The sequence below is a fragment of the Schistocerca nitens genome, chromosome 4, assembly GCF_023898315.1.
Source record: "Schistocerca nitens isolate TAMUIC-IGC-003100 chromosome 4, iqSchNite1.1, whole genome shotgun sequence".
Taxonomy (NCBI): domain Eukaryota; kingdom Metazoa; phylum Arthropoda; class Insecta; order Orthoptera; family Acrididae; genus Schistocerca; species Schistocerca nitens.
In genome coordinates, this window is record NC_064617.1 from 107,804,755 (window position 1) to 108,034,877 (window position 230,123).

The window sequence follows — 230,123 nt, forward strand, 5'->3', positions numbered from 1 at the left end:
TGTTCACACTGCCATTTACTTCAGGAGATGTCTCAGCCACTGATTCTTTCTTAAGAAGTCAATATAAAGGCATCTTAACTCATCAATGGTAACAATATTGCAAAGGACTGATTACTGAGCAAACTGATGACACTGAAGCAAAAATGTATTAATAGTCACCCCTCTGAGTCATGTTGCTTTGAATTAGAACATGCAGTACTCCTACACCCAAACTTTGCACCCAGCCTACTGAATGCAAGTGTTTCAATTCATCACTTAACACCAATTATTGAGAGTTCCTGAATGAGGAAAATCATTCATGTCAGTACAACTTCACTGAAACATGAAAATCCCTTTCTGATGTGATTTGTCTGACAGCACTCACCCCACACAGGATACAAATGTTTTGAGCTGCTTCCACTGCCTGGACCTCTTCATTAAATTCAAACCGAATAATATGTCGCAAGTGTTAGACCTTTTTCCACTTGCAGCTCTATTTCGTAAAATTAAACAACTTTCATAAGATTCAAGTATGCAAAATCCAATAATAGATCATAAAATAAGAAACTGACTACTGGCAAAGCTATGTGTGTTGTGTTACACATGGTCTTCACTTGTTTTTTTGAAGTTATATCATTTGTAAAATCAAACTAAAATAAGAAAGAATTTTATGCTTACCAATGTGAGAACAGAAATTTGCCCAAGATGCACTGTGCTGCATTTGCCTGTTTGGGCAGTGGCCAGTGGCAGTGGCTGGTGCCACTGTAGTACAAGGAAAACTTTTTGAGCATAAACCATTCTGATCTTGACGCAGCCACAAGCTGTTTCGTGAAATGTTTTACTGTTATTGGTGTGCTAGAAAGTGAAGCAAATTACCTTTAAGAATCCACCAGACTGATATCTTTAGGCGACAGCTGAAACATTGTTTCAAAAATAAAGGAAGGCATGGACATGAACTTGCAACTTTGTGACTACAGTGCGCAATGTCTACCACTAGACCATTAGCAGATTCATCACTCTAAAATCTCTATTAATACAACAATTCATCCAGACACTTCCGCATCTTACATTGTTGCCAGATCATGCAGATGGCCAGACTCAGAATTCTGAGGGGCGTCCTGTTTTATTGGTACTTTAAGTAGACAATTCACACTTTGTCTCTGAGGTAGCTGGCCAGCGGCCAAGTATTATGTCCGAGACTGTAACGCTGCACAGGAAAAATGTTTCTCATCAGTTTGCTATTCACTCAGATTCACTCTCAAATTGATATTTCTTTGGCTATTGCAACACAGGATACAACAGCTACTTCACTGAATGGTGAATGATGAATGTTATGATAATGATTGAAGCAGAAGAAATGAATTGAAATTTGTGCTGTGGTCAGGACTTGAAACCAGGTCTTCTTGCTTGCTAGGCACAAATGCTAACCATTATACCACCACAGCACTATGGTTAACATTGCTGCATCAACTAACCAAGCTGAGTGCCCTCCCCAACACAAACTTCAAATCATACCTTCTGCTTATTTTCCCTTACATTGTCACTATTGCCAGGGTTCTCCAGCATTGGAATAGCACCCCCGCACTGGACGTAATGGGAAAGTCCTATACCATAGGTGATCTCATAGATCTTATAATTACATTTTTCCCTGAGACATTCGGTCTCTTCTTTATATACAATAATGATTGAAGCAGAAGAAATGGTACAGGACTTTCCCATTACGTACAGTGCTGGGGTGTTATTCCAATGCCAGAGAACCCTGGCAAATAGTGACAATGTAAGGGAAAATAAGCAGAAGATATGATTTGAAGTTTGTGTTGGGGAGGGCACTCAGCTTGGGTAGTTCATGAAGCAATGTTAACCATAGTGCTGTGATGGTATAATGGTTAGCATTTCTGCCTAGCAGGCAAGAAGACCCAGGTTCGAGTCCTGGCTGCAGCACAAATCTAATTCATTTCTTCTGTTTCACTCATTATCGTAGATAAAGAAGAGACTTGAATATCTCAGGGAAAAATGTAATTGTAAGATCTATAAAATGACAAATGCATTTGAAGCCATATCACCACTGAATATTCAAAAAACTGAAGCTCAAACGTAATATTTCCAAAGGTTCTGAGATAGTGAAAGTGCTGCAAACTTGCAGACTGATTGTCTGGGATCAAAGCACCATGGCACATAGGATATCGCTTGAAGTGGTTGATAAGGCTCTTCAAGATTTACTTGCACACGAAAACCCATTTAGTGGAGCTCTCATTTTGTTAGTAGATGACTTATGACAGACTCTACCAGTCACATCAAAATCAACACCAGCTGATGAACTTAACACTTGCCTCAAAGCATCCTATCTTTGGAGACATGTGCAGAAACTCATATTAAAGACCAATATGTGCATATCTTTGCAGTACAACATGGACACCCATAATGGAAAAGTACCAGCTGATGCCGACAAAAAATATATTGCATCCCGAATTGAGCTTTTGTGGCATTGTTCTATCAATCAAACAATTAATTCAGAAAGTTTTCCTACAAACTGTCACAAATTACAAAAATCGCCAATGGCTTTGTGAAAGTGTTATTTTGGTAGCAAAGAACATCAACATTAATACTATCGGTTATGCAATATACGAACAAGTTTGTCAGCCACAAATTGATTGACAGCGTCATGAATTCAGATGAGATTTTAAATTATCCAAATGAGTCTTCAAATCTGTTCACTCTTTCTTGTGTGCCAATGCACAGATTGTCACTCAGTACTGGCACTGCAATAATTATTTTGTGCAACATTAATTCATCACGACCGTCCAATGGAATCAGACTCATTGTCAAAAGATTTATGCCAAGTATCACTGAAGTGACAATTCTGAATGGCATGTCAAAAGGAGATGATGTGCTGATTCCACCTATTCCCATTATTCCCTCTGATATGCCACCTGATTTGAAACTTATAATGATAGAGGAAAAAGTGAAATCAGCTTGTTTCATCAGAATATTATAGGGGTCAAAAATAAAATAAATGAGTTGTTTATTTGTTTGTAAGATCTTAGTAGCTGGAAAGAAATTGATAACATGTGTCTGTCTTAACACCATACAACCACAGCAGTAGAAAATCTTAATGTAAGTGTTTGTACTAAAAAATGTAGAAATAAGTAAATGCTGCATAGATTAGGATACAGAAGTGTGGCTGTAATCGACACAGTGAAGTGTAAACTCTGAAAAAATTATAGATGCACTTTTGAATAATCTGTCTTTTGTTTTTAGTTCGTGTTCCCTTTGCAATGAACATTAAAGAAAATATATGTGTCTGCTAGTAGTGTCCTTCGTGTGATGTTAAACAAATAATTATTTTTACTTGATTCCACAACCAGTGACCCCTACGTGATCTTTACCACACAGGAGTCACTCCAATCATTACTCCAATTTTACTGCGGCAATTTAAAAACATTTTTTCAGAACATCTTTACCAATGAATGACACTGGTATGGAAATATCGTGTGAGGCAGTGAGAGTAACACCTTTCTGGAAAAAAAAAAAAAGTAAATACACAGTTTCTGCAAGTGGAGCCCTAATTTATTACCATTACTACTAGCGATGAAGTGACAAAGTATCATTATGTATTGGGATTATTTGATAGTGAAGTTGCAGAGCTGATTTCAGATTTCCTGTCCAAACCTTTATCAGCTCCCTCATATACAGACTCAAGATCACACATTAGCACAGAATTTGAAGACTCAGAGTCATGCAAAGTTAAAAAATTACTAACTGATGTACAACTAGGAGGCAAAAAGCCAGCTACTCTGCTCTGAGAGTTGTGTGGCACTGCTGGAATGCAAGTGACCAATGACTTTTAGAAGTTATATTTCTTCAAGGACTATCCTCAAATGCACATTCTATACTAGCAGCTAATCAAATTGTAAGTCTTAAGTGCAATGGCTTCTGTGGCTGCAAAACAGTAGTAATTACGACACCCAGTCATTTCGTGTATAGTGCTGAAATTGCTTAGTTTCCATCTCACGATAATAGATTTAACCTACCTGGAAAGGCAGATTTCCGCTAACACTCACTACAAAAGTACTCATTTGGCATGGACAGAATGGAGGTGGCTGAATCTCTCACCACCCACTTGTTCATAACAGATTGCAACACACATCTTCAATTTTTGGTCAAATCCAGAGCAGATGTTTCTGTGAAATTTCAGAAACGGTAATTCTATGCTGCAAGTGTTTACACCATATATGCATATGGTGAACAACCACTGAACCTCAAAATAGGATTTGAAGATGATTTCCATGGCCTCTCTTCTGGTACATGTTTGTCAGCCAATTACTGTTGCCAGTTTCTTCAGCCATTGTGGCCTGCTGCTTGATGCTAAATAAAAAAGTAACTTGAAAGAGCACAGGCTCTTAGATTTATCTACTAATAGTTTAGGGTTTCTGACTGACCCAAAGTACAAATATCAAGACTTGCTAAAGAGACATCCTAAATGTACCAACAGAGAAACCTAATTAATGTGCAACACACAATCACAACAGACATCCACGGCATGCACGAGCCAGATGCTTGTCACCAGAAAAATCAGTGCAAGGACAACTTTAATTTCAGGAGATGATCAACCTTGACATCATTTGTGCTTCTAAATGCTACTGGTCTAGCCCTCTCCATTTGTTACAAAGAAAGATGGAAGTTGGCATCCATGATGAGATAACAGAGCTTTAAATGCTGCCAAAGTGCCAAACCGCTATCCAATACCTCATTTACAAGATTTCAACCACCAATTCTCCAGCAGGAAGATATTATCTAAGACTGATCTTATCTGAGGTTATCACCACATTCCTGTTGTGCCCGAAGATGTTCCTAAAAAAGCTGTTATCACACCATTTGGACTTTTTGCAGATGCAGTGCGAACATACCAGCAATTTATTTGTGGCATTTTGAATGATTTGCATTTTGTGTGTTCCTATTTAGATTATATTCTCATTGCTTCAGAATCATGTGAAGAACATATAATGTATCTGCAACAGCTCCTTGAACAGATGGATAAATATCACCTATCATTAATGTGGGAAAATGCATTTTTGGAGAAAAAGAAGTATCATTCTTGGGTTATCACGTGTCACATAAAGGGATTTCACCATTAAAAGAAAAACTGACAATAATTAAGGAGTTCCCTCATCCTGAAACAGCGACATAACTAAGTCGATTTTTAGGATTGGTGGATTTCTATTACACAATGCAGAAATCCAACAACCTTTATTTAATTTGAGCAAGAAAACAAAGATGAAGGATAATCACGCTGTTATATGGATTGATGAAACAGAAAAATCATATGATAAGTTAAAATAACTAGCTAATGCAACTCATCCCTCAACAGATCTTCCCTTAACTCTTTGAGGGGCAGGTAAACACCACTAAAATTTACGCTAGTGGGGCGAGAAAAATTATTTGCAAATTTCAAATTTCTTTTACTTGTAACACATTTGTTTTCATATTTTGACATGTTTTATTCATTGAGTTGTAAAAATTCACTTAAACAACAACAAAATATTAACATTAACTGTGGTCACTACAGGTAACCAACACCCCATTACAGTATACAAATTCGATATTTGGTGGTTGAACTCTGAAATAACTAGTTTTTAATTTTTGCGGTATCTCTTGAAACAGTTCTTGCCTGCTCCCAGACACAAAGGTACTTTGCACACTGAACACATCCACACTGTACGCACTGGATTTTTCTTTGAACTGCAAACTGCGCATCTTCTAGATGATGAGTGAATTGCTTTATGTTTACTGCTTTTGTGGCGAATACTTTGGTCTATGTATGGTTTGTGCTATTTGATCTGGGTTGCTATACTACTTTGGGATACAGAAGCAAAATTTGCTGCCACAAACTATTTTTGGAAACAACAAGTCTTTGTTCACCTCTCAACGGAAGTCTTTATTGGAGAACTGCTCCATTTCGATTTCTTTGTGCATAATGAACGCGTTTGTTACACTGCAGTCTAAAATGTGAAAAAAACAATCTCATCCACCATTTCTTGCATTTTCTGTCGATAGCATAGTCTGACTTTATTCGATCAAAATTATCCACATAGTTCATACTGGAATTGTAGTCTTTCAATACAATTGGACAAGTGATATTGGTTATTGTTCCATCTTTCATTTTTCGAGATACTGTGGACACATCTGATGGTGAATGACATGTTGAAATCAAGTTTACTGCCCTGTTCAAATGGTTCTGAGCACTATGGGACTTAACTGCTGTTGTCATCAGTCCCACAGAACTTAGAACTACTTAAACCTAACTAACCTAAGGACACCACACACATCCACGCCCGAGGCGGGATTCAAACCTGCGACCGTAGCGGTCGCGCGGTTCCAGACTGTAGCGCCTAGAACCGCTCGACCACTCCGGCCGGCCGACTGCCCTGTTATCTTTCCATCTATAGATTACAATGCCATCATTGCTTATTTTGTAATCGAATTCCCCTCTTTCCAGTTCCTTTTCCTCCTTGAGTTTTGGCATGTTTTTCCTTCTGGGATTTATTGTTCCACAAGCGTACACACCATTGGATTTTAGGACCTTGAACAGATCATATGATGTAAAATAATTGTCCATGAAAATAATATGATTGTTTCCATGAAGACCACTGGTTAAATTTAGAACCACTTTCGATCCTAGCCCCACTACTGGAAAATGTGAAGCTTTTCCTGTATAAACATCAAATTGAAGGTTGTATGACGACTGATCACGTAACATCCACACTTTGTACTCTCTTTTTATAAGTTTGTCCCTCATATATTGTTTGAGAGAGGATCTGCCTTTGAATTTAACCATTGTTTCATCAATAGCAAGATTCTGATGTGGTTTACAGCAATCCTGGAATTTCCTGTTCAAATTGTCTAGAAATGGACGTAGTTTGTACAGTTTACCATAATTCTGCTTCTGTCGGGAGTGACCGAATTATCATTGAGGTGCAAGTTACTCAGTAGCCAACTAAACCGTTTTACTGGCAACAGTTTTGATTTGTAACTTTCACCAAGATCTGGATCAGTGCTCCAGTAATCTCTGTAGCTAGGCTTTTTAGTGATACCCATATAAAGATTTATTCCATTAAAAGTCTTAATTTCAACTTCGCTGGTGGACACGAATGTTTCGCCTTTCTGTGTAGCATACAAATTAGTTTGGAACACTGTGTGTTTTATTAGTGTTTCATCGAAAAATTCACAAACAAGTCAATGGGCTTTAGGTTCACTTTGTTCTTTATTTCTGCGATCACACCATCTTCTCCAATAAATAATGGCACTTGGTCAACACTCGTTTCTTGGCTCCAGTTTACCGTGACTGTTGATGGAACAGTGGATGGGAAAATATTATTTTCACTGACGTCATCAATTTCACTGTCATCCCAAGAATCACTACTGCTCGACACACGACTGCATTCAAGACTAGAACTTGCACAGCTTGTCGTGAATGTGGGGTCATTTCCATCACTGTCATCACTGTCAACACTGCTGTCACTAGAAGGTATTTCTTCAAATAAAATTCGGTAACATTCGTCCTCAGTTATTCCTTTACGGCCAGGCATATTTGATGGAGACGAAGAAAATATACTGGGTGGAGCAGAGGGGCGGTGGATAGCAGCACTAACCACACATAAATTTGTCTATAAAATACGGAAAATTCTATTTCAATTTAAAGTTACATTACACATACACTTATATATGTTCAACACACAAATATAAGCAATTACTTACCAAAAATAGTTCAATCTGTATATTGAGCAAGCAATAAAGGAAACAAAAGAAAAGTTCGGAGTAGGTATTAAAATCCATGGAGAAGAAATAAAAACTTTGAGGTGCGCCGATGACATTGTAATTCTGTCAGAGATAGCAAAGGACTTGGAAGAGCAGCTGAACGGAATGGACAGTGTCTTGAAAGGAGGGTACAAGATGAACATCAACAAAAGCAAAACGAGGATCATGGAATGTAGTCGAATTAAGTCGGGTGATGCTGAGGGTATTAGATTAGGAAATGAGACACTTAAAGTAGTAAAGGAGTTTTGCTATTTGGGGAGCAAAATAACTGACGATGGTCGAAGTAGAGAGGATATAAAATGTAGACTGGAAATGGCAAGGAAAGCGTTTCTGAAGAAGAGAAATTTGTTAACATTGAGTATAGATTTAAATGTCAGGAAGTCGTTTCTGAAAGTATTTGTATGGCGTGTAGCCATGTATGGATGTGAAACATGGACAATAAATAGTTTAGACAAGAAGAGAATAGAAGCTTTCGAAATGTGGTGCTACAGAAGAATGCTGAAGATTAGATGGGTAGATCACATAACTAATGAGGAGGTTTTGAATAGAATTGGGGAGAAGAGGAGCTTGTGGCACAACTTGACTAGAAGAAGGGATCAGTTGGTAGGACATGTTCTGAGACATCGAGGGATCACCAATTTAGTATTGGAGGGCAGCGTAGAGGGTAAAAATCGTAGAGGGAGACCAAGAGATGAATACACTAAGCAGATTCAGAAGGATGTAGGCTGCAGTAGGTACTGGGAGATGAAGAAGCTTGCACAGGATAGAGTAGCATGGAGAGCTGCATCAAACCAGTCTCAGGACTGAAGACCACAACAACAACAGAGAATACTGCATGCCGCTTCCAAGAACAGTGCTAACAATGAAGAAGTATCTACTATTTTTCTGAATACGCGGCAAAAATTCACGCAGAAGACCTGCACTGCAGTCTAGCAGAATTTTAGGCAACAATTAGGTGGTTGGCAGAGAAACAACTGGCCCCTGAGCGGTAAAGGGAGAAAATATTATGTGGTTAGCCACAGTGACCACCGCCCATTGAAACCGTCTACGTATGTAGTTAGGTACAGTTTTGCCTGCCCTTCAAAGAGTTAACTTTCATGGTTGATGCTTCAGAGTGTGCTATAGGCACTTCTTTATGCGAACTGCAAAAAGGAACACCTGAGCCACTTGCGTTTTGCTTCAGGTCTCTCATCGATGCACAGTGTAACTATAGCACCTACAATCATGACTTGTTGACAGCATATTCTGCAGTCAAACACTTTCATTACCTTCTGGAAGGCAGAGGATTCACAGACCTCAAGCCATTAACATTTCCCTTTAAGCAGTGTCCAGGAAAAGTAACACCCAGGTAACTATGCCATCTGGAATTTCTGTCAGTCATCACAAATATTTGATATCTTCCTGGAGGAGAGAATGTTCCTGAGCTGCAGACATCAATTTGCTACTCAGCATTTCATATTAAGTTATTGTAAAGGCACAAGGCAGCGGCCCAGAACTGACCAAGAGAAGAATTCAGACTCCTGTCCCTTAGTGTTTGTAACAATATGTTACCTGACGGGCCACAACTACTTTGTGATAATTCTACAAGTAAACTTAGGCCATATGCTCTCCCATCCTACTGCCAACAACTCTTTCATGCACTACATGACTTGGCTCACCCTGGCATCAAAGGTACTGTAGACTTGATTGACAACAACTGGCCTTCATTTAAACAAGATGTAAACCTGTGGGCAAAAGCTTGTGTTTACTGTCAATGAGTAAAAATTTCGAAACATTCCACTGGTGCTTGTGGAGGTTTAGTGAAGTTGACAGCTGCTTCTTGTATGTACACGTTGATCTAGTGGGATCACTGAATGGCATCTACAAAGAAATGTTGTCAGCACTCTCTTATTATCATGGCTCGCATGTTTTGGAGTCACCACCAACAAAGGATGGCAGTCTGTCAGCTGTTACCTCACTTCACAAAGGCCCTATACACCACTTCAGAACCACTGATTATCATTCAGCACTGAATGGCAAAGATGAATGATGGCATTGCAACATCAAGACAGTATTAAGAGCCCAACTTACCAGCAATATCATTCTCTCTCCATGCTTATGTCATTCCAGAATAAAGCACCACCACAGCAGAATTGCCTTACGGCATGACAACTAGACTTCCAGTCAATTCCTTCAATCATACACCAGTGGAGTGTGACATTCCAACTTTCATTTTCAATTCAAAACAGGGCACAGCATTGTTAAAACGAATAAATGTTCGACATCATGCTACACTGTCTGTCTTCATCCATGTTCAACTCATGACCTCATCACATATATTCATAAGGTGATGCACAGAGGAAACCTCTACAACCTATCTATGGTGGACCATATCTGGTACATTTATGCTGTAAAAAAACACTTTGTTATTGTTACAGTAAACAGGTCTTCACTGGTTAATTGAGAAATTTTCAGGAGAGATGATTAATCTGTGGTGATTTTGATGTACGAGTGCTCTACATATCATATTCAAGCAAACGTTTATGAGATACATGTCTGTTTTTTGGTAAATGGATTGTCAGATCATGTTGCACAGTATATAAGTTAGCTCCATGTACAGTTTGGAAAACAGTGAGGTTGATTAATGCCAAAACTACAGAAGATTTTAAAGAAAGCTTAAAACATGTTGACAAGAGAGAAGTTTACAGTGAGTCTAATGCACTATAAATTCAACATATTTCTTAACGAAAGTAGTTTTCCTAAAAAGATAATTTAATCTAACAATGACAAGTCATTTAGAAATCCTGGATCACTAAAAGTATCAGTGTCTCTTCACAACAAAATAGCCACAAGTAATGATCCAGAAATACGTTCTTCTTGTAAATATTACCGTAGCATATTAATAGACATTGTAAAAAAAAATCCAGGAGTATTCACATCTTATCAAAATTGACAGATCAGATAATACAAGAAAATCATTGTGGAATATTGTCAAAAGAGAGGCAAGGACAAAAGCCATGGAAGATGATGACATTTCTGTTAATGAGAATGAGAGCATTGTAAAAGAAAGTTCACGTTTAGCAGATTTTTTAATAACTACTTTTAAAAAATAATTGAGAAAATTGATGCTAACAGTTCAGAAGAGAAAGTAAAATAAAGTTGTATGGCATGAAGGGCTAGAAGATCCCGAAGGGCAGGTGCAGCTACCAAACTGGAAAGACTTTCCCTATCCCCCATGCCAACAGGCATCTTTCCTTTGCAGAGTGTTGAGGGAGTGAGTGTATCTTGTTAAATTTAGACGACTGTGTGTGTGTGTGTGTGTGTGTGTGTGTGTGTGTGCGTGTGTGTGTGTGTGTGTGTGAGAGAGAGAGAGAGAGAGAGAGAGAGAGAGAGAGAGAGAGAGAGAGAGAGAGTGGGTGTGTTGTCTTTGTTGTGTTCATGTTGGAGATGATGAGAGAAGGGAGGAGGTGAACCTGGTGCCAACACATAGCCTACTCCTACTGAAAAGAACCAAGGGAGCTGTTGAATTTAACATTCCTATCTGACAGATAGATTACCATCAATACTGTTACATGCCCTCACTTCATGAGAAAAAGCAGAGGTGTTTGGAGTTGAAAACAGGACATTGGCACAAAGACTGGTGATCAGGGACTTTATACCACCACCCCTCCTCCTGTCCTCTTTGCCGTTACGGCGAAGGGGAAATTGTTAACAGCATGCAGCGTACCAAGATGGTTACCCATTCAAGCACTGGCCGTGCCTGACAGTGCTTATCTTCGCACAGTTTGGATTTCAGAAAGGCCATTCTACTGATTCAGCTATTCCTGCATTTACTGGGCACATAATAAAATCTTTGAATGATAAAACATCACCAATTTGGATCTTCTGTGACTTATGGAAGGCATTTGATTGTGTCCGTCATAATATTCTATTAGGGAAGTTAAGTTTTTATGGAATACGTAGTTCAAGAAATGCTTGGTTTAGTTCTTTTTTAAGCAATAGAATGTGGAAGTTACCTTCAGCTGTTTGATCTGCCATTTTATTTGTATCAAGAGGCAGAATTAGTCTTGTTTGCGGATGATACAAATATTGTTGCAAAGCTGAGCAAAGATGCATCAATAAAGAAAACAGTAAATGATTTTTTTTTTTAAAGTGACTTAATGGATTTGCATAAATGAGCTAGCTTTAGATTTTGAGAGAGAGAGAGAGAGAGAGAGAGAGAGAGAGAGAGAGAGAGAAATTTTTTTTTGTATGTCAAAAATATCCCACCTTCTATTAACTTAGTAGACCAACAAGAAATAATAAACAGCATAGAAAACAGTAAGTTGTTACGGGATGTACACTGATAAAAACTTAAAACTAGGAAAACCATACAGCAGAACTGCTAAAACGTTTAGGTGCAGCTGTTGCGGCCATAAGAATAATTGCCAACTTTGGGCACACAGAAGTCAGTAAGTTAATATATTTAGTATACTTTCACTCACTGATATCTTGTTGTTGTTGTTGTGGTTGTTGTGGTCTTCAGTCCTGAGACTGGTTTGATGCAGCTCTCCATGCTACTCTATACTGTGCAAGCTTCTTCATCTCCCAGTACCTACTGCAGCCTACATCCTTCTGAATCTGCTTAGTGTATTCATCTCTTGGTCTCCCTCTGATATCTTATGGGATCATAATCTGGGGCAACTCCTGCATTAGGCAACTATTAATTGCATGAAAGGAAATAACTAGAATTGTGTGTAGAGTTCATATGCATACCTGCAGGTATCACTTTAAGAATCTAGGAATATTAACTACAGCCTCACAGTACATTTATTAACTTATGAAATATATGTAATTTGTATCCAACAATCTAAGACTGAGAGTAACAGATATAGTCACAAGTGCAACGAGGAAAAATACATGTTTAAAGCGGGAGGTAGATATAAAACATCGCCTGAAATTGTAGTAAATGCATTCTCTGAAAACTATTTCCAGCAGTTAGTTTGTGAGCCCACGTGAATAGTAAATGGTTGTGAAAACACTCCAGACCTCTAAGCAACAAATAATCCTGAGCTAATAACGAGCATCAGAACGGATACAGGGATTAGTGAACACAGGGTTATCGTAGCGAGATTGAATACTGTAACCTCCAAATACAAAGCAAAAAATATACCTATTCAAAAAAAGCAGATAATAATTCACTTGACACCTAACTGGGAGACAATCTCCACTCATTCCAAATTAACAATGTAAGTACAGATCAGATGTGGCTTGAATTCAAAGAAATAGTATCAACAGCAATGGAGAGATTTATACCAAATAAATTAACAAATCATGGAACTGATCACCCTTGGTACAAAAACAGGTAAGAACACTGTTGCAGAAACAATGACAAAAGCGTGACAACTTCAAACAAACAAAATTTCCAAGATTGACGATCTTTAACATAAATTCAAAATTTAGCACAGACATCAATGTGAGATGCTTATAATAATTTCCACAATGAAATCTTGTCTCGAAACCTGTTGTCATATGTAAAGTATGCTAGCGGCAAGACACAGTCAATGCCTTCTCTGCGCATTATTGATGGAAATACTATCGATGATAGTGCTGCAAAAGCAGAGTTACTAAACACAGCCTTTCGAAATTCCTTCATTGAAGAAGATGAAGTAAATATTATAGAGCTTGAATGAAGAACAGCTGCCTACATGAGTAACTTAGAAGTAGATATCCTCGGTGTAGTGCAGTAACTTAAATCACTTACTAAAAGCAAGTCTTCTGGTCAGACTGTATACCAATCAGCTCTCTTTCAGAGTATGCAGATGCAGTAGCTCCATATTTAACAATCATATACAACCGCTCGTTTGATGAAAGATCCATATCCAAAGACTGGAAACTTGCACAAGTCACAAGAATATTTAAGAAAGGTAGCAGGAGTAATCCACTAAATTACAGGCCCACATCATTAATGTCAAAATGCAGCAGGATTTTCGAACATGTATTGTGTTCGAACATTATGAATTACCTTGAAGAGAATGGTCTAGTGATACACAGTGAACATGGGGTTAGAAAACATTGTTCTTGTGAAACACAACTAGCTCTTTATTCACACAAAGTGTTGAGTGCTACTGACAAGAGATTTCAAATTGATTCCATATTTCTAGATTTCCAAAAGGCCTTTTACATTATACCACACAAGCAGCTTGTAGTGAAATTATTTGCTTATGGAATATCATCTCAGTTAGGTGACTGGATTCATGATTTCCTGTCGGAGAGGTCACAGTTTGTAGTAATTGATGGAATGTCATTGAGTAAAACAGAAGTGATTTCAGGCATTCCCCAAGAAAGTGTTATAGGCCCTCTGCTGTTCCCTATCTACATAAACAATTTAGGAGACAATCTGAGCAGCTGTCTTAGGTTCTTTACAGATGCTGCTGTCATTTATCATCTAGTAAAGTCATCAGAAGATCAAAACAAATTGCAAAACAATTTAGAAAAGATATCTAAATGATGCGGAAATTGGCAGTTGACCCAAAAAATGAAAAATATATCATCCACATGAGTGCAAAAGGAATCTGTTAAATTTCGGTTAGACCATAAATCAGTCTAATATAAAGGCCGTAAATTCAACTAAATACCTAGGAATTACAATTATGAACAATTTCATTGGAAAGGACACATAGAAAATGCTATGGGGAAGGCCAACCAAAGACCACATTTTACTGGCAGAAAACTTAGAAAATGTAACAGATCTACTAAAGAGACTGCCTACACAACGTTTGCTGTGTGATCTGGGATCCCTACCAGATAGGAGTAATGGAGTACATCGAGAAAATTCAAAGAGGAGCAGCACATTTTGTACTATCGCGAAATAGGGGAGAGAGTGTCACAGGCATGATACATGATTTGGGATGGATACCACTAAAACAAAGGCATTTATCTCTGTGGCAGAATATTCTCACAAAATTTCAATTACCAACTTTCTCCTCCGAATTCTAAAAGATTTTATTGATGCCGACATACATAGGGAGAAACGATCATCATCATAAAATAAGAGAAATCAGAGTTCGTACAGAAAGGTACAGGCATTGGTTTTTTCCATGCGCTGTTCGAGAGTGGAATAATAGAGAATTATTGTAAAGGTGATTCGACGAACCTTCTGCCAGGCTCTTAAGTGCAATTTGCAGAGTATCCATGTAGATGTAGATGTAGATGTAAGCTGCATTACCCTTTAATAAATCTAACACTGGCACAGAAAGGGGTAAAATATGTAGCTATAAAACTTTTTGGCGATCTACCCATGGAAATAAAATGTCTGACATAGTAGAAATGATTTCAAATATAGATTAAAGAGCTTTCTCCTTAACAACTCATTCTATAACACAGAGGAATTCTTGAGTAAAGATAATTAGCAATTAAAAAAGCTGCAAATGGCCAGCATACAGTCATATGAATATTATATTTTAATTTTTTACTCAGATATACATGTTGTAAATTTGATCTATGTAACAAGTATCTAACTAACTAATTAAACAACTGCAGTTTCTCATTTGGCTTGCATTCTCAATGACCATCAATAAGGTGCAAAGTTAATTGCTTTAAGTGTGTGGGTTAAATCTGGAAAATCCAAGTTTTCATGTGTTCAATTATATGTTGCATGCACACAAGTGAGAGAAAGAGAAAAAAAAGTTTATTTTTGCAGCAGGCAGAAAGATCAAGAATATTGTAATACATCCCAAAGCATTCATAGAAACATTTTCAAATTTGACTTAATGCAGAAAACATCATTACTTTGTTCATGTAAATGTGTCTGCACTGTATATGTGTACCTGACTAGAAAGAAAAAAAGGCACTGCAGCAAGTTCAGGGCGCAGCTAGTTATTGATAAAAACTGAACAAAAGTTCAAAATTATGAAGGACATGTAGGTTTTGCTATGAAATGACAAGCTTTACTGAGAAATTTTCATTTCCACTATAAGAAAATGGCTTAAATAATACAAAGTTTCATATAAGTAAAATACATTGTATCTTTTTGGTAAACATAATATAAATCAGGTGGCTATCGCAATAAATTTATTTAATTAAAAAGTAACTTTGCATTTGCTGGCACTTTTTCGCTAAGCTGTTAAATAGAAGTTAAAATTCTCATGGTAAATGACACATCGTAAGTAGCAAAATTAAGTTACGATATAACGCGTTCTTTCTAGCATTTTAAGTACTACACAGATGCTACAAGCACCAAAAACATAACAGTCATTAATTTTTGACCAACTATGACTTTAATTTGAATGTTTCAAAGAAATAATGGAGTACAACATGGCATGACACAATAGCAATGTAAATTACTCAAAAAATAAAAATACATCTGCCATATACACCATATAACGTACAATCTGAAAAGAATTAACAGGATAATGTTAACTGATAATAAAAACCAGCTCTGTTGAACTTACAGAATATAACAGCACAATGCCAACTGGAATGAATATAACCAGATAAATGAAATTCAGATCTTTGTAGATTTTTCAGCATTTTGGACCCAATTGCACAAAATAAAGGCAGTATACTGTACTATTTTGTACGTCATATCACAATGAAATGAACCACAGGAAAATAAGGTCGCTGGATACAAAAACACAGAGTTTACAAGCTTGCATACAAATTTCTTAATGTTCTGTGCAGTTTCTCTTATGACATAGTGTACTCTGAGAGTAATGCATAATATCATTCATAAAATTCACAGTAAAATGTGTATTTAAAATTTCGTGCTAGGGGAAATTGAGGAGGAAAAAAAAAAAAAAAAAAAAAAAAAAAATTGAAATGCACTTGGAATGATTAGGATTTGTGTAGAGCTCAAAACAGTTATATATATATATTCACTATGTCACCAACAATTTTTTTTTATTCTTCATATTACAGTAATGTAGCGAATTTCTCTCTCCAATACCTGCACCCACGGTGAGATAAAAGTGAACACTCACTGTTTATTTATACAGGAAACATTTGTCTTGTACAGTAAATAATAATAATAATAATAATAATAATAATAATAATAATAACAGTTGTTTAATATGAGACTTTCTCACCACCATATGTATTTCACAGGTTTACACGAGAGGACGCATAACAATTTCAGAAATCAGCACCCTCAGTCATGAAATCTCAGTACACAATAATACAAACTATTCCCATATTTTTGTGTGTTCATTATGATCATGTTTTAAATAAACACTTTCAATTATGTGTTCATTTCTGTAGATATGATTTTGCAGCTTTGCATCAAGGAAATACATAAAAGTAATGATTTCACTGAGAACGAAGAAACTACATTAACTAAAACATTGCTTACTACAACAACAAATTTATATAAGAGGACCACTCATATTAACAATACTGCCAATGAAACTAGCTCTGTCCTGAGTGGCTAGCAAATAAATATATGCAACATGTAATGAAATAACTGTTTTATTAATAAAACACAGATGTTTCAAATATAGTTATCCTGTGTACTGCATTTCAATATTTTAAAGTTTAAGTGCAAACAATGTGACAAAAAAGTGGCAAGCTCCTGAACTAATACACTTTCCATGATTCCATACACAAAGTTTTCCACTTGGCCAAAATATATCCAGAACATCTGAATGTGCTATATTTCAGCAGTCAATTACCTTACAAGTTGATTCTGTTTATAGTTTACAAAACAACTGACAGAAATTGTGAAAGTAACTTTACTGCAGGCCGTGCTGATATTTCAGCCTTCCAACAGATTTTTATGCAAACTTATTAACAAATATTCTGTTGTTAAGATTCTACTTCTTCTCTCTCTACCATCTCAAAATCTTTACCTGTTTGAGATTTCTGGCTGCTTTCTGACTCACTTTCAGAATTTTCAGCTTCCTTTTCTGCATCATCTGATGCTGCATGCCTGTTAAAAATTCATATATTTATTAATGACTATTACTTAAATTATTTTCAGGTGTTAAAAGTTATATAATACTCCCGAAAAATTTAGTTGGGCAAATTGATGACAGTATTGACACAAAAACGTACAAAAATGGAAATGTCAAAGAATCCTAATAGTTTTATGCTTGGAATGCTACAGTAAAATCACCTCAATTTATCAGTCATGATTATTTTTCTTGACAATGAAATAGAATGATTTACAAGTGGCATGGGGAGAGGAAGTGCAGAATGACACCTCCCTGACCTAATCTTGTTTGTATTCGAATGCATCACACAGACTTTCCTGTGACACTGGGTTGAGTGGTTGTCAGCTATACTGTGGCATGTCAATGGCTAGTACGGACAACTTATAGATATACCAGGTAGTCAGAAACAGTCTAAAAAGCTTGTAAGGGTGTTGCAGGGGTGGTTGTGATGGGAAATAACTGCTACAAAAAAATTCAATACATTGTGCTATTTCCAAGTTATTTAGCACTGAAGTTAGCCAATGAGGTCACCGCACACAAAAATTCAAGCACTTGGATATGCTAAAATGCATTAATGCATAGACATTTGTGAGTTACCACTTTTAGAAATGCTCATTACTGTTTAAAACGTCCCTTTTTTGGTAGTGATAAATTTAAACTAGTGAGCAAAAGCTACATTCATTTGGTTTGAGGAAACTGAATGAAGAACATGTTTGGAGACACCACCTCTGCAGGCTGACTGAATTTGCATGCATGATGACCTGGTGCACTAACTTCAATGCTAAATAACTTGGAAACAGTGTAGCATACTGAACTTTTATTGTTAACAATTATTTCTCAGCACAGCCTACCCAGCAACACCCTTACAAACTTTTCAGACTGTTTCTGACCATCCTGTATAGGGCAGGTGTGAACAGGTCTTAGCCAGGTAACTGCAAGTGGATCAAATTAGACGATGTCGGAAATGCCCAATAGGACTACAGGCGGAAGAGGAACCACTATCTATGCTTTGACCACCAATGGTAGCAGACAGTCTACCTACAAAGCTGTAACTCAAGAACACTTTGGTCTATTGTGTTTTTGGAATGGACACTGTAATCTCTAGGCACTGAGGCCTGGACTCAGGCTTAGTCTGACACGTTAATGATATCCACAGTCTCTTTTTAAATGTGCCTGCCTGCCTCTCGAGGCCGCCTCTATGTGATAAGTAGTAATCTATCCTAATTTATATTGTAGGGAAAAATTTGATGTGTTTAAAGCTCAAAATGAAACTGTCATCACAGAACACAAAATATGTAGAATTAGAATGGAGCACACTTTGAAATATCATTGTCATATCAGCAGGAAACAGAAATGGCTATCAGCTTACAAGAAAGCAGTAACTCGAATGGCAGGTGCAACTAATTTGGGAAACACCATGGGATTTGTTGGTTAAATAGAGATATATTTATCCCTTGCTCAAGATCCATCCTGTGGAATGGATACAGCACAAATCAAAAGCTGAAGAGAGACAACCCAGAGAAACTAAAGGAGTTAGCCAATGCCAGAGGTATACAAAATTTTGAAGTGAATATAAAGGAAATTTGTTGACCTATGTCCTCCACAGCGAACCTATATGCTGCAGCCAATAACTCAGCAGCCTATGTGATGCTTTACTAGAGACTTCATTATTTCAGTTTGTGAAGAGAGCAGCTGCACTGCAATCAAATATATACAGTTTGGGCAAAGTTGTTGAGAACAACTAAATCTTTGTGAATTAACACACATCCAGAAACAGAAGCAAATCTCACCATTAGCTTAACAGTAACGGTCTGATTGTAAACCAACAGAATTCCAGATGCAACAGGGCCAGTCCCACAAGAGTGTAAACAATCCACAGGTTAATAAACTATGAACTGACTGTGGCCTGCTGCACTGTCTGCTTTACTGGCCACTAAAGGTTGGAGGCTCTGCCTGCTGAAGTCCTCTACAATAGTAGACTTGGCCAGCTCAAGACAAACAAGCCAAGTTCAGCGTGTTGGTAACACGGTGTCTAGCAACATCTGGCAGGAGCGTGAATCATTTCATTTCCCTATAGGTGCCCGAAAAGGATACAAAGTCTCTCCCTCATTTAATGCCCAAGTTGTGGCTTGAACTGGCAGCACAGAGGTGCTCAGGCATCACATGGAGCAATGTCACAGCAGTAACATCAGCCTCATTTAAATGCAACACAGGCAGCACACTTTTAGGATGATCCAGATGTGACTTAGGTTCACTGTTGGGATATTGGGAATGTGTAGTCAGTCTATAAAGACAACTTCTAACAAATTACATGTATGCCCAATCTTAGCATACTGCCTAAGTGTGAGAGACATATACAAAACAGGACCAGCAAGGGACAAAACATATACAAAGAGAAGCAGCACATGTATGTTTGACTCATGGAAGAGCATCACTGTTGTGATGTGAAATACTCTTGAAGATGCAAGTAAATTATCCTGCAGAAACTTTAACAAAATTTCAAGATGTAATATTAAGTGAAGAAATTTTAAGGTGCAATATTAAATGAAGAATCTAGAAAGAGTCTTCAGCTTCCACAGTATTACTCATGTAGGAACTGTGAAGACAGGATTAAACTGATTATAACACACAATGAGGTATTTAAGCAGTCATTCTTCCCATGTTCCATACATGATTGGAACTAAAAGATACACTAACATGTGGTATCATGCTTGGTACCTTCTGCCATGCTTTTCACAGTGGTTCCAAGTGTTTGTAAGTGGATGTACATCTAGATGTTGTCTGGGAATAATATGGGATTTGACCTCATTTGGTTCACTTCCTCTCAACCACATCTTGGGGAGGGGGAGAGGAGGCAGTGGCAGCAAAGACAGAGAAAGTAGTGGTGTGCAGGTGGAGGCCCAAGGTTGCTACCCCGGCTCGAGAGGGGCAAGCTGCTGAAGACCTATGCTGGGAAAAATAGAAAGAAGGGGGTCACAGACTGGTCCTGCTGTCACAACCACAACTAATTACAAAGATGGATTGGCCAGTTCCAGTTGGCTGCAAATTTCAACACCTGGTGCCACTGAAGGCTGATGAAAGCACCCCGTGTATGCTTGAAAGGTAAATGTGCAAACCTATATGATGATATGGGTGTGGGGACAGCCCCTAGGTTGGGAACATCAAATTGAGGAGAGTATGATGTCTGTGCCTGTATAGCAGCTCTGCACGACTGTGACCATTAATGGCAGTGGACCGACTGAGTGCCTGGAAGCTCTCTAGGGCTTTCTCAGCAGCCACTGATGGCCTTAATGAATATGTTCTGGGAAAACATCATAGGTTGCATATATAAAACTACATTATTTCAGTGGTGCACAATCAGTTTTGACTGAGGTAGTCATTATCAAGCTCACAGTACAGGAGAGTTGTATTACTAGGGGAGCTCCTCAGATGTGAGAGAGACTTTTTGAAACCCACTACATAGAGGTAGAGGCATCTTTAACTATTCACCTTGGCAGGTCATCATTTACACATAATTGACAAAAAAGAAATTCATAAGTTCTTGGGATCCATGCCTTGAAAACAGTACAAATTTCAAAACAGTTCCATAGCCTAGCAGTTAAGTTATTGGACTGGTATGCTGAATGTTGTGGGTTCTAACCCCACTGGACGATGCAATGTTTCTTCATATTTATTGAAATGATTGCAATCATTATTTTTATTCAGTTAATTGGACAAAGATTCCAAAGGAAAAAGAATAAAAGTGAAAATACTGCAGACATATCATAAAGACGTAAAAAAAAACTAGATCATACATGATAAGGGTGAGAACCCACAACTTTCAGCATACAAGCCAAATAACTTAATTACTAGCCTATGTTGCCATTTATGAAATCAGTACTATTTTCCTTAATGTTCTAATGTATCACAAAAAAATTCTGAAATTCTTGGAGTTTTATGTGTATAGCCTACGTCATGTTTTGAGAACGTCTTTCATGTAATTCATTAAGACTGTTAATGACTGCCATCATGAAACTTTTACTGGTGGCACTGTTATTTCAAATTGGTCTTTGAAAGCCTTGGCCAACTGCGCCACTACAGAATTAGACACGGGGTGCATGGAGCACTGGTGGTGGTTGCCGTTACTGTGGTTTTCAGTCCAAGGGCTAGTCTATCCTGTGCAAGCACTGTTCATTTCTACATAGCTACTCCAACCTATAACTATTTGAGACGAGACTTACTGTGCTAAGCCTCTGTCTCCCTCTGCAACTTTTACCCCTTCCCCCACTCCCAACCCTCCATAAACCAAACTGCCTATTTCTTGATGCCGCAGGATGTGTCCTACCAACTGACCACTTCTTTCTGTCAAGTTGTGCCAGAGCTTCTTTTCTCCCCATTTCAATAGAACACCTCTTCATTTGTTACCCGAACTACATATTTTAGGTTTGTACTGTTCTTGAGTCTCCAGCCGGGTGCAGTCATTTTCAAACTACGATATTTCAACAGCATTCCTTGCCGTCAGGTGGTACCTTGTAATGGTACTTGAATTACGTAACCATTATGGCACCTCACCTCAACCTCTCGATACCAGCAATATTCTACTGTGTTTCTGTAAAGTAGTTAACATATTTCTGAGATAACATTCAGATTTGATTTCATTAATGTAGAGGTACTTTGATACATCGATATGTTTATATTGCAATGATGTTATTCTTATGTGTATTCTTTCTTTTGTCACTATGATCTTTGATGTACTTGTAACTCTGATTTTTGGGTGTGTAAGCGGTTATTAGAGAGTCAAGTCTTGGTCGTCATGTTGAAAAGACGCAAATTGTAGTCAATTTATGAAGTGTGAACTTTAACAGTGAGGAAGATATTTTCAAGTATGTTTTATATTGTGAAGTGATACTGCTAGAAAAATAATAAAGAAGTGTAACTTAAATTCGGAGTGCTGATTACTTTTTTACATCACCATTGTGCTAACTTGCAAAAGTTTAATCTTCAAGAATGGTTTATGAAACACATCTATAAAACTTTTGAATATCACAGAATAACACCTAGGCGCCTCCTTGCATCCGAGTTTGGAATCACCACCACCCAGATTTTCGATGATTGAGCCATGATTCACAACGAGACCAGCGTGGGAAACACGAAAAAATGAGTGCCTAGTTTATCCATTATTTCATGAAATGACTTTATTAACTGTGCTCTAATGACACCTGCCACATAATATAACTTTGTTGTTGCCCGAAAATGCAATATTTAGCAGTGTGAGCAACACCACAATCATAATTAATTTTTGACCTTTGTTGTGGTAGGGTTGTTAGAGCCTGCAGACTGAGTGTCTCTGCTGAATCTCCTCCCCTTTATATTCTGATCGCTCCCCACCCCTTCCTCCGAGTCATGCCGCAAGAGGCGCTGCATGGAGTGGTTGTGGGGAGGGGCGGACTGCTGGCTGCGAACTGTGTACCATCAGATGTCCTGTGGCCTTCGTTGGGCGCAGAAGCCGCTTTGAGGCGGCCCCGTCGAAATATCGTGGTTTGAAAACGACTGCACCCGGCTGGAGACCCGAGAACAGTACAAACAGTTAATTCGCCGGGAAAGCCTAAGATCATACCTATTTTATCTTCAACTGTCTTCTGAAGTACCACATTTCAAGAGCTTCTATTCTATTCTTGTCTAGAGTTTCATATATCAGTATAATTCAGACAAATATCTTCAGCAAAGAATTATAAACATTTATTTTTATATTTCTCAGTCTATAGTCCATAGTCCATATGCACAGAGCTCCCAATGATGCTCGGGTATGGGCCTAGACCAGCTCCATGGAGGTCCAATCCTTAGTGTACACATTCTTTCAATCTTTTCAACAACACCTCACCAATAAACCTGAGGCCATGCAAAGTCTTTCATGTGTATGGTCCCCTAGTGTAACTGAGGCAGATGGAGTGAAATGCAGATTGCCTCACGCCTATCTTAGTTGCGGCTGGACTACATGCATGGCCAGGAAAGGGCATCAGCATGTGAATGTGTGAGCCTGTAATGGATGTCATATTAGTAGTTGTTTAGGTGTTAAGGCTGAACTTAGCAATTGTCATACTGTCTTTTCTGGGAGCTGAGACTGGAGGCCAAGGAAGAAAAAGAGCTATTTACAACAGGTCACTAGGAGAATTTTTTCCATAAGAAATGTAGTGACATGGTCTCCCAGTCTTATGTTTATCCTGTAGTACGGAGTCAGCTATTTTTCATTATTTGGCAAATTTACTTTATTTTAACTTTGTGGTCAAATGCTCTCCCTGTTGCTACTGTCCTAAGAGGGGGAGGGGGGGGGAGAGGGGGGGGGGGAGAGAGAGAGAGAGAGAGAGAGAGAGAGAGAGAGAGAGAGAGAGAGAGAGAGAGAGTTGTGAGTGCCATCTGCCTGTGACTCCTGTAATCTTTGTCTTGTGCATTATTAAATGGCTCAAATGGCTCTGAGCACTATGGGACTCAACTGCTGAGGTCATTAGTCCCCTAGAACTTAGAACTAGTTAAACCTAACTAACCTAAGGACATCACAAACATCCATGCCCGAGGCAGGATTCGAACCTGCGACCGTAGCGGTCTTGCGGTTCCAGACTGCAGCGCCTTTAACCGCACGGCCACTTCGGCCGGCTGTGCATTATTACATTTCAAGTGTTTGTGTATCATATTTTCTGAGGTGGAGATTGCAGATCAACTCAGCATTTGTCAAAAGAACCATGGAAAATCAGCTAGAAACCATACTCAGTCTGGCTGGTTTACCATAGCAATGGTTGTTAATCCACTGCATGGCATCCACCCAGGTCTGGCTCAACTCTCTGTCTCACAAGTCAGCGCTCAGGTCACATTTATGAGCACCACATATTATCACTAACACTTCCTTCTAAGTTTGAGAGCAATTAACCTGGTCCACTGAATATGTCTTCAAATACAAAAGTTATTGGCTGGTCTTTGCAGTCAGGATTATAGTACACCAAAAATACCACCTTACTCATTGAAGACAAGGAATCTTGAGACACTGGATACAACCCTTCAACTCACTAATGATGTTCCATTGTAGAAGACTTTCCATGACATGTACTGCAATATTCTTTATAACTGTTGATGACTGCCCCACATTCATACACAGATTTCAGTTCTAAGCAGTCAAACTGAGAATGACTCCTCTAGAATTTGTACGACATGAAGTATTGTCATTCAACACTAGAATGTTCTCACTGGTCCTTATGAGACAGGAGACTTAAACATCAGCTTCCTTTGATGACATAAGAATTGTCTTTGACCGGACTGGAGTTGGTGGCAGTGGTTGGATGTGTGGGACAGCACCTTAGTATTTTACTGAGATGTGAGACATGGGGCGAGGAGTTGGGGGCAGGGGTGGAACTGTGATGAAGAATGATATTGTGTAGGATGTTGGGTGCATACTGGAGGCCATGTCACTGGGATGTTGATGTAAAGGGACGTGTCCCATAGGTCATATCTCTGTAAAAGACCGATATGCGAGATCTGTCTCTTACATACACCCACTTGTCACCTCCTCAAGACTCAGCCTTTTCAAAGAAATTTCCTATTCCATCAAAGTAAGGGCCACCTGTGAAAGTAGCATGTAGTCTCCCAACTCGGCAAAAATCATTGCTCAGCACTCTATGTGGGTGTGACCACTAACAAGCAGTCTGTCCACTTGAATGGTCACTACCAAAGTATGGTTGAGTGAGAGCTGGACCATCCAATTGCTGAGCATGCCACACAACATCCTCATCCCTTCCCCCCACTCCCTACAAACCTTTGCCAATCTCTGTTCTCCACCCACTTCCCACTCCAGCTTCACATCCATCAAAACATGCAATCAATAAAAAATAAAATACAACTATTGGAATTTGAGCTCCAATCTTTGAACTGCTAAGCAGTTTGTGTTACTGAGCACTGGTGTAGACACACAGAAATTGAACATGTAGTATTACCACTGTATGAAAGGGCAAGCTCTCACTGCAGAACTACTTCAAGGGGTAAAGGATCATGTGTTTATATCAGAAAAGGAACACAGTTCAAATCAAGACACGACCTCAGTACAGCAAGTGAAGACAAACACTTTGAAATATCAGCTATTGAATTAACAGGGCTTGATATCACCAAAAAATTAATCATTTTGTGTGCGTATAAATCTCCCAGTGGAAGTGTGGACTCTTCTTTCAATAAATTAACATAAGTTCTTGATAAAGTCTCAAGTACAAAGTTCAACATAATTCTGTATGGGGATATTAACATTAACACTAATATCATAAATGAATCCAGCAGCACCCTCATGAATATCCTTCAAAGTTTCGGAATGCCCCAATTGGTCAATAGTGCAACTAGGGATACTATGAGGGTAATCCCAAAAGTAAGGTCTCCTATTTTTTTATAAGTACATAGACCTGTTTATTTCTACAATGGTTTACATCAGTTTACAGCTTGAACATTTAGCTATTTTTCGACATAATCACCATTTCTGTTGATGCATTTTTGTAGACACTGTGTTTTGTATGCCCATGTTATACCAGCTCGCCGCCATGCTGTTCAGAAAGTTATGAACCTCCTCTTTCACCTCGTCGTCGGAACTGAATCACTGGGACCACAATTAATGTTGACAGGTACTGTGAGACTATGAAAAATCTCAAACGGGCAATTTAGAACCGGAGAAGAGTAATGTTGAGCAAGGGCGTACACATTCTCCACGACAACGCTCGCCCACACATCGCTCAGCAAACCGCTGCTCTCCTGCAACATTGAACATGATCACCCACCCACCCTATAATCCTGACTTGGTGCCCAGTGACTATCACCAGTTTCCTAGGTTAAAAGAACATTTGGCCAGAAAGCGATTCAGCTCCGACGATGAAGTGAAAGAAGAGGTTCATAACTTTCTGAACAGCATGGCGGTGAGTTGGTATGACATGAGCATACAAAAACTGCCACAGTGTCTACAAAAATGCATCAACAGAAATGGTGATTATGTCGAAAATAGCCAAACGTTCAAGCTGTAAACTCATGTAAACCATTGTAGAAATAAACAGGTCTATGTCCTTATAAAAAAAATAGGAGACCTTACTTTTGGGATTACCCTCGTACAATGGCTGCAACAGTAATTGACTATGTGGCCACAAATATGGACAGGGAAAAATGTGATGCAGCTGTAAAAGATCTAGGGCTATCAGACCAGCTCTGTAAAATAATAATAGTAAAATCAGGCATTGAATCATTTCCTAAACTACAAGCGTACAAACGACATCTATCAGAAATCAAAATAAAAGATTTTTCAAAAGAACTAGCAAAACAAAACTGGGATGATGTGTATAAGGAAACCAATGAGAATATGAAATTCTCTAAATTCTCCACATTATTTAAACTGAACTTTGAAAAGGCATTTCCAAAAATATGCATGTCTGTATCAAAATCTCACAAAAACAGATGAATAACAGCAGGTATTAAGAAGTCTTCCCAAACACTTAAATACCTCAGTTCCATGGAAAAGAGTCACAGTGTTCCAGAATTCTTAAATTTATATCATAGATACAAAAAGATCTATAGGAAGGTGCTGATTGCTGCAAAAAAGTCATTTAATGACAAAATAATATATAATGCAGAGAATAAAAGCAAAGCAGTCTGGAATAAATGATGACTGACAACCTCAGCTGCCGACAGGTGTTGTTGTTATACCTCGATGTGCACAGCTGAAAATGTGTGCCCCGACCGGGACTCGAACCCGAGATCTCCTGCTTACATGGCAGACGCTCTATCCATCTGAGCCACCGAGGACACAGATGAATAGCGCGACTGCAGGGACTTATCCCTTGCACGCTTCCCGTGAGACTCACATTCTCAACTGTCCACAATTCTACATATTTATTGTACCTTATAGACATTTGCCCACCCACTCGTTACTCGCGCACGCTTTGGCGATTCCCGTAAGAGTTTGGGCAACCTGTACGCATTCACACAGATGATGGTCAATGGCTGGGTAGCCTTTAACTATATATACGAAGACAGTAACTAGTTCTCGAAAGAACAGTTACTGTTGATGACCGTGCAGCTTTTCCCTTGAATAAATGATGACTAACAACCACAGCTGCCGACAGGTGTTGTTGTTATACCTCGATGTGCACAGCTGAAAATGTGTGCCCCGACCAGGGAAAAGCTGCACGGTCATCAACAGTAACTGTTCTTTCGAGAACTAGTTACTGTCTTCGTATATATAGTTAAAGGCTACCCAGCCATTGACCTTCATCTGTGTGAATGCGCACAGGTTGCCCAAACTCTTAAGGGAATCGCCAAAGCGTGCGCGAGTAACGAGTGGGTGGGCAAATGTCTATAAGGTTCAATACATATGTAGAATTGTGGACAGTTGAGAATGTGAGTCTCATGGAAAGCGTGCAAGGGATAAGTCCCTGCAGTCGCGCTATTCATCTGTGTCCTCGGTGGCTCAGATGGATAGAGTGTCTGCCATGTAAGCAGGAGATCCCAGGTTCGAGTCCCGGTCGGGGCACACATTTTCAGCTGTGCACATCGAGGTATAACAACAACACCTGTCGGCAGCTGAGGTTGTCAGTCATCATTTATTTCAGGGAAAAGCTGCACGGTCATCAACAATAACTGTTCTTTTGAGAACTAGTTACTGTCTTCGTATATAAAGCAGTCTGGGATGTTATAAAAAAGGAAACGGGAGAGGCAAACAAACACAGAATAATATACTGCTAAGGGAGAGGAATAAAGTAATAAATGATACAAAAGACTTAGCAAACTATGTGAATGAGCACTTTTCAAGTATTGCAGAGAGGTTACAGCAAAAATTACCCAAAACAAATATAACACCTGTAAATAATGTTGCACTAAATACAATGATGTTACTTCCAACCACAGAGAATGAAGTCAATAAAACCGTTCAAAAACTAAAAAATAAAAAGCCAGTAGGCTTAGATGAAGTACCAATGTGTGTACTGAAACAATGCATGGAGATTATACAAGGCCCCTTAACAAATATAATAAATGAATCCTTCACATCAGGGACACTTCCAGAGCAGTTAAAACAGGCAAGAGTTGTACCTTTGCTTAAGAAAGGTAATGCAGAAGACATAGAAAATTACCGGCCCATTTCCCTGCTGTCACCATTCTCAAAAATAATAGAAGCAATAATGAAAGACAGAGTAACGAATTACCTGAATAAATACAATCTTTTAAGCGAATCACAGTTTGGTTTCCAAAGTAGTAAAAATACGGAGTCAGCCATAGTAGGATTTATTAAATTTGTACTTGATGCTCTTGCAGGGTGTATACGCCGACAAGGAAAACAAATTCATGGATTTCTCCTGGATTTACCAGTTAAAAATACTCTTTCTCCCGGGTGAAAACATACTTTTTCCCTGTTAACTGAAGTATATTTCTACCGGAACTGTTTAACTTATCCAGTATATTTTCTCTCGGAACTGTATAAGTCATTTGAATGATTATGGTTTTATACACGGGAGTATAATTTCCCGGCACTTTAGAAAACTAAACACGGGGAAAAAAATGCGTTTTGAAAAGATCTTTGATGTGCAGCAACATGTACGCTTCATATTTTCGTATTATGAATGTATAAATTCGAATTCCACCAAACACCGCATGTTACTTCCCGAAGCACTGAAATTGAGATTGCGATGCGCTTTTGTAAGCCAGTCATAGCTCATGTCACGTGATCTTGCCAGCCGATGACAGCAGGAATTCAGAGCTTAGGACACGTGATTTAGTCAGCCAATAGCAAACATCACTGTTGAGTAGGGCTAGCACGAACACACAAACAGAAAAAGTTAATGGTTTAAATTAATATACATAGTGTTGCTACATGAAACACAAAGCTTTCACATATAATATTGGTCTTAAAGATTAATAAGCTGCAAGAGAAGCTAAGCTTTTATACACAATGTTGGTCTTTTATGCGTGTATTGCAATTTAAGATACATCACAGGAATGTGCCAGTAAAATTTTTAATAACGACATAAATGTCTGATCTTCTGGGTTCAAAATTAATCTAAATCGCTCGTCATCAAAGATTTGATTTTTAAATGAGAGTCAAACACTCTTCGATTTAGGAAATTCATTGTACATTATCGCACAAAGGACCGTTGTAACTGCCAGAATGATACTTTGATGGTAACGCTTTTCAAATCTCCATTCGGAATTTTTCCCGTGACCTGTTAGAAATAGATTTGTTTCTGCAGTTGCTAGAGAGCGCCAGATGATAGGCGTCACAGCGCTTGCGCAGCTATGATGTCGTAGGGAGCCCGTATGTTCGTACGTGTAAAGCATTAATTTAAATCGTACATTATGTCATAAAAGAAACAAGACAACAGAGGACACTCCAAGAGCATCGGAATTTCGTGACCCATACTAAAATGTGCACATTTAAAGTGCACATTCGTATGTCCAGAATCCCAGTTAAGTAGGCCACGACCTGATATTAAGGTTTTCAATGTGGTTTTCGGGATGTAAATTTTCTTGGAGTACCGGTACTGTGTTATCTCATGTTTGGTTCTTTATTATGGCATAATGCCATATGTGCTAGAAGTTGAAAATGCGTACGTGAAATGCAGCGAACAGTGTATGGAATTAAACACTTCATTTCAAATATATTGTCTGCCTCAGCGGAAAAGATTAATAAAAGAAAATTTCTTTAGCAAACCTACAAAAGTAACTTCATTGTTCTGCAAGGCAATTAATGCTTGACTGTCAGAAAGGTGGAAATAAAATAAAATCTGCAACAAATAACACATTTTAGCCTTCCGTAATTATGTGAGTGTATTTTAAATCACTTGATAGCTCCCGGCCACAGAAATCTGTTTTGTTTTCATTTGACATGAGAGCAGTAAACGAAGAGGAAACAGCAAAACCACTAAATGCAAATATGGGTCACGTGGAGACTAGCCACTACCCCACTGTAACTCAGACTGCTCTGCGCCTCAGCCCCGGATCTACGATATTTCCGAAACAGGGCAATACCCCGCCACTCCCTTGAGTGTTTGAGATAGGATGTCAAAACTTTTTAAAAAACCGAATTTTCAAAAATATGTTCATTTTGTAGTGCACATCTTTCTGAAGGGTCTGATGCATAAAACATATGTCGTAAGTGTGCCAAAGGGCAGTGCCTCGCCTCCTCACACAGCATTCTTCTATCGCATGTCACTGTACTTCGCTCTGTGGAATTGAAACATGTATATTTTGTAATGGATGCCATCAAACCATATTCAGGACACTGGAAATTAAAATGTCCTGTCGTGCCTCTCCTGCTTGCAATCGGCCGTTTCGACATTCTGTCCCTCTTTTTTTTTAAAAAAAGAACTCTTCAGAAAATTTGCACTCTTTATTCCTTATCAGCTAAGAACTTGCTGCTTTGTGTGACATACTCCTATAATTATTTTTCTCTCTAATCTTGCAACAGCTTTACATGGCGTGCTTTCCTTCCTGCGAAAGAATCTATTACCTCATCAAAGATCGTCATATGTTTTGCTCCATGAAAAGTCAAAATGTCGTTGTCTAATACTGAAAAAGCTGTTAATGCAAATAGGACCCAAGACGGGTGTGGTTTCCAGATCTGATTATGTCCGTTTGTCACTAAACGAGACTGTTTTGGCACAAACGGTCTTTTTTGTAACGACAGAATATTATCCACAAAGTACCAATAGCAAATGCCTATTAGGCCTACTACAAGCAAAAACCTTTATGTTAGGAAATAGTTTCGCACTTCATTCATACGCTCCAGTTTCTCAAGTATTAGATCGGAAAGTAGTAGTACGAAATTTTTATACAAACTTGGAATCGTCATACTGTTCATAGTTTTTGTGATGTCCCCGTTTCTTATCCTTCCTCGTTCTAACAAATACTCTTGTTATCAATAATTCTGTAACTATTCCTGCCAATGTCACAGCTTATTCGCACGTTAACTCCACTAACTCTTCTAGAATCACCAGTTTAGTTACCCCACGATTATTCTCCGGTTAGGCATTGCTACATGCTCGTACAACGTGTTTTCTGCGCTTCTTTCAGAATAGAATTTAAAGCAGCTGCTAGCCGGCGACTGTACAACTAGCCCTTACTAGTATAGCGATCTGGCCAAAAATTTTCTGTCAAAATTTCATTTTCTTGGATACACTGAGAAGGTGTACGTAACCTTTCTTACCTGTTATTTGTTGATTCCCACTCCTGTAGTCTGAATTATGGATTTAGCTAGTAATTATAACAGTGCTCATCAATCGCAAACCCAATCAACCACACAATCAGACAGTGGTTGGCATTCATCTGTTCGGCCTTACTCCGCTCAGTTCGTATAGCCCCTTTTGTCTGTAGGAAAGTTTGTTTCTACACACGATGAGGATTCCCCCGACAGAGACATCATGTACACTATGCACGCATTCACAAATCAACTTACGATTCACTCATAAATCAACTTAGAATCTGTTCAAAAACCGACAGGGCTGTATTTCAAAGTCATATGAATAATCAGCGGTCTAAGTGCGCTGATTGCTAGTCGCTTTGTGAAACAAGGTTTTTTTTCCCCTCAAGAGTATGAATTTGCCCCCCACCCTCCTCCTAGATTTGGGCCTGCTGCGCATGGAAGAATCTGGCAGCTTGGGCACTCCAATAAAATTTTTCCCAGTGGCATCTAGCTGCTTGCTGCGACTGCTTACACAGCCAACAGCCACATTTATGTACCCAGAAGCGGGAGAAGGTACTACTCAATTGCTCATGCGCGTGATACCGCTCGTAACTGCGAAAATGAATCTAATGTAAACAGTTGTGACGTCACACTCATTGGAGGCAATTTGTTGTTATGGAACATTGCATAGTCTTCCTAAAACCTTTGACACATTCTGCTGTCGGCAGACGCTTGTATGAGCACTGTGTTTTGTTGCTGTATGTAATGCGTTTCCTTTGCAATTTAAGTTTTATTTTCGTTTTTTCTCTCGTTCATGTTTTATTGCTGCAGTATTATTCTGCAGTAGTGGGATACAGTAATATCCTTTGTTAGAGTATCGGTTCTTAACAGTCAAAATTACAAAAATTTAACTGAAAACAGAAACAATGTAAAATCCCTGGGTTTTTCCTGGTTTTCTCCCAGATGAAAATGTGTGAGTGTCAGTTCAAAAATATGTGAGTGTCAGTTCAGTAACTACTACATGCATGTAAACACTGAATGGTGTAATGATTGTTCTTCCAGTACAGTAGCGGTGAATCCAGCAACATACCCCTGACTACTCTACAGCACACACAAGAACAAACTGCAATAAGGAGATATTAGAGACTGCTCTGCCCTTTCTGGTTTTCTTTGTACTTACAGAATTTGGAGGTCAGTGCCTGGACATCAAATTTTTAAAATGATACAACATGATAGTCAAAAAAATTTGAAAAACCATCTTTGAAAATTAAAAGATCGTAGTTTATTAATGATTTCCTCAGTAATCTCTGATTGTAATTATAAAGCCACTGGTTCGAATCTCATTAGTAGCATACATTTACACTTTTTTTACCTATTTTACATTCCATATTTATTAACAAATGGAAATGTTAATTAGTAAATATAGAATAATATTTTTAATACAAATAATATATTTTTATTTTTAGTTGAAAATGTCATTATTCAGAATAAATTACAAGGTGGCACAAAAATGTGAAACTTAATAAACAAAGTCAAATACTTTGTTATGTTTAGAGGCAGAACAGTATTGATGTATACATTTTTTACATTTAACAAATACGCATGCATGTATCACTACCAGTAATTAAAAATAAAAAAATTGTTTTAAAAATTCTATTACACAATATCTCTTAATTACATTTCCATTTGTAAGTAAAAAGGGAATTAAAAAGACAGTATGCTACTAGCAAGATCGAACCAGTGAATGTAAAATCCAATTACCCTACGCACTCAGCTACCAACAACGTGACAAAGCTATTGTGGGCATCCACTGCTACAAAAATTTGAAGAACACAGCACATAGTTTTGTCACTAGAGCTCAATACTATTGAGGAGTGACGACATATTATGTCACTGAATATGTCTCATTTCCAAACTGACATCATGACATCAGACACTGCAGTGGATGAAATGTGGCTAGCTGCATTGGATTAAGACAACAACCAACATCTCTTTGTGACACTTTTCTAACGCATTACTCCAGCATAAAACGAGAAAAAAAGATCTGCACAGTATAAAGTATATGAGTTGTCATTCACCAATCACTTAGTTTAATTTTAGGGTGGAATGGAAAATACAGTGACACACAAACTTACCTGGTTACATTAACCTATAAAATGGCTGGTCAGAATAGAATATGTAAATGTTAAAGATCCAAATCTTGCCTACTACACAATACATCATAAGTAATGTGGAATGTTAAGTGGCGCAATAGAAATTTATCAGCAAATAAAACTGAAACTAAATATTATCACAACATTTTACTTATAAAATTTACATATGTTTTTGAAGAAAGACAACAGCAACGTTATAAAAATATGAGCAGCATGGAAGCAGTATTTCTGTTCACCTGCTTGAAATTTACCCATTTTCTGAGAGTGTAAGAGAGATGACAGAGGAAGAGAGGATCTATGGGTGAGGTACAGAGGAGAGTGGGTGGGGGATGATGATGATGATGATGATGATGATGATGATGTAGTTCCAGTTAAAACAGAGAGGAAAAGAGAAAAAAAAGAGGACGGGAGGAGACAGAGAGGGACAGCAGGAAGACTGAAGAGGGTAACTCACCTTCCCTCATTATCTGCTTTTGTAGATTCCTCTTTCGATTCAGGATCATCATCTTGCTTCTCATCTTCATTGTCAGAGTCCTTGTCCTTCTTCTTCTTTGATTTTTTCTTCCCCTTTGATTCTCCTCCCTTATATTCATACTGGAATGTCGATAATACAACATTTACATTGTGAAATTCATCCAAGAAAATTAAAAATTAAATCTCTCTCATCAATTTTCTTCAAATTTTAACATTACAACAAGTCAGATGTATGAATTGATAAGAACATTCCACAATGATGTTTTGGAAGTAAAGTGTGACAGCCACAACACTTAAAAGGCAAATCCATCTAAGTTAATGGCTACTTGTGAACTATTAGTTTCATAACCCTCCTCTTCTCTGTATTGATTACTAAGAAGCAAGGATATGCTGTATAATATATATGTAACGTTAACTTTTTGTCCACCATAGTGGTACTATTATCAGTGACGGTGCGGCGTCTTATCGAAACACCCACAATAACATGAACTCTTCTTCTCGTTCCTTAAAATGTTCTCATAATGACATCCATGAAGTGTGTGTGTGTGTGTAAAAACATTTTTACAGCTCCAAAGAGTTCACTGTTGTTCAGATGACTGTTACTACCCAAACACCTCAACTACACATTGTGCAGCTACTTCCCTTCCTTCCACTGTCAACAGGTTAGTTGCCTATTTGATCAATTTCCTATTTTACCATAAACCTCAAGAACTAAAAAATGTGATTGTTCTTTCTATAAAATGGCATGCAAAATTAAATTTTTAGATATTAGGTATTATAAATTATTAAAATTTAACGCGAAGTTCAGAAAAAGTACAGATAAACCCACCTGATACAAGGGCCAGAATGATGCCAGAAAACCAACATCTTCAGTTAGGTTTGGTAATAACCAAAGATGATGTTTGCCAAGAGTAAGTGCCCAGAGCAGACAAAAGACAATCAGTCTCAAAACTGCCAGTGCTATGATAAATACTAAAAATCCAGCTGCTGCAACACTAAGGTAGTAGACACCCTTCCTGCAAACATGATGTAAAAATGAAGTGAGGAGATGTGAATCCAAAGGTTTGTATGTTTAAATACAATTTCAGATGTTGTTACTGTTGGAAAAGTGCAATATTTCATGCCAGCTTTCAGTTGACAAATTCCCACCAAAGGCAATAACATAGTCCAAAAAACAACAACAAATTTTGAAAACAATCACTTACAAACAATTTGCAATATGAAACCACAATGTACCTTATAAACAAGTTAACTTGTAATGATTACTACATTTATGCTAACTTAAACATTATAGCTTTACAGCCAAGTAACTACAAATGCCAAACAATCAAATAAAAATTAGAAATCCTGTGCAAAAGTCAGTTATTTCCTAATGTGTTTGGGAACTGTTATTACAGACCAATGGCAAAGGTTCAGCAAACTGCATCTGCAGGGAGGGATGTGTAACAGCTAAAGAAAGCCTGTTTTTAACGTGATACATACACTCAATGTTTGCAGCACAAGATAATGAAATTCAAATGTGTTTCACCAACAAACAGTCATCAGGGTATGAAGAGACAGCTGCATGTGCTCAACCAAGTCTATGACTGAAGAAGTCAAAACGCACTACATTCCTACACTGCCATTAATATATAACTGTTATACCACATCTGATTTGGGCAGATCGGAGGCACAACACTAATGATATCACCCAAAGCTCTTAGTATCTACAAACAAATAATTACCAACTGGCTACAGTATCATAGTTTATTGAAAATGAATGCCAAAATATCTCACGGTGAGATTTGGGATCCGAGTGTTGAGTTTGCAACAACCGATGCAGTTTAAATAACAAGTTTATACTTTTTAAAATTTCCTTTAACCATAGAATGGCAGTAGATGAAACACGGTGCAAATGTAAATGACTGTTGAGCAAATAACACTACCCAGTGGGAATTTCCATATCGCAAACAAACTGGCCCTTTTCTCGCTATTGGATCCACACGGTACATTAATGTCACGAAAGGAGAATCTACTACTTATTCCCACTACGTTACATTCTTTGCAATGTTGTGCTGTGCTATCAGGAACATATGGCCTGACTCTTTGAGTGAAGAGGTAAATTTGTTGCACAAAAAAGTGTGATCATATGCAGCTGAAAGGACAACAGAAATTATTCACAACCTGAAAAGCATGGTTTCTCATCACACTCCATACCCCCAGGACTTACTGGATTGTAGGTACCTTGTTCTTGACTAATTGAGTCACAGGTTTCTGATGGACTGAGGTGTGACAGAGGCAGTGACGCAAGGATACATCTGGCACCCAAGAGATATTTAGGAATGGAGTATAAAATACACTGGCTGGAAAAAGAAATGAAGCACCCAGAAGGGAGGGAGGAACGGAAATGTAGCTTCATGGGTTGAGAGGATACGTAGTGTTACATCAGTGATCACATTATCTAGCCAAATTCACAAAGAACTTTGCAGCATGAGCCCACTTATCAGCATGACATTGCACCCTCTCTGGCCTAGAGGCGTACAATTATTTGGTTGCAAAGGGTGTCATAAAGCCATTGTATCCCCTTCTGAAGCAAGATGGCCCACAACGGTCGTAACTGATCCTTGGTAGCCTGGGTACTGACACTGAAACAGAGTTATCAAGCTCTCATTTGAGCTGATCCATGCATTTTCTATTGGAGGCATATACAGGGGTCCTGTTTGCCACAGGAGTACCTCAACATCACGCAGACAGTTCATAAGAGACACGTGCCAAGTCTCAACGAGCACTATCCTGTTGAAAAATGGTGTCACAATACTGAGGCATGGGGGGGGACTAACGTTTGAGGGTGCAGGATGTCTGTGAGGTACAGTTGTGCTGTCAGGAGTTAACTTAATCACTACCACTTGTAACTTTAAGTCATACCCAATGGCTCTCCACACTATTATGTCAAGAGTAACACTGCTGTGTCTCTCCAAACTATTTGAAGGACAAAAAGGACCTCTTCCCAGGTGACCACCATACTCACTGAGCCATGATTCACTGCTGAACGCAATGTGATGCCATTCATCAGCAGTTCATGTTTCTCGGTCATGGTACCACTCCAAATGCCACAATACAGTAATCCTCCGTTGTGGTGGTGATACGAGTTCAACAAGAAGCTTGATGATGAGTACACCTGTCCTCATGTCTCTGTCACATACGAATGCCCCAAAGTTCTACATATTACACAATTCGAGCAGCCAGCCCCTTTCAAACTGTTCCAAATGCAGATGGCACAGTCTTACACGAGTACGAGGCATCTCCGTGTCCTTCACAGCGATCACTTGACATCTGTCACCATCCCTGCCCATTATATACCCTAGTAGGCATGTTAACAACACTAAAAATGAACATCACTAATGCACTCTGGTGGCCATTTTACCTGTTGTAGATAATTGCAACTCTTAATAGTTTGCATTTCTTTTCTGTCTTCCTTAGACAAGCCTTTTGCAGATCTTAGAAATTTCATATCTGATGCTTCTGGTTGCTGAAATCTTTATGCCTCAGTGTCCAGTTTTCTGCTCCATATAACAAAGTGGGAATTGCCGTGACTTTATAAAATTTCAGTTATCGCTCATTCTTTGTTTTATCCTTAAGTGTTGTTCTTATAGTGACACATATATATTGTTAAGTATGTTTTTCTTCTGTGGATACATATCTTGATCATATGATATTTCACATCCTAAATACCTTGAATGGGCTACCTGTTCTATTAGTTTATTACTGAAGATGTTCATACCGAGTGGTTTTAGTTTTATTTACTGATGTAGTCAGATTGCACTTACCTCATTTAGTTTATGTACTCCCATTTATAATTTATCTTTGCAATCTTGTATGATAACTTGATCATACACGAATACCATTGTGTTAATATATTTATTCCTCCCAATATTATGGTAGAATTAGGAATCCAACCAATAACCTAAAAGGCAATACATTACAAAGAAAAATGGAGAGAACATGTACTTCACAGGTCACCACGAAGACTTCCTAAACTAGCAATGCATTATAAACCTTGGGGCAAAAGAAGTATGGGAAGACTGAGAATATGATATGAGGCCAGAATAGGTGCTAGGCCTAACCCTGGAATGGCAGAAGCAAAAGAAGAGGAAGAAGAAGAAGAAGAAGAAGAAGAAGAAGAAGAAGAACAACAACAACAACAACAATAGTTTACACCCCACCCCCAATGGTGTTTGTGTGTATGAAGTTACAGTTGGAACTGACCAAATCACACAAATACCTTGGTGTAACACTTTGTAGGGATATGAAATAGAATGACCACATAGGCTCAGCTGTGGGCAAAGTAGGTGGTACACTTCAGTTTATTGACAGAATCTGGGGGAAGTACAATCAATTTAAAAAGGAGATTGCTTACAAATCACTTGTGTGACCCATTCTGGAATATTGCTTAAGTGTGTGGGACCCATACCACATTGAATGTATACAGAGATGGGAAGTATGAATGCTCACAGGTTGGTTTGACCTGTGGGAGAGTGTTACCAAGATCCTGAAGAAACTGAACTGGCAGACTCTCGAAGATAGTTGTAAACTGACCCAAGAAAGTCTACTGACAAAGTTTCAAGAACTGGCTTAAATGACAACTCTAGGAATATACTACAAGCACTTACATATCGCTCACATAGGGATTGTGAGGGTGAGATTAGAATAATTACAGCACATACAGAGGCATTCAAACAATCATTCTTCCTGTGCTCCATACATGACTGGAACAGGGAGATGACCAAATAACTGTTATACTGGGATGTAGTCTCTCCCATGCACTTCACAGTGGTTTGCAGATTACAAATGTAGATGTAGCTGTAGATGTAAACACTGTCATCTGACGATCGCTTCTGGGTGCTTCACTTTTTTTTGTCAGACAGTGTATATTATACTGAGTGACTCATAAATGATGATGATTATTCTTGAAAAATAAAAAATGCAACTCAGAAAAATAATATTAATCTGCTTGTGTGTGTGTGTGGGCAGAGAGAGAGTGCCAAAACAGATTCACATATCAGCAATAAATATGTTTCACAACTAATGTTGGTGCAGTAACGCCAGATTATCTGTTCCATCATCAAATGGTAATATTAAAAATGGAGTAGGGGAAGCACACATTCAATGACAGAGATTTTTTTGCAAGAAAAATGGAAAAATGCAAACACAATGTTTTAAATGTTATATAGGTCTTATATGTTAAGAAACTTGGGTCAACACAATCTCTGCCAATTGCTTTAAATGGATTTCACTTATAACTATCTTTTTTATATATCCCATGGTGGTGTAATATGTGAATATTAGACACAAACAGACACGTTCATTGTACAGTGCCTGGCTGTTAATAAGTGTTTAATTTTATGAATATGAAAGTCATTATTTACATTGTTCTGCAAGTGGCTAGGAAAATCAGTTTGCAGCCTGGAGAAAAGTAAACACATACTGCCATGCCTTTTAAAACATTACAGTGTTGCTGCTGCTGTGGTCTTTAGTCTAGACACTGGTTTGATGCAGATCTCCATGCTACTCTATCCTGTGCAAGCTTCATCATCTCTGAGTAACTACTGCAACTTACATCCTTCTGAATCTAGTAAGTGTATTCATCTCTTGGTCTCCCTCTACAATTTTTACCCTCCATGCTCCCCTCCAATACTAAATTGGTGATCCCTTGATGCCTCAAAATGCACCCTACCAACTGATCCCATCTTCTAGTCAAGTTGTGTCATAATTTCCTCTTCTCCCCTATTCTATTCAGTATCTCCTCATTAGTTACGAGATCACCCCATCCAATCTTTAGCGTTATTCTGTAGCACCACATTTTGAAAGCTTCTATTCCCTTCTTGTCTAAACTGTTGTATTTATCGTCCATGTTTCACTTCTATAGATGGCTACACTTCAGACAAACACTTTCAGAAAAGACTTCCTGACACGTAAATCTATACCCGATGCTAACAAATTTCTCTTCTTCAGAAAAGCTTTCCTTGCCATAGCCAGTCTACATTTTATATCCTCTCTACTTCGACCATCATCAGTTATTTTGCTCCCCAAATAGCAAAACTCATTTACTACTTTAAGTGTTTCATTTCCTAATCTAATTCACTCAGCATCACTTGATTTAATTCGACTACATTCCATTACCCTCATTTTGCTTTTGTTGATATTCATCTTATATTCTCCTTCCAAGACACTGTCCATTCCGTTCAACTGCTCTTCGAGGTCCTTTACTGTCTCTGACAGAATTACAATGTCATTGGCAAATCTCAAAGTTTTTATTTCTTCTCCATGGATTTTAATTCCTACTCCAAAAGTTTCTTTTGTTTCCTTTACTGCTTGCTCAATATACAGATTGAATTACATCAGGGATAGGCTACAACCCTATCTCACTCCCTTCTCAACCACTGCTTCCCTTTTGTGCCACTCGACTTGTATAACTGCCATCTGGTTTCTGTACAAATTGAAAATAGCATTTTGCTCCCTGTGTCTTACCCCTGCCACCTTTAGAATTTGAAAGAAAGTATTCCAGTCAACACTGTCAAAAGATTTCTCAAAGTCTACAAATGCTAGAAATGTAGGTTTGCCTTTTCTTAATGTATCTTCTAAGATAAGTTATAGGGTTAGTATTGCCTCGCACGTTCCAACATTTCTATGGAATCCAAACTTATTTTCCCCGAAGTCGGCTTCTACCAGTTTTTCCATTCGTCTGCAAAGAATTCATGTTAGTATTTTGCAGCCGTGACTTATTAAGCTGATAGTTCGGTATTTTTCACGCTTGTCAACACCAGCTTTCTTTGGGATTGGAATTAATATATTCTTCTTGAAGTCTGAGGGTATTTCACCTGTCTCATACATCTTGCTCAACAGATGGTAGAGTTTTGTCAGGGCTGGCTCTCCCGAGGCTATCAGTAGCTCTAATGGAATGTTGTCTACTCCCGTGGCCTTGTTTCGACTTAGAGGTCTTTCAGTGCTCTGTCAAATTCTTCATGCAGTATCATATCTCCTATTTCATCTTCATCTACGTCCTCTTCGATTTCCATAATATCACCCTCCAGTACATCGCCCTTGTATAGACTCTCTGTATACCCTTTACACCTTTCTGCTTTCCCTTCTTTGCTTGGAACTGGTTTTCCATCTAACCTCTTGATATTTGTACCAATGGTTCTCTTTTCTCCAAACCTCTCTTTAATTTTCCTGTAGGCAGCAGCTATCTTACCCCTAGTGATATGTACCTCTACATCCTTACATTTGTCCTATAGCCATCCTTGCTTATTTTGCAATTCCTGCTGATCTCATTTTTGAGATGTTTGTATTCCTTTTTGCCTGCTTCATTTACTGCATTTTTATATTTTCTCCTTTCATCAATTAAATTCAATATCTCTTCTGTTCTCCAAGGACTTCTACTACCTCTCATCTTTTTACCTACTTGATCCTGTGCTGCCTTCACTATTTCATCTCTCAAAGTTAACCATCCTTCTTCTACTGTATTTCTTTTTTCCGTTCTTGTCAATCGTTCCCTAATGCTCTCTCTGAAACTCTCTGCAACCTCTGGTTCTTTCAGTTTATCCATGTTCCATCTCCTCATATTCCTACCTTTTCGCAGTTTCTTCAGTTTTAATCTACAGTTCATAACCAACAGATTGTGGTCCGAGTCCACATCTGCTCCTGGTAATATCTTACAATTTAAAACATGGTTCCTAAATCTCTTTCTTACCATTATATAATCTATCTGAAGTCTCCCAGTGTTTCCAGGCCTCTTCCATGTATACAACCTTCTTTCATGATTCTTAAACAAAGTGTTAGCTATGATCAAGTTATGCTCTGTGCAAAATTCTACCAGGCGGCTTCCTCTTTCATTCCTTACCCCCCGCCCCATTCCATATTCACCTACTACTTTTCCTTCTCTTCCTTTTCCAACTATCAAATTCCAGTCCCCCACGACTATTAAATTTTCGTCTTCCTTCACTATCTGAATAATTTCTTGTATTGCATCATATATTTCTTCAATCTCATCATCGTCTGTGGAGCTAGTTGGTATATGAACTTACACCACTGTGGTAGGCGTGAGCTTTAAGGGATCTGACATTCCATGCTCTATTTTTTTTTATCTGTAGAATGCCAGTTTTCTTCCTTCCGATAATTACGTTCTCCTGAGTAGTCCCTGCCCAGAGATCCGAATGGGGGACTATTTCACCTTCAGAATATTTTACCCAAGAGGACACCAAAAAAAATGGTTCAAATGGCTCTGAGCACTATGGGACTCAACTTCTGAGGTCATTAGTCCCCTAGAACTTAGAACTAGTTAAACCTAAGTAACCGAAGGAAATCACACACATCCATGCCCGAGGCAGGATTCGAACCTGTGACCATAGCGGTCTCGCGGTTCCACACTGCAGCGCCTAGAACCGCACGGCCACTTTGGCCAGGCTAAGAGGACACCATCATTATTTAACCATGCAGTAAAGTTCTATGCCCTCGCGAAAAATTATGGATGTAGTTTCCCCTTGCTTTCAGCCGTTTGCAGTACCAGCACTGCAAGGCCATTTTGGTTAATGTTACAAGGCCAGATCAGTCAATCATCCAGACTGTTGCTTCTGCAACTACTGAAAAGGCTGCTATCCCTCTTCAGGATCTACACATTTGTTTGGCATATCAACAGATACCCCTACATTGCGGTCGCACATACGGTACAGCTATCTCTATTGCTGGGGCACACAAGCGTCCCCATCAAGAGAAGGGTAAACTGGCAGGATTGTTAGCAAAATCCATAAGGGGGGACACTAGTACTCATGGATGTACCTCTTTTTTTAGACCAATATCAGTGTCCAATGAGAAGTTCAGGCAGGCAGGTGCTAAAGAGGTCAAAAACTAACAAGATTCTAAGAACAGTAAAGTAAATAATAATGTTACCATATTTAGCCAAAATATTGGTGGATTAAAGAAAAAAGTAGATTCTCACAAAAGTAAAGTGAAAAATAATGTTACCATTTTTCACCAAAATATTCCGGGATTGAAGAATAAAGTAGATGAGCTACTGGTTTGTTTAGATGACACTGAATCTGATAATGTAATAGATATACTATGCATGTCTGAGCATCGCAATGAGTCTGATATGGAAAAGGTAAATATCAGTGGTTATAAACTAGCTGCACATATGAGTAGAGAGAATAAGGTGAGAGGGGGAGTTGTCATATATGTCAAAAGTTATCACTGTGTAAAAAGCTTGGATACAAAAAAGTTTTGTCTAGAGCAACATAGAGAAGCGTGTGCCTGTCAACTTAAACTGAAGGAGGGCTCTTTCATAACTGTAACAGTCTATAGGCCCCGTTCAGGAAACTTTCATTTATTCCTGGAAAACTTGGATGCCTTGTTGTGCTATCTGTCAGATAGGGGAAAGCGAATTATTATTTGTGGGGACTTCAATGTTGATTCACTGAAAGATTGTAATAGGAAGAATGACCTGGAATTCTTGTTCAATTCTTTCAATCTGACATCTGTCATTGATTTTTCTACATTGATAGATAACACTTTTATACACCAAGATAAGTTTAAAAACATAAATTCTAGTCCTGTTGAGAATGGCTTTTCTGATAATGGTGCTCAGCTAGTTACAGTATATGACATAGCTCCATTCAGTAATTCAGAACTACCCTCCAAAGTTGTGCATTCAGTTAATGACTCAACAATTAGAAATTTCAGGGAAAATCTTCAGCAGTTAGACTAGGATGAGGTGTACAAGGAACCCGATGCTAATTTAAAATATAACTTATTTCATGATACACTTGTAAGAGAATCTGAAAACTGTTTCCCCAAGAAAGTAGTTAAATTTAATTATAAGAAACCATGCAAAAAACCTTGGCTTACTAAGGGAATAAAAATATCTTGTAATCACAAAAGGGAACTGTATCTAACAACAAGAAAGAGTAATGACCCAGAAACAGTCAAATATTATAAAAACTACCGTGCTACATTAAGAAAGGTTATTAAAAAGTCCAGAAGCACGTGCATCATGTCTGAGATTAATACCTCTGACAAAAAAAATCAAAACAATTTGGAATATTATTACAAGGGAGACTGGGCAACCAAGAGTACAGGATGACAGCATTACCATCAAAGCGAATGAAAAAGCATGAAGTCGAAAACATTTTGAATAATCAGTTTTTAAATGTTGTAGAGAAAATAGGATCTAAATGTTCATAAGAAGAAGCAAGGCTGTTAATGGAACAGGCCTTACCCACACTATTTGATTCAACTGAAATTCCACCCACCTCTCCTTCTGAAATTAGGAAGATAATGAACTCTCTCAAGAATAAAAGCTCACATGGAATTGATGGCATTTCCAGCAGGATAATAAAAGCTTGTTCCCAAGAGATAAGTGGGATTCTTAGCCAAATATGTAATAGCTCTCTGAAGCACGGTATTTCCCAGATAGACTGAAGTATGCCATTGTTAAACCACTGCATAAAAAAGAGGATATGTTTGATGTCAACAACTACCACCCAATCTCTCTTCTGACAGCCTTATCCAAAATTCTTGAAAAAGTAGTGTATTGTACAGTAGCATCACACCTTTGTAAAAATAATGTTTTAATAAAATGTCAGTTTGGTTTCCAGAAAGGTTTTTCAATGGAAAATGTTATATATACTTTCACTAATGAAATATTAAATGCTCTGAGTAACCAGAAGTCACCCGTTGAGATTTTTTGTGATCTCTCAAAGGCTTTTGACTGCAAAAATCATGGAATACTTCTAGATAAGCTCAAGTACTATGGTATGAATGGGACAGCACTCAAATGGTTCAAATCATACCTAATTGGAAGAGTGCAGAAAGTTGAAGTAAGCAGTTCACGTAATATGCAAAAAACTAGTGATTTCTCAAACTGGGGAACAATCAAGAATGGGGTTTGCAAGGTTTGGTCTTGGGTCCCCTGCTGTTCTTAATATATATTAATGACTTGCCATTCTATATTCACAAAGATACAAAGCTGCATCGCTTTGTTGGCCACACATTTTTTTGGTGGCAGGTATTGCCTCTAAATAATGAAAGCTCCATCTGTCCCCATTTTCTTCTGGGTGTCTGGCTGATTATAAAACAGGTGGGCATCGTGCAGATAAATTTCCTTTACATTCAGAGCAAGCATTTTTTTGCCATCTAATAGTTTTTCACAATGATGAATAATATGACAGCATTTGATCTACCTGATCAACATCTGACATGCCATTGTTGTACTCTCTGACTATGCTTGGTTTCAGGGCAACTTCGCAACTTTGATTGCGAACTTCCACCATTTTGCCATTGGTGCACATTAGAAATGGTCAGAAATTCTCTTTTGTACTCCCACTTGTAAACAACAAGATTGAACTTCCACCATTTTGCCATTGGTGCACATTAGAAATGGTCAGAAATTCTCTTTTGTACTCCCACTTGTAAACAACAAGATTGTCATTTCTTTTCCACACCATCTGACCTGTCTTCAGTTTCATAGTAACTAATGATTTTGGGCTTTCCCTTCTGTTGTTATGTAATGTTACACACACACACACACACACACACACACACACACACACACACACAGGTTTTGTAAGTCGACGACAGTTTTGTAAGTGACACAGAATTATAAAAATTGCACATATGAAGCACAAAGCTTTTGTCCAAGAAAGCTTCCATCAGGTGTAAAACGAATTCTGATGCATGACCTGTCTCAGCCTTCTCCTGTGACTTGCCACAGTAGATTTTTATTTTGAGATCCACATCGTCAAATTCACAGAGTTCAAGTTTTACACCATACTTGTGTTTCTTGTTCCTGATATACTACCTGAAAAACAGACAGTTGGCCACAAAACCACCAATTCATCAATGCAGAGATTCTTGTCTGGAACACAATTATTGCTCATGATGCTACTAATATGGTCCACAACTGGTCTAATTTTGTAGAGTCTGTCACTGGATGAGTTGTCTGAGTAGCGTAGATATCTCAATAACAGCTGAATCTGTTTCCACTCATAACAGATCTCCAGATTGTGACACTGTAAAAAGAATTTGTGCTCCAGTAAAGTTCTATCGATGGAAAATAACAAGCACCATGTACGGCAACAGCCAGAGAAATACTTTCATTCTGGCAACACCTGTATCCCTCCATCTTGAGAGCCTGGTTGTCCCACATTTTCCTGCTTCCTGGCTCACATATAAATTTATTTGTTCACATAATGACATTAGGATCTCTTCGGAAAGAAACAAATCAACAAGTGCATTGATGCCAACATTTTTAAGTCTATCTTCAATTGCCCATCCTCGCAGAACACAAATACTGGTGGATCTTGAGGAATGTCACTCCACTCATCACTGTTATTTGCAGTGTGTGCTATCGGACCAACCTGCTCGTTTTCTTCATTGCATTCATTGTTGTCTGCATCTGTATCATCACTTGAATGCTCATATGAAGGTTGTTTGTAGATACTTCCACCATCCGAGAATTCATCCATAAACTCGTCCCATTCCAATTCGTTCATACCAGCTAGCTGTTCAAGTTTTACATCATTCAGCATCCTCTTATTACTAATTGTTTCATGAGGATACTTGAACATAGATCACAATAAACATCAGTGAACAATCTACAATTAAGACTGAACAACTGCTGATGCAGGTACAACAAATACATGGATCATATTGTCGAACATGCTTCAAAATACACAAGCTGGTGAGTGATTGTTGACAACGTAGTTGCTGTCTGAGCTGAACTTTCTACTCCGCACACCAACTATGAGACAACATGCAAGTTCAGTTTTTCTACAAAGAAAAAAAAAAAATGTTTTACGTTTCGATAATACAGATGGACTACAAATGAGATGAAGAGTCAAATGGTACGAACTGCTTGACATGGCTTCTGGGAGCAGTTTGCTTGTTAAATTTGGGATTGCCCATATATTAGTCCTCAACAGACAAAGACCAGTTGTCCTCTGGGGGTGGGGGCGGGGTGGGGGGGGGGGGGGGAAACCAAAGATCTGGATAGGCTAAGAATGGGCAAAGGATTGAATTGTATCTTTTGAGGAACTAAAGCAGTACTTCACTTTACTGACAAGCACGATTGAACCACAAACAAAAATAAAACTTATCTATTATTTCACAAGAACAAATGACGACAGTTATAAGAAATTCTTTTTTAAGCATGTTTCTGATGATACATTAAAAAAATTCCATCATACATATCAGATCAGTGTCTCCCGGTTATTATGACATTACAGCTCAAATGATGAAAGTCATTCTTGACCAACTGTTACCGAGAATAAAATATACCTTCAATTACTACTTGATCAGAATCATTTTCCCCGCAAACTAGAAACTCGGCCTTATCAATCCACTGCCAAAGAAGAACACCGTCACAGCACACACTGACTAGCACCTCATTTGTATCCTTCTGGTGCTGCCGAAGGACTCTAGTATATAGTCCATGACCAGTTTAATGACTACTTATTTAAAAATAACCTTTTCAATGAACATCAATACATAGCTGGTGAAAAAGACTACTGCATGGTGGCCCTAATGTTAACCCAGTATGATGCTTTAAAAAAAAACTGACAATTCTTCCAGTAAATGAAATATAGTGTTGTGGGCTCATTATTTTCATGCACAATAGATAGACCGTACTCCGTGAACATTATGCTACTTTGATTCATTGCTTTGTCCTGTATCAGTGCAGTGAACCATGAAAATATGCTATTTCTACATCACGTCGTCAATGGTGATCATTCTTCATTTACCAACTGAGTATTGCAAAAGATCAAATTGTATGAAAGTTTTAAAGTTACTAGTAAATGTAATCAATAAAATGTTTAGGCAACATATTTTCAACATTTCATTGATTTTTATGACAGCTAAATTCAATCACCATAAGTAAAAAATGGCTATGTGCTACATAACTAAACATTCATAAAAGTAAGAAAATTTGTTAGCTGTGTCCCATTAGAAACTAAATAATTTTCTGCTTCTCAGCAAATTTCAAATTAAGTCTTTTAATGAAAAATTGTGTACCTTACAGATGGTGGCCACAAAGGAAATAAGCAGATAGCAATAGCACCAAGCACTAGCAATGTGCCAAAAAACCAGTAATACACTGGAATCGGGTCATAGATCCAAACATATGCATCCAATCCATCAACAAAGAGCTGGTCTAAGTGCATTTCAAGACGGATCTTTCTCTTCTTTTTTTCTTTGTCCTCCTAGAAGAGAGGTAATATCAATGAAGTAGCTTAATAATTCATAACAAATTTGCAATTTCCACCTAGAAATATGGTACAATCTTTAATTCTGAACAAATACATCCTGCAAAAATTATATCTGGTTGTAAATGTTCCACAAATGCAATACTAACCTCAAAAACTTCAGCAAAGTACAACAAAGGTCTGCAAATGAAACAATAATATAAAAAGTCTACCCCAATAGTGAATAAATATATTCTGTTTACTTGCTCACTCAGATCACAGATTTTTATGAGACCAACAGAAGCATTTCGAGAGAAGGAAAGTTGCTACTCACCATATATCGGAGATGCTGAGCCGCAATAGGCACAATAAAAAGATACACACAAACATAGCTTTCGGCCATTAAGGCCTTTGTCAGCAGTAGACACACATACACACACGCAAGCTCAACTAGCACACACATCTGCGAGCAGCAGCACCAGTGCATGATGGGAGTGGCGACTGGGTGGTGGTAAGGAAGAGGCTGGGGCGGGGAGGGGGAGGGATAGTATGGTGGGAGTGGAGGACAGTTAAGTGTTGCAGTTTAGACGGAGGGTAGGAGAGAAGGTGCGGAAGGGGGAGGGGGCAAGCAGCGGAAATAAGAGAAATAAAAATAAAAGAAATTAAAAGACTGGGTGTGGCAGTGAAATGACGGCTGTGTAGTGCTGGAATGGGAACAGGGAGGGGGCTGGATGAGTGAGGACAGTTTCTAACGAAGGTTGAGGCCAGGAGGGTTACTGGAGCGTAGGATGTATTGCAGGGAAAGTTCCCACCTGTGCAATTCAGAAAATCTGGTGTTGGTGAGAAGGATGGGAAGGATCCATATGGCATAGGCTGTGAAGCAGTCATTGAGATGAGGGGTATCATGTTTGGCAGCATGTTCAGCTACAGGGTGGTCCACTTGTTTTTTGGCCACAGTTTGTTGGTGGCCGTTCCTGTGGTCAGACAGCTTCGTTTGCCACGAAGACCTAGGCTGTAGGGAAGGGACCGTTTGATGTGGAATGGGTGGCAGCTGTCATAATGGAGGTCATAATTATGACAGCTGCCACCCATTCCACATCACATTCCAATCCCTACAGCCTAGGTCTTCGTGGCAAACGAATCCGCTCCAGTCTGGAATCCCTGAACCATTACACCAACAACCTGAAAACAGCTTTCGCATCCCGCAACTACCCTCCCGACCTGGTACAGAAGCAAATAACCAGAGCCACTTCCTCATCTCCTCAAACCCAGAACCTCCCACAGAAGAACCCCAAAAGTGCCCCACTCGTGACAGGATACTTTCCGGGACTGGATCAGACTCTGAATGTGGCTCTCCAGCAGGGATACGACTTCCTCAAATCCTGCCCTGAAATGAGATCCATCCTTCATTAAATCCTCCCCACTCCACCAAGAGTGTCTTTCCGCCGTCCACCTAACCTTCGTAACCTCTTAGTTCATCCCTATGAAATCCCCAAACCACCTTCACTACCCTCTGGCTCCTACCCTTGTAACCGCCCCCGGTGTAAAACCTGTCTCATGCACCCTCCCACCACCACCTACTCCAGTCCTGTAACCCGGAAGGTGTACACGATCAAAGGCAGAGCCACGTGTGAAAGCACCCACGTGATTTACCAACTGACCTGCCTACACTGTGAAGCTTTCTATGTGGGAATGACCAGCAACAAACTGTCCATTCACATGAATGGACACAGGCAGACAGTGTTTGTTGGTAATGAGGATCACCCTGTGGCTAAACATGCCTTGGTGCACGGCCAGCACATCTTGGCACAGTGTTACACCGTCCGGGTTATCTGGATACTTCCCACTAACACCAACCTGTCAGAACTTCGGAGATGGGAACTTGCCCTTCAGTATATCCTCTCTTCTCGTTATCCGCCAGGCCTCAATCTCCGCTAATCTCAATTTGCCGCCGCTCATACCTCACCTGTCCTTCAATAACATCTTTGCCTCTGTACTTCTGCCTCGACTGACATCCCTGCCCAAACTCTTTGCCTTTACAATTGCCTTTACAAATGTCTGCTTGTGTCTTGTGTATTTGCGGATGGATGTGTGTGTGTGTGTGTGTGTATACCTGTCCTTTTTTCCCCCTAAGGTAAGTCTTTCCGCTCCCAGGATTGGAATGACTCCTTACCCTCTCCCTTAAAACCCACATCCTTTCGTCTTTCCCTCTCCTTCCCTCTTTCCTGATGAGGCAACAGTTTGTTGCGAAAGCTTGAATTTCATGTGTATGTTTGTGTTTGTTTGTGTGTCTATCGACCTGCCAGCACTTTCGTTCGGTAAGTCATATCATCTGTGTTTTTAGATATATTTTTCCCATGTGGAATGTTTCCCTCTATTATATTCATAATAAATAGTCTTACAAAGAAGTTCTGAATATTTTTTCCAAAAACTGTTTTGAATAACTAGTGCAACAAACCACACATAACTGAAATATTTCAGCCCTCATAACTACAAAAATGGCTGACCTTACAAAACTGCTCAATTTTAGACTGCAGGTCACTTCTCTTTACATTCAAACAACTGATTTCAGGCCAGTTGCACATCTTTAGATCATTTGTTACAGTTGCGGAGTAATTTGTCAATATGGAACTCTCAAAAGTTACTCTGTGACGGTAACAAACAATATGAAGATGGGCAACTGGTCTGAAACCGTTTATTTGAAAATAAAGAGAAGTGATCTATAGACTGAAGTCAGGCAGTTTTGTATTTAAATAAGGATTGCGGACTCTCCCTGATGATGAAACTGTCTAGTTGCTAGGACAATTTTTAAGCTGCAAAGAGCAAATAAACAGTTGTTAGCATTCTATCTAGACAATGAATGGATGTCACTTAGTTCCAATATGATGGACATAGTAGAATTATGGTCAAAGTTAAAACTAATTCTAAATCACACATGCAGAGCAAGTGGAATATGGATGGAAAAGTCCTGCCATGGTTCAATAACAACATTTGGAAAATCCTTACAAAATAGATTGTTGCAGTTCCAGTTCATAAAAGAATGCAGAGATGTCAACATGTAAAAGTTAGTTGAAACTCATGCATGTATAAAAAGGACAATTTCATGAAGCATACAACAACTTCCATAGTGGCATCTTAGCGAATGATCTTGAGAACCCAAGAAAATTCTGGTCCTATGTAAAATCCCTTAATGGTTCGAAGGCTTCTATACAGTGAGTCACCGACCTGTCTGATGAGACAATGGAAGACAGCAACAAGAAAGCAAAAATTTTAATTTTTGCGTTTTAAAAATAATTAATGCAGAAAGACTGTAAAGATAAACCCACATTTGACCACCACACAAACTCTCTTACGGAGAACATAGCAAAAGGCATTCCTTCCAATGGAAAGCAGCTAAAAGAGTTGAAAACAGGAAAGCTGCCAAGTTCAGATGGACACAGAGAACTCTTCGGCACTGGGCCCATATTTAGATGGCATGTATTGTGACTCTCTCAACCAGCAGGAAGTCTCAAGAAACTGGAAAGTAGTACAGCAGACTTCCGAATATATGAAGTGTAAAATAATGGAACCACAAAGTAGGCTTCCAGAAAGCATTTGACACATTGTCACAGTGCAAACTATTAATCAAGGTCAAAGCACACAGAATTGGGTTTAGTAGAACACAGGACATGTCCTGGACAGCGAGTGTTCCAGAAGACAATGGTATCATCAGGCATGCCCCAGGGAAGTGGGATAGAAATACTCTTGTTCTCTACATACAGGGTGAAGTGAGATTCGCGCACTTGGGCTTTGCAGTGCAGCTCCTCACATGCCAGTGAAAAAAAAAAAAAAGTCTCACAAAATTTCATCCAACGAGTACATCCATCAGAAAAAGGACGTTAAAGAGTGGCAATCTGGCAACACTGTAATCATGTGTATGGTAACTACCTCTGTCAGCACATACACTCCTGGAAATTGAAATAAGAACACCGTGAATTCATTGTCCCAGGAAGGGGAAACTTTACTGACACATTCCTGGGGTCAGATACATCACATGATCACACTGACAGAACCACAGGCACATAGACACAGGCAACAGAGCATGCACAATGTCAGCACTAGTACAGTGTATATCCACCTTTCGCAGCAATGCAGGCTGCTATTCTCCCATGGAGATGATCGTAGAGATGCTGGATGTAGTCCTGTGGAACGGCTTGCCATGCCATTTCCACCTGGCGCCTCAGTTGGACCAGCGTTCGTGCTGGACGTGCAGACCGCGTGAGACGACGCTTCATCCAGTCCCAAACATGCTCAATGGGGGACAGATCCGGAGATCTTGCTGGCCAGGGTAGTTGACTTACACCTTCTAGAGCACGTTGGGTGGCACGGGATACATGCGGACGTGCATTGTCCTGTTGGAACAGCAAGTTCCCTTGCCGGTCTAGGAATGGTAGAACGATGGGTTCGATGACGGTTTGGATGTACCGTGCACTATTCAGTGTCCCCTCGACGATCACCAGTGGTGTACGGCCAGTGTAGGAGATCGCTCCCCACACCATGATGCCGGGTGTTGGCCCTGTGTGCCTCGGTCGTATGCAGTCCTGATTGTGGCGCTCACCTGCACGGCGCCAAACACGCATACGACCATCATTGGCACCAAGGCAGAAGCGACTCATCGCTGAAGACGACACGTCTCCATTCGTCCCTCCATTCACGCCTGTCGCGACACCACTGGAGGCGGGCTGCACGATGTTGGGGCGTGAGCGGAAGACGGCCTAACGGTGTGCGGGACCGTAGCCCAGCTTCACGGAGACGGTTGTGAATGGTCCTCGCCGATACCCCAGGAGCAACAGTGTCCCTAATTTGCTGGGAAGTGGCGGTGCGGTCCCCTACGGCACTGCGTAGGATCCTACGGTCTTGGCGTGCATCCGTGCGTCGCTGCGGTCCGGTCCCAGGTCGACGGGCACGTGCACCTTCCGCCGACCACTGGCGACAACATCGATGTACTGTGGAGACCTCACGCCCCACGTGTTGAGCAATTCGGCGGTACGTCCACCCGGCCTCCCGCGTGCCCACTATACGCCCTCGCTCCAAGTCCGTCAACTGCACATACGGTTCACGTCCACGCTGTCGCGGCATGCTACCAGTGTTAAAGACTGCGATGGAGCTCCGTATGCCACGGCAAACTGGCTGACACTGACGGCGGCGGTGCACAAATGCTGCGCAGCTAGCGCCATTCGACGGCCAACACCGCGGTTCCTGGTGTGTCCGCTGTGCCGTGCGTGTGATCATTGCTTGTACAGCCCTCTCGCAGTGTCCGGAGCAAGTATGGTGGGTCTGACACACCGGTGTCAATGTGTTCTTTTTTCCATTTCCAGGAGTGTATTAGTCATGCTGTACAGTTGGTGCAGTGGATAGAGTTTTGGGTTAGCATGCAGGAGGTCCTTGGTTGGGGTGCATTTTTTTTTTTTTTTAATTTGCTAATTTCATTCTGACAGTTCTTAAAACATTTCATTCTGACATTTCTTAGGTCACATGTATCTTAAATTTACAACATTTTGTAATGCTGAACATAACAAATATGTGGTCAGACACATAAGAAACAGACAGTTGAAACAAATGACATGTCATAGGACAGAATAACTTCAAAAACAGTATCAATTTCGAGATGCTAAAGATGATAGCACAGTTAAAATAACACATCTACTTGTCATTTATACTACAGTACATGTAATATGACCACTCAGATGTAGCACATTAGCAACCAGTAGCAATAATAATGTTCATATTAATGACCACATGACCATCACAACAGAATATGATGCCCTCAGAACAACAGATGCTAAAAGTGACTCCCTGCACGTCCAACCATTGCACAACCTGCCGGATCATACAGCTCTGGACCCTATGCAGCACAGCTGTGTCCACAGTAACAAGAGCAGCATGAATACGCGATACCAATTCTTCCACAATTGTTGGTGGAGTAGAGTAAACGTGTTCCTTCAGGTGTCCCCACAGGAAGAAATCAAGTGCATTTAGGTCCTGTGAACGAGATGGCCATACAACTGCACCTCCATGCCCGAGCCATTTCCCTGCAAATTTTCTGTCCTAATACTGTCGCACATTAATTCCAGAGTGTGGAGGTGCACCATCATGTTGGAACCATATCCTCTGCCGAACATGTAGTAGAACATCTTCCAGGGCATCAGGCAGATAGTTTGAGAGGGATGCATAATACCTTCGTGCAGTCAACCGGTAGGGCAACATGTAGGGGTCCAAACACCTGTCCCCCCTATATTCTAGCCCAGACATTTATACCAAAGTGAACTTGATATCCATGGTCATGGGTGACGTGAGGGTTAACCTCACACCAATGGTGCGAATTGAGCATATTGAAGACACTGTCATGAGTGAATGTTGCTTCATCCAACCATATTACAGTGTTCACGAAGTCATTGTTGGCTTCCTGTTGTTGATGGAACCATTGCATCTGCTAAATGGCAATCTGCAGGATGCAGATGTTGTGTGAAAGCATAATAATAGGGGTGCAGCCCATGCTTGTGCAGTACGTTAACGACCATGCATTGCGAGACATGCAGCTGCAATGTTACGCTACGTGTACTTTGCTGAGGTTCTTGGTGTATAGCCTCCAGAATAGCTTCCTCAGTAACTGGAGTACGGCGAGTCCATGGACGACCTCTGTCACGTGATGGTGGAAGGAGAGAACCTGACTCCCAAACGTGCAGCTCCAGACGACTAAACACATTTTTATCTGGATTGCTGGATGAGGATATCTAGCAGCATATTCACGAGCGGCAACACCAGCCCGGTTATCAGATGCACCAAGGGACCAGAACCATATCCACATATTCATCATTTGTGTATGCCATGAATCTGTCACTGGTTTAGCGGTTTGCAATGAAAAAATTTGATACGTGTATGCATGTACATTGGAGTCTGTCACGGGTGCGTTACTCCGCTCGCAACTAGTCCCTATCTGGTGGACAGCGCATACAAGTATAAACACGCCGTCAGTCCTGTGCGCTGTTCCACCTAACGCGCATTACCCCTCTGACAGATATTGTTCTGCACGATTCATCCTGACATTGCTCATTGTGAAATGTTCGGTTTCGAATTACACTGTTTCCCTAACAGCAACATACGTGATGTTTCCGAACTCATATTGAAAGAATAATAATAATAATAATAATAATAATAAACCCCGTGGCGGCCCGGGAAAAGAATACGCCTCCGGTATGTTCTGCCAGTCGTAAAAGGCGACGAAAAGAACAAACCACTAATAGGGCTAACCCCCTTTTAGTGTGTTTAGTGTGATTAGTTGATTCAGGACAGAACTAAAGAAGCCTCGGACAAGCGCCGTCATGGTCGGGGACGACGCTTGAATCCTATGACCGCCCACAATGGTAACAACACTTGCTAGCCAACTGGAAAATGATTTAAATCCAAATAGAGGTGTTTTGCAGGATATGCTTCCTGCAACCACCCTAGAAGGAAAACAAAGACAGAGGATGAGATGGTCAGATGAAGTTAATCGACACCTCATGTTTTGTTATTACCAAGAAACAAACCTACGAACCAACACAACTGGATACAGATCACAAGTATACACAACACTTATTACCAAATACCCAGAATTAAAATTTTTAACAGAACAACGACTAGCTGATCAGATCCGTGTAATAATAAAAAATAACAGGATACCCCAGTCACAATTAGAAAACATCAAACAACAAGTACAACAAATACTGGAACAAAATAATGTGCAATCAGAAGAAGAAGAAAATACAGTAATGGACTCAAACATCCCAGAGCAAACAAACAAAGAACAACACGCATCAATTAAACAATCAGAGGAAAACGAAATCTTTAGACAGCCACCAGAACAAGCACAAATAGAACACGAAGTGACACACATGTTAGATATAGAAGAAAAATTTCAGCTGACATATATAGAATACAAAGACACAAATACAGACATTAGACCATTCTTGCATAGACTGCCAAATAACCCACAAGTCGAAACAACAATAAAAACTATCAACACAATCATACACAACAAAATAAATGAAAACACAACTATGGAAGAGTTACAACTACTGGTTTATATAGGAGCACTCACTACACTAAATATACACACTAGGCAGGGATCAGAACCAACCAACACACAGAAAAACCCACAAAACCAGCATGGCAACACAGGCTACAGATCAGAATAGAAAAACTGAGAAAAGACATCGGACAGCTAACACAATTTATACGAAATGAAATGTCAGGGAAAAAAAAAAAAAAATAAATAAATAAATAAAAAAAAACGAAAAAGGTTAGGCAAAATCTCACAACAAGAAGCGATAGAGCAATTAGATGAAAAGAAGCAGAAATTACAAGCATTGGCCAAACGACTTAGAAGATACAAAAAAGTGAAAATAGAAGGAAACAAAACCAAACATTCAACACAAACCAAAAGAAATTTTACCAGACAATAGATAACACACACATTAAAATAGACAATCCACCAAACATAACAGACATGGAACACTTCTGGATCAACATATGGTCAAACCCGGTACAACATAACAAGCATGCACGGTGGATACAAGCAGAAACAGACACATACAAGATGATACCACAAATGCCTGTAGTGACAATTTTGCAACATGAAGTCACCCAAGCAATTAATTCTACTCACAATTGGAAAGCCCCTGGAAAAGATAAAATAGCAAATTTCTGGCTAAAGAAGTTCACCTCAACACATTCACATCTAACTAAATTATTTAACATATCTAAAAACAAAGATGATGAGACTTACCAAACAAAAGTGCTGGCAGGTCGATAGACACCCAAACAAACACAAACATACACACAAAATTCAAGCTTTCGCAACAAACGGTTGCTTCATCAGGAAAGAGGGAAGGAGAGGGAAAGACGAAAGGATGTGGGTTTTAAGGGAGAGGGTAAGGAGTCATTCCAATCCCGGGAGCGGAAAGACTTACATTAAAGGGGAAAAAAGGACAGGTATACACTCGCACACACACGCATATCCATCCCCACAGACACAGACACAAGCAGACATTTGTAAAGGCAAAGAGTTTGGGCAGAGATGTCAGTCGAGGCGGAAGTAAAGAGGCAAAGATGTTGTTGAAAGACAGGTGAGGTATGAGCGAAGGCAACTTGAAATTAGCGGAGGTTGAGGCCTGGCAGATAACGAGAAGAGAGGATATACTGAAGGGCAAGTTCCCATCTCCGGAGTTCTGACAGGTTGGTGTTAGTGGGAAGTATCCAGATAACCCGGACGGTGTAACACTGTGCCAAGATGTGCTGGCCGTGCACCAAGGCATGTTTAGCCACAGGGTGATCCTCATTACCAACAAACACAGTTTGTTGCTGGTCATTCCCACATAGAAAGCTTCACAGTGTAGGCAGGTCAGTTGGTAAATCACGTGGGTGCTTTCACACGTGGCTCTGCCTTTGATCGTGTACACCTTCCGGGTTACAGGACTGGAGTAGGTGGTGGTGGGAAGGTGCATGGGACAGGTTTTACACCGGGGGCGGTTACAAGGGTAGGAGCCAGAGGGTAGTGAAGGTGGTTTGGGGATTTCATAGGAATGAACTAAGAGGTTACGAAGGTTAGGTAGACGGCGGAAAGACACACTTGGTGGAGTGGGGAGGATTTAATGAAGGATGGATCTCATTTCAGGGCAGGATTTGAGGAAGTCGTATCCCTGCTGGAGAGCCATATTCAGAGTCTGATCCAGTCCCGGAAAGTATCCTGTCACAAGTGGGGCACTTTTGGGGTTCTTCTGTGGGAGGTTCTGGGTTTCAAGGGATGAGGAAGTGGCTCTGGTTATTTGCTTCTGTACCAGGTCGGGAGGGTAGTTGCGGGATGCGAAAGCTGTTTTCAGGTTGTTGGTGTAATGGTTCACGGATTCCGGACTGGAGCAGATTCGTTTTCCACGAAGACCTAGGCTGTAGGGAAGGGACCGTTTGATGTGGAATGGGTGGCAGCTGTCATAATGGAGGTACTGTTGCTTGTTGGTGGGTTTGATGTGGACGGACGTGTGAAGCTGGCCATTGGACAGATGGAGGTCAACGTCAAGGAAAGTGGCGTGGGATTTGGAGTAGGACCAGGTGAATCTGATGGAACCAAAGGAGTTGAGGTTGGAGAGGAAATAATGGAGTTCTTCTTCACTGTGAGTCCAGATCATGAAGATGTCATCAATAAATCTGTACCAAACTTTGGGTTTGCAGGCCTGGGTAACCAAGAATGCTTCCTCTAAGTGACCCATGAATAGGTTGGCGTACGAGGGGGCCATCCTGGTACCCATGGCTGTTCCCTTTAATTGTTGGTATGTCTGGCCTTCAAAAGTGAAGAAGTGGTGGGTCAGGATGAAGCTGGCTAAGGTAATGAGGAAAGAGGTTTTAGGTAGGGTGGCAGGTGATCGGCGTGAAAGGAAGTGCTCCATCGCAGCGAGGCCCTGGACGTGCGGAATATTTGTGTATAAGGAAGTGGCATCAATGGTTTCAAGGATGGTTTCCGGGGGTAACAGACTGGGTAAGGATTCCAGGTGTTCGAGAAAGTGGTTGTTGTCTTTGATGAAGGACGGGAGACTGCATGTAATGGATTGAAGGTTGATCTACGTAGGCAGAGATACGTTCTGTGGGGGCTTGGTAACCAGCTACAATGGGGCGGCCGGGATGATTGGGTTTGTGAATTTTAGGAAGAAGGTAGAAGGTAGGGGTGTGGGGTGTCGGTGGGGTCAGGAGGTTGATTGAGTCAGGTGAAAGGTTTTGTAGGGGGCCTAAGGTTCTGACGATTCCTTGAAGCTCCGCCTGGACATCAGGAATGGGATTACCTTGGCAAACTTTGTATGTGGTGTTGTCTGAAAGCTGACGCAGTCCCTCAGCCACATACTCCCGACGATCAAGTACCACTGTCGTGGAACCCTTGTCCGCCGGAAGAATGATGATGGAACGGTCAGCCTTCAGATCACGGATAGCTTGGGCTTCAGCAGTGGTGATGTTGGGAGTAGGATTAAGGTTTTTTAAGAAGGATTGAGAGGCAAGGCTGGAAGTCAGAAATTCCTGGAAGGTTTGGAGGGGGTGATTTTGAGGAAGAGGAGGTGGGTCCCGCTGTGACGGAGGATGGAACTGTTCCAGGCAGGGTTCAATTTGGATAGTGTCTTGGGGAGTTGGATCATTAGGAGTAGGATTAGGATCATTTTTCTTCGTGGCAAAGTGATATTTCCAGCAGAGAGTACGAGTGTAGGACAGTAAATCTTTGACGAGGGCTGTTTGGTTGAATCTGGGAGTGGGGCTGAAGGTGAGGCCTTTGGATAGGACAGAGGTTTTGGGATTGGGAGAGAGGTTTGGAGGAAAGGTTAACTACTGAATTAGGGTGTTGTGGTTCCAGACTGTATTGATTGGAATTTTGAGGTTTTGGAGGGAGTGGAGCTGGAAGTGGGAGATTGAGTAGATGGGAGAGACTGGGTTTGTGTGCAATGAGAGGAGGTTGAGGTTTGCTGGAAAGGTTGTGAAGGGTGAGTGAGTTGCCTTTCCAGAGTTGGGAAACCAGGAGATTGGATAGTTTTTTAAGGTGGAGGGTGGCATGCTGTTCTAATTTGCGGTTGGCCTGTAGGAGGATGCTCTGAACAGCCGGTGTGGATGTGGGAGAGGAAAGATTGAGGACTTTGATTAGGGATAGGAGTTGACAGGTGTGTTCATTGGATGAGTCGATGTGTAGGTGAAGGATTAGGCGGGTGAGGGCTATGGATTGTGCAGTTTGGAACTGGTATAGGGACTGATGGAAAGAAGGATTACAGTCAGAGATGGGATAGGATATCGTTATCCACTAGGCCTCAACCTCCGCTAATTTCAAGTTGCCGCCGCTCATACCTCACCTGTCTTTCAACAACATCTTTGCCTCTTTACTTCCGCCTCGACTGACATCTCTGCCCAAACTCTTTGCCTTTACAAATGTCTGCTTGTGTCTGTGTATGTGTGGATGGATATGCGTGTGTGTGTGAGTGTATACCTGTCCTTTTTCCCCCTAAGGTAAGTCTTTCCGCTCCCGGAATTGGAATGACTCCTTACCCTCTCCCTTAAAACCCACATCCTTTCGTCTTTCCCTCTCCTTCCCTCTTTCCTGATGAGGCAACCGTTTGTTGCGAAAGCTTGAATTTTGTGAGTATGTTTGTGTTTGTTTGGGTGTCTATCGACCTGCCAGCACTTTTGTTTGGTAAGTCTCATCATCTTTGTTTTTAGATATATTTTTTCCACGTGGAATGTTTCCCTCTATTATATTCATAAATTATTTAACAGTTACATTGCAGAACCATACACATTCCCTGATACACTTACACAAGGAATAACTTATCTGAAACCTAAAGATCAAGCAGACACAGCAAACCCAGCTAAATATCGCCCCATAACATGCCTACCAACAATATACAAAATATTAACTTCAGTCATTACACAGAAATTAATGACACATACAACACAGAACACAATTATAAATGAAGAACAAAAAGGCTGTTGCAAAGGAGCACGAGGATGTAATGAGCAACTGATAATAGATGCAGAGGTGACATATCAAGCTAAAACTAAACAAAGGTCGCTACATTACGCATACATTGATTACCAAAAAGCTTTTGATAGTGTACCACACTCATGGCTACTACAAATATTGGAAATACACAAAGTAGATCCTAAATTTATACAGTTCCTAAACATAGTAATGAAAAATTGGAAAACCACACTTAATATCCAAACAAATTCAAATAATATCACATCACAGCCAATACAGATTAAGCGTGGAATATACCAAGGAGACCCATTAAGTCCTTTCTGGTTCTGCCTTGCTCTGAACCCACTATCCAACATGCTAAATAATACAAATTATGGATACAATATTACTGGAACATACCCACACAAAATCACGCATTTGCTATACATGGATGATCTAAAACTACTGGCAGCAACAAATCAACAACTCAACCAATTACTAAAGATAACAGAAGTATTCAGCAATGATATAAATATGGCTTTTGGAACAGACAAATGTAAGAAAAATAGCATAGTCAAGGGAAAACACACTAAACAAGAAGATTACATATTGGATAACCACAGCGACTGCATAGAAGCGATGGAAAAAACAGATGCCTATAAATATCTAGGATACAGACATTTATCGACATAAAAAACCTACATTATGGACAGGTAGACAATTTAAGAAAACTCTTTATAGAACGAGCAGAAACTAGCAAAATACACAGAGCAATCACTCATATAAATACATCGACTACACCACTGCAATTTCATAACCACTTCTACAACCCTTTAGATCACATAACATTAACAGATACGAAGAAAGTAAATTGGAAAAAGAAAACACTACATGGCAAGCACTCTTATCATCTAACACAGCCACACATCGATCAAGACGCATCCAACACATGGCTAAGAAAAGGCAATATATACAGTGAGATGGAAGGATTCATGATTGCAATACAGGATCAAACAACAAACACCAGATATTACAGCAAGCATATTATTAAAGATCCCAATACCACAACATAAATGCAGACTTTGCAAACAACAAATAGAAACAGTAGATCACATCACAAGCAGATGTACAATACTAGCAAATACAGAATACCCCAGAAGACATGACAATGTAGCAAAAATAATACATCAACAGCTTGCCTTACAACATAAACTTATAAAACAACACGTTCCCACATACAAGTATGCATCACAAAATGTACTGGAGAATGATGAATACAAATTATACTGGAACAGAACCATTATAACAGATAAAACAACACCACATAACAAACCTGACATCATACTCACCAATAAAAAGAAGAAATTAACACAACTAATCGAAATATCCATACCCAATACAACAAATATACAGCAGAAAATAGGAGAAAAAATTGAAAAATACATCCAACTGGCTGAGGAAGTCTAGGACATGTGGTATCAGGATAAAGTTGACATTATACCAATTATACTATCAACTACAGGAGTCATACCACACAATATCCACCAGTACATCAATGCAATACAGCTACATCCAAACTTATATATACAACTACAGAAATCCGTAATTATTGATACATGTTCAATTACCCGAAAGTTCCTAAATGCAATATAACATATACTGTACAGTTAAAAGGAAGTCACGCTTGATCAAGGTCCGCGTCACTTTCCATTTTTGACCAGACATAACGTCTGAGAAAAGAAAGAAATAATAATAATAATGCATTGAGATACATATTAAACAGCATGTGGTTACCAGCCTCAATGTTGAAAGGCATAATTAGTGGAAGCATGGTGATAACACATACAAATCGTAACCGAGTTTGGACATTATTTACAAAGCACATTGCCAATCCTACTGGTAATGTAAGGTCTTAACGAAATGTAATGGTCCTGAACGAGTCAAGAATAATAGTTGGTACTACTCTATACGGGACCATTGGAGGAGGGTACAAAGAAAACAGGTTTCACAACTAGTAGATGAAGTGGTGCAAATAAATTCATGCCCACTATGTGGAAAGGGCTTCTTTCAAAGGTGACTAATCTTCCATTTCTACGATTGTAGTATGTAAGAGCAAATGTTTTCTAGAGGACACGCTGCAATCGCTGTTGACGATTAAGGTGCCAGACACCATACCTCCTGGACTACATTTACGAAGTAAAAAACATATGTCTCAACCCAGGATCGAACCATTGACCTCCTGCATGCTAACTCAAAACTCTATCCACTGCACCAACTGTACACCACGACTAATATGTGCTAACAGAGGTAGTCACCATACGTGTGGTTACGATGTTGCCAGACTGCCACTCTTTAACGTCCCTTTTCTACCGGATGTACTCACTGGACGAAATTTTGTGGGAGACATTTTTTTATAGCTGGCATATGAGGAGTTGCGCTGTGAAGCCCGAGTGCGCGAATTTCGCTTAACCCTGAATATTAATGATCTGATGGATAGTTTGAGCACAATCTGTTATCTGCTGATGGAGATGTACTGAATGGAATAGTATCGTCTTTAAGTGATTAAAAGAGGATAAAGCACGACTTGGACTGAATTTAGAAATGGTTTGAGGAATGGCAGCTTGCTCTAAATGTCAAAAAATTAAAATTAAAGGACATAGGTAAGAAGAAAAAATAAAAAACAATCCTTTAATGTTCAAAGAGGACAAGGAGGAGGATATTAGTGTTTAATGTTCTGTTGACATCAAAGTCATTAGAAGCAGAACACACGCTCAGATTAGGGAAGGATGGAGAAGGGAAGCAGCTGTCCCCCTTCGAAGGAACCATCCTGGCATTTGCCTTAAGTGGTTTAGGGAAATTGTGGAAAATCCAAATCAGGATGGCCAGATGCAGGTTTGAACCACTGTCCTCCTGAATGTAAGTTGTAATGTAATTAACTGTCAGAGATAAACTTTACCTCATGCGAAAAGTACGATGCCCACAGTAGAGAGTTAAGGTAACTTCATTATGTTGCCATACAATGTGTTTAATTTATTTATTTATGAATATTTTCTTTTATGATAAATAATGGATTTGTTTGAGATGATAAATGTTGTATATTTATATGTATTTATTTATATGTGTCTTTGGAGTGTATTAAGGTCAGAAGACCAAAGAATCTGGAATGCAGGAATGTCTGCAACTTCCGGGCACATGTTGGCTTGCCCGCCACTTCTTTGTCGATATTGGAGGGAGATGGACGTGTTTACGGGACCTGTACAGTATAATGCATTTTTAGGATATCAATGTTCAAAGTGAAAATATTGTAGTTACTATACAGAGAGTACGAATAAATATTATTTTTAGCCGAAAGTAATTCGAATCCGGTAGTGTTTATTTCAAACAAGAAGAAAACCCAGGCCATGCTTGTTAGAGTAATGTTTTGCAGACAAAACCCCTAGACAAACGAGATCTGCAGTGTGTAATCTTTCAGCAGCTACTAATAAATAAGCCTTGCTGAAATTGTGCTGGAACTACTCGCATTATTATCAATTACAAACACGTGGTGCGAATGTGGTCCTACCACAATATACCGCGTAAGATTCCACTTCATTCAGTTATCAAGAAACGAGATAGGTAACAACCAGTACAATATGGTGGCGTCGTCCGGGATTATTGAAAGTGTTACCGAAATAAACTACCACCGAGATTGCGAAGAAAACGACAGAATTCGTACATCCTGGATGAAAATGTTCAAGGAAATCGTATGCTGGTACCTTCAAGACATCGGAATGCAGTTACTGGAGCAAGAATAACGGCGCAATAAGTCAAGAAAGAAGAAAAAACTTTAAAGTGTTGTGCAACAAAAAAGCAATATTCATATAAGTGTAGTGTTTCAGTGTTGTGAATTCCATCACGCACCGATCAACAAAGAAGACGTTATAAGAAAATCAGTAAACTGTGAGTAAAATAGTTTAGTATCCTTTAGAAAAGATAAATTTGTTGTGTTTTGTTTATTCCTGTGTAAAAAGATGACTATTGTAAAAGAGGAAGGTATTGACGACGGTGTCGCCAACGCTAGTACAGATGTAAATTTATCATACGAAAGTGAATGCAATAGTAATAGTCCGAATCCTGTAGACAAAGTTGAAACTCATACGGAAAGACAGAATGAAGTTAAAGACATGCTATCAAAAATAATGAATTATATGGAGGGAAAATTTAAGGCAATTGATGACACTAATAGACAAAACGGACAGTGGTTAGGAAATATTAAAGACAGACTCGATGCTAATGAGATTCGTTTGGATCAAATGGAGCAAAACAACGCTGCTCAGTTAGACCAGACTCTTAAGCTCATGAGTGATAAATTTGAAAAACAGTTCAAAGAATATGAAAAGAAAAATGACGATCACTTTCAAAAAGTAGAAGCAAAAATTTCCAGTTTGAGTCGTAATATGGTTAAGATCACGGGTAAGGTCAATTATGTCGGGAGAAAAGTTAAAAATGTAGATGCAAAAGTAAAAAATCTGAAAACTGAAGTTAGTACAGGTAGAGAGAAAATCCATAATGCGTTTAAAGTTGTGCATTCAGATATCAAACATGTAGAAGAAACAGTATCTGATCGTATTTCTCTTGTAGACGATAAAATTGTTAAAGTAGAAAGCAAATTTGAACAAAAGATAGGAATTATTACTGAAAAAATAGATGTAAATAATCAGATAAACAAAAATGAAGTCAAGAGTTTAGAAAGTAGTATTAATGACATCACTAAGAAACTTGAAAGTGTTAGTAGCAATATGGTCACCAATAGTTTGCCGAACAATATTGGCACTTTGTGGTACAATATTCCAGTAAAAAACTTTTCAGATGAGAGCAGTATGCATCCGGTAGATTTCCTGCAGCATTGCAAAGATAACTTTTTTCCAAATATGAATGATAATTTGAAAATTAAATTTGTGAAAAGATTTCTAGAAGGTGAAGCATTGTCATGGACTAATCATTATTGTACAGAGGGAATATCTTTTGCAGAGTTCGAGGAGAGGTTCTTAAGTAAATTCTGGTCAGAGACAGAACAAGCAAGAATAAAAAGCGAATTCTTGAATGGACCTGTTTATAAACATGAATTTGGTAGCATGAAGCAATTTTGCAGAAATCAGTTAAGGAAACTCACTCACCTAAGCAAACCTTTTGATGAACTTACTCAAATTGATGCACTTAAAAGGAGGCTACCATGTGAACTACAGTGGGAGTTAGCTTATGGTCCAGATGACACAATAGATCAGTTTTTGAAATATGTTGACAAACTAGACAGAATTATTGAGAAAACGGGTAAACCACCACACCATAGTCAAAACCATTTTCAAAAGACAGGGCATACAGATTGGGGAAACACACAACATGATAAAAAGGAAACACACAATTTTGGAAGTAGTGATTCTCATCAGAGAAATCACCAGTACAACTTCAAGGGATCACAAGGACACAATTTCCATTACAGAGGTCAGTATGGAAATAATCATAATCAATTTGGTAACAGACACTTTGGAAATAAACCAAAGGAGTGGAATAGTCATAATGGTATGGGGAGAACTGAACAGGAGTCAAAAAACTGAATGAGGCTCCATTGGCGGTCCGCAAGGTAGGAGCTACTTATACGCAAATGGAAAGGGCCAACCCAAAATGTCTAACTAAACAGAAAGATACCTGTGACATAATGAGTAATTATTTTAAAGAGAAGTGTTATCCCATTAATGTAGTATCTGTTACAAATAATATATGTCATACAAATAAACCAGAAACAAAAGGTAAGTTATTTAAAGACACTGATTGCTTAGAAAACTGTGAAGAATTAAACTTAGATTCATTCTATGAGTGGGCTGAGAGGAGCACCTTGCTGGAAAATAGTTGTTCAAATGATCAAAGTGTATTAGGAATTAGAGAACTTATGGAAGAGTCTGGTGGGCTAGGAATGAAAAGAGCACCTAGTAAGGATGATTTAAATGAGTATCTGCATACTGAAGGTAAGAGTGCAGAGGATAAAGATGATAATTTTTGTGATGTTGATTGGGAAGAAAAGGAGATTGAGGATAGTAGTGAAGATAGATGTTTTATTGGTGTAAGTGAGGAGTTTGAAGCTTTAGGGATTACTAATATAAAAGAGGATAGTACTGAAATTAGCGAGGTACACATGAACACAGTTGACAATTTCAATGATAAGAATGCCAGAATTTCAGCCAATGAGTTATTTGATCTTAATACATGGAAGAAAAATGAGAAGGAATTGACAGCAGGTAATCTTAACAGCATTAGGGCAGTAGATGATGAAATGTCAGATAGTGAGCAATTTTTGTTTAACTTATGGATTAACAGTAGTGCCATTAAGGATGATGAAAATTTCAGAAAGGTAACACTTGATATATGTGAAACTTTGTATCCAGACTGGTGGCATAGAATTAAGTATCACATTGCACAAATGTTAAGAGAGAAATATAAAGGAGAGACACACAATAGCACAAATGAATGTAGTTGGATTAATGAAATATTCAGGAATAGTAATCAGGCCAAAGAAAATGCAATTAGGGTAATAACAGCATACAACTCTGGTAGTAATGATACAGGTAAGGATACTGGAAAGGGATATGGATTCAGTGAAATTGAAGATGACTTATTACATGAGAATATTAACAAAAAATTTGACTTTGATGTAAGCAGTCCGTTTATTGATGTGCAGATAGGATCATGGAAAGGAAAGTGTTTAGTGGACACAGGAAGTCAAGTATCTGGGATATCAGAATCATTAAGTAAAAAACTGAAAACTAATAAGGATTATGTCGAGTTACCTGTGGTAGGAATTAAAATAAGAGGTGCTACCGGGAAGCACAGTAAATCAATAAGGAGTCAGGCTTTTATTACTTTTGAAATTGAAGGAGTAACATGGTCACATGGGTGTCTTGTCATTCCTGACCTCACAGAGGATTTTATCCTAGGCATGTCTTGGATAACAAAAGTAAGTGCAGCATTTGATTGGGCAGGGCAGAAATTAATGATGACTCTACCAAGTGGTGAAGTCATCACTACGAAACTTCTTCAATCAAATGTGTTTTGTATGAATAAGACTGTGAACAGTATTGAAGTTACAAAAGAAGGTAAGTACATTGAAAGCCATGTCACAGATTTTGATACAGACGAGATAGAGTTTGAAAAGTTGGTAAATGAAAAAGTAGCCGAAGCTAGAGAACTAACTGAGAACCAAAAACAAGATTTGAAATTATTTTTGTGGGAATATAGTGATGTATTTAGCAATATACCAGGTAAAGTAGTTGGATACCAATGTACTTTACAGTTGAAGCCACATGAACCTTTCTTTACAAAACCATACAGTATTCCAATCTCGAAAAGGGTAGCAGTGGAGAAAGAATTGCAAAAGATGGAAGTGTGTGAAATCATTGAGAGGAGTATAAGCCCTTATAATAATCCCTTAGTCACTGTAAATAAACCTAATGGACAAGTCAGACTAGTACTAGATTCCAGACAGTTAAACAAATGTTTATACAGAGAAACTGACCACCCAGAGAACATTGATGAGTTGTTATATAAATTTAAAAATATCCAAATTATGTCAAGCCTTGACCTAACTTCAGGTTTTCATCAAGTACCTCTTGCAATTAGTTCTAGAAAGTACACTGCTTTCTTATACAATGGGAGATGTTACCAGTATTGTGTAGTGCCTTTCGGGTTAAACTCATCAGTCGCCGAATTTATAAGGGCACTAGACTATGTACTTGGCCAAGAAGTTGTGTCAGAATTAACAATCTATGTAGACGATATATTAGTTTCAAATCAAAGTTGGGAGGATCATTTGAAGTTATTGAAAAATGTGTGTGAGAAACTCAGAAGAGGTGGTATGACATTAAAACTGGAAAAATGTAAATTTGGTGTGTCAGAACTCAAATTTTTAGGTCATGTCATTACTAAGGAAGGGATAAGTGCAGATCCGGAGAAAATAAAATCTATCGTAAACTTTCCATCACCTAGAAACCGGAAACAATTAAAGTCTTTCTACGGACTCTGTGGATTCTATCGAAAATATGTAAATGGACAATGCCTTAATGTAACATGTTTAAGCAACTTACTTAGAAAAAATACTCCATGGAATTGGTCTGAAGAGTGCCAGAAAGCATTCGATAAAATTAAGAATGAACTTTGTAAGAACAGTCTTTTACACAGACCAGATTTTAGTTTGCCATTTTGTCTTCACACTGACAGTAGTGATTATGGACTAGGAGCAGAACTATTTCAGGAGAAAGTTGTGAATAAAAAAAATCTCCATTGTACCATTGCATTTGCCAGCAGAATGTTACTTAAACATGAGAGAACATACACTGTCACAGAAAAAGAATTACTCGCAGTACACTGGGCGTTTACAAAATTTAAAACATACCTGTTGGGACACAAGATAAAAGTCTATTCAGACCACAAAGCTTTAAGTTACTTGCAGGAGTGTAGACTATATCACAGTAGATTAACCAGGTGGGCAATGTTCATGCAACAGTTTGATTACGAAATTGTGTATATTAAGGGATCAGAAAATGTAGTAGCTGATGCTTTATCCAGGTTACCAGTAGGAGGAGATCAGGAAATGTTTGATCAAGAGGAAGAAAAGGAATTTAAAATGAGATACATGAAGGGAATCCAAGATGAAAAGCTCATAAAGACACTTTGCAATAACATCAGGAGGGGACAGAATAACGATCCTAATTGGAAATTGGTTAAGGACTGTTTAGGCAAAAGAGGGTATGATAAACTTGACAAGTACTATAAGGTCTTTAAGGTTCAAATGGCTCTGAGCACTATGGGACTCAACTGCTGAGGTCATTAGTCCCCTAGAACTTAGAACTAGTTAAACCTAACTAACCTAAGGACATCACAAACATCCATGCCCGAGGCAGGATTCGAACCTGCGACCGTAGCGGTCTCGCGGTTCCAGACTGCAGCGCCTTTAACCGCACGGCCACTTCGGCCGGCGGTCTTTAAGGGAACACTCTTTAGAAGAACAGATGTGGACTCTGACAATTGGAAGCTATGTTGGCCAGAGTGCGAGGCAGACAAATTAATAAAGTACACCCATGAGAGTTATGGTCACTGTGGAATACAGAAATGTGTAAAAAAGTTACAAGAAAATATCTACTTTTATAACATGGTAAAGAAGGTGAGGAACGAAATATCAACATGTGACAAATGTCAAAGAGTAAAAGTAAGCAACAGAACATGTCAGGGAGAAATGCAGAACATCATTCCAGATAAGCCATTAGATTTAGTAGCTGTAGACTTTTATGGACCTTTACCTAAAAGCAAAGGTGGCCATTGTTTTATATTCGTCATGGTTGATGTATTTTCCAAACTAATTAAACTTTATTCTGTGCGAAAAGCTACAAGTAAAGAGATCATTACAAAAATTGAGAGAGATTACTTCAAGAGTGTAGGGAAACCTAAAGCTATACTATCGGATAATGGTTCACAATTTGTTTCAAAAAACTGGAAAGCATTCATGGGAAAAACTAACACAAAACATATCTTGATATCCGTGTACAACCCATCTTCAAACCCAGCAGAAAGGTACATGAGAGAAATAGGGAGACTTTGTAGGACGTATTGTAGTCACAAACACCCTAGTTGGTCCGACCATGTAAACAACTTCGAGGATATCATGAACAGCTTGCAGCATAGCTCTACTGGGTTTTCACCATATGAAATTATGTTTCATCTCAGACCAGCAAATCTTATTTCTGAATTAATAGACTTTCCACAATGTAGCTTAATATCAATGAAAGAACGTGAAGAGATTGTAAAGAAAACCATGAAGAAACTAGGTGAAGCTAGGAAAAACAGACATAATAGGAAAATAAAGGCTACCACATTCAGAGTAGGTGACCATGTCTTAGTGAAGTCCCACGAACGATCAAAGTTACTAACAGCAGAACTCAAGAAGTTCTTTGACATTTACATTGGGCCATTTGAGATTATTGAGAACCCCCATCCAAATGCGTACCGATTAGTATATCCCAAGTCGAGAAAGCTGTTTGGTCTTAGGAATGTTGTTTCTTTGAAGCCGTATATTGAGAAAAGAGCAAACTGAGCCTAAAAACATGCCTTTATCTGGAAAGAATTTTACTGGAAGTAAAGAAAGAAAAAAAAAATGCAGTCACCATACTATGCCATGTAACACATCTCATGCAAAACGATGTTGTATCTAGACTGATTGTCACATAATTCTATTATAAGATTAGATTTCATGATTCCTATGTGTTTTTTTTAAGTAATTTTACAGTATTTAATGAATTGCAAAATATGTGAACTTGATAAATAAGGGATTTTATTTTACTGATGATGCTAGGAGACAAGACATGTCACCCACCCTCACAGTTTGAGAATAGCAAATCTCCTAAATTTTGAAATCTTGTTCATTCTCTTAAATAGACCATAATGCTTAAAAAAAAATTGTATAGTTAATAGAATATATTTTCTTGTATATGCAAGTGTGCTTTTGTTTTACATCATGCTCACCATAACTGTTTTTATTCAGCTCTGTTTATAACACAACACAGATAATTTGTTGGCTTATTTTGTCTCTTAATTTTGATATCACATAATTTACAAGGCTCATGAGAGAATAGTGTTGTTGAATTGAAATACTTTTGCAACCTCACTGATGATATAGGAGTTGGTCCTATGTTTGTTCTAATATGAGAAAATGTTTTAACTTTAGTATTATTTTATAGTAAATTTCTGGGCAACAAATTGACATATGTATGAATGTAATCTATGTTGTGAGACAAAGGAGGAAGTCAAGGGTTGATGAAAGAATAAACAGTTTACTACAGTTGTGATAAAAAGTTGTATACAAGACAATGATGCAATTTCTGTATCGGACTGACAAGTGGACCAAGGTACACTTGTAAGTCCTGGTGGGCTATTGTAATGTAATTAACTGTCAGAGATAAACTTTACCTCATGCGAAAAGTACGATGCCCACAGTAGAGAGTTAAGGTAACTTCATTATGTTGCCATACAATGTGTTTAATTTATTTATTTATGAATATTTTCTTTTATGATAAATAATGGATTTGTTTGAGATGATAAATGTTGTATATTTATATGTATTTATTTATATGTGTCTTTGGAGTGTATTAAGGTCAGAAGACCAAAGAATCTGGAATGCAGGAATGTCTGCAACTTCCGGGCACATGTTGGCTTGCCCGCCACTTCTTTGTCGATATTGGAGGGAGATGGACGTGTTTACGGGACCTGTACAGTATAATGCATTTTTAGGATATCAATGTTCGAAGTGAAAATATTGTAGTTACTATACAGAGAGTACGAATAAATATTATTTTTAGCCGAAAGTAATTCGAATCCGGTAGTGTTTATTTCAAACAAGAAGAAAACCCAGGCCATGCTTGTTAGAGTAATGTTTTGCAGACAAAACCCCTAGACAAACGAGATCTGCAGTGTGTAATCTTTCAGCAGCTACTAATAAATAAGCCTTGCTGAAATTGTGCTGGAACTACTCGCATTATTATCAATTACAAACACGTGGTGCGAATGTGGTCCTACCACAATATACCGCGTAAGATTCCACTTCATTCAGTTATCAAGAAACGAGATAGGTAACAACCAGTACAAAGTCCAGTATGCTAACCACTGCGCTACTCTGCTTGTTTATGATGTTCAAATATATTAGTGTCATGCTACTTGATACAGTCATATTGGTGCATCTAGGTGTAATTTTGTAAAACCACATGAAGTGAAGCAAGTACTTAAGGTCAGTTGTAGGGAAGACGAATGGTTGACTTCTGTTTATCTATAAAAGAGACCACATACAGAACACTTGTGTGAACACTGGTAGGTACCAACAACATGCGAGTCTTAAGAAAATGTCCTGTGAACACAAATCCTGGAAGTAAGAAGATATTCTTTTGGCTAAATTTTACTGAGAAAGTTTACAGAAGCGTCATTTGCAACCGACTACAGAACAATGCTATTGCCAGCAACATACATCTTGCCTAAGGACTGCAAAGATAAAGACTCGAGTGCAAGCATATAGATGGCGATTTTTTGTTGGTTCACTTATGAGTGGAACATTAAGTGGAATAACTAGCATTGGTATAAGGTACGTTCTGGCATAAACAGCATGGTGGCTTGCACAGTACATATGTAGATGTAAACGTGAAAAACATAACATAAAATGGTATTTGTTCACATTCATGTCTCCTTAATCCACAATTTTGGGGGCTACCTAAGTTTTTAGCTTTCAGATATGTCTAATAACAGTGTTTCCAAATACAAGACACTAAAGTGCCTTTTTTTAAGTAGTGTACAATCACTCACCATGAGAGGCTTTTCCTTACAGGTGAAACTGGTATGTTTTCACTGTATGAGTAATGTTGTTGTTACTAAATCATAAATTTTTGCTCATATCATTAGAATGTAAGATTTAAAATAACCAGAGATGTTACCTGAGAAGCAGACTTTTCATCCTTTTTTTCTCCTTCAGCATGACTACTTTCAGCATCCTCACATTTTTCATCATCCTTTTTACGCTTATCATCACCATCTTTTTTACGATCTTTGTCCTTTTTTTTCAATTTTGCTTTCAGTTCTTGTTCACTTACTGGGATCTTCTTGGCTCGGTGAAAGAACTTATGCCTCAACATTCTAAAATTTTGAAGTTTAAAAATTAATAACAACACAATATCCTAGGCGAAAGACAAACAATGTATGAGGAAAGCAACTCACTTACAGTACAAATGAGGCATAGAAGACAAGCAAATAAGAAGGAATACAGCAGCTTAGCTTGCATTTTTATTCCCCGAAATCATAGCACACATATATCATATAAGAACGGTTTATGATGTTATGGACCCGTTTATCTTCTCATAAATGTTTCAAAAACTAGATGAACACACCGGGAGACAAAAGATGAGGTGCCAAGTTTATCTTCTATGTTGCAATATTCTTAAGGTTTCATGCAATTGTGAGAAGGGTAGGAGACAGTAAACTCACTTTTCTGTATGATCTTGAGAGTACATTAAAGAAAAGCCAAGAGCAGCCGAGTTAGTCTTCAATTCATATATGATGGAATGTAGTTGGAGAGCTATTTAAAATATTATAATGATTCAAAAACGGAGAGGATTAGATTGGTCTTTAGTCTCAAAAGACTGTTATGTTCTCTGTAACTGATCAGTGTTTCAACTGTTGAACAGTCACATGCCAGATCCTACTTGCAGACCAACATTTGCCAATTCATAAACCGATAGGCTGCCTCTCTAACTGCCTAAAGGACTTTTCATCTCTAGCATCAGCAACATGGAGAACCACGTATTTAACATGACCTATTTCGACCTAAATGCCTCCTTGATGTCTGAATAATAATAAATGGTCCTGATGAGTATTCTTTTCAGTAATTTAATTTTTCTTTCTTTCGGGAGGGGGGGGGGGGGGAGGTTGAAATGAATATAATGATTTAACTTCTCACTGAACAAAATTTGCAAAGGCAGGGAAATTTATGAAGGTACTGTAATAAAATAAAAGAAATCAGAGTTCATATGGAAGGATTTAAGAGATCATTTTTCCCAAGTGCTGCTCAAGAGTGGAACAGCACCCAAACAGCATGACAGCGGTTTGATGAACCCTCTGCCAGGCACTCAAGCATCAATTGAAGAGTAGTCACATCGAGGTAGACAAGAAAGAACTATACTTTCTGAGACACCATGAAATTGTTAGAAAATCTGCATCAATTCCATAAATAAATTGGTGTATACCCATGCCACATTATGTGCTTCAATGTAATTGATAAAAAGAACATAGGGATATATGTCTGTGGTGAATGGGGAAGAATAACCACAGAAAACTAATTGTAGGAACAGCAGATGCCAGAAAACATCTACACAAAGAGTCATAAAATATATAATTTGTACATTAAGAAAGTACATTTTGTTCAATCGACTGTTGGTTATTGCCTGTCAGTCCAAGACCCTTGCCCAACAGGATTAAGGAGAAGATCCAAAGAAAAGGTCTGTTTCATACCAGGTCTGTCTGCTCAGAATGAGTGTTCCAGAGATTTTTGGCTAACTTTAGCAGCAGGTTATGAAAAAGGAGTTGTGGACCAGAGAGAAGTTACTATTAAAAGTCTGAAAAATTGCTATTAGAATTCTGAGAGTACATATCACAAAAAATGTCAAGCAATGTATTACTTTCCTGCACATATGAGTGCTGCCCAGAAAGTAATCTCCATTTGGCTACAAGGTAAAAATTGGATCCCACAAGGAAAACTTATGAGAAAAATCTTGAAACTACACTTTTGTATTACTTTTCTACACAATCACTGTTCATATTTAGGCCTTTATCATATATCTTGATTAGCTGACCAATTCCCTTTACATTAAATTCTGTACCCGAGATTGTAGCCATCCTGTGACAGCATCCTGAACTTCCTTATCAAAGTGCAAGCATTGCGAACCAATCCACTTTTCATGTGGATGAAGAGGTGGAACTCGTTTGGGGAGCCAATGCTCAGCAGTAGGACAGGTTTTCAAAAACTTCCCATTTGAAATGTTGAATAATGTTTGTGATTAGGGGCACAGTGTGGCCATGCATTGTCATGCAAGAACACAACACCAATGGTCAAGAGTCACTTGTTATAAATGCCTAATCTTATTTTTTTCAGTTTTCTTAATGTCTCACAGTAGGATTCAGAATTAGTCGTCCTCCAGTTCTGTAAAATCTATAAACAAAATTCCTTTGGTATCCCTAATGAAAATGGTCATACCCTTTCTAACTGACAGAGGGTGTTGATTTTTCAAGGTGGTTTCAACCCTCACCAATGACTGCTGTTTCATCTCTGTGTTAACACCAATAAAGATTCTGTTCAGCAGCCTTAACTGCATCATAACAAAAAGTAAGTCTGTAAAAGCTGTCATTATTTAATATTGAGTTGAGCTTTCGAATCTAATGAGCACCAAACTTGTTATATCCCAACTGTTTAATCATGGTCACTCCGAGACATCTGTGAGAAATTGTCTAGAAATTGGGATCTCACCAAATGCTACTTTTCATCAGTTTTCTGAAACAGTTCATTACAGAACTACATACGGACAGTCACTTCTGTCATCATAATGAACATTTGTCCTCCCACTTTTAAACAAACACCACCACTGATCACATTATACTCACTAATCACACGTGGTCTATATATAACACAAAACTCGTGAAGAATGCCAGTAACAATGAACTTTATTGCCACTAAATGTCATATTATATGGATTTCACATCTTGTAGGATTTTCAGTCGCAATACTTGCTTTATCAGCATCTGTAGGTAAATAAGGAGCGGAGTGGCTTTTTTGCTACCACAAGCACACTGATGAACTGCATGAGTCAGTGTAGCAACTGTTCACGTTCCCCATTATTTCCCATGCAACTTTAAAAAGGCATTTCTTAGTATCCCTAGTATTAAACAAAATGATCATGATGATAAAATCAGATAATTTGAATTTATACAAAGTTTATTTTTTCCCATGTAACATCTGATTTGCAAATGAAACAATAGGCATGGGGGCAGAGGGTTGTGGGAGTATATAACATTGATACCCTCTGTGTCCTGTGTGAGACACCATTGTAAGATGGCTTGCAAAGTATGAATATAGATAAAACTGTATGTGTAACAATTTGGAGGCTGTCATCTAGCTTTAGGGAGAGCTTTGGCATTGATACGTTCTTGTGGTTGGGGGTGATGTAACCAGAAATGGCACACACAGTGAGGCAGCAGATACCAGATTATATGCAGAAGGGAACAATTTAGAAGAGTTACATGAGTTTTTCCACAGACACCAACTCCAATTTAAGTTGTGTCCAAACAGTTTAATCCTAATGGTGGAGTAAGCACAGGTGTTTTAGAATGTTTACAATATGTTCCTTTTAAACAAATTTAAGGAGATTTTGACTGTATCGAAATTGTTTCACATAGGTCCTGTACACATTAATGCTTCAATCTGAAAGCTAGTTTAGTAGAGAGGCTTTTCTTTGATGGTCTTCTTTTCTATCCAAGTATTTATGACATATACGTGAAAGCACACACACTTATAGGTACATGTGACGCTGAGGGCTTTATATGATAGAATTAGAGTTGAAAAACCTCTCTATTGAACATTTGTTTGTCACATAAGAGCAAATGATAGTTTAAAAGTTAGTGATTTCTCAGCCTCACACACTTTTTTTGCTTCAGAGTATACCATCTGCCTCATAGCATATGTTGTGTAGCCCCCTCGCTTTCTAATTACTACACAGTTGTGTAGCCCCCTCGCTTTCTAATTACTACACAGTCTATTTCCAGACTTGATAACTAGCATAAAAGTTAACACAAACATATGCAAATATTATATTTCTATTTCATGTCCAACTTTGCCACATTGGCCTCTGACTGACTCTCCCTTATATGACATTGCAGTATGTTCACAGTTCTGATACTTGTGGTACCCATTAAGTTGGAGCTGTATGACTTCACCTTATGTGAAAATTTACATTAATACACTCTGGAAACAGTGGCAAAGTAAACATTAACATAAATTCAGCATTTTTCTGCAATTGGTCATTTGCAGTCTTTACCGTACCTTAACGTAACATAATGCTGTGCATCCAGAATTAGTGATAGGTGAGCCTGAGCAGCGGCAGACGTAGCTTACTAGCCCAGCAAAGTGACAGCAATGTTGCTGACCAAGGACACTGAGCATGTGGGCCAGCAGAGACAAAGCATGTCCTTGGCCAATGCATATGGTGGAATTGCTAGGAGTTTGCCATTCAAGACTGTTCCTGATAGCTGTTGCTTGGTGATGCCAGACAGCATTTCAATATCCTATCAATATAGAGCTGTTATACTTTCACCACTATAGATAGTATTTGATACTCGAAAACACTGCTCGACTCAGAAAGACATACAAATTGTCTAAAACAAAAGCACTTCTCACTCGATAAAAAAATGAGTCACAACACAATGCTGTGCAACCAGAATTAGTGATAGGTGGGCCTGACCAACGGCAGACGTGCTGTGTTTTAAAATTTACTTTGAATACTAATAACTTTCACAGAAAATAAAAATTGGCCAGGTGTGAGTAGGACTCGCCCACTCAGGATTCTGTACAAACTTAATTATATGTAAGGACAGTTCATCCATGATGGTACGAGAATTTTTTGCCTCTTGTCAACATTGACACTGGCAAAATATCAGCCCCAGGAATTCCAAAACTTTCAAGAATGTTTTAATTTTAATTTTGAACTCAGATAATAAACGACAAAAGAAACATTTTTTCATGTGATATAATTACAAATTATGAAAAGGAATGTTGCCACTCACCATGGCAGAGATGCTGAGTAGCAGATAGGCACAACAAAAAGACTGTCGCAAACAAAGCTTTCGGCCCATAAGGCCTTCGTCAAAAATAGACACACACACACACACACACACACACACACACACACACACACACACATACACGACTGCAGTCTTAGGCGACTGTAGCCACATCCATCCTGGATTTTCCATTGTTTGATAATTACAAATTAAAATTTTTCTCATTTTTTTCTTTACTTGTACTGCAATACTTTGCTTCTCACCAAACTGCACGACTCAAGGTCAATGAGAAGTACCCTATGGATTGTAACGAGTCAGTTTTCAAGTATCAAATTGTTTGATATAAATGGCTGTATCTTCTGATTACATTGACTTAGAAGCTACCGCCAAGGGGCCATAAACCTTCGTATGTGACATAAATTCTAACAGGGGTCTTAACAGACAGACGGCAGATGGATAGCTGGATAACAAATGACAATTTTTTTTTTTTTTTTCCCACAATTTTCCAATTTTCTTACGTACTTGTGCTGTGAATCCATGCTCCTTGCCAAATTTCAGTATTCTAGTCAAGTGTAAAGTACCGTAAAGGTTTTGATGAGTGAGTTTACATGTATGAAAATACCTGACGTAAGTGGTCATATCTTTTGACTGCAATGACTTAGAAGCTTAGATTTATTACACCACCAAAAGACCTCAGTGTGAGACATGAAGTGTCACCTTGATACATACTCCCATTCCCTAAACAAAGGTGTCTTAACTAATAGATGGGCGGAAAATACTGTCAATTAAAATGACAAATTTTTATTCCTGCGATATCATTACAAATTAACAATTTTAGGAGTTCTTCCTTTAGTCGTACCACAAAACCTCGCTTTTTGTCAAATTTCATGACTTTAGCCCAATGGGAAGTGCCCATGCATTTTGATGAGTGAGTTTGTGAGCATCAAAATATGTGACATAAATGGTCCTATCTTTTGATTGGGTTGACTTAGAGGCTTAAATTTTTTACACCACCAAGGGACTACAGATCTTAGTATGTGACACAAATTTCTACTTGATACATCAACTCGTTCCTGATATAAAAATAGGTTTTTAACAGACGACACAGTGATCCTATAAGGGTTCTGTTTTTATGAACTCAGCTACAAAACCCAAAAAATATCACAGCTGCAGTCAAGACGTAATCTGATGATGTAATCTGATGACACACTTCATGTGACAACAAATGACAAAATTCTAACATTTAGTGGATGTAATTGTAATTAGAGCTACATAACTGAATTTGGAGTAAACTAACTACAAATCACAACTGGAAATTACATAATGCCATAGACAATAGTAAAAGTCAATGTTGTTTATCTATGAAGAAACTGAGTGAAACCTATTTCCTAGGATTAATTAAATTTCAAGTCTTGGATACAACTAATGTGAACATTCAGTTTAAATTTGGTGTCAAATCGTCATCATCGTTGGCAAAAGCAGGAAAAATTCCTTTCGATATGAATGGGCTCATGCTTAGTTTTGATGATGTATTTTAATGTAATCAAATAATAGTAACTTATCATAAGAGAAATTTAATAAATGATTACTGAATCCAAGCAATAAATGTAAACATCACCATGTTCTGTATCAGCTGATGTGGCTTTGGAAGTGGCATTATGGTTTTAATGTAGGTTACAAGATGGAGTTTTTAACTTCATTTCCCTGTACTTAGTTAGTCAAAGAAAGGGATTTGGGGGCAGAGTGAGATAAGTCAGAATGAACACAGTGTGTGAACCATGGGTCACTCAAATGGAATTTGCATATTATTTGCATCAATAAAACATTCTCGGGTTTCAAGCTGTGTCAAGTGGTTTACTGTCCATGAACTTTCGGCAGAGATCTCCTCTGCCATTGTCAAGTGGATGGCTGTCGTGTGGTTGTCATTGTTGTGCTTATATAGCCGTGCCGTTGCTCATGATGTCACTGGTGCTCAGTCCCGCACCATGTATGGTAATGTTTTGACCGCACGACTACCAGACCTGCTTCAACTCCCTCAACACCGGATCCCACGCTGTACTCAGCTGCACTCCACCGTCTCTATTGATGGTGTTTTCAGAAATTCTAATCACTATGGACTCGTTTATCACGCTATCCCAGAAGACATTAGTCCGTTTAGTAATAGATGTCTCATCGAATGCAACTCAGTGTCCGTTTTCCAGAGTATGTTCTGCTACAGCTGACTTTTCGGGATAGCGCAGGAGGTAATGCCTTTCATGTTCTATGCGGCGCTGTTCAATAGTGCGAACAGTCTGGCCAACATAGAACTATCAACATCCACACAGTAAATCTCTATGGACTCGTTTAACACGCTAACCCCAAAGCCATTAGTCCGTTTAGTAATAGACGTCTCAGCGAATGCAATTCAGTGTCTGTTTTCCAGAGTACGTTCTGCTACAGCTGATTTTTCGGGATAGCGCAGGCGGTAATGCCTTTCATGTTCTGTGCGGCGCTGTTCAATAGTGCGAACAGTCTGGCCGACATAGAACTATCAACATCCACACGGTATCTTGTAAATACCTGGCGTTCTGAGGCCTACAATGCCTTTCACAGATTTCGTTAGTTGCCGAATCTTTGCTGGAGGCCTGAAGATTCTGTCTATTTTCTGCCTCTTCAGGAGCTGACTAATCTTCCCTGTTCTCGAACCGCAAAACGGTAACAGTGCAATCTGCTTGGTGGCTTCTTCAGAGGTCTTCTTCCTTTGAGGCTTGGATGACACTGCTTGTGAGATCAGTTTGTTGTTGCAACTGTTTTCCTTAAAAACTTTGTGTAAGTGGCTCAATTCTCTCGGCAAGTTACCAGCATCTGAGACGGTTTCAGCTTGATCTACTAAGGTCCTCAGAACTGAGTGTTTCTGTGCTGGGTGATGGAAGTTGGTGGCATGTATATATCGATCCGTGTGGATGGGCTTGTTCTAAACGCTTTGACCTAGAGACCCATTGGGTTTACGGCGGACAAGAACATCCAAGAACGGCAGGAAACCCTCCTTCTCTACTTCCATTGTGAAGTCAATGTGGTCGTGGATGCTGTTGAGGTGCTCCAGGAACTCTTCTAACTTTTCTTGTCCATGGGGCAAATGATGAAGGTATTGTCGACGTAGCGATAAAAACAGCTCGGCTTTACAGGAGCCGTGTCCAAGGCGATGTCTTTGAAATGCTCCATAAAGAGGTTGGCTACTACTGGAGCTAATGGACTTCCCATCGCCACTCCTTCAGTTTGGTTAAAATATTCTCCATCATGTATAAAATATGACAATGTCAGAGTGTGCTTAAAAAATCCATGATGGTGTCATCAAAGAGCTGGGACAGCGCATCAATGGAGTTTGTGATGGGGACACAAGTCAATAAAGAAACCATGCTCTGGAAAACGGACACTGAATTGCATTTGATGAGACATCTATTATTAAATGGACTAATGGCTTCTGGGATAGTGTGATAAACGAGTCCATAGAGATTAGAACTTCTGACAACACCTTCAATAGAGACGGTGGATTGCAGCTGAGTACAGTGTGGGATCCGGTGTTGAGGGAGTTGAAGCGCGCCCGCGGTCGCGCAGCCAAAACATTACCATCTATGGTGCGGGACCGAGCACCAGTGACGTCACAAGTGACGGCGCAGCTATGTAAGTACGGCAATGACAACCACACGCCAGTCATCCACTTGACAATGGCAGAGGAGATCTCTGCTGAAAGCTCGTCGGCAGTATACCACTTGACGCGGCTTGAAACCCGAGAATGTTTTATTAACGGATATCGCCGCGAAAGCATGCATTCGTAGATTATTTGCATTGGTAGGTACAGTAGAAGTTACTGAGAAACATACTGGGTGACTGGAATAGTGAAATGTTGAACTCGGTACAATTCTCTGTTGAAGTGCACGTTTCAGACTTAGCAGAATTCTTGTGCAGTGACACCAAACTTCAGTGATTTTTAGTGAATACATAGAATTCTGGAATTTCCTGGTTAGTTGGTGACAGAGTGCAGCATTGTGTGGCCACCCCCTTAGACAACAAGGAGCCAGACTTTTTAGTGGACACCCATTGTTCAGCTGCCTTGGTGCTGAAAGAAAATATTTATTTCCTGTTAGGCAACTGTGCAATACATCCTTGTTTCCATTCTTCCTTCAGTTCGAATTAATTTTCACAAAATCCCTGCATGAAAACTACTTTTGCTAAAATTAAGAACTCTGAAGCAATAAGATTAGCCAAGTGCAGTGTTTCTCAACTGTTTTATAAATATGGTGTTTCCTGTAATTAATTCCAAACCCTTTTCAGTGTAAACTGGTAATTTTTTTTCCAGACAATCCAATGGCTCTTTAGATTATCAAAAAGACATCATCAGAATTATTGAGCTCCTTGTAACTATATGTAATAAGTATTGAAGCTTCATCTGTTAGTGGGATGCCCATTCTGATTTGTAGTTCTGGGTGTTATTACTTACTGACAATACATCAATTTTGTTTGGTACATTTTTAGTTTGAAGATGTAAGAATTATTCTGTTCTCGACATCAACATCGAGAATAATGCCCACCACGACACGAAGCTCCTACTGATACATGTGGTGAGGCAGCCTGAGACAGGGCATCCAAAATGTATCTACAATGAGTAAAAATATCGAGGTGCAGTTTATGCCAAGATACAGTGGACAATGTGGCAATTTTTCTGAAGAATTCAAATATTTTTAATGTTTATAGTAGCCAAATTATGAAAATGACTTTTTTTAATGCAGTTACATCACGTTCAGAGAAGACTTGAATGATAGAATGTGTGTCAAAACATGGTCAAATCATAATAACATAAAAGTGCAGCTAATCACAATGCCAACACCAGGAGAAGCGGACCCACAAAGGTGTGATTTCCTGTACCATATATGAGTGAACACAAATCAGATACGTATTGTGTTTATTACTGTGAGTGTCATATTAAATAAAATGATGTATGGAACTATTGACTTTTGAGCATTGATATGCACTATAACACTATTCATGATTGACAATATTGCATGTTCATGGTGAATTTCGTCTGGATTTATTGCAGCACAGGACTGTGTTTTACACTACTTCATGTCTTCAGGAGTGTTCATGTTTCCTTGTGGCCCTAGACATTTGTCATGTTAGTACAAAATACAGTACGGTACCTTATGCACAGTGGGGTGTCTTCCAATAATGGTGGCAGCATAACTATAAGTACGTGAAGCTAATAGTGGTTATTTAGAGTGCCAGCAATAAAACAGAGACAAATAATGCAATTCTAGAAAATCACACACCACACATTGAAAAATCAAGATCACAGTTCATCCACTTCTCTCATCCAGAGTGGATTTTCAACTGACACTTAGTGTATATTGTGAAGACTGATTTGTCTATAAATTTTAAACAATACTTTGTCTGTTAACAAATCAGTGCAAAGAAATGCTACATCATTTTGCAGTTTTCATGTACACCATTCTGATAACTGTAATGGATTAAGAAAGTCATTGCCATGGAGCTTTTGATGGAGCAAAACATGAAATGTGTGGGAAAGTAGTGATAACAGAACATTCCTCTGGTTCATCCCATTTGCACCATCAATCTGCTTCATACTGAGGTGTGGACTAAATGTTACTACAGCAAAAATTTTAGTTGCATTTCTCTCATCAGTTACAATTCTCCACACTTCCAGTTTCTTGAAGATTTTGATAACATTTGCGCATACAAATTGTGAGGATTTTGCAAGATCAGGAAAATTCTTTACATTTTCTGCTAAGACTTTGCAAAAACTGAACCTCAATATATATTTTTACTCATTCTAGATATATTTGAGGTGTATTGTAGTAAGTGCCTGACCTTGTTTGTAATCTACATGCTGATCATGTCAATCAATTTAAAATCCCCATTTTCTGTCGCAAAACATTACACTGTATGGTGCATTGGTAGTTACTGAAGCAGGTGTCAAACACCAATCTTACACCAGTGACAGACAGGCTAGAGTGGCTAACATTGGTCTTTCCATCCTGAGAATGCTCTCACCACAAAGGGTGCATGTGTATCTCAAGAAATTTTACTGATGCAGTATTCACTGTCCATATTCTATTTCAATATGTCAACATCAAAGCTTCCAGTAGAGAAGACTGGACACACAAAATAGGCTACATTTGTAATGTATAAGCATAATATGGTGAAACCCCACTTTTACACTTTTCAAGTGACTTCAAAAAAGTTGTGTAAAATGTGGGAAAATGTAAAACGTGGGAAATAACTTTTTAAGCTGTACAAGTTACTTATAGGATATTTCCTTCCGTGTTCACACTTTATGTATGATATATCTACATTAATGAAAACCAATGATGCAATGGAACTGATAACTGTCTGGGAGTAGGAACATTTGAGTCAATTTCATACATCATAGCTGACATTTTTGGAAATTTATTTAAATAATAAAACACTGTGCCAGTTGTCTGTTTTTTTATGCTTAGCACGATGCATTTTGAGAATTTTTTCTTGTTGTCAAGTGTAAATATTTACATAAATATTTTGTGTGGTGTTTGCATAAGTGTTAGTCTGCGTCTCTTGCATGGTAGTTGTCTTTTTGTGGTTACCAGGTACTGTGCCTCCTAAGTTATGTGAAAAACACACACATAAAAATTATCACTGACATTGTTTGATTGTTTAACATCACAAAAAAATATATACATAAATACCGCACTTGACAATGAGAATAAATTCTCTAAACACAATTTGCTTAGCATGAAAAAATACATAATTGGCACTATGTTTAACTAAAAACATTTAAACAATGCAAAGTGTGTGAAGGTGTCAAACAAGTCTACAAGAGCCCAAACAACAAAACACGCTAAATAAGGTTCGACAAAGATGTCACAACAATCATGAAAACGCGCAGATGCAGTACAGACTGTTTGGAAATGGTTGTGATTGCTCATGATATCTTCATTCGAAAAAAAAAACCTAGTTACTTCCATCAGCCACTGAACTGTGTAGAGCTTGGCAGCGGCAGCACAAATTGTTCCCATTTTCACCTGTTTACTCATTCAACCTGCTGAGTAGGGCACCCTGGTGCCAAGAAACTTAACCACATAATGTTTGTACACTACTTGAGGGTCAGTGCCATACCAGCGTCATTTTACGCCTGTCTTTTTTTTCCTTAACCATTTTTTCATAAAGTGTAAACTGCAGGAAAGTTACACATGTTGATGCAAAACTGGGTGCAAATTAACATTGTGGACATAGAAAATTTGACAAGAGTGATAAAAAATGTTGTAAACTGTGGGGGAAACATTAATTCCAGGAACCTAATAGCAGGGTTCTACTGTAATACATCACTCACTAAAAGACAGTAAATGATCTTTTGTTTACTTCATCAACTAAAGGATGTTTATAAATTAAATTAAAAGTTTCTACATAACTATTTAATTTTATAAAATTAATATACGTAAATCAAAATTACTGCAACAGGTATTCAAAAGACTTAAAACGAAAACTGGTATTTTAAAGCAACTCAGGCAAATCTTTGAATTTCACTATCTTTGTATGCTAGTTATATCTTTGGATGCCATTATACTGTGTGAAAGAGTTTTTGGCAGGAAGTTTTTTCATGGCAAGTGTGGATGAGCAGGAGTCTGAATGCAAGCAGAAGCAGTGTCAGAAAAAATTGAAGTACAGTGTTTTTGTTTGATGTTTGCAGTGCAAAGCAACAAATCGTAAATAACTTAATACATCAATCAAAGATGGAAGTTAAAATTACTTCATAAAAATCACCAGATTCACATGTTGCATACAAAATCACAAATACCGGCATCTAATGGAATGACTACCATCAACAATCACTGAGAGGACTGACTTAAAAGACAAGTAAAATGATGTTGTGCTTCCTGTTCTTGAATATCTCACAAAACATCACAACAACTCATTATTTTTAGAGTAAATTGCAACTACAGTTGAAAAGCTGGTATATTTAATAGCCAAGAACAATCATGAGAGCAGGAGTGCTGTGTGTGCACAAGCTTAAAGTATGGTAAAACCTTTGTCAGATCTGATACAAAAAAAGTAAAGCTGTCATTAGCCCATAGGTTGGCTTGCACACCACAGTATCTTATTAGCCATGGTCCTATTGGAGGCAGTCCACAATTGCCTTTCTCTGACCTTTGAACTGACTCGTACAGTCAGTTACAGTAGGACCAGCAGTTTAAAGTGGACACAGTGCAATTCAGAATATACAAACATTGCCAGAAGTGCAAGAAGAGACAACTGACATAAAAATCCTAGTACTGTCCAAGGATCGAACTTCAGACATCTGTCACCATAGCCTGCAATTTAACCGACTCACTCATCTATGTATGACGACAAATTTTAAATAGTAGCATTTCTTGACAAAGGCTCACTATATGAAGTGATTTTTCAGTCTACACTCTCTCCTACAAGTGGTGCATGGTTGAGGTATATGTGTAAATCTCAGTCACAAACAACAGAAGAGGTAAACTTAAAATTCTCAATGAATTTAAATTTAATTTCTTAAATGCTATCTGATTTCATAATGTTCGTTTATCCCTCAACATTCAAATTAAATCCTGTAACTACTGATTTTGATACTACACATTTCTCTCCCATTAAAAACTGCACAAGGATCCTTATTATATTTTTTTACAATTCATTTCTTTATAGGGTTCACTTCTGAACCAATATCTGAATACTGCAGAACAGTTCTGATTCTTTAAAATTTAGGTTAGTTAAATCAGAGTACTAACACAGATAAAAGAATGATACCTGTACAGAGTCCACACTATTGTCTTGTGTCAGTAGAGTTATATTTATGGTACTGATAAATGTTATAATTATGCTAACTTTTCTGAGGTAAATTTACAGAAAAAATCTGAACTAACTACCTTAAGGAATTGGCCCTTGGCTGCATAACCAAAATAGAGAGGCAAATGTGCTTTCTGTGAAGAACACTGCATGAGATCCTGATACCATAAAAGGATGTGATACACGTATGGCCAAATGACCTAAGAAGTTACCATATACACAAAACATTAAGCAAGTTTGCAACAAAAAGTTATTAGAGGGGATATCTGATATCTCAAATTCCATATGGCTACCACAACACAAATGAGAATTACAATTACTGAACACAGCAGACCTGACTAAGCTCAAAGGATCCTTACCTGTCTAGAAACTCAACTATGTCAATCCTGGAAGAAAAGAATGCTTCCTCTCCTTCTTTGGCCTGTACCCAATGTGAAGCCATCACTGCGTCTACTGCTTTCACAGCTGCAAAAGTAATAAACTGAAACAGTGCTATAATGTTTTAATTATTCTGTTAATCACAGTAGGCTATTCCTTGCACAAAGGACATACCTGTAAAGTATTCTACATTGTGGTTTAAAAACTTTGTTTTCTTCGTAGGCACATTCTTGCGCAGCCATTTTGCTAATGCATATTCTTCCTTTGATGGTTTCTCTGGTTCATCTTCCGGCAGCTCCTGAAGAAAAGTAAGACATTTCATTACAAATAAACAGCTCCTCCAATTAACTGCCAAGCAGACAAAGTTATAATTTATTTTAAATTGTAAAGTTTCATTTAGCTCTATAAGGGTAAATCAAAATTAATTTAATTCAAAATAATTGCACAAGGGCTTCTTTCGCCATTTGTTGTACTGCATCAGAAAATTAACTTTCTTGTTCACAAATCAGCAAATTTCTTCAATACATCTTTTTCCTGGTTTAGTGTGCTTATTTATCTGCTCACTGATTGTTTTACAATGAAATAGGATTTGTCAGCTTAATACAAGGAAAAACATAATCCACATAATCCACACACACACACACACACACACACACACACACACACACACACATATATATATAAAGGTGAATACAAAGTGTCTGTATATGTGTGGATGGATATGTGTGTGTGCGAGTGTATACCTGTCCTTTTTTCCCCCTAAGGTAAGTCTTTCCGCTCCCGGGATTGGAATGACTCCTTACCCTCTCCCTTAAAACCCACATCCTTTCGTCTTTCCCTCTCCTTCCCCTCTTTCCTGATGAGGCAACAGTTTGTTGCGAAAGCTTGAATTTTGTGTGTATGTTTGTGTTCGTTTGTGTGTCTGTCGACCTGCCAGCACTTTCATTTGGTAAGTCACATCATCTTTGTTTTTAGATATATTTTTCCTACGTGGAATGTTTCCCTCTATGTTTAATGAGAACAGGTGGTTAGCAACGGTCTTGTTGAAGGAACTATTACAGAAATTTGTCTGATGTGATATAGGAGAGCCTAATTCAATGTAGCCAGACAAAGTGTGGACTCCCATCCTCACAAATACACTACCTTACATGGTTTGTATGCTGCCTACTCGCATTAATGTGGCCAACTGTCAAAAGCCTGAATAACCACCTTTTGCAGTGCAGACTACTGCAAGATGTGCAGGAAGAATGTCAATAAGGTTCTGGAAGTTACCAACGAGGATGGGGAACCATAACGACACCAGTGCATGGCCAGTTGTATTAAGCCTAGTTTACACGACGACATTGAGTTGCGCCACTCATTGCGTGGAATGAGTTGCATGCAAATGGTTTCATATTTGACTGTAGACACAGCAAAACCAGTATATACTTCAGTTTCGTCATTTTGTGGGATCCCAAGTCGTGCCTGAAATGAAAGTTTCGACAGTAGCACGACGGACGAGTTGTGATGGAGTTAAAGCTTGTTGCATGGAATTGCTGCATAAGAAAAAAATAAGAAACATGTTTTGATTCGTGATTGGATGAAGAAAAGACATCAGATCGATTGCTCAGCATCCTTGCTCAAATGATTTGTAATAGAAGACCCAAGAAGTTCTTTTAATTATCTTAGAACGTCACTAGAACTGTTTACATTTCTTCTAAATAGAATTAATTATGCGATAAGGAATAAAGATATTGTACTGCATAAAGCACTGTCACCAGAACTGAAATTACACATCACATTGCATGCATTACAATCGAGAACACTCGGCATGCTATAAGATGAGGTTTCAGTTGGTGATGACTTTTTCATTAACACCAATAATTATTAACATTACCAGTAACAGTTATTAACATTGACAGCAGTAATTATTAGAAGCAGGCCGGATTAGGAAGAGAATGGTTTGCAAACTTCTCTCTTGAAGATAGATCTGTACAGTGGCAGTATTTCAAAACTCAAACATATGTCAATGGGGAGCACTGCTGTGACGTTTTAAATACATGAATACTGAATAAACACTGTAGCTTCTTGATTTGCGTAGCCTTCCCTCCAGTCAACAATATTCCTTACAAAAAAAAAAAAAAAAAAAAAAAGGATGGGATTTTAGTCTTGTAGACAAAAGCATTTCTACAGCTAGAGTTACATTTGCTTGCATTTTTCTTAATTCAGTTGTATATGTGCTCTTAATTCAATAAATTTTGCCCTGCAGCTCAGATATTGTCAAACTATCTATGTTCTGATCGCACATGATGGTCTCAGGAGCAACAATGTGTTGCTTATTTTTGTAATCGGCATCACTGAAAATCCACAAACACCTATGCAAAGCACATCTATCAAAAAAGCAAACATTATTCTCCATTCCCCACTTCATGTTTCAGTTTGTCTACATTCTACAAAGACACACAACCTCAAAAACTCATGCAACTAGTGTCGCCAAAGTTGGAACACGCCGAAACTGTTTAGTTTCACAGACTAATTGCACAAACGTGCGGTGCACATGCACAGTGGCAGGTAGCGGAGCTGTCTGCAACCTAGTGTCGTTGTCTAAACTAGGCTTTAGGTTTCTCGGATGAAGATCCACAACACGAACAGCCCAATAAAACTGTTCCTACAGATTCTCGATTGGGTTTACCTCTAAGGAGTTTGGTAGTTAGGGCAATATGGTTAATTCATCCTGGAGATCTTTGAACCACGCATGTACACTGCGAGCTGTGTGACATGTTGCATTGTCCTGCTGGTAGATGCCATCATGCCGAGGAAAACCAAACTGCTTTTAGGGGTGGACGTAGACCCCAGGGGTAGGTGCATACTTGTGTTGATTCACTTTGCCTTCGAGAATGACATAGGAAATGCCACAAACACATTCCCCAGGCCATAACGCAGGCATGGTGTTTGCTGACACACACACACACACACACACACACACACACACACACACACACAGACAGACACGACACTTACTCACTCACTCTTGCAGATAAATTTAGAACCATGACCATGTTGTCATGTCCCTGTCACATCTTCATGTCTTCCCTCCTGTCTGTCTGAAAAACTAAGTGGCATCCATAATTATGAATAAAATATTGAGCTCAAGAAGTGAGAAGTTAGTATTGTCAATAACTGCTGGGTGTAGAGAGGATATTTTTGCTATTAGTCTAGCACCAGAGAATTACTCCACGCAGTCTAGCCAATAGCCCTATGTGGGAAAGATGGGTAATAATAACAGACAGCAAACTATCGCTGAAGTGCAGGGGAGTGGCCTCCTGCCGATCTACAAGTGAATAGCTGCTGGGAGAGACATACACTACAGCCCTTGGATGTATGATAGTCATATAAAAAGCATTAAACTCTAAAGATATGTTATAATGTGTCAGAACATTTCAAGAGATATGCTTTGATGGTCCCTTTAAATATATGTATTTTAATTATTTCTTTCAACTCCTTGATAAATATTATACAATTTTAGTCCCCAACAGAAAATGCAGTTTGAGATGTTTGTTTTCCCTCGGTAACTCCAAACTGGCTCTTGTTTGATGATCATGTCTACAACAATTTGTGACCTATTTACTAATGTTTTTCGTGATGTGCTTCACAAATTGGGCAGATAACCTCATTTGGTGCAGTTGTTGTAGTGGTCTTCAGTCCTGAGACTGGTTTGATGCAGCTCTCCATGCTACTCTATCCTGTGCAAGCTCCTTCATCTCCCAGTACCTACTGCAACCTACATCCTTCTGAATCTGCTTAGTGTATTCATCTCTTGGTCTCCCTCTATGATTTTTACCCTCCACGGTGCCCTCCAATGCTAAATTTGTGATCCCTTGATGCCTCAAAACATGTCCTACCAACCGATCCCTTCTTCTAGTCAAGTTGTGCCACAAACTTCTCTTTTCCCCAATTCTATTCAATACCTCCTCATTAGTTACGTGATCTACCCACCTTATCTTCAGCATTCTTCTGTAGCACTACATTTCGAAAGCTTCTATTCTCTTCTTGTCCAAACTAGTTATCGTCCATGTTTCACTTCCATACATGGCTACACTCCATACAAATACTTTCAGAAACGACTTCCTGACGCTTAAATCTATACTCAATGTTAACAAATTTCTCTTCTTCAGAAACGCTTTCCTTCCCATTGCCAGTCTACATTTTACATCCTCTCTACTTCGACCATCATCAGTTATTTTGCTCCCTAAATAGCAAAACTCCTTTACTACTTTGGTGCAGTATGGATACCAAACTTTTCACATATTTCCTAACAATTAGCCAGACTACTACTGTCAGTTACACCACCACCTTTAGTCTTCCCACACATGATGGACCTTGCGAAGTGGGATGCCTTGTGTGCCTCTACAATACAGATAGTCATACTGTAGGCACAATGAAATCAAGACATACCTGTGGAGAGGCTGGACTAATATATGGGTCTTGAAGGGGGGCAGCAGCCTTAATGATAGTTGCAGAAGCAACAGCCTGGGTGAGTGACTGATCTGGCTGGCCTTGTAAAAATGAAATGACTGTGTGGCATTGATGGCCAGGAAGCTCCATCCAGAGAATTTCGGCCACTGGGTTGCAAGTCTTTTTTTAGGTGACGCAACAGTGGGTGACTCGTATGTCGGTGATCGTGAGATAATGATCGGGACAACACGACACCCAGTCCACGACCGGAGAAACTCTCCAACCCAGCCAGGAACTGAACCCGGGCCCGCTGCATGGTGGGCAAACATGTTACCACAAAGCTAAGCCGGTGGACATCTGACCTTGTAAAATTAGACATTGTAAAAATGAAATGACTGTGTGGCATTGATGGCCAGGAGACTCCATCCAGAGAAGTTCGGCCACCAGGTTGCAAGTCTTATTTGAGGTGACGCCACATTGAGTGACTTGTGTGTCGGTGGTGATGAGATAATGATCAGGACAACACAACACCCAGTCCACGAGCGGAGAAAATCTCCAACCCAGCTAGGAACTGAACCCGGGCCCATTGCATGGTGGGCAAACATGTTACCACTCAGCTAAGTAGGCGGACACCTGGCCTTGTAACATAGACAATATGACCACGCTATGTTGATACTATGAACAGCTGAAAGCAGGGGCAAACTACAGTTGTTATTTCTTCCGAGAATGTGCGGCAATATTGTACAGCTTAATGATGATGGCATCCTCTAGGATAAAATATTCCAGAGGTAAAATAGTTCCCCATTTGGATCTCCAAGTGGGGGCCTCCTCAAGAGGATTTTTGTCATTAAGTGAAATAAATCTAGCGTTCTTGGGGTAAAAAAACATTTAAGTGCAACACCTCATACGCTAACGATTTTCACACACTCAAGACCTTTAAAAAGAAATTACTTCAGCAAGATATCATTGGCACAAAATCAGATACAGTAAACAGAATTGTATTTTTGAACACGAATGGTTATTTGTAAAAGTAAATTATTTCCTGAGTCCCACATGCTTCCAAGTCCTTCCTAAAGATTCTACTGAGTTATTCAAAGGTGATATTAAATTTGTAAGCAACTCATGCAAAATATATTTTCTGATTTTGAAGCAAAGCCAATAATTAACCAACATGAATCTAGTGCCTACCAGACTGTATGGACTTCCCAAACTACATACGCAAGGTGTACCCATCCGTCCAGTTATATCATCATTCACACTCCATCTTACTAACTGGCTAGTAAATTGAACAACTTGATTAAAAGCAGGACAAAATTCAAATCAAAGCATGGTATTTCATATTCAGGACCTTGAAAATAAGATTAAAGATCTATCTGCCTTGCACAGTGTCAAATTCGTATCCTTTGATGTCTGCAGTTTTTTTTCCAATATACCAATACGGGAATGTGTAGACATTCTGACAGAGTTAACATACATGTCTAACTTTAACCCTGTGGATTTGAAGGACTTGAGACTGGCCACACAGTTTGGCTGAAATATTCATTGGCCATTTTGACAACATTTTTTGTACAAAGAACCTTTGAGTGCAAATAATAAATACTGATTCAGAAATGTAGATGATGTGCTGTGAATGCAGACAGGCACTACAAGGCAGCTCAACACCTTTTTTCATAACTTAACATAACAATCAACATAAAGATATTCAGTTTACAATCGAGATTGGCAACATATCTTTAAGCTTCCTAGATCTGACCACTGACATCAATATACAAACACATTGATAGCTTTTTTACAAAATTTGTTTCAACCATCAGCCGTTTGTTGTTCCATTAGTCATCTGTTTGTTTTGGTTATTAACCATCATCCAGGATGTCTATAACATCAACATCAAAAAATAGCAAAACTCAACAAATACATGGGTGCAAAATCCCATTTGTGCAAAGTACACACATTCCATTTGTATACTTTGCACACATATATTTGTTGAGTTTTGCTATATTTGTATGCATTGTACTTTCATTAATTTTTGTGGGTGCAAGATTCCATTTGCACAAAGTATACAAATTCCATTTGTATACATTGCACCCATATATTTGTTGAGTTCTGCTATTTTTGTATGCATTGTACTTTCATAAATTTTTGTTGATGTTGATGGACATCCTGGATGAGTGTTAATAACCAAAACTGGTAGATGAGTAATGGGACAGATAAATAGCTGATGATTACAATGCATTTAATAAAATACTTTACAGCTGTTGAATCTCACCTTATGGAAAAATTACATATTAATAGCTTCTTGCTCACAACACCCTGTAACACATACACTTGAAGCTTTGCACTCAATGGTGCACTGTCCTACATCTGTTTCCCATGCCCCAAGAAAATTTCAGAGCAGGGTTAGATTTAATAATATTTCTTGTCTCAATCAATGGGTAAAATCCTTTTCTGATTAACCACATCTTGCAAAGGAAATAAAAACTGAAAATTACACCCCTCCTCGATGCTCCATGTGTTACTACTCCTTCCAGTGTCTGCAGGTAGATATGAACAAGTGTAGCAAAAACACTGAAATTCTGAAACTACAGGATTTCCTACAGTGTAAAGAACACCAATCCATAGTGTATTTTCAACAGCAAAGATAAGACCCAATTACTAGCCAACAAGGGGTATATAAAATTACTTGTCCTGATAGTAATAAGTTTTAAACTAGTCCATCAGACAAGAGATATAGCAACTAGGTTGGCTGATGATGAATGCAGCTGGAGGTTGCAGAATTCTGACTCCACATGCAGCTGGAGGTTGCAGAACTCTGCTCCACATTTGCTGAGCATGCACTTGGTGAGGGCCAAATATGTCAGCAACAGTTCCATGTTCTCCACTAGCAAACAAGTGCCACAATCTCAATCTATTGGAAGCCCTGGAAATCAGCTAATGTCTGGCCCACAATCCTAATTTAACATTAAATAACCAAACACAACTCAATATTGCCCCTTGTCTGAACTCCACTTAATCCTCTCTATTTTCCACTGCTCCCCCATTGTCTATTCCTTTCTATTATCTATTTTCCTTAGTCTGTTTGTTTTTGTTTTACTGTGATTGTCTATGTAATCCATATATCCTGTTGTTACAACTGTCAATTATATTTTTCACTCTGTAGCTGTACTGCTTTCCATATGGGATATGTCGCCAATCAATTCTTTAGTAGTCTTGTGAAGTACTAATCATATTTTATTAGTATTGTTAATTTAATTTAAATTGTTATACAGACAGTGTTTTTTGGATTTAGTGTTAATGTTTTTCTTGGCTTGCTTCCTTTACATTTATTTACTGCTCAATTTTTTACCCCTTTTTTGCATTAGCAATGCACTGTCAAAGATGACATTTACTTTGTGTTTGTGCCTCAGTCTAGATGAGTGTCATCTTTTCAAACATTGTTTACAAATATTGTAACTTCTTTGACAACAATAGTCAGTTTCAGTGTGGTGACTGCATTATAAGCCAAAAAGTGGTTTACTAAATGAATTAACCCCGTACAATTTACACAGTATATTGCTTTTCTTTATTATTATTATTATTATTTTGAAAGAACAGAAAAACTAGTACAGGTTGACATTAGTGAAAATCAGTTTGGGTCCCAGAGAAATGTAGGGGTGTGTGAGGTAATACTGACCCTATAGCAGTATAACTTATGTTAGAATATGGGTTAAAGGAGAGCGAAACCTGCATTGATAGCATTTTTGGATTAAGAGAAAGCTGTTTACAATGTTGGTTGGACTACATCCTTTGAAATACTGGAGGTAGCAGGGATAAAATATGGGGAGAGAAAGTTATTTGTACACTGTACAGAAAGCAGACTGCAGTTATAAGTCAAACGACATGAAAGGAAAGTAGTAGCGAGACAATGTTGTAGCCTGTCCTCGAGGTTATTCATCTGTACATCAAGAAAGCTGTGATGAAAACCAAGGACAAATATGAAAGGGAATTAAAGTTCATGAAGAAGAAACAGAGAGACTGAGATTTGGCAATGATACTGCATTTCTCTCAGAGACAGTTGAGAACTTGGGAATTTAGTCAGAAAAGACAATGTCTTGAAAAGAGGTTGTAATGTGAACATCAACAAAAGTAAATCAAGGGAATGGAAAATGTAGTTGAATTACAACAGGTGATGCTGAGGAAATCAGATTATGAAATTAAACACTAAAAGTTTGGGCAGGAAAGTAGCTGATGGTTGTGGAAAAGAGAGGATATAAACTGCAAGCAGGCAGTAGCAAGAAAAGTGTTTCAGAAAAAGATTAACTTGTGAACACTTAATAAAAATTTAAATGTTAGAAATATAGACGTTATACAGTTGAAACAAAAAGAGAATAGAAGTTTTTCAGATTTGGCACTACAGAAGAATGCTGAAGATTAGACATGTAGATTGAGTAACAGTCTTCAGACCAAAGATACAGCAGCAGCAGCAGCACCAGCAGCAAACACTATTATTAGTTATTAGTCTTATGGTCCTTTACTGTAGTTTGAAAATTTTGCCCACATTTTGTGGATTTGATCTTCAAAAAAGAATTGAGTGTACATAGGATTAACACACACCACAAGACACTGGCTGTTACACATTGATGATAGGATCCTAATGGCATAACATGCTGATGACAATCTCTTTAAACATTTTCAGTACATTGTGTCTTGCTGCTCTCAAGTATTGAAGAAAAGACATTCTCATAGTCAAAATCTTCGGGTGTTCATTCCATGTTCATCCCTAAAAACTGTATGTATACTTCTAGTTTGTTTAGTAGTATTTTATGGTCAACGGTGTCAAAAGCCTTGGACAGGTCTACAAATACACCTCTAAGACAGCCATTACTATCAATCGCTTCAAGTACAACTTTTGCAAACTCTGTAATGGCGAATACCGTACTTCTGCTAACTCTGAAACAAAACAAAGCTTTGTTAAGAAGATTTTATTAATAGAGATAACTCATTTGTGCATCTTTAATGACTCATTCAATTATTTTTGATTATGATGAGAGTAGGCATTCTGACCTATAAGTTTCAATATTCTCCATGTTATCTTCCTTCAGTAGTGGCAAAGCTCACTCATGCTTCAGATATTCTGGAACACTGTCCAAACAAAACTATTGAAGTTTTAACTAAATATAGAGGCAGAAGTGTTATACATTAAGAGTGGACTCAAAAAAGAAACTGTACAAGATGAAAATGTGCAGAGCCTCTTTAGAATTTCAAGTCATTACAAACTCATAAGATGCAGAGTAAAAAAAGGAAACGACGACACAAAGATACAGAAACATTAGGCAGGATGTTGAATATGTATATTATGACAATTTATGTAAGAATAGGAAGGTACCCAGATTAAATAAAGCAACAGGTTTATCATTTAAAGTAGGTTACAAGCTGTGATGTCAGAATCTTGTTGGTAACATTTATTTTTCCATAGCGGCCGATGCATAGGAGGGGGTTCACCATTTAATGTGTTGCAGAGAAATGAAACCATGCATATGTCATGTCATGACCAAGTACTGGGAATATGCATAATGCCTTAGCTGCACGAGCCACGTCGAACAACTGGCTACTTGCTGATCCTGCACTGACAGCTGTCACTCCAACGAGAAGCATTCATGTGTTGTCCTGGGACATTCCAAGAACTACCAAACTAAAAAGAGTGAAAATGTTCATGAATTTTTGCTGTTGGCACGAAGATAGTTGTTTTGTTTGATGTAATTGGGTTGAGACATGGAGCAACTATGTCAGATTAAATAAATCTAGGATCCAGGATGGAATGTAACAATATTATGAAAGGAATAATCATCTTGTGGTGTTGCAGTTCTTCTTGTTATGTCTGTACTTGCTACAAAATGGGAAGAGGAATTTCGCCTTGTGATACTAAAAAAAAAAAAGAGAAATCTCTCTCTTTCTCTCAGCCCTAGTCCCGAACACACACACACACACACACACACACACACACAGATGCCAAATACACTTCAAACTCACGCGCCTCACCCAGCGAAACACGCTACGAAACAAATGAATACTACACAGCCACAACACGTACTGGCACCGAAAACTCTGCCTATGTTTTGAAAAATGGAGAATGTGCAGTGTCAAGCAACCACAGGGCACAAAATCGGCATATTCACTTCAACAACATATGAGAAAGCACCACACGATCAGAAGTGTAAGTTACACATGAAAAACATGATATATACTCATTTCCGTTTGTAAATGCATAATAAACAGAAAAATAAAAATTATGTTTTGCTGTTTGCAGAGGAGAAGTTGTAGACTGTGTAGCAGATTAGCTACCAAAATAAATGTCCAATAGTATCATATAAGGTATGTAAACTAATGCACAAATCCACTCTTTTTGCCAATTAGCTATAAACAGAACTCTGACATAATGTTACAAACAACACATTGTTCATAAGGTCGCTAATAAATATCTCAACTGTGAACTATGAACAAATGATGTATAATTTTTACAACAATTATTTATTCACAATTGTAAATATTATGTACCAAAAGTTGCACTAAATGTAACAATAACTTTACAGTTAGAAAATAAAAAATAACCCACTGAAAATAGCACAAAATAGGCTGAAACATGTCTGGGTGAAACAAAACAGAAAAAAGGTGTCTTGCATAAGGCGGAATTCCTCTTCCCACTATGAAAGAAATAGTTGCTACTCACCATATAGTGGACATGCTGAGTCGCAGATTTGCACAACAGAAAGACTGTCACAAAGCAAGCTTTCTGCCAGCTCACACATATGTGACCACAGTCTCCTGTGGTCATGCAAGTGTGAGCTACGTTTGTGTGTGTGTCATCTATTTTTGACAAAGGCCTTGTTGGTGATAAGCTTATTTTGTGACAATCTTTTTTTGTGCCTTCGACTCAGCATGTCAGCTATATGGTGGGTAACAATTATCCTTTTCATAATGTTAAAGTCGAAAGAAAGTCACCAATTTCATTCTTTGCATAGTTAGACATTACACAGAAAATTCATGATGAGGAATTTATGTGTGTATAAATACAGACTGCAGCGATGAATGAAAATTTGTACCAAGGCTGTAATTTGAAGCCAGTTTCCTGCTCATTAGGTAGATGAGCTAACCACTATTCTATGCTGGCACAGTGGCTTTGCACACATGGACAACCCTAGCACACCTCCCTCCTCAATCCAAATTCCCATTCATGCCTCAGCCCACTTGATATCCCCCCTAAACTTGAACAGCATTGCAGAGGCTCTCCAACTGCAATGGAATAGCACCTACGCATGAAAAGAAATGGGGGATCCTGCATGAAACCCATCACAGATTCGTGAGACTTGGAAAGGTCTCTGGAACCATATAGGATTTATATATCTTTTTACCTGCTTCTGCACTGTAGAAGAGCCAGTGGGGGGAGTTTGGTGGGAGTTAAAGACATATTTTTCTTCTGTTGAAGAATAGGATCATAGTTTTATTGGAACAGTGGCTGACAATACTCCTGAGAATTTTTGTGGTAGTTGGTCCATGCTTACAGTTTGTGGCTATTAAAGGTAAAGTTTTACTGCTTCGATGGCAGCATTACAGTACAGGCTGACCATAGGGGTTACCCAGTTCAGCTCCTAAAAATCTTTTTCGCTCTTGTATGGCAAAACTTCAAATCGGCATTCTCCACTGACATCCAACTTCAAAAGGAAATTGAAAAGTATCATCATACCATTGCCAACTATGACGAAAGCAAAAGGGAAGAAATCCTCTACTGGAGCAAGGCAACTGTTAAAGAAAAGGCTAGAGTTTCAAGCAAACATTAACAGGAATATAAGAGAATATGGTGAATTAAACAAAAATGCCCAAAGAGTATATAAGAGGAGCCAATGAAAATTTGGTATGAGAAGCCGCAAGAATATTCGAAAAAATGTAACTTTTATTGGGTAGACTTCACATCTTATAAGTTAAAATGTCAGATGATATAGTAATTAATGAAACAGGTAAAAGCTGTAAGTCATTTCAGGACCTTTCTAATGTTTGTGTAATTCAAATGAAGAACCCTAAACATAGATATTTAATAATGAAAATAAGGCCAGCTGGGGAGTACAATGCAATTCATGGTTAAAAAAAAAGTAAGACTGCTGTAAATGACAGTATTTCAATAGAAATAGTTTAAGTTGAAAACCAAATAAAACACTAAGAGCTCATAAAATTTTTCACAGAAGTTCTGAGAGGTATACAATTTCCCAAAATTTGAACAATGCTGTCACAAGACAGAGAAAACACTACAGACCAGTCACCTTCCTCTTCTTAATGTGCAAGATTTTTTCTTTAACAGTATCAACTATCCCATTAGGGGAAGGGGCGAGGTGTGAGGGGCATTATATTATAACACCAAGGATACATGGCACCCTTAACCATTTCCAAGTTACGAATGGAATCATAAAATGAAACTATCAGTTTGAAACATTTTGGGACTCGATTTCAACACAATTTGTGCTATGAGCCCATGAGAAACAAGGGATGATTCTACTTTTTTAAATCACAGAATATACATCCCAATGCAACAACTTTCTTTATTCTTCATCAAGGTAATGAGCTATTCAGAACTGAAAAAGGAGTAAGAGAAGGAAATAACATAGAAATCACTAAACAATTCTCAACAGCCTTAGAGGAAGTCTTCAGAACACTTGACTGTGGGATAAAGAAGGAAAACCCCCCACCCTCTCCAGTCTCTCTCTCTCTCTCTCTCTCTCTCTCTCTCTCTCTCACACACACACACACACACAATCAAACTGAAAGGTGCAAACTGGTGGGGAGTTAGTGCAGCCAACCAATGTAGATACAGAATCTTGACTGTGCGGACATATTGACCTTTAGCATACTCTGATGTCTTATGTTAGGTTGAAAGCTGAATGGCAGCAGGTATGCAAAGAAGTATCAATTAGCCTGGAGTGGCTTTTGGTGAGCTACATAGAGTTTTCAAAACTATACTTCCAATTCGACTCAAATGGAAATTTTCAAGCTGTTTACACGGTCCATTCAAAATGCTCCGAGACCGATTTCATTCATAGCATATAAATGAGGTCAGCACAGCAACTAAGGTGACAGCTTGAACTAACAACGGAAAACAATTGCTGTTCATTTGACTAGTCAATTTGTACTGTGTGCATGTGTGTGGGGGCGCGCAAACATGCATGCATGCATGTGCCCAGTATTTCTTTCTTCCCAAGCCCCTGGATCAATTTCACCCAAATCTGACACAAAAACAGGAGGCCTCACACATATCGGCACTGTGGGATTTATAACCTCCTCACTCCAAGAGGAGGGGATACAGGCAAAAATGAGTTTTTTTTTGCACCCTGGTATATAGGCTGCCCAGTACAACAGGCATGTTTTGTGGGAACAATAGCAGCCTGTGAAGTCAACCTTTTTTACTGGACAGCCTACATGCCAGGGGCAACGGCTCCAACATGTAAGCTGCCCTGCATGACAGACATGTTCTGTTGGGTAGTATCGACCTGCTTGAATGGCGGCCTGTAGGTCAGGGGCAAAAGCATAATTTTAAAGCCCCTGATGTATAGCCTGCCATGTACGACAGATGTGTTCTGGCAGTAATATTGGCCAGCTTTACTGAACTGTAATATGGGGCTATACAAGCCAATGAGCATGGCTGGGGACAGGTTGAAATTAAGGAGGGGATGGACAAAGCGAGGGGGAGTAGGAAATGGACAGAGAGAAGGGAGGTGGAGGAAGTGCATGTGGCACGTGGAAGGTGTAGAGTGGTAGTGGGCAGCTAGAAAAGGAGAGGGACAAGAGGAGATGGAAAGAGAGAGGGGGAGAACGGTATGGTCAGAGGGAGGGGGAGGATATGATCAGATGGAGGGGCTGGAATATATGGTCAGAGAGAGGGTCGGAGGAAATGGACAATGAGAAGGGGAGGAGGAGATGAAGAGACAGAAAGAGTGGGGAGGAGGAAATATATAAACAGAGGTGGGGGAATAAGGTGGACAGAGAGGAGGAGGAAGAGTCGGACACAGAGGGGGGAGAGGAGGTGTGTTTAATATATGTGTTGAATGGATAAGGGACTAAGCTGCTGGAAAAGAGCTTGTGTGTGTGTGTGTGTGTGTGTGTGTGTGTGTGTGTAAAACTTGACTGTATGTGTTGTAGGAATTTCTCCCGAGCCCTTGACCGAACTGGGCCACACACAAAAACTGTGCCCTGAGAAGAACAATAGGGGGGAAAGGTGAGGGGAGAGGGTTATAATGGTCTAGCTCTAATATTTACAGAGATACAGACACACACAATTTTTAAGCCGCTGCCATGTAGGCTGCCTGCATGGTAGTCATATAGGTATAGCATCAACCTATGTTATCAACTTGATTTGCAGGGCAGCCTACAGATCAGGGCCAGAAAAAGTTTTCAAGCCCCCAATTTGTAGGATGCCTAGCACAACAGTTGTGTTGTGTTGGCATAGCATTGCCCTGCTTTGCATGGCAGCCACAGGAACAAAAGGGTTTCCAAACCCTTGTCATATAATCTGTTCTGCATGAGAGGTGTGTTGTTGGAGTAGTTCCAGCCTGCTTTATCAATCTCCTTTGCAGGGGCTACATTTGCAGATGGGCACACGTAGGGGAAGCTTGAGGAGGAGGAGGAGGAGGAGGAGGAGGGTGAGGGAGAGCTGGAGGGTAAGGGGGAGGGGTGTGGGAGGGGGTAGGGAGAGAGGGAGAGGCAGAGGCAGAGGCAGAGGCAGAGGGAGTGGGAGTGGGGGTTCGGAAGTGGGAAGATAGGGAGAGGAGGGGACAGGAAGGGAGAGAGGTGGGTCTGCTTTATCAGCTCGCACTGATAGCAGCCTAAACATCAAGGGAAAAAAAGGGGGTTTCCAAGCCCTTACATATAGGCTGTCCTGCATGAGAGCTATGTTGTGGGCCCTTTTTGCAGGGGGTACACATGTGGATGGGCACACCAGGGGGGAGTTTGAAGTGGATAGACGAGGCGATGGATAGGAATAGAGGGAGGTGGGAGCGTATGAATAAAGAGAGATGGGGCAGGAGGAGATGGGTAGGGGGAAGAGAGGACAGCAGGGGATGGGTAGGGGGAGAGGGTGCAGCAGGTGATGGGTAGGCAGAGAGGGGGCAGCAGGGGATCCAAAGACAGCATGGGAAAGAGGTGGAGGAGGTGGACAGGGAGAGAAGGGGTGAAGGAGATGATTAGAAAAGGGAGGATGTGACTGTGAGTGAAGAGGGGAAGATGAATGGAAAGAGGGGAGGGAAGAGGGGCTTACAGATGGTAGGAGGAGATAGACAGACAGGGAGACAGAGGTGACGGAGCAGAGAAGATGGGGAAGTGGAGATGGACCAAGAGATGCGCACATTACGCTGAGGTAACAAAAGTAATGTGATACCGATAAGCACATGGCAGTCGTATTGCAATATAAAAGGGCACAATGCATTGGTGGCGCTGTCATTCGTACTCTTGTGAAAAAGTTTATGGCCGCTCGACGGGACTCAACAGACTGAACATGCAACAGTAGGTGGAACTAGACGCATGGCATATTCCATTTCAGAAATTGTTGGGCAATTCAATATTCCAAGATCCACAGTGTCAAAAGAGTGTGCCAAGAATACCACATTTTAGGCATTATCTATCATGGCCAACAGCCCTCACTTAACGACCGAGAGCAGCAGTGTTTGTGTAGAGTTGGCAGTGCAAGCAGACAAACAACATTGCTGCAGAAATCAATGTGGGATGTGCGATACATATATCTGTTAGGACAGTGCACTGAAATTTGATGTTAATGTGCTATGGCAGCAGACGACTGATATGAGTGCCTTCGCTAATAGCACATCGCTTGCAGCGCCTCTCCTGGACTCGTGACCGTATCAGTTAGACCTTAGATGACTGGAAAACTGTGACCTGGTCGGAGAGTCCTGATTTCAGTTGGTAAGAGCTGATGGTACGGTTCCAAGGTGGCACACACACCACGTAGCCATGGACCCAAGTTGTCAACAAGGCACTGTGCAAGCTGCTGATGTGTTCATAATGGTGTGGGTTGCTTTTACGTGGAATGGGCTGCATCCTCTGTCCAACTGAGCCTCTTGGAGATCATTTGCAGCCATTCATGAACTTTATGTTCCCAAGCAAAGGTGGAATTTTTATGGATGACAGTGTGCCACATCATCAGGCCACAGTTCTTCGTGACTGGTTTGATGAACATTCTGGACAATCCAAGCAAAAGATTTGGTCACCCTGATTTACTGACACGAATCCCATCGAACACTTATGTGAGATATCAAGAGGTCAGTTCGTGCACAAAATCCTGCACCGGCAACACATTTGCAATTAAGGATGGCTATAGAGGCAGTATGGCTCAATATTTTTGCAGAGGGCGTTCAACAACTTGTTGAGTCCACGCCACATTGAGACGCTGCACTATGCTGGGCAAAAGGTGGTCTGACACAATGTTGGGTGGTATCCTATGACTTTTGTCACCTTAATGTATACGCAATATACACTTACAAAGGCGAAACAATGGGGAAAAGGCTAGCATATGTATATATAAAGCAGACTATAAGTATGTATGTTTAGAAACTCCTTCGAAACATCTGGTTCAACTTCAACCAAATCTGGCAAACAAACAGCAAAATTCGCAATTTATAACCAACTTGCTCCAATAGAAGTGGAGGTACAAGAATGTTTTTTCCGTCCCTACCTTAGGGGACTGATCTGCATGGCTGGTGTGTTGTGTGAGAATAGCATCATCCTGCATTATATACCTGCTTTGCAGTGCAGCCTACATGTCAGGGGCAAGAGACGGTTTTCCAGCCTGACACGTATGCAGGCCTGCATGACAAGCCTTACCGATCCACTTTCAGGGCAGCCTACATGTCAGGGGCAAGAGAGTTTTTTGGGCCCCTCAAGTGTAGGTAGGCTCCCCTGCATGACACGCTTGATGGGGCAGTAGTATTGGCCTGCTTTATCAACTTGATTTGCAGATGGTATTTGTACAGTTGTGCATGCTTGAGAAATTATGAGGTGGATAGAGTGGATGGGCAGAGAGGGGGGACAGAAGAGGATGGATAGGGAGAGCAGGAGAGGGGGAGGGGGCAGGATGGGATGTTCAGAGCGAGAGGGCTGGAGTGGATGGTCAGAGAGCTGTTGCTGGGTATCACAGCAAGTATTGCATTACATGTTACTTATCAACATGCACTCTGAGGGATTGTATGTCCTGTATATGTGTCGTCGGCTACTGCGAGGCTGTCTGCTGTTGTTGTAGTAGTGGTGTTTGTGGGGGCAATGCATGCTGCATTGTCACTGATGGTGTAAACATGGGCCACTGGAGGTCGCAGTTGTTGTACATAGTGGCCGAGGGTCAAACGCTGGCACTGGCAGTGAAGGAAATATTGTCAAGTCTTATATGTTGATTGGCTACAGAGCCATCATGTTTGCATATTGCCTATTTTTGTATGATACACGAGGTTCTTCATAATGATTGATTTAGCCGGCCAGAGTGGCCGAGTGGTTCTAGGCGCTACAGTCTGGAACCGCGCGACTGCTACGGTCGCAGGTTCAAATCCTGCCCCGGGCATGGATGTGTGTGATGTCCTTAGGTTAGTTAGGTTTAAGTAATTCTAAGTTCTAGGGGACTGATGACCTCAGCAGTTATGTCCCATAGTGCTCAGAGCCATTTTTGAATGATTGATTTATGTTATTGTAAGCCATTCTATACTTAATTTCTTTTTGTTTTAAGTATTCAGGACTTGTTTTATCCAAAACGTTGTGAGCTCCGTGACTGTGGGCACATACAGAAAGTCCTCCTTTTGGACATACATTAATATTATGTGCACAAGCACAGTGACTGCATCTAGTTTGGCTATTGTACTGCTTGCTACCGTATCCATAATGCGAACAGCTGTAGCACTGGGTAAATATGAGGCTGTACTAGATGCTGCATACCATGCATTTTGACATCACATTGCCCCTACTGTGATTTGAATGTGACTGTTTGCATCTTCTTGCCTAGTTTTGTTACATCATCTCCTTACTAACAGTACTAGCATGTCATACTCAGTTACTCGTAGTATCTCCTCCTGTGGCAGAGAAGTGTCGATGTCGACATTGCAAATTATTCCTCAAGTTGTTGTTTTTAAGGACTTGGATTAGTAAGCCGGTAAGTTGTTTAAAAGAGATTACTTTGCTGATAATCAAGGTGCTCGCTGTTGCATCACTTACAGCCTCAATTTGAAGTCTATTCCTCCCAGATGATGAACTGTTTAAGATATGATTTTATACGTTACTGCCAGGCTATCCAAGTTTTTTGCTGTGTGCCATTGGATGTAGTCTATGAAAATGTTCTCCACAACACTACCAGTCATGTAACTTGTATAGATTTACTGGGTGCATATTTATAGGTGTTGCCATTAACATTGTCTATCGCTGCACACTGATTGCCATCTATGGTGAAACTGCCTTTGCATAACTGTTGTAGGATGACTGAGTGTTGCATGTGGAAGGTGGAAGTTTATTGGCTTTGTTGAACATGGTCCTCCCCACTTTGCCATTTCATACTGGCCACCATCCATCCCTCTCCCACGGCAAGTTAACAGACCATTTTAGGACAGAGACACACAAAAAAATGGCTAATACACTTTAAAAGCTATCAGCAGTAAACTGAAGTACTATCTCAAAAATAAGTTAAATCCTGAAGAACAAATTTTCCAACTTCTGTGGAGCAGTCATTACTAGGCAACTAATGACATACAATGTATAAGTATGTTTTATGAGGATAAGACGTGTTTAGCTGTCACCATGTCATAGTAGTCGTCCCAGTATTTGCCTGAAATGATTTAGGAAAACCTAAATCAGGATGACCGGTTACAGCAAACTTCATCCTCCCAAATACAGCGTATGTGTCCTAACAGCTGCACTGCTTCATTGTTCATTCATTCAGTTAGTCCCTAATGCACAATGTTCATTTGATTATACACAGTTACACTTAACATACAATATAGTTTTGCATTGCATCACTGCACACAATATAGGCCCCCACTGGTGACACCAGGATCACAGACATGCTCCTACGACCTTAGCAATCCCTTTAGTCTGCTTGTAAAACAACTAATTCCACACCTGTAAACATACTACTATGCCCATGCATATCTATAGTGAGTCTGTCTGGAAAACTGAGTCACCTCCCCCCCCACCCCTCCTCCCCCACCAATGATGAGTGAGATGTCGAGCAGGAGAATGACAAGACATTACTATCATGCACTACTGATGTTAGCACATGATTTTCTTTAAAAAAATAAATTAATTAAAAAAATTGCAATCACACATAAGAATTTGACAGGAAGTTGTGGTTGTCCCCTTCCATTATTAACCCACACTGAGTTCTTTAAGTAACCTTTAATTGCCAAGCATGAATTGCAGATGAAATATGCTGTAGCTGCTTTTTCAAATACATCTCCATGGAAATTTATTATTTAGTTTTATTTCCTGAAAGAAAATGCTAGTTAGATTTTTTGTTTGTTTTTTCTTGGTAAAAGTAACTTCAAACTGGCTCTTGTTCTGTGATTATGGATAAAACTATCAGTAAAATATTTGCTAATATGTTCCAGGATAGAATAACAACAACAACATTACGAACAGAATAGATTCCTAATCACCTCACAAAGGAGGTGTTGATTTGCAGACAGGCGCGATCAAAAGACTGCTAAGCATTTAAGCTTACAACCAAAAAGCCTACTCCAGAAATAGAAAGCACATACAGCCACAAAAGCACAACTGACTGCAATGCAATGCCTCCTCTTTATGGTAAGTAGCAATCTACCGTTTTCATAATATTGTTGTTAATGCTTCCTCTTACTAACATGCACAACGGATTGATATATGTACTTACTAGATGCCCCAGTTTTTTAAAATAGTTCTGTACAATGAGTCCATTTACTGTGCCTCAGATTCCCAGCAGAGAAACCATAACTAATAACTGAGTGTACATAGGACTAGCATGTCACCACAGGATATTGTCTGTCACAAACCAGTAACAGAAACCCAAGAACATAACATGCTGGTGACATTCTTTTTGCCACTATTTTATTTTCTGGCTTTTCCCCTTTGGCTCCACCCCATTCCTATTAGACACATATATTGTACACATCTCTTACTCCACCCTCTCTTCATTAATCTCCTTCCCCATTGCCCAACTCCTCTTCCCCTTGTTCTGACCACCATTCCTCCCCCCATCTCTCTGTCCATACCCTTCTCTCCCATCTATCCATCTCCTCCTTGCTCCCCTCTCTGCCCATCTCCTCCTCATCAATCTTCCTGCCCATCTCCTCCTTGCCCCCACTCTTCCCATTCCTCCTCCCCCCTCTATCTAGCCACTTCTTCTTCCCCACCTTTCTATCCCTCTCTTCCTCCCCCTCTGCTCATCTCCTCCTCTGAATTCTCTGCAAATTGCCCTCTGCCCCATCTCTGTCCATCCCTCTCTGTCTGTATTTCATCATCCCCCTCTCCTTGTCCATTTCCTTCTCCCACTATCTTTGACCAGTTTCTCCTCTCCCTTTCCATCTCCTCCTGCCCCAATCTCTCTGTGCATCCCCTCCTGCCCACCTCTCTCTCTCTCTCTCTCTCTCTCTCCCCCCCTCATGCCCCCCCCCCCGGTCATCCTATCCATTCCATTCTGTCCCCTCTCTCTGTTCATTCCTTCCTGCCCCTCTCACTGTAAACGTTCCATTCTACTCCCCTTTCTCTGTTTATTCCCTCTTCTATCCATCTTGACCTTTCCCCAGCTGTGCAAATAAGCATGTGTAGTTGCCACATAAGTGCTCGATGAGGCAGGCTGACAACACTCCAGTATAACACCTGTTGTCCAGAGCAACATTCACCTCAAGGGCTTAAAGATCATTTTTTTGTCCCAGATGTGTATGCTGTTCCACAGAGCAGCTCAATAAGGCAAGCTGATACTATTTCCATGCACACAGACCTGTTTTGGCAGGACAGCCTATATGGCAGCAGATGACGAAAGATGTGTTTGCCCATATATCCATTACTATGGGAGTGCTGATACACGTGAAGTTTGCTGCTTGCGCGTCAGATCTTGTTGAAATCAATCCAGGAGTTTGCGAGTAGATCCTGGACACAAATATTTGCAGTCTGCTTTTTTATTTACTGAGGTTTTCCTCATGGCTTGGCACACATATGTATATGACACTTGCACTGCACGCGTATCATCTTCCCACACTATTGGTCCATGTTCTCCACCCCCTCTCTCAAACCATTTTCGCCCTGCCGCACCTCTCTGTCAATACACTTCCCCCCCCCCCCCCCCCTCTACCCCTTCCCTGTGCATTTCATGGCTCAAGTCTAAGGAGGACTTCCACTTCCCTGGATACGACTTCATTTGAAAAGTTTGAAAAGACGGATATGAAGAGGCAGCTCTACTTGTGAAAGAAAATATTCCTTATGATATTCTTGAACTTCACTGTAAAAACCCATGACGTACAAGCCACAGCAACATCTACATGAACCTCAGAATCTGACCTGAATGTAGTACCTAGAGGCCACTGAACCTGCTCCCATCAGGTGCTGATATTACTTCTCTGTTACAAGGACTCAGCTGTCCACTGCTTGTAATTTGGCTGTCCACTGCTTGCAGTGGGAAGACTTCAATGCCCATCACACATCATGGGGTTGTGAATACGACAATCGCAATAGTGGTCTATCAACGGCAATCCTACAAGACAAAACTGGTGCTGCTGAATGTCAGATTCCCGACAAGAATACCTCCATTATTACAGACAAGATCAGCAACAGACCTCAGCTTTGCATCACCTCATATGGCACTACGGACCAACTGAGAAGAAAAAGTAGATCCTTTGGGAGCTGATCACCTGCCAATTATAATGACTTTACCTGGCACTGGGGAAGAACCATGCATGACCTACCGTGCACAGCGATGGAAAATTGGGAACACTGACTTGAATAAATATGTTGAGAGGTGGGCCTCCCACAATTAGACACATAAAAAGATCTCGTTTCCCACTATTTCAAAGTAATACAGAGCATTGCTGAGGCCGCCATTAGAGGGGACACCAAAAGTCAAGAGAGCCATCAACAAATGTAAGGAAACACAGTAGTTGTTGTTGTTGTTGTTGTTGTTGTTGTTGTGGTGGTGGTCTTCAGTCCAGAGACTGGTTTGATACAGCTCTCCATGCTACTCTATCCTGTGCAAGCTTCTTCATCTCCCAGTACCTACTGCAACCTACATCCTTCTGAATCTGCTTAGTGTATTCATCTCTTGGTCTCCCTCTACGATTTTTACCCTCCACGCTGCCCTCCAATACTAAACTGGTGATCCCTTGATGCCTCAGAACATATCCTACCAACTGATCCCTTCTTCTAGTCAAGTTGTGCCACAAACTTCTCTTCTCCCCAATCCTACTCAATACTTCCTCATTAGTTATGTGATCTACCCATCTAATCTTCAGCATTCTTCTGTAGCACCACATTTCGAAAGCTTAAGGAAACACAGTACCCAACAAAAAAACTACATCAGCCTGTAAAAAATATAAGTGAAAAACCAAGAATTTTTTGAAAAATAAGAAAAGGACAAATAGAAAAAACCTCTGCAACTCTATAATCAAGAACACTTCTATGTTAGGTGAGTAGAAGAAGGTGAAAAGCTTCAAGAAACCTTCAATATCTCGCCATTACAATTCACTACCTTTGAGGTGTGTTATGGAAAACTGATTACAAAAGAAAACACCTTCCTCTGTTAAATACCTGGCTAGTACAGAGCACCCAAATTCCAAAGACAGTCACCCTCTTCTACAGCCATTCTTAATGCTCATGCTGTAGAGAGCATCCACCTCTGGTACAAATACTTCCCCAGCCGCAGATAATTTCCACTACAAAATGCTGTAATTTCTCCCATATATATTTACAATAAAATATGTGCTGAACAATACAATATTGCATCTCTAAAAATAGGCAGAAATGTACAGTACTTGTGCTGAAACCAGGGAAAAACCCAGATTCAGTGGCATTGTAGCAACCAGTAACATTCTTACAATGTCCCTACAAAGTGTTGAAAAGTGCTGTATCTGCCTGGTAATTGATTCCCCCGTACAACCGGCAAGCCGTGTGGCATCTGCGCTGCCAGGAGGACATGTGTAAACAGCTCTCATTAACGACAAAATATTTTTCTTGTATGGCCTCCACTGTTTACTACAGAATTAGACGTCACCTCCACAGTTCCTGAGGCTACAAACCTCGTCGACAGGCAGTGTGCCTGTTGCAGCAGACAGCGTTGTTGGTTGGGCACTATTTTGCTATGTCAGGTCACGTGCCAGATGGATATCCATCCACACTCAACCATTTAGACCACTGCATGAGTGCTAAGTCACTTATGCCCTTTCAAGTCGGCAGTACTAGCAGTTCCATCCAGCCACATCAGCAGTTGAAGTCCTTGCACTACAAGTTGGCAGTACCAGCAATTTCATCCCAGCATTCCATGCCACCCCACACAGCCAAGTTCGTCCTGGTCTTCACTTGCAGTACGTCAGCCATCTTACTCTAGCAGCACTGGCCCAGTAATGTCCCAGGTCTTCAAGCTATGTCTAACATGACTCTGGGGTTCATTGAGTAGGCACTTCACAAACAATGTCACGGGAGACACATTCTGTTGTACATAGTTGTGTGGATACTCATGCAAGAAAATTATAACAGAGATTTATTCTGTAAATAAACAATTATTCTTTCAACATGTCTTCGATCACTCCTCAGTACAACGATATCAAAGGCAATGAGGTTATTTCTCAGGTACGTAATCAGTGCATTTTGACACCGTCTTTTCTTTTCTCGTCTGCCATACTTCAATGGCAATGAGGCTGTTCTTTACATGTATTAAAGTATGCTGTAACTGATTTCTCTCTCGTCACCTGCTGTATAGTAAAGATGCAGCATGGATAAAGGTTCTCGTGTTCCAGCTGTCAGTGTGGTTTTTTGTTACCTTCTCTTGTCCGCCATAGAGGACACTGGCGACAGGACTGTTTGTGGTTCTTGCTACGAGTGAGTTTGTTAGCTGGAGTAGCCTTCTGTTTTTCTCGCTGGTTGAGAGGTTTCCCGCAAATAGGTTTCCCCTTTGTGTGTGTGTGTGTGTGTTTTTTGATGGGACAGTGTATTCCTGTTTTTAATGTTGTCACAATCTGTATTCAGTGATGTTAGTTGCTCTCTGTGAATCTTCCAACAATATTTTTTGGTCATATTGGTTCTTCTGTTTATGTGTTGTTGCAAATGGAATTATCTTCCTTGATATTGTTGGTCTGAATTAATTTCATTGGTTATTTAGTGCCTTTTCATATTTCTGTGAAAATTCAAGTCCCAAGACTATGGTTTGAGTGTGCTTTTCCATCATCATGTCTGTCCCTCGGCAGGGCTGTCTTCGTTTCACGTTGTTCATTTACAGGATCAGAAAACTCGGAAGCTACTGCAGGATGTAATTCAGCTCACTAAGATTTTGGCTACTAGATCCATATCTCACATACTGCTCCTGCACCTGCACTGACTTTTTGTGTGTTTGACGGTCAGAGGGAAGACTGGGATCTATACCGTCAACAGTAGAAGTTGCACTTACTAACACACAGCACACGAGGTAAGTAACAAAGTGCTAATTTTCCTGCCAGTGAGGGTGCAGAAATGTTTACTGGGATTGCTAGTTTTTTCCAGGCTCTCATGTCGATGACATAGTCTATGAATTATTAGTGGAACGGTTAATTGTGCATTTTTGTAGTGTCAGTCACCTCCAGCTGAGCAATGCACGTGCCATGTCCTCAGTTGGTGTTGGACTGTCTTTTTCACAGTATTTGAGTGAGGTTGTTCATGCACAGTGTCCAAACAGGGCTTCTAAGTGTTCTGTGTGGCAAGCTGGGCACAATCCAGTCAGGTTGGTTACAATGATGTTGTGCCATGTAGGTCAGCATGTCTTATTCTCAGAGTTTTACAGGAGTAGTACCACCACTCTTGGATCAGCCGTTGCCTGTAACGCCACTGGACACCGAGTCTTACCATCAGTGTCAGTCCTATTAGCACCGACCCAGTTACAGCCTGCCCTCCTCTTGGTGTCACTCCTGAAGCTGCCTTCTGTTGCTGGCAAACCCATCAGTGGTGGCATCTGCCCTGTCATCCAACCGCATATCACTGACCCTCAAGCTGCCACCACCTTTGTCAATGCCCACCCTGTCCTGGTCGATGCCAGTCTTTACGCTGCCATCCTTGTTCTGCATGACCTCCTCAAGTCCTGACCAAGTCTGTCTGCGATGATGTCGATCCAGTAGTTCATCTGTCCAATATTGGCCCTGTTCTGGCTGACCTCCCCCTTCATCGAAACATATGTCTATGATGACATCAATTCCGTCATCAATCCATCTGTCACCAGCCACGTACAGGCCGGTTCTCCACATGTTGCCACCTCTGTTGATGCTGAAACAGGCTGTCTTGTCCGTGTGCTCAATGTCAGCCCTGTTTTGGGCAGTTCTCTCGGTGCCATCGCCGACAATGCGGCCGGTCCAGTCATTCCTGCTGGCATCGCCACAGCGTCCACCACAGCTGCTCGAGTTGTTGTTGCTGGTCCCGTCATCGCATTGGCTGGTGCCACTGATGCTGTCTTGCGTTCTTCTGGTGCCCTGGGCTGTGCATTCTTGGAAGTTTCACTTCAAGCCCCTCTCACACTGGCCCTTCCCTATCACTGCCTACGCCAGTCGCTGTTCCCCTATGCGGACGTGGAGTGTGTTTTATGTGGGGATCAATTTCTAGTGTTGTTTAGTATTTTCAACTGACTTCACAGTATCACTTTGGTATCCATCCATGCCCGGCTATTTAGGCCAATGTGGGACCATGCTAAGTCAGTTATGCCCTACACCTCAAGTCAGCAGTAGCATCAGTTCTGTCTGGCCGCATCAGCAGTTCAGACTCAGCACTTCAAGTTAGCAGTACCAGCAATTTCGTCTCTGCCCTCTGTGCCAGCAGAAAAGGCCAAGTTCATCATTGTCTTCACCAGCAGTACATTAGTCATACACCAGCAGCACCGGCCCAGTACAATGCCAGGTCTTTCTGCTGCTGCCTACCATGACTCTGAGGTTCATCACACAGGGATATCACACAGGGATATCAGGAAAGACATTTTCTTGTAAGTAGTTGTGTGGATATTCATCCACATTTGTTAATAAACAGTCACACTTTCAAATTGTTTTCGATCATTCAACACAAGAATAAAGAATGGACAAATTCCGTTTACAGTGGTGGGTTGGGCAACATTCCCTTCAGTGCAGCTGCACACCAGGCTCGAACTCTTAAGGAAATCGGTGAAATGCTGTGAGTAATGAGGATAATGGGCAAGGGGCACTGCATTTGTAGTGTGTGGTTAAGCTGAGAGTTTGTGTCTGACAGCAGGTGTGCTAGGGTACTCTGTGCAGTTGCAATGACCACAGCTTGGTGATCAGAGCATCTGCCTAGTAAGTGGGAGACCTCGGATCAAATCCCAGTCCTGCACAAATTTTCAACTTTCCCCATTGATTTAAATCGATACTCCATCATAGTCAATGTCTGTAATTCCTTTGCTTCTCATCTGGCAAGTGTTACACAGGTATTTCAGCCAAAATGTATATCTACGAGCTTTGTTTCTAGACCTAAGAATTGCTTACAAAAACAGAGTGCTACCAGTGCTAGCCACAAAACTAAAGGGACAACACATGCTCCATACACCTACAGCACACCTGATATCATTTATCGTTTCTCTCTGATCAGCTGCTACTAATCGTACATGGAGGACGTATCATAGGAGCATGTATTATGAGTATAGGAACGCCAAAAGGATCTATTTTGACGTCTCTTCTGTTTAATATCTATACCGTTTACCTGCAGTATCCACAGAGAAGATAAAAGTTTTGCAATACACAGACAATATATGTAATGCCATGGAAAGTATATATCTAGAAAACTGCAAGTCAGAATTGACAACTGCAATGTTTGCGCTCCAACAGTGGCTAACAGGAAACGGACTGGATTTGTCCACAGCCAAATCAAATGCAGTATTCCAGACTGAATTTTTTACTCTGCAGTGGAGTGTGTGCTGATATGAAGCTTCCTGGCAGATTAGAACCTTATGCTGGATAGGGATTCAGACCTAGGACCCTGCCTTCCATGGGCAAGTGCTCTACCAGGTGAGCTACCAGAACATGACTCACAATCCATCCTCACAGCTTTACTTCTGCCAGACCCTCATTTCCTACCTTCCAAACTTTACAGAAATTATCTTGTGAAGCTTGTGGGACTAGCACTCATGTAATAGAGATAGCTTAGTTACAGCCTAGGGGATTGTTTCCATAATGATTCTTTCGATTTGTAGTGGAGTGTGCACTGATCTTAAATTTGCTTGTAGATTAAAACTGTGTGCCAGAACAGGACTCAAACATGAGACCTCTGCCTTTCACGGATATTAGCTCTGCCAGTTGAGCTATCAGAGCACAACTCCTGACCTGTCCACAGAGCTTTACTTCCTACCTTCCAAGAAACAACATATACCCCATACATTTGCAGAACACATGATATCGTTTCTCTCTTATAAATTGCAACAAGTCGTAGATGAAGGGTGTATAATATGACCGTGAATTATGAGTATGGGGTTCTCCTTGTAGGAGATGAGGTACTGGCAGAAGTAAAGCTCTGAGGATGGATCATCAGTCACACTCAGGGAGCCCTGTTGGTAGAGCATCTAGCCCGTGAAAGGCAAAAGTCCTATGTACACATCGCGGTCCAGCACAAAGTTTCATTGTGCCATGATGGTTTAAATGCAGTATTGTTTCTGAGGCACAGATTGAATCTACCAATGGTAATAGCACAAGGTCCCTACCACTTTTCTTCAAACATAGTAGAGTGCGATTCCATCTCAAATCAAACGGGTAATGATTGAATGTGTCACATCACTATTTCAAAGTTTGCTGAAAAAATATATACGTTGAAGCTCCATATGACACTTCTCCAAAACAACAATATTTAGATTTTCTGAGGATTTGTTAAAATGCTACAGACCTCTTTAAATGGCAATATTTGTGAAAATGTCATGACAAAAGGGAAAATTAAAAAAAATATATTATAAACTATGAAAATTTGTAACTTTTTGCTAATTTTAAAATCAAGTTTTGAAAATATGAACAGTGACAGGATGTTAACTGTCTTAAGAAATGATAAAGTTGAAAGACTGCTAACTGTCAGCTATTACATTAATGCACAAGATTGTTTAACTGTCAAAATATTTGTACATAAAGGTGAAAGAATCTGAAATTTTTTGGTTATCTGGAAATTATTTTCTCCACAACCCCTATTCTAAATGTTCTACAAATTTCGTGGTACATTATTGGTCATTGTACTTAAGGAATGTACAGAGTGGGCAATACTCATCTGTACAAAATGTGAGAAATGTTTAATGTACACCTAGCTCTACTCTCAAGGTCAACAAATCATGGACACTTAAATATTTAAACTGATCACTGATTTGTTAAGTCCCATAGTGCTCAGAGCCATTTGATCACTGATTTTTAAGTAAATGTCATGCAAAACTGGTATTCCTGAATCAAAATAGTTACTTTACAACATAAGTGAGTGGGAAAACAATACATAATTTCGTTCGAAAGCATTTTAAAACAAAAATGAGGTATAGAATATTTATACCCATTTTTCTTTCCATTATATTATTCACAAATTAATATTGTCTTCTGTCACAATTTTACTTCTTCACGACTTTCCATGAATTAAAATTGCCTACAATCTAACAATCAACACTGCACTGTTGAAAAAGAGTTCATTTTTTTTTATATAATTTATTTATTTTTTCTTCTCCTTCTTTCTTGGACTTAGCTGAATTTGCACACAGACAAGGAGGATCCAACAAGAGCAGTCCTTGGGAAATGGGAACTGAACACTAATCTTTTGATGATGGCCATTTGAAAGCATTAGCAGGACCATGAGGTGTCATAAAGGAGATGGTTATATCTTGCAGCTCATGAGAGACACTTATTATCTGAGCCATCCACCAACGATTCTCATACACACAAGAAATGAAGTGGCTCTCTACAAAGTCTTCTAATGTATATGGTAGTCTCTGCATTTCACACACAGTAACAAACAGGCTGCATTTCATGGAGAACCATTCTTGCAATGTATGTACCACTCTGGGATGCAATCCAGTAGTGACTTGATTGAACTGCTATTGCAGGCTTCATAATAGATGACTCTTCTCTCTTTTTTAAATGGAATTCCCTTAATGTACTTTCATTTAGAATTAAGAGTTTCATGTTTGTTACTAATGTTGATATGGTGCGTACAAATCCAGTAGCATCTCTTACATCATCAACAGCTTCATGCTGGAGATTAAATCTTGTTGCAAGATGTTTACACACACCTCATACCACATCGCATGCACTTTTTTCATAACTTGGTGTTGAAAATATGCATTTTTTGTCTTAATTCCTGTGCTTAAGTGTTGACCAAGCTCATAATGCTGAAAGTAGTTTTTAAAATGAGATGCTGCACCATCAGTCACATACACAATTTTAGGAGATGCATGGCCTCTAGATGCTATGTCTAGAATTATCATGCTGACAGCGTAGCATGCATGAGCCTGTCATGAATGAGATCATCACTGACAATATCAAAACAATGTGATGTTCCAAGGAAGTTAGCAACATGGGTGAATATTGATACCTATGATGTGTGCCAGCAGTAACTTTGAATTTTGTTCTGCAAAGCAACAGACCAGTTCTCAGCAAAGTCGAAATGAAGAACTAATGTGTAAGTATTCTGGGATGTGTCTGTTTTTACTTCTGCTATGGCCTGTCTCTGATTCCTCTGGATATGAAGGTGAGTTATTCCTTTCATGACCCAATGCCTAACCTCTGTAACAAACTTCTCTGGCTCTACTGTCTTCTTCACCAACTCTCCCCCTCCCCATAGGCTATATCATTGTCAGTATCCTGAAGGTGTAATGCTTCAACAGTCATCACTTCATCACCAGGACACATTGCACACGTCACTCCTGCAACTAACATTTATCTTGTGGCTCTTGACATATACACAAAAGCACCAGGTCCATCTCTGTGTACTACTTTCCTGTCATACTGCTTATGGTGAAACACACAGGTTTCAATTTAGTGCAGTAAATACAGGGTGAGTCAGGAGCAAAGGTACATGCTTTGAGAGGTGATAGTATTAGTGATTCTGAACAAAAAACTTCATATGGACTTATGCCCTGTTCCGAATGGTTTCTGTGATAGAACACATTTAATATTAAATAAAAAAAATAAAAAGAGAGAGAGAGAGAGAAAAGCAGTCCTATTCCTTTTTTTCTCTAGAACTAATGGTTTGTGCGAAGAGAGTGCGAGAATGTTGAAAAATTCGCTCGGCACGCATGCACTGTAGCTTACGTAGTTTTTGTACGCCAATTTGAGGTAGTTTCCCGACTTGATTGACCACAAGTGTACCATATCAAACTGTTCGTCTCAACTTGCTGCCTCAATCTGAGGTAGTTTCCTGACTTGATAAACCACAAGTGTCCCGTATCAAACTGTTCATTTCAACTTGTTAACTCAATATGCTACCTCAAACTGGCCTACAAAAACTACGTAAGCACGTCAAGCAAGTTTTTCAACATTCTCGCACTCTCTTCGCACAAACCATTAGTTCTAGAGAAAAGAATGAATAGGACCTTTTTGTGGGAAATTTAATATAGTTTGATTTTGTACTGTGACACATTTTTGCTGGAGGGTGTGGTTTTTGAGCTATTCAAGAAAAACATACAAAAGTGATACTAAATGTGTTCTATATCTTGGAAACTATTCAGAATAGGGCCTACGTCCATATGAAGTTTTTTGTTCGGAATCACTAATACTATCACCCCTCAAAGCATGCACCTTTCCTCCTGACTCACCCTGTATGTGTGCATACTTCCTTCACTGGCTGGCATTTTACCCATTTTGATCGTTAGGGGTAGAATTTTGCGAGACCAATTTCTCTTTTGTCATTAGGGGATATGCTTCTTTTATTGATCTTGTCATACATCTTTTTACCTTTTTCGATTTTTCTATCATTTTTACTAACAGAGATAACATCAGCTTGGTTAGAACTTTGCCTGCTGCAATCTTTGTCAGCACTTAAGTAATATTCCAGAGCAATAGTAAGCATATCATCTTGCAATGGACGCCTGCAGTAAGAATCTGGGATGTCCAAAAACCTTTCTAATTCTTTATTTTATGAGCTTTTAAAATCAAATAATGTGAGGAAGTGGGAATGTATTTCTGTATCTGCTGCTTAGAGTAGCTATCTGATATAAGTGTTAGTAACTGTACCTTCTCAGTACATGTGGCTGCTGAGATAGCAGTATTTAGGTTTTGTTGTGTTTCATGCACATATCATTATCTTCAGGTTCTGCACAAAATGTATCTACATTAGATATCTCACAAAGTTTTGAAGATGTTGATTGTGTAAAACTTGGTTCTTTTTACATACTGTTTTCGTCTTGTGCTTCTTACCTTTCCTGGACGTTTACAGGGGGATACAGTAGGGGCTACAGCAGAAATGCTAACATACAACACCCAGGAATATTAACATCTGCACTGTTTTATTCAGTTTCACATTTGGGTGATGGTGATCATTCAGGTGGGTTTTCACTAAATTTCTTCTTGTAGTGAGTATAGCAATTTCTGCACAGCGGATGTGATGCTAATACTGTTACTTGAGGACCAAGATATTTCTGCAATACATCTGACAGATTTCCCACAACTGTGAAGTGTTTTTCAGTTTTCTTAAACACCACCTTCTTGTGTCTTTTTTCATAGTCCACACACATCATTCTTTCACTCCTGTATTTCCTTACTGGTATTGTATCTAACAAAAAGCTCAAACCAAACACAAAACTTGATGCAGAACGGTTTATGTGCAAGTTCTCACTTGTTTGTTATAAACAGAAGAGCACGGGAAACAGTGTTGGCAACATGCATATTTTTACACTAGAAATTCAGTGATGTGAAATATGCAAATGTTGAAACATTTTGAACACTTTAGACAGAAAAATATTTCCCACTGTGTTTGCACTGACTACTAACATAGTAACCAAACAATATTTGTGTAGTTCTCAAAAGTTTTTGGATGGCGGTTTTCGAGTAAATAATTCGTAAAAACTCATACAAATGTAATTTTTTACATTCTTAGTAATAAATATTTACACAATACAGATAGTTGGAGCTAAGAGTTATTTACAAAATACACATTTTTCAAAGGGCTGTACCATTTTCAAAAATTAAGATAAAAAAAATATTTTACTTCTTAACACTTATGGTATAGAGGTTTTATATATTTTTTTCCGTAGAAATTCATGGTTCGAGTTGACATGACCTGTATGATTTTGAGATGAAGTCACCCAAGACAAATATCTGGGCCTCTTCATCAAACATAAGCCAAACTGGAAGACGCACACAAAATATGTAGCTAAAAAATCAGAGAGAGGAGTCAACATAATTAGAGATATTACAGAACTTGGGTGGAATTTGAACATCAAAACAGCACTAATAATTTACTGTTTGGTGGTACATTCTATTATTGATTATGGGAGTGGACATTATTGATCTGCAACTGTCAGTTATCTCAACAGAATTAACAAATGCTAATATAAAAGGCTTACCCCTACCAATGCACTCTTCGCTGAAGCACATGAACCTCCAGTCCATCTAATAAGTAGTCCGGCAGTATCTCTGCACCATATTTCTTCCTTAAAGGAATCAATATGAAGACAAAAATCTGAGATCGACTGTCTCTAACTTCACCATACAGTGCTTATCCAGATGCTCCTGGATTGCTAGACCTCTTCCTCCGCCAGTCCCCGCATATTTAGATACTCAGGAGATTTCAAGGAAGATCATTACAGCACATAGACTAAATAGTTTTAGTGTCTCATTCCCATTTAAATTGTCTAAGGTGCACCTACCAACTGGCAATAGTTTTGATCATGAGGCTCACACAAACAAAAAAATTTTGGTGCAGTTTTTAAGAGAGTATCCATAAGAAATATATATCTATAACCAGCAACTCTGTCAGAAGCATGTACTGCATTGCATCTTAACAGAGGCTGGGCTTCTCAAATTACCAGCAGAAGAAAGTATCACAACCATGGAACTTGTTGCGATACTATAAGCACTTTGTTTCTGCTTGCAGATGACAGAATCTCTACATTTCCTACTCCATGACTCTTTGTCTGCTCTAATGGTACTCAAATTTTATTGCACCAGTTTGACTGAAAACCCAACTGTTTTGAAGCGTTGGAATCAAAGTCAGAAGAATTTCATTTGGGTGATATCGATCGCGTGTCCTACGCCAGTCATGGGCAACCTTCGGTGACCCTTGGGACTGATTCACATACTGAAGCTCATGGACCGCATCATCACGTGCCACAGCAGCAGTGCTCCTCGCACATAAAATCAAAACTATAGTTCCATGTCATTAATGGTTTTACAGCAATGCACCAATATGTATGGCACCACTTTCCCGACAAGCCACACCAGCAAATTAGGTCTCAAAACACACTATTCACGAGTACATTTATTTCATGTTTCCCCATCACCAGATGTTTACATTTATTCACTCATCGTGAAAATTGTTTCTTTACTTACGATGTTTCACAACAGCTGGCTTGAAAACTTCCATTCCAAAAATATGAAATACTATTAGTAAAGAAACAATGTTCATGACACAGAAATAAACGTAAACATCTGAAGATGGGATGGCAGGCTCCTTACAATGTCATCATGGAACAATAACTGTCTAACAAAGCAACTGGTTGCAGCTAATTTGTTACAAAATACCTTCAATTTCAATATATGCAGTGTTCTAGTATGTCCACACACTGTCTCCCAAGAATTTCTTCCGTGGGCCAGATTGAAACTAACTGCTGGTCAGAACCAGCCTGTTGGCCACTGGTTGCCCACCTGCGTCCTACACAGTCGACAATATAAGAGTACTAATGGGAAGGGGAGGAAACAACAAGACACAAAGGCAAGAAGTACACAACAAGTCATCCATCAATACCCCAACTCAATGCCTAGTCACCTCGGTTTGCTAACAACCAGACTCAAATTAACCAGAGATGATTCTGTAAATACCTTCACAAGCTACACATTGTAGAGACACCTTTCTGCTTCTATGCAGCAGCTTTGGGAGCCCCAGACTACAATCCCTTAAAAAGAAGTGATGCTTCCATGCAATGTACGGATTCAGTATTGCAGAAGGTATCTGGACTGCCCAAAAGTGTTCATAACATTTGATTATAAAATGATTATATGATATTGGTCTATCTGTAACTATGAACACTATGTCTACAAACAAGCAAACAAAATTTTTGACATTAATTTTTTATCAATACCTGTATCTTTTATGTAATTATGAGCTAACTATATAGTGTAAGCTAAAGGGCACTAAATTCCAGTAAAAATATACATATACTGTATGTGTGTCTAGATCTGAGGTATTTATTTTCATCGTATTATGATGACAACTCTAATATTATAGCGCAATGATCCCTGAATCGATGAATAAATACATAAATATTACATCTGTCTCACATATCTGTTTTTGTCATGGCTAACTCCCTGAAAAATCTCAATATTTCAGAGAATGTCTTCTACTCCACTGGTCTTGTTACCACCTAGGCAGTGCACTGTCGAATTCATCTTAATCTACTACTTTCCTTTCTACAATAGTGCTTTCAAGTTCATTTCTCTTGTACAGCCCCTCTGTATACCAGGGTAAGTCAATTATTATCCGCAATTTAGTTATATTTTTGTTCATTTTGGTAGTACTGTCGTTTTATGTTGATGACACATGCTTTGTTTATTTGCTGTTATATCTTTGCATTTTTCGAGCTGCTAGGTTAGTTTCATTATCACTGCCATGCTGTTAATCATGGCTGTTCCGCTGTCTAATTGCACCAAAGAAGAGCAACGTTCAGTGATCCGTTTTTTGTGGTCGGAAGGCGTATCAGGGGCCGAAAGTCATAGAAGACTTTTGTTACAGTACAGGAACAGTTTTTTGCCACAACTGAGTGTCTACGAATGGACTGAAAAATTCTGAAATGATCGCACGAGTGTTACGCATGATGAAGGATCTGGACGACTGTTTACCGAGCTGGACAACTGCTTACCGCCACAAATGAAGAAACCATTGAGCGTTCACATGAAATGATTCTCTAAGACAGACAATCAACTACTGACGAAGAGGAACATCATCTGCAAATTAGTCATAGTTCTGCCTACAAAATCATCCACAACAGACTTGGGTTTCATAAAGTTTGTGCAAGATGGGTTCCAAAACAACTCGCACAGTTGCATAAACAAATGTGCTTGGACATCTGCAAAAAACATTTGGATTGCTATGGTAATGAAGGGGACAACTTCTTAGACAGGATCATTACTGTTGACGAAACATGGATTCATCATTACAAGTCAGAGAGTAAATGGCAGAGTATGGAGTGGAAACATCCAAATTCGCCATGCAAGAAAAAGATCAAGATCCAACCGTCCACAGGAAAACTGATACAGTTTTTTGGGACACACAAGATCCAGGACTGGAACATTATGGGGAAAAGGGGCACAACAATAAACAGCGTATGTTACAGTGAGATGCTTACTGCCAGGCTAAAGCCTGCAATTCGAAGCAAATGCCGAGGATTGCTGTCAAAAGGTGTTGTGTTGTTGCACGACAATGCCCGTCTGCATACTGCTGCCCACACTGCTGAAACACTCCAGAAACTCAAATTTGAAGTACTGGATCATCCTCCATATAGTCCCGAACTTGCCCCTTCTGACTATTGCTTGCTTGGTCCATTCAAAAAGGCATTAAGGGGCTGTCGATTTGCCTCAGACAAAGCAGTGAAAGAAGCGGTGCATTCCTGGCTCGCAGCTAAACCGAGAACCTTCTTTTATGAGGCCATCAGGAAGCTTGTGCAACGATGGACCAAGTGCGTTGAAATGCACGGAGACTATGTCGAAAAATGATGTTCTTGTAAGTTTCCAACTGATTATAATAAAATTTTATAACTACTTTGCAGATAATTGACTTGTCCTCGTATTTCTTCTACCTTTCCGTTTTCCCTTGTTTGCTTGTACTGGCTTGCCATAAAAGATCTTGGTATTCATACAGTTGCTTTTCTTTTCTTGAAAGATATCTTCAGTTTTCCAGAGGGTGACATCTATTCTTTCTCTAGTTATGAATGCTTCTAGTGCCTTGCATTTGTCATCTAGTTATTCTCCCCAGTTATTTTCTGTCAATCTCATTTTTAAGGCTTCTGTGTCTTTTTTCAGGCATCTGTGTATCCATTGCTTTTGCTGCTTCATTTTTATATTTTCTCCTTCTGTCAACTGAATTCAATATCTCCTGTGTTAGCCAGGGATTTCTACTAGGCCATGCCTATTTTGTCCTAAGTTGCTTTCATCTCTCAAAGCTAGCCATTAATCTTCTACTGTAGTCCTCTCCCCTGTTACTGTTACAGCCAATTGTTGCCTAATGCCCACTTTGAAAAATTCAATAACCTCTGGTTCTTTCAACCTACCCAGATCCCATCTCCCAATTTTCTACCTATCTGCAATTTCTTCAGTTTTAACCTGCAGTTCATTAATTTACTAACAAATTATTTCCACAGTCACAACTCATACACAATATGTTTTACAGTTTAAACTCTGTCTTACCATTACATTTTATTTATTTGAAACTTCTTGATGTCTCTAGGTTTTCCATGTATATAACCTTCATTTCCAACTCTTAAGTCAAGTGTTAGCAAAGATTAAGTTGTGTCCTATGCAAGACCCTACCAGAGGGTTTCCCCTTTAATTCCTTTTCCTCAGTCCATACTGTTCTATTGTTTTTTTTTTCTCTCTCTTCCTTTTCCAACTCTCTCTCTTTGCCAATTTTTGGCAATTTTTATTTCCCTTGACTATCTAAATAATTTTCTTCATCCATCACACATTCTTCAAGATCTCCATCATCTGCAGAGCTAGAAGGCATATTTTACTACTGTGATGGGTGTTTGCTTTTTATCTATCTTGGCTACGATAAAGTAATCACTATGCTATTTTTAATATATTATCCCCATTCCTCTTTTGTTATTCATTATTAGTTCTACTCTATATACTGTATTTGCAACAGGAGCGAAAATGAGAAACTCACACGTAAATATCTACAATTCTACACTGACGCGCCAAAGAAACTGGTATAGGCATGCGTATTCAAATACAGAGATATGTAAACAGGCAGAACACAGGTATTGTGCTGTGGTCAGCAAAGCCTATATAAGACGAGTGTCTGTCACAGTTGTTAGATTGGTTACTGCTGCTACAATGGCAGGGTATCAAGATTTAAGTGAGTTTGAACATGATGATATAGTCTGCGCACGAGTGAGGGGACACAAGGTGCAACTATTTCACGAGTTCACCATGAATATGAGAAATCCAGTAAACATCAAATCCCCAGCATTGCTGGGGCAGGAAAAAGATCCTGCAGGAACAGGACCAACGACGACTGAAGAGATGTGTGCAACGTGCACCCCTTCTGCAAATTGCTCCAGGTTTCAATGCTGAGCCATCAACAAGTGTCAGTATGTGAACCACTCATCATTGATGTGGGCTCTCGGAGCTGACGGCCCCTCGTGTACCCTTGCATGACACAAAGCTTTACACCTCACCTGGGCCCGTTAACACCGACATCGGACAGTTGATGACTGGAAACATGTTGCCTGGTTGGACAAGTCTCGTTTCAAATTGTATCGAGCAGATGGACGTGTAATGGCATGGAGGCAACCTCATGAATCCATGGACCCTGCATGTCAGCAGTGGACTGTTCAAGCTGGCGGAGGCTCTGTAATGGTGTGGGATGTGTGCAGTTGGAGTGATACGGGACACCTGACACGTCTACATACGACTCCGACAGGTGACATGTTCGTAAGCATCCTGTCTGATCATGACCATTGTGCATTCTGAAGGACTTGGGCAATTCCAGCATGACAATGTGACATCCCACATGTCCAGAATTGCTACAGAGTGGCTCCAGCAACGCTCTTCTGCTTGATCATATCTGGGATGCCTTACAGCGTGCTGTTCAGATGAGGTATCCACCCCCCTGTACTCTTACAGATTTATGCACAGACCTGCAGGATTCATGGTGTTGGTTCCCTCCAGAACTACTTCAGACATTAGTCGAGTCCATGGCACATCATGTTTCACTTCTGAGTGCTCACGGAGGCCCTATACAATATTAGGCAAGTGTACCAGTTTCTTTGCCTCTTCAGTGTAGTTATTACAGAATTCTTGGTAGAACAACAGGGTAGGACAACTGACATGAAAAAAGTAACTAAAACAGTACAGAAACTTTACAGTCAACACTGACTGAGAGAATTTCAAAAGTCTTTATTACAATATAAGAATTAATTTGTGTGTGTTACGGAAAGTTTCAAACATCAAGAAATAAAGGCAAGTTGAAATCAGAAACAAAGCAAAAATTTAATTGGACAGTGATTTAAAATAAATTCAATCCTCACTCTCTTTATGGAATCAACCCCAGAATTTGCTTTAAGTGCATCAAATGCACCATAGAAAAGCTAAACCACAACAATCACACACGGATCTAAACCAGGTTCCCCTTAAAAATGAGACTGCTCTCTCAACTAAATGTCTTAGCAATAATATCAATGTAATGAGCACGCACTAGGTAGGCAGAGGTGGTTGTGAGGACATCTTCTGAGCTAGGGGAATATGGAACCGAGTACACAATACAGAACTTTCTGGTCTGTATTGGAATGATCATTAAGTACGAAAATCCAAAGAGGATGCCATAAAAACTCTTACTCGCAAAATGATGTGAAGTTAGAAGGTGGCAAAAAAAAAAGTTTAAAATTAAGAAGATCAAAACAACACTTATGTTGAGCTCAGCATAATATTAGGCACAGTGACAAAAGTAACTACAAGTACGAACATAACTTCCTATGTGGAAATTGAAGTTTTTCCCACATAACAGCAAGGAACAGAGTGGCTTAAATGTAGATATAAGGCAAACATTTTCTGTGGTTACTTTATAACCTAACTAGGCCTATACCATAACATAATTTCATTTTATTTCTATATTAAGCTCATGTGAGATACAAAAAAGCAATGTTTTATACACATGGTGTTTTACAGCTCACATGGATCTCTGGAACTTTATAACTAAAAAGACAATCTGCTGCAATGGAATACAGAACATATTGACTTCTATTAATAATGATGTTCCTCAAAAGTAGTTGCATATATGCTGAAGAATTGCTACTGTGAACCAAAGATAAAATACTTCAAACAAAGCAGAATAAAGTAAAAGTTGCGTGGTACATGTTAAATGGGATGTTGATGGCGAAAGCTTACTGTAAATTTCCACAGATGACATCATAATGGTATAATACACAGACAATGTACGACTACAGTGCAATATATCACGTGCAAGTCACTTCTACAAGAATCACATAATCCCACAGAATGGGTGGCCCAGTACTCAAGACCATCCAGTGATGGAACAAAGCACATAACGACGACCACCTACACACGACTCTCCTTTACCCATATGGCTGAAAGATTAGCACAACTACGCGAAGGCGGGCAATCTCCACTATATGAACGGAATGTGAGCGATGATAGAATAGAGTACTTCATCAAAACACAACACAGTGTTTCCTTACCTCTACAGCAGAGAATTTTGGGTTATGATGAATTCCTATAATTCCACCTACTTACACGTCTGAAAATAACAAATCAAGAATTAATGTTATTTCTTCAATTTCGAGAGGAGTATGAGTTTAAATAAGGTACCTTAAAATAAAATGGGTAGGATACGACGTGTGTCAATCATTTATGCGGAAGGATATATACAACGGTAGTTTGACAATGTTCATAATGTTTTCCCAGCCGGTGAGTTACTCAATCCGCAACACGCCAACAATTGCTAGAATCGCCAACGTCACTTCTTTCATACATTAGTTCGCTTCCCAAACATCGGCAATTTTTCCAAAATAAGCAATTGAAAACCGCGACTGTTACGAAATGTTGTGTGTCTGCACATTTTGACACAATATAAATATTAAATCCTGGTATATTAGCTTTCGTTTACCTCCTTTCGTTTCTTTCCCTTCCTCTTCTCAGCCATTTTTTGACAACTACCACAGTAGTCAAGAATTAACCAATTTTAAGTGAAGCACGTAACATTAATTGAGATAATATATGATCATAAGAAAAAATTTTAAACCGAATTCTTACTTTCTCATCACACTGTGGGATCTATCTAAGAATCAATCAAATATTAGCATGATTAGCTTTGCAATCTTCCCTTGTAGCAGACGACGCTGTTTGTATGATGACTACCAAGAAATAAGTGCAAAGGAGCAAGCCCAATAATAACTGATTGTGGCCTACCATGAAACAATAAATGACATAGATATGTGAAATGGTTACAAAGAAACTGTAAAATTATGTAAAAATCTGATATAGCAAAGTTTAATTCAATTACGTTGCAAAATAAAAAGATAAAATTTGATGGTCGCAATCTACTTCAGGCAGCGGTATATCGTTGGCAGTAAACCATTGACGTTTTGTTGTCCACAACAAAAAACCAAAACAAATGGCAACGCAACAAACATGCTGTACAACGCTTTACAGGAAAAATTTACAACTGTTTACTTCAAAATGTAAAAATATTCCAACGCGTAACATTTTATTGAAGAACTATTCTGGCGATAGGAAGACAGATTATTCGGTAAGATATGAAGACAAATGACATAATCCATCGCAAACCAGCGTAGTCGTGAAGTAAGATGATTTGGTATTGAGATATGACCTGCGCGTATTAAATTTTCGCATTTATACTGATAAAACATTACATATACCCATTATTAGAAATGAACTATATGCTACACTGATGCTTTCATAACGAACCCCACTGCCAGTATTTTCCAAAAGCATATTCCACATACCATTTTTTCAACGGAAAGAATAACTCTTAGCTGTAGCAGAATAAGTCTATGCCGGTAATCCATAAACAAGAAAAAAAGAGAGAGAAAAAAGATTTTCTAAACCCATCTCCTGCCCTGGCACACAGATAGATGTATCAATTCAGTATTGGTTCAGAGAAAGTTAGAAACTATAATGGAAATTAATTAGTAACAAGTGTACTTTGAGTCATTCATCATGAAATCTCAAATCTATTTACTGACACCACTATTCTCCTCCTTGAAAATGAAAATGCAGAATGTCTTGTATATATTATGAAAACCTCCAGTAGCAATGTACCTTCAATCTGCAATGCTTTGTCTTGTATTACCAACCAGTGTCAAACATTGAATATAGAAAGTACTTTTACAGCAAAATAATATTTGAAAATCTCATACAAACTTTGTCAATGAATTATATCATAAGTAGCAGGTGCCTATCATAAAGTGGAAGTATTAGTACATTTGGTTATTAATAAACACAGTTTTTCAATAATTTTTATTTTGTATAAAATTGTGCTTCATTTCCTCCACCCATCCCTTCTCTCACAATACTAATATGAGTGTCATAACCTATTCCGCATTCCCCCAACTGATCCTTGTTATCCTAAGTCCCGTGATACCATCCTGAGAGTTTATTGCCTTTAAATTGCTGTACAGACATCATGTCTACAAAGGCTGAATTTAATTTATCAGTAGTGGTACTAGTAGTAAATCTCTTACTTTGAAAAAATTGCTGTTGCCTAAAATATCACACATGCCAGCTGATTATATTCTATGACTAGTTTAATGCATACATTATTTTATTTATATTTATTAGAAGGTAACAGTTTTCTGCATGTAACAACAGATGGTTGCTTACAAGAAATATTGTTGCTGTTGATCTTGCAGTTAATAGGATTCTTCAATTAGCTAATCATGCAGTTTGTGGAAGAAGTTACAAATGCTGTAAGTTTTCTTTTGGTTGGCAGGGATTCTCAATTTCTTCTTTATTAGTAATGGGAGCATGTTGAAGGTGTTTGCACCAGAATACAGAATGCCATTCTGAACCAAGCACAAGGAGAAAAGTCTAGATGAAAATTACTGTTGCAGTCTGTATTGTGCTAGTTTAAATCACAGCTAATCTAAAACTAATTTAAATTATTAGTAACAAAATTGTTAAGATAATGCTTCAGGAACTGAATGTAAGACTTTTGAGATCTTTGAAGCAGCATTGGCCATTTATGGTCCAGTGTGAAACTATTCTTAGCATAAGACGCAGAATACATGAATTACTGAGTTATTAATTTTTATTGATAATGCATGATACACTGACTGTTATTAGGCAAGTTCCTGTTATCCTTATTGAACAAGTGTAAGCTATTTTTAAGCTTAAAACAGTCAGAAGAGTAATACCTTACAAGCAAGTAGTTTATAAAATAATCAAGCTAAATATTGTGTTAGAACAATTACAAAAACTCTCATTTCTGGACCTGCTAAATTTTACTGTTGTAATTATAGTTCTACGTAGTTTTATGGTCAAGTCAGAAATCTTTTATTCGACTGTAAAATACCACAAAAAGCCAAAAACAACTGTGTATCACACATACCTTGCGCCCATCCTCACTTATGGTTTTGAGACTTGTACTCTGCTGATAAAAATAGTATAGCAGAATTCAAGCAATAGAAATGAAATTAATAAGAGCTGTGAAACAAACTAGTAGAAAGGACAAGATAAAATATGAGGTGAACAAATAATGTATCCTGCATTGAAGTCCATGTTACTAGTGTAATAAAGAAACAGAAATTGCAGTGGTGTGGTCAGATTAAGAGAACAGGCGAAAAAAGATCAGCCAGAAAATATATTTCAGTATACGAGGGTGATTTGAGAAGTCTGCTAAAGAAGCAAGAAAAAATATTTGCTTCATAAACAACTTACGTTACTTCTTGTCATAGTCTCCTTTGAGGGACATACACTAGGCCCGGGGATCCTCCTGCATTTGCATCCCACTTTAAAAAATAGGTTCTGTCAAATTGTGCAAAATACTTGTTGACTGCAACTATCGCTTCCTCGTGTGATCAAATTTCTTCCCACCAAGCTAGAGTTTCAAGTTAGAAAATGTCAGGAAGAAGTCACTTGAGGTGAATAGGGTAGCTGAGGAACCAGTTCAAAGCCCAATTGATGCGTTTTTGCCCTTGTTATCATTGATGTATGGGATAGCGTATTATCATGGTGAAAGAGTGCCTTTTTGCCTGCCCACCTTGGTCTTTTTTCCAGCCAGCGCAACTTTCAAATGATCCAGCAGTGAAGCATAATAGGGTCCAGTTATGCTTTTGCCTTATTCCGAGTACTATATTAAGATTATTCCGTGGGAATCACAAGAAACAGTGGCCAGTCTTTATCTTCTTTGGCGTGCTTTTACCAGCCTTTTTCCATTGTTTTGACTGCTGTTTTGAGTCTTAGTGTGTAATGAGGGATCCAGGTTTCAGCAACAGTCACAAATTGGTGCAAAAAGTCTTGCAGATTTGAATAAGCATTGCCAGACATTGTGGCAAAATATTGTGCCAGATGCACTTTTGGTTGAGATAAAACAAAGTGCAGCACCCACTTTGCACACAGTTTCTTCATAGTCAATTCTCCTTGCAAGATATAATCCACTTGCTCCATTGAGGTGCCTACAGTCTCAACAATCTCATGAATTTTTATTCAGCAGTCTTGCAATAATGTATTATTGATTTTGTCAGTAGTTTCCTGTGTGGTGACTTCAGTTGAATGGCCAGAGTGTGCTTCATCTTCGGCACCAGTCCATCCTCATTCAGTTTCATTAATCCAAAAGCAAATGGTCTTCAATGATGGTGCAGGGCCCTTGTGCAATTCATCCATTTCTGTTTTCATTTCTTCAGCAGTCCAATCCTTCAAATGTAGATGTTAAATAACAGCACAAAACACAGTTGTCAACAATGAACTGTGTGCTGTACAGTGTTAAAATTCTGTATAAAATCCTTGGAATAATCAAGTTTACCAAATATGAAGGTGCAACAGAAATGCTCCATTCTTCCATGGAAATTTACCAGACGTATCTAACCTCCCTCTTATGTTCAAGGCGAAAGATGAGGCTCAGAAAATGCTGGATGGATACAGTGAAATATGACATGAAAACAAGAGTATTCTAGTGGGAAGATGTCCAGAAGTAGAAGATCTGTGAAGACAGAGCAGATGGCTAGTGCTTGTGGACCACACATGTGAAACTGGAGCTGGGAAATGATGGTGTTGATTGTGATGATGATGGTGACATATATCCTTTTGTTGTTGGAACTGAGTTAAAAAAGAAAAAACAAGGTTGAACAAGACACCTATGTCTGCTCAAGTTCTGAAATGTTACTTGACTGCACAGTTTGATGGTTTCTGACAGAGATAAGCTGTGTCCATAATGTTTTCCAATATTTTCTACTCTACAGCTAAGGAGCCGGAGCTACTACGAGGGCCGTTCAGAAAGTAACCTCCGGTTGATTTAAAAAAATACACCAAGTTGAATAAAAATATTTTAATATATACATCTTACAACTACATCTTTGCACTATTTTTCTACATAGTCTCCATAGCGATTGAGGCACTTATCGTATCTCTTCACAAGCTTTGAAATTCCTTCTGCATAAAAATCACCCGCTTGTGCCTGGAGCCAGCCTGTGACCGCATCTTTGAGCTCTTCGTCGTCATCAAACCATACAAGAGAGTCTTAGAAATCTGTGGAAAACCAGTAGACAACTCCGACATTGAGAAACGTCGATTTTCACGAACTTTTGCATCAACTGTCTGAACGAGTTCGTCAGTCACCAATGATGGTCTACCACTCCTCTCTTCATCATGAACGTTTTCTCGTCCACTTTTAAATAAACGTACCCATTCACGGACAACTCCTTCACTCATAACTCTTGGTCCGTACACGGCACAAAGCTCACGATGAATAGCTGCTGCAGAATATCCTTTGGCTGTAAAAAACCTTATGACAGCACGCACTTCACATTTGGCGGGGTTTTCTATTGCAGCACACATTTCAAACTGCCACAAAAACTAAACTAGCGCAGGTACGACGTTCACTCGACCACGGCTTGATACCGACTGACCTGTTGAGTGCGTGAACGCACAGATGGCGTCGCTACTCCCCCCACAACCCGCACTGTGACCAATCGGAGGTTACTTTCTGAACCGCCCTCGTATAATACACTCTTAGACAAAAAAAGGACACACCACAAAGGAATTATCCAAATGGGAGAGAAATCAGTGGAAGTGATGTACATGTACAGGCAAACAAATGATTACAATTTTACAAAAATTGGAATCTTTATTCAAGAGAAAGAACTTGACAAATTGAGAAAGTCAGTTAACACGTTGGTCCACCTCTGGCCCCTATGTAAGCAGTTTTTCGGCTTGGCACTGATTGATAGAGTTGTTGGATGTCCTCCTGAGGGATACTGTGCCAAATTCTATATAGTTGGCATTTAGATCAGCAAAATTCCAAGATGGATGGAGGACCCCATCTATTCTCAGTAATGGAGAGATCCGGTGACCTTTCTGGCCAAGGTAGGGTTTGGAAAGAATGAAGACGAGCAGCAGAAACTCTTGCTGTGTGCAGGTGGGCATTACCTTGCTGAAATGTAAGCCCCAGACAGCTTGCCATGAAGGACAACAAAATGCAGCGTAGAATATTGTCGATGTACCTGCTGTGCTGTAAGGGTTCCACAGACGACAAGCGAATGTATCCTGCTATGAAAAGAAATAGCACCCTAGACAATCACTCCTGGTTGTCAGACCGTATGGCAGGTGACAATCAAGTTGTTATCCCACCACTGTGTGGGGAGTCTCCAGGCATGTCTTCTGCCTGGAATGTCATTGACTGGAGTAAAATTGTCTTCATTGATGAGTCCTGCTTTGATGATTTGATGACCAGCAGAGACATGTGGAGATGCCTCGGACAGAAATAGGATACCAACTTGATTGTCCCTCACCATTGGCTCAGCAGCCAGGAGGGATGGTCTGGGTTGCCATTTCTTTTCAAAGCAGGATGGCATTGGTTGTCATTCGTGGCACCTTTACTCTGCAGCGGTATGTCAATGATATTCTACACCACATTTTGTTGCTCTTCATGGCCTATCCTGTGCATACATTTCAGAAAGATAATGAGGAGTATATAGATATTCTCTAATAAGTTAGAATAACTCACCATTTATCACTCTCATTAATTGTCTACATTCTGAGATTGCCGCCGGCCAGAGTGGCCGTGCGGTTCTAGGCGCTGCAGTCTGGAACTGGGCGACCGCTACGGTCGCAGTTTCGAATTTTGCCTCGGGCATGGATGTGTGTGATGTCCTTAGGTTAGTTAGGTTTAATTAGTTCTAAGTTCTAGGTGACTGATGACCTCAGAAGTTAAGTCGCATAGTGCTCAGAGCCATTTGAGATTGCCAATCCTTGTTGGTAATGTAACTGTAATATTTTTTTCAGTAAGTCTATCACTTGTATCACCCAAATTGAAACACTTGTCATTCAGCAAATGTAAGAGTGCTAGAGATCACCTCCAAAAGTTTTCAAATTTACTGGTATTCTCCTACCACCTCATAGTACCACTACCCAGTAATACCTATTGTAGCCCAGTTAACTTCCCTTCCCTCAAATTAACCTCTTGTAGCAAGTGGACTCTGCATTGTTGACCTTTCTTACCTACATCCCTCGATGCTCCCTCTGACTTTCCAAAAAGCCAGAATGCAATCTGCAGGATTTTTCTCCTGTAGGAAGAAGGTATGCATTATCTGCATGTACACTCCGACCAGACTGCAACTGTGTGCACACCCATGTGTCATGGTTACCCTAAGCTACAGGTGTCATCCACTTCCTGCACAGGTGTTTGAAAACCAGCACAACAGCAACAAATACAACATAGCTGGGAACTCAGTATTTCACACCTACAGGTGCTACCCTCGGTGTCTGGTGGAGAGCCAGTTGATGATTGGAGGCGACACAGCCAGCATGGGACCACTTCCCTTCATGAGTCATGTGACTGAAAATAGTCAGCTTCAAGAGTTACACCAAACAGTTGTGCCGACTGCTACACAGGTCATCATTCAAAGTATCTGTCAATCAGCACCAACCTCGGCAATCTGACAAATCCTTCTCTTGGTGGACACCGAATTGCATACCTAGGCCAAGGACTCTTAGGGCTTCATTATGCACCTTCACCTGAGTTACCAGTTTGGTGACATCTCCTGTAGTAATTCCCTAGTGGGTTACTTGCTAACCCACATAGACTGTACAGTGCTAAACCATGTTATTTATTCCTGTAACTGTATTCTGAATAAACATTTTATTACTTCTGGTCTGTGTGGCTGCTCTTTCATCCGTATGTACCATATCAGGTACAGTACGAGTTAGTGATAGTTACAATCCCACAGCATTCTCCTCTTGCCACTCATTCTGGGTGTCGTCCCCCCCCCCCCCCCCCCTCCCTCCTGTCCCCAATGCCCCTTGCATTGTAGCTCTGTCCAATGCTGCTTCCTGTTGTCCTGTACATTGCAGCCCTTTCCTTGAGGGAAGCATTATTTGGGAAATTGACGAAGAAGACAAAGATTCATGGCTAAGCCATGTCTCCACAATATCCTTTCTTTCAGGAGTGCTAGTTCTGCAAGGTTCGCAGGAGAGCTTCTGTAAAGTTTGGAAGGTAGGAGACGAGGTACTGGCAGAAGTAAAGCTGTGAGTACCGGGCGTGAGTCATGCTTTGGTAGCTCAGTTGGTTGAGCACTTGCCCGCGAAAGGCAAAGGTCCCGAGTTCGAGTCTAGGTTGGGCACACAGTTTTAATCTGCCAGGAAGTTTCATATCAGCGCACACTCCGCTGCAGAGTGAAAATCTCATTCTGGATGCCCTCTATTGTTATGTGACTTTTCTGCCCGATCATTGTGGCCAATACTCTTAAAATTTTCCAGCGTCTGGGAGACTTGGTAGCAGAGTGTCTCAGAAGCATTGAGTCCTGTCCACCTGCTGCCACTCGATGCTGCTTCCTGTTGCATCTGCATTTTGCAGTAGTGGCATACACTCTTCTCTAGGGTGGCACTGCTACAGATATCAGCTGGCTACAGGGCTCCAGCTAGGTTTAGCTGTGCAGGGTTTCCTTTTGCTGACCTCCAGGGCTCTGAGGATCAGCCACCTCTGGAGCTTTGAGGATCATCCTCCTTGAGGCCTCTGAGGATCAACCTGTGAGGGTAGCTTGCCTCCAGACTCAACTGGCCTCTAGCCTCAACTGGCCTCCAGCCTCAACTGGCTTCCAGCCTCAACTGGCTTCCAGGCTCAACCTGCTTCCAGGATACCACCGGCCTTCAGTGGCTTTGCATGCAATGGACTCGTCAGGTGCACTACCCTTATTCTGCCAACCTCCTAGGTTAATCAGACCCTCTGTTCCTCATTCCATACCCCAGACCTGCCTTTTCCTTTCTGTTCCTACATACCCTCCACAGGGATTGCTTGATGGAGTGCTTTCTCAGGCAGTCCACTCTCTTCCTTTCTGGGCTCTCACGCATATTACAGTGGCAAGCTTGCAGTGGAACATTCTTCTGTGGTTGGTTGGTTGTTTTGGGGGAAGAAACCAAACTACGAGGTCATCGGTCTCATCAGATTAGGGAAGGATGGGGAAGGAATTTGGCCGTGCCCTTTCAAAGGAATCATCCCGGCATTTGCCTAGAGCGATTTAGGGAAATCACGGAAAACCTAAATCAGGATGGCCGGACGCGGGATTGAACCGTCGTCCTCCCGAATGCGAGTCCACTGTGCTAACCACTGTGCCACCTTGCTCGGTATTCTTCTGTGCTCACACCCTTTTCTTACTATGCTTTCTCAATGTGGGGTTCTCTGGTGGCTTCACATTCAGCAGATTCCTCCAGTGCCCCACTCTTTTCCATTGCACATTTCTTCCTGGCTGCTCTACTCCATCAGTCATTCTGCAGTCTTGTCACCAAGGGGGAAGGGGATGCAGGATTTTTGGCTGCTAGCAAGACGGCTCCACCATCATCTCCCCAAGGAAGAAGGGATGCAGTACCCACATGTACACTCCAGCCAGATTGCAACCACATGCACACCCGTGTCCCACAGCTGTCTAAGCTTCAGGTGTCTTCCACTTCCTGCATTGGCATCTGCAAGTCAGCTCAATGACAACAGCTGTGGGGAGCAAGTCATTGCGACGACAACAGCAACAACAACAAATACAAGTACAACAATAACAAAAACAACAATGCTTGTTATCACTGGGAACTAAGGTCACCACTACTTTAGACGCTACTGTCACCTTCTCGTGGCATTCCAGTTTATGACAGGGAACACAGCCAGTGCTGGACTCTTTCCCTCCACAAGTCACATGCCTGAAAATAGTCTGTGCTGTGTACCTCTGCCTCAGAGGTACTTAGGCGAGCATACAGCCTCCGAGAAGTGACTCGTGATTGAGAGTTATGCCAGACAGTTGCACCGACTGCTCCTTGGTTCCTCATTCAGAGCAACTCTTGGCACAGACATCAGCCAATCTGACAAATCCTCAGCATACACTGACTGGTAGACCTAGGCATGGGACTATGCCACTCACTTAGGACTCCATCGAACATCTTCAATGGAATTACCAGTCTGGTTATATATCCTGTAGTAACTCTCTCGGTGGTTTCTTGCTAACTGCTATGTCTTCCTGTAATCTGCACAGACTTAGAGTTGCTTGATAGTGCTATTTCAGCCTTGTAACTGTATCCTGAATAAACGTGTTGTTACTTCCAGTCTATTTGACCACTGTTTTATCTGTATGAATCAAATATCAGAATGTAACACAATCAAACTCAAAACACTGTTGTCAACCTGTCCACCAAAAATGTCAATACCATAGAAATTTCAGTCCTATCCAAAGGCTTCAGCTTCATCCCACATTCAAATTCAGTGATGATGGACTTGTCAAAGACCAATTCTCTTTCTTCCAGTCCCTGCAGTGGAAACACTTTTTCACCTCCAACCCCTTTGACCAGAAGCCTATGTAGAATCTTTGCCTCTCCAATTTTGTGTCTTTATTCAGCGACCATCCCTCACTCCCATTCATCCATTCCCTGGTTACCTAGTTATCGGCTCTTATTGACCAGGACCTCCAACCATTCCCACAGCTTTGGTCCCTGTATCAGTGACACAAACCATTTCTTTCGCCACCTCTCAACCACCCCACCCTATTAGCACCTGTGTATTTATTCAGCACTGTTGGTGCTGTGTTGATATACACCATCATCCCCCGTGCCTGTACCCTGTCACTGTTGATCAGTAAGTCTCTCAACATCCTACTGAGACTAAACTCGCCACCTTATTCCTTATACGTCTGACAGACTACGTCCTTACCATAACTACTTCTCCTTCAGAGGAAAAGTATACGACAAATCTGCAGACTAGGAATGGGAACTTGCTTCTCACCCTCTTATTCTAATCTGTTCATGGGCCATTGAGCAAGGTGCAGCAGTGGTTAGCACACTGGATGCGCACTTGATAGTACAGTGGTTCAAATCTGTGTCTGACCATCCTCATTTAGGTTTTCTGTGATATTCATAAATTGTTACAGGCAAATTCCAGGATGATTGCTTCGAAAGGACACATTGATATCCTTCCCTGTGCTTGAAACAATCCAAGCTTGTGTTCTGTCTCTAATGATCTCAATGTTGATGTGACATTAAACCCTAATCTTCCTTCCTTCCATTCTTTTCTTGTTCGTGGGCTATCTAGAGGAAATCATCTTAGTTCAGACCCTGGTTCATGGTCACTGATGTCATCTACATGATTTGGACCCTATGTCAAAACCTCCTGTCCTCCTCCCATGACTGCCTCAATACCTTCTCTCCCATCCCCTGCACCTTGTCCTCCTGAGTACAGTCTGCCCCCTTACTGAATGTGGACATTTACCTCTGCAGTTGTTCTATATAAACCTCTGTCCTTATTAAACCCAAAAATCATCCATTTTCATAGCTACTGTATCTGTCACACTAAAATATTTCTCCCATTTAGTATGGCCACTCACGGACACTACATCTGCAGCAACAAGCAGTCCCTTACTTGGGATGATGAAGGTCATACTAAGCCATTTTCCTACATGTTTCCCTAATCCTCTTGCCCCCAGAAACTGTCTGTGAAAGAACATCTTCTCAGTACCTAGAGTGGATCAGCTTGCCATATCTGTTGCCAAGAATTCAATAAGGAACATCCCACTCACAATCCTTCCCAACCCTCAGTAGGTGGTATTACACTGCCCACCCAGTCTACAAAATATCCTGGTCTATTCTCCTGGTACAACCCTTCGCCACTTAAGCAGTACACCTGTGGAAGACCCAAGTGCAAGACCTGGCCTCTGCACCATCCCAGTGCAATCTATTCCAGTCATGTCACTGATAGATCCTATCCTGTCAGGGAAAAGCAGCCATATCATATACAAGTGCTGCTGTAACTTCTGCACTGCCTTTTATGCAGGTATGACCACCATCCAGCTGTCCACACGAATTAATGTGACAACTGTCAAACTGAGGCCAAGAACAGAGTGAGCAAAACTCGCTGCTGAGCATAACATACACGACTTCAGTGGCCCCTTCACAATGTGTAACAGCTGAAACCTAACCTGTCCCTCTGATGCATGACTTGTCCAAAATCTTAGCAACATTTTCAATCTTGGTTATGTTGATAATCCACTGCCTCAAGTGTTTGGCGAGTTATTACATTTACCCCTTCCATTTCTTATATTATACCGAGGACTTTTCATTACCACGTACAAAAGTAATGTAATAAAATATTTTCAACTAGTATTATTGTGCTTTTACTTACATAAATGTTTAATTATCAATAATACATGGCTCACAGAAATTTGTGCACCTGAAAGAGTATCGTGAATACATACATTACCTAGATGAGAATCAGGACACACATTTCATAAAATATTTTATTCTGTAGGCGTATTACCATGTACTTGGGCTGGAGAATGGCTGTGATCAAGAAAAAGTTCGTACGTCTTTCCTTGAACTCGTCAAACGGTATCATCCAGACAGTGGTTCTCCAGAGGCAGACTCTGAGAAGTTTCACCAGGTACAGTAGGATTATTTTGAATTGTAATCATAGCAACTGGCAATAATGTAAGGTACTCGTACCTGCCTCACACACAAAGTTTTTCTTATTAGCTTGGCTCCTGAGTAACAGAGGTAGCTGGCGTACTTACTTATCTGTTTTTGTCTTATGGAATAATCATGTAAGATAGTCATTTAAAGTGAATAAACTCCCAATTCTGCAAAAATGAACATGTAAATAATATGCAGAGATGATAAGTTTTACACCTACCAAAGAGCTTTTCAAAGACTATGAAACACACAGGCTGCCATCCTAATGCAGTTGTAGTATGATGTTATTCATGTCAAATAATTGATCAGTTTTTGTAAGCAATATGAATTCTGTGTCATAGTGCGATACACACGCATATTGCTTATAGAAATTGACAGGTGACTCTTGTAGCTATCATATTCAGTTCTTAAGGTAGTTCAGTTGAGCTGAAACCAGTCATAACATTAGAAATATGTGCAGTTTTGAATGACAACAAAATTTGTTGTACAATCAGTGACTGTGGGTCTTCTCAAAATAAGACAGTATGTGAATTACTAAAACAGCATCTCTGATAGCAGTTCCAGATTTTTGGTATGTCCTTACCCTTACTGTAAAATGAAGAAAAGTTGTACATGCCATAATAAGAGAGGGTATTAACAATTTCCATGAATATGGAACAAATGTAGTTGAACTGTTAGATACTGGCAAGGAATAGAAAATTTTCAGTTTTATATCTGGAAGTTTCTCCAAAAGGAGCAAAGGGTAAGACAGAAGAATGAAAAAAAAGTTAAGAAACAAGTTTAAAGTGAAATGGAAGGGAAAAAAGCTCATAATACTGTTATAGGGCTTTCATAAGGTGGAAGGAGAATGAAAGAAGATCTACACATGTGAGAAATCAAGAACTCATTCACCAGCACAAATACCTTCATGGTCTGGTGAGAGCACTGGTGGCTGCCGATGAGGAGGTCCTGTTTTTGATTCCAAGTGCCCATATCTAATTTGTGTGTGTGTGTGTGTGTGTGTGTGTGTGTGTGTGTGATGGAAAGGTTGAGAGTGTGCTTGACTTCCAAGAACATAAAGGCACTTGTGTAACTCCATTGGATACCAGACCTCAATTTCATTGAAATCATCATGGATGCCACAAAGCAAATTGTGTGGATCTAGGACCCACCCATGATCAATGTCCCTGAGTTTAATATGCTGGTTGAGAGTCATGGACCAAGATGATTCCCAAATGTGTGTGATGTTTCATGGAACCATTCCATGATGTGTTGCCATTGTCTTCAGTGTGAAACTAGGTGCTAAGCATTACTATGCTGGTGTCTCTTATCAAATTACACACAAGTGTAAAAAGTCAGTGTATCATTCACACATCAAAGTGTTGTCTTACAGATATTTTCAATACTGTTTCTTTTGACACTAGAAGTCATTTGTGATATTCTCCATATTCTATGTGGCTTTTCAAGTATGTAATTAAAAATGGCTCTGCAGTCAAACAGAAGTGCCAGCACAATGTAGTCGGCCAGGGTGATTTAGCTGTGCAGGCATGGTGTGTGTGTGTGTGTGTGTGTGTGTGAGAGAGAGAGAGAGAGAGAGAGAGAGAGAGAGAGAATCCGAAAGTTTTCCCAGTCTTGTGTATGCACCCGTCAACAATACACTTCAACTATGAGTTGAGTTGTTACCTGTATTCTTGTTATTTTTATTCCACCAAGCACTTTCCATTACTATGTTTAGATCCCATATTACAGAGTCCGCCAGAAATATGTATACACACTTTATCAGGCTCTATCGAGATACTGATATTGTCATTCGATTTGAGTTATGAGTGTATTGTAGTATTGTCTTTGGCTCAGCAGATGTTAGTACTTACTTTCATCTCGGTACTGAGAAAAAAAGATGGCTGTAGCGTGCTTGACATTCGAGCAATGAAAATGTATTATGAAGTGGTTTTTCAAGTTTGATAATGCCATTGAAGTGCAACATCAGTGGAGGTGGGAGTTTGAAACAGAACTGCCAACCCACCTAACAATTAAATGCATCATTGACAAGTTTGAATTGTGGTGAACGATTTGTGATATTCACAAAGGAAGATCAGGAAGACAGTGTACAGCTACAAGTCCTGCTTCATTGGATCTCATGTTGGAAATGTTTGTTAATTCTCTACAGAAGTCTGCTATGCAATGTGCACATGAAGTGGGAGTTAGCAGTACAAGTGTACGAAGAATTCTGAAAGCTGCAAAGTGGAATGTTTACCCGGTTGGTAGGTACTCAGAGAGCGACAGGACAAGGTTATGATTGTGGATGGGGCCGTAAACAGTTCTGTGAGTTTTCACAATCAAAGACACAACTTTATTTGTCTAAGAACCACTCATTTACACATTGCTTTAAAAGATCACAATTAAACAATATGGCTGAAGGCCTCATTAAAGAACCTGAGATGCTTTCTGGGCTGAAGGCCCAAAACCACACCAAAAACAAGAATGGCTGAAGGCCTACACTACCCATCTGAAGAACAACTGTAATTAAAACAAATTAATAAACAATTTTTCCATCCAAGAAATTTTTTTTTAACCCATTAAGTACCAGTGTCCTATTTTGAGGACAGAGCACATATTTATTTATAAATACACAATAATATATTAATTTGCAACTATTACTGTTCTACGTCATTTGTTGATGCTTTTTATAACAAATGTATGCTTACAGGAAATTGTTGTTGTTGTTGTTGTGGTCTTCAGTCCTGAGACTGGTTTGATGCAGCTCTCCATGCTACTCTATCCTGTGCAAGCTTCTTCATCTCCCAGTACATACTGCAACCTACATCCTTCTGAATCTGCTTAGTGTATTGATCTCTTGGTCTCCCTCTACGATTTTTACCCTCCACACTGCCCTCCAATGCTAAATTTGTGATCCCTTGATGCCTCAAAACATGTCCTACCAACTGATCCCTTCTTCTAGTCAAGTTGTGCCACAAACTTCTCTTCTCCCCAATCCTATTCAATACCTCCTCATTAGTTACGTGATCTACCCACCTTATCTTCAGCATTCTTCTGTAGCACCACATTTCGAAAGCTTCTATTCTCTTCTTGTCTAAACTGGTTATCGTCCATGTTTCACTTCCATACATGGCTACACTCCATACAAATACTTTCAGAAACGACTTCCTGACACTTAAATCTATACTCGATGTTAACAAATTTCTCTTCTTCAGAAACAATTTCCTTGCCATTGCCAGTCTACATTTTATATCCTCTCTACTTCGACCATCATCAGTTATTTTACTCCCTAAATAGCAAAAGTCCTTTACTACTTTAAGTGTCTCATTTCCTAATCTAATCCCCTCAGCATCACCCGATTTAATTTGACTACATTCCATTATCCTCGTTTTGCTTTTGTTGATGTTCATCTTATATCCTCCTTTCAAGACACTGTCCATTCCGTTCAACTGCTCTTCCAAGTCCTTTGCTGTCTCTGACAGAATTACAATGTCATCGGCGAACCTCAAAGTTTTTACTTCTTCTCCATGAATTTTAATACCTACTCCGAATTTTCCTTTTGTTTCCTTTACTGCTTGCTCAATATACAGATTGAATAACATCGGGGAGAGGCTACAACCCTGTCTCACTCCTTTCCCAACCACTGCTTCCCTTTCATGCCCCTCGACTCTTATAACTGCCATCTGGTTTCTGTACAAATTGTAAATAGCCTTTCGCTCTCTGTATTTTACCCCTGCCACCTTCAGAATTTGAGAGAGAGTATTCCAGTTAATGTTGTCAAAAGCTTTCTCTAAGTCTACAAATGCTAGAAACGTAGGTTTGCCTTTTCTTAATCTTTCTTCTAAGATAAGTCGTAAGGTTAGTATTGCCTCACGTGTTCCAACATTTCTACGGAATCCAAACTGATCTTCCCCGAGGTCCGCTTCTACCAGTTTTTCCATTCGTCTGTAAAGAATTCGTGTTAGTATTTTGCAGCTGTGACTTATTAAACTGATAGTTCGGTAATTTTCACATCTGTCAACACCTGCTTTCTTTGGTATTGGAATTATTATATTCTTCTTGAAGTCTGTGGGTATTTCGCCTGTCTCATACATCTTGCTCACCAGATGGTAGAGTTTTGTCATGACTGGCTCTCCCAAGGCCATCAGTAGTTCTAATGGAATGTTGTCTACTCCCGGGGCCTTGTTTCGACTCAGGTCTTTCAGTGCTCTGTCAAACTCTTCATGCAGTATCTTATCTCCCCTTTCATCTTCATCTACATCCTCTTCCATTTCCATAATACTGTCCTCAAGTACATCGCCCTTGTATAAACCCTCTATATACTCCTTCCAGCTTTCTGCCTTCCCTTCTTTGCTTAGAACTGGGTTGCCATCTGAGCTCTTGATATTCATACAAGTGGTTCTCTTCTCTCCAAAGGTCTCTCCAATCTTCCTGTAGGCAGTATCTATCTTACCCCTAGTGAGACAAGCCTCTACATCCTTACATTTGTCCTCTAGCCATCCCTGCTTAGCCATTTTGCACTTTCTGTTGATCTCATTTTTGAGACGTTTGTATTCCCTTTTGCCTGCTTCATTTACTGCATTTTTATATTTTCTCCTTTCATCAATTAAATTAAATATTTCTTCTGTTACCCAAGGACTTCTATTAGCCCTCGTCTTTTTACCTACTTGATCCTCTGCTGCCTTCACTACTTCATCCCTCAGAGCTACCCATTCTTCTTCTACTGTATTTCTTTCCCCCATTCCTGTCAATTGTTCCCTTATGCTCTCCCTGAAACTCTCTACAACCTCTGGTTCTTTCAGTTTATCCAGGTCCCATCTCCTTAAATTCCCACCTTTTTGCAGTTTCTTCAGTTTCAATCTGCAGTTCATAACCAATAGATTGTCGTCAGAATCCACATCTGCCCCTGGAAATGTCTTACAATTTAAAACCTGGTTCCTAAATCTCTGTCTTACCATTATATAATCTATCTGATACCTATTAGTATCTCCAGGATTCTTCCAGGTATACAACCTTCTTTTATGATTCTTGAACCAAGTGTTAGCTATGATTAAGTTATGCTCTGTGCAAAATTCTACAAGGCGGCTTCCTCTTTCATTTCTTCCCCCCAATCCATATTCACCTACTATGTTTCCTTCTCTCCCTTTTCCTACTGACGAATTCCAGTCACCCATGACTATTAAATTTTCGTCTCCCTTCACTACCTGGTTTCTTTTATCTCGTCATACATTTCATCAATTTCTTCATCATCTGCAGAGCTAGTTGGCATATAAACTTGTACTACTGTAGTAGGCATGGGCTTTGTGTCTATCTTGGCCACAATAATGCGTTCACTATACTGTTTGTAGTAGCTAACCCGCACTCCTGTTTTTTTATTCATTATTAAACCTACAGCTGCATTACCCCTATTTGATTTTGTATTTATAACCCTGTAATCACCTGACCAAAAGTCTTGTCCTCCTGCCACCGAACTTCACTAATTCCCACTATATCTAACTTTAACCTATCCATTTCCCTTTTTAAATTTTCTAACCTACCTGCCCGATTAAGGGATCTGACATTCCACGCTCCGATCCGTAGAATGCCAGTTTTCTTTCTCCTGATAACGACGTCCTCTTGAGTAGTCCCCGCTCAGAGATCCGAATGGGGGACTATTTTACCTCCGGAATATTTTACCCAAGAGGACGCCATCATCATTTAATCATACAGTAAAGCTGCATGTCCTCGGGAAAAATTACGGCTGTAGTTTCCCCTTGCTTTCAGCCGTTCGCAGTACCAGCACAGCAAGGCTGTTTTGGTTAATGTTACAAGGCCAGATCAGTCAATCATCCAGACTGTTGCCCCTGCAACTACTGAAAAGGCTGCTGCCCCTCTTCAGGAACCACATGTTTGTCTGGCCTCTCAACAGATACCCCTCCGTTGTGGTTGCACCTACGGTACGGCCATCTGTATCGCTGAGGCACGCAAGCCTCCCCACCAACGGCAAGGTCCATGGTTCATGGGGGAAGTACAGGAAATTAAAAGCAATAAATCCTACCATTAATTGATTATTGAATACTAAGGCACACTTTTCGTTATTACAGGTATTTACTTTATCGACAATTTAGTAATGTCTGAAATATGTGGCAAAGATCTTTTTGCGATTATTTATAGTCAGCCATGTGTCTTTTAAACTACTTGCATTGTTAGCTCAATTGGAGTTATATTCATTGTTTTTCATTGTTATAAAATTTGGTGTACTCGAAATAGGACACTGGGACTTGATGTTATCATTTCAGTTATTTGTATTGCTGCATGTTCGAATATGAAACTCTGCTACTGCTGATTTATTTTCTTTTTAGAATGTGGTAATTTTACCAGATTTTGTTGCTGAGTCTTGTTGGTCTTTAAATATGTCTGCTTGTGTCTGTATATGTGTGGATGGATATGTGTGTGTGTGCGAGTGCATACCCGTCCTTTTTTCCCCCTAAGGTAAGTCTTTCTGCTCCCGGGATTGGAATGACTCCTTACCCTCTCCCTTAAAACCCACATCCTTTCATCTTTCCCTCTCCTTCCCTCTTTCTTGATGAGGCAACAGTTTGTTGTGAAAGCTTGAATTTTGTGTGTATGTTTGTGTGTCTATCGATGTGCCAGCACTTTTGTTTGGTAAGTCACATCATCTTGACATCCTACTGATGAGAAAAGGAATTGGAAAAAGACACCTCCAGTTTATACAAAGCTGTCTCAAACTAGTGGGCATGACATCACTGCAAAGAGAGAAGAATTGAAGGAACAACTTTCTTCCTTGACTCCGAAGGAGATGTTTGAAGAACTGATGAACGAAAACATATACGAGTTCATAGTGAAAGAAACTGTAAGATATGCAGTATATATGAAGAATATGCAGGATTTTATCCTCACAGTTGCAGAAGTGAGGGTCTTTGTCAGATTTCTTCTTTTTGCTGGCTACCATAAGCTCCCTGCTGAGAAGCTATACTGGTCTGAGGATGAAGATGTTGGCACACCAATTATAAAGACAGCTACATCAAGGAATAAATATCAGAAGTTGAAAACATTGCTTCATTTTCAAGATAATGACTTAACTAATTAAAACAAACACGATCGCGGATTCGAAACTAGACGTCTCCTGAAAATAATAAATGAATCTTTTCAAAAATTTGGAATATTTGAGGAAAATTTGTCAATTGACGAAATGATAGTCAAATACTATAGACGAAGTGGGCTGAAACAGTTTATCCGAGGCAAGCCTATTAGATTTGGCTATAAGTTGTGGTCTCTTTGTGGAGCAAGTGTTTCAAATTTGATTTATGCTGTGGAAAGGATCCAGAAGGTACTGCAAGGGATGACCTACTATTGGGAGCACATATTTATTTATAAATATACAATAAATTATTAATTCACAAGAAAGAAATAGTTAAGACTTGAATACAGTTTAGTATGCTATACGATACTGTTAGATCCCAGCATCCTATTTTGAGGACGGTCATTATATCAGCATGTATAAATATTCTTTGGCTATCTTTGTACTTATTGTGGTTCATACACTATGTACATTATAATTAAGGAATAAAAAATTCAATTTAAAAACAAAATAATTTGGGACTTAATTGGTTAAACCTACAACAGAATGGCCGAAAGTCTAATTAAAAAAATATTAACTTATTGCACAACAGAAGGCCACGGACAAATGTGAAACAACAGCTGAAGGCCTGAACAACAAGTCAGACAAACAATTTAAAATAAACCCCTTCCTTCTTATAACAAATTTTCCTTTAAAGAATACACACGGCTGAAGGCCTTATTAAAAGGGGTTCAAATTCTCGGCTGAGGGCCACACATAACACATGGAACAACTAATGGCTTAGGGCCTGGATTACAAACAATTTCAGATAGAACAAATTTTAAGGGAATTTTTTTTTTCTTTTTTAAAATAAAATCAATCTACAAAATTTTAATTTAACACAGCGGAAGACCTTTTTGTAAAATTTAAAAGAACTGAATTCATACACAGCCGAAGGCCTCACACAGTACTTCAAACTAAAATGAAAAACACAATCTAAGACAAACAGTACAAGTGCTGCTCAAAAGTGTTCCCAGGGTCAGCCTGAGAAGGTAGCTCAAACGTAAGGTAAGGTGAGACAGGCAGCCAAGAGTTGAAGTTAAATAATCAGATGGCAACCCAAACTAGGGGCAGCCCAAGGACCGACCAACAATTTAACCAATTCCCTTCCGTCTGACCAATGACACAACGATGGAAAATATCGGCCGAGGACGAGGATACGAACAGCACTACATCTTCAGAAATTGGCGTTTAAAAATAGCCAAGGGAACAATAACCTCTCTAAGCAAGTATGAACCAAACAACTTAAAGGCTGTCGAACTACATGCTGTGCCGGACAGCATCAACACAACGATTAAAGGCACACTGCCGGAGAAGTACGCTAATGACCGGGGTAGGTAGCTGAGGCGTTAACGTCCACAAGGCAGAAAATATCGCTGGTGCCCTTCACTGCTAAGTAACAGTCAATTTAAAAATTCATCACAATATAGGAAGACGGCTGCAAGATTTTGCCAACCCCAACATATTATGTGTTGCTGCTAGGCCAAACGGTCCAGTGAGCAACGACCTGCAAATGAATGAAGAGACGTCACAATAGTTGAGGCTTCATAACAGGTTAACTGAGCACTCAACTTCAGCATCCAGGTTTGGTGGACAACGAACTTTGTCGCTCTTGCAGCTAGTGCCTCACGATCCGACAGTGCATGCACGCTGCCAGTGGTCCTGGCCTGGCCTTGTGCCATGGAGAGATCCTCACTGCTCCATTCCACCACCCGGAAATACTAGTGGTCACACCAAAGATAGTACGACTGTACTAGCATCGATAAGTGCTGCTGCTGCTACTCACAGAGACAAGCCAGCAACTTCGTTACGCCAGTAAGTAAGGAAGAAACAAGACCCCACTTGATGTGACGAAATGCCAATGAACAAACAGCATGAACACGAGCTGCACATGGCTCAACCCCCCCCTTCCAACCCAAACACCATCCCAGGGGTAACTCAACAATTGGGTTAACCATATGTAACTTGGCTAAGGTGGACCCAGTACTTCTTACCAGTGTGGTTATCCTTAACCAGAATGTTAACCGGGCCTAAAATACGCAGAATGGTACAAGGGCCCAAAAACCAGGGAGTGAATTTACTAAAATTTCCAATACAAACCTGTCTCCCGGGAAAATTTTGGACATAGACCTGATCTCCTGGCCTTCCCTAAAGGTTCGTCAATTACGATTGTAACGCTCAGCTTGCTTGTTATGGGCCCTGAGAATATTATGTCTGGCACGGTTCCAGTTCTCCTTGATGACCTGAGGGGTAATATCTGCCGGAATTAGATCTTGAATTCCCCATAAGTTCGAAAGGGGGGAATTAACAGGATAGGCAAGGATCAAGGAGGCCGGAGTAGCTTTCAGTGTCTCATGATTGGCGGTATTGAAATCAAAGCTAAGCCAAGGAAGACTAGAATCCCACTTACTAGGCATCCTCTGATGGAAAATAATCAATGTGGATTTAAGATTTCGATTGACCTTCTCCGCGAAAGAGCCCTGCGGATAATATGGTCTAGTAGTTACATGCTTGACACCCTTTTGAAAACAGAATGCCTTGAAGGGAGCTGAAAGTAAAGCCGACACGTTATCACTAACAATTTTGTTTGGGGGGGGGGGGGGGTCCAAAAACTCTGAAAACATTAGTTGAATGCGAAATAGTGATGGTAGCAGTTACATTATGAATCGGAAGGAGCCAGGTAAATCTTGAAAACCTATCAATAATAACCGAAACGTATTGATGACCTCTCTTAGTATGAGGTAAGGGCCCCACATAATCAATATAGAGTTTGTGCATAGGACAGGATTCATGCTAAGAACTCAACAGACCCTGTTGAAGAGCATTCTTAGGTTTGGCCACATTACACAATTGACAACGAGAAACCACCTCTCTGTCGATACAGTCCATGAAAGGCCAAGTCAAATGCTCCTTAATTCTTTGCAAGGTCTTATAAGTTCCTAAGTGCCCACCAACCAACGAATCATGAAAGTAATGAAAAACTGGGCACACTAGAGCTACTGGTAAACAGATCTTGAATTGCTTAGCACGTCCTACTCTTTTACACAAAATGCGTTTCTTGATAATGTACTCATCCAACAGTTTCCCAGCCAACAGGTGTTGCTTAACGGGTGCCCAAGTAGGGTCCTGATCCTGATGCTGAGCAACATCGTCAAATAAATGAGTAATCTCGCCTAACACGATACAACTAAAGACTGCCTCCCTCTGTTTCCCGGGTACCCTCACTAGATGTATGTTCAGTGAACATACGACTCAGGACGTCTCCGTAAGGACATTTTCAGTCCCTTTTATGTGTTTGACCTCAAATTTAAATGCAGAAATGCGTACTGCCCACCTGGCGATACGGCCTGTTTTCGTGGCCTGGCTAACACCCAGCTTAATGTTTGACTGTCAGTTTCTAGCTGAAATACCCGATGCTCAAGGTAAAAGTGGTACTTCTCCAGCGTGAACAAAACGGCGAATGCCTCACCCCGTAGACAGAATATTTAAGTTCGGCACTGATTAGCCGACGAGACACATACGCTAATGGCTGCCTCTGACCTTTGAACTACTGGAGGAGAACAGCCGAAATACCCGCATTAGAAGCGTCAGTTTGGACAATGAACTTTTTATTAAAATCTGGCACTCCGAGAATGAGAGGGTTGGCTATAGCTGCCTTAATGTGCTCAAACGCGGCCTCTTTGGCAGGTCCCAATTCAAAACGCACTCCTTTCTGGTGCAATTCATTTAAGAGAGCCACCAACTGAGCAAAATTAGGGACAAAACGCCTAAAATAATTTGCCATGCCTATGAACCTGGCAATTCCACGCTTATCAGTAGGCGGTGGCAGAGCTCTCAATGCCTTAGTTTGTTCCTGCTCGATGCGAATACCCTGACCTGAACTAGGTGACCTAAAAAGGAACCCTGCTGCCTGGCAAACGTCCATTTATTGGGTTTAACAGTTAACCCGTCCCCCTGCAATCTCGCAAAAACTTGCTGGATATGATCCAAATGCTCCTGAAATGAAAGGCTATAAATCACCAAGTCATCTAAATAATTATAAACACAGACTAATTTCAAGTTGCTGAGGATATTATCCAGCAAACGAGTAAGAACAGCTGCACCAGTTGCCAAATCAAAGGGAACCCTGTGAAACTCAAACAGATTCCAATCAGTACAAAATGCTGTAATATGTTTACATTTTTCAGCTAAGGGAATCTGATAAAAGGCTTGATTCAAATTAAGTACAGTAAACCAATTAGCACTGGCAAATCAAGTAAAGGAGTTATGAAGATCAGGTAGAGGAACAGATTAAAAGACAACCTTGGTGTTGAGGCACCGGTAGTCAACAACAGGCCTAAAGTCCTGCCCCTGATCCTTAGGGACAAGGAATATGGGGGAAGCATAGGCAGATGTAGAAGGCCTAATAACCCCTTGCTCAAGCATTTTGGATATTTTAGCTCTTAGTATCTTCATCTTAGGGGGTGAGAGACAATATGGGGACTGGGTAACAGGAATGTCATCAGATAGACAGATATGGTAGTTAAGAACATTATTAACACCCAACTTATCACAAAGAAGCTCAGGGAACCTCTGTAACAAATCCTGTAATTGAGAAGCCTGATGTGGCGAGAGATGGGTAAGATCGAACTCATTAGGCACAGCCTCAACAGCCAGTTTGCTGACATTTTGATGCACAGTATGTTTAGCACATTCGCAGAAACCAAACTTCTCCGCAGAAGCGAAGTTAAAAAAGAAGGTGTGCCCAGAATAATTCAAGACTAAGCCAGTTTTATTGATGAAATCACACCCCAAAATTAAATTGACTGGCAGCTCCTTGACCAAGGCTAATGACAAAGGCCAGGAGAAATCCCCAACTGATATACTCCCTTGGGCCAGAGGCAGCACCTGGCCATTGGCCACCTGACATATCTGCACCGGAGAAGGGACCGACCAAAGTTTCGTGAGATGACCAAATTCAAAAAACCATTCCAAACTCAATAGTGAAAAGGAGCTACCAGAATCCAGAAAAGCACAAATAGGTTCGCCACCTACTCGAGAACAAATAAAAGGCAAGGGCGGTTATGAGGGAGTAACAAAACGGGTACCCCAAGGTTTAAAGGCTCGATCCCGAGGTCGCTGCCCAGCCCGGCATCATTTATTGGCTCTGGGCGCGCAAGGTTGAATGCAAGAACGTACCAAATGAGCCATGCCACCGCATCAGAAGCAACGCCATGGTTCCCTTTTAACAGCCTCAGCCGATGTAGACAATTCAAAATCTCCCTTGACAACGCCCGTGGGCTGACCCTTAACTTCACGACATACATTGTTCACAAGCAGCAACGCAGATATCGCTACAACAGCAGCACGAAGCTCTTCTCAATTTGAAGCATCACGAAAAACTAAGTGTGACTTATCCGCCGTTGCATCTCCCTGAGAACAATAGCCACCAACTCCCGTTCTGGTAAATCGATCAACAAGGCCAAGCTGGCCATCTGAACTCTATCCACATACTGATGTAACTCCTCTTTATCCTGCTGCATCTCCCAAATGTAATGAAACTCAAGCTGTTTCCGAAATCCGGTGGTTAATCTCTGGTCAATGACAAGCTTCCTCAATTGCTGCAAGGAAAACCCTTCTGTCGTGGCTCGGGATACAAGGTTCCTCAACTCACCTCTAGCTAACAGGTACAATAATTACAAAATTACTTGGTGTGGAATGCGAAAGGCAGCAGCATGTTGTTCAAGACGAATCAACAACCATAATAAGTTTTCAACCTGCTCAAGTCGATCTACAACTAATTCATTAATATCTCGAAAGAAATACGCTAGAGGATTAGGCAATTTGGCAAACGTTGCATCTAACTTCTCAGAGGATATAACATCACCACTCCCGGGCTGGCTCCCGGTTCCCCATTGATATAGCGAGTCACGCTCTTCAATCCTCTTCCCATCCAGTTCTAAACATGTAAGCTTAAACTACAATGCATTAACCAAAGATCCCAATTCAGTGGTTAATTTTTTATGATGATCCTCCAAGCCTAACATACCTAAATCCACTATCTGATTGGTTAGATGCACTAACTGAGCCTGCACCCTGTCTAACTGACTGCCACTAAGTTGAGTGCCTTCCAAAACACAAATGGTGTCCTCAAGGCCCCTAATAGCCTTAAACAAAATTCAGTGGCTGCTTCTGTCTCACCCACCACATCCAGCGTGACGTCAACTGGGTGAAGAACGGTAGCACAAAAAACAGGTCACTAAGTCCGGAACACTGCCCTCAATAGACTGGCGCCTTATCACGAACTCATAAACAAGGTGGTCCTTCCTCAACAGGCTGATCCCTGGGCACTGCCTGACCGTCATTAAAATAGGTCACCTGAAACGATCAACAACCAAGACAATATGGTGCAACACTAACAGAAATACAATTCAAACCACCAGTAACTGTAATGGCAATATCACAATTGTAACCACGTTGTGCTACCATTTGATACCTGGTTGGTAGGTGCTCACAAAACGCACAGGATAAGATTATGATTGTGGATGGGGCCGTAAACAGTTACTGTGAGTTGCACAATTTTTCTAAGAACCACTCATTTACACGTTGCTTTAAAAGATCACAATCAAACAATATGGCTGAAGGCCTAGTTAAAGAACTTGAGATGCCTTCTGGGCTGAAGGCCCAAAACCACACAAAAAACAAGAACGACTGAAGGCCTGGCTTAGAAATCAAAAGCAATTAAAAATAGAAGGTAAATTTTTTTTTCTTTTTTTTTTAAAAAAACATGTAATTGAAAACAATTAGCAGCTGAAGGCCTACACTACACTTCTGAAGGACAACTATAATTAAAAAACATTAATAAACATTAAACTTCCGACAGAACGGCCGAAAGTCTAATTAAAGAAAAATTAACTTATTGCACAACAGAAGGCCACAAACAAATTTGAAACAACGACTGAAGGCCTGAACAACAAGTCAGACAAACAATTTAAAATAAACCCCTTCCTTCTTATAAAATATTTTACTTTGAAGAATACACAAGGCTGAAGGCCTCATTAAAAGGGGTTCATGTAAATTCTTGGCTGAAGGCCACACATAACACATCAAACAACTAACTGCTTAGGGCATGGATTACAAACAATTTCAGATAGAACAAATTTTAAGGGAAATTTTTATTTTCTTTTTTAAAATAAAATCAATCTGCAAAATTTTAATTTAACACGGCTGAAAGCATTTATATAAAATTTAAAAGAACTGAATTCATACATGGCCAAAGGCCTCACACAATACTTCAAACTGAAATGAAAATCACAATCTAAGACAAATAGAACAAGTGGTGCTCAGAAGTGTTCCAATGGTCGGCCTGAGAAGGTAGCTCAAACGTAAGGTAAGGTGAGACAGGCAGCCAAGAGTTGAAGTTAAATAATCGGATGGCAACCCAAACTAGGGAGGGCCCAAGGACCAACCAACAATTTAACCAATTCCCTTCCGTCTGACCAATCGCACAACGATGGAAAATATCGGCCGAGGATGAGGGTACGAACAGGACTACGCCTTCAGAAATTGGCATTTAAAACAGCCAAGGGAACAATAACCACTCTAAGCAAGTATGAACCAAACAACTTAAAGGCTGTCGAACTACACGCCGTGCTGGACAGCATCAACATGACGATTAAAGGCACACTGCCGGAAAAGTACGCTAATGACCAGGGTAGGTAGCATTAACGTCTACAGGGCAGAAAATACCGCTGGTGCACTTCACTGGTAAGTAACAGTCAATTTAATAATTAATCAAAATATTGGGAGACGGCTGCAAGATTTCTCCGACCCCAACATATCATATGTTGCTGCTAGCCCGAAAGGCCTAGGGAGCAACAACCTGCAAATGAATGAAGAGACGTCACAATAGTTGAGGCTTCATAACAGGTTAACTGATCACTCAACTTTAGCATCCAGGTTCGGTGGACAACAAACTTTGTCACTCTTGCAGCTAGCGCCTCACGATCCGACAGTGCGTGCATACTGCCAGCAGTCCCGGCCTGGCCTAGCGCCGTGAGAGATCCTCGCTGCTCCATCCCAACCAACTGATCACCACACACACCACCACCACCACCACCACCACCACCACCACCACCCGGAAATACTAGCAGTCACACCAAAGATAGTACGACTGTACTAGTATCAATAAGCGCTGCTGCTGCCACTCATGGAGGCAAGCCAGCAACTTCGTTACGCCAGTAAGTAAGGAAGAAATGAGACACCACTCTATGTGACAAAATGCCGAAGAACAAACGTCATGAATGTGAGCCGCACATGGCTCAACGATTACTGCACGTGATTAATGGTGACAATTCTGATCGCCGAATGCAATTTTGCAAATGGTATCTGATCACGTACAATTTGTGACGAAGGTAGTGTGGAGTGATGAGGCACAATTTAAACTTAATGGAACCGTGAACCGGCATAACAGTGTGTACTGGGCACCGGAAAATCCACATGTTTATGTGTATAAAGCGGTCTATCTACCAGGGGTTCAAGTGTGATGTGGACTGTCATTTAGGGGTTAGTAGGACCCTTTTTTGTTGATGCTACTGTTACTGGACAAGTGTACCTGAAAATATTTCGCACATCAGCTTTGCCAGGTATACGTGCGCTTTATAGAGCTGGTGAAGAGATCTTTTACCAATAGGACGGGATTCCACCATACTATCAGCTAGTCGTATGAGCTTTCCTGAATGACGATTTTCCGGGACATGGGATTGGATGAAGAGGGCACATTGAGTTCCCTCCACAGTCACCAAATCTAACACCTATTGACTTTTACTTCTGGGGAACTGTGAAAGATAATGTCTAAGCCATGCATGTGGAGGAATTTCGCCAGGAGATTACAGCGACATGTACAGTGATCTCCACTGTAACATTAACTGACTTAGTTGCAGCATCTGCTCGTCATTCTGTTATGTGTATAGCCGCCAACGGCAAACATTTTGAACATTAAAGTAACCACATGCTGAACTGACGAGTGTACAACATGTGTGATCAATTATTAAATGTAAAAAAATAAATAAATTAATTAATTTAAAAAAAACCACACACACACACACACACACAAGTAATACTTTTCGTTACTTAAAGTGTGTATACATTTCTCTGGCGGACTCTGTACATGTAAATGTATAATAATTTAAAGTAATCAGAATGTCACTTGGCATACAGTTTACCTGTATAACCATTTGACCTTTCATTTTGTGTATTACGTAGAAGAATTAGGTTACTGTAGTTTATTTCTTTGATTGCTGCAGTCTGACTCGCAAGAGAAGCTGAGTAGCATAGTCACCGTGGTGTAGTGGTTATGATACTAGACTGTTGCATGGAGAGTCGTGAGTTCAGAACTCACCTGAACTGTAAAATATTAATTTCTATATTCGGTTCGAGTACATTCTAGAAGTGAATGTTCTGTAACTGTATATACACCGTATGTGTTCTGGCTGGAGGCAGTTTGCTCCATACTCTTGTATTAAGACCTTGGCTGACATTCTATCAATGTTCGTCAATGTTGAGCAGAGCAACTGGGATGAGGTGCTACCTTTTGTGACATTTGCCTAAAACACTGCCAAACAACATACCACAGGATTTATGCCATTTTTCCTGGTGCATGCACGGGAGGCAACTACGACAATGGACACTGTGTTTCCGTTACATCCTGATGATGTGGGCGACAACTACATTGACCAGGTGTTAACCAGAGTTGAGGAAGCTCAGCAGTTAGCTTGACACCGCACGCTGCAGGCTCAAGAAAACGATCGCCGAAGGTATGATGCGAGCCACAGCCCTGTTGTCTACCAGCCTGGTGACCTCGTCTGGATCTCCACTCCTGTTCGGAAGGTTGGTCTCTCTGAGAAGCTGCTCAGGCGCTACTTTGGACCTTATAAGGTTGTAAAGCAGTTGTCTGATGTTACTTGTGATGTTGAAGATTTTGACCCCAATACAAGACAACGAAAGATCAGAGATACGAGGTGTGGCTAGAAAAAAACCGGACTAGTACTGGTGAAACAATAAAATGAATGCAATAAGGCTGAAAGTCGCGTGGCCTGCCACGTGACTCTCGCTCCGCCTACTGCTCGAGTTTCATCTGCCTCCTGCACTCAGTCTGCCCGTGGCGTCTGTTTTAAGTAGTTGACGTTTTGTCTGTGCGTCGGAAAATGTTGAGTGTACAGAAAGAACAGCGTGTTCCAACATCAAATTTTGTTTCAAACTAGGAAAATCTGCAAGTGAAACGTTTGTAATGTTACAACAAGTGTACGGCGATGATTGTTTATCGCGAACACAAGTGTTTGACTGGTTTAAATGATTTAAAGATGGCCGCGAAGACACCAGTGATGACACTCGCACTGGCAGACCATTGTCAGCAAAAACTGATGCAAACATTGAAAAAATCGGTAAACTTGTTCGACAAGATCGCCGTTTAACAATCAGAGCAGTGTCTGAGTTAACAGGAGTTGACAAGGAAAGTGTTAGGCAGATTCTTCATGAAAGTTTCAACATGAACAAAGTGTGTTCAAAAATGGTTCCAAAGTGTCTCACAATTGAACAGAAGGAACGCCGAAGAATGATTTGTTCTGACATCCTGGAAAACATTGAAAGTGATCCCACCTTCTTACAAAATGTTATTACTTGCGATGAATCATGGTTTTTTACTTACGATCCCGAAATTAAATGCCAATCGATGCATTGGAAAACTCCTGGTTCTCCACGACAAAAAAAAGCACGAATGTCAAAATCGAAATTCAAGGGAATTATGATTGTTTTTTTGACATCAAAGGGATTGTGCACATTGATTGGGTACCAGAGGGACAAACAGTGAATCAGCATTACTACATTAGCGTCCTGGCTACCCTACGTGAGCGAGTACGGAGAAAACGGAACGATTTGTGGAGAAAAAAGTCATGGATCCTTCACCAAGACAATGCCCCAGCTCACAGTGCGTTGTCAGTGAAGACGTTTTTGGCAAAACACAACATTCCCATCTTAGATCATCCACCCTACTCACCTGATTTGGCCCCCTGTGACTTTTTTCTTTTCCCTAAAGTCAAGTCAGCTTTGAAAGGAACTAGATTTGAGACTGTTGAAGCAGTAAAAGAAAAAGCAACGGAAGTAATGTATGGACTTACCGAAAATGATCTGCAGCATTGCTATGAACAGTGGAAAATTCGTATGGAGCGATGTAGAGACCAAGGAGGAGAGTACATTGAAGGAGATAACATGAAATTGTAAATAATTGTAAATAATTGTAAATAAATGTTTTTTCCAGGATCAGTCCGGTTTTTTTCTAGCCGCACCTCGTATGGTCCACGTCCTTCGAATGAAGCCCTATAACAATCCTGCAACCCAGGGTAAATTTGAAGCTCCAGTGACAGGCAATAAGGGGAAAGGTGATAAAGAGCGTAGAGGCAAACGAAGTTCTAAGAAGATCACCGCCATGGCGAACATCAGTCATCTGGAGTCGGAGTATGCAGGACCAATGACTGATGTTTTTCGGACTTTTTTCAGTTTCTTCAAAATATCTCAGTTTCATTTGCTCCTATTGCTTTGACATCTAGTTTCTTTTTTAAAGAGCACAAAATTCTCTACAAATTTGATTCTTACCATTTTTTTCTACTCCTAGTATCTAAGGTGCTACAGCGCGTCAAAAAATACCAATTTTTCAAATTTCGAGCAAAGTGGCAAATTACCTAATTTTTCAACACTGTTATTTCAGTTTCTATTTGTGTAGTATAAACATATTACTCATCATGTTATTCATTGAAATTTACCATCTCACTCTGCTGCAGGGCCAGGACAAACAGTATCATATTCAGTAACTACGAACACATTCACGTCGGATTGCGTGAAGTTTATTTGTGTTACATTATGTAATACGATTGCATGCAGGTGCCGTACATTTTCTACAGTTGATTGACGTTAATGATCAGTTATAAGAAAAAGTATGTAGGAATTGTTCTTTAGCGGACAAAAGCGTATTTATTCTTTGGCGGGCAGAAGGCGATTATCTCTGGTGATTGTTCACAGTGCGCTGACAGCTATTAGCACGCAACAATAAGGGTCCTACAGTTTGGAGTCGCTTCCATTCAGTATATGTTGTGGTGCTGAAAATGAGTATGTCTAACATGAATTTGTGTTTCATTTCCGAAAAAACTGTGATGAGTGGTGGACGTAGTGTGAAAAAGAAAGGACTGAGCACACTTATCGATTGTAGTGCTAAACGCAGGGAGTCTGCTCACACCCATTTTTTGAAAACGCTCAGTGAAGTGATGGTGCATGAAGCATGTTACAAGAAGTACATTAATGATAGAATGATAGCAGCTAGCCTTCGACATCCTCAGGAACCAACAGGCGTGCTACGTCGGTCGCAGGAAAATGGTCACTTCATTTTCAAAGAGAAATGCTTCTTATGTGCAAAAGGGAATTCTCATGACTTTTTAACCAAGTAGTTAAGATTGCCATATGCCAAACGAAATTTTGTTTACAAAGTAATGAAATTGGAAGTGCAATCGACAGTATTAGAACAGGCTAAACGACTTGGTGATGAATTTGGTCAACAAGTGATAGGGCGGATTCAAAATGTAAATGATTTGGTTGCTGCAGATGGGTAGCACCACAGATTTTGCCACAGAAAGTTCTTTCACTGTGTTTCAGCTACTGGACAGAAACGAGGTTACCGACCTGCAACACAAGTAGATGAAGGTATGGAGGCTATATTTGCCACCGAGCGAGGTGGCGCAGTGGTTAGCACACTGGACTCGCATTCGGGAGGACGACGGTTCAATCCCGTCTCCAGCCATCCTGATTTAGGTTTTCCGTGATTTCCCTAAATAGTTTCAGGCAAATGCCGGGATGGTTCCTTTGAAAGGGCACGGCCGATTTCCTTCCCCATCCTTCCCTAACCCGAGCTTGCGCTCCGTCTCTAATGACCTCGTTGTCGACGGGACGTTAAACAACACTAACCTAACCTAACCTATATTTGCCTACCTGGAAACCAATACGGAAGAATATCAGTTTTCTATGGGCGATCTGTTAGAGCAAATAACCACATCACTTCGTCCTGATATTCGAATTGTCAAGGGTCGCCTTTTCCAGAAAAATATGGCGACAACGTGGTGATAGTTGAAACAGCTTCAAAGCCAGCAGTCGTATGTTTCAAGAATGTTGGGCTACTCAGTGAAAATTGGTACACCAAAAGAAATTCAGATCCTCAGCAAGAAAGACCACGAATCATCAAAGCAGCTGCAAATATCATATTAGACGATATAAGATCAGTAGTGTACGATGTAAAACAGTACCCTCCCTCTGATAATTTTTTATGTGATGTAGAGTCTGTCATACCAGAATCTGTAAGATTGCTCATTGAAACTATAATTTTGAAACACAACCGGTCTCCCAGAAAATGGGGGAAAATATGTGTTTCTCTTGCTCATGCACTCATAAGTGCTGCGAGGCCACGTTCATTTATTTCATCACTTTTGACTGCTATTAGTGCATACTTGTACTGGAAGTTTGGCTCAAAACATCTCATCCAGGTTTTGTCTTCCCTTGGCTTTGCAGCATCTTATACGGAAGCTGCCCTATTGGAAGTGTCCTCAATCTTTCAGCTTGACCATGAAAGACAACAAAGTGACGCATTTTGCCAATTTGTGTTTGATAACGCAGATTTCAATGTAAACACCCCAGATGGAACTGGTACTTTTCATGCAATGGGAGGTATAATGTGTGTTACTCCTCATGATGCATTGCTTCCTCAGAAAAATATTAAAAAGGTGAATCATCGTCCCTCAGCTTAACTTGTTAGTGAAGCCGGAAAAAATGACATACAGACATTCCACAGAACACAAGTTGGAGGGCTGAAGGCTATAAAAATTGAAGATTTGGACATAATTGCTCCTGCAAAAGGTGAGATCGTCGTCTCAACAGTGGAAATTACGTGGTTATATTGTAAATGGTCACAGAATGCAGTTTCTTTCAGGATGGAATGGTTACATGGAATGCTTGACGGCAGGCAAAGAATATGAATGTTCTAAAATAAAGTATCTTCCATTTCTTAATTCATCACCAACCCATTATGACACCATATATACTGCTCTGAGGGAAGAAGGGGAAAAGGCATGAAAAGAATATTTGGTGACAATTTCCACGATGTACAGTTCCATAGAAAAGATAAAGTTGTGACTCTCCTTTCTGCGTTCAATTCTGTAAAAGCTGGGACCACTAAAATTACTCCTGTTGATCCTTTAACTCTTTTCCAAAGGATTTGTTTAATGATACAAAGTGAAGAAGAGTTAAAATCCTTTCTGAAACATGAACTTGCTCCTTACCCAATGTCTCTATTCTCAGAAAAAGGCATGTGAAAAGGAACAAAATCTTCATTCTACAATGCCTTCGTTCCAGTGGAAGATGTGAAGTCAGGTGGACCGAGTAAATTTTTTGTCATTGATGGAGGGTACCTTATCCACAAAGTGACTTGGACTCAAAATGTTTGCTTCAAGTCAATAGCCCAAAGCTATGTTTCTTACCTACATCATTTTGGATCTCAATTTGCTATTGTATTTGATGGGTATCCATGTGAGGGAGACAAATGTAGCACAAAGAGTGCTGAGAGGATTCGTAGGTCCAAAAAACATTTTTCGGTTGACGTGGTTGAATCTGAGATGGTGAACCAAGTCCCTCAGGACAAGTTCTTGTACAATGAACGAAACAAGATGCGTTTGATCACACTTCTTAAAAAGGAATTTCTGGAGTGTAGCATTGAAGTGCACCAGGCACAAGAAGATGCTGACGTTATGATTGTAACATCTGCCATTTCAAGAACCAAAGATTTTGGAAGTGTTGTCATTGTAGGAGAAGATGTTGACCTGCTTGTGCTCATGACCGGTTTGGGGCAAGGCATTGAAAACTTATTTTTCTTAAAGCCAAGAAGAGGAAATTCAGAAGACAAGTGGTTTTCCACTGCATCTTACAAGTTTGACAGTGAATATATTCTGTTGACTCACGCCTGTAGCGGATGTGATACAACATCTGCTTTTTTTGGTCAAGGAAAAATTAAGTGCTGCAATATTGTTGCGAAAAATGAACACCTAACCTCAGCGCTTTGAACATTCAATAAACCACATGTACCCGTGAAGAAATAATAACAGCAGGAGAACAGGTTACTATCACATTGTATAGTGGAGGTGTCAGCAGTTCCCACACACTAGACCATTTGCGGTACCAGCTATTCGCCAAGTCTGCCACAAAAGGCAAACTGAATCTTGCATGGTTGCCAACTACACAAGATGCTGCACAACATCATTCGTTGCGGAGTTACCAACAAGTCCAAAGTTGGATGGGAAACTGGAAACCTCCTGAGAAATGAGGCTGGAATCACAGTGACCACGGTCCAATACCCGTTATAATGAGCCAAGATCCAGTACCTGAAGCACTTCTTAACATTGTTTCATGCTCATGCAAGCTGAACTGTGGTGGAGCGTGCTCCTGCAGAAAAGCGGGTTTGAAATGTTCTTCAATTTGCAAGAAATGTATTGGGGTCAACTGTGAAAACGTGCCAAAATTTTTATACGAAGACAGTGAAGAAGATGTTATGGAGGATGTTGAGGAAACCACTGACGAAATCAATGAACTTCCTGAGGCTGACTCGCTGTTTAAAGAAGAGGTCAATTTGGGATCAATTCTATGTACAGATCCTGAATCCATAACTCAAGGTATTTCTGGTGACCCTGAGGAACCTGGCCCATCAAAGTGTTGGAAGTGATGCTCATATCTGTCTCAAGTGCACTAAAGTGCGATATGACAAGTATTACACACCCAGAACTGTCAACATTTTTTAGTAACTGACAATGCATTTTAATTGTAATAAAGCTACTTATTTTTAATGTCAACTGCGTGGCTTTTATACACAAGAATAACGACCTACCTAATTACGAGGGCAGTTCAATAAGTAATGCAACACATTTTTTTTCTCGGCCAATTTTGGTTGAAAAAACCAGAAATTTCTTGTGGAATATTTTCAAACATTCCCGCTTCGTCCGTATAGTTTCATTGACTTCCGACAGGTGGCAGCGCTGTACGGAGCTGTTAAAATGGCGTCTGTAACGGATGTGCGTTGGAAACAACGGGCAGTGATCGAGTTTCTTTTGGCGGAAAACCAGGGCATTTCAGATATTCATAGACGCTTGCAGAATGTCTACGGTGATCTGGCAGTGGACAAAAGCACGGTGAGTCGTTGGGCAAAGCGTGTGTCATCATCGCCGCAAGGTCAAGCAAGACTGTCTGATCTCCCGCGTGCGGGCCGGCTGTGCACAGCTGTGACTCCTGCAATGGCGGAGCGTGCGAACACACTCGTTCGAGATGATCGACGGATCACCATCAAACAACTCAGTGCTCAACTTGACATCTCTGTTGGTAGTGCTGTCACAATTGTTCACCAGTTGGGATATTCAACGGTTTGTTCCCGCTGGGTCCCTCGTTGTCTAACCGAACACCATAAAGAGCAAAGGAGAACCATCTGTGCGGAATTGCTTGCTCGTCATGTGGCTGAGGGTGACAATTTCTTGTCAAAGATTGTTACAGGCGATGAAACATGGGTTCATCACTTCGAACCTGAAACAAAACGGCAATCAATGGAGTGGCGCCACACCCACTCCCCTACTAAGAAAAAGTTTAAAGCCATACCCTCAGCCGGTAAAGTCATGGTTACAGTCTTCTGGGACGCTGAAGGGGTTATTCTGTTCGATGTCCTTCCCCATGGTCAAACGATCAACTCTGAAGTGTATTGTGCTACTCTTCAGAAATTGAAGAAACGACTTCAGCGTGTTCGTAGGCACAAAAATCTGAACGAACTTCTCCTTCTTCATGACAACCCAAGACCTCACACAAGTCTTCGCACCCGAGAGGAGCTCACAAAACTTCAGTGGACTGTTCTTCCTCATGCACCCTACAGCCCAATCTCGCACCGTCGGATTTCCATATGTTTGGCCCAATGAAGGACGCAATCCGTGGGCGGCACTACGCGGATGATGAAGAAGTTATTGATGCAGTACGACGTTGGCTCCGACATCGACCAGTGGAATGGTACTGTGCAGGCATACAGGCCCTCATTTCAAGGTGGCGTAAGGCCGTAGCATTGAATGGAGATTACGTTGAAAAATAGTGTTGTGTAGCTAAAAGATTGGGGAATAACCTGGTGTATTTCAATGCTGAATAAAACAAACCCTGTTTCAGAAAAAAAATGTGTTGCATTACTTATTGAACTGCCCTCGTAGGTTGCCTATTGCAGCTAATAATAGTTCAGTTTCCTGAGACAATTTATTGTGTGTGTGTGTGTGTGTGTGTGTGTGTGTGTGTGTGTGTGTGTGTGTGTGTGTGTGTTTATAGTTTTACAAATACCAGGGCTGAGGTGGCCCATAGTGAATTTCAGGTAGTTATGTAAGAATCACAATAGTTGGGTGCCCAGCAATCCTCATGTTGCGTACAGAGAAAATGAATACCTGAAAGTGAGGTGGTAAATTCCAACATATAACATGATGTATAATGTATTTATACTACACAAACAGAACCTGAAAAAATAATGTTCAAGAATAAGGTATCTTGCCACTATGCTCAAAATTTGAAAAATTGGTATTTTTTGAGGCGCTGTAGCGCCTTAGATATTGGGAGTAGAAAAAAATGGCAAGAATCAAATTTGTAGAGAATTTTGTGCTCTTTAAAAAAGAAAATAGGCATTAAAGTGATAGGAGCAACAAAACTGAGATATTTTGAAAAAACTGAAAAAGGCTGAAAATTTCCAAGTTTTTTGACTGCAGAAAGTTTTCCCAAGCGAAATTTTGTTGGCAAAACTCAGTTTTCTAATCTTTCCAACCATATGAATGAGTTGAAAAAATAAACTCTTCTACCCCACCTTTTGCAAGGTATATCTGCTATTTGACTGGACTACAAGCATTCATAAAGATGAAGCGTGGACACACCCCATATTAATAACCAGTAATACGTGTCCAGACCCTTTTGATCAGCTAGTGTATTTTAACTACACGTGTTTCAAATGCTGTCATAAGGGCAACATTCAGTTTCGCTGGAGCCCTGTCCATCATCTTAACCAACAGTACAGAAATGTTACATGCATTTAAAAATTTTATGGTCTAGCAGTGTGTGAAACATGTGGAATACCACTTTTGGTATAACATATTTTAACTACATGTGTTTCATATGTTGGCATATGGACAACCCTCTGTTTGGCTGGAAATGCGTCCACCATCCTAATTGAGAACAGAAACAGTGTGACATGCCAAGCCTCCTACCTAAGGTTTTGGAGAGATGATGCCAATGAGTTCTGAGTGGATGGCACAGTCCCTGTTTTTTATTAAATGGTCAGGCATCCACATACATCTGGTAGTTTTAGGTTTTTTATACAGTAGATTCTCTGTCCATTAAGTAGCATCTCAAATCAGGCTCAGTGCAGTTTTCTTCAACTATAAAGATAGACTGGCATTAGGGAACAGTGCGACGAACTTGGTGTTGTATTTGTTGACCCAAATAAATTTCTTGACGACAAATGTCTGGGTAGGGATGGCCTGCACCTAAACAGACTAGGTGCAATGAATTTCAGTAAAATGCTCCTGGATTTATGTAAAATTATAAAAAATAAGGGAAACTGATACGGTCTGCAGGGGGTGACTATCCAAGAATACCATATGCAAACAAAAAACGTGAGTGTAATCATAATAAGGAAGCAGTTGAACCAAAACAGAATGACATTAAAACGAAAAAAAGTGGGATTGCAAATAGTGCTGGAAAAAATTACTTAACAGTTGTTCACCAAAATATATGTTCCCTAGCAAATAAGACCCAACAGCTAGAAGTGGAGCTGGAGTCTACAGAGTGCTCAGTTGTTTGTCTCACTGAGCATTGGTGCAATGAGGCTGAAATTAATCAGTTAGTCTTGCAGTCTTATAATTTAGCGTGTGCATACTGTAGGACTTCTATGAAGTGTGGAGGGTGTTGTATTTATGTAAAACAAAATTATCAGTATAAGACCAGAAGCGATTTATGTGTAATCAGTGAAGAGCAACATTTTGAACTGGCAGCAGTTGAAATCAGGGACCAATACATGTGTAGGAATTTGATTATCTTATGTATATACAGATCTCCTAGTGGAGACTTCAGTATCTTTTTCTCCAAACTTAATCATGTTCTTGGCAAGATATCCACTCCAAAGAACCACATTCTCATATGTGGAGACCTAAATGTGGATAAACTGAATCCTGATTCTACATGGGACTCATTACAAAGTCTTGCTCAAAGTTTCAATTTAGTTCCAATGGTTAACAGTGCAACCAGAATAACAAAATACTCAAAAACAGCTGTTGATCAGGTATTAACAGATTTAGGCAAAGTTAACTGTGAGGTGGTGGTAGCAGAGCTAGGATTATCTGATCACTCAGCTCAAATCATTAGTATAAAAGTGGCTCCAGAAGAAACAAAGAAAATGCATATTTACAGACGAATTTTTTCTAAAAAAAATAGACATGAGTTTGCCAAACAGATAGCAGGACAAACATGGGACTCAGTACACTCAGAGGTAGATGCAAATGAAAAATTCAAAAATTTCATGACATTGTTTAAATTAAATTTTGAAGAAACATTTCCTAAAGTATTATGTCCATTATCAACAGCAGGAAAAAGCAAGTGGGTCACAAAAGGAATCAAAAAATCATCTGAAACACTAAAGTACCTGAGCTCCATTAAACACAGCCAAACTAATCCTGCTTTCTCACTCTTTTATAAAAGATATAGGAAAACATATAGGAAAATATTGCTTGCAGCAAAGAGAGCTCATAACTCCAAAACAGTGCACTCTGCTGAAAACAAAAATAAGGCAGTATGGAAGATTGTGAAGCAGGAAACTGGTACCAGGAAAATGAATCTGTCAAACTTGAAAATCAAAGAGGAAGGGACTCTAATAAAAGACCCAATATATTTGGCAAACTATATAAATGATTATTTTAGTAGCATAGGAATAAAATTACAGGAAAATTTTCAAACAGCCCCTCAGGTCACAAAGCCAAATAATGGTGTATCACACTCAATGGTGTTATTCCCTACAACACAGGAAGAAGTCTATAAAGCAGTCAGCAAACTGAGAAACAAAAACTCAGCTGGTCTGGATGAAGTCCCCATTTTTATAATTAAGGACTGTATCAAGAGCCTACTTCCACCTTTAGTTGATATTATAAATCAATCTTTCAAGCAGGGCTACTTTCCAGACTATTTAAAATATGCGAAATTACTACCTCTCTTCAAAAAAGGTGATGCAGGAATAATTGAAAATTATAGGCCAATTTCTCTACTATCATGCTTTGCAAAAATATTAGAAACTATTATGAAAGATAGGCTAATGAATTATTTAAATAAATACAACTTACTGTCTGTTGACCAGTTTGGATTTCGATCAGGGAAAAGCACAGAATCAGCAACAGCACACCTCACAAAACACATTCTAGAAGCATTAGATAAAGGGAACTACACAACGGGTATATTTCTTGATCTAACTAAAGCGTTTGATACAGTAGACCACAACATATTGTTAAATAAGTTAGATGAACTTGGAATAAGGGACTTGTGAACAAATGGTTCCAGTCATATCTAAAAAATAGAAGACAGATAACTGAAATCTCACACATTTCAAGTTGCTCAAACTATATTGTAAAGTATACTTCAGACCCAAATTATGTAAATATAGGTGTCCCACAGGGTAGTGTCCTTGGCCCAGTACTATTCCTCATTTACATAAACGACTTCCCACAGAGCATCAAGCATGGACAAACAATATTGTTTGCAGATGACTCAAATGTTCTAATCAGTGACAAATCACCAGATGCACTAAAAGAAAAAGCCAAACAAACACTAAACAGTGTACGTGAGTGGGCATCCAATAATCAACTAACACTAAATCTTAAAAAAACAAATGCTGTTAACTTCTATGTCTGCAAAAAACCACACTATAACAACTTTAAGTTAAACAATGAAACTATAGAATGTGTAGACTACACAAAATTTCTTGGTATGCATGTTGACAGTCAGTTAAAGTGGGAAGAACATATTAAAATACTTAGTAACAGAATCGCTACAGCATGCTATGCTCTGAGAATTCTGACTGCAGTTTGTGATACTACATGTGTCAGATCTGTATATTTTTCTTATATCCACTCTGTTATTACCTATGGAATAATATTTTGGGGAGTCAACAGTAAAAATATTCAAATAGTTTTCAAATTACAGAAAAGAGCAATTCGTATAATAACCAAGAGTGGCAGTAGGGCTCACTGCCTTGAACATTTCCAAAAGCTGGAAATCCTAACTGTCCCCTGTGAATACATTTTTCAAAGTGTTATGTATGTAAAAAAAAATATTGACTGCTATATGAAAAATTCTTTAGTACACAGCTATGAAACTAGAAACCAATACAATCTGCATCTAGAGAGGAAAAATAAAGTTAAAACTCAGCAGAGCTTGTTGTACAATGCTGTTAAATTATATAATAAATTACCCCAAAAAATAAAAGATATTGACACAATCGGACAGTTCAAAACAAAACTAAATTTTTTTTTATTAAATAAAAGTTATTACGCAGTAATGGACTATCTGAATTAAAACATGTAGTGTAATTAAAGTAGCCTGCATTGTAATACATGAGGAAATAATTATAATATGAAATCAAAAATTGTACAGTACTATAAGAAAATTACAAATCACACAAGGATATAAAACTAATTTAAGATACCTAAAAATGTGTGTAAATACAAATTTTATGTGTATAATTGTAGGTATATTGTATTGTATTTGATTTTGCTGACGAAATCCGCACAATGTAAATTGTTACATGGATTAATAAAGAAATAAATCAATCAATCAATAATTAATGAACCACTGCGGAAACAGTGAGCTGAATATTTTTAAGTTTCATAGTTTAGTGGCTCTTAAGAACATTTTTCCAAGTGATTGGTAGATTTTAATATGTGACAAGGTAACTGATAAATGGATTCTGTAAGTGACAAGCCACACATTTGTGTCAACCTAGCCAGACATTCTGAGGAAAACTGCTAATATGTGTTCCTGCAGAATCGTCTCAGCAATTTTCTTTGTGAAAACAGACACAGTTCAAACCACAAGATTTGTTTGTTGATATCCAGTAACAGCACTGATGCCCATGCTACTGAGTGCCCTTTAAATACATCATCATAATCATCATCATCATCATCAACATCAATGTCAAGCAGCACTAAGGATTAACTCTGACCTCATCATTACAACTTCTGCCTCCATCACATCTCCATGCCTTTAAACGTTGAGCCTTGCTTATTGCTTCTACTTGGTGTCCTGTTGCTGCTCCGATGCATCATTCAGTATAGGTCTCCAATTTTGATTGAAATTAGTACAACCTAATTGAATCACAGTCATTGTCTTTACAACACGTTCACAATCCTCTGAAATACAAGTTTAGACTGTTGTCAGGTACAAACTTTGTGACGTTTCTGAAGGTTCTGTCCTGTCTCAGTCAGTTTGTTTAGTTCTGTCTGTTACTCAGCAGCAGTGTGAATAGTTTGCAGCACATAGCCAGTGGATTTGATTAATCAGAAAGTAAATCAGAATTCTGCATAGTGCACTCCGTCCAGTTACCTTCGGCACTGCTGCCTATCTCTACAATCATTTCAAATGATGCCACAAAGATTATAATACTGATGAGGAGCAAAAAAGAATGTTCTTCAAGCATCTACATCCACATCTACATCTACATGGATACTCAACAAATAACACTTACATGCCTGGCAGAGGGTTTGTCGAACCACCTTCACAATAATTCCGTGTGAGCTCAGATTACCCTTATATACCGTTATTTTATTATGATGATCATTTCTCCCTATGTATGTTGGCGCCAACAAAATATTTTCGCATTTGGAGGAGAAACTAGATGATTGAAATTTCATGAGAAAATTCAGCCACATGAAAAATGCCTTTGTTTTAATGATTTCCACCGCAAATCCTGTGTCACGTCACTGACGCTCCATCCCCTATTTCTCAATAATACAAAATATGCTGCTCTTCTTTGAACTTTCTTGATGTAATCTGTTAATCCTATCTGGGAAAGATCCCACACTGCACAGCAGTACTCCAAAAGAGGACGGACAAGTGTAGTGTGGACAGTCTCTTTAGTAGATCTGTTGCATTTTGTAAGTGTTCCACCAATAATTCACAGTCTTTGGTTCACCTTCTCCACAGCATTTTCTGTGTGTTCTTTCCAATTTAAATTGTTCATAATTGTAATTCCTAGGTATTTAGTTGAATTTACAGGTTTTAGATTTGACTGATTTATCATGTAACCGAACCTTAACGGATTTCTTTTAGCATTCATATGGATGTTCTCACACTTTTCATTATTTAGCATTGATTGCCAGTTTTTGCATCATACACATACCTTTTCTTCATCATTTTGCAATTTGTTTTGATCTTCTGAGACTTTACTAGACGGTAAATGACATCATCATCTGCGACAAACCTAAGACATGTGCTCAGATTGTCTCCTTAATCATTGATATAGATAAGGAACAGCAGAGGATCTATAACGCTATCTTTTGGACTGCAGGAAATCACTTTTACTCGATTACTTTCCATCAAATATTAGGACCTCTGACCTCTCTGATAAGGAATCAATTATACAGTCACATAACTGACACGATATTCCATAAATACACAATTTGGTTACAAATCACTTGTGAGGTACAGCGTCAAAAGCTGTCTAGAAATCTAGAAATACAGAGTCAATTCGAAATCTCTTGTTGATAGCTTCGTGTGAGTAAAGAGCTAGTTATGTTTCACAAGAATGACTTTTTCTAAACGTGTGTTGACTGTGTGTCATTTGAGGTAATTCATAATGTTCGAGCACAATATATATTCCAGAATCCTGCTGCATATTGAAGTTAATGATATGGGCCTGTAATTTAGTGGATTGCTCGTACTGCCTTTTTTGAATATTGGTGTGACCTGTGCAACTTTCCAGTCCTTGGGTATGGATCTTTCGTCGATCAAGTGGTTGTATATGATTGTCAAGTACAGAGCTGTTGCGTCAGCATACTCCAAAAGGAACTTAATTTGTATTCACTCTGGACTGGAAGACTTGCTTTTATCAAGTGATTTAAGTTGCTTCACAACTCCAAGGATGTCTATCTCTAAGTTACTCATGTTGGCAGCTGTTTTTGATTCAGATTCTCTAATATGTACTTCAGCTTCTTTGGTGCAGTAATTATGGAAGGCTGTGTTTAGTAACTCTGCTTTAGCACCACTGTCATTGATAGTATTTCCATTGCTGATGTGCAGAGAAGGCATTGACTGTGTCTTGTCGCTAGCATAATTTACATATGACCAGACTCTCTTCGGATTTTCTGCCAGGTTCTGATACAAAGTTTGATTGTGGAAACTATTATAAGCATTTTGCATGGAAGTCAATGCTAAATTTTGAACTTCTCTAGAAGATCACCAGTCTCGTAGATTTTGCGTTCGTTTAAGTTTGGCATGCTTTTTTCGTTGCTGACCCTTTTGTGTACCAAGGGGGATCAGCTCCTTTTTTTGTTGATGTATTTGGTATAAACCTCTCAGTTGCTGTTGATACTATTTTTTTGGATTCAAACCACATCTGGTCTACACTTACCCGCATGTTGTTAATTTAGGAGTGGAGGTTGTCTCTCAGGAAGATGACGTGAATTTTTATCTGCTTTTTTGAATAGGCATATCTTCTATTTATTTTTGGAGGATTTGGGAGTTACAATATTCAGTAGCACTGGAACAACCCTATGTTCACTAATGCCTGTATCCATATTGATGCTCATTTTTAGCTCAGGATTATTTGTTGCTAAGAGGTCAAGTGTTTTTCCACAACCATTTACTATTCGAGTGGGCTCATGAACTAACTGCTCACAATAATTTTCAGAGAACACGTTTAGCACAATTTTGGATGATGTTTTATGTGTACCTCCAGATTTAAACATGTATTTTCTCCAGCATATTGGGGGTAAATCAAAGTCACCACCAACTATAATTGTATGAGTTGGATATGTGTTTGAAATTAGACTGAAGTTTTTGTTGAACCTTTCAGCAACTGTATCATCTGGGCTGGGAGGTCAGTAGAAGGATCCAATTATTATTTTATTCCAGTTGGCAAGAATGACCTGTAGCCGTACTAACTCACAGGAACTATCTACTTCAATTTCTCTACAAGATAAACTACTTCCAACAGCAAAAACCATATCACTGTCAACTGTGTTTAGCCTATCCTTTCTGAATGCTACTAGGTCCTTCGCAAAAATTTTGGGTGAACTTATCTCCGGCTTTAGTCAGTTTTCAGTGCTTATAACAATTTGAGCATTAGTGCTTTCTGTTAGCACCTGGAGCTCTGGTGCTTTCCCAACATACCTACGACAATTTACATCTGTTATACCGATGGTTCCTAGATATACGTTCTTCCTGCATTTGACCTACACCCTTTGACGATGAAGCCTATTTTGTGTTTCCCTGGGACCCTCTAACCTAAAAAAAAACCCTCAGTCCACAGCCCCTGCTACCTATGTAGTTGCCTTCTGTGTGTAGTGGACTCCTGATCTATTTAGTGGAACCTGAAACCCATCCAACTAAAGAGAAGAAATGAGGTAATTGGATAGATAAAAAAATCTACTCACCAATTGGCAGCAGAGCATACACATAAAAGATTATAATTAGGCAAGCTTTCAGAGCCAGTGGCTCCTTCTTCAGACAGATGAGTTGAAGGGGAAGGAAGAAGGGCGAAGGAAAAGGACTGGAGAGTTCTAGGAAAAGGGGTATGTTTCAGGAAATTACCCAGAACCCCAGGTCAAGGGAGGAAAGACTGATCATTGGGGACTGCACCAGACAAGATTTGAAACCCTGAGAGCTTAAAGGTGGAAGATGGGGTTACGTGCAAGGCAGAGATTACTGCTTAAGCATCATGTATGAGTTAATAAGACTGCGATGGAGCTCCGTATGCCACGGCAAACTGGCTGACACTGACGGCGGCTGTGCACAAATGCTGCGCAGCTAGCGCCATTCGACGGCCAACACCGCGGTTCCTGGTGTGTCTGCTGTGCCGTGCGTGTGATCATTGCTTGTACAGCCCTCTCGCAGTGTCCGGAGCAAGTATGGTGGGTCTGACACACCGGTGTCAATGTGTTCTTTTTTCCATTTCCAGGAGTGTAGATGGGTAAGAAAATGAAAGATGTAGAAAACTTGAACACAGTGAAGAAAGGAGTAGATACTGTGAAGAACTGCTAAGGCAGAAGAAATTAACGTAAATTAGGGCCGTGTGGGTGATGAGAGCCAAGGACATGTTGTAACGCTAGTTCCCACCTGCGGAGTTCTGAGAAACTCGTGTCTGGGGGAAGAATCCAGATGGCACATGTGGTGAAACAGGCACTGTAGTCATAATTTTCATATTGTAGAACACGCTATGCAACAGGATATTGCATGTTGCCAGTATACACCCTCTGCCTATCTCCATTCATCCTAGCTCATAATTTGGTTGTAGTCATGTCAATGTAGAAGGCCAAACAGTGTTTACATAACAGTTGGTATATGACATGTGTTGTTTCGCAGGTGGCTCTCCCTTTGATATATGTTTTGCCAGTTACAGGGCTGGTATAGGTGGTGTTGGGAGGTTGCGTAGGGCAGTGGGGACAGTCACAGGGTAGGAGCCATACAGTAGGGAGGTGGGTGCAGAAGGAGCATAGGAGCTGACAAAAATATTACGGAGATTGGGAGGTGGCAAAAAGCTATTGTAGGTGTGGCGACCAAAATCTCAGACAGAATGGATCTCATTTCAGGGCATGATTTTAGGAAGTCATGGTCTTGTCAAAGTAACTGATTAATACATTACAGACCAGCGTAATACTGAGTGACCAGTGGTGTGCTCGGAAGTTGTTTTTTGGAGGGATCAGCAGTACCAGGATTGGATGTGATGGCCCAGGAAATCTGCTTTTGAACGAGGCTGGTGGGGTAATTATGTACAGTGAAGACTGAGGTGAGAATTGTGGTGCATTGCTGTAAGGAGACTGCGTCTGAACAAATATGTTTGCCTTGAATGTCAAAGCTCCTTCCTCTGTTACATACAATGTACAAGAGTTGTACCAAAAGTAAGGTTCCCATATTTTTTACAAATAGAAAACATTGTTTATTGTTATTAATTTATACATAATTGAAAAGCTAACCCTTTTGTCTATTTTTCACCATAGTCTCCATTTTGTTTGGCACACTTTCGAAGACGGTGCTCCAGCTTTTGTATTTCTAAGTCAAAGAAGTCTCCTGCCAAGCCATTGAGGAAGCGTGTGACCTCTGCTTGGACTTCATCGTCACTCTTGAAGCGTTTGCCATCTAAGTGTTCTTTTAGCTTACGGAAGAGGTGATAATTGCTGGGGGCTAAATCTGGGCTGTACGGGGGATGGGGCATAACAGTCCACCCAGATTTCTTCAAACGCTCCTGTGTTTGACGAGCGACGTGCGGCCCTCCTTCACTTTGGCGATTCTGGATTGATCGCCAGAGTTTGGCCAATGTTTCACAACATCTGTTGGAGTTTATTGTCATCCCAGGTTGCATGAAATTGACGAGGAATACCCCCTTCCAATCCCAAAACACAGTCGCCATAACCTTTACTGCTGACTGCGTTTGTTTGAATTTCTTTGGTGGCGGTGAACCGAATGAGGCCACTGACGAGATCATTGTTTTGTTTCGGGGGTGTAATGAAACACCCACATTTCATCTCCCGTGATGATTAGCGTTCAACAACTTCTCCTTGTTGCCTCCCCCCTCATGTTGAAGAAACTTGCAAGCACAGTCAAGGCGTTGCACCTTGTGCCGTCAGTCAGCATCCGGGGCACCCAGCGAGCATGCACCTGGCAATAACCCAACGTTCCTGCTAAAGTTCTTTCAATTGTGCCATGGGAAGCTTCAGGAATGTGTTCAGCAAGTTCACGGATGGTGACCCTCCGATCTTTGAGCAGCTCACTGTTGATCTTCTGGACAATTGTATCCAAAACCTGTTGTCTTCCACTTCGTTCTTCATCATGAACTGCGACCCTCAGCAAAAGCCCTGCACCATTTGCAGACATGCTGAACGGACATGCACTCTTCACCATAAACCTCAGTCAGTTGCCAGTGAATCTTCATGGGCGATAATGTCCTTGCATGGAGAAACCGAATTACTGCTCGAAACTCGCACTTGGCGGGAGCAGCAATCAACACTTCCCTGAGTGACGTAACGAATTGCGGACATTCAGCCTCAAGAGTAGGGGAACCACTGTGCACAGAACTGTTGTCAGATTTAGCCTAACACCTTCCCTCGAGGCTGTAGCTCATTGGGAACCTTACTTTTGGTACAACCCTCACACTTAGCTTTCCACTCTTATTGTCTCAGGCATGATGTTTAGGCAGAAATCTCAGTCTTCCACCTTTAAGCTCTCAGGTTTGCAAATCTCGTCTGGTGCAGTCCCCAACAATCAGTCTTTCCTTCTCATCCTGGCTGGTAAGTCTCCCGTGACCAGCAGTTCTTGGTGACTTTCTTAAATCTACCCCTTTTCCTAGAGCTTTCCAGTCCTTTTCCATCACCCCTCTTTCTTCTCCTTCAACCCTTCAGCCTGAAGAAGAAGCCACTGGCTGTGAAAGCTTGCCTAATTATAATCTTTTATGTGTTTGTTCTGCCGCCACGTGGTGAGTAGATTTTTTTATCTATCCAATTGCCTTATTTTGTTGGAAATTGATTGTTTTCATCGTTATAAAGGGAAGAAATATATCAAGTATGGGTGACCTGCCCCATATTTTTAACTTTTCTTATCCATCCCTCTCTTCTCTCCATGGAAGGAACTATTAGTTTCAAACTTTAGGAAATGTATCACTTTATGTTTTATGTATCTGTCAGCAGTGCTACACATGTTGCCCCCCTGAAGGTAAGCACTGGTCAGCAGTTCTGTCTCATAATTTATTGAAAAGTATCAATATTATGAGAAGGAAAGTTGCTACTCACTATATAACAGAGATGCTGAGTCGCAAATAGGCACAACAAAAAACTTTGAAAAGTGTTATGTACATAAAAATTTCTGAAGTTAATTGTATGCAAAACTGATAACAAAAACCAAAGGTTTTGTGTGTGTGTGTGTGTGTGTGTGTGTGTGTGTGTGTTTTTGTTTGTTTGTTTGTTTACACATGATTCAGTGATATAAGGAAAAGGATAGATTGCTTGTCACTGTAAAGATGACACATTGAGTTGCAGACAGGCACAACTGTTAAAGTGACAGTGCCTGCTTGCAACTCAATCTGTCACCTTTACGATGAGTATCAATCTGTCCTTTTCCTAATATTGTTGATATGTCAACCTGGAGTTTCCATTGTTTGATTCAGTGATATAAGAATTCTGTAGGTCCAGAAAGTAATTAAACTTTTATCAAAATACAAGGATAAACAGGAACTAACAGTGTAAGATGTGTGATGTAATTTTTGTGTTACAAACTCATGTTAGAATGAGACTTACTTAAATGAATACCTGGAATATTTATTTTCACTGTATTTTAGCAAAAAATGACATTCACATTATTTTTTATGTTTTTGGGCTCACTCACAGTGGACTCCATTGTTATAAACATTTGTTGGGCAGTGTGAATAATAATGAAGACCATTGTGGGTGAGTGTGAAAGCACCACGAACAACGTGAGTGTTATTTATTGGAGGAAGACATTGAAAACAAATGTTCCAGGCTGTCAGTTCATGTGTGTTTCATTCTAACATTAGTAGTGCAACCATCATTGTCACACTTTTCAAACTGCTAATTTATGTTTATACTAGAGTAACTCACCTGTAAATCAACATACTATATGTTTTGATAAAAGCATGCAATTTGTGTAATGAATGTGTAAAGTGAACCAAACCAAGTCATGGCTCATTGGTACTATATATTAGAAACATTCTAGATCACATAACAGTATGGTTATCCAATAATCATTATTAGACAAAATAGAGTCAATAATGTCCTTGTTTTTTGTTACCTTGCAGATAGAAAGGGCTTACAGAGAGTTGCAAAATAAATTTGCAGCAGACCGTTGGAACTCTGAAAAAGGAGCTGGTGAATATGGCTTGTATTATGAAGAAAACAAACAAGAATTTGACATAAGAGTAAGTCTATCTATAATTTTTTATGTTATAAATAGCCATCATTAATATGCACTAAGAAAACCTAAATGTCAAAACTTTTATCCTACTGTCTGATCTTGTTCTTTTCTGATATTATCTTTGCTTTGTGTACTAGTTTAAAAAGTGTTCAGTATACCTTGTAGTATCCCTCTTACTCACTTCTACATTTCATCATCAGTTGTTATACTTTTCTACATTGCTAATGTTAATTCTCTTAGTATCTTTGACCAAACTTCTTTCATCTGTGTGAGAGAAATTACTTACAGGATCACTGATCTTGACATTTCCTATTGTGTCACTTCCAGTCTTCAGGAACATTTCATTCTACTACAGTTGTAAAAAGGAAGAGGACATGATGAAGATGAGATGGGAGATATGATACTGTGAGAAGAATTTGACAGCGCACTGAAGGACCGAATTGGAACAAGGTCGTGGGAATAGATGACATTCCCTCAGAACTACTAATATCTTTGGGATAGCCAACCATAACAGATATATTCCATATGGTGTGCAATATGTGTGAGATAGGCAAAATACCCATGTACTTCAAGAAAATTGTAACAATTCAAATTCCAAAAAAGTGGGTTCTGACAGGTGTGAATGTTATTGAACTAGAATACTGGCACAAATTATTTGGAGGGAGTTATAAGAGTTGAAGGGCACGAAATGGAAGCAGAGGTTGAGAAGGAAATGAGACAGGTTCTAAACTATCCAAAATTTTATTCAGTGTGAATATTGAGCAAGCAATAAAGCGAGCCAAAGAAAAATTTAAAGAAAGAATTTAATTTGAGGGAGAAGAAATAAAAACCTTGAGGTTTGCCAATGACTTGTAATTCTGTCGGAGACAGCAAAGGACTTGGAAGAGCAGTTGGCAGGAATGTGCAATATCTTGACAGGAGGATATAAGGTAAATATCAGCAAAAGCAAAACAAGGGCAATGAAATGTAGTTGCATTAAATCTGGAAATGCTGAGAAATTACATTAGAAAATGAGACACTAAAAGTAGTAGATTGGTTTTGCTATTTGGTTGGTAAAACAACTGATGATGGCCAAAGTAGAGAGGCAATAGCAAGAAAAGTGTCCCCGAAGAAGAGAAATTGATTAACACTGAATATAAATTTAAGTGTTAAGAAGTGTTTTTTTGAAGGTTTTGTCTGAAGTGTAGCCTTGTACAGGAGTGAAACGTGGATAGTAAGCAATTCAGATGAGAAGAGAGTAGAAGTTTTTGAAACATGGTGCTGCAAAATGATGCTGAAGATTAGATGCACAGATTGAGTAACAGTCTTTAGACTGAAGACCCAAAGACAACAGCAACATAATCATCATTGTCATAACCATCATAGCAGTGCCAACAATAACAAAAACAGCAAACACTACTTTTAGTTATTATTCTTATGGTCTTATGAATCATGGATGACAAGCGGTTCAGACAAGAATAGAATAAAAGCTATTGAAATATGGTGCTACAGAAGAATGCTGTAGATGCAGTGGTGTATGGGGAAGTGCCATCATCAGATGACTGTAGGAGGATGCAAAGTGACTTAGGCAAAATTTCTAGTAGATATGATGAATGGCAGCTTCCTGTAAATGTAGAAATATGTTAATTAATGCAGATGTGTAGGAAAAACAATCCCATAATGTTCGAATACAGTGTTCTGTGTGAACTCAAATGGGAAACCTTAGTGGAAAGACAATGTTCTTTTTGCGGAACACTATTGAGAAAAGTCTCTCGCGCATGCAGCTGCATCGATTGATGCATACCCGAGAGACTTTCAAGCAGCATATTCATTGGGAAAACATACTATTGAGAAAATTTAGAGAACCAGTATTTGAAGCTGACTGTATAAGGATTTTACTACCGCTAACCTATTTTTCACATAAGGACCACGAAAATAAGATACGAGAAATTAGGGCTTGTACTGAGGCACATAAACATGTTTTATTCTTGCTCTGTTTGTGAGTGGGACAGGTAGGGAAATGACAGGTGCTAGTACAAGGTGCTCTTCGGCATGCACCATGTGGTGGCTTACAGAGCATAGATGTAGATGTAGATTTAGATCTAGATCTAGAGGATTAGGTGAGTAGATCATGTCACTAATGAGGATGTACTGAGTAGAACTGGGGAGAAAAGAAGTTTGTGGCACAACATGACTAAAAGATAGGATCGGCTGATACCAAGAGCCCACCAATTTAGTACTGAAGGGAAGGGTTGGGGATAAGAATTATAGAGGAAGACAAGAGATGCATATAGTAAACAGGCTCAAATAAATGATGAGGCATACACAGGATAGAGTAGCATGGAGAGCTGTATAAAACTTATCTTCACACCGAACACTACAAGAACAGGGTTGCAAACATTCCAGCTACAAGCAGCAGCGTTGGGCAACATGCCCTGATATCCTGCGTTCGAGCGAGTTACTCCAACTGCAAGATGGGTTGTAGAGCCAACCAGCTGTTCCTATATATAAAAGAGTGCCCATAGACCATAGAATATTGTAGCTCAAGAGTAAGGCAACAAATTCAGCTTTGCGAAGGAAAATAATGTGTTAAAGAAGTGCTGTTCATGAAATTTACAAAGGGCAGAATCTTCATGGAGACCTTCATAATTTGTATTAACTACAAATATCACCAGACAAATTTATGCGGATGAGCAGAGATACATTCAACTGTCATCAGTAAATTAAAGATCGCGTGTTCCTTACATGACCATGAACTTTCAGCAGCCAGTAAGTGTAGAAGTATGACTATGTAACTTAAGTAGGGGAAAATGAGTCATCCCAGCAGTAGCACCCTTGGCTGGTAATCTGAATCATTGTGGGTCCCGGGTTTGGACTCAGTTACTTCTGAAATTTTAACCAACTCTTCTACAATCCTATTATCTGTTCCATGTACTAACTTGTATGTGTAGTCCTTACACCGCATCTCAAAGTAATATTGTTAAGTATACATACCTCTCTCAGTATGTCACACACATTAAATTCCTGGGTGACTTTTCCAAACCCTCCACTTTTCCTCAACCTTACCAGCCCTTCTCCATCACCACTCTTCTTTCTCCTGCAATCCTTCTGGCAAAAGAAGTAGCCACTGGCTCTGAAAGCTTGCAAATTCCAATACCTTTATATTGCCACTTGGTGAGTATAATTTTTTTAAATCCAGTTACATTACGTTTTCAAGAAATTTTACTGATATTTGATTGCTGGGAATGTAATTCATCAGCAATGAATGTTAGTGTCATGTGTTTTAGTTACTCAAAATAGTCTGCACAAATAAATACTAGAAAAATTTATGAAAAAAAGGTCAAATATTTTATGAAATGGTTTGTGTAAAAGCAAGAAATAAAATAGACTTGAGGCACCTAATTTGCTATATATAATTTTGATCATTGTTCAAAGGCATGTCAAATGTTTCTCTAAACTATTCTATTTCTTTTAGATAAATCATTTCACAAAATGTTTGACCAATTTCTTCTTCATTTTGTCGTTTATTTCCAAATTTTGTTCAGAAAGCATGATCTTATTGACACTTCATTTGTCTTCCCAGCACCTTTGTTCTCAAAATTTCTGAAATTTAATACTTGATTCAAAGGAAGCCTTTTTGACAGTTGAATATCACACCAATATCTTTTTACGTGTAGAATAGCTCGGCTTTGAAGAGAGAAACTTTTTGACACTTCATTTACACAGCTAGCAGGAGCTGTTCATGAAATAGTTCAGTTTTCCCTTGACTCACTAAATTTTTCTTAATTATGCTGATTACTTTCAAGGAATTAAATATTTGTCTGTGAGACTAGATTTCACACTAGTCACTTTGATACCCCATTTGTTCATTTCTCGCTCTTAGTTTGGGTATGAAAATTCAGACAGATTTAAAGGGAATCTTCTTTTTGCTCCACCCAAACATTTGACCAAAATGTTTTGAGTGTTAATCATACAATAAACTACATCCTTTTTGCGTGCTATCATATTAAAAAAAAGACCATTTTGATATCTCAAACCGTTTACGAAGTATGACGATTTTTACTACCATATGATTCCTGATGCGCAGGGACGTAATCAGGCACACAGCATATGACTCGTTCTCCAGGTATAAAATTCAAAATCTCTAGAACTAAGAGAGATATTGTTCTGATTTCAACTTCAAGTACAATTTACATATGTTGGTTACATTTCATATGCAATAAAGTGTGACCTAAAACTAACTATATGCAAAGTCTGTGCAGTGCATTTTTAGCTCTGCAAACTCTTAAAAATTTTGTGCAGTCATTTACTTGGTTTCATGCAGCACAGTAACTAGGATGAAAGAAATTCAGTTCTTTATCGAGTGAAGGTGTCAAACTGTAAGATGCGGAAAGATCAAATTTTTCATCAAATAGTTTTCTTAAAATCAGATGATAAGTGTTTCATAGCAGCCAGAACATCTGCTCCAGCACTTTGCCCAGAGGTCTCATAGCTGTCATTGTCCCTGTCGTGCATGCTGCAGCTACAAGATTCAAACATGTTTGTATTAAAACGTCGCCATTTATAGGGGAAGACAAAGAGTGTCATGGACATCACCAATTGAGGACACTTCTGTAGTTATACCTGCAGTTTTGTTATGTTGTGTGAAGCTGTCGCACACTGCCAGTTGCTTCCATCACTCATAGCCTTAGGTTGCAGACTCTCCAAGACAATGTATGGTCTCCACACATCTCTCTGTTTCATTTCCACTGTCTCTTCTCTCTTTTACTCTTCATGCTATTATCTACATTCATCTCTCTTTCTCTTTTACTACCAATTTCACTCAATGGCTGTCGTTGTCTCCTCTCTGTTTGGCTCCCACTGCTATTATCTCCATTATCTACATTCATCTCAATTTCTCTTTTATGCCACTTTCCTTCTTTCGCCATCTCCCCCCCCCCCCCCCCCCCCCCACACACACACACACACTGGATACTGGATCTTGGATCTATGTCTTCTCTCCTCCACCATCACTGTCTTTCTGCTACTCTCTTTCAGCACAAAAAGGTGTGAATATGTTTACATATCAAAATTTTTAGCAAGGAAGGTAGCACGAGGATTGAGGCACCTGGTTTCCACTTTTCTGTTGGAGTCTTTCAAAGAGGAGCATGTTTGCCTTTTTTGTACTTTGACAGGAGCATTTTACAGCTGATTCCCTACTTTTCCCTGTTACAGAAGTGTGTCTTGCTTACATAAAATGAATTTTGTAGGTCAGGAAAGTTTCTACAGTTTATGTGTATACTTCAACACATTTACACACTTTGAGACATATAAACAACAAATAAGTATACATAATACAAAGTTAACACAAAAATGTTTCCCATACAATGCAAGTTCATTTTACACTATTGTATGTAAAAATGAACAACATATTTAGGCTACACTTACAGTATACCAGAAAATGTGGTGTTTGATTTGCAAGTACAAAGAATTCTATATGACAAAACAATTCTTTGGAAGGTGCTTACGTTGCCAGGTGGCACCATCGTATAATTTCCAGGTCAAGACAGCCTGTTTAGGCATGAACTGCCCATTATGCAGAGAGAGCATGTCATAATGTTTTATTGGTGTAAAAGTGGCAACTAAAAACATGGTTTGGTGACGTCAGAATCCTTGCGATGACCCAAAAACCCTTGCCATGTGTTCACTATATCAGTTGAAACTACATTTACACCTCAGACTGGATATTATGTGCATAAGTACAGTAACTTTAAACCACAGGATCTCAGTAATGGATTGTGATATCAAAAAAATTTTCAAAGTTCCCTGAGAACATCATCATAACAAAATAGAGTGGAAATTTCCACAATTTGCCATGAATAGAAATTACTGAAGTTTCCATCCTCGCAATTAGTACTTTCGGTACCTTTTTTTTTTTTTTTTTTTTTTTTTTTTTTTTTTTTTTGTGGTTCCTCAGAAACCGTCCATGGACAAATGCTGTTTTTATAAGGCATCTATGACCCAACCTAGACCACAACTAATGCAAAATAACCATCTGAATTGCTCACTTTGCCTGGGCTGGAGGAAGTGCATAATGTTTAAATTTTGGCCCTGTACTGTAAGACAGCTACAGGATGCCCATTCTTCTGATGGGTATTCAAATTCTTGCTAGGTCAAAGTCTATCCAGAACACTTGACCCCTTATCTCTGTGATCAATAGAGGCTGAGATATAACCACCCAAAAAATCTCATTTTTGCGTACGGCTTTTTGGGATGTATTGGTACCATGCAGTTCTATGCACGGAACGATGATCACACAAGAGTGTACAAATCTCTCAGCCTTTTAGTACTTTGAAACAAAATTAGTTATACAGAAATTGTATCTAGAAAGATAATTATTTCACTCACTGCCTTTTTTCACCCAGTTTGCATATTGTGGGGGTAGTATATGAGGAGTTAATTCTGAGATCTTGAAGTTCCATAGACGAAATATAAAAATTATAGATTCATTTTTTTCACACTGTGTGAATAACAACATTGATTTAAGAATGCAGAGTCCTGCAGTGATAACATTGAATAAAATATCCTGGCAATTCTCAAGCAGATGTAATTGAGAATGTCAAGGAATACTTGGTCAGAAGCTCATGACTTTTCAACCATTTGACACAGCTGGGAGCTTGAGAACATTTTGAAACTTCCTGGCTGATTAAAACTATGTGCCGGACCGAGACTCGAATTCAGGACCGAGTTCGAGTCTCGGTCCAGCACACAGTTTTAATCTGCCAGGAAGTTTCATATTAGCGCATTCTTCACTGCAGAGTGAAAATCTTATTCTTTGAGAACATTTTATTGGACAGAGTTGATTGGTTTCTTTATGAAAGTGTTATTAATTGTAACACAGAGGACATATGTTCCTGTGACTTAGTTCACTTCAAATTTTATTGGTGTAATGAATGTTAAATTGATCATTTTGTTTTATTGTTCAAACAAGTCTTAAATTACATTGCTGGTAAAAATAATGTTCATGAAATGCATTTCAGTGTTGAAATATCAATTAACTAGAAAGTGTTAACATTTTAGCACACTGCCCCACAACATAGACAGTACCTGAGCTATTATGGCATTGGTTCTGGAACTCCTCAGCAAAGACAGAAACAGTACCAGAAGTACAGAGCCATGACTGCTATTGAAAATGTCTATAACCACCGAATTTCCAAACTGACAATTAATGAATCAACACTGGTAACAAAAGATAAACAAGCAGCAAAAAAAATAAAAGTACGGTATGTAAAACATTTTCACTTTCATACTTCTGTTTGATTATAAGTAGCAGTTTCTTAACATCTGCTGCTATATTACAGCTCAGAGATGGAACGCCTTGTCGAAGATTTAATTCAAGAGTCCATTGCCAGGGGAGATTTTGATAATCTTTCAGGATCTGGGAAGCCTCTGCCTCATCAGAACACAAACCCCTATGTTGATTTTGTTACACACAAAATGAATCAGGTAAATGGTGAATGTTACATGCAGTTTATGTATTGTAGGTTGAGAAATTGTTTTTAGAATTTTAAGAAATACTTGGCTAATGACCCTTGCATAAGATGAAACTTTCCATCTTGAGAAATGAATATACTGCAGCTAAAAGGAATGGTTAGGTTGTTGATACAAGGAGTTATTGATAAATTTCCTGTAATCATAGAAATTCCTCACTGGACCTGTATGCTGAACATTCTTCATATTTCCTGTCAAGACATGTATTGGGAGTACAATTCCCCATTTATCCTGATTACATTCAGTCCCATTTGTTTAATTTTTAATTAGATAGCTAGTTGTATTTAGATTCTGTGAATCACTTAAACAATTGGTTGATGACAGCAAACTTCATAAAACAATAAAATGTATTGTGAAGTTGTGTTGACGCAGATAGCTGTTTGACAAGTTGTCTTTGTCAAACTTGAGGACAACACTTTATTGTAACAAATATGAGTACATTATGTTAAGTGTGCTATTCCATTTGATGTTAATGAATGCAAATATTTCTGACAGTTTGCTAGCCAAAACTGTCAACAATTTGTAGAACAAAAGTTGACGAGTTTACAAGTATAAGAAAAAGAATACTCATTCCGTGCAAACTGCTGTGAAGAGCATGGCCAAGATTACTTCCCATAGCATAACATATTAGGGTTTATTCCCATTCCATTCACATGTGGGGCTCAGGAATAAAGACTCATTAAATTCTTTAAATGGCAACACTTTCCGCTTTTGGCTGTAACTGTTTTCATTGGCCTGTGCAATTTCAGTTTATATACTGTTATCAAGCATAAGATTTGATGTCATATAGAAATAGTTGTCCTGGTAGGCCTGTGTCACACTTGTTGATAATATAGTTGACAGCTGTTATCAACAAAATAAGTAGCATAGCACATAATTTTGCTTTATTTACATGCAGGTTTGCTGATAGACTTCGACTTGCATGTAAATTACACAATGTATGTATCCTGTTACTCATGTTACTGCTAAAAGCACAGGTTTTGTTTGTAATGGTTAGGAGTATTCTGTTGAAAAATTAGCTGCTCATATTTCTCATCTCAGTATGACTTCTGCTCAATTTTGGGCTCACTGGATGAATGTTTACCTTGGTATGCATGTGTTGGTTGTGTATTTTTTTTTTTCACTTGTTGCCAACAGGTCAACATTTCTTTTGACAAAAGAAACTTCTTTTTTTTATTTTTATTCTGGCCTTTGTCCTGCACTGGCACAGGAATGGCATGATTAGGGTCAGATTTCTCATGGGTTATTTAGGGGATGGCCAGGTTACCTTCCTGTCATCATCCTGTGATCCTCCTGGACAGAACATGTGCACCCAACTGTCTGAAGTAGTGTTACATATGTGAATGTGAACAAAAGTTTTCTACATGTTTGTGAATTGTGTAATGGAGGTGGGACTTGGCCACCAGCCCAGAATTCACTAGGGGGTGCGGAAAACCACCTAAAAAGCACATACAGGCTGGCCAGTGCACCAACGCACTTCATTAATCCATGCGGAGACAGTAGGTTACCTCCATCCAAGAGTTTCACCCCCTCTGCCCCATCACTTCCTCCTATCACTTTACGTACTGTCACGACACTCTCCACCCAATAGTTTCCGCCCCCTCTGTCTTATCATCTGCTCCCTATTCTTGCCTCCCACCTCTCTCTATGCCACCCTCTTCCAATGCACCTGCTCATCTTTCTTCTTCCCTGCTCCTCTCCTTTTTTACTCTTCGTTGTTTAACAACAATTTACTCTTGTGAAATCTGGACAGGAGCCTTTCGTTGTGTAATTGATCTTGTACTTCAAATACAAAGGAGTCAAATTGGAAGAGTAACTGTGTGTCATCTGTAGCTAACACAGGAGAAGTGTTTGGAAGGATGAATGGGAGGTCATTGAAAAAGTAGGAAAAGATAGGTACAGTACTGAGTCTTGTTGGGTGCCACTGCTTAGCAGTGCTTAGTGAAGTATCTGTGCTAGAAGAATAGAAATGCGGAAAACACAAGTCCAAAAACAATTTATTGGGCTCAGCAAAACAAAACAGTAATACAATCTCCAAAAGAAAACAGACTTGATCCCAACTGTGGACCGTCACCGATATGCAATAACAAATAATAATAGAAAAGACCCGACTGTTCACAGGAAGCGATCACAATCAGATGATTCTACAATGTCAAGATGTTTATCAACCATACCAAGTCCATCCGCAAGAGATCGGCCAGCTAGAAGAGGCATCCAGGCTTGTATGCCAAGGTGGCAGTTCTGTATTCTTACAAGCAATGCATTGAACTGCCCTTTGCCGGCAGTGCACCACCCTATAAATCCGTTTGGCGGATTTATCTGCCGGAACTATTTGCTATCACATGCCTGGCATTAGTAAAGTAGTTCCTGGGCTAGCTGCGACCTCTGATGAAGCTGTTCTGCAGGCTCTGTGAACAGGTAACGGTCCCTAGCAGCCGATGGTGGAGACCTGGTGTTGTGTCGTGTTGTGGCTGGTGGCAAATATTAGTGTTGACAAGGCAGATGACATAGGTTTTCCTGGTGAGTATATGCCCTGTGGTGTAGACATCTCATAGTGGTTGGACTTGTAGTGGGATGCCAATGCAGTAGGTGCTACAATGTCTGAAGTGGGCAGCCACAGCAAACCTCTCCCCCAACCCCTCTCCCCCTCCCAGGCTCCCAGGGGTGAGTGGAAGGTTCATCTCGATGTCAGACCCCGAGGACGTTGGCGACAGGTCACCGGGGACGGTCGCAGGTGCAGGATCCACTTCCGTGGACATAGTGACCTTTGCCGGAGGGTCCGCCTGGGGTGTGACTGGTGGTGATAGCGGAGGCGGTGGTTGGGCGAAGAGAGTAGCACCGTCATCCCCAAATGCCAACAGCCCTGGAGATGTCCAGGAGCTGGCTGTGGACCATGCCAGGGGCGAAGTTGGTTAGTGTGCTTCTAGCACACCGCGCTGTCATCGAGGGTGACTGCCACCATAGCGCAGCTGATGTTCAATGAGACCCTAGTGTGGACCCACCATGATGTTCAATGAGACCCTAGTGTGGACCCACCAGGAACGATTCCAGGTGAACACCATCACCCAGACCGGATCCTGCAGAGAAAAATGGGGCCGTGCTGAACGCAGAGAAGATGGAAACAGGAGAGAAAAGGGGGACTGATAAGGGCGGCTGTGAAGTTTTTCAGGTGGGGATGATCCATCCTGAAGAGTGGACTGGTAGGAGGGAAGATAGGTGGTAAGGGCATCGTCCAGGGAGTAGTGTTGGGGATGCAATTTTGACATCTGGACTTTGAATGTACGGACAAACTGTTCGGCTAATTCGTTAGACGCAGGGTGAAAGGGAGCAATATGAATCAACTGCATGCCCAGGGTGGTGCAGAAGGAGGTCAATTCAGCAGATGTAAATTAAGGGCCATTGTCAGTCACCAACGCCTCTGGAAGGCCCTCAATGGCAAAGATGCGGGAAGGAGCTTGGTTGTCATGGGCAGATGTCTGTGGAGGACATGTAGGAGACATAAGGAAACCAACTGCCTGCATCCACAAGGATAAGCCAAGAGGAGCTGAGGATCGCACCTGCGAAATCCAAGTGGGAATGGGACCAAGGAGAATGAGCTGGAGGCCATGGGGACAGACGTCGAGGGGGCAACGAGTGGTGCCATGGTCAAGTTGGACATGAGGCCACCATGCGGGTGATGGCAGCGTCCATCCCCCTCCAGTAGATATGCTGGTGGGCAAGCTGTTTCATCAGGACAATCCCCCAACGACCAACATGCAGGAGCTCCGAGGCCTGCTGGTGGAGGGAGGGCGGCAGCGCAACCCACCAATGATAATTATCACGCAACATGAGGAGGACCTCACCTCTGACAGACAGGTCCTGGCGGCGGTGCCAATAGGTCCAGACCTCTGGCTGCGGCAGCTGATGACAGTCTGAACATGGTGCATCAGCGACTGGAGGGTCGGGCCTTCTGCCATGCTATGTGTGACTAGCTTGGCATCCAGCAGCAAATCAGCAACTGACTCGGCAGCAGCGTCATCCGGGTGGAAACAGGCAACTGGGTCAGCATCGAACTCAGGATTGGCGTCAACTGGGAGATGAGAGAAGATCCGCATTGGCATGGAGAGCTGTGACCAAAAAATGGATGTTGTAGGAATATTCCACGAGGAACAAGGCCCAGCACTGGAGGCAGTGAGCAGTCCTTGTGGTGATGGCAGACGTAGTGCTGAACAACAAGACCAGAGGCTTGTGATCAGTGTATAAGGTGAAGTGATGGCAGTAGATGAAATCGTGGAATTTCTTAAACCCAAAGATGGTGGCCAAGGCCTCCTTCTCAATTTGGCTGTTATGCTGAGCCGGGGATAGTGTTTTGGAGACGAAGGCCACCAGGTGCTCGACTCCATCGATGATGTGAGACAAGATGGCCCCCACAAATAGCCTGATGCATCGGCAGGCAAGGTGAGAGACTTGGTGGGGTCATAAGGGACAAGGCAAGCCGGCGTCAGGGGACGAGACTTCAGACGGCGGAACACCCTATCACAAGCCGGCGACCAGTCCGGGGAACATTCGTATGGAGGAGGCGGTGAAGGGGTTCTGCCAGAGCCACAGCATGTGGGATGATACGGCAGTAGTAATTGAGTAGACCCAGGACTGACTTGAGCAGGGAGACGTACTTCAGGGGTGGCAGCCGCTGAATAGCCTCGAAATACTGGGGTGTCAGCCAAATGCCATTAGTGCTCAAAACATGGCGAGGTGTGTCACCCGAGGAACAAAAAAAAAAGACATTTTTCCTTGTTATAACATAAGCCGACACCCTGAAGAACATGTAAGAGGCACCGGAGGTTCTGGGCCAAGTCCGGGGTGGAGACGCCAGCAACTAAGATGTCATCAAGGTAGTTAGCCGTCCCCAGAATGTCTTTTGTCAATGTTTCCAAATAGTGCTGGAAGATGGCCGGAGCACTGGTGACCCCGAACAGGAGGCAGTTGTAACGGAAGAGCCCAAAAGGGGTATTGATGACCAAGATTGTTTCCGACGACTCGTCCAAATGCAACTGGAGGTATGGATCCCACAAGTCAATTTTGGCAAACACCTTGCCACCAGCCAACCTGCACAGGATGTCATCAACCTTAGGTATGGGATAGGAGGCAATAACAGACTGAGCTTTGACAGTGGCCTTAAAATCCCCACAAATATGAAGAGATCCATTCAGTTTCTCAAGGAACACCATGGGTGTAGCTCAATGACTATGGGGGACCGGGGTCAGAATGCCCTCAGCCTCTAGGCGATGAAGCTCCTGCTGTAGTTTGTCATGGAGTGTACCGAGTGAGCCTGGTGAAACTTCGTGACCTCAGAGGGGAGGGAGCATGGGCTTCAAACCTGGAGACTCCCAGAGATGCGGCAGAGAACATGTCAGAGAAGTCATCCAGAAGCTGCTGCAAGCGATTGTCTGCTGACAAAAACTGGACGGCCATGCCTGAGTCATGTATTTCGAGGCCCAGTAAGGGAAAACGATCCATTACCAATAAGTTGGTGGGCTTGGTGGTAGCAAGGACCAAAACCCAGGCAGTGACAAGTGAGTGAGTTACTGGACTCGAGCCAAGCACCACCCCTGTAGTCATATGATGTCATTGCTGTAGCTCTTCAGGGAAGTATGGAACAGGTGAAGCAGCAGTGAACCCATCTGACGGTAGGAATCCCTATTGATGATGGTGGCAGAGGACCCTGAAACCACTTGAAAAGGGAGAGGAGTAACATCCACATGCACAGTCAGAGTGGTCGCTGCCATCGTGTGCAGAAAAACTGATTGCACGAAGGAAATCGGTGGCAGCGGTCCATCTCATCCACCACGTAGTCAGGCACCCATAGCAGTGTGGTCCATGGTTATCAACAATGACGACTTACAGACCTCAGCTTTGTGGCCGTGCTTCCCACAGGCCAAACAGGTCACCCTACGGAAGCGGCAGTCTTGCCTCTGATGTGTTTCAAAGCATTGACTACAGGAGGGCAACCGTTGTTGCTGCAGCTGTTGTGGTCGCCATTGATGCAGGTGGGCGTAGCCTCAGGAGAGGACCCCGGTGCTGCTGCAGTGGCTGCGGTGATGCGAACCAGTGTCGCGGGAGTTGGTTAGTGAAGATCTGCACTGGGGACTGCAGTGTGGAAGTAGAGTGAAAGGACTGCTCATGAGCCCAGATACCGGATAAACAGGTGTCTAAAGAGGGATCTTTCAGCTTCAGAAGATATGCCTGTAAGGTATCATCTGGGGCGTGGACAAGAATCATATAAATGAGTGCCAAACCATAAGACTGCTTGCAATGGGTGTTGCCACAGAAAAAACGACAGTCACGGGAGAGACCTTGCAGCGTAGCAATCCATTCCCAGTACGTCTGTGCGGGAAGCTTCTGACAACAGAAGAACTTGTGACGTGCTGCCGCCACGTGGACCTGAGTGTCAAAATAGTCCAATAGGCTAGAAGTCAACGCCTCATAGGAGAGAGCATGAGGTTCTGCATCGGGATGCAACTGTTGCAGAAGGTGACAAACTTCCGGGCCCACATAGGCGAGAAAAAATGCGTGACGCTGAACGTCACTAGTGACATCATGAGCAATAAAGTGATGCTCCAGATGAGTCATGTAGTTACCCCAAGGCTCAATGGAGTTGTCGAACTTGGGAAATGCAGGCACCGTGGCCCAATGCCAAAGAAGCGGGGACGCTTAGGGGGACCTCTGCATTGGCACCTCAACCGGCGGGGAGACATCGCCTGTAAATGCTGAATAATGAGATAGTTAGTTTGTTGCATATGTTTCATCAGCGTTATGACTCATGCGGTGGGTTCATCAATCCCTGGAATACCATCTGCCATAGCGGACAACAACCGAGCAAACGCGGGAAACTCAGAAACCAATTCATTGCCACTGAAATATCTGCAGTAGCAGAATAGAAATGCAGAAAACACAAGTCCGAAAACAGTTTACTGAACTCAGCAAAACGAACAATAATAGTGTCTCCAAAAGAACAACAGACTCGATCGCAACTGCAGATCGTCACCAATATACGATAACAAATAATAATAGAAAAAGACCAGGGAGAGATCACAATCAAATGATTCTACAATGTTCAATATGTTCGTCAACTGTACCAAGTCCATCTGCAAGAGATTGGCCAGCTAGAAGAGGCGTCGGGCCTTGTCTTCCATGGCGGCAGCTCTGCATTCTTCCAAGCAGTGCGGCGAACTGCCCTTTGCCGGCAGTGTGCCGCCCTATAAAGCCCATTTGGCGGATGTATCTGCTTGAACTATTTGAGATCACATGCCTGGCATTAGCAAAGTAGTTCCTGGGCTAGCTGCGACCTCTGATGGAGCTGTTCTGCAGGCTCTGTGAATGGGTAGTGGTCCCTGGCAGCCGATGGTGGAGACCTGGTGTTGTGTCGTGTTGTGGCTGCTGCAAATATTAGTGTTGACAAGACAGATGATGTAGGTTTTCCTGGTGAATATATGCCCTGTGATGCAAGCATCCCATGGTGGTTGGGCGTGAAGTGGGATGCTGATGCTGTAGGCGCTGTGATGTCTGAAGTGGGCGGCCACGGCACTTAGCCAGAGTAATTCTTTCATTATCTGTACTTGTGGTTTCTACCATTTTCTCTCAGTTGGTGAAATTTGATTGTAGCTAGCAATTTGCTGTGCCTCTGATGTCATGTTTATTACTAAATGGCTATCCCAATGCTCGGTTCCAGCTTCAGATTTCTTTCTAACAGATTCCAGGGCATAAAAGTTTGACTTTCAATATTTTGCTTAACTATTGGCCAAATTTAAAAAAAAATTAAAATACTCTCATAATATAATCATTAGAAGGTATAATATTATAATAAAGATTTAACACTGTAAGAAAAGTGTTACAGTTAGTAACAGTGTATACGTCCTGAGGCAGCATAACTCAGGACATGCAGACTTCCCAGACTATAATTCATCCAGTATTTAAGAATGAGAGTACTTAGCAGTTTCCAGCAAATTTTAAATGTAATTTCAAACCTCTTCTAAACTTTTTCACACACACATGCTTAACATCAAATATTTAACACATTCACTCATTTGTAAAGTAATCTGACCTTCGAAGTTGATTTATACTTGGGAGTTCAGTTCCTTCAAGAATCATGTGGTGTGATTCTGATATGAGAAGCAACTGTGAGTTAATAACAAAATCAAAAGCCTAACTTATGTCAATGAGAATTTAATTGAAAAATTAAGAATTTGTTCAGTGAAACTGAGAAGAGCTCCATTAACAGTCATGTTTTTACGAAATCGTAACTGTGATCAAGAATTCCAATTCATCAAGAAATGCTATTAATTTTCTGTGTTTTATACTTTTGAGAAACATTGTCTGCTTGCTGAACTGTTTGTCACATTACATAATGGGTTGACTGTTTCTACAGAAATATTCTATAATAAGCCATCTGTAATACCATGAACTCCCCATGAGTAAGTTGATTTTGTGGCTTTTATGATTACTAATATCTCTTGTTCATATTCATGTTTTTAATGTTTGTAGTGATTCTTTATCATTTGCCATTTCATTTATGTTTATAATGTACATAATAATAAATTATTTAATTGGATAGATAACAAAATCTACTCACCAACCAGACGGCATAACACACACATAAAAGACAGTTGTAATTGGTAAGCTTTTGGAGCCATGGCTCCTTCTTCAGGCGAAGGGTTGAAGGGGAAGAGAGGTGAAGGAAAAAGACTGTAGAGGTCTAGGAAAAGAGCAGATTTCAGGAAAGTCACCCGCATCTGTGGGTCAGGGGGGACTTACCGTATGGGATGAAAAGGAAAGACTTTCCTTCTCATCTCATACAGTAAGTCTCCCCTGACCCACGGTTTTGGATGACTTTCCTGAAATCTGCCCCTTTTCTTGGTTGCTTTACTAGGATATTTCCAAAATACTTTTTGACAGAAGTGAAAACTTTAGTAGCTTGAAACTATCACTTAACAAAGTTCTTCTCCGAAAAAGCAACACAAGTATCAGCACTGTTGACTTTATTCATTCATTCAACTTTTGTAATGAAATATTTTGACTTACTGAATATCACAGTTTCTTTGTTTCTCCTGCTGCTTTTGTATCCACCCTTCAAACTACTTCATTTAATATTCCTAATCAACCATCTCTACTACACAAGGGAAATGGAAGAAGAAAGAGAATAGAACAAGAAGAGGAAAAATTGTTCTAAACAGCTCAGGTCCGCACAGTAATCCAACTGTTGTGAAGCTTCCCAAAGAATGGGAAACCCCCTACACTTTTGCATCTGTCATTTATTGAATATATCTCTTCGGATCCACTTTGTTTGAATTTGGAAATATAATGTTAATGGATAGATAAAAAATCTACTCAGCAAGTGGCGGCAGGAGAGCACACATGTAAAACATGTATCGTGTATGCAAGCCAATTACTCTCATCTGGCAGAAGGGCTGAAGGGGAAGGAAGAGGTGTGAACAAAAATGACTGGAGAGGTTTAGGAAAAGGGGTAGAGACTGGTTTGATGCTACTCTCTCCTGTGCAAGCCTCTTCATCTCCAAATAACTACTGCAACCTACATCCTTCCGAATCTGCTTAGTGTATTCATCTCTTGGTCTCCCTCTACGATTTTTACCCTCCACACTTCCTTCCAATACTAAATTGGTGATCCCTTGATGTCTCAAAACGTATCCTACCAACTGATCCCTTCTTCTAGTCAAGAGTCCCTGACACATAATCTATACTCACGTTAACAAATTTATCTTCTTCAGAAACGCTTTCCTTGCCAGAGGCAGTCTACATTTTATATCCTCTCTATTTCGACCATCATCAGTTATTTTGCTCTCCAAATAGCGAAACACATCTACTACTGTGTGTGTCTCATTTCCTAATCTAATTCCCTCAGCATCACCTGATTTAATTTGACTACATTCCGTTATCCTCATTTTGCTTTTGTTGGATGTCCATCTTATGTCCTCCTTTCAAGATGCTGTCCATTCCGTTCAACTGCTCTTCCACGTCCGTTGCTGTCTCTGTCGGAATTACAATGTCACTGACAAACCTCAAAGCTTTTATTTCTTCCCCATGGATTTTAATTCCTGCAGCAAATTTTTCTTTTGTTTACTTTACTGCCTACTCAGTATACAGATTGAATAACATCAGAGATATGCTACAACCCTGTCTCACTTTCTTCTCAACCACTGCTTCCCTTTAGTGCCCCTCAACTCTTATAACTGCCATCTGGTTTTTGTGCAAATTGTAAATAGTGTTTTGCTCCCTGTATTGTATGCCTGCCGTCTTCAGAATTTGAAAGTGAGTATACCAGTCAACATTGTCAATAACTTGCTCTAAGTCTACAAACGCTAGAAATGTAGGTTTGTCTTTCCTTAATTTACCTTCTAATATAACTCATAGCATCACTATTGCCTTACGTGTTCCAACATTTCTACAGAATCCAAACTAATCTTCCCTGATGTTAGCTTCTACCAGCTTTTTCATTCGTCTCTAAAGAATTTGTGTTAGTATTTTGCAACGATGACTTATTAAACTGATGGTTCAGTTATTTTTCATACTTGTCAAGAACTGCTTTCTTTGGGATTGGAATTATTATATTCTTCTTGAAGTCTGAGAGTATTTCGCTTGTCCCATACATCTTGCTCACCAAATGGAAGGGTTTTGTCATGGCTGGCTCACCCAATGCTATCAGCAGTTCTAATGGAATGTCTTCTACTACCGGGGCCTTCTTTTGACTTAGGTCTTTCAGTGCTCTGTCAAATTCTTCATGCAGTATCATATCTCTCATTTCATCTTCATCTACATCCTCTTCCATTTGCATGTATGTTGCCAAATTCTGATGAAGGCCTTTTGGCTGGAAGCTTACTTGTTTGACAGGTGTTTTTTTTTTTCCCTATTGCGATTCAGCATCTCTACTATATGATGAGTAGCTGTCTATCCTTTTCATAATATTGTTATGTCTGTAATTTTAAATTTGGGGGCGGGAGGGGGCTTAAGTCCAGAAACCCCCTTAAATATGCCTCTGATTCTTCCATGCATATCAGTTCTACCCTCTACTTCACCATGTGAAGTGTAATCTGTTGGGTATTTATCACTATTCTGAAGTGTTGTCCAGCAACTGAAAAAAAGCTTGAGATCGTAGCCTTTGAGGGCTGCTTGCCATTCCATTCACATAAGGAGTATGGAAAGAATGACTGTTTAAATGCTTCTGTGCATGCTGTAATTAATCTAATCTTGTCTTTGCAATTCCTATGTGAGCAATACATAAGGGGTTGTGCTATATATATAGTAGTCTAGATTTATCACTTAAAGCTTGCTCTAAAGACTTCGTAAGTAGGCTTTCTTAGGATAGTTACATGTATCTAACATTGTCTGTCAGTTCATGTCTTCACCATCTCTGTAACATTCTGCCACAAATCAAAAAGCCTGTGACCATTCCTACTGTCCTCCTCTGCTTACATTGAACATCTCCTTCTATTCCTGTTTGGTACTGCATCATCTACAAACAGTCTGAGGTTACTACTAATATTGTTTCCAATGTCATTAATATACAATACGAACAGCAAGGGTGCCAACAAACAGCACTGGGCTGCAGGTGAAGTTACTTCTACATCTGTTGATCACCCTCCATCCAAGATAACATGCTGCATTCTTGCTGCCAAGAAATCTGCAATTTAGTCACAAATTTCACTTGATACTCCATACTTTCAATAATAAATGTAGGTGTGGTACTGAATCTGATGAAGATTCCATTGGGCCTTGGTGCTTTATCGAATTTTAGCAGATTCATATTTTTCTCATTACCACTGATAATAAAACCTATATCACTCGTCATGTTGCTGGTGCAAGAGTTGAATTGGCCAATACCCCTGGCTTTTCCTATGTAAAGGAAAGTTTAGAAATGGAGTGCAGCATTTCTGCTTTTGATTTACTAGCCTCAATTTCAGTTCATATCTCATCCATGAGTGTCTGGACACTAACTTTGGTACCACTAATGTCCTTTATGTGTGACCAGAATTTCTTTGGGTTGTGTGAGAGATCCTTTGATAATGTTCCGCTACTGTAGTCGTTGAATAACACTTCATGGATTGCCCCCTGCTATTTCATCAACATCTATCCATCTATAGTCCCATGCTTTGTTTTACACCTATGGTGCAGTAGTCTTTGTTTTTTGGAAGTATTTAAATGAGATCCTGTTTCCATTTAGCTGTAACTGTAATAAAAACAGTTGCAGCTAAAAGTGAACATGACATCATTTAAAAATTTATGTAAACTGTTGACCCACATTACAAGAAAAGTAATGTTTTTAAATTTCTTTACAGTGAACCTATACCATGGGGGTCCTTGCTATTATGAACTGTTCTAAGTATATAGCTATCAATTACATGGTCAACTATTCTTCTGAACCTGAGCAACAGTTCTTGTACATCAGGCTGTTCCAGCTCATCAGCTCCATTGTGAGCCGTGGAGCGCTCCCTGCTCCAGGGAACCATGCAGCTCGTTGTGACCATTAAATTGGGCCAGCATGTGGCACGGCTGGCTGAGGCAGGCAGCAAGGCAAGCGTTTTGATGTGCCAGCTGCATCTTACAAGATCGACAACCTCATACTCTTAGTTGCTAAGACGTGGTGACATGCTACACCAGGAAATACGATGTTCAGGAAATAAATAAGAAACAACTGTTTTACAAGAAATTGCATACTAAATTTATTGGGCCTCTGTAGCTTGACATTTTCTTTTCATTACAAGATCGGAAATATCAGGTGTCAAAGTGTTCGCAGCATTAATGCGGAGGATGGTCTTCATTGTTGCATTCTGAAGAAACGATCGTTCCTTACTTTTACTCTTTTCATTGCTGAGAAAAGCTGCTCTCAACAATATGTAGATCCAAACATGCACATTACCTGAGCGGCATTGTTGTGAAGGTTGGGAAATGTTTTTTGCTCTAATGAACGATACCATCATGACAAATCCAATGTGTTGTAGTGCCTCTCTTTCAACAAAGTTGAATATTGCAAATCAATAATCTCCAATTGAATTGACGATGACAAGTCATCGGGGGAAACTGAAAAAGGAGTGCTGAACACCTTAAGTTCTAGTTCCAAACTAGTGAGGTCTTGGAATCGTGTTTCAAACGACATGATGAGCTGCTTTAACTTTGCTTGGTAATTACCTAAAGTAGTACCTTCAGGTAGTTTTAAAGAAGCAAGATGATTGAAAAATGTTAAATGTCCATTACTCATCTGCCTCTCAAATAAACGTAACTTTTCCATGAATGCTTTGATCTGGTCGTGTATGTCAATGATTAGCTGCCCTTTGCCCTGCAATGACAGATTTAAATTATTCAGATGCATAGTTATGTCAGCTAGGAACGCCAGGTCTGATATCCATTTTATATCTTTCAGACAACGCATTTCTTCTCCTTTCATTTCGAGAAAAAGGGATATTTCCTCGCGAATGGCAAAGAAAACATCAAGAACTTTTCCCCTACTCAGCCAACGAACTGTACTGTGGTAAGGTATATCCCCATACTCTGCTTCCATATCTTTCAGGAATCCTTTGAATTGGCGATGATTCATACCATGACGCCGCACAAAATTCACACACTTCACGACATTTTTCATTACGCCACCTAGCTCTACTGTTTCTGCACACAGTGCCTCTTGGTGAATAAAACAATGAAGAGTCAAAATGTCTTTCCCGAATTCGTCCCTGAGTTTATTTTTCAAATGAGAAGCAAAACCTTGGTGACGCCCGATCATTTGTGGTGCACCATCTGTCGCTACAGAATGGAGCTTATCCTACGGCAAATTCATCTTGTCCACTGATTCACAAACAGCTCCAAAAATGTCACATCCTGTTGTGGTGTAATTGAGTGGTATCACATCCAAGAGTTCTTCCAGTTACTTGCAGCTCCATGTCGACACCATGCACAAAGACTGCAAGCTAAGCACAGTCCAATATGTCGGTACTTTTGACAAGCGCTAGCGAAAATGCAACAAAGCTCTCCGCCTTTTTCCTGAGCTGTGACTCTAAATCTGCTGCCATGTCTAGGATTCGCTGAGGCATTGTTTGCTTCGACAGGCAAACCCCTTCAATTGCCTGCACCTCCCTTGGAAACAAACATTCTGCAACTACTACCATGCACGATATTTTATGAGTGGTCCCACCGAAAACGGCTTGCCACTTGTCGCAGTGATGTGAGCAACCCTGTAACTTGCTCGAATTGCAGATTCAGTAGTGTTTTCTGCGTTCTCATTCACCTGAAAACTATAAACGCATTACAGAAGACGAACTATGTTGCATGTTTTGATACCCTCCGTATTACGAAACCGTTTTTAAACTTATGTCTCCTGGTATGTTGTTCTTAAGCTTGGCTACCTGTTCTCTGCGAGCAACGCCTTCTACTTGATCGTAGTGCACTGCGTGAATACGTGTATAATGTCACTGTATATTGTACCTCTTTGCAGAATTAAATACTTTATGACATACAAGACACTGTGGATGACCATCCCTCTCAGTGAGTAGAAAGGTATCCTCCAATAGAGGTACAGGGCTCCCGCGGCTAGTCATAGCTGTCATTGAACACGGATTATTGCATCAGTTGCGGCTGCATGCGGCCAGGGGGCAGTGAGTTTGCTTTCCCCCTCCACGCAGGCTCCGAGCTGCCGCAGTGAGTGCTCCGGCTCCCTGGAGCTCGGTTGGAACAGCTTGTTGTACACGCTCCTCCCCATAGCAAAATGTTTCATGTCCTTTATTCAAACGTAACACTACTGCCTCTTTATCTAGGTTGTTGAACACATTAAAAACCTTATACTTGTTTTAGTTTCCCTTTGTACTTTCATAATCATTTTTGCTACAACTGCCACATGGTCACTGCTACCAGTTTCAATGTGGAAATCCTCAATGAGGTCAGCCGATCAAAGTCTTAAGTCTTCTGTTCTTTTATTTCTTCATTCTCTGATGAGATTAGAGTGAAGTAATACATAAACATGTTTATGATCATTTCTGGTCATATTTCTCTTAATTTTCTTTCTGTTTCAAAACTGTTGAGTAAAAAAAATGAAATTTAATTTTTGTTGACCAGATCTGGTCATATTTTTTCAGAACAAAGTGTAGTAAAAGATACTCACCTTTGATACTTAAAATAAATTCTGTTTCTAATGTGAAATGTAATATCCAAAATTTCTGAGTTAAAATGTAACGATCACCACAGATACTTCTAACCCAGCCAGTGTCGATCCATGGTCTGGATTTGTAAGAATTATGAGAAATATGCAGTTTATTTTGTTACGTCTAGTCACATGTTGTGTGTCCATTCAATCACATTATTTTGGTGTACAGTGGAGCTTGGTTATGCAGATTATTCTGCACTGTCCTATGCCATACTGTGCAGCTACTTCCAGTTTTAAGGATCAATTAATGGGAATCAGTTGATAATGTTATGTAGCTTCATAAGGACAGAGAATTGATCATCATTTACCTACGTGCAAATTACTAATGACGTGCCATCACTATTTTCATCCTGTATAAATGACCTTTTTTGTTATACTAATTAAAAGAACTAAGTTGTCTTAAATGAATATTTATTTGACAAGTTTTTTTTCTAATTAATCCAGCGTTATTTGAAACAACTATATAAGTTAAGTGTGAAATTATTACTTCAAGCATATTCATCATAATTCCCAGAGCTCATGAGCCCAGTATGCACCACTAAGTCCATCATTTTCTTCTAAATCTGAAACTGGACTTTCTTTCCTGTTTATCATATCAGTTCATTCTACTGATTCACATTGTCAGTCTTGGATCTGATCTAGCATTTACATCTTCTTTTATGTAAATGCAAGTTAAATGAAAGCATACAATCAATTATATCTAAAAACAAAGATGATGTGACTTACCAAATGAAAGTGCTGGCAGGTCGACAGACACACAAACAAACACAAACACACACACAAAATTCAAACTTTCGCAACAAACTGTTGCCTCATCAGGAAAGAGGGAAGGAGAGGGAAAGACGAAAGGATGTGGGTTTTAAGGGAGAGGGTAAGGAGTCATTCCGAATCCCGGGAGCAGAAAGACTTACCTTAGGGGGAAAAAAGGACGGGTATACACTCGCACACACACACATATCCGGGAGCGGAAAGACTTACCTTAGGGGGAAAAAAGGACGGGTATACACTCGCACACACACACATATCCGATGGATATGTGTGTGTGTGCGAGTGTATACCCGTCCTTTTTTCCCCCTAAGGTAAGTCTTTCCGCTCCCGGGATTCGGAATGACTCCTTACCCTCTCCCTTAAAACCCACATCCTTTCGTCTTTCCCTCTCCTTCCCTCTTTCCTGATGAGGCAACAGTTTGTTGCGAAAGCTAGAATTTTGTGTGTATGTTTGTGTTTGTTTGTGTGTCTGTCGACCTGCCAGCACTTTCATTTGGTAAGTCACATCATCTTTGTTTTTAGATATATTTTTCCTACGTGGAATGTTTCCCTCTATTATAACCATACAATCAATTACATATACTAAATCAGAGAAAATAATTTTTTTTTAACTTTTGCAAACCTATGCCTACATTAGCATCAGCATCAGCAATTGGAATATCAGCATTTGGTAAATTTTGGTGTTAGATGGCATAACATGATTTTTTTTTTAAGTACATCTGGTGCAGTATCATGTTCTTACTTTATTCTGAAAATCTGTGTTCCATGAATCACAAATCTTTAGGCTGAAAGGATTTTTGCAAAGATAAATCTCATACATCTCCTCCAGGAAAATGAAATGATATAAAGATTGTGAGAAATTCATTCACAAACTTGACAGGTGAACCTTACGAAGCGGATGTAACAAATTCTTATCTAAGCTCAAACTGCAGGTGCATTATATTGTGACTATCCATGCTTTGCCATATCTACTTCGTGTTTGGTAACTGTTGACAGGTAATATTATTTATTTAATACCTAAGAACAAGAATTATTAGAGCTCTCAAGCTGAATAACAATAATTATTTACTTTTTCTTATGTCTGGTAGGTAATGATAGATAATGGCTATGTGCCAGAATGGATTACACTACAAAAGGAAATTAAAATTGATGCCGCAGAAATTCGCAGCAAACTTTCAGAAGTACGGTCAACTCTTGGAACAGAACCACTTACAGCTGATGAAGTACGTGTGTGGAAACAGGCAGTCTGTGACCAGGAGCAGAGTGTCAAAAGATTGAATAAGAAAATTAATGATTATAATCTTCAGGTCCCTTTACTAGAGAAACAGAAACTCTTGTTCCAAATAAATTTGGAAGCTGAGAAAATATTAAAGAATGGTAAAACCAAATTTGATGTTGTTAATAAAAGCTCTGGTGCCAGTGAGGATAAATATCAACATAATAATTCATCAGTTCTCAATATATTTGACTATTTGTTTGCAGGCAAAGTATGAAGTTCAGTTATGTTTGTCGTTGCTGTCCCCATACAAAAAGAACATGTAAACACACTTCTGTGATGTGTAATGTGATATTATGATTACATAAAGTTAAATGATGTCAAATATTTATTTTTGTAGTACAACTAATAATTTTCAAATAAATTACCATTACGACAATGTACTATCATTGTAACTTGGTTTCTAAATTTTTTATTGTTGATTATGGGCATTCTTATATAAGTGGCACGTATTTCACCTCTGGAATTGACTTGTATGTATGAAAAAAAGTTGTATCGTGTCTTGGAATCCACTTTATGTTATAGGCCCCTTTAACTGGCTGGACAAGTCAGGTCACACCTCAGAGGAAAGCAAGGACATGTCATGTCTACTTCTGGTGTTCAAGCTAACCAAGTTGAGGACAACAGTACTTTCTCCTTCCCCGCCCCCCTCCCCCCCACCTCTCTCTCTCTCTCCCCCCCCCCCTCTCTCTCCCTCCCTCCCTCCCTCACCCATTGATTTTGTTTGACTTGAGGTATGATATAAAGAGCCATCGTCATACCTACTGGGCTGGTGAACTGAGAGAACTTGGGGCAATGGTCTTAGGCCATGAGACATATCCAACTACTTCGGTACATTAAATCCCCTTTCCACTTTCAGTCTCAAATAGTATGTGTGAAGAATGACTTTCAGTAAGCCACCATATGAACTCAAATTTCTATAATTTCCCCATCATGCATATTGCCTGACTCTTTTTGGAGTGTACACTCACAATTCTATCAACAAAACCATCCACATGCACAGTCAATGGTGTAATCAAACAACAAATTGTTTTTCGGCCTATTTATGTGCGGTATGTTGACTGTTGTAGTGTTTCGGGATATTTGTCAACATCCCAGCAGACCATGGGAAAGCTGTCGACAAGAGATGCTCGTGAGTAGACTGAATAAAGATAAATGTAACATCTGCCTTTTTAAGTATCACAAGGACTGCTGTGGCTCTTGTGCTTACCAAAAGTATTCATGACAAAATGCACCATTACTCTTTGATCTTTTCAATTTCCTATATTAATCTTACCTGGTAAGGGTCCAAGACTGATGAGCGGTAGTCCAGAATTCATTGAACAAGGATGTTGGGAGCTGCCTCTTTCATGGAAGAACTACTTTGTGCACCTGCTGTTCCTGCAACTTGTTTTATGTGGTTGTTCCTATTTAGGTTTCTCTCAGTTATTTCATGGCATCTAGAGCTTCCAAACCTTTATTGTCAATGGTGTAATCAAACAACAAATTGTTTTTCGACCTATTTATGTGCGGTATGTTGACGGTTGTAGTGTTTTGGGATATTTGTTAACATCCCAAAAGACCATGGGAAAGCTTCCTGGCAGATTATAACTGTGTGCCCGACCGAGACTCGAACTCGGGACCTTTGCCTTTCATGGGCAAATGCTCTACCATCTGAGCTACCAAAGCACGACTCACGCCCAGCCCTCACAGCTTTACTTCTGCCAGTATCTCGTCTCCTACCTTTCAAACTTTACAGAAGCTCTCCTGCGAACCTTGCAGAACTAGCACTCCTGAAAGAAAGGATACTGCAGAGACATGGCTTAGCCACAGCCTGGGGGATGTTTCCAGAATGAGATTTGGAAGGTAGGAGACGAGATACTGGCAGAAGTAAAGCTGTGAGGGCCAGGCGTGAGTCGTGCTTCGGTAGCTCAGATGGTAGAGCACTTAGCCGCGAAAGGCAAAGGTCCTGAGTTCGAGTCTCGGTTGGGCACACAGTTTTAATCTGCCAGGAAGTTTCATATCAGCACACACTCCGCTGCAGAGTGAAAAAAATCTCATTCTCGAAACATCCCCCAGGCTGTGGCTAAGCCATGTCTCCACAGTATCCTTTCTTTCAGGAGTGCTACTTCTGAAAGGTTCGCAGGAGAGCTTCTGTAAAGTTTGGAAGGTAGGAGACGAGATACTGGCAGAAGTAAAGCTGTGAGGGCCGGGCGTGAGTCGTGGTAGCTCAGATGGTAGAGCACTTGCCCGCGAAATGCAAAGGTCCTGAGTTCGAGTCTTGGTCGGGCACACAGTTTTAATCTGCCAGGAAGTTTCATATCAGCGCACACTCCACTGCAGAGTGAAAATCTCATTCTGGAAACATCCCCCAGGCTGTGGCTAAACCATGTCTCCGCAATATCCTTTCTTTCAGGAGTGCTAGTTCTGCAAGGTTCGCAGGAGAGCTTCTGTAAAGTTTGGAAGGTAGGAGACGAGATACTGGCAGAAGTAAAGTTGTGAGGGTTGGGCGTGAGTCATGCTTAGGTAGCTCAGATGGTAGAGCACTTGCCCGCAAAAGGCAAAGGTCCCGAGTTCTAGTCTCGGTCAGGCACACAGTTTTAATCTGCCAGGTCAGTTTCATATCAGCCCACACTCCGCTGCAGAGTGAAAATCTCATTAAGGGAAACTTTGTGTTTTCCTTTCTTGTATGCAGTGAATGTGGAACAGTGATGGAGCCGGCAAGAATGGGACCAGTAAAAATGGTATTACAACCACTGGTCGTCTGGGAGTCATTTGTGCCATGGTACAACAAGTGCCTGAATCTAAGAGCCATGGGGTAGACGATGCACCAACAAGGGCGTAATGGACAATTGGAGAGTGATAATTGTTTTTCTGGTTTTTCTCTCAGTTCCTATAGTGTACGTGTACGGATGTTTGAATGTACTCAAGAGAGTGGTAAACCATAGCAATTGTTAGTTGTATTGAGAAAAGTGTTGTTGTTGTTGTGGTCTTCAGTCCTGAGACTGGTTTGATGCAGCTCTCCATGCTACTCTATCCTGTGCAAGCTTCTTCATCTCCCAGTACCTACTGCAACCTACATCCTTCTGAATCTGCTTAGTGTATTGATCTCTTGGTCTCCCTCTACGATTTTTACCCTCCACGCTGCCCTCCAATGCTAAATTTGTGATCCCTTGATGCCTCAAAACATGTCCTACCAACCGATCCCTTCTTCTAGTCAAGTTGTGCCACAAACTTCTCTTCTCCCCAATCCTATTCAATACCTCCTCATTAGTTACATGATCTACCCACCTTATCTTCAGCATTCTTCTGTAGCACCACATTTCGAAAGCTTCTATTCTCTTCTTGTCCAAACTGGTTATCGTCCATGTTTCACTTCCATACATGGCTACACTCCATACAAATACTTTCAGAAACGACTTCCTGACACTTAAATCTATACTCGATGTTAACAAATTTCTCTTCTTCAGAAACGATTTCCTTGCCATTGCCAGTCTACATTTTATATCCTCTCTACTTCGACCATCATCAGTTATTTTACTCCCTAAATAGCAAAACTCCTTTACTACTTTAAGTGTCTCATTTCCTAATCTAATCCCCTCAGCATCACCCAATTTAATTTGACTACATTCCATTATCCTCGTTTTGCTTTTGTTGATGTTCATCTTATATCCTCCTTTCAAGACACTGTCCATTCCGTTCAACTGCTCTTCCAAGTCCTTTGCTGTCTCTGACAGAATTATAATGTCATCGGCGAACCTCAAAGTTTTTACTTCTTCTCCATGAATTTTAATACCTACTCCGAATTTTTCTTTTGTTTCCTTTACTGCTTGCTGAATATACAGATTGAATAACATCGGGGAGAGGCTACAACCCTGTCTCACTCCTTTCCCAACCACTGCTTCCCTTTCATGCCCCTCGACTCTTATAACTGTCATCTGGTTTCTGTACAAATTGTAAATAGCCTTTCGCTCCCTGTATTTTACCCCTGCCACCTTCAGAATTTGAAAGAGAGTATTCCAGTCAACGTTGTCAAAAGCTTTCTCTAAGTCTACAAATGCTACAAACGTAGGTTTGCCTTTTCTTAATCTTTCTTCTAAGGTAAGTCGTAAGGTTAGTATTGCCTCACGTGTTCCAACATTTCTGCGGAATCCAAACTGATCTTCCCCGAGGTCCGCTTCTACCAGTTTTTCCATTCGTCTGTAAAGAATTCGCGTTAGTATTTTGCAGCTGTGATTTATTAAACTGATAGTTCGGTAATTTTCACATCTGTCAACACCTGCTTTCTTTGGTATTGGAATTATTATATTCTTCTTGAAGTCTGTGGGTATTTCGCCTGTCTCATACATCTTGCTCACCAGATGGTAGAGTTTTGTCATGACTGGCTCTCCCAAGGCCATCAGTAGTTCTAATGGAATGTTGTCTACTCCCAGGGCCTTGTTTCGACTCAGGTCTTTCAGTGCTCTGTCAAACTCTTCACGCAGTATCTTATCTCCCATTTCATCTTCATCTACATCCTCTTCCATTTCCATAATACTGTCCTCAAGTACATCGCCCTTGTATAAACCCTCTATATACTCCTTCCACCTTTCTGCCTTCCCTTCTTTGCTTAGAACTGGGTTGCCATCTGAGCTCTTGATATTCATACAAGTGGTTCTCTTCTCTCCAAAGGTCTCTTTAATTTTCCTGTAGGCAGTATCTATCTTACCCCTAGTGAGACAAGCCTCTACATCCTTACATTTGTCCTCTAGCCATCCCTGCTTAGCCATTTTGCACTTTCTGTCGATCTCATTTTTGAGCCGTTTGTATTCCCTTTTGCCTGCTTCATTTACTGCATCTTTATATTTTCTCCTTTCATCAATTAAATTCAATATTTCTTCTGTTACCCAAGGATTTCTATTAGCCCTCGTCTTTTTACCTACTTGATCCTCTGCTGCCTTCACTACTTCATCCCTCAGAGCTACCCATTCTTCTTCTACTGTATTTCTTTCCCCCATTCCTGTCAATTGTTCCCTTATGCTCTCCCTGAAACTCTGTACAACCTCTGGTTCTTTCAGTTTATCCAGGTCCCATCTCCTTAAATTCCCACCTTTTTGCAGTTTCTTTGAGAAAAGTAACAGTGAAAATGTTGGGCAAAATATACCCCTGTTTGTTAGAGGTTTGGCTATTTATTTAGTAGTGCAATAGAGAGAACTTGCAGAAGCATTCCAGGAATCTTCACCACAGTTGGATCGACAGGGAGGTGGCACGGAAGGATCCGGACCACCAAAAAACAACTCTAAGAAGAGAGGATAAAGGTAATACTACTTTCATACTGCCCAGTTATATCAGCCAGGGATACAACTTCCCGCTAGTTTTGGTAGAAGACCCACCACAAATCTTACAAAATAAACAACAGCAGGAAAAGAAGGAAAAATACACACCATATGGTGACAATGGTAAACACGAATGGAGAATGCACCAGCAAGAAAGTACAGAAAATTTACTAGAGTCAGAATTATGACTCCAAAGGATAGAAGACAGAAGTTGCCCCTGGCAACTAGTGATCAACAACAGTGCCTTATAACGCACATAACAAGAAATCAAAAACAATTACGAGCTTCTTTTCAACAAACTGTCTAAGGAAGAATAGTAAACACATAATGAATGGAAAATATAATTTACTGTCATAAATCTGAAACAGAAAGAAAGAAGAAGACAGTGGCAGCAGAAAGTGCACGTTCATATTACAAGCAATGAGTGCATGGAATTTGTTTGAAACTTAACAAATTCGTTTTAACTGGGTAACGCATATGGCGGACATCAATCTGGCGGGAGTTATCAATGCTGAGTGGTGAGCAGTTACACGAGTACGGGGTGCTGTGTTGTCCAGTCAGTGACAGCACACAGCACAAGAGCAGACGTCAGCTTCAGCCCAGCTACGACTTCGGCTGTTCTACAACCAGCACATAGTTCCCAGTTGCGCAGAAGGGTGAGCCATGAACGTTTAAAAAGTAGAAACAGTTCTGTGAATATAGGGTTTAATGTTAATATTGTCGATTGGTAATAAATAGTGCATGCTGATCACAAGAAAGATGGCAATGCAAAATGAGGAGTTAAGAACTAGAAGGTATAATTAAAGAACAAGCAGTGAAGGATAAGGAAGGGCGGAAAGTGGAGCAAATTGAATTACTGAATCAATAGATGACATAATAAGCCATAAAATACAAGAGGTTACAGCTAACTTAGAATCTGACTTTAAAACACAAATTAATAATATAAACATTAAAATAATGGAAATAAACTCTAAAGTAAATGAATTACAAGAATTGGTTCCAGTAGAGGTACAACAAGTAGTTAAACAAGTGTTAACAGATGATTTACAAGAAAGTGTACATAGAATAACAATCCGACAGTGGACTGACTATGTAGACAACGTGAATTCCCAATTCCAAACGGTACAAGCTAGTATTGCAGACGTAAATAAGCATATTACGTCCATACAGAAAAATGCTGTTATAGGGACACCTGATGCTATGAAACATTTGGAAAAAACATTTACAGTTACTCATACCACAAGAAGTAGAAGACAAAACAAAAATAAATAATGACAAAATCACTTCTGGGGAAGGTACAATTGGCAGTAAACAAGAACTAGATAGAATATGGGAAGCAACAGATGACAATAAAAAGGAATTAGAAAATTGTAAACCTGAAACTATGACAGGAGTAACTAAACATGTAACAGAGAATTTATATATAGGAAATTGATTTAATTTAGCAAAGCAATTTCCAAAGTATAAACCAGACACTGATGTATACCAAATTTATTTTTTACTAGTATTTGCCAGATCTTTACGTAAAAAGTGGGATGACTTAAAGAAAATAGATTTCACATTAGGATATTTAATGGGAGACACTGCAGAATGGGGAAATGCTCATGCAGAAGAATTTGAGGAAAGCTTTAAGAGGAAGTACTGGTCATCAAATTTTCAAGAAAAAAGAATCTTAAAGTTATTACACCTTACTCCATACAATAATTCATGGGGCACAAAGGGGTACACAGAATGGCATATGACAAAATGGAAGTACTTAGATGATCCAATAGATGAAATGCACTTAGTAAAAGTACTCATTAGACGTTTACCATTCAACACGCAACAAGAAATATTGTATAGAGGGTGGAAAACCATGAACGAGTTACTAACTTTTATTGAAGGTTTAGACATACTAAATACTGAAATAAATGAAAATTATTCAGTGAATGACTGAAATACGGGGAATAGGAATAACAAATCTTTTCCTAAAACTCACAGGTGTTTACACCTCAAAACCAGTAAATAAATATGCAACAAAATAGACATTTATAAGCTCTATGCGCAAATCTTACAAAATAAACAACAGCAGGAAAAGAAGGAAAAATTCATACCACGGTCTACCTTCCATCCTTCATCAGGCATTGGTTCTTTACAGGTCTGCTTGGAGGAATCTCCAAAAGAATATCACTACTTGTTTTAAAAACCAAACACAAGATATTCCATGGAAATCTATCAAATATATGCACCAATATGCTCTTTATTGCAGTCATAGGTGAAAGCAATAATCATTTACTGCAGATACATTTGCAAGCACCAGAAGACGCTTAAGTTACAAAGAAAGAAAATCTATACTGAAACAAACCAACAATTAAAGAGAATACCAGAGTTTCAAGAAAGAGTTATATAAAAACAATAGAATATGTGACGAAGAAAGCTGGGATTTCTTTGCTTCCTCTCTTATTTCTCCATCTGCCTCCTTGAAGTCATTTTTTCATTTTTGACTAATTACCATTAACATACATGAGTATAATCTGCATTTTCATAAAAGAGAGAGGGTGGCCCTCAGTTAAGAAATATAGCACCTGGTCCAATTTTGTGCTTAGTTTTGTGTATGTAATCAATTTCCTAACTTATTTTGACTATTCCTAGTTAATATTTTGGGTCAATGGAAGCGTCCGATACCACCTGTCTGCTTTGACCCATGACGTAAGGGTGTTGTGCTGTGTGACGTCATTATGGCATGCAGTTTATGAGTTGGTTGTGTTTGTAGATGTCGTCTTGTTGTGTTTGATGGTGCCCTCTGCTGGTGTGTCTGTATGTACTGAGTGTAAAATGTTGCACTGGGTTCATTTGAGCCTTGGTGTTGGATGTGTGAAATTATTGGCAGTGTTTGTAGTTAGGGACGTAAGGTTTGGAGCTTTTCCAGTGAGTTAACAATTAATTTTTTTTTGTTTATGTGTTTGGTGCTACTGGTTTGCTGTCTGTGGTGCGGTAAGACGTTTAATTTATTGTGTGGCTTCTGTTGTTAGGTATCGATATGACGATGAAATATAACAGTTCTATATTGTGGCTGGAGATTGAGGAGAACATGTTGTCTGTTATTAAATTCCTCCAGTTATTTGGACCGCTGAGATTGCGAAGTGTCGTATTGTGTGTGTGTGAAGTAATTGTTACTTTGCGTTTATTCTTCTTGAATTGTCATATTTTGTGTATTTATGGTGTACTGAATGTGTTTTAAATTATGTAGGGATGTTTGATTTTTATATTGAGGTGTTTTTTGTATCAATAGTTGTGGTTGACCTACATAGGTCGAGGGAAAAGACCGATTCTAATTTTTGTTGTTTTAGTTGTAGGTATTGGTGTTGTGGTATTGCCAGCTGTGGTCAAGGGGAATGTCCGATTCCAATTTCGCAGTTTTTAGCTGTAGGTGTTGGTGTTTTGGTATCGTCAGCTGTGGTTGACCTATATAGGTCAAGAGAAATGTCCGATTCCAATTTTCTTAGTTTTTAGCTGCAGGTGTTGGTGTTTTGGTATCACCAGCTTATATAGGTCAAGGGAAATGTCCGATTCCAATTTTCGTAGTTTGTAGGTGTTGGTATCTTCACCTATGGTTGACCTATATAGGTCAAGGGAAGTGTCCAATTCCTATAGATTTTGTTGGTGTAGTAGAATGTGGTAACGTTGTTTTCTTTTTCGTCATTTTGTGTGGTTTGGTATCATATTGTGCTTTTTTACTGTTATATTTTGCTTGTCCCCACCCTAAAACCCCCAATTTCCCATATTGTACTGTTCTTTTGATTGTATTTTTGGAGAGAGATGTTATTGTCACATTTATATGTATTTTTGTGTTTGTCACTGTGCATATTTAGTGACATCATAAGCGCCATATTGGAGATGCTTAAAATAGCCATTTCCGCCATATTGATGACATCATGGGTCAAAGCAGACGGGTGGATTCGGACACTTCTGTAATCCCAAATCTTTAGTTATAGGGTTCTCAGTAATTTTTTCATGATGTAGATTCTATTATTGACCTACAAACAAATATAAATGCTGTACTAATTATAAACATTTGGAAGAAGAACTACTAGGATTATTAAAGTATTTATTTGGCTCCATTCGAAAACTATTAGCAAAGCCAGCCCTTAATTAATTCCAATATAATTACCAGGTTTGTCAAAAGTATTGTTTGTATAACTATACATGTTAATTATTTAAACAAATAATTCGACCTAACCTTTGTGGTAGAAGTAACTGTTAAAAAGAAAGAATTTTTTATGTATTCATTTAATTGAATGAGTTACATTTTAATTGTAATTTCTGTAACTTCAAAATCGAACAATGTGTAGTTTCAGTGCCTATTATAGTGAGGATATATTAAGGCCCGATTTTTAATCCCGAGACAGTCAGTCCACGGCCGATTTTCAGACGGGAAGTCTGTATAAATTAGAGTAATGTGTCAACTGAACAGTGGAATTAGTGTAACATAAATAGGCTGTGTTTTAAAACAATGACAGTATCCGTTCAATTTATTTCAGAAATAGTGAACCGTGTGGTTAGGTATTTACTTGTCATAGATGTTCAACAGCAAACTATTGTAGCAGTATGTTGATGTTTACCTGCAAGCTATTGATGGGGCTTATCATTTACCAATAGTGAACTGGCCATATAACTGTGTAAGATTGGAGGGGTTGTGAACAGTGAAAGTAAAGAACGAACGCATCTGTGCAACTGTTGGCTACATCATTTACAGTAGTCAGTGTTGAACTTCCACCCCCAATTTTTCAGCCAGTGTAACAATGCAGTATGTCGACACCGAGGACTATCAACGAAGAAAAAAAGCAGGTGAACGTCATAAATATACTAAATTAAACAAAAATATCTGAGGAGAAATCTGAGAAGATACAATGCAAAATTGGTAAGGAAAATAAATGAAAAACAAAAATAGGACCATGAAGAAAACCAAACAAAAGCTATGATACATAGGCATTGCATTTCAATTGATTTGTTTTTTGATTTTGTATTGATCCAGTTTTATCATACTCAAATTGCGAAATTGATATTGAACACGTCAGCATTACACCGGGGGGGAGGTGGGAGGACGAGAGAGGATTGTACAGTCACTGGAAGATTTCTTTAAACATTTTTATAAGTCAAGTGACTGTCCAGAAACATAAATAGTACAGTAAACTGTCAATTATCAGCTTTGCGGATTATCCGCCGTCTAATTCTCTCACTTTTCATGCTGTTGAAAATGTTTGTTTAACCCAGGAGTAGTGATGGGTGAGCGATAATCTCATGTTACAGCACAAGTGTAGTAAGCAATGTACTTCTCAAATACTCCAAGTGCTGGACAGTATTTTGTCCCAAATAGTGTAAGAAAATTTGAAATTGGATTCTAAAGTACTTTGTAAGTACCGTATTTTCACACACACTATGATGGTTAAAGTAGAATTTATTATAATCATTAGTTGATTGATTTTAATTATGACATTGTAATTAATTTTTGTTTTTGAACAATGCTAATACATTAATTGCAGACTATCTGCTTCACGGTCTTTCCGGCACAACTGAAAACCACAAAGGCAACACTACAGTAGCTACTTTATCCAGGAAAGAGAGAGAGAGTGTGTGTGTGTGTGTGTGTGTGTGTGTGTGTGTGTGTGTGTGTGTGTGTGTGTGTGTGTGTGTGTGTGTGTGTGTGTGTGTTTAGGAGGACATGAAGAGGAAAACCTGGAAGAGGTTATTGGTATAGGTGTTAATGGCTTTGGTGGTGGAGCAAACACATTTGCCGCAGATGCCTGTGCTGTAGAGAAAGGAAGAATTTGATGTGGAAGGTTGGCAGCTGTCAAAGTGTAGATATTGTTGCATAGTAATTGGTTTAAATACATTGTGTTTTGGACGTGGACTTCAGTGAAGTGGAGATCAACATCAAGGAATTGGAATTTGGATTAGCAAAAGGACCAGGTGAATCTTAGTTGGGGAAAAAAGTTAAGTTTTTGGAGAAAACAGAGGCATCATTTTCACCATGAGTCTATCCACAAAGATGTCATCAATAAATCTGTACCAAGGCAGGTGCCTGGCTTCTGGGTCTTGAGGGATGTGTCTTACATGGACAGATGAAAAGGCTGGTATAGAACACAGCCACCCCAGTTCCCATCGCAGTCTCTCTTGTTTGTTTGTAGATCTGGCCCATGAAAATGAACTTTATGGGTATGGATAAAGTTGACTAATTTGACAGTAATTGAGATTTTAGAAAGACTTTCAGGTCGTTGGCGGTGTAGGGAGATGTATTGTTCTAACACTGAGAGAATGTGTATTGGGGGGGGGGGGGGGGGAGATGTTTGTACAAAGTGAGGTCACTCTGATCGTGTGACAAAACATAACAATTATTGCAATATCGTGAGAAAATTTAGTTATTTGTGTTAATATTTGTGCCTCAGTGCGTCATATATTGCATCATTCATACAATTCTCTTTTGAGAGAAAACCCATAAACTGGCACTGTGTTTAGTGAAATGGCTCACATTTGGAAGGACAACAATTCTACACCTATGCCCGCACTCTGCAAACCACAGTGAAGTTCCTGACAGGGTGATTTTTATTGTGACACTTACTAGGGCTTCTTCCCGTTCCATTCAGGTATGTATTATGTGAAGAATGATTGCTTAAATGCTTAGGTTCATGCTGTAATTAGTCTACGCTTGTCTTTGCTGTCCCTGTGGTATGATATGATTCCAAGATTCCTCTCTTAAAAAGGTTTTCTTCTGGGTATCTTTCAGGGATCTACAATATATAATGGTTAAAAGTCCAGCTAACTCCATCACAAATTCTATATGGAATCTGATAAGGACTCCATTGGGCCCTGAAGCTTTGTCCAATTTTAACCATTTTATTTGTTTCTCAATGCTCTTCACACTATTATCTGTGACACTCAGCTTTGCAGTAGTGTGAAAATTAATCTGGGGAAGTACTCTGTTTAGTTTGTTTGCAACGGAGCATTTGGAAATTGAGTTCAGATTTCTGCTTTTGGTTTGCTACCCTCAATTTCAGTTTCTGTATCATCCACAAGTGTCTAGCCACCAACTTCAGTGCCACTGACCAGATTTTTTTCCTCCTTGTCCGGAGAGGTTTTTCTGTAAGGTTCTGCTACAGTAGCCATCAAAGGCTTATATAGCCATATCCTTTGTTTTACATTCGGTAGGTATTTATCTGTCTTGTGTGCGGTCAATTAATGTTTCATATTTGAGCCTTGGTTGTTCTCCATGCTATTGCTCAGAGGTAAATGTTTTGAGTTCCTCTTTGAAATATGACATTGCTACCTCTTTATCTAACTTACTGAACATGTAAATCTTCCTACGTTTTAGCTGTCCTCTGTACTTTTATAGTCACTGTAGTTAGAACCGCCACATTGTCACTGGTGCCAGTCTCAACATATTTAGTACTGTTTTGCAGAATGTAATGTTACATCCACAATTTGCAAAACTATAACCATCCCAGTCAATTTTGTGATCATTACAGTCTCCTCCAATTATGACAGTGACTGGAGAACATATATACTATCAAACTGAGGTTCTCACTTTGATTACATCTCAGTGGGAATCTGGTGCATAGAAAAGAGATCCAGTCACAAATTTATTTCTATCCTTGATACTGAGTTTTGCTCAAACATGCAGGATCAATACAGGTGTCAATGAATTTAATTTTCTTGTCTAACGTGAGAAATCTCACATCCATTTCCCATTAGCCTATCCTTTTGATGCACACTTTGGTACTCTCTCTACTGTCAATTTTGTTTTTTGATCAACTTTCTGTGCCTATATGTTAGCTTCTTTGGTTCAGTCTCTGACATTTTGTTGCGACTGCTTCCACAGTTGACTGTGAGGTTCTCTACACTTATCATTATCTGGAATGGGTAGAAAGTAGCCTTCTCTATAAAAAAAAAGAAAAAAAAGGGAAGGAAAAAAGAACACAATAGCACCCCATGCATGGTCAGCTACCTGTGTAGCAGTCTCTGACGTGTAGTACACACTTGACTACCCTACAGTTCTCAATCCTGTGACACAAATCATGAAAGTTGGAACCTACCTTGTCACAGAACCTTCAAAGTCTCTGATTAAAACTTACCATCTGACTTAAATACAGAGAGCCATGATCAGTTGCAGTAACAGTGCTGCAGAGTGTGAGCTTCATTGGAACTCCATGAGTAAGGCAGTCTTCTCAATCGTCTCTGCCAGTTGCTGCAAAGATCCAGGTATTAACAAGAAGGCTACATGAAAGGCATCATTTGTTACAATGCCTGCCACAATCTGCAGCTGTTTGTACTCTGTTCTCTCACTGGCTGCTGGAACAGCCTCGCCAACATTCTCAAAAACACTTGGTCTTTGTCTAGTGTGTACAGTTCATCTTTGAGCTGAAAATTGTAAAGGGCTATCTAAAGCCACCATCATTGTGCAGTTTACCTCGTAACAACTGTTTTGCTTCAACAGTTGCCAACCTCATTGACTTGAGGGTTTTTGGTAGTGGTTTGCAACATTCTCATGTTCCAGGTGGTTAACCAAAATCCCCATTCCATATGGGACATGGTATGTCACTAACACATCACAGAGACATCACTGGAGCATCGCCAGAATTTACAGTTAGGACTGGAAGCCCTTGCCAGTCCCTAGCTCAGGTGATTTGAGCTTGCCAAATTCTATAAAGACTGACCACATTCTGTGTGGTACTCACAATTTTGCATATCCCACATAGCAGAGAGATATCCATTAGCAAATGGTTCTCCCCCATACACTGAGCCTAAAAATTATGAACAGCTGCTTAATAGCTAAATTGTTCATCCGTCTTTGGAACAAAATACATCACTGGTTCTGCATACCAGGGATTCGACAGTTTGTTGGCAGGTTTGTGAAGGTATGTGGCATTAGTTGTGTACAGACAGGTCATGTAATTCACATAAATAAAGTGCTGCTGACTTGCATACACAGTGATGGCACGCAATAGCGGCCCAAATGGGTTCCATAGGATATATATCAGGCAAATTTAGTCACTGAGACATCAACATGAGTTAACTATAATGTTCCTCAAACTATTGTAGCATGGTTCTGGCTCGGAGACATTGACAATTTTACTGCTGAAAGATGACATCGCCATTGGGGAAGATATTAAGCATGAAGGGACACAGGTGGTTCGCAGTTCTCAGCGTGTCTTTGATTACTATCACAGGCCCTATGCAAGTGCAGAAGAATGTCTTCCATAACATCATACTGCTCACACCAGCCTGCATTTGTGGCGCGCTGCACGTTTCAAGGCGCCATTCACCTCAATGACAGCATTTGTGGAGATGACCATCGACCTAATGCAGTGAAAATGTGATTCACCCAAAGAGCTGACATTTTTCCATTGCTCGATGGTCAAATCCCAATGGTCCTGGGCCCACTGCAATAATAACAAAGGCCAACGAAAAAATATTTTTAAAAAACTTTTTTTACTTTGATAGTCGATCTTTATAGATTTTTATGAGCTGAATCCAAATCTGGTCTTAGTTTCTTTTTATCACCCACAGTTTTTGAGCAATATGCTTTTTACTATACAATATAAAAATCCTATGCTATACAGTAAACAGGAAATTAATGAAAAGCTTTGTAACAACATAAGCATGGTTTGTATTTACAGTAAGCTTGTCAGTTGGAATTGGTTTGTATTTTCTTTCTCTTTTTTTTCTTTGAAGCTTCTTGTGTAGCTTTTTCTACGATGAGTTGCTTGCTGAACTTCTCAGTGAAGTGACCAACAGTAGTGCCCCATCATGTTGGTGTTCCAGCAGCCTTGGTAGTGTTTTTCCATCACTTTAATGTCCTGGTGAACACACTCTCCTTGCTCCTCACTAACATCCCCCATGTTGTCCGGGAAGTAATCAAGATGACTGTTCAAAAAGTGAACTTTCAGGATCATTAAACACCCTAAAGTTTTAAACTTCTTTAACACTGTAGCTATAATAGAAACTTATTCTGGGTCTTTTTCATGTCTTACGAACTTTGTACTGACTTGCTTGAATGATACCCATGCTTATTTCTCATTTAAGGTCATTGTGGATTCAAAATTAACATCAAACATCAATTTTCTAATGTCAGGTCGAACAAAGACGCCTTCTTTTAGTTTAGCTTCTGAATGGTGTGGAAACTTTTGGCAGATATACTTAAAAAGTGGCCCATCTTTAGGCAAAGCCTTTACAAAGTGTTTAATTAGGCCTAACTTTATATGTAGAGGTGGTAGGAATAAGTTTTTTTTAGATCTACAAGATTTTTGATGTAGATTGTTCTTCTCACCAGGTTTTAAAGATTCCCTCACAGGCCAATTCTTTCTGCACTAATGTTGATTCCTAGCCCTACTGTCCCATTCACACAAGAAACATGGAAATTTGGTAAAGACACCTTGCTGACCAAGGTACATGCATGTTACTTTTAGATCACCACATATCATCCAACCATGAGCAGAATAGCCTATTTTATTTACCATTATTTCTAGGTTTTCATAGCTTTCTTTCATATGTACAGAATGTCCAAAAGGTATAGATGCATACATGTTACCATTGTGTAATAAAACAGCCTTTAAACTAGTTTTTGATGAATCAAGAAACAGCCTCCAGTCTTCCTTTTTGTATTCAATACCAAACTCATTCATCAGACCACGAATGTCTGAGCAGTACACTAAAGTACCTTCTTGTTGAAAAAACTTGGAGAATTGCTGCTCTCTCTTTTTATACATATATATATATATATATATATATATATATATATATATATATATATATATATATATATATATGCTGGTTCCAACTGCCAATAAGTTCTTTTCTTTTAATCTAGAGCCAAGCAATTCAGCTTTTTCTTTCACCGAGCCCAGGTCTGTAACCAAATTGTTAAGCTTGGTCTGAGTAAACAATTTGGGCTCTAGACTTTCTGTATTACAATGGAATTCATCATCATTTGGCTCATCTAAATCACATTGTACATCAGAAAATACTTCTGTTGGAATAGAATTTAAATCATCTGGTGGTTCAGGAATCGGCAAATCTACATCTTGCCTACTGGTCAGATGGCAGATGGAAGGTTAGGGTAGCTTATTACCTTCGTGTTTTTTGAATTACGATCAGTAATATCAACACTGCAAATGTAGCAATCATCGGAATGATTTCTTGGCTCCCTCCATATCATAAGAATAGCAAATCTAAAAGCTTTTCTCTCCTCTTGGGACCATTTACTCGGACCTTCAACACACACATAACATACCTTAAGCAGCGCCCAAGATTTACCTTGATCACCAAGTTTAGATCCAAAGTATGATAGATAAACCTTTTTCACAAAGTCTGTAATGTTTCTTTGGTGTTTTTTAATCACAAATTCACCATAAATATAACAAAAACTGTCAGCAGAGTTTTTACAACCATGATTAGACATTGTACAGAGCGTGTACAGGAAACGAGAAAGTGAGGTTAAGTTGACAGTAAAAAAAACACCATCTGTTAACACAAAAATAGAATCGACCTTTTTTGCCAGCAAATGTTTTTCAGCAGTGCTACCAACGTCATCTACATTCATTACACCTCCTTTTTAAATTATTTTAACTCTATAAAAGCTTTTAAATTCTTTAAAAATCGCTTAATTTAATAAATTTAACTATAAAATGTGAAGGAAGTATCATATTTGGATTTTCCACCCTAAAAACATAAGAATAAGATATTTTCAGCAAAAAAGTTTTTCCATCGTTGGCCTGTGTGATTAACGATGTTGCTGGGTCAACATGTGAACACATAGGGGTGGTCTGTTGTGGAGCTCCTTGTTCAACAATGTACGATGAATGGTGTATTCCAAAACACTTGTGCTTACACCAGCATTGTGCTCTTTCGGCAGAGATGCCACAGATCACCATCTATCGTACTTTACAGAGCAGACAAGCCTCCAAACCACACATTCTGTGAAGAGTCATACCGTCCAACCATTTAGCGCCTAGTGGTAGTTTCAGTGTCCTTTTACCTCTTTCCGTAGATGCTCACGGCAGTAGCACATGAACATTTGACCAGCTTTGCCATTTTCGAGATACTTGTTTACAGGCTCTGTGTAACAATAATATGTCCTTTATAAAAGTCGCTTATCTCAATGGATTCCCTCATTTGTAGCCCATATTCTCAGTAGGGCGATCCCTCATCCATGTCTGCTCTGCTTACATTCTTTTGTTATCATGTCACTTGCCCACAACGCCACCAGGCGGCATCCAACATCATGGTGGGCAGTTTATAATATTTGGGCTGATCAATGTATATTGACTGTGACTTGGCTGCCTGCATTGTTAAAAGGTAAAAAAAGCAGACATCATGTGTGACAGTAATCTTGCTTCCTACACAATGAATAACAGCCCATGCATTACTAAGATTATAGTTTGTAGGGACTCTGCCATGTTTCAGCAGGATAATACCTGGCCATATGTAGCTAGGAATGTGCAAGGTTTATTTCCTCCTGAGATATCACCCTTCAAAGGCAATCAAGATATATTTTGTTGACATCTTTTTCATCAAAATCCTGCCTCAACCACTGTTGATGTTTGGTGGAATTGCTTGTAAGTAGTGTGGTGGGAGATTTTCCAGGAATGCATACCAAACTCTCTGATTCCATGCCATGATGTCAAGGGACTCTGATTGTACAACATGAGGACATCACAGGACATTGAATTATCACATTCAGAGATTGTGAACTGTATTTTAATCCTAATGATTTGGTTCTGCATCTTTCACAATTATTAATGGATTTTTATAACTTGTGTTGTGAATGTAAATCAAGAATCCATATGAAAGTAATTTTTATCATTAACTACAAATACCATAAAACAGTAAATGGACTTTAAAATAACTGTAAAGTAAGATGATGATGTCCTTTCCAGAATAAGCACTTATATAGCTCTAGTCTACATCCCAGCTCTGAGGACCATATGGCACTGACTGGCCACCATGTCATCCTCTGCACATAGTAGCTTTTGCATGCAGTGTGAATGGACGTGTGATCAACACACCACACTCCTAACTCATAGCTTTCTGATACTTGGTGCCCAGCTCCCTCACTTTGCTTCATCAGGCTTAGTGCATCCTACAGTCCTCCCACCAAGGAGACATCCTCGGCAGTATTGAGAATTGAAGCCAAGTCCTCGACATAGCAGTCAGACACAATGACTGCTAAGCCATGATGCAATTTACTCTACATTCATATTGCTTGCTTTTGCCATATAAATACTTTATTGTCTGTAAGTATGTATTCCATTAGTTGATTCTGTAGTATGATGGAGAGTGAGAAATTTAAAATTATCTCTGATATTTGCTTCTAGGTCAAAACAATGAATAGAGATATATACAAAGCGTGTCAAGCTGAGCTGCTTTTCCAAAAGATCAATGTGCTGATTCCACTGTAGTTTGTCAATTTGGGCAGCAAGAAACTTTATACATGGTGTGTTACCTAGTGCATGAATGGTATGGGAGAACAGGTGGTGCCAACACTGAGGGCTTTAAAGTGAAAAAAATTGTGTGTGAAGTGGGTTTCCATTCTACAAGCCGAAAAACAAAATTATGTCAATAAAAAAATTACCACAGACTTCCAAATTTCTACAAGAAATAAGACCATTTTTATATAAATCTGTCTTACGATGGGTATTGGGACAGAAGCTGCTATGTCATTGCAATAATGATAATACCTTCGGCTGAAGGTATTACTGTTGTTGCACATAAGATGATTTTTTTTTGGTTATTATATTGTATTGTAATTTGTGATGAAACACATATATACCGTTATGCACCAGAGTGAAACGATAGAAGATGAAGCTGCAGCTGGAAAGAAAGGCTATGCCAATTCTTGATAAATGTGCTTCTATGCTGTGAATTTTGGATTCCCGGCGGGGTCTGCCTCGTGATGACCGGGTGTTCTGTGATGTCCTTAGGTTAGTTAGGTTTAAGTAGTTCTAAGTTCTAGGTGACTGATGACCATAGATGTTAAGTCCCATAGTGCTCAGAGCCATTTGAACCAAGCCATTAAGTTAGTCATACATTATGTTCCATAGCGCCTGTTATGAAAGGCTGTCACTGTGAACATGTTTATTGACAGTAATCAAGTTACACAGAATAGGGGCTGATTCCTGCACAGAAGATAACAACAACCAGCCACTTTTTATAATGCTTCATTTATAAACTCTTTGCCTTTACAAATATCTGCTTGTGTCTGTGTATATGCGGATGGATATGTGTGTGTGTGCGTGAGTGTATACCCATCCTTTTTTCCCCCTAAGGTAAGTCTTTCCGCTCCCGGGATTGGAATGACTCCTTACCCTCTCCCTTAAAACCCACTTCCTTTCATCTTTCCCTCTCCTTCCCTCTTTCCTGACGAAGCAACCGTTAGTTGCGAAAGCTAGAATTTTGTGTGTATGTTTGTGTTTGTTTGTGTGTCTATCGACCTGCCAGCGCTTTTGTTTGGTAAGTCTCATCACTTTCTTTCTTTTTATATATAATTAGCATCACTGGACACTGGTACAGTGTTATTTATATAAATAAATAGCATTATACAAGGTGGCTGGTGCTGTTATCTTCTCTGCAAGAATCACCCTGTATTTTGCACACAGCCATGGGCTCAGAACAACAGTTTTTGACAATACAGCATTACACTGAATAGGTATGCACACGACAATACCAAGTCCATGCAAGGTTATCTTACTGTGATCACAATAATGCTGACCACAAAAAAGTCCAAGTAAAAAAGCCAATAGTCAACATAGTAGCACAAGCTGTCGTACATGTCATATAATTCACTTGAAATGGTTGGAGACTGAGGATTCTGCACCTGATTGCTCCTTCTGAAGCCCAGCTGATAACAACTGGTTTACACCATGTAATGTAATGTCTTCTCAGAGAGGGCGTCACATAGTTGTGGTGTGCTTACGGTGAGGACAGATTGTTGGAGGTGCGACCTATGGTGTTAGATTTGAGTGAATGGTCAATATCCTCGAAGAGTTGTAAAGCGTTATCTTCCACATCACTGGTGGGAGTACGGGACAGTTATAACACCCTTGATGATGGAGAACCCCATGTTTATAAAAACTTGCTTTAGCATAGGGATACAAGTATAGTGAGCTGCATCTGTCGTGTACATAAATTATCATCCTCGTGGCATCATCCCATGCCAACCTATTCATGGGCCCACCCAGAATCCCAAATCCCTCACCTGTTTCAGATTCACTGAAGAAATCTTCACTAACTGAACTGAGTGTAAGTATACCTGTACCTAAATTCCTCCAGAACTTCAACACCTTCTGTCCCATTTGCTTCTCCTGGTCCTCCCCAGCCCAACAAGCCACCTTCTCGGATGACAACTTCCACCTCACAAATGGCTCCATTTGTGCCTGTCAACAACAGTGTTACCAACCCCCCAGCACCTAACATCCCCCACATATCCACTGTCTGGCACAAAAGAGCACACCCTTTTGTGACCCAGTATGATCCAGGACTGGAGCAGCCAAATTGCATTCTTCACCAGGGTTTCTACTCTCTGGTTGTTGTGCTCTGACATGAGAAATAATCCCCCCCCCCCCCCCCCCCCTGTGGTATTCCGCAATGCCCACCCAAGCTAAACAATATACTTGTCTGTCCTTATTCCATCTTTGCTGCCACCCCTTGTCCATGGCTCATATCCCTGTAATACACCTAGATGTGAAACCTGCCCCATAAATCCTCCCACCACCACATTTTTGGGATTCCCTACCCATCAAAGGCAGGATCACCCATGAAAGCAGCCGTATGGTTGCAACTTACCTCTGTGCAGAATTATAAAGGCAGACTTCTAACAAGCGGTCTCCCCACTGCGGCCAAGAGACAGCTAGACCACCCACCTGTCCAAGCGTGCTGACCAACACGATGTCCTCGCCCGACTGCTCCACAGCCTGTGGCATCTGGCTTCTTCCCACTCTAGACTCACAAATGCCTGCTATCCACCCAACACACCTGCAGAGTCCTTTGCCCTTCTCTGTTTCCCTCCTCTACCAACCACCCAACCTCCCTCCCCAGCACGGCCTCCTGATATTACACCTAGCAGTTCACTGTCCTGTCCCTGCACTCTTCAAAATGCAGCTCTGCTACATCTCTCACCACCTCAGCTATCCCTCCCCCTCACAGCCCTGCACCTCTTCTAGACCCACACCAACTGCCTCAGCCAAAATTGCCGCTCACCGTCAGACTTTAGTGCCCAGGATGACATTGCCTGTGTGTGTGTGTGGGTGTGTGTAATATCATTGTTGCTATCACTGAAGTTAGACAGCATATGTTATTTGTCAGTTAAAAAGTCTCCATTTCAATGTCTTACATAATTAGCAGAAAAACTGCTGCTCTTGTAATTATAACATTCAGCTGCTGTTCTCTTACAACTGGAACAATTATAGTGAGCACAGGCACAACATATCAGTAGGATAGGAATTACTTATACACTCTATAAAAGTGGTTTATTGACAATGACCATTGTTTCTTACTAAGGAAATCCAAAATCCAGATAGATAGAGAATTTATTGTTTCCAGTTTTGGCATATTTCCAATTTATTGTCATATCTGCAACAAATTATTAAATACAGTTACACCACCAGAAAGAATTCCACTTTATTTTGTTGACAGGGACTTGGAATCCAATATACTATATATTATTTCTTTTTGGATAGGGTTTCACCCTATCCCACAAATATAAACCCATGCAACTACCATGATGGCACAACATATGGAAACTAGTACCCCAGCTGGTTCAGTCCGGAGCCAAAATTTTGGTTCAAGTAATGCAATGGATTCTGAGGGCCCTACACCATCATGTTTGGATCAGTCGGAGCATCCATCACCCTGCAAACTCAGAACCAAGGAGAAACATTTCTTTGGTACACTTAACGTGAACACCCTATTGAAAATTGGAAAACAAAAGGAACTGGTTAAAGTACTTGATGAATACAAAATCAAACTTCTAGCAGTCCAAGAAACAAGATTCACAACAAATGAAGTGTCAGCTATGGGCAATTACAGGATACTGAAAGGATGACCAGCTATCAAGGTTAAGAAAACAGAGAAAATGAAGAATGCAGTGTTGATCCCTGGAACGGCCTTCTTCATTCATAATTCTATAACTGAATCTATAGTAGAGTTCAGATCTCCATCTCCTAGACTGTCTATAGTAACTCTTGCAAGTGGAAACAAATTATACACCATATTCAATGCCCATGCGTCAATCAATGAAGACAATAGAAAGAACCCAGAGAAGGTAGAAGAATTTTGGTCACAACCCCAGACAAGCGTGTCAAGATCCTTATGGGGGACTTCAATGCCCAGATTGGAAAAGAGAGAAAATTCTGGAACATTGTGGACAGATATGTAGCTCATAGAAGGACAAACAGAAATGGCGAAAGATTGATTGATGTTTGTGAATCATTTGAATGAAAATTATGTCCACCCAGTTTAACGGAACTCCAAAGCAGATGAAAACATGGCAATCACCCCATCCCATGTTAGGAGAATTTCAAATTGATCACAAAGCGACCGTCAGCCTGAAGGAAATAATGAACGTCAAAGTGCAGAAGGATGCTAATTTTGATTCCGACCATTACCTGACAAGGGCCAAAGTGAAACCAATCCCTGGAAATCAGAGAAGGAAAACCCTCAGAATACAGAAGTACAGAATTGTAGAACTGAAAATCAGTGAAGACATAGTTGTGAAGTATCAGCATGAACTTGACACGTTAAACTCTAACAAGTGGGACAAAATGGCTCAAGATTCAGGAAGCAGCGAAAAAAACAATTTTCTTTGCTAAGAAAAAGAAACATCCATGGCGGGATGATGAATGTGAAGATGCCTTACGGAAACGTTCTGGAGCTTGGAACAAGTGGAATTCTACCAAATAGAACTTCGAAGAATTTAAAACCCAAAGGAGGACAACAGCAAAAGTATTTAGGAACACCAAATGAAGATTTGAAAGAGATCAATTAAAGGAGCTGGAAGAGAATTTCCAGAAGAACAACACCAGAAGCTTCTATCAGACATTTAAATCAAAACTTAAAGGTTACTCATCACCCAGCATCTGTTTCAAAAATGATCAGGGCAAATTGATTGTGAACAACAAACAGAATAATTGTGAACACTTGGCTAGATACTTCAAAGAGTTGCTCAACTGTGACCCACCATCAGAAAAATTAACCTTCCAGGAACCACAAAATAAACGTCCTGATTCCACCCCACCAGACAAAAAGGAAATATGAGAGATCATCCAGGGCTTGAAAACAACAAAGTGACTGGCAAAGATTAAGTTGTTGCAGAACTTTTGAAGTACGCAGGGGACAGTTTTCTGGAACGACTTGAAAGACTCTTTCAAAAAATCTGGCTCACGGGAGAGATCCCAGAAGAATGGAGAGATGCTGTCATCCGCCCATTGCACAAGAAAGGAGACAAATTCAATGTCAATAATTACAGAGGAATATCACTTCTACCAGTAGCATCAATATCCTTGCCATTGCTCTCAAACATAGAATAGAACAACACACAGATCAACAACTAGGTGAATATCAAGCCGGCCTTAGGACAGGAAGGCCTTGTGCAGAGCAGATCTTTACCATCTAAACCTTAATCAAAACAAAGACACTAGCAGCTGATAAGAAAGTGACCACGACATTTGTGAACTTTAAAAAGGTTTATGACTCTGTAGATAGAGACATATTAATAGAAGTGCTGAAAGACAGATGATAAGACAACGAGGCTTATTTAGCAAGCACTAACAAACACCCGATCACAAATTAAATTTTTAGGAGAACTGTCAGAGCCCTTTGAAATCAAAACAGGTTTGAGACAAGGAGACAGTCTCTCTCCAATCTTGTTCAACTTCGTTTTAGAAAAGGTTATCTGGGAAGGGTGAAAAGAAATGAGTCAGTTCAACTTACCAAATTGAATCATGCTAAGTAGCAAACAATCTGGGCTTAAATTTGAATGCCTCGCATTTGCAGATGATATAGTGGTTTTTGCAGAGAATCTGCAAATTGCAACTAAACAGATTGAACTCCTCAAGGAAACAGTAGTGAAAGCAGCATTTCAAATATATTTTGAGAAGAAACAATATATGAACATAAATGCCACTGATCCAGTTTGGACAATGAGGACCAAGTATGGCGACATCAAAAGAATTCAGAAGTTCAAGTACCTAGGAGAGATTTTTACTCCAAACAACAATGAAAAGGCAGCAATTGAAGAACGGGCAAGAAAAATGGAAATAGCGTTCAGATTGTGTCAGAACACATATAAATCTAAATCACTCTCATACCAGGCCACATTCCAACACTACAGCACGGTCGTTAAACCTGAATGTTTATATGCATCTGAGAAAATAGCCAGGAAGGGACTTTCTGACTTGGAAAAGAAAGAAAGGAAATTCCTTAGAAAGATTCTTGGGCCCAGAAAAGTATCTAATGAATTTACATTCCACCTCAGATCAAATCAAGAAATTTATCAATAATTTGAAAATATCACCACCACACTGAAGAAAAGAGGACTGTCTTTCTATGGACGTATTAAAAGAATGGAATCAGAGAGGCTCAGCAACAAGATTCTTCTCTTCCAGGGGAACAGGAAGACACAAGTTCCATGGGTGAAAGAAGTGCACTGGGATCTAGAAAAATGCGGGATCATGGCAGGAGAAATTGTGAACTGGCAGATCTTTAGGAAAAAGGTTGCGGAGGTGAAGGATTTCTTCCAGGAGAAAATGAGGAAGAACAGAGTATTCTCAGCAGAAGAATGTGCATGAGTGAGCCAACAGATGAAGGAGTACTGGCAAAAGAGGAAGGAAGAGAAATTTAGAAAGTGAGGGAAGTTGTGTAAATGTAGTCCATAGCTGGCTGTAACGAAAATAAATAATAATATATTACTGTTTTAAGCCCACTTATGACTAGTTCTTCTTTGATGCTCTCTTCCATTCCCAATATCTCTTGAGCCCTGCTGATAATTTCTCCTTCCTCTCCTGTGAAAGAGGCTTCTGAGATTTAGGGACTCTAGGTGGTGGAGTCCAAGATCTACCATAGCACAAAATTTGGAACAATCTTCTATCTCAAGATCAGAGATCCCAGCCGAATTCAAGTACTTTAGTACTTCATTAAGCCACAGGCTTCCAGTCTTGTAGCTTTTAAAATTGAGATCTTCTTGGTAAGCCTATTGTTGTTCATTTGTTGTAGGTACCCATAGAACCTGAGCCTCCTACATCACATACTAGTGTTGGCTGATTCTAATATACCGGGTGATCAAAAAGTCAGTAAAAATTTGAAAACTTAATAAACCACGGAAAATGTAGATAGAGAGGTAAAAATTGACACACATGCTTCGAATGACATGGGGTTTTATTAGAAAAAAAAAGTTCACAAAATGTCCGACAGATGGCGCTGGACAGCAAAACGTCAGTGACTGTGTATGACAATCGTGTATAAAAGGAGCTGTAATGAGACAGAGAATCAGATGCCCCAGCAGTCATAGCATGTTGATGTTACCCGAAAAGGCGCTTTTAGTGAAGCTGTATTATCAGAATGGGGAATGTGCTAGCTCAGCGTTATGATCCTATTGCCATAGGAAGGGGATTCGAACGGGTAAAGGTCCATCGACAAATGCAGCTATGGTGAGAATGATTTCGAAGTTCGAAGCCATGGGTTGTTTAGACGATAGACCCCTTAGTGCCCGACCGAGCACAAGGCATAATGCTGCTACAGTTCTGGAAGAAATGGAGACTGTAGCGGGTTTGTCTACGCACGGGGAAGTCAGCACTTGTGCAGTCGCACGTTGCACCGGTATTCCATACACTACTGTTCGGTTGGCACTTAGGCATACCCTCCGATGCTATCCATACAAAATCCATCGGCATAATGAACTGTTACCTGGCGATATAGTGAAGCGGAGGGCATTTGCAGTATGGGAATTTCAAAAGATGGCAGAAGATGACGATTGGTTGAGTAACGTGTTGTGGACCGACGAAGCTCATGTCACGCTCCGAGGGTCTGTCAACGCCCACAACTGCAGAATTTGGGCTACTGAAAATCCTAGAACTGTCATGGAAACTCAAATTGCACGACGAGAAAGTCACGGTATGGGTTGGATCTACCACATCTACCGTTATCAGGCCTTTTTTCTTCGAGCGAAGGTGTGATTCTGGTTTTGTAACTGCTACCGTGACGGGTGAGAGGTATGCTGATATGTTACAGAATCGCATCATGCCCAGCCTGGCTGATAAACACCTGCTGGAACATACGATGCTTATGCAGGATGGCGCTCCACCCCATATTGCTAGACGCGTGAAAGATCTCTTGCGCGCGTCGTTTGGTGATGATCGTGTGCTCAGCCACCACTTTCGTCATGCTTGGCCTCCCAGGTCCCCAGACCTCAGTCCGTGGGATTATTGGCTTTGGGGTTACCTGAAGTCGCAAGTGTATCGTGATTGACCGACATCTCTAGGGATGCTGAAAGACAACATCCGATGCCAATGCCTCACCATAACTCCGGACATGCTTTACAGTGCTGTTCACAACATTATTCCTCGACTACAGCTATTGTTGAGGAATGATGGTGGACATATTGAGCATTTCCTGAAAAGAACATCATCTTTGCTTTGTCTTACTTTGTTATGCTAATTATTGCTATTCTGATCAGGTGAAGCGCCATCTGTCGGACATTTTTTGAACTTTTGTATTTTTTTGGTTCTAATAAAACCCCATGTCATTCCAAGCATGTGTGTCAATTTGTTCCTTTCTATCTACATTATTCCGTGATTTATTCAGTTTTCAAATTTATACTGACTTTTTGATCACCCAGTATATATGCTGAAAATTTGACCTGTTAGCAACTGACAAACATTTAGGGAAGCACCTAGAGATGTGGATTCAGTTGTTTCTGATTTAGAATCAGACACAGATAAGATTGACAAAGCTAATGTGCCCAAGTCAGCGTATCTACCTTCTGTTCTGCTCTGTGGTGAATGATTCTGTGTTTTGAAGAAAAAAGACTAGTCACATGTCAGACAAACAGCAACGAATTCTTTGTGCACAGGGATGGAGGATTTCACTGAAGAAACAGGATCTAACATAAGTGAAATTGCTGATATCCTACTGAGTTTTTTTGTTTGCAGCTTTATTTAAGGGATGTTAAATACATTATTTTCAGACAAATCTATATGCTGCATAGGAGACTATCAGTTTTCTGGTGCCCTAATGAAAGACAGTGAAAAAATTAAAAAAAAGTCAACTTTTAAGATTCATGAAGTACCCAAGCTACAGAGACCCATGGTCAT

The 230,123-nt window shown here is 39.8% G+C and overlaps 2 protein-coding genes across 2 annotated transcripts; one reads left to right on the forward strand and one right to left on the reverse strand.

Annotated features, from left to right (window-relative positions):
- Window positions 1-16,802: 16,802 nt before the first annotated feature.
- LOC126251472 (translocation protein SEC62) lies at window positions 16,803-128,501 on the reverse strand. The gene is made up of 8 exons (XM_049951912.1): window positions 128,424-128,501; window positions 87,954-88,077; window positions 87,761-87,866; window positions 73,679-73,877; window positions 48,513-48,700; window positions 35,299-35,485; window positions 34,450-34,589; window positions 16,803-17,677 (listed from the first exon to the last, which is right to left on the reverse strand). Exons 1-8 carry the CDS (start codon window positions 128,457-128,459, stop codon window positions 17,554-17,556), a joined length of 1,104 nt encoding a protein of 367 aa, XP_049807869.1. The 5' UTR covers window positions 128,460-128,501; the 3' UTR covers window positions 16,803-17,553.
- Window positions 128,502-128,868: 367 nt separating this feature from the next.
- LOC126251473 (dnaJ homolog subfamily C member 28) lies at window positions 128,869-202,849 on the forward strand. The gene is made up of 6 exons (XM_049951913.1): window positions 128,869-129,065; window positions 140,265-140,396; window positions 177,646-177,765; window positions 184,800-185,002; window positions 185,081-185,225; window positions 202,305-202,849. Exons 1-6 carry the CDS (start codon window positions 128,931-128,933, stop codon window positions 202,707-202,709), a joined length of 1,140 nt encoding a protein of 379 aa, XP_049807870.1. The 5' UTR covers window positions 128,869-128,930; the 3' UTR covers window positions 202,710-202,849.
- The last annotated feature ends 27,274 nt before the right edge of the window (window positions 202,850-230,123 follow it).

Bases quoted from the DNA above. Each gene is read 5' to 3' on its own strand.
- LOC126251472 (XM_049951912.1), bottom strand. From the start codon at position 128,459: ATGGCTGAGAAGAGGAAGGGAAAGAAACGAAAGGAG. The intron at 88,078-128,423 runs GTAAACGAAAGC...ACTTTTCTTCAG, and splicing joins AGGGAAAGAAACGAAAGGAG to GAGCTGCCGGAAGATGAACC. The intron at 35,486-48,512 runs GTACACAATTTT...TCATGTTTGCAG, and splicing joins TTGTGGCCACCATCTGTAAG to GAAGGGTGTCTACTACCTTA.
- LOC126251473 (XM_049951913.1), top strand. From the start codon at position 128,931: ATGGCAACGCAACAAACATGCTGTACAACGCTTTACAGGAAAAATTTA. The intron at 177,766-184,799 runs GTAAGTCTATCT...TTAACATTTTAG, and splicing joins AACAAGAATTTGACATAAGA to CACACTGCCCCACAACATAG. The intron at 185,226-202,304 runs GTAAATGGTGAA...TATGTCTGGTAG, and splicing joins TTACACACAAAATGAATCAG to GTAATGATAGATAATGGCTA.